Genomic DNA, 233,817 nt, shown 5'->3' on the forward strand with positions numbered 1-233,817 from the left:
GGGCTTACAGGACATTCTGGAATCACAAAAAACCCTCAGCCCACGTTCAGGCCCTTTCATTACTTCCCAAGTGGGAGCTGACAGCTGCACTGGCACTTCCTCCATGAGGCACTGGAAAAATCTGGCCCCGCTGTGGTTTCAATGCAGGTGCAAAGGTAACTGAGAAGAGGAGCCTTTTCTGACTCCTCTCCTAGCTAAAGCACACTGAGACCTGAAAATATTTCTAATCTTTTATTGTATTTCTTTCCTTTTTCTCATGTTATACACAGGAACTGGGCAGATTGTCCATCTCTGCCTGAGGGCTGCAGCAAACCAAGAACCCAGGCAGGAGCAGCAGCTGCTCTGGCAGCTCCCAGGCTGGAGCCTGAGCCAACAGGTAACAGCTCTGAGGAGGGGAAAGATGGGATGGGAAGAGAAGGAGAGGAGCCAGAGAGACAAGGAGCTGCCAATCTGAGATGAAAATCCCTTTGTATATTTAATATATTTTAATATATATTTTATTTATCTTTATGTATATTTTAATATATATTATATATTAAAATATATTTATTTTAAAATATATATAATTTGTATATTATATATTAATTACATATAATTTATACATTATATATAATTTTAATATATAATAATATACAGATATATCATTAATATATTGATATTATAATACTATTAATATATATTATATATAATGTATATTATATATTATATTATATATTATATATTATATATTATATATAACATATTATATATGTTATATATATTAATATATCTTATTATAATATATTCTATAATAATATATATTATATTAATAATACATTATATATATAATGTAAATTTTTGGGGCATGCAGATGCAGTGCCTTCTTCCAAGGTGCTCAAATGGCCTCTTAAAAAAAAAAACCAAAACAAAGAAAAATCTCATATCAGTCAGACTTGGGAGAGAGCACAACCCAGCTGAGTAAATCATTTGGGACAGAAGAGCTTCTGTAGCACTGCAGACCCATAGCAACAAGTTTTGCTTTGATTTCCTGACCTGCTTCTATCATAGCCCCAACTTTAGGTGACACTGAAGCAGTGTCCTGCAATTCCCAATTCTCCATCCCAAAGGGCAGGACTGGAACATGCAGTTACCAGAGAGCAGAAATAAAAACACTGATAATGTCAGCAAATACAGGTGACAAGAAACTTTTTGAAGGCTTCCCATAGAATAAATCACATTTATCCAATTAAAAATAAACCCAGAACTTTCCCTTTAAAACAAAACTGGGTGTTCTCCTGTAAATCCAGGACAATGGTTTCTCAAGGACCAAGGATTAATGACCTTATTAATGAATAAGGGTGCAAGGACGAGAGCAGATCCTAAAGAACCAAGCCCCTGGAAGCTTCCCCAGACAAACTGGGACTAAAGCTGATTGTGCAGCTCCAGGCTCCCAGAATCACATTGTCCTTTAGGTGACAAGTGGCACCAGCTGGAGGCTGCAACCCCAAACCCAACTGGGGGGATAAAAGGAAGGGGAAAAACCCTGATTTTCCTAAGGGAAAAAGCACAGCCCGTGTGGGCCTGAGTGAGTGTGAAGAAAGCACAAGGTCCTACCTGAGAAAGGAAGGAAGGAAGGGGCTCACCAACAGTGCTCTGAGCTGGAGCTGCCTCGGTGCTCCTCAGGACAGCCCCGAGTTAAATGTGGAACTGGCAGCGATCCAAGCAAGCGTCCAATGCCAGCCCAGCCCGGGCTGCCTCTAAAAACAAACCCAGGGAACACAGCCCTGACCTTTGCAGGGCACGGGGAATTCAACCCCCACACCGGGAACACAGAGGGAGCTCCAACGCTGAAAGCAGCAAAAACTGCTCAGGAGGAATGCAGCAACGGGGCAGAGCTCCTCATTCCAACAGCGAGCAGGAGGAGAGAACAACCCAGCCGGAATTCCCAAAGAAAGCTGGGATTCCCGAAGAAAGCTGGGATTCCCAAAGCCAGCCAGGCATTACCTAAAGCATCAGCCCCTGCTGGGTCTCTGCAGTCCTTCTGCCTGAGTTCTTCAGCCCATATGGCAGCAAAAAGGAAAAAAATACATTTGCAGCACCCGGAAACCAGCCTGGACTTGAGGAATTACCTGGAATCCCACCCGGTCTAATGGAAGGTGCTGGCAGAGGTGGAATGAGAAGGGATTTAAGGTTCTTTCAGCCCGAGCCAGCCCAGGATTCTAGGAAATCGTTTTCTCTTATCTTCCTGCCCCGTTCACTCAGGTACAAAGTGTAATTCCAAAGTGTAATTCCGCCCACACGGAATTCCTCCGTTGGTGCTCGGGACAGAAACAAAGGCGGCCTGCTCAGAAAACTCAAACATTTGTTGTTCCAAAGAAAGCGTTCTGCAGACTTTTACCAACAGAAGAGCCACCTAAACCTCTATGAGGTGAGGCCATGACGGCCGGCTGTCCCTGGTTTATCTGTAATTGTGTTTTTAATTTATCTGTAATTGGGTTTTTAATTTATCTGTAATTGGGTTTTTAATGGCGGTACCAGCGGTGAACTCTGTCCCGGAGAGCGCCGGGCGCCCCAGCGCCGCCTTGCCCCGAGCTCTCCCGCACTCCCTCGAGCCCCGCAGCCCCCCGGGCCCTCCCGGCTGTCCCTCCTGTCCCCTCCTGTCCCCTCTGTCCCCACCTGGCCGCCGCCGTCACCATGGCCACCGCCGGAAGTGGGCCCGGGCCGTTTCCGCCCGGACTCCTCTCTCCGTGACGCCAACCGGAAGTGGCTGTGGAAGAGCAGCTGCCCTCACTTGTCCCCCCGCCTGTGCCGCCCGGCCGGGAGCGGCGGTGCCAACCAGGGGTTCCGCCCTCTCGGGGTTCCCCACAGGTAGGCATTGCCCTCAGTCCCAGAATCCCAAAATCCCGAAGGGCTCAGGCTGGAATGGACTGTGGGGCGTGGGTTCAGCCTCCCTGCTCAGGGCCGTCCCAGAGCACGGCACAGGATTGCTCGGGAATATGTCGGTGAGGGAGGGAGGCTCCACAGCGTCTCCCCTCAGAGCTCGGGCACTGGGACATCGGCACAGGACACCCCAAAATCCCACCCTGAGGGTGACACTGGCACAGGACACCCCCAAAATCCCACCCTGAGGGTGACACTGGCAGAGGACACCCCCAAAATCCCACCCTGAGGGTGACACTGGCACAGGACACCCCAAAATCCCCCTCTGAGGGTGACATCGGCACAGGACATCCCCAAAATCCCCCCCTGAGCCTGAGGGTGACATTGGCACAGTACACCCCAAAATCCCCCCCTGAACGGTGACATTGGCACAGGACACCCCCAAAATCCCACGCTGAGGGTGACACTGGCCAATGTGACTGTGAGGAACAGCAGTAAATTCCTGTAGGAGAAGAGAGGCATTTCTGCAGAGCCTTTTTCAAATCCGTGATAGGGAAAACCCCAAATTTCTCTGATTTTCCAAGAGCTCTGTGCAGAAATGGGGTGTGAATGTGCCCCTGTAAATCCCCTGGCACTGATAAGAGCACGAACCCGGCCCCAGTGATCCCAAAAGCCCAAATGTGTCAGGACTCTTGCCCTGAGGAAGGAAAGGCACAGGGAGTTGCTCTTAGTGAAGGTTTTTGTGATTCCATTTACAGAGGAATCAGAAATACTGAAATGTTTTCAAGGGTATTTAATCCCAGATGTCTTTCCCTGTGCACAGCAGAGAGATAAAGGACAGCTTTTTGCAGCAGTTCTTTGAAAGGTGGTTTTGTCATCCATTTTTATGGTAACTTTTTTCTGCTCCTCTCTTCTAATAGGGAAAACACTGAAATTAATTCAAAGCTTCAATGCTGGTTCATCATTAGTAAGGGATCAATATTTCAGGGAAAAGATGAGAAAATAATTCAAAATCTTCCTAAAAATTACTGTCTGAAAGGGAGGATGATAATGCACTTTTTTGACTTCAGGGACAATATGTAATGATTTGGGAGAATCAATAATTTTGTTTACACAAATTAAATAGAAAAATAAAACCCAGAGGAAGGTAGTTTATGTCATGGCAGCCTTGCTAGGAGCTGTAGTTGGTTCAGAGCTGGAAAAAGCAGGAAAAAGCCATTTCAGTCCTTCTTGCCCACCCAGGTGGGGCAGCAAGAGCTGGAGCTTTGTGCACAGGACAGCAGTGACCTGAGAGCTGTGCCCAGGCTGCTCTGCTCATTTCCCTGGCATCTCCCAGGTGGTTATTTAACAGGATTCTGTTCAAATGCTCTCTCCCAGGCTGGCAGGTGCTGGCAGAGTTGATTTAAACCAAGTCCCACAGCAAAGGCTCAGACTGGAGCTGCAGCTGCAAAGTCAGTGGAGTAAAGCTTGACTTTGTTGCTTTGACTGGGATTCCATTTCCATAGGTTAATCTAATGTAATTAGCAAGAAATTCACCTCTGATTCAAAGCTGCTTCTTGATACATCATGCACTGGGATTAGAAGATTTACTGATGTCAACCTGTCTTTGTTCTCAGAACCATCAGTGAAAACTCTCCCCCACATCCAGGACTGGTTTGCAGACTGGGCAAGCCCCAACTGGTAAATGTTGGCATCATGTAAAACTCTGTCTGTTGGTTTTATTTGCGCTCAAATCTCCTTCCTTTCTCATTTTGTCAGGCCACAACTGCAGAGGGCTGGAATCCTTTTAGCATGCTAACACTTCCTTGACAAACATCCTGCTGTTCTACTGCTGCCCTCTTGCAGTGCAGGAGCTCTTTCTTGAGGGGGAGAAAAGAAAAAAATCTCCAAACTCAAGGATTTGAGTTTGCACTTGTGTTTGGTGACATCTGCAATCACTGAGTGCAGATCTGCAGCCTTTTAACCCTAATCTCTAGGGCAGCAATTTTGTGCCCTAGTTCCTGTGGGCTCTTATTTGCCAGTTTTTCTTTTTCCAGGAGTATAAGATGCAGCTTCTTTCTGTAAGAAAAGCTTTTGTTGCTTACCCTAAGAGCAAAAATCTGGGCAGAAATCCCCACAGGGTAACAAAACCCTTCCCCAGGGAAAACATCCTTGAACTGATTTGAACTGAGAGCTCCCAGTTTCACAGTGCTTGTGGCTGGGAGATGTAAATGTTCCAAGGGCTGTGGCAGGATTAAAGATTTTCTTGTCTCAGCCTCTCATGGAAGGGTGCAGACTCTCATCCTCCCATAACTGGAGTAAATGAAAACATTCTAGGGTGGTAGGGGGGGGGAAAAACAGACCTAGGATGAAAAACAGACAAATAAAGGCTTCTCAGGGCTTTTCCAGTTCTTTGCCCCTGCAGCTCTTTGCAGATTTGTCTGTGTCCCTTCCAGACAGTGACCCAAGAAAATGTTCTTAACTTTTGCCTCAGTTATAGTTCTGGTTTGGAACTGGGCTCTGACTCAAGGACACCAAACTCCTTTCAGAGAACTTTCTGGGTACTTGGTCACTATTTCTCTCAGCTCTCATCTCTGGGAGAATTTTGCTGCAGGTTCAGTTCATTGCAGTTCAGGTTTTTTCCACCACCTATTATTTTTCTTTCCCAGCTATTTTCTATAAGGTTTGTTTGTAATTACTGTCTCCCCCAGAGCCTGCACTGCAGCATTTCCAAGCTCAGTGTGAGAACAGTGTAGACTTAGTGAAACTGCATTTCTAATGTGTGATCGTGCTGCAAATCCCCAATCCTTGCAGACAACCCAAGAGCTGGGGAAGAGGGAGAGGCAGCAATATCCTCTCCTCCTGCAGATCCCCACACTCCACAGCCACTTCAGTGGAGCTGAATGCTTCCAGGGGAGAGACAGTGATGTTTTGTCACACACAGAAATGGCAAAGCTGAGGCACCATTTCCATAAACAGATGCTAATTGTGGTTGTTTTAATTGATGAGAGGACAGCTGTACAGAATTATTTCCTACCTGCAGCTTCACTGCTCTCAGGATACCCAACCCTGTCCTTCCCTGCTGCCTTTACTCCTTGGTTTGGAGGGGGAAAAGCAGCACCAGGCTGAGGGCTGGGCCCCCAAGAGCTGTAAAGGTGCAGGCACATCTGCAGAGGAGAGGAGAGCCCACCCCTGTGCGGGTTTGGGAGGGTCAGGAAGGAGTTAAATGACAGCACAGGGAGAGGCTGTGCTATTGTTCAGGCATCCCTGGGCCCAGGGTGGCTGATCTCTATTCCCGGATCTGCCTCTGGCTTCCTGCACGACCTTGGACCGCTCCCTTACCTTTTCTTTTCCTTAGCTCCCCAACTACAACATGGAAATCCTTCTCTTCCTGTGGTGCCTCGTTCCCTGCGGGATTCGGGGGGCTGAGGGAGATCAGGGGAGCACAGGAACGCGTTTCCACTCAGAAAGATTTAAGGAGAAGGCAGCGATTTTTGGGGCACGTGCCTGTTCGTTCAGGTCCAGCACGGACTGTGCATATTTGGGTGATTTTGGGGGCTTTTAGCAGCAAACTTGTGGTGAAAGGCAAATGTTGGTGCAGCTGCCCAGAGCGCTGCCAGCTGCAAGGAGCCTGTTCTTCACTAGATGGTGCTTTGATCAAAGATTTGGATAACCGCAGTTCTTTCTGCACAGAATTTCCTAATTTTTCCTTCCCCACTCTCCATTCCTGCCCCTTTTTCTGTGCTTTAACACCACGGGGGACACTTAATGATGCCGGATATCGAACATGGCTAATCTGTGGTACTGCAGGCTCCGAGCACCCACCAGCCCGCCGGGCTCCCGGGCTTTGGGGTTTGAAGTGCGGATCAGCGCTGCTGGGCTGTGGCAGAGAATTGAATTCTTTCCGTGTTTTCTATTCCCATAAGGAAAAGGCTTCAAAGAGCAGGTCCCCTCCCCCTCTCTGCTGGTGAAGGGCATTTAGGGAAGCTGGGAAAGAAATCCAGCCCTGACAGACGCATTTATTTAACAAACCACTGCCTTTCCCTACCTTAGCAGAAAACTGGGTGTTTTTTAAAAAGGGGATCGCTGCTTTTATATCCATTTTTGTATTCAGGAGATGGTTACCTAGCCAAGGTCATTGCTGCTGCATGCCTGGATCGAGCAGCGAGCAGCTCCTCTTCGTGAATGAGCACTGCTTTCAGTGGGGCTGCCCCAAGGAAAAAAATAGGAATTAGGCTTGGATCTGGGCAGCACAAGGTCCCAGGCTGCTGAGAGAGCCACAGGAACAGCGTCCCCTTTTCCAACGGCAGCAGAGGGGATGAATGAAGCTGTAATCAAACATTTCCTGTGCAGACATGCACGGGGCTGGGCTGGGTTGTGACAGCCTGTTCCAATCCGGCTCACACGGGGACAGCCAGCGCCTGGGCCCCCGCCACGTCTCCCTGGGCTGTCGCCTCCCTGGGGACGGTGCCTGCAGCCCGGTGTCGCCAGTGCCTCGGTGCCAGGCGGCTGTGCCAGTGCCCGCGGGCATCCCCATCGCGCACAGCTCCCTCCCCGCTTTGGCGAACATCGATGAATGGGCTGGGGCTGGGGATGGAGATGGGGATGAGGTTTGGTGGCCGCTCTGACCCCACAGCCCCAGACCTCGCTCCTGCCCCCGGCACCGCGCCGGCCGCTGCTGCCAACGCCAAGGTCGCGGGTTCGATCCCCGCATGGGCCGTTCACGTCCGAGTCGGGCTCGGTGATCCCTGTGGGTCCCTCCCAGCTCGGAATTTCCTGGGATTCTGTGCCTGCAGGATTCTCTGTGTGCCCGCAGCACCCCGCTCCTCACATGCAGGATGTTGTGCTCATGGCAGCGATGTCCCCACAGCAGGGACACTGCCGGGCTGCCGTGGGACACAAAACTCCTCTGGGGACCGGGGCTGACAGGGCCTTCTCTGTCATTCCCCTGTGAGCGTCCCACTGCACATGCATTTGTTCATCGTTATTAAGATATTGATGCTGACTAAACCCTGACCCTGCATCACACAGAAATTCTCCCAGAACTGTGGGGTTCAGGGAAAGTGAGAACATTTCCTCACATCTGCTCCATCTGGAGAGCAAACTCCTCTCCCAGTCCCTCCTGCCTGACAGGGAAGGGGTTTGGTGACCCAGGAATTGCATCACTGGCGCGTGTTGATATTTTTTTTTCTTTTCTGCCCGAAATGTGCTTGTTTTATTGTTTTCCTCCGATGGAATTTGCCAGCGTGTCCCAAATTACGTGGTTCTGAGCACGATAAAAGCAAGATACCTGCATGGGGGAGAGAATGAGTGGTTTGCACTGTGCAAGCTGGCTCTTCCTTCCCTCCTCCCTTCTCCCCACATCCCCATGTGCTGTGGAGCCAGCTGCTCCCGGAATAGTTTGGGAATGAAATGTCACCATTTGAAACTGGTGAGTCACACTTTTGGGAGGAGGGGAGGAGAGAATCCGAAATCTTGCCGTGTGGCAGAGCGTCTCCTGGTGAGTACAGAGAGATTTTTAAAACCACAGACTCCCTGATGATGGAGTTGAGGGGCTTTGAGCAGAGGCTGCTGGGTGTGTCCACGCTGCTTTTTTTTTGGGTTTTTTGTTGTTGGTTTTTTTTTTTTTTTTTTTTTGCAGGAGGATCTCAAAATCTTCTACAAACTTGAATTTTCTTCCCCAACATGCCCACAGCAGCTGGATGCTGGTGCCTCCTCCAGCAGCCCTGGGTTGTATCCGTCTGACAACACACCTCCAGTGACTCTCTTAATTAAGTCTCCCGCACTGCTGCGAGGTGTGTAATTACAGCGAGACCTGACTTAAGCATCCACTCGAGGGACTAACAAAAAGAATTCTTTACCAGAGCAGGGAGGAACAGAACTTTACTGAATAAATTTTTTAAAATATATTCTAGGGGAAGTTTATTAAACGAGGGAGGGTAATTATTTTGGGTTTTCTTTCTCCCAAAATAATGATGATGCCTTTAATATACTGAGCATTAACATAATCAGCTTTTCTTTTCCTACCAAAAGCATATTTGAGAAATTCTGTCCTTTAACAGAGATTACTATTAAAAAGTGTCAATTAGTGCAAATGGTGGCCAAGATCTTGCAAAATAAACTACTGTTTATCAGAAGCTCAGCAGTTTTCCCTCTCTGCCCAAGCCCAGTGACAGATTATTTTAGTGAAAGGGCAGCACTCAGGACTGCAGTTTTAGGGTATTATAACCACCCATTTCCAGCACTCCAAGATTATTTTGGTGGAAGGGCAGCACTCAGGATTGCAGTTTTAGGGTGCTATAACCAGCTGGCAGCTTGGCCTCGCAGGTACCAAGATCTGTAAGTCTGGAGGAAGCTGTAGCACTAATGGTGCCTGCCAAGGAGTGTAGCAGTTCCAGGAGGGTGGATTTTGGCTCTTGCTGTCCCAGCTCGCTGTCAGAGGTCCCAGTCCTGCCCCAAGGTGGCAGCTGGGCTGTGGACTAATACCCACACACAGCCCAGGGTATTAATCCAAGCCAGCAATCATTTCAGGTTCTGCTGCTATCCTGAGCACTGCGGTGACACGCAGAGATGTGCCACCCATCCTGCAGCCCCAGTGATCTCCAGCTGAAGGACAGGGAGAGGCTGGAAATAGGAATATCAGAAAGAGCCCCCAGAGGGGCTGGCAACCCTCAGGTCCCACCTTCAGTAGCATTCTGAGTTCATGCTGTGAGTAAAACTCCCAAATTGCTTACCAAGCTTGCAGCGAACTTGGTGGGGTTTTGCAGGCAGAAGACCCTGGAGGGTTTGATGCCATCTCTGCTTTATTTGGAAGACTGAGCTCAGAGCAAGATTTTATGAAGTGTGCATTTCTATCTCAAATTCTAGATAGCTTTAACTAGAAACCCACATCCTCCATTGTCACTGGATTTGACAGAAAACCCTGGCTGCAGAAATTTGCTGCAGAGCCTCAGATTTTCTTTAATACAAAATAAAAGCTCAGAGACAGCACTGAAAAGTCAAATCTGGGTGCTATTCCACGTGCATTTTCTCAGCAGAAAAGCCTGTTTATTTTCTTAAGTGTATCACTGTTGTCCTTTTTTCTTAACTCAGACTGTCACAGTGATTTTGCACTGCAGGCTCCACAGAGTCCAACCAGCAAAGCTGCAGGAGCTGAAAGTTGCAGCAGCAATGCAGGAGTGAGCCAAGGAGCCAGGTCAGAAAAGAAAACCCCTCTGGGTACCTGCTGCACCCTCAGGTGGGAACTTGGAGCTATTCCAAACCAGTAACTCCTAAGAGATGGGAATGTCAGTGGATCATCAATTCTGAGGCACAATAACAGCATTTTAGTGCTTGGTGTTGTCTTAAATGTGTTTGTTCTAGCAGAGGTGTCTGCCTGCTGGGTTTAGCTCCCCACATTCCTGATGGGGATTCCCTTTAGCCTGCAGCTTCCTGCAGATAACTCCCATGATAATGCTGGGAATCATCAGTGTAAATACTCCCTATGGAAAAGCAGCTTGTTTCTCAGAATGAGGTTATTGTCCTTTCAAATGGAGTAACAAAAGACAAATTTACTGAGTATACAACTCACTGAAGTACTGCATCTTTCAGAGATATGTGATGATTTCTTTAAAACTTGGTGGATTTTTGCCCAAATCAAAGGATTTTGTCTCATCAGCTACAGTGGGATTTCCCAGAGGGCCTGAGACAACACATCCTCAGCCTCCTGGACCTTGGCTGAACTGATACATAATGTGTGGAAACTTCCCAACAGGAACAAGCAACCCTGAAAGGCCAAGATTACCACTGATCTGGTTTTGGGGGGGAAAAAAAAGAAAAAGACAAACTGAAATGACGTTGGACATTCATTAGCAGAGCATTGTCAGAACACAATAGAAGAACAGACAAAAGCCAGTCCAGATTCTGTGGTATTTCCTAAAGGGCTCCCTCTGGCACATGGCTATTCCCTGCCAATCCTTCTGTATTGTTTTTGATAATGAATAGAAGCTGAACAGATGATTGTTGTATTGTCCACTAAGTGATTCATTTACATTAAATAGTGCTCCAAAAGTAGGCTTTGGGTGGACTTTTTTAGTCACTTCAGTTATTTATTTATACAGTTTAATTACTGTCTTTTAACTCTCCACTGTAATAATTATTTCCTGATTGCTTCAGCTAAATTACTCCTCTGAAGTCAGTGGTCCAACAAGCCCTGACATGAGAAGCAGCATCCACTCATTTTCAAAGGAGCTAATTTGGAATGGCCACCTCCAGGGAAGTGCTCCTGCTTTGGGAAGGTGCTGAGATCCTTGAGCACCTGCAGGTCCCTGGAGTCCCTGGTGCCTGGCACTGAATGAAGCAGGAACTTTGCTGCATAAACCATCTCAGTTCCATGAATTTCCGTGTTAACCTCTCAACTCCTGCTATATCTTCACCAAGGTTCTTGATTAACCCAGGGCTTCCATTGCAATTTCACAGTTGCCTTACAGAGGTCAAAAGTTTTGGTTTGGTTTGCAAATGTGACAGATGTCATGTGCTTGAGGCCATATTGTTGGAGAAGAATCTTCAGTGTGAGAAGATATTTAGCCCCAAATCCACATCCAGGGCTGCATGACCACTGATTTGGATGCACTAATGGGTGGGGGAGAATGACATGTACTGAAGGGCTCTGTGATGGCCGAAGAATTTGGGGAAATCAACACTCCAGGCCTTTTGATCTACAGTTCTCTGAGAAGCTACATGACTTTGTTGAGTGGCTGCAGTTACATCTCAAATTCCCAGATTTTGCAATTATTCTCTCCTCCCTATTCCATGCACAAGGCAGGGAAGCAGGGACACAGAGAGAGGAAGGGAACAGTCCCAACAGTTGAGCTGTCCATGTCATGTAGGCCCAGTTTAAACCTCCCAGGGCAGAGCAAGGCAGCCTTTGCAGGCTGGCATTTCCTCAGTCCCCTCTCCTTCCATTTGGGAAAAACAAACTTGCCAGCCCTGTGCCAAGATCCCAAAGAGAGAACAGAAGTTTGTTTTGAAGAGTTTAGATGCCTGTACCTGCCAAAATGAGGCAAGACTGACTTTTTGCAACCAGTTTCCTACCAGCTCCTCAGCCAAATGAACACAGAGGACAAGAACATTCCAGTTCCACTGCAGCCTTCCAGCTCCTTGCCATTCCCTACTGCTGTGGCTACAGAAACTGGGCAGAAGCTGCTGTGTGACTACCTAGGCTTTAGGTTTGTTTGTGCCACATTTTTGTTACCCAGCTTCAGAAAGTGCCTTTACCTGGCCTGTGATTAAAGCAAACTACCCACCCTCAGGATGTGCCTGAGCTTCAGCCTTCATCTGGCTTATGTGGCATCATCATCAATGATGAGACTGAGCAGACACAGAAATAAAATCCTCCTTCCCCCTGCATAAACCCACAGAGCAGCGCCAGGGTTTCCCCTGCTGGCTCCCCTTTGCCCTGCAGCGTTGCTCTCCCCGTGCTCCTGCTCTCCCCAGGGCTCTGTGCTCAGAGGCAGCCATGGAATCCAACCCTGCATTAGCAGCTCCATAATAGCTGTGCTCAGTGGAACCCAGCTCTCCTCATTAATCCAGAAAATGAGAGTTGTTTTCGTACATTTGAGAAGCTAATTATTTAAGTGCTGGGAATTAAGGCTCATCAGATGCTGGTGGCTGAGTTTGGCTTTGCATCCCCGGGGATGGAAGGAGACCAAGGGAAGCTGGTTTTGCTCAGGTGAGCAGTACAGCAGCTCACCAGCTGGGAACAGATCCCTGTCTACCTGATGCCTAAAAATCCCTCTCTTTGTACATCTCTGTTCTTCCAGACATCATCCAATGACTCAGAGAAGTTGTGGATGCCCCACCTCTGTGTTGTTCAAGTGTTCAAGGCCAGGCTGGATGGGTCTTGAAGCCACCTGGTCTAGTGAACAGTGTCCCTGACCACAGCAGGGGCAGGAACTGGATTATCTTCAGTATCTCTTCCAAGCAAAACCATTCTATGATCCTGTGATTCTTCCCATTCAAATACATTTTTTAATCACCACTGATCAAATAATTCTATATATAAGATTTTATTTTTTCCTACCAGGAAAAGATGTGCCCCACTTGAGGTTGACTTAACCTTTATATTTTGCAATAAATCAATATTGCCTTGTCTCAGGTGGGTTTTTAGAAAAGGAAATGAGCTCACACCATTTTTTCTCCTATAATCAGTTGTCCTTCAGCCTTACTTTTGACCACCATACTCAGAGAGAGGTTTAGATAGAAATGCTGCTCCCTGACCTAACAGGGAACCTTCCAGTGCCTTGGGAAACAGGAGATGAACTGGGTGAAAACCCCCCTCATCTGTGAGAAACCACAGATGAGGACAGATCTGCTGTTCTAAACAAAGTTTGTACAACAGAATGACTTGCAACAGTACATGGGTGCTTTTGACATTGTTCCCAGAAAGTGACAGAAAATCTATTGATGCTATTGCCAATAACTATAGGCTAAGGAACAGAACTTGGTTCCTGGATGTCACTGGATGGATCCCCTCTTCATTACAAGCAGCTTGCCAAGGACAAATGTTGCATTTTTTATGGAGATAGCCAATGTCCTGTGTTGTCTTCAGAGACTAAGGGAGTGAACTGCTCTGTGTGTTCACTCGAAGCCAGATGTTAAAAGTATTGTCTGGATGTAATTGCCTTGACAAATAGCAGGAGTGACATTTTAGCTCCATTCAAGTCAGTGGCAAAATTCCTGTTGAGTTCAGCTGGGGCCAAGATTTCACCCTCTGACAGCGCTGACGGGAAATCTAACGAGTGATCTGCAGAAAAATAAGCAGAGGCATTGTGTTTTTCTAGGACTATTTTCAATCCACAGCCCATGAATCCTTGGAGTCTTGTGCACTGCTTTGAAGAGGTCTGCAAAAGATCTCAAAGATAAGGAATTTAGTGTCAGTATCTTTAAATTTGCTATACAGGGGGCCATGATTCCAAGGGAGAATGTCAAGAGTTAATTACCAAGTCCAAAGTGAGGTTTATCCACTGAAATCCACCAATCTGTGCAGCCCTTGGACTGACAATCATCCTTCTGGCAGGATCTGCTCAGCTGAACCAATCCTTTATCATGGAATGTTGTGGATTCAAGAAACCACTCTGTGTCCTATGCCAAGACTGAGGCACGTGGAAATCTCTGCTCTGGCACCTACCAGGTGCCACTGCCAATGGATTGGGATGAAAACAAGAATTTTTAGAGAAGCTGGCACAGCTGGGACTTTACAACCCATCTGGGTTTGCAGCAAGGTCAGTACTCCATCCCTGAGATAAATGACAGGTACCAGTGTTTCCCTACAAACCTTCAGGAGTCTGAGGTAACTCAGCTGAACTTCACAGGGATTCAGAAGCAATCAGCTTCAGGAGAATCACACAATGGATTCTGCCTCTGGTATCTCCAGAGCTTTTAGCCCTGCAGCCACACATTCAGCCTCATCTGCTTTAAAGCCTGTGGATTAAGCAATGGCAGTACTACTTGCATGGAAGTTTACAATGCTTGGATGACAAAAGATTTGAGCTCAGGTGGAAAAAATCCTGAAGATTAAAAATAGGATAATTTCTAAGAAGTAAAAGTGTTCTTTTTAGGCTTTAAAATATTTTTATGTGTGTGTTTAGGTAAGCATAGTAGTTCTGTAAGTTCTTCCCTTTTAAAATGTGGAAGAACTTGTATTCTTGAGAGTGAAAAAATGCAGGAGAGGTACTGAGGAATCCTCACGTATTCTGCACTGGTTATCAGCATGGAGAGCCCTTGTGCTTGCAGGAGAAAGGCTCCTGAACATCCCCCTTCAAATCTCCACTGTGGAACAAGGGGCTTCAGCCTCTTGCAGGTCCAAACTTAGGCCAGCTCCACTTGTAATCCAGGGTTATGGGAGGAATCCTACCCAAATCCTTGATGCTGCTCACACACCTGGCCAAAGGGAAAGGTTCCTGTCTACCTGAGAATGAAACTGGACATTTTAACACATATCATGGCACAGCATGTCCAACAGCTGATTCATGGCTATCCAGAGGAGCCCAGAAGTGCCACCTTGGGATGACATGGATAGAAGAAGCAGTTACTTTGCTTTTCCATGTGAAGAATTCTGCTTCTCCCCAGCTGAGCTATCATGGAACGCAGATGACTCTCTGGAGGAAGACTTTGCTGCACATTTGCAGTGTGTTTTAGCTACTATCAACATTTATATTCCACTGGCATTTGAGGGTAAGCACTAATTAGCATAATCATCAATGCTTTAAAATTAAAAATTCTTCCATGAGACACAGGAGAGAATGAAACTGTTTCCTCCCCCCAGAGGCAAATCCTTTCCCAAGCTATCTGCTGCACCAAAAGGTTTTTTTCTAGAAGCATTCCCAAGCTATGCCCAAGAGTAAATTAAACTACAGCAAACTTGTAAACTTGTGTGTGTGTGTGCAACAAGCAGGCCCTGATTTAACAATTACTACCTGACAAAATGTTGTCACTGTTTTCCACTCCTATTTTGTTTTGGCTGCTGCTCCGTGCTGTTGTGTCGCCTTCAGTATGTGGGCTGCAACAAGCAAGAAGTGTTTGTAGAGTTGGAAGTTTTTATACTTCATAGGAAACATTCTGGTGTCTGCACAGGACAGAAAGGAAAGGGTTTAATGACATGTGTAGAGTTTTGCCTCAAGTCCCCCAAATCAGGAGCTGGCCTCAAAAAAATCTCAAAAGCCACTGTTTTCTACACTGTCCCAAAGTGGATTTTTACTCTGGCTCCACTTTACCACAAGAAGCCCAAGTTGAATTTCTAGCATAAATAAACCCCTTTTATGGAGAATAAGGTGCCAAGGGAACCCTGGGGGAGCTTTAAGTTTGAAAGGTAACATCTACACTTTGGAACTATCCCCTAAGAATTGATAAATTTCTGCATTGCTGCCTTTGGGAAGTGACAGTGGGTGTCACCAGGTGTGCTCCAGGATGGGTGTGCTCCATGTGGGTCCTTTGTGGCTCAGAGGATGCTCCTCACACCCTCAGCAGGGTCACAAGCCTCCAGGACAGGAGTGGGTAACTGTGCTAATTGTTCTGGAAGTGGCCAGACAGAGAAAGATCAGTATTTTCTCAAAGATTCTCTCCTTGAAAAAGAACCACTAAAAAATGTGTTTCTTAAAGCAATTGTGTTTAAACTCACAATTCTTGTTATTTCTGCATAAGACAGCACACCCTAAAGGGAGTAAACACAGGGACTCTGCAAGACAGAGTGGCACAGAAATCTCCGTGAAAATTTCAGAGTCTGCAGGACACTGAACATATGTATTGTCTCTTTGGTATCCTGTTTTTTCAGCGAGATGGACTTAAATTTCATTGGCAGAAACTCTCTCTTTTATCTTTATCTCCTGTTTTGATGTGGTAGCCATGGAGAAAAGCCCCAGATTAGTAACAGTAGGTTGGTGCAGAATAAGAATAACTTTCTTCTTGTATTTAGACTGCAGCAATATCTGAGGCTTTGTTTAATAGGAAATATTCAGAGAATAATTATTAGATGCTGTTAGGACACTAATCACCCATCCTGTTCCCTTCTATACACCTTGAACTGGCAATCCCTAACTTCCCTCTTTTCTGAGGGTGGTTTTCTCAGGGAAGGGGCTGGCTCTGACTCCTGCTTTTGAAAACTGGTTAACTCTCCTGGAAGTTGGGTTAACACGGGAAGGACGTGCAGCACCAATTCCTGTTACCATTCCAAGGAGCTGTAGGCTGCACTGTGATGACTTAATAGGTCTAATGATTACACAGGGTCAAAGAGAGGGTACAGCCTCCCTCCACATTCCACTCATAATCTTCTGAAACATTCAGTGCAATTTGTGTACACAGCGGGATAATCGGGCCCTCTCCTGGCTCATGGCACCTTTATTTTTCCACCTGTGGGGCAATTCCAGGTTTATCACTGGAGAATAATCCCCAGACTGCGTGGAAGGGGGATTTCTGGGAGAGGCTAATAAGCAGGGTGAGCCAGGAGGAGCAGCAATTCCAGGTGTCCCACGCAGAGGGACAGTGTGTCCTGCTGCTGCCTCAGCCTGGGGGCACAATCCCAGCTCTTTGCTCAGCCCTGCTTGGCCACCAAACCTTCTAGCTACAGACAGATCATAAACCAACCCTCCTACTATTTACCTTGCTTTCTTTTTAAACCAGCAGCACCTCTGCAGGAAACGGAAAGTCCTCAGGTGATTGTCACAAATTTTTGTATTTGTTTCTCGCAAGCTGCAGCAGCAGGTCAGGAAACTGGACGCTATATGGGAATCTGCAAGGTGAAGATTTCAAGGTTACAGCTCCTGAGGAATGGGATTAGCATGCACTGAAAAATGGGATTGGTGAAATAATGTGGTGGCACTTCGCCATTTATTTCCTTGTTGCACAGTGTTTGCAGTGATTGTCTAAGAAGCCTCTGCAAAGCCTCCGCTCTCTCTCTTGAGAAACCACGGCATAATTCCCATCCTTTCCCCCCTGCCTCACACTCCATTATGTAACCCTATAGTGTGTGTGGCATACAAGCTGAAAACTATGTACAGATCCCAACATTTTTCACTGTCCTCCCATTTCCTTGTATAGGAAAAAGCTGAAATAACACCAGTTCTGGTTATACACCGCTTTTGTTTCTTCCCTGTGGAACACCAGCATACAGGCTGGCGGTATGGAGGGACCATATTTGGTCCTGGGAACCGGTCGGAGCGGGGCGCGGAGCCTCTCCCGGGAGCCCGGGGATCGCTCTCCCCTCAGAAGACCCCGCTCCCCTCAGGAAGCCACTGAGGGAACGGCGAGAGCGGCACCAGCGGATGTGACAGCAGCGCAGGCTGCTCTGGGAGGGACCGCCCCCCTCGCGGACGCAGCCAATCCGCTCTCCGCCTGCAGCGTGACTGACGTCCAGCCCAACCAATCACACCGCCGCTCCCACCACATAGACCCCACCCTTTGTTTCCGTTGGTCAGATAAGCTGTTAATCGTCCGGGATGTCCCGCCTTTTTCCGGCGGGGGAAATGCTAGGTAGGAAGGGTGGAGGGGGGAGAGAAGAAAGGGAAAGCAACCAATGAGACGCTAGAAATGGGTAGATTGACAGGTACGCGGACCAATCGGCGCGCTCCTTCCCCCCGCCGCTCCCTCCCTCGCGGGCGGCGGGGCAGAGGGGGCGCTCCTCCCGCACCTTCCCCGTTGGTCTATCCCACTCCGGGCCGGGCGGGCTGGGTTGAGTGAGCGGCTCGGACCATTGCTCGCGGCGGGCGGGGGGGGCGCGGGCGAGGCGGAGGAGGAAGGAGCCGGCGAAGGAGGCGGGGGGGCGGTTTAAAGGGACAAGAGCCGTGCGGGCGCCGGCGGGGGAAGCCGGAGCGGCGGCGGGCGGGGACTCGCCCCCTTCCCCACACACGCCCGCTCGCACCGCGGCCGGGGTCGCCGCCGCCAGCGCCCCCATCCCCTCCCTTCCCCTCCGCCCGCCGCTTCCACAGCGGCCTCTATGAGGTAGAAGGGAGCGGCGGCCACTCCGGGGGCGGCAGCGGCCGCTACAGCCGCCGCCTCCTCCTTCTCCTCGCCTCAGAGCGCCCCATCTTTGTGTGTGCGGGAGAAGGGCGGGAGGGAGTGCGCGCTGCCCGCCCGCCGCGCTTTGTTCGGAGCCGGGGGGCCGTGGCGGAGCCCCGGCTCTATGTGCCAGCGGCTCCCCGGCGGCGGCGGCGTGAGGGGCCGGAGCCCCTGAGGGCGGGGGGGCCCCGGCCCGTGTCGGTGCTGCGGGGCGGGGGAAGGGGCCGGCTCGCTGCCCGCCGGCCCGGCCCGTGTGCGGGCGGATTGATGTGGGGGGGTCTGACATGAGTCCGCCGGCGGCCGGGTGCTGCCATGTGACCGGCTTCAAGGTGGAGAACTGGAAGCAGAACCTGCGGGCGATTTACCAGTGCTTCGTGTGGAGCGGCTCGGCCGAGACCAGGAAGCGCAAGGTACCGGGGGCGGCTCGCATCCACCCCCCTTCCCTTCCCTTCCCTCCCTCCTTCCCTCCCTCCCCGACCCACCCGCCGCCGCCTCGGGGAGGGGACGGGTCCGGTCCCCCTCCAGCCCTCCCTCCTTCCCTCCCCGCGGGGCAGGTGGGCCCGAGCTCCCGCACGCGGTCCTGGGGGGAGGGAGGAGGAAGCGCTCGGTGCCTCCGGGATGGCGAGGGGGAGCACCGGGATGGAGGAGGGAAGCAGCCCCGGCGGGGCCTCCCTCCCTGCCACCTGCCCCGGCGGCTTTTCCGCAGCGGGGCTGTTCCGCAGCGCCGCCGCTTCCTCCTCCTCCTTCTCCTCCTCCTCCTCCTCCCGGAGGTTTCCCGGAATACCGGGGGGAGGGGAGGCCCGGGGCACCGGGCACGTCCGGCCTGTGGCGGAGCTTTGTGGAGCCCCGCGGGGCCGCGCCCGAGCCCGGGGGGCTGCGCGGAGCACAATGGCTGGGAGCGGGTCCCGGCGCCGGGGGCTGCGGCTCGCTCGGTTGTGTGTGTGTGTGTGGTTTTCCTTAAAAGAAAAAAAAAAAGAAGCTGCTCGTGCTGATAATCCACTTGGAAAAGGGGATTCCTGCTCTGGTGGGGCGTGGGGAAAGGAACTGGCTCAGCCTGGAGTGCAGGGAAGGGCAGGAGGGGTTGGCGCCTGGGAAAAATCCCTGTAAACCAGGCAAAAAGCAGCAAGAGTGCTTTTCCCCACCTATCTCCTATAATAACATCCTTACACACATGTATGCTTCTGGAGGGCTGCTCTATGTACTGTGCAACTAATTACTGTTTTTCTCTAGAATCAACTAGTTTTTACTTCAAAGTGACTTGGCAGATTTCTGTCAGTCGTCGCATTGGTGACTGAGGAGGGGAAGGCAGCAGCTACACGGAGCAAAACTTGGGGTTTGGGACAGCACGGATTGTGTTTTTGTTGGAACAACCCATTGAAAACTTTGTGATCCCAGTGCTTTGCATTAAGCTGCTCAGCTTATTATTCATAATAGAACTAGAGCATGAAGGATGGACTTAAAGGGTGAGGTGCCAAACGATTTTTCTGTGCTCAGTTCATGTTCTCAGGATAATCCAGTTTCCCAGGTTTTTTACCTAAAGAGGAAAAAACGGAATCTGAGAAGAAATATGTTTTAAATGGGTTTAATTACTGGATAGCCCTGCGAAGTATGGCCAGACTTGTTTTAAATACCTTACCATTCCCTACGGGTCAATATTATGGAGTATGTTAGTCAAAATCTGGGTTTATTTAGCCTATAGCATGTTAAAATACAAATTGGGATATAGGTGATGGTGCTTTCAGCTTAAATGGAGAAAAAATTGTGTCTGTGCTATGGAAGAAAAAAATGGCAAGTGAGGTATGAAGATGTCTCAGACAAATATAAAGCAAGAGCTATGTGGAAGAATGAAAATAAAATTTCATTAGCAGAATTACCTTTTTCTAAATATGGAGCATCCTGTGTAACCTGCATACCTCTTGTGTGCTGCAACAGCTTTTTCCTTCTGAAATCTAATGCAGGGATGTGTTCATCATTGCTTAAGAAAACAGCTGAAAATACAAAATATTCCATTGTAATCAATCTGTTCTCACTTCCTCTTTGCACAGCCAGGCTCATAAAGCAGAACAGGATTGTTTCAAAATTATCTGTCAGCCCAGGAAAAACACCAGTTTTCCTAGTACATGCTAAAAATGCTTTCCCCCCCCCACTTTTTTTTAAGCAGGTTGCCAGTATGGAAACAATTAGGTTTCTGAATCCAGCCCACCTGAAATATGTGGGTGTGCATGATCAATATGGGGGAATATTTGGGTAGCTAAATTGGGATTCAATTCCCTGTCTATGTTTGTAAGGATTGAAGGAAGTCTATAAGTGACAATTATGGTACTTTATTCACCCTTTATGTATATGAACATGAGACCTTCTTCTGTGGAATTTTAATTCACTGAAATTCCCTGTACATATGTGTGCCTGACAGTTTTACATGCAAAATTAGGAAAAGGGTGTTTTCTGTTTGGTGGTGTATTTATAGTCTAATAACTAGAAATAAAATTACCTAGATAGTCTATATAACTCAGAACCAATCCTTTGTCCTTTAATAGTTAACATACAGATATATTATGTATACGTGTATATATATTTTAGGAGCAAGCTGTGACTGCTTAAGAGCACCTATTCATTGGTGAAGATTCTTCTTAATCCTAATCATCAAAACTATGAGGCTAAATTAAAGGTTTATTAGCAAGAGATATTCTTTTTATTGCATAATCATCGACAGTCACGTTATATGTTTATCACAGGAAACATTCCATATATATAATTGATCTTTATGGAAGGCACTGGGCAGTTTAACTGCTGCTCACATGAAGGTAGGTGTAAAAATGCCTTGGCTGTTGGCGAGAGCCAGCTGTAAATGGTTCTGGTTCTAGAATGGTAACTACCATCCCTCCTAAGCCTGCCTTGAAAATCCAGGGAGCAGTGGGAACTGCAGGGGGCAGAAAGGGTCCGTTCTTGTGCTGTACCTCCGCTGCGTTCTGCCTTGGCAGACCATTTTAGTGCTGTGCCGTTCGCTTTAGCACGCACCTTTGCTGTGAATAAGCTTTTACGAGCTCCAGCTCACGGTTCAGTTTGCTTTACAGCCAGTGCTTCCAGCAGAATGGCTCTAAAGCCTGCTTTATAGTGGGAAAGCTGTCTCCTGAACGTGTATTTCAATCCTCAGTCAGAACCAGGAGGTAATTATGTACGTGTCTTTGTAGGCACTGGGATTCTGGTGAAGATTTTCAGTGTGTTTGCTCCCGAAGCGTTGGCTGTGCCCGGATTTGAGCTGTCATCACGGTGCATTGTTGTACCCACACCGAGGAGCGAGGCTGGGACTTGCCTCATCTCACTGCAGCTTGGCCAAACTCAAGTGCAGCACTTGTACAAGCTATTCTAGGCACGGGGATTGCCGTGGTGTAATTGTGTTGCTGGTGGTGAAGCCTAAGCAAAGACAAAGCTGTCACACTGGAGAGTGGAACAAGAGAAGCAGGAGAAATCCAAAGACTGACTCTTGAAATTATAGTTATTGTGATTAAATGTTGGAGCTAGGTTTTAGACCTCAAGTTGTGTGTGAAGTGACATAAAATTAGGGTGGACTTTTTCATTGTTGGGGCTTTGACTTGTAACTCTTGAGTTTTAATTTGCTGTAGTTAGAATCTGTTTAATAACCTGATGGCACAGCTCGTGTTTCTGTAGGTCATGGACTTTACCTTGAGTATTTTGATCTGAAAATTACCTCACACTTAATTAAATAACACTCTAGAAGAGGTCCTTAAGTTTGTCACCACTACTCCCCATTCAGGAATTATGGAGAAGACAGAGGATGCTGAAAAGGCTTGTGCCAGACCTTCATGTCAGCTTTTTCCATTTTTTTTCTGTAGGGTCACACTTGAAACACTTGGCTTATTCCTTTAGAATTACAGATGAGAAAAATCTGTTTTGCAGTGCTGAATGTAGCTTTTGTCCCCATCAGTGAGCAATTACACATGTAGATGTATCTTTGTGTCCAGGAGTTGGTAAGTAATGGTTTCATTGCTGGAAGGGCAACTGAATTTATGATTAAATTCCCTCTTCCTGGACTCTGCGCCTTGGAGGAAAACTGTCTCATTCTGAATGGTTCTTACTATCACTGCCCTGAAAAGGCTCTTGATGATAAAAGTAAACTGGTCATTGTGACCACAGTCGTGAAATGCACAAGGTTCTGTGTGGAATTTCAGAATGTTTGTTCAGTGCTTCAGCCAATAGATCAAAGAATAATTGCCTGTCAGGGGCTGTGCACTCTCACTGACAGCAGCTGCATTCTGGCATATTTCTGCCTGTTTGAGAGCTTCTCTTGTTTTTCCCATTATTCTCTCTTTACATGGGTCCTGCAGACCAATGTAGGACCTTATCTGATCCTTTCAGATATGAAGAAACATTTGCTTTTAGAGGTGATGACTTTTCATCAGGTATCATTCTCCCTGTGAACTTGTGACTTCAGTGTGTGGCTCTTTGTAATATTTTGACAGATAATCAATTCTTAGACTTAAACCTGAAATGACTTTGGTTAATTTCCTAACTTTCAAAGTTAAAAAGGTTAAAATAACATGGCATATAACTGCTGTGTCATGTTTTCAGTAGCAAGTATTGTGGTTCACAGTCTAAATCAGTGTGTCATGTTCTTGCTAAAGTGACTTTGCAGTCTTCAGGGTAAGCTGCTGGTGGAACTTCTCATCTTGTGCCTGTTGAGGCAGGTTTGCTTCCCAAGGGCCTTGCCCATGTACCTGTCCAGGAACAGGGAGGTGCTGCTTAGCTGATGTGCTCTGTACTGTAACAGAGAGGCCAGGAGCCTCACCAGGCTGTGCCATCTTCACAGGCTTGGTGTTTGGTTTGCTTAAATTAACGAGGAAATCTTAGCTTGTTTGTCTTTAACGTTTTTAGCGTGTGCACCAAACTTCTGGATTGCAAATCCTGTGGAGCACTTGAAAGAGGAGTCCAGGATTCCAGAAGCATGTCTCTTTTTCAGCTGTGTTCTCTGCTGTGGCTGCCTGAGTGAACTGTGTGACTCAGGAAGGATGTTCTTCTTTGCCATGTGCTGTGGGAGCTGCCTTCTCCCTGAAAGCCCATGAGAGGTGTCAGACTCTACAGCATGCTTCATTGTTCAGGAGGTCTCCACTTTCATACCTGAGCAGTCTTCCTTAGTTCTTAACCACTAAGGATTGAAAAGGTCCTTAGAGCTGCTGAAGGTAAGCTCTCTTTCCTCTCAGTGTGAAGACATGACCTTTGGTGTGAGACATACCCAGAAATGAGATTTTAGCTCTGTACTCAGCAGAGCCTGGTGTACATGGGATGTGCCAGATAGAGAATGCTCCACTGAGCCTGTGTCTGTGGTGCTGAAGAACATAATACAAGACCTTCCTTTTCCTAGTGGTGCTAAGCCCTATTTTGTATCCTGTATTGTGATTTTTTTTTTTTTTTTTTAAATCACTTGTTGGTTTCTGGTCCAAAGGTTAGGAATTAGTCATGCACCATGAGCCTGAAGATGGTGAATAGCAATTTTTAAATTGTGGGATCTGAACCATCAGGACTTTTTGGTTTTTGACAGGGATGGGAGAGACAATAAATGCAGTTTTCTTCCTACTTTGTTCCCTTTTGTAGAGCAAGAAGATGGATCTGCACAGGCTGATGAAGGAAAAAATAGGGATATGTTGGACAAGAAGGTTTATTTCTTTTTTTTTTCCTGTAGTCTTATCAGCAGTCAAAGTTTTGCTCATAGCCAAGCTGTTTGTCAGAGTAGTTGTAGCATCTCTTTAATTTTGTCTGCAGTCAACGATTTTATTTGCTTAATGCTGAAAGCTTTTAAAATGAAATGACAGGGAATAGTGTGAAGGTGAGCAGGGTGGAATGGCTTTGTTTGATTTGCTGGACTATGTGTTGAGCTTTATTTTAAGCCATCAAAGCTTTAAACCTCAAACAAAGGTTAGGTGATAGCCTCATTTTTGTTTCAAGCCTTAATCTGTGGCGTTAAGGTGAAACCAGAGCTGCAAATTGCTTGCAAACCTTGTACTCTCCTCCTTTCGTTTGAGGATTTTCTGTTTCAGTAACGGTGTAACAAATTTAGAGGCAAATGTTACTGACTGGTCGTGGAAGTTTTCTGCTTGTGAATTGCTGACTCTCCTTCTCCTGAATTACTGCTCCTTGAGTTGAGCAAAAAAAAAAAAGTGTTTTCCTTTGGGATGGACTCTGGGGATCCTTTTTCGTTACCAATACTCTTGCAAGTGTTAGTTTGATTCCCAGTGGTGGCTGATTTGTTTTAAGCCAGAGAAACATTAACTCGGTTTAAAACCTTGTGTTTCCCACATTATACCCAGCACCCACAGTTTTTCCTGTTCATGTGCAGATCTATGGATTCTTAGGAAGAAACTGGTTTCTTTCTTTTTCCTGGTAGATATAGGTTGTTGGGTTTTTTTTATTAGCTACACCTTTCTGTTTCACTTGACTGACAACTACTTTAAAACCGTGGGTTTGGGCTTTTTATTACCTATATTCCCATGGTTCTCCAAGTGTTTGTAATGTGTCTGTAGCCTGCAGCAGCATCCAAGGTGAGGAGATACACATGTCCTCTTATTATATATACATCAGGAGAAAGGCAGTCTGAAGGTGACCCATACACATCTCACTGGCCTGTTCAAAACATTATTAAAAAAGAAATTATTTTTTTCCTCACCCTGCAAAGAGCCACTGTTAGAACCTTTCTAGACTTGGACAGAAAGAGCTGCCTAGAGCCACTGTCTCAGTCTCTTGTTAACCTGTGGACAATGGAGAAGTGAGTGAAATGTTATAATGACATTACAGTTTATTCTGTTATCCTGCACTGTGCTGTCAGCAAGCAGGGCTGGAGTGTAGGGAGAGCCATATGTTACCCAAGAGGCCTGAACTGGGAGCCTTTCCTTAGCAGAAACAGTTCTAGAAGCTGATAGATCTGTTCTGACTGGATGAAAGCTCTGTCTTGGTAGTTGTATTCTCTTACATATTGATCTGGCACTCCTTTATGTACACTCGGCTTAATTCAAGCTCAGAACTTTGCTGCATTAGCTGGTAATAGAATCAATGTAAAGAGTTACTCCTTGCAGAATAGACCTGCGTTCTGATTGGGAGTGGGACCCCATAATGCAACTGCACAGCAGCTCAGGAACAATCCGTGGTCTACTTTAGTGCTGCAGCAGCTGCCATGGTGCTGATCTCTCTCATTGAAGAGAAAGAATCATTTTATCTGTCTCAAGACCTATTTGAGGATCTGTAAAGTGAACTGTTACCAGACACCAGTTGACTCAAAGTAACCTGAGATTCACTTTATCAGTTGATAACTGATTAGCAGCAAGCAGTCCTGTCACATTCTTTTGTGTGTGGAATACAGCAAATACTCTACTTTAGATTTTGCATTTCTCTACTTAAGTAGAATGTTCCTTAAGGTTTGGTTTTATTTTTCTTAAAACCTCTCAGTGATAAGTAACGCTAATGTAAAACCCGTTTTTTTGAGGTTTTTTTTTGCCTGTCTCTGCTACTTTTAAAGTTTCTAAAGAGAACTTTTCCCCCTCCTCTTATTCTTCCTTTCCTGTGTTTAATGGAGCTTGAAATTAACGTGGCTCTTCTTGTCTACCTCTTGCATAGTGTCACTGGTGATGTCAGCATATCCCTGGTGGGAAATATGTCTGTGAAGATCTACAGTGCACTAAATTTGTCTTTGAATAAAAAAATTGGGTTTAGACAAGGTGAAACTTGAAAAAACAGAAAAAGTGAATATTGGTAAGAAGAGTTCTTTTCAACATACTTCAAATGTAATGTCTTTTTAATGAAACTATTGAGGGCTAGTGCAAGTTTTCATACCCTGACACAAATTCTGACATTAAACATGACAAATATATTAAATATCCTCATATTTCAGGTAGTGGTGAGAGGCAGCTCACTAACTGACACTGCTGGGTAGTAAGTCTGAAGTCAGAACTGGGATTTGACTGAGCTTAAATGGTCTTGTCCTTGTACCATGCTGGTTTTGCCATGGTTGGTTTGAACACACAGCTGAGCTCTTCTGCACATACATGTAAGATGTTAAAATGTAACTATTCATACACTCAGTGAGTTGTGTTTATGTAGAATTAAGATGTAGATATCATTAATCTACATTTCATTCAAGAGATCATTGGAATAGCTCCTCTTTGTCATTAGTGCCTTCCTCTGGAGTTCTGTGTTGCAGCTCTTCCCTAGTATATTAAACCAAGTTTTCATCCATGTATTAATCCATAGTTTACAATGTATTATATTTAAAAATCACCTAGTTATTAGTCCCTTTATTTTTCTTAAACACATAAAAGAGGCTGCAGCATTTGAATGTAGTTCAGTGGTGGGGATGATGGAGGATCAAACACCCATGTGGCACTGAGTTCCATTTGCCTTGCTTGTCACTCAGAAGTTCATGCATCCAAGTAGCCTCTTTTAAATAGGGTTTGGCTTTGGATTCATCTCACTGAATTGACTGCCAGGGCTTTTATATGTATGTTTTGCTTCTGTTTTTAAAGGGCTTTTGTTTTTGAATCAAGTACAGACTTGAATTACTTCAGTGTTTATCAGCACAAGGAAAGAAAGCAGCAGTTTATAAGCTTTATTTTTGCCTACCTCCCCCTTGCCAACTTCTGTTTTAAAAGTATCTTTCCCTCCTTGTGTCTTTGTACAGCCTGACGTTATTTCACAAAGTTTGTCTAATTACAGTTTGTACTTCTGTCCTCTGCAATCAGCCTTGTTGTTGTATTGCAAGTCAGATTTTAAGGGACCTTGTCTACAATATGCTTGGTAAATAAAGGTGAGATTTATTGCACAGCAGATGTATGGCAGCTCAGTGAGTGCAGACAGCTGAGATAACTGACTGATTTCAGAACCTCGTTTGAGCCTTTGTGACCCTCTGCCCTCCAGGGACAGATGCAAAATTTGTCTTAAGGTTTTATGTTTTTCTTTGCTGTGCTTCATTATTTTCATATTACTGCCCAGTTCTGTCCCTGACTGGATCTCTGTCCTGGTGGCCAGGGTGAAGCTCTCACTCACACTGGCCTCTGTGCCTTGCTGAATTCTGCCATGCTCTCTCAGCAAGCATCCCCTCCCGAGAGATTATCATGGGAAATGTTTATCTGCACGATGAACACTCAGTTCTTTGGTCACTCATGACTACATTTTGTGGTTTTGGTTGCGGGATGATCTTGATGTGGAGAACAGGATGAGAAATGCCATGAAAATAGTTTCAAAGTTCCTGCAGTTCTGTGCATAAAGAGGAACAAGACTTTCCTCTGTAATGATGAGGCTGTTCCCCAAGGAAATCTATCTTATACTGTGTTCAGCATAATTTTATCTTACTGCTCTTCGTGATGTATTTCCTTGTCACATAGTAGTTCTGCTACTCAGAACTTTTCTTGCTATGCAAGTTTCTGAGTTATCCCAATAAATTAAATTTGTTTTCTGCACTTCTTTGTAATAATTATGTCCTTATTGAGAGATTTTGGGGAGTAGGAGATGCTTTCTTTGTCTACCTTAGGCCGTGTACTGCAAAAATCTGACTGTAGAAAAACAGAACTCTGATTTTGCAGTAACCTGAAGAATTACTTTATTACAGCAATTCTTTATAAAGCAAGCAGTTTAATTCTGTAAGCACATTGTACCTGTATGTTGAAACTGGCAGGCAAGTTGTTTTATGCAGTGGTGAAAAGGATGTTAAGGAGAAGGTGAGTTAGCAAATCTGACCAGTTTTAAAATCTTGAATTGAAATTTGGAAACTAGTTACAGATATGTGTTCCAGTGAGACACAAGTACATGATGGAATTGGTAAATGGTTTGGGTGAGAAGAATACCAATGAGGTAAAGGGTATTTGATTTACCAGAGAAAAGCAAGAGATGTGAAATTTGAACCTTTCTGTGCATTATCATGGAGACTGGTAAGTGAAGAACGTGAAAACCAGCTCTTCTGCTCTGGGTGAACAAATGTCCTTAATAGTGTAAGGAATTACCAGCTCTGGGCTGCACATTGCTGCTGTTGTACCATTGCTGTGTCATGTTTGTGCCATGAACCAGAAAGAGCAGATAAAGATGAAATTTTTTTTTTTTTCCTCCTCTTACTGATATTTCACCGACCTGAGTAGTGACACTGGGAGGCTGCATGTGAACAGTAACTGCTGCTGTGCTCTGGACTGTGCCAGTGACAGACCCTGTGTGAGTGTTGTGCTAATGGTGGCTTCTTCTGTAAAGGATTTCTAGTGCTGACTTAATCCAGAAGGTTCTGTGAAGGAACCTCTGTTAGTGCTGCAGTGCTGTGCTTGTACCTGCTGTTCTCAGGTGTGTGCTGAGCCTGATACATGAAACTTGTCTTATGTCTGCAATTGTTGGAACTTAGTCCTGTATGCAAATAAGTCACCTCAGTTTCCTTGTGAAAAATAAATGAATTGAGGAGTGTAGAATGCCTGTAATGTGTGATCAGCTATTACAGTAAATCTACTTTTCATATTATGTTTAATTTAATGAAATGAATAGTGTTTTTCCAAGTAATCAAGTTATGAGCCACGTGTGTCCCTCTTTAAACAGGCCCGTCTCTAAGTTAAGATTTCCGTCTTTTATAATCAACCTCTCGTGAGCTGATGTAACTTTTCTGTTGGTTTAAAGCATGTGGTCATGGGCCGTGTGCCTAGATCATGCTCCTGCTGCATGTAGTTGAGGATGATGGGATAATGGGACTGTAAATTATCTCTTTATGGTGCTGGTTTTCCTCTGGCCTCCTCCCTTGTGCAGTGTGGAGCAGCCCCAAGGCTGTTCCGAGCGGTGCCAGCTGGCTGGAGCCCTGGGGGCCGCTGTGCCAGATGGAGACAGCAGCGCTCCAGTGAAAGCCAAACGTGCTTCCCTTCCCTCCCCGGGGTCGTGGAGAGGTGCAGCCTCTGCAGCCCCGCCAGGATCCCTGGGCAAGAGCTGCCCTGGGCCTCGGTTACTCCTCTGGGCCTCGGTTACTCCTCTGGGCCTCGGTTACTCCTCTACTGCAGCCATAGAAAGGACTGGGCTAGGGCATCTGTCAGGCTTTTTTTTTTTGGAGTAGATTCATAATTCAGTATTCAGCCATTAAACATTTTCAATGTGTTAGCATCTCCTTTTTCCTGGTTTATGCTTCTGTACTGTATCTGTGAAATGTTCAATTCCATAGCGTGTACAGATGCTCGGTATTGAGACAGATTTTTTCAATTTGATTAAGTGTGGTGGTTCCTGATGTGTTGTCCTGCTTTTTTCCTCACTACCGAAAAATGCTGTTATTCATAAGATACTGAGACTAGAAAAAGCTTGTTAGTGCTGATTTTTTTTCACTAAAATGAAACAAAAACCCCAAATCCTTCATTCCACTGTCTGAAATGACAACTTCAGACATGCTCAAAAACAAAGGCATCCCTTCATTTGCCTAGTTGACTTTATAGTTTTTATTGAAAAAAAAAAAAAAAGATTTCTTAGAATACCACTGAAGTCAGTTGTTGGTGTTACTGCATTGTATTCAGCCCTGTGGCTTTTTTGTATTCCAGAACAATCTTAGTGTAGATTAATCTCATCTGCACAAGATGTACCCCACAAAACCCATGTGTTTGAATAGTCCCATCTTGTGGAGATGAGGACAATAAATGGGTGAAACTCTTTGAAGAATCCAATTCCCTGGTGGCTGCTCAAACAGGTATTTGTTTCACCAACCTACCCAGTGTTTCTCACTCTCTTGACCCAGAAGGCTTTGTTCTTATTGACCCATTAATGCAGCTCACACTTCTAATCCAGGAACCCAAAATAGCTGCCAAGCCTGGATTTTACTGTGGTGGCATTTGCTGCACAGGTAGTTGGTACAACCCCTCATGCAGAACTGCAGCTGAAACCCCCCCTGAGCTGAGGCACATGAGACTGTTTTGGGCAAATATTTCAAGTGTCTGATTTAAATAAGACAATAAACCCAACTTGATAGTTTGTACAAAGGATTTACTGGAAGAACAATATATTGTGAGTCAAGTCTCCCTGACAATCTCCAGAACTGGATGTGAGTGGGAATAGGGAAGGATGGATGTGCCTTGTAGCTCCCTTGCCCTGATGATTGTGCTAGAGGAGTGAACTACAAGTAGGATGGACCCCAGGAAGTGGTAGTTACCATATTCCAGCCTAAATAGAATTTATCTCTGCTCTTGAAGAAGGAATGCTGGTGGTTTTGTGATCTGTTAGGACATGAGTGAGGTTTGGGGGTGATCATTCAGTCTTGTATCAGCAAGGGAAGTGATTTAAGGCTGAGTCTATCTTGAAGGACACACGAATTTGAAGTAATGAAGCAGTGGGAAGAAATGTATGGTGAGAAATAATTTAGAGGCTTTAGATGCATTTCTCTGATTTCTTTACAAAGTAGTTTTTTCAAAGTGACCTTCATTTGCAGGAACTGTTTTTACTCAGTGTGTGCTCCTCTTTGCTACACAATATTTTTGCTACCTTTTTACTTGGAGAAGCTTCAAATCACAGGGAATTGGAGGTAATTTCCTAGCAAGGTAGTAAATGACTTGTAATAGCTTCCTTACAAAATTCTCAACACATACTGTTCTCTTAATACTCTTTTTTGCAGGTGTGTTATATCTACTTACAGGTATCTGAAATAAAGCTTTTCAAGGAAATTGTGACATTTTCCTTTTGTCATGCAGAAAGCTCTGTTCTGTGTAAACCCTTGCTGAGTGTGATGCCTGCAAGACTGTTCCTGTCACTTTAAATACTTTTATATCCATAAAACTAATGAATTAGTTTTCTTTCAAGATATGAAATCCTTTTGTCCTGCTCTTCCTCAGTGCTAAATCCCTTAACCTCACAATTCATATGTTTCAATTCACACTGCTTAACTGCTCAAAGTATTTCCTTCAAGTTAAGGTCTTGAAAGTAGAGCACATAATATGTGAAATCAACTCTTACCAGCATTAATGTACTTTTCTTCTGCTTCACGAAGCAAAGAGATTGCTTTAGAATTGAAATTGATGATTGGTGGAATTCCCAAACTGTTTATTGAAAAAAAATTTAGCAAACCAGATCAAAGAGCAGAAGTCATGCTTTAGTTCTGTCAGTTCTACAGAGCAGAAGATTTAAGTGTGGTGAGTGTTCAAGCAGGGAGGAGATTGCACTGTGTGTTCTTCAGCTTTGTCCCTCACTTCTGCAGTTTTTGCTTTAAGAATTTGTGGTGAGGAGCTTTGGTTCCAGGTTTCTTTGTGGTGAGTTAGCTGGAAAAGTGGAATGGATGACCAGGAGTCTGCTTCTTAGCAGAGATGGCTTTGATGTAATTTCCTCTCTGACCTTCTAGTGGGGCCAAAGCTGATTTTGAACCTGCCCTTAACTCACGAGTAATGGTGAGTTCTGCTGCAGAGCACACAAGGTCTGACAGACTTTGAAATGTCCTGAGTTGGACTCAGTGATCACACCAAGCTCTCAGTGTCACTTATTTCACATCAGCTTGGTTTGACTGGATATGTCAATGATTTTGTGCTAAGCAGGAGCAATCTGGTGCATTGTTTCCTGCTTTTTGTTCTGTATCTGTGCTTTGGAGCAATCCTCTACAACAGACAGCACCTTGTTTTTAATGGCTACTTTACTCATTTTTTCTTCCATACCATGAGTTTTCCTTCGTGTTCCTACTTCTCTGGCTGTACGCTGCCTTTTCCCCTAGAAATTATCTGTTTGTTTACAGTTTAGACAAATGTCTGCATTTCTGTGCTCCTAATTTCTTACCATGAGCCCACCCTTTCGAGCCTGAGCACGGAGCACTTCTCCTGCCACAGAGTCTGAGCAGACTGTTCCTCATGCCAAGGTTGTAAGTGTTAATCTCGCTGCAGACTGGGGTGATAATTCATTGCTGTCACAGCAACACATGCTGAAAGTTGCTTCTTGCCAGATTTGTTGGCTATATGCTACACTAGAGAAAATTATTTCAAGAGTCTTATTGCATAGCCAGATGCTGCAGAACTCATGCAATCAACCTCCCCTCCCCCCTTTTTATGGCTGCTCTGACTTCAGGGAGGAAAAACTATTATATACTGAAACACATTCCTGTGTAACACTAGTAAGGATGTGGATGAACTTCTGATTGTGGCTAATTTTTCTGGTTTTTCATGTAGGGAAATTCTGGTTTGTGTTCAGGATAAAAAGGAAGGAAAGCTTTTAAGGTGGGATGAGGGGAATTTAAAAAAGGAAATTAACAGTCTCTGCCATAGTTGGGTGCTGTGGAAATTTTGTGTTTTCTCTAAGAGGTAGTGACTAGGTTGGTTCAGTTCTGAAGAACTGGAGCCTCTACCATCTGTGTCCTTAGAATCTTTCAAAAGCAGGAGAACTTTTGTGAAGTCTGGATATCATCCCATCTCAGCACTGGCCTAAAGATGGTGTTTTGTTTAGTTATATCTGAGATGTAGAGCCCTGAAGAGGAAAATAAGTGGATTTTTGGTACAGGATCTGAGTCCCCTGTAACAACTTAACATTTGCTCTTATATATGTGCTGTAGAAAAATGCAAGTTATGTAGGTTTTTTTTTTCCCAAGGTATCCATTACATTTTAGGCATGGTGGTGTCTGATTACCAGGGAGGTGAGATTTACTGACTGTTCAGTCAGACAGAAATACACTTTTCCCAATGTATTTCCAGCATAAATCTCATCATATCCAGTGGCTGGACATTGTGTCACCAATAATTTTATCCTCTCTTTGTGTTTTAAGAGAAGGTGCCATAGAAGTTAACATTATTATGAATGTGTTCCCAGAGGACAAAATCCAGGTAAAAATGCAGTGTTGGAGAGTTTATTATTACCCACACATTGTGTCATGCAGAGCTCCCCTGCTTTTCATTTCTTGTGCCTCAGCTCTTTGCACTTCCAGATCACAGGAAACACTGCCCTGAAAATCATAACTAGGAAGGGCTTGTTTTAGACCTGAGCAAATCCTGACCTTTGTGCTTGGCAGGGAGAGCTTTTCAGCAATTTCAGGTACTCTAAGAGGGCCTGAGGCCTCAGTGCTCTCAAATGCTTTTTTAATCGTGCTGTAAACACAAGGCCATGTATTTGTCCCCAGAACACCACCCATGTTTATAACTGTGGAGACAAAGCAAGAGATCAGGACTATAAATCTGTACTGGCTCTCATGGAATATTTTTGCTCTAATCTATGTGAGATTACTGGTGATTTGCAATTGTAATACTCTCCTGAAGAATCCCTTGGTTTTGCTTCAAGCTCTTAACTGGTTTTTCAAGTGCAATATGCCAAGGAAGTTCTGGCTTTTGTTCAGATAAAAGACTTTATAATTCACTTTCTCCCTCATTCCTGTGTTTCCCTTTATCCTGCTGTTGTGGTTTGTGTTTGTATCAGCCTCTCATTTTCCCATGAGCAGGGGCTTTAGGAGCCCATACAGTTCCTGTTGCTGGGGTGGCCTGTGCAGCTTGGGAGCTGAAGGGAGAAAGGTTGAGTTCCCTGTTCTGTTCCTGGCCTCCACTGCCACATCCAAATGATGGATTGAGGCTCAATCTGTGCATTATAGATGTTGAATTTATTCCTGGTACTGTTTCCGTGAGTGCAGGAACAGGAATTTGTTTAGAACAAATTGACAGATGAGTTCTCTGTTCATACCAACATTCAGATTGCACTCTGGTTATTTTTAATAGCAAATACAATGTCTTTTTTTTTTTTTTTTTCTTTTTAGCAATGCCAAGCACACACAAATGTCTGCTGCTGTGTTAACTTTGGTGAGGGATTTGGAGCTTTGATGAGCTGCTGTATATAGTTAATGTTTTCCCTAAGTGTTGGGAAGTCTGTCTGAGTTTTGGAAGCTGGGACAGGCTAAATCCATGGAAGAATGTGTAAAAATGTGTCTCATCTGCCAAAGAAGATTTGTTAGTATGTTCAGGGCAATAAATTATTTAAAGTTTCTGAAAACTGTTAAGGTTTGTGTGATAGGGGAAGAAGGAAAGCAAATGATGAATACACAACTTCTCTCTTTCCTAGTGAGACTGCTGTTTGAGATCTTCAGGTCCAGCTGTTCCCTCCCAAATGCAGTTGCTCAGCTGGGAGACAAGAAGTGTTAAGTTGATCTGTTTGCTTGAACTGATTTATTTCAGACCTCAGTCATTTACAGCTTTGGGGCAGAGCTTGTGGAGTCCTACCTTGTGATGATGATTCCCTGTTGGAATGCAATGTGGTAATTGCTGAGATTGCATCAGATGGATTCCCTGCTGAAGGGAAGCTGTGGATTCCAGCAGCCCATCCACCTTCCTTTGGGGAGAGAACTGAAATTGAGAAGGGAAGGCAGAACCCACAAAGCCCTTGCTGCTGTCTGAGCTTTGGTGATTGGGCTTCTCTGGAATTCAGTCTCCTGCTTGATTGAAATAATTACCTTCTGACACAGCCAAGCTTTGTTTCTGTAGGGGTAGTAAGTAAATGGAAAATAATGGGAGATGGAAGCCTGTACAACATCTCATACAAACTGAGGGAATGTGGAAGAATTGGAGGCAAAGCCTCTTTGTTTTGGGTGGGGGATGATGAGGGAAGAGTATTTTTAATATGTTTGTTGTTTAGGAAACCCCTGAATAGTGAGCAGTGAGGACATGGCAGGGAATTCACTACTTGAGTGTGGTAGAACAGCCCAGAGCTCTGTTCAGGTGCGATGATCCCTCCAGACCTTAAGGGAGAAATGGGATTTGAGGCTGATTCTGCCAGGGTGGTGTTCTGCACCATCCCAGCAATGCGTTCTGCACACAATTGTTGACATGAGGCCTTGGCACAGAAACTGTTGGCCAAGTTTGATTTCCCTGAAGGACGTTGGAAAGGCAGCAGAAATTACAGAGTAGATTCAGCTCACAGGGAAGTTATGGCTCTTCCCTGTGGATGCACCCTCTTGATTTTTGTCCTTTTTTTAATGCATATGTTGAAATTCAAATTTAAAACCACATAACAAAGGAAACTTTTTCTATCAGTCTGAAACCCAAAACCCTTTCACTTGGTGCTGTAGTAGCATGGAAGATTCCTTGGTTGTACCAATACTCCTTATTCTTGGAGAGTCCTGAAGTAACACATTGGCTGATGGGAAGCCAGTTGGAAATGAGAACTCTTTTCTTCAATTGGAAAACCAAATGAGTATATCCTTAAGTTCCTCAAAAGCCCTGCTCATGCTATCTAATATCTGTTAATCATTTCTTAGGAGAAATTATGGAAATGTTACTCAATGCCCTAATTCTCTACAGTGTTTCTAATTACTCCATTGATTATTTTGAAGCGTAGATTTGTGTAAAGGAACACTGGGGTATATTTGAGCAAATACAGAGCAATAAAACTGTAATTGTAATTCATGTACATTCAACAAACAAAGCATTAATTTTATTAGTTTTTCCAGCAGTCTGTGTGTTTGAAGTGTGTGGCTGGTTCGTTCTCAAGTCTGTGGCTCATTAAACTTCCTGTACTGTATTGTCTCATCTGTCAGGCAATCTCACATTGATTTGCTGTTTTATATGTACATATTGTACAAGTAATTAATTTTAAAAAGTAAAAAAAATGTATGCAAAGACTGGTTTAGTAGTTGTTTGTAGTAAAGTTTTACCATTCTCCATAGTATTGTCTTAATCATAAAAGAAAAAAAATACATTCCTCAGGTTGTTCCAGTCAGTCTGCATTCAGTGAGTGAGTTCTGGTCCACTGAGCAGTCACTGCTCTGTTATATCAGAGTTAATAACACTGTGACTTCATCTATTGTTTCACTAAAAATGCCAATAATTATTGTAAGTGGTTATGAAATTTCTTTCTTTCAATCCCAGTGTCTCACAACAGGCTCCTATTAAACTTCATCCTGTATCATGAGAGACCAGAATAAGATGAGAAAATGTGTTTTGGTGTTTAGAATCCTGTAAGAGCACTTTCTTATTTCATTTTTGTGATGTTGTCGTTGGGTGGAGCTCAGTGCTTGGGGTTTTTTATTCCTGTATAAATGCATTTCCAGATGTTAACTTCTGAAAGTCTCAGTTTGAATTTTGAGGTTTTAATCCTTCATTTCAATGCACAGAACCATTGTAGTGGATTTTTTTTTGAAGTTTAATTAGGGGTTTTTGGTGTGTGTATGTATGTTTAAAACCCACACACATACAGTCACTGGTAATTTGCTTAACCTTGGGCAGGAAAAGTGGAGAATGGTAACAGGAGATGCCTCAAGGTGTGTGGTATCCAGTGTAGTACAGAATCTGTTCTTTCTCTGCCTTTTTAAGCCTCAGGTTCACTAATTTAACCATCAATTAAAGAGGCTTCAGGGTCTGCTGTGTTTTGTCAGAGCAGCAGAGCCAGACCATATGGATGATGTTTTCTCCCTTTATCCTTTTTTGTAATTTCTTTGGATGTGTTTGGCTGTTGGTGTTTGTTGTCTTACTCTGATTAAAAGATGAATTTAGTTTGTGATAGGAGTTAAAGAGCAATTTGTTTCACAAATGTGTGTTCCAATTTTCATTAGTGTCGTTTTTCTAGTTGGGAGTCTTCAGATAGAGGATTCTTTTTTCCAAAGAAGTTATTTAAATCACATGATTATGATATTTATGCAACTGAAGTTTTCCGTGTTCTGCTTTGCACAAAAGTTCACGTGTGCCAAGTACCCTCACACTCCCCTGATAAAATAAGCTCTAAATTACATCTGAGTAATTCTTTTCTGAAGCTGTCTGCAGCTTTTGCCCTTTTGCTAAATGAAACACTACTTATCTTAATTATTAGTGTTAATGGACGTGGTGTGGGCTCAGTATTTGCTATTGCCAGGTAGAATCTCAGTTCTGTCTTTTTGTGCCTGACAAATGTGACAGAGCTGTAGCTCTGAGTGTGGTGTGTGAATGAATCAGGGCCACGTGCACCAGGAGGTGCTGGCAATCACCTGGAATGCAAAAGCAACTTCTCTTCTTTCAAGCATCTTCTGCAGGCACTGGTACTCCTGAAATGCCACGTGCTCCTCATTTGTCAGGTGAATGTGTTCCACTGATGGCTTATGGTTTCTTCCTCTGTTTTTCTCTTCTTAAAGGTCTCTGAGCTCTTACAGAATCTGCTCCTGTCCAAGGATGCAATGTGAACTACTGAATATCCATGGCATTAATAAAGAGATAAAGCCTCTACAAAAAAACCATGTATTTTCCCATTATACAGACAATTCTTGTGTTAAGGTATAACTTTTAATTGAAATTGCAATGTGTCCCTGGTACTTGGTATTTGCTGAATGTTAAGAGTATATAAATTGTGTTCTGAAACCATCTTTGTAGGAAATTAAGATTCAAATTCTGTTTTCTTCCTTCTAAGTAAAATGGTTACACTTTTTAATACATTGTGTGTGTGTATGTACATAAATTGTATTTTCATTTGAGAAGGAAGAACAGTTCTTTCCAAAATGCAGAATTTCCCAAGAGCCAATGAAAGAAAAGGGAGCTGAATGGGCTGAAGCAGTTTTGATCTTGGAAGTTGTCACATTGAGTGGAGTTCTATTTTCCCTCTTTCTTCACAGTATTCCTGACATGTCCACCATGTGGATTTTTTCTCCTTGTTGCATTTTAGTGTTGTCAGTTGACTTGTGTCTAGCAGAACTGCAGTGATGAATTTGCTGTGCAAACACTTGTTCAAAGGGTCATGTGGAATATTAATAGATCTGGTATTTTCTCCATGAGTTTTACCTGGGAATGGTGAACTGGAAAGTCCTAATGCAGATTTTGGGTTAATCATGTGTAGGTCTCACTTTCCCCCCATCAGTTACCACTGCCATCACTTGATTATCAGAAATGGGATGTCAGGAAATCCTGCTCTGATTAAGTCTTTTGGCATGTTAATTTCAATTACTTCATTACTGAGGAAGAAGTGCCAGGGAATGGGTTTGCAGGACTGATGAAAACCACTTGAACGTGCCTGTAAAGTTTCTGAAAAATCTCCCCTCTCTTAGAGAATCTTTTAATTTCATCCTTAATTTCTGTGTGATTAATGAAAGAATAACTGGATTAATTCATTAACTTTGACAGGCAAATTGTCTTTTACATCAGAGTACTGTTCTAGCTCTTTGGCAGTGGACTAAATTAAATCTCTAGTAGGAACCTTAACGTCTTCACAAAAAAAAAAGGTGGAAAATGTCATGTATTATGTAGCATGTTACTTTGTCTTGCTTACAGACAGGGCACAGACATAAGGGCTTGCAGAGCACCTGGAAGGCGAGAGGTTGTGTTTGAATACTCCTGACCTGGCTCCTGTAGGGGCAGGAAGGTGTACTTAAACTGAAGGTGAACCCATTCCTGTTTTTATTTAAAATCAGCTCTTTGTCACTAAGCTTTATAAGCATTTCTGGTTTGCATGTAGGTTCAAGATATTCTTTGACATCTTTAAACATTTTGCTTTGCTGTCTTGTAACTTGAGTTGTTGTATTCTGGTTTAAAGAGCATTTTGTGGGGATGTGAGGCAACGGCACATGATGAGTTCTGAAGAACTGTCAGAAAGATGCACTGTGAGTGAAGAGGTGGCATCGTGTCTGAAGTGTCCTGTCTTGCTGGTTCCTGTTCTGCAGAACTCTGAGCAGTTTCAGGAGCTGGAATAGTTTTAGCATTTTTTTACAGTTCAGATTTTCAATTATTTAGGTTTAAAGCTGTGCCCCTTTTGAAGTGTCACTAACAACTGCTTGGAACTGGCCACCTGAGATAGTTCTTGGAACTGCCCAGTTGCTCTGTAAGATGATCTTTTATGGGATACAGCATTAAGGAGTTGTTCTGCTTTCTGGTTTGTTTGGGTGGGGGGGTTGTGGTTTTTTGGTTTTTTAGGTTTTTTTTTTACTTTTCACACACTGTTGAAGACACAGGATTTGATGTATTTGGTAGTATAAAGGCAGATGGATTTTTTATCTCCCCAGGACTGGGTAGCACTTCAACTGAAATATCATCTTCCTTTTTCATCTTTTATATTTTAATAGGAGCTTCAGAATTTCATGTAAACAAATCAATTCAGAAAGAAACTGGTGTTTACACAGACAGGTTATATAATGCCCACATTATGTTTTCATGCTTTACATCAAGGAACGAAGGCTTGGTTTAGTTCCTGCACTTCTAAGTTTTATTTTGGCCCTTTCTGCTGCAGCCCTTCCTACCCCTTCCTTTGGGAAGCTGAGGGTAGGTGAGACAAGCTTCTCTCTATAATATGGCAAGTCAAAAAGTGGAGGTGTCTTGGCTTTGGTTTTTTCCATCCTTTAAAGAGACAGGAAAATAGGGAGAAAGATCTGTAGTTGATATTATGAAATAGACTTTGACTGTAATTAACAGCCTGGGAGTTTTTCTGCTTGCTTTTCTTATCCTGGCCTTGCAAAAGCTGTTGCTGTCCTGCTGGGATTTCTTTTTGGAATGCAGAGGTGTGCTCTAGCTAAAACATGTGCTTTGCCTAATAAGCTTTCCTGGCCACTGAGCCCAGCTGGCTGCTGCAGTCTGCATTTGTTTTGTCTTAACTAATTTTTATAGCCATGCTTTAAATGAAACTAACACTTTTTACATTAAATGACAAACCAAGCACAATGTCCAGAAATGAAACCCAACACTATAATCTACTCATTTTTGCTTTCAATGGGTAGCATTATATAACCAAGCAGCCTACTAAAAAGGAAGATGTGGAAATAATACTGGTGGGATGTGAATGGGGCTAAGCTGAAGGGATGAGCCCTTGTCGGAGGGAATGTCTATGTTGAGTTAAGGGTTTAGCACTTCCTCTGATAAGTACAGAAGATGAGTGAAGAGAGTGGGGCCTGGCTGGTCAGCACAAAATGTTCTTGTCAGATCTTGGTATCTTTTGCTGGAGGTGATGATGAATGTCATCAACATGTAGCACTTTGCTGGAGTCTCCTGATGGGTTAACTTCCAGGGTTGCTGCAGTCTTGCAGCTACCTTGAGTTGATAAAAAGTGTTCAAACACTCTGAAATTCAGCCAAATCTTTCCAATTTGATCCAAATTATGAATGAACAGAAGAAATGTTAGAAGGTAAAACATGAAATAGAAAATCTGTTTCAAAATACTCATGAATCATTGTTTACAAGTCTACAGCAGTGACACTGGAATTGTTGTGCAAGTTTGTTCTCCATGAATTTGTGGAAAATAATGTTTTTGTTCTGACTTTGTGCTGAATATGAACATTTTTCATATAGTACTCGTCAAATATACAATGCTCTGGCCAATTCCTGCTTGGTTGTTAGTTTCAGTGGAGCTTTTTTTAATATGATGGAGCAACTGCTTGGAAATTAAATTTAAAACAAAAACCAAACCCATAACAACAATAATAAAACCACTACCAACAAAATACCTCTGTAACCCTGTTTGTATATTTATTCTCACAGATATAAGGGCAGATTTTTTTTCTTCTAGTGAATTCACATAGCTCAGAGCTGCTATGAGCAGGAACTTCTCCCATTGCTCTGAGGGTGAGTGTCATCTGACCTGCACACAAATGTTCTTCTGGTCCTTGTAGGCAGCTCTGTGAGTGGGGTCAGGCCGAAGGTTTGAATCTCTTTGCTGGTTCTTTTTGCTGCTTTTTGAAGAATTGAATTGCAGTGAAGCTCTAGACCTCTTTTTTATTTTTTCCTTTACACAAATGTCAGTGGACAGATTTAGGGCCTGGATGTCAACTCCATTCACTTACAGGTTTGCCTCATGTTTATTAAACTGTGACTGATCAGAATCATGGTAAATTTTTTGGAGTCAAAATTACTGAGGATGACACCTCAGAAAGACATAGGTAATTGCATTTGCATTATTTAAAAAGGGTAGACTTTTTCATGTGACTTAAAAAAAAAAAAACCACTTTTTTTTTACTTAGTAGCACTCCTTTTAGTAATTTACAGAAGAGACTATGCAAAATATCAGGATGAATTTCTGTGTGCTCCAATTAAAAAATCTCAATTCAGAAGTTTGTCAGTTTAGGCTGCCTGAACTAAGCAATGACCCTAATATATAACTAATCTATGAATGGCCTCCAGGCAGCTGTGAGAAGGAAATATATGGATTTTTACTTAATACTTGTGATTGGTACATTAAGAAAACAAACAAACAAAGTGTTGTTGAGTGTTTGGATATTGCTAGGAAAAAAAATCAGAGATCTCTGTAGATGTAGTCAATAAACTGCAGTGAGGAAAGAATGCAGAACTTGCTTCTATGATGTTGTCATCCTACATCCTACAGCTCTTCCTATAGCTGAAACCTTGTTAAAACACATAATAACCAAGTGGTGTCTTTAATAATCCTGATAGCAGTGGGGCACATTGGATGACATTTTTGTTGTGATTCCAAAGTTCTCTGTGTGGGAAGTGCCCCTTCCCTGAGCCCTCCTTACCCACAGCAGGTAGAATTCCCTGTGCCTGATCCTGAGGCACTCACAGTTTATCAGCTCCTTCCTCCCAGCTCATTCCTATGGGAGGAGGGTAAAATGCACACATTTTGCAAAACAAAAATGTTCTAAATACATCACCAAGTGTTAGAACACAGTTGGCTGTGCACTCTGTGGGAAAAGACAGAAGCTCTTTGCTCAGAATCTATCGCCCACCTTCCTAAATACTTTGTGATTAATGTTTATTATATTATTGTGGGACTGCAGCAATTTGCAAACTCTTTAAATGGATGAAGGAGTAAATCACTGTCATGAGAATGCTTCTTTCCCAGCTGTTTTTCTGAAGATGCTTTCATTCATCTTACCAGTTTTAATGTGAGAAATCTAAGCTCCTTTTTTCTTCCAGAACATATTTTATGCTCACATTGCTTTAATAATGTTTTTTCTATGCTGACCTGCCTGTCTGTAGAGTTCAAAATATCCATCTAAATCTTGCCTTCTAAAGGGTGAATTGCAATTCTGACTACCTCTGTTTTATCTCCATAACTTTAGGCTTTCAAATTTGCATAACAGTTTTGTAGTGAATGAAAGACCTCTTATTTAGCTCTAGTAGCATGAATTATTAATTTGTTTTGTATAGAGGTGTGAGGAAACAGTAAACTTCAGCTCACTGGATATCAAACATGTTCTGTGCAAGCACATTGAGGATTTGCTTTCATTCTCTGGCAGTTCCTCAGCAGTGATGTCCAGGTTGGCTTGGAGTATTCCTGGACATAAATACTCAGGTGCTGACTTCTTAAAATCATAAGTGGAACGAGACAAGCAGAATTTCTAATTTCATATATGTGTCATATATAAGAACTCAAACAAGTTTTGACAGATCAGCAGTAGATGTGCCCTATTCAGTGTGGCCTTGGGGTTTTTAAAATCATAGAATGACTTAGGTTGGAAGGGACCTTAAAGATCAACCAGTCACTAACAGGTGCCCTCTGTCATTCTACTGCTGCTCATTTTCTACTGTTTGTCTTTTTTTGCCATATTTGTCCCACTAGTAAGTCACACCATGGAGAATCTGTGTTGTAGCATCATCCCATCCATCTTTCCTACCAGCAGAATTGCTCTGACTTTGATCTGAGCTAATTAAGTGTCTGTATTTTTATGGCTATCACAGAGTAGTTAAAGAAAAGATAGCTGGAATATGTGTGCTTTTCCAAATGAGCCTGTAGGAGTTGTTAGGGCTTTGATCCTAAAGTTTCATTTTTCTTTCCTTTCTGAAAGGATGCTATCTAGAATATTTCCATCCAAATACTGTGGCAAACTTCCCAAGAGCATTCCTGTTTTCATAGGAAGAATCCCATTTCTTAGTTTTACACAGGGCAAACAGGAATCTCTGCAGCCTGGGCAGGGTTGAATGAGACTCTGCATAGCATCAGGAAGGTTTGGCTGTTTAGCTTATTCCTTGAGCCCACAGAAGAGATCAATATGTTACCTAATAGGACATTTAAAAACATTTCCAGGATTTGCTGACGTGGGGGAATGCTGAGGGAGAGGAATAGATTCTGCACTGATCTGAGCACACACTGCTGCGGTCTTGGCAGGGCCCTTGTTCTCGTGTGGAATTTGCTGCTGCAGTGGTGCATTGCAGGAAATAGATAAAAATCAACACACAGAATGTTTCCATGCTATGGATGTACCCAGGGAAGGAGCAGAGCATTTGAACCTTAAGCAGCTTATGTGTTTTCACAAGGCAAATAGACTTCCCACTGTTAAAAGAATCTTACTATAGAAGGACACGTGTTTTAATTTGAATAAGGTCCATTATTTAAATGGTTTAAAAACACAATAGGCTCTTAACTGCATCTTTTATAAAGTACTTGAGAAATCATTTAGGTTTGTAAATGCTGGTGGAGGGGATGAGCACCTACCAAAGGAGAAGCAAAGAAGCAATTTCAGCATAGTCATTTGAATTCCAGAGAATTGCTTTGTTCTTGTTGAAATACAACTTTTTACTACTGTGGCTGTGTACAGGAAAAGCAGAATTACATTTTTAGAGCATCCTCCTATTTTTTCCTCTAGCTCATGCTGTCTTTTAAATTGCACAACTCTTTTCCTCCCAAGTTTCATTTCAGCCTTGTACCTGTTGCAGAATTTTGTGTAAAACGAAAAATGGAAAAAGTTTAAAAAACTGCAGGGTTTCAATATCCATCTCCTGAAATGACACACATCATCCAGAATAAGGAGAGCTAGAGAAAAATCTGTATGTAGAATTAATGATACCTACTCAGTTCTGTGTTTTGCCCCCAGACATCATTATTAATTTCATCTGGGTTATGTAGTCGTAGATTGACTTGCAGGGTTCTTTTGATGAGAGCCCTTGAGCCAAAGTCATGTTTTTGTAACTTGGGTAGACTTTGGCTACAGCATGGTTCTCATTTAACAACATCTTCATTTCAGAGTGAATTCAGAATTAAATGTTGTGTTTCTTTTGAGTATTGTCCATGTATGTAATCCCTATCAGATAAAGGGGAAAAAGTTTCCTCAAGTTGCTTTCTAGCATGTTCAGTTTCCTTTTTCTCTTCCACAGTTCATTCAGTTACAGACAGAAGTAGGACTCACTGGAATCAGCAGCAAGCTGCTCACATGGTCATAATGGTATATTTTTATTTACACTCCATCTGAGAACTGTGATGTTATTTAACAGCTTAGGCCATTTCATCTTTAATTATAAATTGTGATATTGTTGTCTTCAAACTTCAAGCAGATGGTCAGAGCCAAGTGTCCTGTTCAGTCTGGGAGAGCTGTGCAGACATCTCCTCTCTGCCTTTTTTTTTTTTTGGTTCTGCTGCTGTCTAAACAAACATTTAAAATAACCCAGTTTATGAAGTTACCTGTGGTATTCTGAGCACTTACCAAACTCAAAAATTCTGTAACTAGTGCACAGTTTTGCTTGTACAAATATAACCTTTATGGGTACCCCTGACCTTAGTGGGTCTGAAAATAAAATTTACAATATTGATGGCACGTACTTTTAAAGACAAAATTGACATTTCCAATCTTTCTAATTAAGACTTGGTTGCAGGAAGTGAGTGAACAATACTTAAGTTGATTTTTAAATTATTTAGAGCTGATGTGTTAGAGCAGTGCACTGACTCAGAGTAACTGAATCATCCTATCAGCATGTGGAGGAGTGATTTATATGCCATATCATGCAGAACTGTAGAATCAATTCCTTCTTTTTGTCTCTTCAACTCTAAGAACACGGCTTTGAAGTTTAAATTATTTAAATATCTGAACTGTCCCTGCCCCTGCACTGGTGTTTGATGGATTTGTGACAGACTGGTGTCAGGAGCACAGCACAGGGAGTCTGGGAGTAAATACAGACTGAGGAGTGACAGAATTGTTGTGAGGCAGATTTGACCCATTTTTGTTACTCTTGAGGTGCAGAGTACTCAGGAGCAATAAATGCTCTTGGCTGTGCTTTACCACTGGCTCTGTCCCCCACAGGGCAGAAGAAACTCCACTGTTGGAACAGCCATAGGGCCTCCATCTTCAGCAGTGGTTGGTTTCAGGGCCTTTTGTGATTATCTGTCCTTTTTTCCTTTCGGAAAATAGGCCAAGGGAAGCACACTGTTCATCACTCAGTGTGAGCTGCTGGGGCTGCTTTAGATCTGGGAGAGAATTGGTTGCAAGATGAATGAATAAGAATAAAAATAAAACCCTGTGTCCAGGCTGTGATCTAAACATAGCAAGGGGAATAGAATAGGCAAAAATTCCCAGAGAGGATTGACTGTTCCTAAAATGTGAATATTAAGGCCTGGAACACTGAATATGCAAGAAAATGTTTAACTTTTGCTTCAGTGTCTTGATCTGTGGCCCAGTGAAGGCATTTGCACTTAATATTAAAAAATTTTCAGTCTAAGGTCTCTGACTTTGCTGGTGTGGGTTTGTTTTTTCTTCTTTCCCCATGTCTGCTATTAAGGGAATGAACACTGCAAACCTTAACTCAGTCTCTTCACTTTTGTTCATGTGTCTGTAAGGGATTAAGGATTCAAGAAAGCAAAGTTTTATTGCAGGAACTGTCACAGATTCCTAAGGCTCTACACAAGTGTTGCTTTCACCTTCTTTCAAGTGCTCTGAAGCACAACCTTGTAAGGAAGAGTTTGGCAGAGCTGAGGTAACGCTTCTGGAGCACAAACACTGCTCCTGGGGAACAAAGCAGGTTTTGGTAGCAAACTTGGGCATGAAGGCAGAATTTCCCACATATAACTGTATTCTCTGGGTAGGCATATGCAGACCTGCCCAACAAACACCTTAATCTGTGCAGACTGAGAATAAAGTTGTCTCTGAAGAAGGTTTGGGCTGGAAAATGAAGCATACCCACCAGAAACTTCCAGTAATGATTATAACATGTTAGAAAATATAATATTTTCTCTTTTTCTGATGTGTCTAAACATATCTGTTTTACACAAAAGACTTACTTTAAAAGATGGGGAAATAAAGTAGATTTGGAAGCTTTTACTTTCCTAATGCTACAAATTTGTACCTGATCAAACATTGCAGGGATCCATAACTCGTGTTTGCTTTAAGACTGCCTTAAGAATCTGCTTCTTTGAGTTACTTGTGAACACCTACAGGGTAGCAACACCTTCCTTATGATCTGTTAACCTCCCAAGCCTCCCACTGTCTTGTTAGTGTTACCTCCACCATCTTTTCCCCTGTACCTTTGTGGTGGAGATGTTTTGCAGACTGTGAAAGGTAGGAGGTCTTTGGCTTACAAGCTTGTAGCTAAAAACCTCTCTGTTCTCCAAGTGCTTTGATATATTTAGTGTGAGCATAAGAGGCAAGACTCCTAAGTACCACAGTGGAAAACTTCTAAAAAGATGTTTTCCTCTTATCATATACAGTTAAATAAAAATTGTACTTCTAAAGCTATTTCTGAAATAGCTGCAAATGTGGAAGGAGAGTTTGTAATCACTGGGTGCCTCTTGATTTCCCTGCACTGTTGGCTTTGTAGGGATGATTTATATCAATTTCCATTGGCTGGTTTGAGGAGCCAGTATTACATGAGGTTGAAACAGGTTTGTGGGTTTTTAGAACAATTGGTGCTCCTGCCCTCCTGTGTGACCTCCTTGCTTTAGGTGGAGCCTGAGCTGGCCCAGGACAGCAGAGCAGGAGCTGTTGGACCAGGAGCAAGGACAGAACATCAGTGGATGTGTTCATTCTCTCCACTGCTATTCTGATGGTTTGATGGTAAACTAGTAATAAGCTGTTCTGACAATTTGGCAAGATTTGGAGTGTCAGCACTCGAGGTTTTGTCCTAGTGTTGCCTGCTGCTTTCTTTTTTAACTCATTTTGTATCGTGACTGTTCACAGCATTGAGAGCAGTTGTAGAACTCTTGCCTTGCCTTAGGGGTGATCTCAGCCAGTTCCCCTGGCTGTGTCAGGCTCTGATGTTTGCCCCCTCTTCTGCTGGGCTGATCCTCCTCTCTAGAGGGTCCAAAACCATTGCTGGGGCTGGGCCTGTGGGTTACCCCAGCCCTGGTACCAATACAGGAATTGAGGGAATTCCTCAATTGAGATGCTGTCAGAACTGTCAGTAACTCTCTGTATGTGCCCACACCATTTATATTGTGCAGGACCATTCTTTTCTATCATTTAAAAAGTGATTATACTCTTCCAGAAGGAAAACATTCACAGCCTCCTCTGGTTTCTATGTGTGGTTTGTTGGAATATCAGAGCAAAAACAAAGGGAACGGACAGAGGTTTAGTGTGGATTGAAGGAAGACTGGTTGGGGACATGAAGATGAGGGATTGTGTATGATGAGGTGAAAGATGGAGAGATGAGGGTGAGGATAATACAGGAAGGAAGCAGGAAGAGAGCAGAATAAAGTGGGAGAGAGTGTGAAGGAAGGGAAAAGCTCTTGGATAAGGAAGGGATGTTCCTGTATCTTGAGGGAGGAGAAGTGACAGGTTGATTCTGTAGCTGAAATCCTGGTTGAGTTCCCAAAGTATCCAGCCATAAGCAAGACGTAACTTGCCTTTTTAAAAAGTTGAATGCTGTTTTAAAACAAGCTGGTGACTGTATGGATCCAACTGCTTCTCATTACTCATTTGCAGTATTCTGTTTCATCTTAAGACTGTAGCCTCAAGAGATGTGAGCAGGGTGGGAGTATTATGAAACAAAGTGATTTGATTATTTGGGGTGGGGTAGGAGAGTGGCAGCTTTGTTTTAACTTAGCAAATTGTTTAAAAGCACAGACAGATGACAAGGAGACAGCTAATCTGGTTAAGAATAGCCACTATGGTTTTTGATATTGATTTCTTTCCTCACTCTCTCTTTTAACCTTGTTTTCTTACAACTTTTGAAAAGCCACCTTGAGCTATACTGAACAAACAGAGGATATGGATAAAACAGCTTCCTTCTAAGAGGTCATTGAACTGCTCTTTCAACTTTCACTAAATTCCTTATACATTCTTCAATTTATTTTAATTTCCATTGCAATAAAAACTCTTTGCGGTACGAATTTTCTGCCTTTTAGCCTAAAATGACCAGCTTTTACATGCTTGTTATGTCATGTGTTTACAATACATTTAATGCTAAAAGATTTATTTTTAGCTGGCTCAGTAAAATAGCTGCTTGCTGGAGTTGTTGTCATAGCAGCAATCTTAACAGATAGGCTGATCCCATTTAGCTTCTGCAGCCAACGAGGGCCGTTAGGCAACAGTTTGACAGTTCTGCAGCATTTTTCTAAAGATGGAAATTGTGCTGGTGGTGGTGAATTTTTTTTGGCCCAACTTTAAAATATTTCTTTCTGTAGGTGTGTGGAGTTCGATTCAACATTTTCCCCTAACAACTTATGATAACTTTGAAGACACAACATGTGAGATTCAGAATTTAAGTCTTAATTTGTAAGAGCTTGAAAATAAATTACATGGTGCAACATATTGCAAGCTGCTTTGATGATTTTTTTTTTTTAAAAAGCCAAAAGTATTCTGAGAGAAAAATGCCAGACTAGAGAACAAGATTGTGCATCATTTATTCAGCAGTAATTTTAAGTTGTGGCAGACTGGGCAAATATTACTGAAGAATTTTGTGGGTTGTTTTTGATAAAATGCACTGCCTGGGTTAGATGATATCTTGGGATTTTAGTAATCCCAATTCTTATTTTTTTTAGTATGAAGAGAAGTGGGTCCTTCTATATTGTCAAGCAAAGAAATAGTATTTTCAGATTAGGGTGTAAAATCAGACATAGCTCTAAGTGTTCTCTGTAGCTCTAAGCTGTTACAGAAGTTCAGTTGCCCTCAGACATAGGTCTGAATGCAGTTCTGAGATGAAAAGTGAATTTACTGCAAGGAATTTCTCCTGACTGTAACTTTCAGTCACATGGTATTGAACCTCAATTGCTTTCAGTGTGGTTGAGCAGAAGACTTACTCTCAAAACTCTCTTAAGTCTCTTATTAAACAGAGTAATTAAAAAACATTATTGAAGTACTTTAGTTTAATGCCAAGAGATGAGTTCGGATGCTGTTGGCTTAGAGTGCTTCAAATGTGATTAGGAGTCAAAAAGTCAATTTAACCTTCCAGTGACTTTTTCTAGTCCTTAAGACTCACTTGTTAAAATATATTGCTATCATAGACTGTCATATCAGGGGTGTGTGCTTATTAATTTCCAATGAATCAGGGCAACTTTCCTCCTGCCCATTCTGGGTGATTTTGGGGAAACTTTCATTGTTTTCAGCTCCTGGTCCAAAGCCATTCTCAGAATGGCAGAGGCAATTTCTGTAACTCTGGCTGGTATGGATTTGACACTATGCCACTGTTCTTTGGACTAATGTAGAAAAATCTAATGAGGGAATCTGGCAGAATCTTTCAGCAGAGCAAAGAAATATCAAATACCCACACACATTTTAATGTTCAAGTTATATTACAGCACTTGAGAGCATCGAGGAGGTTGGTGCTGTGAAAAAGCAGAGTTCCTGCCATGGTCCCACCACCCCAACTGCTGCCTCTTCACCCCTCAACCCCTCTGCTGGGCAGCTCCTTTCCCTGGGCTCTGGTGTTCATCTGAATAAACCTCTTGGACAAATGGAGGAGTTTCCTGTGTTCTGTCCATCTGCTGGTTTTGCACATGAGGACAGAACAATTTCCCTGTTATGCTGGTTTTGCACATGAGGACAGAACAATTTCCCTGTTATGCTGGTTTTGCACATGAGGACAGAACAGTTCCCCTCCTGTTGTGCAGCATCCCAGAGTGAAAGGGAAGGGCAGCCATGAGAGCTGTGCCTGGGCTGGGGGATGCTGCTGGCACTCACAACCTGTGTCTGTTTTGCTGTTTCAGGCAAAGTCGTGCATTTGTCATATGTGTGGTGCCCACCTGAACAGACTCCACTCTTGCCTCTACTGTGTCTTCTTTGGCTGTTTTACAAAGAAACATATTCACGAGCACGCGAAGACAAAGCGACACAATTTAGGTGAGTTCTCCTCCCAGTGGTGCTCATCATCCTCTCTGTTATCCCTCTCCATTCCAGGCCAGCAAAGTGATATTTTCTTGTAGTTACCTCATTAGGCAGAGAGATAGTTTTATATTTGGGGTTTGGGTTAGTTTAGTGGTATTATTCTAAACTTGGTGCTTAAACTTCCATTGCATCACTGTTAAGTTTATCTTTGCAGTTAAAAATTTCCTTAGTAGCTTGGTATTTATGAATTAATGTCATATTTAAAAATGTGAGGAGGCAGAGTTTGGGGGTTTTTTTCCTAAGTGTTAAAAATGGTGGGTTTTAAGCCTGGAACTAGAACATTTATTTCAGTAAACTTTTTTTTTTCAGGAGGTCATGTTCACTTCTTTTATTGCTGAGGAAAACACATTTCTATCACAAAGAAGGCTAATCAAGTAGCAATCAGAATTATTTAAACTGCTGAAGTTTGGAGGCGGGGGGAGTTTCTTCATTTTCTGTGTTGGCTTCTTGTTTCTGTTGGGGTCAGCAACCTAAGTAGTAACAAACCAGTTTAATTCATATGGATTACCTTTCCCTCAACAGTCTCATAAAATGCTGGTTTCAAGGCCAACAAGTTCTGTTCTGTCAGCCTTGGTGCTATTTCATGTTCAAAGCCAAAAGCCTTTGTTTTTGTTTCAAATTACCTATTGCTTATAGTTCAGAACATTATTGAGTTATAATGCAAAATCCTGATCTATATTAAAATTCTGTTTTAAATGGATGGATATAATTTTTCTCCAAATTAAAATATATTCTTGGTGGGGTTATGTAAGAAACAGGAAAAAAAGGCATTATTTTCATGGCATAAATTTCCTGTTGACCAGTGTGGCCACCATTCCTAATTTAATTTATCCTAAAGTGCTTATGGAACAAACTGTCATTATTTTCCATGAAGACAGAGAAGCTCCAGAAGGCCAACAGAGCTGTGTACTCCTGTGCTTAAGAAATGGGTGTGTAAGTTTACTATTTATGGAAAAGATTATTTAAACCAGCAGATCGTTATAGTTTCTTCCTCCATATGTGTCAAGAAAGAAAAAGATGAGGCTCAGTAGTGGTAGAGTTTAAGTTTGTAAATGTCTTGAAAAACAGAATACTGGAAAATAGTACTGAAAATTCCATCATGGTGTGGCTGAGAGCTCTGGGACTGCTCAGCTCACAGGGGAGGCTCAGGGAAGCCTCATGAATGGGTACAAATACCTGAAAGAGGGGTTAAAAAAGTGTCCTGGGCTCTTTCCAGTAGTATCCAGGAGGCAAAGAGGACAAAGTGAAATACAGGAAGCTGTGTCTGATTATCCCAACTGGAACAAGCTGCCCTGAGAGGTGTGGAGGGTCTGTCCCCAGATATATTCAGAATTTCTCCGGACATGGACCTGGGCAGCTTGGATGTGCTGGGTGGCCCTGCTGGAGCAGGGGCTGCACAAGGTGACCTCAGAGGTCCCTACCAACCTCAGCCATTCTTTGAAAACTGAAAATACCAACCCAACCCTGTGTGACATCTTTTAATTGCTTTTTGCAGAGTGGGATCTCAAAGAGCTTTTAAAGTCAATTCATTAGCTGAAATTTTTTTTTGGAATCTCTACCAATGTGGAAGTGTAAATTATTTGAGGTAAACGTGAAGAATTTCTGGTAAAAGGGGTGTGTGGGTGTGTATATATATATATATATATATATATATATATATATATAACACAACCTTTTATGCTAATACAAGTTTATGGCCACATTTAAGGTTTAAAAAATACTGTGCTAAATTGAGACTGCCAGCAGTATTTACCTGTTTATCTGTGGACACTTTGTAAACACTAATATTTTTACCACTAAACTCACCATATTTATGGAGAACCTTTTAAAAAAGCTTTATAATTGCACACATTCTCAGCTGCTGTTTATGTATTTGGGAAGCTTAAATTCTAGTTATTTTTTTTGCAAGACAGAATTTGCTGTTGTCTGCTGTAGTGAATTAGCTTGTGTTTCCTTAAAGGAAAACCAAAACTGGATGGTGGAGGAGGGAGATTCTTAAAAATGCTCTTGCTTAGGGATTGTTGTGATTGTTGTCCTGGTATTTGACAATTAAGGCTGTGTCAGAAAAGGTATGTCCCAAAAGGAATAGCCTTTAGATAAAAAAGGGCAAGAGTTAATTAAGCCAAAGCACAAAATACTTTACTGAATAATCCCAAAAAGGATTCCTCTGCAGCTAAATATAAATTACTTGGTGCACAAATACACATTATGTGAAGATTGTGCAAGTGACTGCTTGATTTCTAGTTTTGGAGATTCCTTTCTCTCCATTTTTTAATGTATATTTTGGTGTTTAATTTCCAGCTGCATGTAAAATCAGCTTTGAAAATATTTTTGTAGTTTTACTAGTGCTTTTGGTTGCTTTTCCTGCTGCAGTTTTAGTTGGGAAAATAACATCTGATAGGCAAAAACAAGTTAAGTGCTTTGAAATTTCAAAACGAAGAGGAATTATTTTAAAGCACTTGGTGACTTTTTGCTGAGCCAACATCAGTCTCCATGGAGACAGGCAGGAGCTGCACACTTAATCACAGTTGTAAGAAATACCATGGATTTCAGCTGTAACAGCTGTCTGAGCATGGCAGGGATGTGTTTGCAGCTCTCTGCTGTCTTCCAGGAGGCTCCAGCGTCAGATTCCAGAGTGGTTTTAAATACATCCCTTCCTATCTCTGCCTGCCTGAGCCATCTGAATTGGGCACTGACTTTACAGTGATTCCTGTGCTCTTCAATCTGCCTCCTGTTCAATGTATATTAATAATGCTGGGCTTCATTTAATGTGTTCTGTGAGTTGTGGATGTGAGTGATGGGTAGGTGAGGTAAGATCCAGCTAAGGAGCTGCTTTTTTTCATCCCTGCATTGCTCAGTCCCTCTGTCAGCCTCCAGGACAGTCTGATACTCCCACTGGGCTCTGTGTGTCTTTTGTCAGGAGTTGTGAAATGCTGAGAGCAAAGTCCTTACTGAGCTCCTCTGGGATTTTTCCTGTTTTTGATCCTGTCAGATGTTTCCTTTTCCCCACCTGAACAATTTTTATCTTCTCTTATTGAAACTCTTGTATGATTCTTAATATCATCATCATACTTCACTTTTCCAGTTCTAATGTGTCCATTTCTGGTGCCAGCCCTTGGATTAAGACAGTTTACTGTTGTTAATGACTTGCATTCTTAGTTAATACTTCCATGACTTCTATTTTGTGCTTCTTAATCTGCTGTTCACCACAGAGCTGATATTGTTACTTGAGATTTAAATTCAGGGACTCCTAAACTTAATTTCTGATTGGTGTTACTTGTCTATTTCTTTAGTGGGTGGAGTTTCACTCTTGGTGCTATTGCCTATTTGCTAAGTAACCTGAAATCCTTCTGCATTTATTTTGATTATCCTAAATGAATGTGTGCCATCAACATACTCTGTCATCTTCCTAAATAATCCTTCCAAATCAGGTTCAGCACCTGGGGAATCTGCTGGTGGATTCTATCCTTGTAAAAATTGATGGTCTCTTCCTTATCTTCTCTACAGCTGCTCAGTGAAGGAAAATACACAATAACTTAGTCCCAGAGTAGCAGAAGCAGGAAGATGTCTGTGAACAGTAGCTCTAAAAGAGAAGAGAGGTTGGTACTGTGAAGTTCATCTCAAAACTGCAGCAGTGATTCATTAATCAGTTTCCTGACTGGGACTGAAAATTCCTGGGCAGACACCAAATGAAGTTTCAGTATTCTTTCTGAGTGAATATTTTCTGTTGTTTTTTTAATACACACACACTCATAGCTGCAGAAAAACCCACTGCTATAGGGCTTACAATCCAGGTATTTCTGAATGGGGTCAAGGAACTGGAATTAATATTCCACTCATAACAACTTAACATAAAATGCTTTGACACACTGTGGTTCCTGTAAATTAACAGTTAAAAGCACATTTTCAATCTAGATTCCATAGGGACTCCAGGACATTTTTTCTTCATCTTATCTTTCCTGGCTTGGATTCATGTGGAGTTGTAGGATGATATTCTAAACCATCACAGAGTGTACAGCACAGGGGCTGCCCATTTGGCTCCTGGTGTTAAGTGGTTTGCAGGATAATATTGGGTGCTTGCCATGTTTGGATTGCAGGCAAAATGAATTTAAACATTAAAATTCTAGATCCATATGGGGCCAATAGGCATCTTGAAGACTTCAGAGCCACAAAAACACTTCTCACCTGTTGACTCCTGTTTTAAAAAAAGAAGAAAAAGCAGTACTAATGGAATAGTTCTACCTTGAGTATTAGGAGTAGATACTGAATGTGAGAGGGAAGGATAATGCTTGACTATGACTATAGTTTTTAATGTGGATTAAAAGATTTTGGCAACAGCAGGAAGCTTGGGGTTTGTTTTTGTTTGTTTTTTTTTTTCCCTGACAGTAAATATCTGGAGTTCTCAATGGCTGGATGATAATTTAGCAGGAGTAGTCCCTTTTCCACTTCTTTTCCTCCCTTCTTACCAGCTCAGGAATTCTGAGCTGTGTTGCAGGTTCCAGGTGCCAGGAAATCAGGAGGAAGGCAATCAGATGCCTGCTTTGTGCTGATAGATCAGAGACGAGATCCAGTGGAGAACTGGCTGAAGTTTAACAAATCACTTCTTGGGAACCTGAGCCAGTTACCTGGAATGGGTTTAATGATTAACACTCAAGGTGAGAAATCAGGGAGCATGAATTAGCTTTGGATATTGGCTTAAAATGGTCTGAAAGAATTGCAAATTTGGCTTCTTTTGTTACAGAAGTTGAAGGAAATGCAAGTTTCTTGCATAGAACACAGACAGTGTTGATTTGAAGTTGATAATATGCCAAGACTGAGTCACAGAAATTCACAATGGAATTAATTTCAGTACAGGTAAAAACTGACCTGAATTCTGAGTTGCTGCTGGATTTTTTTTTTTTCTACTTGAGTGCACCCAGTGATCCAAGGGAGATGATACCACAACATGATTCACAAATATCTTCTGTCTGATGAATGGTATCAAATATTATGGTAAAGTATCCCATTCCCAGCTGAGCAAAGTCAGTTCTTTTCACCTGGATCGTTCAAAATCTGAACATCCAAGGTTTTTTACCTGGATGAGCTATGGACACTCTGGATGTGGCACACTTCCCTGCTTTTGTTGTATTCCCATCCTCTCTGGTCTCTAACATTTTCACAAGGACATCAGTTGATGTAGCTGGAAAAATAAAGCCCTTGGGCTTAACTAAAACACTTTACTTGGCTCCCAGATGCAGTTTGAAAACTTTTTGCTGCCAGATTTAAACTTTCACCCCAGAGCTGTTGTTTTTTAAAACTTAGTGTTCCTTGCACCATAGATAAAGTTGTTGTCGTTCCTGCATGATCATCTGTGCTGCCTCCTTCTTTCTCCAGGCTGATAGTTTTATTTTTAAATGAAAAATAAAATATATTTGCATTCCTCTCTTGGGTTGCAGCTGCTTATAATTTTGTATGTAAAGGAATCTGAGGAGATCAGACTTTAAAGGAAGGGAAGCTTGTTGTCAGGACAGGAGGTATAAAAGCAGAGGTCTTGTCATTCTTAAATTGCTCTGCCTGTGATCACCAAGTAGGTATTTTGAATTCCTAAACCAGGAATTGATCAAATTTAATAAAATGACATTGTGATTCTTTTAAATTGCTTTTGGTTCTTCCTTGTGAAAAAAGGTAGATTTCTGCTTGCTGTATATTTTATTTTCCAAGGGTAATAAATTCTGTATGTATGTGTATTAAGCTAAAACTGAAGTTCACTGATTTCATCCCCCTGTACCTTCCTGAGAGAAGGGTTGGAGTAGTTTTAGGAAAAGCAGATCCTGGAAGTTGGGAGTAGCAGCCATTCCACAGGAGCTCCCTAAAAGAGATGTTCATTGTGAGGAATGTGGGGCATCCTGGCAGGCTTGGCAGTGGGTTAATCCCAAACCCCTGGGCATTATTCCTAGGTTGGTAGTTTTCAAACTTTTTATGAATTTGAGGCCTTTTTGTTAGTTTTGTGATCTAAAATATCAACACAAATACCAGTGCTGAAGTTTGCTACGTGTGCATTCTCATGCTTTACTGTCATGTTTTGTAAAGAATTTTCTGGCCAGGTGTTTCAGTTTGGGATAGAGCTTCATGGCACTTCAGTTTAAAACAAAAAGGATTTAGCCTAACAATGAGGTGAAATTAGTTTCAGTCCCCCCAGTCCTTTGAGGGAGAAAGTTTTGTGTGGACTTTGTCCTTTGGGTGTGGTAACTTCAGTCCGTGCTAAGGAATTGCTTGCTTGGGTAGAGTTTCTGCCTGTAAAACAGCCCCTTCAGTGGTTCCTCTGTTCTTCTTCACCTCAGGACAACCAGCATAAGAAAGTTTAAGTGTATTTCAAGGAAAAAAATTCAAATTACATTAACCTGAAGCAGTTAATTCCCAAACTTTCCTAGTGGGCTCTTTTCCTGAGCAGCTCTGTTCCGGCTCCATGAGAAACTCCTGCCCCTCCTCTGTGCTGTGGCCAGGCCTGTGTGGCTGCCTTGGCACTGGTGCTTGAGGTGATTTGTCCAAAACCCCCTGCAGTCATTAAAAAGGCATTGGAAGTGTTGGCAAATGTACAACTGCATTGTTCCCATAAGTGTGTTGGAGAGAGGATATTTCCTCAAGAGTCCTTAATCAGGTGCTGGACAATTACAGCTTTAACTCCACCAGTGTTTCTGTGAAACTTTCTGATCCTTTACACCAGAAATTCCTTCTGCTCTCTTGTTGGTTTAGATCTTGACATCTCTATTTCATTGCTCAGGCATGTAAATCCAGCAAGAAAGGAAAAGTAAGGAATCCTCTGAGCACAGCTATGCTTACACGTTCTGATGGTAAATTGTAACTATTAGTGCTCACAGAGTCCTTTTTTATTCAATATTCTGCCAGCCCTGTTCTGTTATTATGGGCCTGTTGGTGGGATCTTTTAAAAGTATGTGGAGAACAATATTTGGGTTTGTGTTTTAAGACCGATATTTTGGATTTTCTACAGCTTTTTTTGTAGAAAACTGTGCAGAAGGAGTAATGCAGTAAGTAATGGAGTAAATATTGTAGAACTCTAATACTCTGTAAGTTGTGATATACCACCCCTGCAGTTGCTGATCCTCCACCATAGCTCAGAGTCTTGTCTCCTTTTGGAGTATTCTGCTAAAGGAATTTATTCAGTCCTCTGGGCATCAGGGTGAAATATTCTCGTGTTGAGGCACTACACAAGGTAAAGAAAATCCTGAGTTTGTGACTCTACATGAGGTAACACAGTCCTTATCCTCTTCCACAAACTGAGTGTGATCCAAACAGAAGAATGAAACACATCAGCAAGATGAAAACTGTTTCAAGTAATTTGGTTTATTGAAATAATAGGGGAAGTAACAAACAGTTGACATAATCATTGAAAAGGTGATTTTAAAAGAGAGGAAGGAGGAAAAGAAAGCAGCTTGCAACAGACTAAAGGAGAGGGACAGCAGGTTGTGAGGGGGTAGAGGGCTGTGAAGGATGGAGGAGATGGGGTTAGAAAGGAACTTTACCAAAAACCCTCCCCACAAGCACTGCCCCACTGCCAGGGCAGCACAGAGACTTCACCTGTGTTTGCCTGCTGGGATCCATGGCAGAATTCCTGCTGCATGGCATGTGCTTTGGCTTATTGAGCACTTCAGAGGAATTCCATGCTGTTTCTTGCAGGCTGCCTAATGTGGTAATGGCTTCCTGTGTTTAAAACAAGTTCCCATTGCAGTAAGACTATTCTAATAATGCTATTATCTGGAAATAAAAGAAATTAAAAAACAAAATAAATGAAAGCTCTACACTTGAGGGAGAAGGGTGATGTATTTCTTAGCTGTTTGCTAATGCAGATTGTGTTTTAGTAAGATTTGTTAGTGCTCACAGATTTTTAGCTTTCCTGTGATTGTGGCTTTTTTCATATCTGTGTACTGAAATTCAGCAGTTTACTATGATTACTTTGCACTTTTCCATGGTATATGTTGGAGTAAAATGACATTTCTCAGTTAGGTATTTATTTTGTTTCTTGGCTTTCTTTTGTTTAAGGTTGTGCAAGAAAAATATTTTTAACATTGGTCAGTGTTCATTTGTTTATTCTGAAAGGGTGTGTGAAATGAAAAATTGAGACAGAAGTAACCTGTGGCATAAACTACCCTGGAAAAGCTTTCCCCTGGAGAAATAGCTTTGAATTTGCTGTACTGTCTTCTGTTGAAGCCTTCATCTGTATTTTAACTAGGTGCTTCCTAATTATTTTAATGGCCTTGAAGAGAAATGGCTGAAATCTTAGGAATAGACAGTTCAAACTGATACATCAGCTCTCACAGGGCTGGTTCTGTGTGTGTTGTAGTCAGTCACTGTCCTGGTGCCTCTTGGTAACTCAGGTGTTTGAAAGGTAAATTGTGGGCTACAAACAGCCTGAAGGCAGCTGATGCTTTGTTGTCCTGCACAGTTTTCTTGCTGTGCCAGAAGCAACTGAATAACTCACACTGAAACTGGAAAAATGTCTGGGTTTTTCTCTTTTTTTTTTTTTTTTTTCCCCTTCCAGATTCTAAGGTACAGATTTTTCTTCTTTTGTGGACTGCTTGGAAGGAGGAGTGCCTGACTTGGAAGCCTGCTTTAAAATGCCTTCTGGTTTATGAACTCACATCTTTTTTTCCTCCTCCCCAACTTCCCTTCTGTTTTGCAGCCATAGACCTTTTGTATGGGGGTATTTACTGCTTTATGTGTCAAGATTACATATACGACAAAGACATGGAACAAATTGCCAAAGAAGAACAACGAAAAGCTTGGAAATTACAAGGTTTGGTTTTCCTGCCTGAATTTCTTGTTTCTGTTTTTAATCATACCTGTCCCTCCCATTTGTTCAGTGGCAAAAAAAAAACACTAAGGGGAAGAAAGAGCTCTTTAGAGAGAGTAGTGCAGGCAATGGGAGAGAGATGTTCTTCCTTTCCAGGAGTCAGACTGTGGGTTTAACACGTGCACCACACCTAATTGTAGCAAAAATATTTTATCTTTAATTGCAAAAAAAATACAGAAATATCTAATATTAATCCTGCAAAAAACTTGCATATCAAAAGTTAGATCTGTATTAGGTAGAGAATGTAACAGACTGCTCCTTTAGGCTTATTTACGTGGTACAGGCAATAAATGTGTTCCCCTCACATGAAATGCTACCCTTGTGTGTGGTTTTTTTTAACTTTTTTTTTAAATAGATCATTCCAGCTTACTTACACACCTGTGCTTTCAGGGTACACGCACAGTATCTATGTAGAAATATTTACACACAAATATATGTACACACATTTGTTTTATTCAGTTTGCTTTCCCTAATTTTTTCTTTTTTAGCCTTCACCCCAACAGTGGTTTCTCACTACCAGTGTACAATGACAGGTAAGAGGCGTGGGCTGGCGACGCACCTCACTAACAAGCGTCCCTTTGCTGATTATCCTGCCATTCTAGACATGAATCACAGTTAAGAATGCCACTTTTATCGTGCAAATCGTTTTCCTCTTGTTTGGATATGTTCCAGTGATTGAATAATTGCAGCAGACTTGATTTCATATGCTCTTTCCTTGATAGAATTCCTCCAAAACAAATCTTTACTCTTTTTTTGTTTTGGTTTTTTTGTTTGGAAAGGAAATATCATTTATTCTAAACTGAGTAGTTTGTAAGCATCAGTTTTAAAAGCTTGTCATCTTCCATTTCCAGTGGCCTCTGGGGGGTATGTTTTCTTAAAGTGGGAAAGTCTGTATTTGAAGACAGATGACTTCTGTCTAGTAATGTCTCTTCTGGAATCCATGGCATCCTGTTTCAATGTGACAGCCTTAGTCAGGGCTGATATGACTACAAACCATTCTTAACCTCATTTCCAATTTTAAAAATAGCAGCTAACATCGTATTAACGAGAGCTTTTCTGCTGGCTCAAAAGATAGCTGCCTTCACTTGGTTCCTACTACAGATCCCAGGCTGCTTCCTGCTTGTTCCCTCTTTGAGGGAAGGGAGTCAGGGGAAAGGAGGATTTTGAGTCCTAGAACAAGGAAATACACCTTAAAATCTTTTAGCACAAAGCACTGGTTTTCAAAGCAAGACAAAATGGGAGTCGGTTTAAAAACCTTTCATCCAAACTAACACCTATTCTGGAAACTCCTTCAGTCTGAGTTTGGGGCACCAAATGAATCAGCTGCAACAACAACAGATCTTCATTACTCCACAGAAGAGGAAACCTCCCCCAGTTCCTTACTTTTAGAGATGCAGATTTAAAGAGTAATTTCTTTGTTATATTGTCCTTATCAATTGATACACTTGTGCCTTGTGGACTGAGATGCAGCCACTTTGTCCTGCCATGGACATCAGCCTGCTGTAGTTTATATTCCAGGGAATTAAAGCTACAGGATTGTTCCTCTGGTCATCTTGGACCACAGAGTTGTATAGAGAAGGTCAAAGAATCACCCAGAGGAACTGCCAGGCAGGAATCCTCTGTACTGATTAACTGGCTATTGAATGGCACATTAAATATATATACACAAATGCATATTTGTGTGAATATGGACATTCCATCTTCTGTCCCTGGAGAACTCATCTGCAGTGACCAGTGAAGACAAAAAAATCAATGAATAGACAACAACACTTCAAATTACTGGAGTCTGCAATGTAGACTTTTTTTCTTTAAAGTCATGGTATAGGTTCTTCTTTATGTCTTTTTATTATGAAACCATGTGTTTCCTCAAAGATTTATCTAAGGACTGAGAGAAAATAATGGAGAACTATGTCTGGTTTTTTCCTTCTCTCTCTGTTGTTCCAATCTCTGTGCTCCCTCCCTCTTGTCATCTCCAAGATCCCTTCTTGCTCCAAACTGCATGTCAAGAGGAGCACAAACCCCAAATTCAGTGTCTTGGGTTTGTATTGCTATCACAGAGTTAATTTACCTCAAATCTTGCTGCCAACTTTAAGCACTTCAGAAGTGAATCCAGTCTGCAGAAACTGATTGGCTTAAAAACCTAAGGCTAAATGCAGAAATGTTCAAATTTCTCTCCACAGTGCTTGAAGGGTGTTAGTTTATACTTAAATAGATGTTCACATAACAACATGATGCCTGGAGAAAAAAAACTTTAAGAAAACCCCCAAATATCATGAGATTCATTTCATACTCCTGTAGTATTAAACTCCCAGTGTGCTGAGTTCCCCAGTCCAGCTGGAGTTCAGGGTTATCTGATGTAACTCTGAATGTTGCAACTTGGCCAGAATTTTTTCCTTTGGTATTGAATATTAATAACAGGGGAGGTGAGAATACACAGAGCCCTTTGTTCTAATTAATGTCTGAATTTTTGGGAGAGGAAAAATTGGAATTTGCTGAAGTTTAGCAAAGTAAACAATGACTGAAAAATTGTGACTTTTATAAACCTGAGCCTTCATTGCCTTTTCCTTCACTCATCCCTGTTCCCCTGATGAATTCTCTGAGAAATGCCAATTTGAGTATTTCACCCAATAAAATAATTTCTTAGATGGAGATTTCATGTGCTGACTTGAATCTCTGACTATTTTATAGCAGCATTTTTAGAGTTACTTATTTTCACTTCTCTAACACTACTTTCCTTTAATTGTAAATGGTGACCTGTGCATGGTTTGCAAATCTTTGTTTACAGTAGTTTATATTGGAGTTTTTGGCATGCTTGTGAGTGTTATTAAACCTTTTTATTAAACCTCTTTCCTTCTTTGTCTTTTGGTTATTTTTTGTTGTAGTTTTTCATTTTTAAACATCAAACCATTCCTAATAAATGGCTCTGCCTTTTCCAAATTTTCAAGAGTAATATAACCTCAGCATTCCTGCTAAGTTATATAGCTGGAATGGAACATGTTTTAATTTCTGTGTCTGACTTAACTTGTGCTCCTTCTAATGAAAGGCTTCTGCAAGAATGTTTTCTGTCTGGTTTGCTCTGTTTGTGGCATTAATTGCACATGGTGTTTTGTTTCCTTTCATTTCTTTTAAATTGAACAAATATTTCATTCACCCAAAATCCTTAAAAGTAATCCAGTCTGTCATGTTTAGCCTTACCTAGAGTTGCTCTTGTGACATGCTTTAGTCCCATCCTCTACAGTATTTAAACTATATAATTATATATAGATATATATAAATATATATTAATAGTGCTGCTGATATATGTGGAGCTATTGCATGCCTAAAGTGCACATGTATTTCCAAGTATGAATTTTGTTGTATTTGACTTAAACCAGGATTTAAACATATCCAAGGGGTTATTTTTTAATTGTTATCAGGGTTCATCACACTGACTGGCTGTGTTTGGCCATGTTTTACCTGTAGTGAACCCAAACACAGCAATTTACAGCTGCACAATGCAATTGCTGCTGCTAACAAGGTGTTACCAATGCATTTATATAAATTCCTAAGGAAGCATTACAAATATGACCAAGGTTGCTGGAGACATCCAGTGCAGTGCCAAAGCTGTTGGAAGCCAATGTTCCATCCCTGTGAAGTGTCCATCTGTGCATCTCCAAAGGGTCTCTGCAGACGTGCAGTGTGTCCAAAGCATTGCAGCTGTGTTATCTCATCAGTCTCAGTCATTCCCTGCCTTTTCTGTTTCCCTGGGTGTGTAGCTTGATGCTGAACCTTGGATAAAGGAAAGGGATTCTGGTATTGTTCCTTAAGTTCCTTGCATAATCTGTTGTTGAATGAAATAAAGTGAGAGATGGGTGTATTTGTGTAAATAAGAATTCTCTAGGCCTTGAGAATCTAAAAATGAGACCTTCTGTTACTAGAACCTGGAGGGTCAGTAGTAACTATGAATTGAACATTTTTGGGAGGGTAGTTTCTGACAAGCATAGCTATTTCTGAAAATGAAGATCAAAGAGCTATTAAAATTTAATGTATATTATGCAGAATGTGTAAGCCTCCAGCTATATTTTTCTACTATCCTTTTCATATGTATGATTTATAATTTATTTTCTGTAGCAAAGCGCTGCTTCTGCTCCATGCATTCTGTGAAAAATAACTCTTAATTGACTTTAATTCTCAGTTTTAGAATAGACTGCTTGCCATCTTATAATTCTTTATTTTTAATGCCAAGATGCCTTTGTGACTCACAGTAATTGACCTTGCACAGCAATTTCTGTGCTACATAGAAAGCTGCAGCAGTATTGAGCTGGTCAGCACGTGAGTCTTCACTGTTGTGTTTTCTTGTGTCAGGTTTACACTGAACACAGCTCTGTGCTGGTTTCAAATCTGGTTTCCATACTACTGACCTGGCTCATTTCTACTGCACTTTCCTTTTGAGCAAAAGAAATCTTCTGGAAATGCAGTGTTGGTCTTGAAAAAGAAAAATGACACATTTTAGCTCATGAGAAAGGGTTTAATATTTGGAGAGTTTTGACTGGTTGGTGGAGGGAGGGTGTTGTTTAAACCTACTACTAATTTCATTTTTAGATAACATTAGATTTGTCAACAAAGTGAATGTCAGAAATTAAAACTTGTCTAATCCTTCATTAATAGTATAAGGAGAGGTCATTCTGTGTAATGGCATATACATATAGTAACTGTTCAGTATATTGAATTATTAAATTCTGCTGTTCTCTAAAGATTATCTGTCCATTAAGTTGGATCAGTTTAGATTTATTAAATAACTTTGCAAGTTCATCAATGCTGGTTGTGTCATTTAACCTCCTCTGAGCACAAACAATGTATTTTGGAGTAATAGCAAGTTTATTCTTGTGCTGCAATTTCTTTTTTTTTAACTGAAAGGAGGATGATAATCCAATAATGGAAAGTTTATTGGCCTATATGTTCTTTATAAGTAAAGAAGTACCTTTGTTTTCTTATGTTAGTTCTTCTTTGTTCAAAAATTTGGTGATAACTTTTCAAACCATGTTTTTTGAGAAGGGGTAAAAAGCAGGCAGTGTCCTTAACTTGTGCATAAATTGAATCTAACCTAATGGACAGCACATCGAAAGTTTTGACTTGAACAGAATTTTCAATCCTTTTACTAAAGAACTTCCTGAAACTTTGTTTTATCTGCTTAGGCATTGGAGAGAAGTATTCAACATGGGAGCCGACCAAGAGAGAGTTAGAATTGCTACGACACAACCCCAAGCGAAGAAAAATAACCACAAACTGCACCATAGGTGAGTTCCAGAAATCCCTTCTGGAGCCAAATTGTCACTGATTTATATGTTCAAAATTCTGTGCTGTTTTTCCATTGGTGGTTGTAGTGGATTTCTGTAAGTTTTAGAATAACAAAGTCAGTTTATTTTACACTACCTTTTTCTTGCTGTGGAAGGATATCTGCTCTGTCACTGCAGGTACTGCTGATGATTGAGCTGTGTAACAGCTACAAAGCACAATCCTTTTTTGACAACATGCTTGTAATGAGAAATCACTGATATATCTCAACTCAGCCTTCATCAGAGATCCTGTGCAGGGATGCGAAGGGAAATCCTGTAGTTGGTGCATCCTTAACCAAAGTTGGTAAATCTCTTTTAGCAGAAGCATCACATTCCTACTTCATGTTTTACACAATAAATGGGATCTCTTCAATTTCTTATGAACTCTGAAAAGTGATTTTATTTCTCCAGTGGTGTCAAATAGCAGGTTTGAAATGCATCTCAAAGGTTTAATGCTTAAGAGTTCAGTGGTCTGGAGCAAAGAATTCTCTGAAATGTGTGCATCTGCATCTGGCTGGACAGTATTTGGGTAAAGGTGATAAAAATGAACAGTTCTTCCAATGTTTTCCCTGCTGTTTTTAGGTTGGGTAGCAGGGGGTTAAAATTAGCTCCCTGACCAGCTCTAATTAAGATTATTGGGCATTTTCCTTTGTTGTTAAATGCACAATAACATTTTAATGGTGAGGTTTGGAAAAAAAATGGTTAATGGTACGTGATTGTTAATTGTACAAGGTTGGAGGTGTAGCCATAGACATTGCAAGTAGGAAACTGAATTTTTTTCCATTGTTTTAAAGCTCTGTACTGTTTCATGGAACATGTCACGCTTTCAGCACGTTTGCATTTGTCAAAACACGCTGAACATACTTTCTAAAGCTTTCTAATGTCATGTTTCTAATGCAGTAAGTCATTGAATCCAGAGTATGTGTATATTTATTTGGAAAAAATGGACTGAGAAGCACAGAGTAAGTTGAACATGTATATAAAATGGTAATTCTAAAGAACCTATGTTTGTGCAGTCGTGGGACAGGGAAGACAGTTGGAAAAACATCTGGACTTTGGAAACATTAAACAGCCTAGGAAAAATTAACTAAGCAAAGATTGCTTGCATCATGTTCACATTGGGATTTGTGTTCTGAGAAACTCCAGTATATTTTGTAAAGAACATTACAAATTAGTAAAGATAATAGAGCTGGGGAGGGGGGAAGAGGTTTGATAAAATTTTGAAGGTTACCATGACCTTTGTGAAGAACTGAAGCACATTTCAGTGTTTCTCTTTGCAATCAGAAGGAATGCTCTGCTTGCTCTTGGAGGATTTGGGATCTTTCAGGCTGTTTAAAAAGGCCCTGTCTGGTGGTGTGAAATCTCATCTGTGCTGCCTGGGCGGGGGAGCTCCGGGAGCACGGGGACAAGGCTCTGACTGATCTCCTCACTTCTGCAGGCCTGCTTTTAAGAGTTCTCCTCCTGAGCCCTGGAGCTGCCTCTGTGTGCTGAGATTTAGAAAGTAAAGAAAAAAATCAAAGCACCCAGGAGCCATAATGCAGTTTTGGGCTGCAGTTAAAAGCAGAAGACTTGCTTTCTTTCACAAAAATGCATTGGGGGTTTAGCTCAAGGAAGAAAAGACCTGCTATTGTCCTTGAGCCTTTTCTCTCCACCTAACCTGCTGCTAAATATAAATCTGCTTCAGAGTCTTTCTGCCTTCCCTTCCCTCACTTTGACTTGTCTGTTTGCAGTTTCAGATCAGTGAAGAGCCTATTTGCAGACTGAAATGCTGCAGTAGCTGGACAGTCTCATTTCTCTCTTTTTCTAATACTCAATTCTTTTGAAATCAGGTTTTTATCAATCCCATAGCAGATATTAGTGAATCCAGTTTGTCTTCTGAGGTAGGTAAATGGCTCAGAGAATAGGCATGATGTCCAGTTTTATTGGTTCTGGAAATGAAAATGGTGCTGATAACCATCTCTGATAGGCGCTGCACATCTGTTGAGCACTTCTGTTTACACAAGAGTCTGTTAAAACATAACCAGCTGCCTTTTAGGCATAAAATCTTCTTTTCAAAGCTGTTTTAAGAGGAAGGCCAGGGGGAGGTTTATGGCTTTCTGTCCTACCCCAGAGATCCGCAGATATCATTTGGGTGTGGAACATTCTGCTGCTCTGCCATGACCTGGAATGGTTGTTGTGCCAACATTTGTTTCAGCATTTGTGTAAGACAATTTATCAGTGTTACAACTAAAATACATGGGACAACAGACTGAAACCTGGGCAGGTGTGGCCTTGAAAGGATGTACATAACTTGTATTTGAAGGATCTGCATATGATTTTGTGCTCTCTCAATAAAATACATTAAACTTGATGTTTTTCCTATCTAAACCACACTTAGGTGATGCAATATGATTGTTGTAGTTGCTTGTCACATCTGTATTACGTGCATGACACTCATTTAGGTGGATGTTTACTCCATGGCTGAACATTCTGGGTCCATGAAGGGAATTTTTTTATCCCAGATTTGTAGCAATCTCATGGTGCTTCTCAAAACAGCTGGATGTGTCTGCTGCTTTTTGAGCTTTTGTACAGCTGCAGGATCTTTTGTCTTTGATCAGCACCATGAATTAAAACTGGAGAATACTCAGACATGAGATGAATATCTTATAATGGAGACTTGAACTGGTAGTTCACTAGAGGAAATAATGTGCAAAACTCACAGCTTTTGATTTTTCTACTTGAGTGACAATTTGAAACCCATTGAAGAAGGAACTTCTTATTCACTTCTTAAAAAAAATGAGGAAAAAACAGAAATCCATAATTTTTCCTTGATGCTCTTTAAAATGCTGTGTTTCCATCTTATAGATACTTTTTCCATCTATTAAGAAGATAGTGCAGGTAACTTGACTTGAATCTCTATTTTGCCACTGAGCAAATTGCTCTTGAAATGAGAACTCACACTGGGCATCTCTGCACGCTGTGGAAACTGTGCTGATTCCTGTCTTTTGGGATGTGCAGGGTTGTTCCCAATATTGCACATAAGGACCTTCAAAGTGACTTGGAACACACTGCTAACCAAGTGGAAACACTGACTTGTCTTACAGGCAAAAAGCCATGATGAGAAATCCTTGCAGTGTGGATTTTGTGTGGGACATTGCATGTTCTGGTGTCCTGACTTGACATTTTGATGGAGCTTCTGTATTTCAGGAGATTCAGGAAGAATGTCAACTCAGACCATAAACATGCTCCGTGGAAGCTCTGTCAGCTCAAGACATTCTCAGACCTTGTTCTGCCTCCAACACTTGAATGTTGATTTTTTTTCATTGTGTTGCCACAGCTTTTTCCACAGATCAGACTGAAGGGTTGGCATATTGTGGGGAACATAGAAATTTCCCAAATTATTTTATTTTGCTATCATCAGCACACCTGGGTAGTGTCCTGGACTATTCAATATTCATAGAAATGCTCATCTTGATTTTGGCTTGAAACTGACGTTTCAAACATCCCATAAACACAAAAACTTTTACATGGAAAAATTAGGTAAGACTTAACAGCTATTAAATTAGATTCTATGTTGTAAAAGAAAAAAAATCTAATTTATTCAGTCTCCTCTTGTCTGTAAAGTGGCCTCCCTCTGCAGGGGAGGGAAGGGACAAAGCTCCACATTCACAAGCAAATTATTTGTTAGGGGGTTGAACCAGAAGTGATACAATATCTTTTGGGAACTATTTTCCAAGCTCATCTTGCTCTGCTGTCATTAATACCCCCAGCAGATCCATTCTCCTGAGTATATGAAATATTAGCTTGGGATCAGCTGCTCTCTGATTAGCATATGAAGTGACTTTGTGGCTGAAGATGGGTGTATTAACAATGGGCAGAATTAGACTCCCAATGCACATGGGTAATTAGCAGCAGCCACCCGGGATTCCCATTTGCAGGGCTGCAAAAAGGCAGAGGGGAGACAAACCTTTCCAGGAGACTGAGCAAATCCTCCTCACCAGGAGTGATGGCATGGAGAGGTGGCAAAACCAAAACTGCCTGGGATTAGAGGTGGCTTTGGCAGCTGCAGTGCTGAGCAGCCTGAAGGGCCAAAGAGCAGCATAAATGGAATAAATATTGCAGAACTCCCGTGTGAAGGTGGCAAGGGAAGAGAAACAGTGACCTGGAAAATATTTCTGTTCTCTAGACAAGCCAGCAGAAGCATTTTTGCTTCTCTAACTTGGAAGTGTTGAAGGCTGCATTAGTACTTGGGTGTTTTTTGTGAATGCAGCAGCACTCAGGTGTGCTTTTTCTCCTTGGATGGCACTTAAGGTAGCTCAAGTGGAAAAGTGGAATGAAAAATATGGTTTGGTACAGCACCACATTTTTAGCTATGGCTTTAAATTTAAATTACTGATTTGTAAACAGTAATGCTTTGATATTTGAAGTTATGACTGCACAAAGTGCATCCTGAATAGAAATCTCTGATTCTTAAATTCCTTTAGATTGCTGTGTGATGAAGGAAAGAAAACCACCTTTAAGACTACTCAGGTGAATGTTTCCTCTTTGGCTTTATTTATATTAACTTCATTATTAAAATGGTTTTCTTGATGAAAAATTGTTTCTTAAAAGGTTGGATTGGTAAAATAAAAAAAAGATACCTTCATATCAATAGGGAGAGCCTTCTGTTCCTGTTTTACTTTGTCACAAGCTTAGCATGTCTGACCATTGTGTAATACATTTCTTAGGTCTAAAATTGATAAAGCTGATCTTAAAAATAAATTTAAAAAGCCCTCTTCTCTTAAAGCTCCCAGGGAATTCTAAGAAAAATTAGAAGGATGTGATTATTTTAAGAATTCTAAAATACAAGTAGTGATTTGCTCTCTGAAGTTTGTAGAACTGTACTGTCTGAAAATCTTGTTAAACTTCCTAAATTTAGCTCTTTATCAATATAAAATAGAAGCTTTCCTCCTCAAAAGGCTTTGTGAGGAGAAATTCCAGATTGGATGCTGCAGTTGCCTTTTTGTGTATTGACTGTCTGGGAACTTGTCACCTGGTTTTCCAAAGCTGGTGCCAGAAAGCAATTTGCATCACTGCAGTAATGTCACTGTGTGTGGTTTATCTGCACAGCAGTTGATTATCTGTGATTTAATTGTTCCTGAATAAGATTAGGAACATCAGAGTTATCAGTGAAGTCCCTGCAGCATTTTCCTGCTTAGAGTGAGCAAACTTTTGTTGCAGACACTTTTGTTAGACAAAGATCAGTCAGCATCTGAAGAGCTGACTGATGAACACTTCCTCAGAATGCCTTGTTGCCACCTGGCCAGCTCCAGTGAGGAATGAGGGGGGTTCTGATCTTGTTACTTCAATATTTGTTTGAATTTTAGACCCTCTTTCAGGAAAATCAGGAGCTGATGTCACTCAGTGTATGAGCTGTTCTCTTGGTGTTTTCATTTCACATCAGCTAAAACCCCTGCAGACTGTACAAATTGTATGTGAAATCAGAAAATTGCAGTTAGGGTTGAATTTTTCTGTTATCCTGTGTTGGAAAATTGCCATTCCTACTTGCATAGAAAATACTTTAATTTTGTAACTCTAGGTGGCTCTTGGGGATTGGAGGCAAAGGAAGATATCCTGTGTGTGCTTGCACAATGGGAAATTCCTTAGAAGACAAGGCTGTTGATCCAGGGCTTGGATCATGTTCCAGACTTCTAACTGAAACCTGATTTTCCCGCTCTGGACTTTTTAGAAGTAGATCTATGGTTGTTGCTTATCCAGACACATTATTTTTAGTTTACAGACAGTGTTTTTATTTGATTTTTCTAAACTGTGCTCTGCACTTCTTCAGCTGAAACTTCATCACTTAAATCAAGTTGAATAAAAGCACCCAAAAAACCCCTTCTTTTTCTTCCCCCTCATAGATGCTGATTTCAAGTGTAAAATGTTTGCTGAGTTGTCTTACCTCTTTCTTTACTGGTAGTTAATTTTTTTCCTTTGTTTTCTTCACTAAGTCATTATGTAAACTTCAGTATGCAGTCAAAACAGCAGCCTTTCAATAAAAAATGCAGTTGGTGTCAGTGACTTTGTCATCTGTTTGAATGAGTTTTTATCAGAATCTGAATTTTCTTACCAAGGAAAACCCAACAGCAGCACTTAGCCAGAATTTCATTATGGCCCTCTGAACAGATAGCTTATTTAGATAAGGTATTTTTTATTACAGATATGGAATTGAGAATTAGCCCATGGAGCTGCAGTGGTTATAGAACAAGTGCCTGTTGTCTTGTCATGGGCAGAGCTGTGTCCTTAGCATGAGAATCTTTATTTTCTTATGTTTAAAAAATCATAGAATCACAGAATGGGTTGAGTTGGAAGGGACCTTAAAGCTCATCCAGTTCCATCTCCTGCCATGAGCAGGGGCACCTTCCACTATCCCAGGTTGCTCCAAACCCTGTCCAACCTGGCCTTGGACACTTCAAGGGATGGGACATCCATAGATCTCTTAAGCCACCAATTAGAAATAAACCTTGATTTACCACTGTGTTTTCACCTGGTTAACTCGGTGTCAGCACAGCAAGCGTGGCGTTTTCAACAAGGCCAGTCATCCCCATCTCAGTTTTGTTCTTTTGTGGATTGCTTTTGGATTATATTTACTCTGACCTCCCATTCTGCTCTTTCCTGTCTGCTTCCAGAGTTGGCTTTATGTGACCAGAAGGTAGATACAGTATATGCTGCAAGCAGGAATATGCATAAACAGCATGTGGCATGGTTTGTGTGTTGTGGATTGTTGGATGAGCTCTGTGCCAGTTCATCAACAATAATTTGTGCATATTAATATATTTGGATGCATTTAATTTCATTGGCACTTAGCCTGCTCCTTAAGTTATTAATTTGTGAAATCTGTTTGGAGGAAGGGTAAAAACTTGTAGGCAGCATATGGTGTGATATTGGGGGGAAAGGACGGCTGCGGGTGTGAATTTTATTTTGTCAGTTTGGTGGGAGTACCTCTTGTTCTTTATGGGTGCCATCTGCACAAGGCTCTCTCTGCAAGCCTTGTGCACAAGAGCTCGCTGAGCTTTTAACTTTGGTTGCTTTGGGGGAGGGCAAAGAGAATATTTTATTCTGTGCCACCTTTTGAAGTGTTTTGTTTTGTGTAAAGGCTTTTCTTTTGCCAGAGGAAAACACCTTGAAGGGTCTACAGCTTAACTGGCTGTTAAAGGCCGGTGTCATAAAGCTCTGGATCCATCATTCAGGCATTTTCACAAACATATTTCCTGTTCTTTGCCTGCTGCTGTTACTTTTTTGATGCTGGATGTCTTCTGTCTATTCTTCCTGACCTTCCAGCAATTATGAGAATAATCATTATTTCCATCCTCTGGTTCTTAGGACTTCAGTGTCTTGAACTTTATAAGGTCTGTGAGACCGGGCAGCTCCTGGTTGCTTTGAGAGCTTCTTCATAGCTGTATTCAACTTTAAATTTGTTCAGCTTTGTGTATCTGAATATACAACAAGCACCACAGTTGAGAGGTCTCTGGCTTCAGCAGTAAATGAAGGCATTTTGTTCAATGCATATGCTTAAATGTGACATTTCATGTTGTTCTTTCTGCTTTTCAGGACTTGGTGCCTTTTTGTTTCTGAAGCTCTTGTTGTGACATGCTTCCACATCTCCAGTGGAATGAATGGCAGGGGGTTGGAATTTTGAGATCTCTAAACTCTCTTCCAGCCCAAACCATTGCAGGATTCTATGATTCTGTCTTTCTCCTCCAGCCAACTGATCTTCATATTTTACAGAGATCATATAATGCTTTGATATTTAATAATTGATTTGATTATGTGGTTATTTCCAGTGACATGTTTCCTTCTCCTGTGTGTACATTCCCCAGTGTTTTCTCAATGCTCAGAGATCTTGACAGAGATTGGATCAAATTGAAGCACAACAGGCAAAATTTCTTCAGTGGGTCTTGATATGCCAGGACAGGAATTCAGAGAAGTTTGGTTCAAGTTCTGCTGCAGAATTTAATGGCTTTTTCAGCTTTCTTCATTTCAGCTGAGGGAATCAAACAGAGATTGTTGCTGTGGATGATTACATGCTGTGTAGGTTTCTGGGTATGAGAACATGCTGCATTGGTTTCTTCCTGACACCTGAGAGAGAAAAACAATTTCACAATGCAGATGGTCAATAAAAATGCTGAAATACAAAATTACAGATATAAAAACTGGCATTTTCCATGACCTTGAAAGGAAAAAAAAACAACCTTTTTTTGTAGGGTGCTCCTGGGTCCTCATCTTGTGAAATGATTTACCAAAAGGTTTCAAACAACTCTCACACAATGCAGAGATCCTTTCCTTTAACTCCCCTTTTCCTTTCCCCCACATTTTTTTTAAACTTAAGCTTGCTGTGGGAGACATTAAATCCATATAGATATAAAAAAACAGTGATAACCCAGTATCTTGGACAAGTTGTCTCCTCCCTCATTTTTGGAGCTTTTGTAAAGCAGTTGCTGTTTGCAGCATTACATTCATTCTCATTCAGAAGCTCTAGCACTTGGGGAGCTTATCTGTAGGTCTTGTTGTGTGTGTATCTTCCATGTTAATGTTGCTGCAGTTCTTTGTTTGTTTACAAAGATGAGACCCTGGAGCACTTCAGAATACAAGAGGCATCGGAGAATATTGCAGAATCTCATCACTGAGGAGATTTAAGAACAATTCAGAGAAACATTTGTCAGGAATAATACAGGTATTGGTAATTCTGCATTGAGGTATAGGAACAGATCAGGTGTCATCTCAAGAACTTCTGCAGCTGTTTCCTGTGATTTTAGTGCAAGATTCAATGCACTTTTCAGTAGCTTGGTCAAACCCCCTCACTTTATTTTGTTTTGGAAACATGTTTCTTAATTCAAATTCAGAGGGAAGAGATACTTGCAGTCCCTTGTCTTGCTTGAAACAGCTTCTCTATTTACACAGGCCATATGAAAAATTAACCTTAAGGGGTTTGTTTGTTTGTATTGCCAGATATTTTAGGATTGCTGACTCATTTTACCAAGCTGAGGGTGTGCACACGGGAGCCAATTGCCACCAAATCAGAAGGAGGAGAACTTACAGGACATCAAGTGCTCCTGTCCTGTCTGTGTGCTTGGTCTTAATCTGGGCATGCAGCCACTGCAAAGTAGTGACAGGCTGTAACCTCACAGCCCACACCATCCAAGGAGATCACTTGCCTTGTTTGAAGTGCTCTTAGCCTGGAGAAACAGGAATAAAACCAATCTTAGCTGAGTAGTAGCCCTCAGAGAATCAGGAACACGGTGCTTGCACGCTGCTGAACACACAGAGCAACCCCAGGAAATGAAACCTCAGGGATGTGCCCTAAGGCAGGGAATGGGAGCTCGTCTGGGCAGTGGAAAGGCTCCTGTTCTGGCATCATCAGTTTGGGAACTGGCTCAAAGATATACATGTTGGAAATAGAGTATAGAGAGTACTTTGTGTGTCTGGCATACTGTGCACACTCAGGAGTCATTTCTGGCTCTGAGGTTTCATCTGAGCAGTAATAATATAAAATTATACACTTGGTGTTGGCTCATGCTCTTGGTAACTTGTTTGATGTGTTTGCTCCAGCCATGTCACTTGCCCTTAGGTTCTTCCAACAATATGTGTCCGAGTAGGATGTGTGGAAAGGCCAAGCTGTTGCTCTGGGGAAGGATCTATAGTAAAGACATCTTTGGTAGTCATTGCTTAGAGATGTCATTTTGCTCCTAAATCTGGCAAAGGACAACCTTCCTGAATCTCTACTCCTTTTGTTGCTGGTTGTTTCTGTGTCATTGCTAGAAATTCTTTGTTTAAATAAGTTACAAACTTATCTCCTATGCTGAACCCTGGGTCCAGTGTTGTGTCAGTGTTATGGAGTTGATTTTAATTGAAGGTGCAGCACAATACAGGGACTCCATTGAGCTCCTCCAGAATTGATTTTAAACTTTCTTGTTAGGTGCAAACTTGAATTTTCCTTGACACACAGCAGCATGTGTGACACAAAGGTAATGAATCCCAGACCCCCTGGATCTCTCTGCATTATCCTGTGACGACTCTTCTTGTACATTACTAAATGGAGAGAGTGATGCATTGAGCCACAAATGCAGAAGCCCATGCACAGAATACCTATGCTGTCTAAAAATAACATTGAGGAGAGTTAGCAGCCCTCATTCCAGCAGCAGTTGTTACCTGTTCTCCAGCCTTGCCTGAGTGGCAGCAGGGCAGGTAATTTTGGTTTCCAGAGCCATGAGGCTGAGTAGGGATCCAGGAATGAGGATCTCATTCCTGCTCACTGCTCAGTCTTTTAGTCACCTGCCTGCATTGGGAGTTTGTTACAGGAGAGGGGGTGAGGGGTGGCTGGTTTTGGGAGGCTCTGACCGTTCCTGCATCCCTCTCTTGTTCTGGCACTGTCTGTGTGTCCTGCCCTGCTGTGAGCTGGATGAAGCTGCTCAGACACTCATTGCTGTGTACAGGGGGTGAGTTCAGTCCATCCTTTCTGTGACCACCTCTGCAGGTGGCATCAGGTGGGCTGGGCTGTGGAAATGCCCTCACCTTCCTGCCAGGGCTGGGCTGTGCTTTGTACCAGCTGTGGTACCAGTCTGAGTGGCTGAGCAGTCTCAGGGTGACAAACAGGGAAGGATATCAAACTCCTCTCCTGAGTTAGGTGCACTGGGCTGCCAGAGCTGCCTTTGGAACCACTCCAACAACTCAGAGTCCCAAACTCCCTCATTGCAGTGTTTTCTAGCTGAGACAATTATTTTTAATATCTAATTAAATTTTACTTCTTGTGAGCTCAGTCTTTTTTTATTATAGCTTTGGTAGGTCACAAGAGTTAATTACAGTCCTCATTGTAGTGGCCTGTAACATACTTGAAAATTGTCAGCCTGGCTGTTCCTCCACCAACACTATCTGGTTTTAATTAATTAACTCAGCCAGTGGATTTTTCAGTTGTTTCTCCAGTCTCAAATATTAATTCCATACAAATTTTTGCTTGTGGTCTTGACTTTGCATAATTTCTTTTTAAAATGGGTGCTCAATTCCAGACATCATGCAGCTGAGGTTTACCTGTCACCAGAGCAGAATGAATTCCAGGCCTTCTCCTATTCCTGTTAAGTTCCAAAATGCTATTTGTAGACGAACTACAGCTCAAGATTAAGTTGTTTAGGCTGAGTTACTGTAGCCATTGCTCCTTATTTTGTGTTTGTCTGCTTAATTTTTCCTCGTTTCCTACTTCACAATTGTTTTTATTGAATTTAATTGATTTCAGATAGTTTCTCTCCTTTAACAAGCTGCTCTTGAGTTATTGTTTTGTCTTCCAATTACATTTGCACTGTCCTGATGTGGTTTGTCCCTTTTCTAAGTGTGTATTATGTGATGTCACTGAAGCTATTGAATAGGAATAGTGAATGCAATCAATTCCCTGTCAACTAAGAGGGGTGGGGGCAAACTGAATGCTGGAAAAACATATTTGGTGCCTCAGTAAGTGCTGCTGTTTCCATGTGGTGTGGATGAACTAGGCCCTCTTCATGGATGTGCTAGAAAATGCATTAATCTCTGCTGCTGAACTGCTGCAAATCTCACTGTGCATTTCTCCTGGCAATGTAATATAGGTGGGTTGTTGCCATTTGGTAACTTTTCATGGGTTTATGGATATTTTAATGGAGGAAAAAGAATAAAAACATTCACTTTTGAATGGCAATTCTAACACAACATAAAGAATAAATCTGGAAAGTCTCCTAGGAATGCTGAGGTCACTCCAGAACTGCCCAGTTGCACACAAATATGCCAGAAATTATCCAAAAAAAGGCTTGAAGTTGCCCTGTGAGCCTAAATGAAGTACTTGAACATGCTTTTAAGCTTTGGATTTAAATCAAAACACATAAGGTAAGATTTTTCTTACAGACTGGGAAATATGAACGGCTGTGTTGTTTTGTTTATTTTGAACCACTTGAAATCTGGAAGGTGGGAAATTAACTCTCTCTTAGAAAAACAAAACCACCCTTGGTGAGGAACGAGTACCTTAGGAAAAGTGAGTTCATGCCAAGCACCTGGCTGAGGTGCCAGCCTGCATTCAGTGCTGGGACACATTCCCCTTTTGGCTCTGGGTTGTCAGCTGCTCAGGTAGAGCGTGAATTGTGTCTGGATCACTCCTTCAAAAGTCTGCCTGAGCCGGCTGTGCCTCGGGGTGGAGCTGTGTTAACAGTGAAACAGGTCAGTAATGAGGATGAGTTCCTCCAGCTCTGTACAGCACTGACACACCAAGACTGAGAACTTTGGGGTTTGATGATTCAGCCTTATAAACAGCCCTTGTCTTCTGGTGCTGCTGATACATCCAAGGAGGAATAATGACTATATTGTTTTCTCTCTACAGTTAATGGTTTTGCAATACATGTGCCACTCATGGCATATTCTTCTTCCCTCCAGTGTAGCAGCTCCTGTAGTTGGACTCCAGGGTTCCCAACCGGATACAAACTCATGGACAGTTTCCTTTTGTACACATAAGCAAATTTTTTGCTATTGAGCAATCTTTTACTTCAAAAGCAATAGAAAAAATGCAGTGATCCAGAAACTTTTAGCTGGAAATGGGAAAGTTAAAGATGGGGTTTCATTTAAAATTCAAATACTTATTTTTTCTATGATGACTTTTTTTTTTTTTTTTCATTCTAGAAGGCCTTTTCTGATTTATTTGCCTTTCTGCTGTGTAGGGGTGGCTAAACTTGTTTGTTTTGATGCAGTGCACAATGAAGTGTATCTAAAATAGTCCTATAATTTATTTCTCTCTGTTTACAGGAGTTATTTTTCATAGTCTTATGCTCACTGCTTCTGGACTCAGTGTCTTCTGGATTATTAGAGCTTATAGATTAAGGGGCTGGTTTTTATTTCAGTCCTGTCAGTGACAAATGAAAATACTTACTTATAGTTGAAACAGGAAAAAGAAACCCAAATTTTCATAACAATATTATCTAAATACAATGTCCTCTGTCATCCTCTCAGCCTCCCAAAACTGCAGCATTCAACATGACTTATGAATCTTGATATGCACACACACACATATATGCTATTAAAGAAATATTTTTAGATAATGGAGTGATACAGTGAAATATTCATGTATAGAATATAACATATGTAGAAAAAATTGAAAAAATACATTGCAGATCTCGTTTTCTAAATTAAAATGTATTGCTCTAGAACTGTATTCTGACTTGTGATTTAACAGGCTTAGCTTAAAAGTTGGGTAGAGCAGAAGAGTGAGTGCAGCCCTCCAGGTTGTGCCTGTTGGTGATGGAATAGCTCAGGGGGTGAGAGGTGGGTGGGTGGTGCTGGTGGAACAGCTCAGGGAAGGTGGTTTGTTTCCAGAGGGATTTACAGTGATTTAAACTGAGCACTGACTGACCTGGCAGCCCTGAATAGCTGGAGAAAAGGAGTCAAGTCAGAAAAATAAAAAAGAGTGAGCCATGAGCATGTTTTCACCTGGTTCAGCAGTAACCCAACAAGGGAGGATTATTGCCCTGAGTGTTCATCTCCATTTCTTTGATCTGTCATGTAATCCCTTGCTTGGTGTTGCTGTCAAAATCACTCTATTGAGAAAAAGATCTACCGATGAACCAATATTTTCTGCTTCCTCTTCTCCCTACCAAGATGCTTTCTTTCTTTCTGGGTAGATTGCATGTTCTGTGTTTGCTGGAAGTAGTTGAATTGTTCAGTTAGTTTTTAAGATCATGTGGTTGAAATTTCTTCATTTAATTTGGCTGTGGCAAAACTTTCTGTAGCTTTTTCTTAAACAGTTGCCAGAACAATTTAATACCCAAATGTGTTATTGGTAAGTTTGTAAAAAATGTTCTGTAAGAACATCTGAAGAAAAAGTTCTGATTTATTTGCCTCAGTGTTCCTGCTTCTGTAGTTGCTGTGGGTTTCAGTCCCTGAGAAAGGATGCTTAGCTGAAGTGTTGGGGAATAAATTAACCAAAACTGCATGGTTGGGGTTTTTTTGGTCACTCACGTGATCATTGGTGTCACAGAATGTGATGAGTTTTCCTGTGTAGACTTGTAATTTCACATATCTGTGTACTGCTGCTTTCTGAAATGAGTATTTTTGTATTAACATTTCAGAAGGGATTAGCTTTGGAAAATAATTGCTGTCACTAACCCCATTAGCAAAACTGCTGCTCCAGGCATGCAGGTGGAACAGCAGCTCTGGGTCTGACTGGGCCAGTGTTTTTGGCAGCTCCATTCAGGTCATGTGTGATATGTTCTGCACCTGAAACCTGAGAACTGAGAGAGGATTTTGTTGTAGTTTTAGGTGCTGGGAAGTAGGGTAGACCTCTTCTGAAATACTTTCAGAAAGATGCTCTTAAATGTTGTTGCTAGTTCTTGTTGGATGAACTTAGGATGAATACCCAAAATTATTCTAGAACTCTTCACTGCTGTGCTGCGCTGTTTGTTTCCAAGTGTGATGTTGAACTGTCTTTAAATATTTCAGTGAGCTCTTGCTCAGCTTGCAGTGACTTGTGACACTGTCTGATGGAGCTGCAGGGAAGCATCAACACCAGATGGGGAGCTGGGCTAGGGGACAAGGATTGCTCTAAGGTGTTGCCAACCTGGGCTTCCTGTAGAGAGGATCTCAGGCTGGCTGTGCTTCACTGCAGCTGAATCATCTCCTGGTTGTCTCACCAAGCTGCATTGTCCAGTGACTGCTGCTCTTCCTTCCAGAACCTTCATTCCACTAAATCCCAGGTTTCTGCATGGGAACATCTGTTCAGACTGGTTTGTTTGCTCTTTCCAGTCCCAGCCTGAAGCCTGGGTTTAGAGGCAAACAGAACCTCCTCCATGAGGGCAGGATTGGGTTTTCTGTATTTTCTATTCATGTGTGGTCCTCTCATTTCCCTGCTTCCCCACCTCTAATAGCTGTAGAGTTGCATTTCATGGAGAAGTGGAATTTCCTTATCTTGTCTTGGATTTTTCATCTCCCCTGAGTGGGTGTACTGGCAGGACCAGTGCTCTGGATCTCCCTGCATCCCAACAACCATTGCTGGCCAGTGTTGCAGATCTACTGCTTTGAGCATTGGAAAAACAGAACCCATTCCTGGAAGAAGATGGAAGAATTGAAGCTGACAAAGGTAAGCCAGCCAGAATCCAGTCTTGAGACCAAATGTACAAAACTTCCCAGATGGGTTTCCCTGTGCTCAAGGCATTGCAAAAGTAGATTTCTTGCCTTTGCTTATGCTCTGCCTGCCCAGCTTTTGGCAGAATGAGAGTACTGTTTGTATTCCATGATGATGATTAAAGAATATTTCCTTCTTTTATGATTATACCATACATGACAATTTTACCATACATGACAATTTTGTCTTCTCAGCAACATTAATTTATTCCAATATTTACAATTGTATCAGCATGGTTCAGAGCTAAAACTTCTTTCCTGTGAAGTACATTTACCACAACAACACACATGCATGTGTAGAAAATATTAAGTATCTCACAGGTTGTCCTTGCTCATTTCAGAACAATTAATAAGAAACAAAAATAAAGACAATGCTATGAAGCACAGCAGAAGTTTGCAAAGTACCAGAGCTTTATTATTAGTCGAGGTTGGAGCCTGCTGACAATCCTTAGACTGTGACACTGTGTTCTGATTAGAGCCTGGTGGAAACCACTGTTGGTGCTGTAGCACAAATGGACTTCTGCATGTGAGGTTTTGGCACATTATTTTTCTGTTAATTTATGACCCACATGTTGCAATGCTTGACTGTTCCAGCAAAACCTTGCCAGGGCTTTATTAAAGGGGAGGGAATAGGTGTGGCAGGCACAAAGCTTTTACATTCTCAGTGTGTTATTGACCAGAGTGCTGTAGAGGCTTTAATTTTTAGCTGTTCTTCTTTCCAACAAAACTCATTATTCCCCATAAAAGTTAAGCACAAGAGGATGTGTTGTTCTGAGTTCTGTCAGCTCCTTAGTTTACCTACATCAAATCCTGATGTTTTCCAGTGTGCTGCAATTACTTATGCAGTACCTGAGCTGTAGTTCCTCATACCTGTTTCATTTCAAACACCAGTTTAAGAGACTGAGCAGCAGCTGCAGTCATTGCTCACATAAGGATAAGACTGATGTGTGCTGCTTTCCTTTTTCCCTTTTCAACTGAGTAAGTTCTCATGTTTTGCTAGAAATCACCATTTTCTGATTTTTATTGGGGTTTGGAGTATTCACATTTCAGCCTTGTCTGTTTTGCAGGTTCATTCAAGTGAAGTCCCAGCACATGAATTGCTCCATTTAGATCCATGAAAAACTGACAGCAAAGACCAAGCAAGAAGAGCAAGCCAAGAGCATTCTGAGTTTGATGCCTGAAACTGTCTCTTGGTGGCAACTTTAAGGAAGATTTGATTCTTGTGGTCACAGGGAAAGACGGTCCAGCCACAGGCATGTAATAAATGATGCTTAATAAATGATTCCAAAAAGCTGCCTTTATGTGTTTGCTTTTGTGACTGCTCTATTAGACACCAAAAAGTGCTAGGGGGAATCTCTAGATTTACTGCTGATTTTCCTCTAGTTTTCTGTGCTGAACAGGCTGGCTTTGAAATCTGGTGCTAACCAGAGGGAGAAATAGGGAGAGAATAGAATCTTCTCCTTCTCAAAATGCATGTCAGGGAGCCTTCCAACCTCCTGTGAGCACAGCCTGTGATTTAAATAAATCCAGTCAATTTTAAATGGCAGAAAACGAGGGGAGAGGTAAGCAAGAGGTACCAAAATGTTTCTCCACTTGCACAGCACGAGCCCCCTCCTGTTGTGACATTGTTTGCAGAGACACAGACTGGGAATTGAAATAGGATTGTGGACCAAGCTGAAGCATCACACAGTATTTCAAGCTGCTCCAACAAATTAACTATTTAACACTCTGCTAATGTTGTGCACACACTTATTGCCTCCCAGCATGAAAATCAAGCAAATAATTGCAACAAGCTTCTGCCCAGTAGAAGTCACTATAATATAATGAGAAACTTTGTCCTGTGAGTACACAGAAGGAACAGGAAGCTGTTGGAAGCAGGTCGATGTTGCTTTAGGTACAGGAAAAAGGATTCAGGAGTGCTCTGTGTCCCTGCCTTCAGCTCTGGGTGCAGTTCAAGCTGCTGTGGTGCCTGTTCTCAGTGGTAACATAGCAACTGGACCACACCCCCTCCTGCTGCAGGATGCTAAAGAGCCCTTGGAGCACTATCTGCTGTACTGCTCGGGAACTGCACCACTTCTAATTACCACAGCACTGCCAACTGAGAGGTTTTTTCATCCCATGGAATGACAAGGAAATTCCTCGTTCTGTGACTAGTAATCCTGTTGTGTTTTCTTTCAATGTTTCTGTAGTAATCCTATTTTTATTGCAGAAGAGGACTGTGTTGATTTTAAATCAATAGCAGAGTTGTATCTATCGGTGCATTTTATCTCATTTCAAAGTAAGTTGTTGATTAAAAATAAGCATTCTTGGCCACCTGATGCTCTTCTTGTTTAGTGCTCCTGTATGGTGGTATTATGTTAATATTTTGGAAGAATACTCAAGGATTTGAGCATGTTTTTCTTCTCACTTAGACCTTGCAAAATGACTGAAAAGCTTTCCCCACTCCTAACCTCTCTTCTGTTGTGCAACAAAAGAGCTTTCCTTTAAGCATCTTGGTTTCCAAGCACAAGGAATCGTCTCTGGGCATTACTGAACGTTTGACTTAAGGTGTGATGAATCCTCTTATGCCAAGTTGAGTTTTTTGATGTATGCTGTAGATTAATGTTTAATTTACCTAAAATAAGTATGGAATTAGTGTTTTTCAGAGTTTCTTTTTTTTTTTAAAGTTGTTCTGTTCAGAGCTTGGGTTTAAAATCTCTGAAGTCTGCATTGGATGGCACAGCCTGACTTGGTTTGTCAGGGTTGTTTCCTTTGCTGTCTGTCTTAGAAAGATGATGATTATAACAGTACAAAAACCTTGTTCTGACTTCATGACCTGCATGGGGCAAAGCTTTTTAAACAATCTGAAAACTTACTCACTGATTTCTTTAAATGTATTGGTTTCTTACTGTACTGACTTAGCAGTTGTTGTCATTGCACTTTGGTATCAGTCTTGGGGAGGGACATATTTTGGTGACATGTGGCACAACAGCCATTGCAAAATAATGGTATTGGTGTTGCTGAACTTCTAGGTTTCCTTATTTCCTAGAATTTAAAAAATCCTAGTGTAGTTCAGAAAGCTTCTGCAGCTTCTTGTGACTTGAGTACAAAATTACCAAGAGCCTCCCTAAACCAGTATAAAACTGTATTTGGAGCTGTGCATGTAATACAGTAAATCCATGGCAATATTGTGAAAACTATATAAAAATGCAAATCTACCTTTTTTTAACTTGATAATGCTTATGCATCCCCTCCCCCTTTCTGTCTTTATAGGTCTACGAGGGCTAATCAATCTTGGGAACACATGTTTTATGAACTGTATTGTCCAGGCACTTACCCACACTCCACTGCTGCGAGATTTCTTCCTCTCCGACAGGCACAAATGTGAAATGCAAAGCCCCAGCTCATGTCTGGTCTGTGAAATGTCTACTCTCTTTCAGGAGGTGAGTGCTGTTTGCCACAAAGCATCACCTTGCCACAGATGCTGTTTCTTACCCCAAAAGGAATTGTGTTCTATTTGCAAATATAAAGTGAATGCAAGTTGTGTTTCCCCTCAAAATGTAGTAAAACAAAGCAGTAAAGATTGAGACCTGGCTGTCAGAAATACCCAGCTGCTGAAAGGGAAACTAATGGCTTTTAAGTCCTATTGTAAAGTCACCCTTGTTTAGGCAAAGCTGGTATGGGAAATAATTACAGTGCTGCCTCTTCTTCTGAGACTGATCTGGGAATCCTTAGTCTTAAAGATGAATGTGTGCTTTAATTAAAGGTGCAAGTTGTAACTGGAAAATATGTCACGAGCTCTTCAGGTGATAATGGGAGTGAGAATAAAGCAGTAGTATACATCCTTGTGGTTTAAGGTACTGGATTATGTAGGTCTGTATGAATATTTTAAAGATCTCAATTTAGTGCTTGTTCACCAGCAGAAACATCTTTTCTGTCATCTCTTATGTGCAAACCCAGTAAGGGCCAGGAAGGAGGATAAAGAGAAGTGAATGTGTTGCTACAGTTTGTCTTCCCTGTACAAGCTGCACTTCTCTCCCTTTCCCACTCAGGAACTTGGCTTTGCAGTGTGGCTTTTCTGTAGGTCTGCTTCATTTTGTGTGAGATGAGCACAGGCTTTTCCTTAATAAATAGTCCAAGAGTTTTATTATCTGTCTTAATTCCACATCAGTATTGTAAGGACTGTGGGTGGACATGGGCTCCTAGTTCTAAGATGTCTTTCAAAACAAACCCAGTTCCGTGCCTTTCCCTCAGTGGTAGATCTGCTTTCTTGGTAAGTAAAATAAAACCAACCAAAAAACCAGAAAGAGCTGTAGTGTACATGCTGTCATGGAGCATTTAAAATTGCTGGAGATGTCTGTACACAGAGCAGGTTTTCTGTGGATGTGCTGTCATGGAAGTTCATTCTGACAGGGACCAACCTAAAGTAGCTTTACCTTTATCTTTTCAATTTGATTTTACTCTGGTACCTTTTTCACCAGAGATGATTCTTTTTGGTCACTGCAGGTGAGTTAAACATACATAGAAAGAGGTAAAGCCCCCTTAGTTGTTCCAGTACAAAAGTTGTTTTCTGCTTATACTCAAGACTTCTGAGGATTTGCAACATTTCATTCTGCTAATCAATCATTAGCTGTATGTTACATTTCTTATTTTTTGTTCTATTTTTCAATTGTTCTGTCAGGAAAGGAGGTAAAAACAAAAGGCAGGCAGACCAATAGGTAGCAGCTGTAGGATTATTGAAACCAGATGTGCAGTTAAGTGGGGAAATACCACAATGCCTAGATAAAAAAATCAGTCATGGTATAGAAATACCATATTCTGTAGACTGTTAATAGAGAAACCTATTTCCTTATTTAAAAATAAGGAACTAGTATATTCTTGATATCCTTTCATCAAATAGTGATATAAAGTCTCACACTGCTGAACATCACCACACTCTATTTACACATGCATTTTTTAAAAAATCCCTTGGGAAAGGGGAAATGAGTGTTACATTACAGATTGAGAGGCTGCAGGAAAGATCAGGACTCTCTAGGTAATGATTTTTGTTTCCATTTTTGTGTGTGGAGCCCTGTTGATGGCTCAGGATGCCTTTTGCTCCACTGTGAGCATGGAACAAAGAACAGGCTGTTACCCAAAATGGGCTTAAGCACAGCATTTGTGTTATTGTGTTAGTTTCAGTTGTAATCAAGTTTAATTTCATACACAACTTTGGGAAGCTCAGCCTTCATTTTCAAGTCCAAATTCATGCCTACACTTGCATTAGCTCTATTAATTAAATGTTCTGCAACATGAGGGTGTATGGATGAGGGAACAGCCATATCTGTGACACCAGACTGTGCAGACAGCAATAGTCCCTGTCCTTATTTCACATTAAATACTGCAGCCATGTGCTGTGGGAGGACACAGAAAGTGACTCAACCTCCTAGAAGTAAAACTGGAGCTTAATCCTCCTAAGGAAAGCTGTTGGGTCTGTAACCAACTTGGTATATTTTAACTCACAAGCAGTAAATACCTTGTTGTGCTTCTGGCTCTGTCAGCACCCATTGTACAGTTCTGTTCCCAGAGAGTTTTAATTTCTTTGCTTTCAGAATTAAAACAAAAATCTTGCAATTTTTGGAGCTGACTGGTTATGTTTCATGTCCCAGCTCTATGCAGTGGTTGTAATGAAGATTCTGTCACTTCCTTTGCAGAGCTGAGGTCTAAGCAGAGGAAGGCAAACCAGGAGATCTTAGTGCTATGGCTGAGAATTCCTTTGTAATTGAATTACCAGGGAAACTTTGATTCAGGTTCTGTCTTGTTTCTGCATAGCTTTCCCACCAGGATTAGCTGGTGTGGTTATCCCAAAGCATCTTACCCAGGGACAAACAATCAGGGCAAGGGTTAATTTCATCTCCCCTCCACCCTTCTTTTCTGAAGGTGTGATCTTAGGCAAATGGAATGCCAGGGGATCTGGAGAGTGCCTGAGTGGGAGCTCTCAGGGAGGAAAAGAGAGACTGTTTTGAACATTAAATAAAACTTACTATATATAAATAAGCAAGTTTTGCTCTTTTGCCTCTTAAACAGAAGTTACCCATCCCACTTTATTTCTTTTTTGCTTAAGATCATGTAGTTATATAGATTGGGTGATTTCTCTGTGATAAATAGGAAGCCACAAAGTTCTTCCACCTTGAAGTAGGTTGGTGGTGAGTAATGACTGTCAGATGGTTCTCAGGACTGAGGTGTTTTTTTCCTGGTAGCTTTTCTGGCAGACACACCAAGCATTGAGCTCTGTTTGTTTTAAAAATATCTGACTGCATCAATTAACATTCTTCTTCGTGCTACATGAAACCCATTTCTCAATAGAATCATGACATGACTTACACTGTATAAGAAAAGGAATGAAGAGGATTTGGGAGTGACAGATAGTGGTGAATCTGGGCAGGGGGAAGATGGAACACACACAATCCATTCATTGAACCTTTTGGCTGAAAGGGTTGGGGCACTCCTTTTTACCTGCTGGTGTTTGTGTTGTAGTTTTTTTTCACCAATGAAAATGAATTTCAGGATAGCCCACACCCTGAGGTTTATCTAAATCCTTTCCAGAATGACCACTCAGGAAGGTGGGATTAGATCTGCTCTGTGACTGGAATAGATGGAATGGGAGGGGAGCAGAATGCATCCACTCGGAGGTGGAAGGAACAAACCCTTCCTTTTCCCCATCATTACTCATCCCTGTGAGCCTAGCACAGCACACAGCACAAGCAGGGGAAGAGTTGAGAAGTGAGCACCAAGAGGGAAAAGGAGGAGATGATTTATGGCTTTGATATCTGAAGATGCTACTGTGGAAGTGACTTCTGTATAAAATAAGTTACAACAAAGGTACTAGAGGGGAGAAAATGCAGTTAGGCCCTTTACATAGACAGAAGCTTGAATTTTGTCATGGAAAATAGAGTTTGTGCTGGTTTAGTAAAATTTGGTACTTTTCCCTGAAAGAAGTGAAGAACATACAGAGTTCATGCAAGAAAAATGTATTTTGTGATTCTTTGAACCATTGTTCTTTGGGAAGCCTCCAGAAGGTGTTCTCTTGCATGAGTTCCATGTGTTCCCTAGCCCTTTCATCCATTGTAAATTGCCAGAAAATGTAAAGTCTTTACTGAGAACCAGTTTCCAAGAGGAGTTTTTGAATTCTCAACTTGGACTTGAACCTGGTACAGAATTTCTGCCTATAAACTCATAATTACAAAGCTCAGAGACTGCTCAGCAGATACATGTGCAGGATAAATCAAATTTATAAATCTGCTCATTCACATAATTGAGAAACTTCTGTGCATGTTTTTGGCTGGAGGAGGAAAAAGAAGTACAGATGTGTACAGTGGGGTCTTGTTTTGTTTTAAAACCTCACTGTGTTCTGTATATGTTTTTGTAACAATAATGCAAATTACAAAGCCTATAGTCTTCTAATTCCTCCACAGATTCTTTCTAGAATGCAACAGCAAGTGTTTCAAGTGGAAAAACAAAATTAGTTTTACTTGGTCTGTGTAAGAATGGAGGCTTTGAATCCTGGTTGGTTTGTTCCTTTCTCCCCTCCTCCCTTTTTTTTCCTGGAATAGCAATTAAGCAGTGTATTACCCAGCACATTGAAATTGCTCAGACCAGTTCTCTCCAATATAAACAACTGATACTGCTGAATTGAAAACAAATTTAAACAAAAAAAAAAAAAGTTTAAATTATGTTTGGAACAGTTAACAGTTGTTTAACAGCTGTGTTTTAAAGGTGACTTGCAGATACATCATTGTTTATATTTGCACACTTCAGTGAAAAGGTTGGAATAAAACTTTACATGGACTCTTTTCCTTTTTGTGGACTGGAACTGCTCTGATAGGCTGCTTTTCCCAGCAGCAAGGAAATGACAGAGATGGGATGGATGTTTTATACATTCCAGTTAAAATATTGTTATTGAATGTGCTCAGATTCTTTGTTATATTTAATACTTATTTGAGCAGTGAAGCTTTTCCCCCACCCCACATTCTTACCAGGCAGGTTTCTAGTTTATTGTGATAATAGTTAATAATTTGATAAAGCTTCATGTCAGATCTTTCTCATCCTACTGAGGCAGCAGAGAATGTAGAATCTGCTGGCAGGTCTTGTGTCTGCAGTGGAGTAATTACATGGAGTGCTGGTGGTTAAAATGACCAGAGAGCTCTGGGACTAATTGTAAGGAGTGACAGAACAGGGAAGTTTTATTGCTGCAGTTCCCTGAATTATGTTGAGCAGCAGCTGCATCAGCAGATTTCAATTACCACACTCCTGCTCCAGTCCCTCAGTGTCATCCTTGTTGGCATCAGAGTAACTATTGATCTTTGTATTTATAGGAGCATTTTGTGGTGTTTGGCTGCAGAGGTGCAGCTTCTTGGTGGGGAAAAGTGGAGCTTGTGAGGAAGAAATTTCTGTGGGAGGAAACACACTAAAATAATGTAGGAAACCCTACCAATATGAGGATTAGATGAAGATTGTGCTGCCTTTTGCCAACCTGTCCCTTAAAATACAGTGTTTTCTCTCAGCAGGTTTGTAGCACAGTGCCTGTGCTTGGACTTACATAAAATGCTCAGAGACTGTGCAGGGAGAAACTCAGGGCTGGGGAAAGAAGCTTACTTTTCCTATAAGGATGAGAATTATATACTGTTGGGGGTTTAAATCTTGTTTTTTGTTCTATGTATTTGCCCCTTACTGTCTTCTGTTTGGGAAGAGTAACTGAAAAGAAACCGCCATGGATTTGATAGGATCTCGGGAAAACATAATTGTGGTGTTGCAGGCAGCATTTACTGGCAGGTACCTTTGCTGAAGGTGAGGGAAGGCAAAATGGCTCACAAATGTTCACTTCTTAAAAATAAAATGTTACTCTGTCAAGTGAATAAACTCTTCTGGGCCTTTTCTGACTCCTGCAGGGACAACCGGAGCATCCCTGCTTTTCTTTTGGAGCTGGTATTACTGTGCAGGGATAAGGAAGGGCTGAACCTCAACCCAGGCAAACATACACCCTTAGCATGGGTGGCTTTTTGCCATGTTTTTTTGGGGTGGGTTGGTTGGGGTTTTTTTTTTGTTGATTTGGGTTTTTTCAAGTGGGACCTGGCTAGTTTTTAATTTAAAAAAAGTTTCTGTGGGCAGTGTCCTCCTGCCCTGTGCTGATTTCCCTCCCCAGCTGTGTCACCCCCAGCAGCAGCAGCAGTGTTTCACATCAGGCTGTGCTGACTGAATAATTCATCTATGCACTCTCTAATGTGCTTCTGGCACAGTCACCTGGGGCAGTTTCAGTCACTCTGGAGCCAGCTCATCAGATTTGGACTGGAGCAGATGAAGGAGCAGATGCAGGAGCTGGTCCAGCACCAGACTCCCAGGCAGGGGACACCCTGCTGGAGCAGGGATGGCAGCTGGCTTTGGGGATCACTGCCTGAATGGGGACCTTCAGCTCTGCAAACAGCTGGCTCAATAAAGTTGTTTTTAAAGCCTTTCACAGTGAAAGGCCAATACTGGCATGAGGCTGCTGCCCTGCTTAGAAATTTTTCCATAAAATTGGAGTGTGCACAGCATTTGGATGCAGAGTTGCCACGGGTCAGGGATTGGCTGACAGTCAGCATCTAATATTCTCATCTTCAGTGTTTGTTCTGATATGGGGGGAGACACTTCATTCACATAATTTGTGAATGAAATTGCTGCTCCTTTTCAAATGCAGGATTGTTTTTTCCTTTCTTTCCTCCCAGGCTATTTTAATAAAAGCCAATGGTATCAGTAAGCAAATTGTGAGTGATGTTTGTGTCTGCCTACCCCACTCCCTGCACCCCCACATTTTTCAGGCTAATCCATCACAAATTGATGGAATTTCAGGGGAGAAAACTGAGCTGCTCAGTTTTGAGATCACTTCTCCAGCAGTCTGTGACAAAAGCTGTTTCTACCCTTTATTATTAAGGCCATCAGAATTAAACGGTTTAAATTGATTTGACTAATTGCTCTCATTTGACTTTTTAATAATGCAATGCACTGAGGCTGTGCAAGCTGTTAACAGTGATGTCCTTCTCTTTGCTTTGAGCAGTTTTACTCTGGGCACCGATCTCCTCACATTCCATATAGGTTATTGCACCTGGTATGGACTCACGCACGGCATTTAGCAGGGTACGAGCAACAAGATGCACACGAGTTCCTCATTGCTGCATTAGATGTGCTACACAGACACTGCAAAGGTAAGGCTTGTCCTGAGGCTCCAATCAACCAGGATTATTGCATCCAAAGGAGGTAGAACCATCTGATCTTAAACCAAGTCTAGTGCCAGTGCAGCACTCTTAGCAAATTCCTTTAAAAATGTTCGGTAGACTTAAAATATTTAGAAATAGATAAACCATTCCCACTGTCAAAAAGTACCAAAAGTTATAAGCAGACAAGTCTGTACATTGGTTTGAATCACCATCATGATGTTCTCTTATTGGTTGTGAGTCACTGTCTTTTCTTTTAAATTGCCATTTCATTCTATTTATACTTTCAGTAGTTAGAACTCTTACTCAGTGTGTCATGGGACTGATGAAAATAACATAGGGGAGAGGTTATGTCTTAATACTTAATACTATTATTCTGCTTAAATATGATTCTGTTGTATTTCTGATACCAAATTGCTGACAGAAATGTGAATAAGGAAGAGCAATGGGTGGCTGTGGTATCTTGTTTTATTAGTCTGTATAGAACAATATGTAATTGTACAAAACAATAAAACTATTCAGTGTCATGCTTTTTGATATGAAGTATCTAAGTCTTGATTTTGTAGTATCATATGAAATGATGTATTATCTGTTTCTTAGCTGAACTGAAAATTTCCCAATCTGCCCAATGTTTGCTCTAACTTGATTCACTTCCTGCAGCAGTGAAATTTTTACTGTTCCTCCAAGGGAAAGTAGAAGAGTTGATACTAACAGAACAAACAAAAAGTCCTTGGTTATCAAAAAGAAGATTTAAACACTCAGCTTTCCTCAAGGAAAAGCACTTAAGGTTTAGTTTTTTGGCTTATCAGAGGACTGTCCAAGGGAAGGCTGCTGCTGCATCTCTGAACCATTGTGAATCTTGCTTTATCTCTGAGGTAGCCCTGCATGGCAAGCAGATGGGCTTGTTCACATCCACAATTGGTGCCTCCAAAAGAATCTTCTCCAAAAAAAGTATTGCTAAGGACAGGAGTACACAGAGCAGCTCCTTTGTAGTTATTAATGTCTGTCATTTGACAACCACTAACTGGATTTCAATAATCCAGATTAAACTGGTGTGGAAGTCCAGTAAGGAACAAAATCTAACCAAATATTAGCAAATCTAACCAAATAAATTCAGCTGCAAACAGAAGCACTTCTTTGTTCATGTTAAATTTCTGAACCATTGATCTAACAAATCTTGAAGTTTTTTTCATCATCTCTGATATAAGATAATGCTCATGTTTCTTCTACACATCCTCATTAATTAATGAAGTAGTATTTGTGTCTCAGAATTGTAAAAAGAAAAACTTGCAATAGTAAAGGTCCCTGAGCTCTTATCAAACTGACAAAGAATCTGAAAAGACTTTAGAAAAAAAAATGTGGTTTGACTTTAAGAATCTTCCTTGATATCTCTTCTGACAGGTTTTCAAATTTCTGTTTTTGAAGAAATAGAGAGGCTTTTATGAAATCATAGTAAATAATCTATACCACATCAAGGTATTTTAAAATAAGTGGTTGAGCAGTTGTGTGGGAACCAAACAAGTTAATCTAAAACAGAATTTCAAGTATAGTCATGCAAAACCACATTTGGAATGAACTAGTTTTCAGTGTAATGAGAAAGTTTTCCCACTTGTGTATCCACACAGACACACTTGCATGTGAAGTGTGCAGATGTAAAAATATTATTACTAATAGTGAGAACATGTCCTACAGCTACAATAAACAAATAATATCTCCTCTGCCAATATTAAATATTTATTTTAATGAATGAAAAAAGCTTTTAAAGCTTCCAGTCAATAGTAATGAAGTTTTACAATTAACACACAGTGAAATAAAGTCATGGGGGAATTCTGCTCTAGTTTTTGGACATTGTTCATGATCACCAAGGCTTCAGGTACCAAAGTAAATTAAAGTATTCCTTAGGTATAAATACCCAGTGATGTTTGTTTGGCTGCCATTAGTCATTTATCCCTTTTCCATTCTGTGTACTCAGCTGTCTCGGAAATGTCTTAATGCAAGTGAAGACAAAGCTGTTAATATTTGTTGTTGATTTGTCACTGCCTAAATTAAGAAAAAGACATTATTTTGATGCCCATTTAAAGATAAACTTTGTAATCCTACAAGTGCCCTGAGATGATTATGTGGGCAGGCCAGCCCAGGTAATTTTGGTTTTATTTGGTTAGTGTTTTAAATGCTGGTTGAATCTATACTTTGTTTTAGTGTCATCTGTGGAGTTTTGGAAGGCCAGGATACCTGTCTGATGTCCATGTAAATCCTGTCTGAGGGGTGATAGATGTGCTGCCACTGTTGGGTTGAGCTGTGGCATCTGGGCAGGGCACATTCTAAACTCTCAATGGGCTCCTCTGAGCTGCTGGAGTCAAAGAAAATATTTCTGAATAAAAGGGGACAAGTGTGTCTTGGCTGTGCATCCCTTCTTCGTTTCAACAGCTGGAGGCAGGTGATCTAACAGGAAAGTAGTATTTTAGTGGAAGAAATAGTGTAAATAATCTGTATTTCTGCCCAGGCTGTAAAGCATTAAGTCAGCTTTTAGTCAACATGACAGATGCATCTTTATCCCCAGTGTCTGGGATAAATTTGGGCTTCTGATTCTGCAAACTTCCACACCAGTGAGCTTCCAATCATGCAGACACTTTTTAGTTTCCCACCTTTGTCTCAGACATCTTCAAGGCAGAATTACAGTTCTCTTAAAAGGATCAAGACTGCAAGTCAAAAATTGCTGTTCTGTCCAGTGGCATCACTGCTGTGGGGGTTTCTGTACTTGTTGCAGGAGCAACAGAACTCAAGAGATGGGCACTGATACACAAAGGCTCAAAAAGCAAGATAAAAAATAGAAGTAATCTGTGTTTTTATCCCAGACTTTATTCAGTAGTTTTAAAAAAGGGAGAGTAGTACCTCAAAGCTGATTATTCTTCATTTATTTGGATTTCTTGAAGCATTTTGCATTCACCTTTAATAAGGAGTGCTGCAAAACAAATCTGAAGGCAGAAAAAGAATGGTGTACTGAGATTTGGGAGGAAAACACTGCCCTGCTCTGTGAATTCTGTATGATATTCTTAGGAATTGATAGAGCATATGCTTGTGAAACGTGTCATCTGCTCTGATCCATATAGATTTGTGTGTACACTGCTTTGTCAGAAATAACAAGCACTTGTTCAGAACACCAGGGACCAAAGCAAAGCAGAAATATTAACATTAATGTCTTGTTTTGATAAATACCTTTTTTAAAATCTGACAATTCCTGACTTCCCATTTCTCATTTAACATACAGAATGAAAGATGGAGGCAAAACTTGTATTTTTATATCAAAACCAAAAGCAGTCTTAAAAAGTTGTGTATTTTTAAGCTGTTTTTACTGTTTCTGTGTATTATTTACTTTTACTGGCATATTAAATGTCTATTTTGAAATAGATAAACATGCTTAGTTATTTCACAGACACAGAAGTAACCTGTGTGGGGTTTTTTGAGAGTTGCATTTAATTTGAGTGCAAACTCCTAAACTCAATTTTCAGCCATTCTCATAATCACATTAATATGTACATTGATGTATTTTTAAGTTTGCTTTTAGTCCTGTGCTGACCATTCTTAAAAGCTGCTGATTTCCCTGGACTGGATTTAAACCCCAAAAAAATATGTGAAATTAAAACCTCATTTGGGAGACAGAAATGTTGAAGGGAACCTTAACTTGAGCACAACAATCTAGCAGCTTCTAGTTCTCAGCTGCATAATATACCTCCCCTCAGCATCTGTTCCATATTGACAAGTGTGTGTAGGTGGTAATCTTACTCTTTTTTCCCTCCTCTCCAACCAAATGTCATGGGAAATAACGTTGAGTGGGTAATACCCTTCTGTTTTGCTGGGAACAAGCTTGCAGGATATTCATTTGAGACCCTCTCATCACTGATCCTAATTGACTTGTGTAATTGAAAAGGGAGAGCTCAGTTCTCTCTGTGGGAGGAAATGCCTGTCTGCTGAAGGTGTCCAGCTGGGATGGTACCTGTGATCCAGGGAAAAGCTCTCAGCACTGCTTTCCTCCTCCTGCCCCCTCAAAACAAAGCAGAGACAATGTTTGAAATGGGGAGATTACAAGGATGTGGTAGCTCTTTAAAAAGGAAAAGTGGAGCTTTGACTAAAACCCAGTTAATTCTATTTTGAATTTTTTTTTTCTTTAATGCTTGTGAATATAAGTGAAGCTTTTTCTGTAGGTGAAGGATGCCTTGCCCAGTCTCTATCCTGTATGCCTTCTTCATTAGCTTAGCATAATTGAGCCCTTTAAAAGCTCTTAAGTTCAGTGAGATTTAGCTGAAATTCCCATCAAGAAACACCTCAGACCGGGTGTGATAACCCCCAACTTGAACCTCATACACTTGAAATCTAATTTTAGAGCATTTTCTTCAAGACTCTTTTTAAGGAAACAATGTGCTTTTCTTGGCAATTCAAACAAAAGTTTCTAAAGCCTAAATCTGGCAGCTGAGGGAGAACTTTCCTGAGGCATTTAGAATCTAATTAACTCAAGTGGCCTATTGCAGCTTAGTAGGTATCACCTATGACTGCTTTTCCACACTTAGTATCCAGTGGAACCTTTGCCAGATCATTATATAATACTTTTCAGCATAATTCTAAAGCTTCATTGAAAAAAAAAAATTCTATCTGTTCCTACTACAAGAAAACTCCAGCTAGAGCACTTTAAATACATGAAAACAGTCTATTGCCCTGCTTTTAAAAACTTTTCATTTCTTCAGGTGTTTTTTTTTTGGACATTCTTGAGTAGAAAATAATTGGTTTTGAGAAGTAGCAGAGATTTGAGGAGTATTTCAGTATTTCAATTGTAGCATTTCAGTTTCAGAAATCAAATACTTCCCAGTAAGTTAAATACTCTGGGAAACCTCTCCAAACTTAATTCTGTTGTAGCAGTTGCTGTTGAAGGAGATGGAAAAACATCTTGAGATGTATTTAAAAAATAATTAGCTGGTGCTATGTAGTAGTTGGTGTGTGCATTTCTGATTGCAAAGCAAGCCCAGTTGCATCTGTCCTGCCCAAGCAAAATAAGCAGTGGACAGTCTGGAAACCCAAGGAAAAGGTTGTCATTCCTACTTCAGCTTGGGGAATGGAGGGAGAGGGCTTGGAAGGTGAGAACTGTGTGCAGAAGTGTTGAATACTCTGGTTATTTAATACTCTGGTTATTGTGAGAAAGTTGAATTGGCTTATCTCAGCACTCAAGTCCTAAAAATGACACTTTCCTCCTGGGACCTGCAGTGACAGTGTGTGATGCCTCAGAGATGGGAATATGTTCACTGCCATGTGTTCTGCTTCTGGAGAAGCTGGAGCAGGACACAGCATTACCTCCTCCCTTCAGAAAAGGACATTTTTCATTTTCGTACTGATGAAAACTTGCATGGAAGGTGCACATTGATGGAGGCATTGGGCTGGGGATGAAGGGCTCTTAACAAACCTTCTCCCCTCATTCTACTCACAGAATTTGACTGGGATAGAAGTAAAAATGTAGCATTTGCTGGTGTGAAATTTAAATATCAATTTTCATGAACCACCTTGGTAACTCCCTTGTCTTAGGAGCTGATCTTTTTGCCAGGCAGTGGAAAGCAAACCTCTGTAAAGGGAGATACCCAGAGCAAGGGTTTGGCTAAGAACTGCTATGGCTTAAAGCTTCACCTCTACATTTAGTCAACTTTTGGTTATCTTCTATATTTTTCAAGGAATTCCAATCTTGTTTTCTTCAATGCACGACTTCTTCAGGGTTCTGTGTTATCCTTGTGAACTTGCAGTATAAGTTTGAGTTAGAAACAGTTACTGGAGACGCAGTCCAAGACAAACCACTGTTCCCTCAGAGGAGTTTTGACTTCTGAGCCTGTGTTTGCATTCCTGCAGGTGATGATAATGGGAAGAAGGCCAACAACCCCAACCACTGTAACTGCATCATAGACCAAATCTTCACAGGTGGACTGCAGTCGGATGTTACCTGTCAAGTCTGCCAGTAAGTCACTTCTCCTGATCCTGATTCAAACTTGCACCCCTCCTGCAGTGCACTGAGCCTTTCCTCTGTTGAACACCAATAAATACTGGCAGAACTCCAGAAAGACAAGAACTGTGGTAGTGCAGCACCCTGAGGCACCAGCACAGATTTCCCAGAGCAGCTGTGGCTGCCCCATCCCTGGCAGAGTTCAGTGCCAGGCTGCAGCTCTGAGCAGCCTGGTCTAGTGCAAGGCGTCCCTGCCCATGGCAAGGGATGAAATGAGATGATGTTTAAGGTCTCTTCAACCAAACCATTCTGGGATTCTCTAATTCTATAATTCTGACAGCTAAATGCAATCAGATACCAGTTAACTGCCAGGTATTAAGACATACCTAAAAAGCTGTCCGGTAAGTACTGCAAGCTTATGCACACAAACCTTTTACTAGTCTGGAAAAGGTGGGTTTTTTTCCAAGTTCATAAAGAAAATACTTCCAAGATCTCTTGGAATTTCAAAATACATCATTGCAAATGCATTTGAAGAAAATTCTGATATAGAATCACATTTCCACATTTTCTTTCAGTCAGGAGCCTCATGTTTTATCAGGAGAGGTTTCAAAGAGGGTGACGCCTAATATAATCTCAGGTACCAGAAAAAAAAAAAGCCTTTACAAGAGTATGGAAAAATGTATTTATTGTCCTACTCTGTACTGGAACAAATTGACTTCTCTTTGGAGATGTTTGGTGTTGCCATAGTGCAGAAGTCAGAGTTCTTGTTTTTTGTTCTGCCTCACATTCTTGCTGTCCTGCACATGGGCTGGGCTTGTTTGAATCTGCTTTTATTCTCAGTTTCCTGGAGGGATTTGCAAAAGATTTACTGTAAGGAAAACATAGGAAATTTTGTTCTTTGCCTGGTAGAGCCACAGAATCCTTATGTGATAATGCAAAGCTTGATTTGTTATGACACAATATTAACATTGATGGAACTTTGACAAAAGAAGTTTCCTTTTGAAATTGACAACTTCTGCACAAATGAAGCAGAGGGAAAAGGCAGAATATTGAAGGCTTAATGAAATTGCAGATTGAAAGACACTGGTTTTAGGGGAAGAGAAAACTCAAAAATAAACATAACAAGAAGCCTAAACCCCTGAAGTTCTCTTTGAAATGTGGATGCTGGAAGAAAAGATTTGAATCAATAGCAGTTAAAATTTTGAGCAGCTTTTTCCACAGTCTGGCTGTTAACTTGTCTTCAGCTGTCTTTAGAGAACTCTGATGATGGAGAACACGAGCTGCTGCTTGGTACAGTTACTCTTTGGCCTCTAAAATCCCTAAGGCTGTAGGAGATGCTGAGAGGAGCTGCAAATCTGAATTCAGTGCACTGCTGGACAGCAAGAGTATTTTTAAAGCGTCTTTTTTGAGGTAGCCTCAAGCACCATCTTCCATGTCTTGAGCAGACAAGACCAACCAGCTTGTAAACTAGTTGGATGGCATGTAGCTGTTGCCACAGATGTTAACTGGTTTATACTGGTCAGTGGTGCCTCTGTCTCAGAGCATCAATGCTTTGAGTCTCAGGGCTCCAGTGAGCGGCAGAATGTCTTAAATACTTTTATTTTGCATTTAATACATCACCTACATTTCCCCAAACATACAGCTTTTAAATATGCAGGGAAACGATCCATTGTGGGCAAACACTCAGGAGCAGCTCTATTTTCTGTCATCTCTGAGTGCCCTCTAGGGGTGATGGAGATCCCCAAGTCCTTAAAATTAAGCACCTGGAGTGCACCCCAAAGTGAGAGAGAAACTGTTCTTTTGGCTTCCTTTAAAGTTGTGTATGTGGTATTTTCTGGGGCCCCCAACGTGGGGAGGAACAAAAGTGATGAATCTGACTCCATGTTCTTAGAAGGCTAATGTAGTATTTTATGATCTATATTATATTATATTAAAGAATGCTACACTATGCTATACTAAAGAATAGAGAAAGGATACAGATAGAAGGCTAAAAGATAATAATGAAAAACTTGTAACTCTCTCCAGAGCCCTGATACAGCTGGACAGTGATTGATCATTAAATCAAGATAATTCACATGTTGAATAAACAGTCTCCAACCACATTCCAAAGCAGCAAAACGCAGGATAAGTGATTCAGATAATTATTGTTTCCATTTTTCTCTGAGGCTTCTCAGCTTCCCAGGAGCAAAATCCTGGCAAAGAGATTTTTCAGAAAATGTGATGGTGACATGTGTGGAACCATTTGTGTCCCCCCCCAGTGGCGTTTCCACGACGATAGACCCGTTCTGGGACATCAGTTTGGATCTGCCAGGCTCCTCCACCCCCTTCTGGCCGCTGAGTCCGGGCAGCGATGGCAGCGTGGTCAACGGGGAAAGCCACGTGTCGGGCACCACCACCCTCACAGACTGCTTGAGAAGGTATTGATTGATTAAAATATGGATATTGATCTGGTACTGATATCCAGCTGTGACAGACAAAACCTCTCCAACAGTTTAAAGTTAGAAAGTGTTTGTTTATTGTGAGATAACTCCTGAATACACACCACAATTTAGAGGTGATTACAGAGGCTTTTTATCCATACAATAACTGAATACCCAAAATACAAATGCATATTCATAACTTTGGTACATCCCATTCCCAATATGGATATTCATCTAGACCGATATCCAAAAATTCTCTAACAGTTTAAAGTTAGAAAGTGTGTGTTTATTGTGGGATAGCTCCCAAATACACACCCCAATTTACAGCTGATTACAGAGTCCTTTTATCTATGCAAGTATTGAATACCCAAAATACAAATCCATATTCATAACTTTGGTACATCCCATTCTCCATTTCATATGGTAATTAGGTCAAAAGCTATTAAGCATGTGCAGTTTGCTCCTTGAAATGGGTCCATGGTCCCTTTCATGGGGAGGGAGTCCCAAAATGAGGAAGTAAATGAAGTCTTCCTCGTTCTGACCTTTCTACCTTTTCAATGCAAATATGACAAATGAATCCTTGGTAGAACTCCCATTCCCCGTCTTCAATTGGTTTCAGAACAGAGGAGGCCACAATTGTCTTATGTTCCTAAAAACTAAAATGGTTGGTTTGCTTTTTGAAAATCTAAACTTGAGGGAAAGGACTGAGAAAGAAAAGTCCATGGTCCTGGCCTTTATGTGCTGAGTTTCTGGAAATGAGGGATTTTGCTTTCGTTTGTAGTGAGAACATTGAGGTAGTCCATTTTCTGTGAGCACTTCCCTGTTCCCTAATGGTTTCTTCCCATGGCTCCTTTGAGCAGTTCTGTCTGAAAATTTTGAAAGAGATTTTTGTCAACAAAGGTTTTTTAGAAGGGTATCTGTATTTTCAAAAGAACTTTGTGTTTACAGGCCTTTCCAACTCAGAGCTTTGATCCCAGCCCTGGAGGGCTACAAGGTAGGATAGTGTGTTGCAGAAGAGTGTCTTCCATATCAATGTTTTTGGGTTTGAAAACAAAAGATCTTTCATTGCTTTCTGTATGAAAATGAGCTGCTCTGCTGTAGGAGATGAACTGACACTGAGCTCCTTTCTCAGCCACTGATTCACTTCAGTGCAAGTCAGAGCAATGATCCATGTCACATTTGGATATCTGAGCCATGGCACTTTACATTATTCTGGTTTGATTGCAGGTTTTTCCAAAATTACATAAAACCCACTGACTCTTGTCTCTTGTGATGCCAGTGACCCACAAGTGAAAGCGTTTCCAGCACATGTCAAAAACCATCTGATTGTTTTGTGTATTCCTTTGCTTTTCATTATTTTTTTAGGTTTACAAGGCCAGAACATCTAGGAAGCAGTGCCAAAATCAAATGTAGTGGTTGCCATAGCTACCAAGAATCTACCAAACAACTCACTATGAAGAAGTTACCCATTGTGGCCTGTTTTCATCTCAAAGTAAGTTCACAGGGGGCCAACAGAGCAGAGGATGTGATTTCCTCTCTGAGAGGATGAGCTGAATTCCTGGACATGTCTTCTGGCTTTCACTGACTAAACTTTTATTATATAAATTAATACAAAGAACATCTTGCCTTGCCAGCTAGGTTTTCTATTAAGATAGTGTTACATTATCTCTGATGTAGCCTTGCAGTGTGTCTGGGGGAGCTTAACCAGCTTGAATCTAGAGACAGAATGGAAGGCTGGTCCAAAAGCTGAACCAGCACAGAAACCAATCTCCAGTTACACCCCCTCATCCTACATGGTAAAAGTTTTACACTTTCACTGCAAGATTGCCACTGTATTGAAGGGAAAGCATGGAAAAGTTCTGAGGCAAATCAAGGTGAATGTGCTCCACTCCTTTCCTATACTTAGTTCAGTACTTGTCTTATTCTAAATGACTGAAGATTTTTTGGGAAATAAATTACTTTTCCTAAGTAATTGTGTTGTCCTGTCTATGCAAAATGCAAATTTCATTTTGTGTGTTAACGCAAGAGAGAAACACAAAAGATAAGAATTACAGAAATCTCAGCTTTTCACATCTGGATCTGTTGCTAGGGAATTGTTACAGTATCACAATTGAAAAATAATTAACTTGAAGTGTAAATAGAGAAAAAATTCTGAGAAATGGAAAGGGAAGCTGCCTTTATATAGAAACTCATTCATCTCTTTCTGGTATTTGTTCCTGATCCAATTTAATGTTCAGTGAAGGAGATGAGGAGAGGGTAGTGGGTATTGCAGGCCCCTTTTGGCTGAGGCACAAGGCTTTTTTTTTTTTTTTTTTTTAGCATATTCCATTTTTTGCCTTAATCTGAATGAGTATTCCTATGTAGGCTTGACTCCTGTCACCTGAGATGATAGGATGGATGGATTCAGTGTGTGAATCTGAAGGCAAACTCTGTTATCACAAGTTCTGTGAGCCAGGGTAGGCAGCAGCCATGGGTTTGAATAGCCCTGGTGCAAATGAACACTGCTTTGGGTAAAGGCTCTGTGTGCTCTCCTTGTTTAATATGTTTTTTCTTTGATGTCAGGTGGGAATAGGCTTGTATGCATAGATATCAAGGTAAATAATCTAATTAATACTGTGTTAACATTGAGCCCACAAATGATGGGTTTTTTCCGCGTTAGAAATGTGTTGTTATTTACATGGACATTCCCACAGAGCTGGTAAGAAAACTCTGGGGCTGTCCCTGCCTAGTGACTGCTAATGTCCTTTCATGTTATTGTTTCTAAGCTTAGGACATTTATAAAAGAGATAAAATTTACCCTTTCTCTAAAGAAGAAACCTCTTGCCTTTGCCTGCAGCGGTTTGAACACTCAGCCAAACTGAGGCGGAAGATCACTACGTATGTCTCGTTTCCCCTGGAGCTGGACATGACACCTTTCATGGCTTCCAGGTGGGTTCCCAGCCCAGAACCCCCCACAGAGCTGAGCAGAACTGGTTCCCACCTCACACACGTGCAGCACAAACCAAGGAACATTCCTGAGGGTACAGAACAGAGTCTGTGGTGCCACTTGTGCCATGAGCTTCTCTGTGGAAGCTGTAGCCTGTCTAAAGCCATTTTTAGATAAACTGTTCAGTTTCATGTGCCTGAAAAGGATTTATATTTAAACATTGTGGTGGGGTTCTTTAATTAATGTGTGTTATGTTTCTGTTGCCTGTTCAATTTATAGACCCAGCTCCATCCTGCCTTCAGATCCCTGCTTTGGTCCCATCCCCTCCGTGCCCACCCACCTGCCATCCTGTGCAGTTGGCCAGAACAGAGCCAGCCTAATCCCTCACCAGTATTCCTGAAGTTACAAAAATCCTTCCTTTTTATTCCTGCACATAAGCAAATCTGGGGGTTTTTGTTTAGTACCTTCAGCTTCTGTTTAGAGAATGCTGCAAGAAGCAAAAACATAGTCCAGATTAAAATAGGAACAGCAAGACTTCTCCCACATCCCAAGTTTGTGGAAGATGTGGCATTTATATAAATGCACCTTTATGAAAGGAATTTTATCAGCTTAATTAAAAAGTATTTGTCAGACATTCATGCAAATATGCAAGAGGATATTCAGATTTAATTTATATCTGAAGCAGTGCAGAAAGCCCCAAACCATGGTATCTCTTAACAGAGAGACTCTGTTTGATGCTGAAATTTTACTTATAATTCCAAGCTTTGCCTGCACTCCTTATTACCCAGGAAAGAAAGTAGATGCTTCTACCAAGAGAGAAAGAAGAGCCCTGAAGCTCTGTTAAATACTGTTATATTAAGAATATATGGTTTATTCCAATATATTCCTGAGACTTCCTTGTTCCTCTGTGGTGAATTCTCCCTGGATTGAACAGGCTCTGCTGATGAAAGGTATCCAGCATAATGGAATAGAGATGGGATAATCAGCAGGCATAACTCAGTACTCTGAATTTCACCAGCTAGGAAATCAACAGCATAATCCTATTGCTGCTGTCAAAACACAAAATGAATTCAGAAGTCAGAGCCAAGATGATTGACCCATTACAAGATAAAGGATTGATGTAATTAGATAATTTCCCGGGTTTCAAATACAAATCTTTTCTTAACCTGTTTCGAAGCTTTTTGGATAAAACATTTGACGTAAACAGATGTGTGTCTGCAGCACTGGAGCCTTGACCAGGAGGAGAAATGGTGTTTGTGATGTAGCACTGCTGTGAGAGCAAATAAAGCATCTTTAGCATCCTAATCAGCCCTTTGCTGCTCAGCTGGAATAAGAACCTGGATTCAGAAAACAGGCTGTGTGTCATGTCAGAGCAATTTCCTGGGTTTGGGGAGCCACTGCTTTAAGTGACTGGATTTTTGTGTGTGTGTGTGTTGCAGTAAAGAGAGCAGAATGAACGGGCAGTACCAGCAGCCGACGGATAGTCTAAACAATGATAATAAGTAAGTGGTACATTCCATGCCTCCTGTTGTGAAAGGTATTGCCTTCTAGAAGGAGATAGTGTTGCTTTATACCCTGCAGTGCCAGTGCATTTCCATATCTGACAGCACAGTAAGTCTGGAACGTTGCAAAGCAAAGCTTCACTCACTGCAGCTCCTGCCCTTCTGTTCCAGAGCTGAGGGTGAGACCCTCAAATAGTTTGTGGGCAAAATGAAATGCTGTGGTCACAATGTTTGTTACAAGGGATGGGTGTTACCTTGAAATATTCCTCTTCCTATTGCAATGGCAAAGGGAGTTCCAGAGGACCAAAGAAAGTAATTAGAACACTGACACTCAAAGTCAGGAGTAGGTGATCCCAGTAATCCTGGGGTCTACTGGGCAGATATTGATTCCAGTCAGAATAAATGATGGACTGGTGTGGGCCTTGCTTAAGAAAGTAAAGGGGGTGTAATTGAAACCAGTGTCCATTACTTTATGGGAATAGAAATGGTCACACAAACCTTACCTCTTCAGTTAAATAAGATTACAATTTTCATTGCTGCTGTTGTGTATTTAAATTCAAGACACTTGATTTGCCACTAAAAGTTTCAGTAAGAAACTGAAATCACACAAAGATGTAAAATCAAACTAACCAGGTCTTAGTGCAGGTGTCACCATGCAGGTGTTGTGTGGGCCTACAGCTGGAGTCATTAGATGTAGGGCTAGAAAAGGTCTGAAGGTAACACAGCTGATCACTTTTGTGGTTTGCACATGCCTTAACTTGGAGAAATTGTTGAAAATTAAGCAGATTTAGGTAATGAGAGCAGAGACTTCTCCTCAGGGATCTGGGTGCCTGGGAAGGGCTGGGGCAATGTCAGAAGGCTCCAGCTGGGACTGAAGTGTGCTGTCCATCCCAGATGGATTCAAGGGCTTCCCTAGAGAGGGTGGCTCTAAATCAGTGGCTCTGTAGGCAGTCAGTGAATAGGTGCCTTGTTGTGGCACCACTGTGTCAAAGAGTTCTGTGAATTTTCAACTTGAGTAGGACAATATCAAGTGAGATTAGAGAGATTATTTTACCATTATTCAGCTGTGCTTGTGTCACACACAAAGTGTGAGGGCAGCATTTTATGAAAGAGTTAAAGAGAGTGGAAAATGCTTGAAAAAGAGCCACTAGTGTATTTAAGACTGGAAACAAAATCTTACCTTAGAACAAAAGAGCCAAAGACTTCAGTCTTGCACTTTTAAAAAAAGAGAAGGGAAAAAAAAATAAGAGCAACTTGCTTATCAGTATCTTTTTTGGAACAGAGGTGGGCCTGCAAGTTTTCAGGCAAATGCACAGCAGCATCTGAGAGCTGGAAGTTGAGGCTGAATATATTCAGTATTTCAAAATAAGTACAGGCTTTGCAGATTAAGGGCAGTTAATCAGTTCAGCAGTTTATCATTAGAAATATCTAAGATTACCTCCTTCCCATACCTCAGATGCATTTTTTTCTGGTTCACTAGAGTAAATCAGGGAAGTAGAAGGTCAGACTGGGTAATCAGTGTTCCTCTTCAGGAATGCACCATTATTGATCTATTTTAGAAGCAAATTTGGTAGCCAGTATTGGTAAAGCTGACAGTGATTACCAAACTGGAGAGTTGCATAAATAGCAAGACAGGAAAAGAAAAATGTTTCTTTTTTTCCCTGGGCAAGGCCACCCTCTTCCCAACTAGTGTTAGAGCTGCTGTTTTATGGTGGATCAGATCCTTTACCATTGCTATGTGTGCTTATGAACAAAGGTTTCTGCCTGTCTGAAATGTCTGTTCTTTCCCCCTTTTGATGCACATGTTGATGGTTTGTTTTCTGTCCCAGGTATTCCTTGTTTGCAGTAGTTAATCACCAGGGAACCTTGGAGAGTGGGCACTATACCAGCTTCATCAGGCAGCACAAGGACCAGTGGTTCAAGTGTGATGATGCCATTATCACCAAGGCAAGCATTAAGGATGTACTAGACAGTGAAGGGTAAGTGGTGCCCTGGGAAGGGGAAAAGAAGGCAAACTTTCACCTTTGTTGGGTTTTCCTTACTTAAAAAAACCCTTTTAAATCATAGAGAAGGCTAATTTCTCTCTTGAATATCCCCTGTAATGCTCAGTGCTTCGGCATGGAGGCTGCACAGTTACATTTATCCATGATTGCTTTATTACCCTGGATTTGCTGAAGGAAAGGAAGGGGAAGGACAAGGGACATCAGGTGACTGCAATGTCTGGAACTGCTGCTCATGTCCAAACTCCTGCTCATGGAAGGGATTCTGAAAACCAAAGTGATGTGATCAGCCAGTGCAGGAGCAGTGCTTACCTCTGACACAATCCAGTCTGTGCCTGCAGAACCTTTGGATTATGATGAGTGTAAAAGATTGGAAGAAAAGCCATTGAGGAAGTGCTGTGACCCAGAATAGCAAGGCTCTATGAGAGGCAGGTAGAGAACATGAGCTGTTCCTTAGCTCATGGCTTTAAATTAATCTCAGATTGACATTATGGCTTCTGATATTTATATTATACAAGCTTTGGGAGGACAGAGCAGTATCTTTCAAGGAAGCACCGTGATGTTCCTTATTTGAGGGAAGCACTGGGGACTGGTGTATGTTCCAAGAAAAAAGCAACTTAAAATCTGAAGTCTTCATTTTGCATTTTCCACTGTGGACTTGGTACTGCAGAGATAAGTCTTTACCATTCTTGTTTTAATTATTCATGACATTTTCAAGGATTGCTGCAGGCACAATGTTCAGGTTGTAATTTTTTTAATAGATTTTCCCCGTTTTTCTTTTTTTTAAACTTCAATCGGGAAGTAAAAACAGAAATCTATAATACCTGAATTTTAGTGTTAAATGACTTGACAGGGAACTTCTGCTTTGAGGTGAGCAGAGAAATGAGTTTGTTGTAATTCAGTAACACATGCGTGGTGCTCAGGTGGGGTTATGCCCATGGAAGAACCTGCCACAGGCAAGGAGGAGAGGATGTACAACACAGCTATTGCCCATAAAGGCTGGTTGGAGCTTTGATGCATTTCCCTGGTTCAGATAAAGGCTGACACGGTAGCTCTGCATCTTGTGAGGGAATCCATAGGGCTTGGATGGAATTATAACAATTAGAATGTCTCAGAAGTGCCCTGAGGCTGTGTCAGGGTGGGTAAAGGTTGTGTGGAGATCAGTCCCCTTGTTCTGTGTGGCTGCTGAGGGGCTGGGCTCCCTGCTGTACCAGTACACACACAGCAATTAGGGGTCAGGAAGAACTTCATCCTTTAAAACACCAGATTTGAGTGCAGATTGACACATCAGATACATGACTGGGACATGAGTGTTCACCCACATGGCTGCTGCTTCACTTTGCTTCTGTTCCAGTAAATGGGAGCAGTTTGCAGTAATCCTGGTCTGATCTCTGGTAGTGTGACTCTGAGGCATCAGCTGTACCTTAAAGCACCTTTATTTTGTGCCACATCAGTGTTAAATGGTTGCTGCCTGTCTGAGCACCAACAGAATCCAATCTGCCAGAGTTTTCAGGTCCTGAGTAGATTTTACAAGATTTGACTCTTTCATAGAATCATAGAATGGCCTGGCTAAGAAAAGGCCTCAAATCTCATCTCACTCCAACCCCCTGCCATGGACAGGGACACCTTCCACTATCCCAGGTTGCTCCAAGCCCTGTCCCTGGCCTTGAACACTTCCAGGGATGGGGCACTCATGGGATTCCTCTTTGGTGTTCAGCTGTTCAGTTCCCTGAGTTGCTGGTAAAATTATGTCAGCTGGCTTCCCCCCTTCTCATCTCTGGAATCGCCTCAAATTGAAAAGAAAACCAAAATTAACAGCCCTCATGTCTTATGGTTGCATCAATGGAAACTCATCTGCTTTGGCACAGAACTGCCACTGTCCCTCTGCTCTCTTGCAGATATTTGCTGTTCTATCACAAACAGTTCCTGGAGTATGAATAGCCTTATCCAGCAGCTTGTCAGATGTAAACAAGGAAGAAACAACTCAAGCCTTCTGAATCGACACACAAACCTACCTGAAATGAAAAGACCCATTACAAACCAACTCGCACTGAGCTGTAACAGGACCTACTTGACACTGACTCACAGCCTGGAGAGTGAGAAATGAACAATGTCCAACGTGTGTGCAGTCCCACGAGGACAGAAAGGGGGAAAAGAGGCTGCAGTCAGTCACTTAACAGAGGAAATATAAAATGAAAGGAATGCTCTGGGTGGGGGAAATGGGAGCAGAGGAGTCCGGGCACTGGTACATCTCCTGTGTTCCTCCAAAAATGTGTGTGGGAAGGCAAAGGATTCTACCCTCATCTCCATAAAGCATCTTCTCCATTTGGTGCTTCAGCTCCAACGACCAATCATATAACAGTTAAAATTAAAAATCCAAACCCATTTTTTTATGCATATGGGTCTGAAAGCAGTAGAGTGGAGGAGGAGGGGATGAGACAACTAAAGGACTTTGCAAGTATCTTTTTATTTGTGAATTTTAGTTATTAAATAAATACAGTATGAAACTATTAGGCTCTTTTTTTTCCAACAACCATAAAAGAAATCCTGGATTGTGGGACTGAAGCTGCAGTACTCAGACAGGTTTTCAAGCATGCCTGCTTGCACAGGTAATGTTCAATGCCATCGGACTGCTCATCCAAAAGCATCAGCACAGATTCTGTTGTTTGAGCCCTTTTTTGTTTTGTTTTCTATAAATAGCTATTTTCTTAATTTTTTCCTTTTATTCCCTTTTTTCACGAGAATGAAATTCATAAATGCAACCATCAGTAAAAATGAATGAATTGGTGTGTTTATACTGTAAGAGTGGTCTTGGTTCTTTTTGGTTTTGTTTTGTTGGTTTTTTTTTTAAATCTTGTGAATAAGTTTGAATTTCTCAAAAGCGCTTATTTTGTTGTTGCTGGTTTTGGTTTGGTTTTTTATCCCCCCTGCTGCTTTCCAAAGGTGGATTTATATATATCTGACACTTGAGAGAACCTCAGTGGTGAAAAATGTACCATCTGTTGGGAGTGGTCGCTGCCGGGGCAGCTTTGAGCGATGGATCTGCTGCTATTGAGCCCTTCTGCAGTGCTCTAAGTAAACAACACATTTTCCTGGTATGTGCTAGGCTGGTATTGGTTCCTTGTATCCTCCCACATGGATTAACTCTTCACATGCTCTTCTCCTCTAGCAGTGGCACAGTCTGTGTGTTGGTGTTCTCAGCTCGGCTCTGGGGCCTTTCCTCCCCTTCTGTCTTGTGGGGAGGTACCAGCAGGAGCTGCTCATGCTGGATCTCACTCTCAGGAGCTTGGGCTGGGGGTGGAATTGCAGCCTGGGAGAGGAAACCTTCAGAACAGAGCTAAGAGCAAAACCAGCTTTGTTCTCCCGTGTGGAGAGGGTGAAGTGTCAGCTGGGCACTGCGTGAATTGGTGTCACACCAAAAGTCACAGAATGGTTTGGGTTGGATTTTCAGGATCATCTTGTTCCAGCCCCTTCCACATTCCCAGGTTGCTCCAAGCCCAATCCAGCCTGGCCTTGGACACTTGCAGGGATCCAGGGGCAGCCACAGCCGCTCTGATCTTTAATCTCTGAATAAATCCCCAGCCAGGCATTCCCCAGCTTTGCCAGTGTGGGAAGGCAGGGAGGGATCGAAGCCTTTCGTTCTGTGCTCCAAGAATGAGGTACAAGTGTCACACACAGTCTGATAAACAGCAAAATAAGGGAACTGAGTGTGGGTTTTAAATTACCATCTTACAGGAGCAGCTGAACAGGTGGAATTCTTCTGATTTGCACACGGACTGGAACAGTACGAGGAGGTTTTGTACATCTGTGACAGGGCACGGAGGAGGGAAGGACAAATGGAACATCCCGAGCCAGACCCAGGAGCTCGGGTGTGGTGCGGGGGTGCCCGGCACTGCCGAGACCATCGCGTTCTGCCTGTGTCACAATTTAATTCCCATTTGTGCTCGGTGCCGCCCGCTCTGAGCCGAGCGTTCCTGAGCAGGAGCCGCAGGAGAGGGGCCCCTCCTTCCCCGGGCGAGCACGGCCCCGTGCGGCTGCTCTCCGTGCTGGTTAATAATGCAGCAGCTTGCGGAGGAAGGCAGCCCTGCCATCCCCAGCGCTGCTGCGCTGCATCCCGGCCGGAGCGGGGCTGCCACCCCGCGGCAAGCGCCGAGGAGGATGAGGATGATGATGAGGATGACTCCAGCGCTGCCTTCGCTTTGTCGCTCTGAGCCTTTGGCTGCCCTTTTAATGAATTCTGTTTTGCACAGCACACGCTCAGCCGGCGGAGCTGCTGCAGCCGGCTTTGTTAAAGCCTTCAGGAACAAATTGTTTGGGGCCGAGGCAGCCGAGGCAGCCGTATAAATCACCCTTAATTTTTCCTCCCCGCCCATCTGGTGGAGAGGCTCCTGCTCTGTGCGGCTGCACCAGCGCAGATGGTTCTCGGGGGGAGCTTTCAAGGCTCTCTGGTTTCAAAAGCAGAATTCTGAGGGTATTAAAAGATCTTTTATTCTTTTCTTACCCCCCTCTCCCCCCTAGCAGCCCACCCCCCGTGTCCCTGCCCCAGTCACACCAGGTTCTGTTTCCAGCAGCAGTAAATCCACGCCGGTTCCGAGAGGAGGGGACAGCATTTTCCCTTTTCCTATAAAAATGGAAGAGCAGCTGCTGGCGTACGAGCAGCCCTACCCCTCCTGCTGCTTTCTCTCACACACAGCCCTCTCTCCCCCTCCATCCCTTCAGCCCTGCAGCTCCTGCACTGAATCATTCCCGGGAGGTTCCTCCGTGGAACTCCCTCAGCATCGCCTGCAGGAAAACGCTGGAGCAGCCCAAGGGAGGGTGAGGCAAAGGCTCCCTGAAGTGCTGACAGCCAGCACTGACAGCTCCTCATCCAGGGGAGCACTTTGGGCTTGATTTGTTTATTTTGAGGTACATTTTCTATCGGCACAGCTGGGTCTGTTGGGAGGAGGCATTTGCAGAAATGACTGGAAACAAAGAGTGGTGCAGCCGTGCGGGCTCGCGGTGGGGTGTGTTCTGTTACCTGCCAGCAGTGAACACGGCTCTACAGGGGACACAAAAATAGCCAGAAAGTGCTTTTAGCTACATTTTCATGTCCCTCAGCCTCTGGAGTAGAGATAAAGCTTTGCCTGATGCTGGTGCCTGATGGAAAAAGCAGAAATGTGAGAATTGGTTAAGCCCTGGGCAGGGGATCCTGTTCAGAATCAGTGCCCTTAATTCCCAATGTGTTGGTCTTATCCCATCTGGAATTGCTGTGTCCTGTTCATGGTGTCCCTCTAACACTGGGACTGATGTCTCCAGGTATGATCCTTCAGAGCTGCTGTAAAATGCCCAAGTCCCCTGATTCCTCTTGGTTCTCCAGCTAAGGGTGTTTGTTATTTTCCTGCTAATTTGTTCAAGTTGCTCTCTGTTACCTTTTCTGTGCTGATAATTGTAGTTCCATTCCCACAAGGAGGGGATGGTGAGGGATGCTCCCCTCTTGTGTCTGGGCAGGACTTGGCCTCTGCTGAGAGTTTTCCCCAATGTTTGAGACACCACACAGTGACAGGAGGAGCAGCCCTGTCCCAGCCCTGGGTGTGAGCTGAGTGACCTCCTGAGCCAGCTGGGGCTCCTGGTGCCACACAGGGTGAGCTCCTGCTCTCTCCTTACAGGCATGGCCCTAAAATCCTCCTCATTTGAATAATTGATACCTCTTGATCTTTAGAGATGCCCTAATTGCAGCACTGGTGGCACGTGTTCACTAATTCTGTCCTGTTTTTAAATAAGGTTTTGAATCTCTGAGTAAGTGCCATGGCCAGGGGTTCCTGGAGGTGGCACCTGAAGGTCTGTAGGGCACCAGAGCTGGCCTGGATCCAGGTGTCCCCAGGAGCTCCCTGCTGGAAGGGGCAGCCTGGGGAGGCCCTGGCTGATGCTGCTGAGGGTTTTCCTTCTCCTGAATTCCCTGTCCCTGCTGGGAAGTGCTTGGGCAGAGGGGGGACAGAGCTGGGGGCATTGGTGCCAGGGGAGGATGTGCTGGTGCTGCCCCAAGGTAAGTGCAAAACCTGCTTTCCAAGGTGTGCATGTATTGAATTACATTTATTCTTTCAAGTTTAAAGCTCTAGTTTAAGACAGTGGAAGGGATGAGCTCCTATCAGGAGTGATTCTTTGCAAAAAAAAAAAAAAATCTTACAGTCTCCTTTAGTGGAAATGAGAACTTCAAATTACACGTTGAAACCCCTATTTTTCTCTGATAGCTTTCAAAGCCAGGTTAGATAAAAATATTCTCTCAAAGCAGCTTTATCTCCAGCTGATTCCTCACTTTTACCAGCTCTTCAGAATAACCCAGGTCAGATATACATAAATCCAGTTTTGTAGAAAGTTCTCAGCCTTGGATGAATGTTCATATTTAAACCCAGTTCCATTGAGGGTTTTGGTGCCTGTCCCAGCTCCTCATGTGCAGCATCATGTCCTGGTCCTGAGGCAAAGCCTCACCATCATCCATGGCTGGGAACTGGCACTGGAGCTTCCCACACTGGCTCCTTATCAATTTCACCAGTAAATCCTTAGACCCAATTCCACATTTGAGATGTTTACAGCTGTGCTGAACATTGTTCTGATTGATGAAGGAATCTCCAGGCAGGGAGAGGAGAGCAGGGATCCTTTGCACGGATGCTGGTGTGGAACCAGGAGGAAAAGCCCCCATGAGATGTCTCCAAGGGCTGGGATGCACCCAGGTCAAGCTGGAGGATGAAGTCAGATGCTGCCACATGGGAAGTGACTTCTCTCACTGGGAGTGCACAAGAAAAATGGGGATTTGTTTTCCTGAGTGGAAGCAAACAGCTCTGTGCAGCCTCCAGCCCTGTGTCCTGCAGCCTGGGCTGGGCAGAGGCTGTGCCAGGCAACAGAGGGTGAAGCAGCTTTGGTTTGGGGGCACAGAGAGCATCCTCCCACTGTGATCCCGTGCTGGAACCCCTCTGTGCTCACACCATGGGTGTTTTCTCCTGGGCAGGAGAGCAGATGATTTTGAAGTGGCCGTCCTCAGGGCTGGGCAGGGCCCCGGCGCTGCCCGTGCTGCAGATCCCGGAGAAGGAGGGAGCAGCCCTGTCCCCAGGGTGGCCGGAGCTGCCGGGGCACGGTTTGGTCTCTTGGACAGCAGAGCCATGTCCAGGGAAGCAGAAGCCACAGGTTTCCACTGGCTCTGGGATTCTGATGCTGGTGAATCCCTCAGCAACGCTGGCGGCTTCCACCAGCCCATCTGCAAATCAATGCATCAGCTGAGGGGCCCAGGAGCAGCTCTCACCTGGGAATGCTCTGGGGTGCTGCCCTAGAGCCGGTGAAAAGCTGCTCCTGGACCTGGAGAGGACACCCAGCTCCCAGCATGGACTCACTGCACCACCAGGAACACCCAGAGAATCTCTCCAAACCTGGTAGCTTATCTTAAAAATCACCCTTTGATCCCTGTGTCCTTCAGCAGAGCAGACAGGAATGGCCTGAGGGACAGTCCCTGGAGTGACTCCAGGTGTCACATTGGCTCATGGGGTCTTCCTCAGTGATTTCTGACATTGATGGCTTTGAGGTGGGTGTATGTAAACATAGGTGTGTGTGATGTGTGTGCAGAAAGAGGTAAGTTGGCATTTTTTTCTTTGGAAAGGCAGGAGAGAAGAAAAGGAGGAAGAATAAAACCACCTTTTCCATGGTGAATTGTTCCACATTATCCTTTCTCCTTTTCTCCCTAACACAAGGACTTGTGAAGCCCCTCTGGCTGCAGAACTAAAACTTGTGGGGGTTTTGTGGGACAGGTGCTCGTTTTGGAAGAGGGTTGGCTTTTGTGTTCAGGTGTTCATTTTGGAAGGGGATTGGCTTTTGTCTCCTCACCCTCTGGATGGAGACTGGAGATTTGCTGCCCGTGGAGCAGCTCCAAGAGGGAATCTGTGCCTGGGGAGGGAGTGACTGAAGGGTCAGGGTGGAAAATCGGGCCCAGGGCTTCAGTCCTGCTCCTCTCCCAGGCTCATCCTCATTGTCTTTGCTTTTTCTCCCTCCCTTTAGGAAATAGCTCTGCCCAAGCCTGCCCCCCAGTCTCCCCCCTGTCCCGGTGTCACCCACCTTTGGCAGGGTCCTCCCGGCAGTGGCAGGGGGCGGCGCTGGGCTGGCAGTGTCCGGGCTCTCCCCTCCTGCGCAGGTGGCTCCAGCCCAGGAGCAGGGAGCAGCCCAGGCTGGCGAGGCACAGCCCGAGCAGCAGCCACAGCGCCAGCCACGGCTCCTGCTCCGCGCACGGCTCCGGCTCCAGCACGGCCGCGGGCGTGGCTGGGGCAGGACAGACAGACGGGACACCTCAGACACCTCTGCGGAGCCCTTCTGGCAGGGAGAGAGCTGCCAGCGCTGTGCCCTGCGCTGGGAAAGGGTTTGGGAGCAGCTCCGTGTCCCCTCTGCCCGCTGGTGCTTCTCCATGGTGAGGTGGAGGAGATCCCTTCCCATGCCCCTTTCACACCCTCCCGCATCATCAGGGATTGCCTCAATCCCAGTGTAGGAATTGTTTATCTTGGGGCTCCATGGTGAGGTGGAGGAGATCCCTTCCCATGCCCCATTCACACCCTCCCGCATCTTCAGGTGGGTGTGGGACCCCAACCCCAGTGTCGGACTTTGGGATCTTGGGGTTCTACCTGTCCCCTCTTTCTGCCCCTCCCTGGGGCAGCTCAGCCGGGTGGGAGCCAGGACTGCCAACTCCCCCCTGCCCTGGGGGCTGCTCAGGCTGTGAACACCAGGGAAAGGCCAGGGTGGGATGGAGGAAATGGGAAATGGGCCCTGGCTGCTTTCCCCAGCCCCAGTTCCAGGACAAGGGGGGCTTCTGGTGCCCCTTGCCCAACTCACGCTCGCAGGACGGGGCGCATTCCCGGGGGTGCTGCCCGCACACCAGGCTGCACCTGATGCAGCTCTTCACCAGATCATCGTAGTAAAACCCAGGTCTGTTGTTGCAGTCCATGGACTCTGGGGGAGAGGAGAGGAGAGGAGGGAGATGACCTCGCTGTCCTCAGCACATCCCTCCATCCCACCCCAATGCATGGCAGGACGAGCCCAGCTCCTGCTCTGGCAGCTCAGGGGGGACCTGCCTGCACCCCACAGCCCCTGCAGGGGGACACACCCGGGATTTGGGGTGGAGAGCTGGGGAAAGGCCCCTGCTGGCAGCTGAGGGGAGGGGATGGTCTCAGCCAGCCTGGGCTCACCTGGGGGCTCCTGGCTGCTGCTGCTGCTGCCCTGGGGCTTGCACAGCGCCTTGGGACACACCAAAACCTGCCTCAGGATGCCAGGAACGGCATCTCCTGTCCTCAGGGAGGAGATGTTCACGTGTGGCTGCTGAATGAGCCCTGGAGGGGTGAAGCCACCTCAGCCTGTGACTCCAGGAAGGGCGCTGGCACAGGGCTGGGCAGCAGAGTTCATTTGTCCCTTGTCCTCCTCCCCAGCTGTTTTCAGGCCCTGTCCCAGGCTGGGGTTTGTCATTATCCACATCCCTGCCTTTGGAGGGTGGAATAGGGAATGCCCCAGTAGGGAACAGGAGTGCAGGTGCAGCCTGGTGACCCCAGAAGGGAGCAGAGCTGCAGCCCCTGGTCCTGCCAGCCCCAGCCCATCCCTGGGGAGCTGCCACATCCCCCTGTGCATTTGGCCTGAGCTGGCTCTGAGCCTGCCCTGGGGCTCAAACCAGGCTCTGCTCCTCCCTCCCAGCCTGGCCCATCCCTGGCTCTCCCATGCAGGGCAGCCCAGACTCACCACACACAGCATCACACTTCCTGGCCAGGGACTGCCTGCAGGCCAGGCTGCAGGGGATGCACTGCGAAACGAGGGTGTCCCAGTACTCCTGGTCAGTGCAGTTCCTCATGGCATCCTGCCCCGCTCGTGGCCCATCCATGGCTGCAGGAGAGACACAGGTGGGTGTGGGGGGTCTCCATGGGGAGCTCTGCTGCCACCTCGTCCCCTTCTGGGGCTGGGACCCTGCAGGGGGATCCTGGCTGTGCCTCAGCCTCTCTGGGCCCAGGAGCACACAGCCCAACCTGCTGTTCAGGCTCTGTGTGCGTCCTGTGCCAGTGCCAGGGGACACACAGAGCCCAGCCTGGCCTGGAGGTGGCCCTGAGCTGTGCCCTGGGGGTCTGGGGGTCCCTGCACCTGCCAGAGGAGCACTGGGGACTATTCCTGTCCTTACAGGCTTCTCTGAAAGTACCAGAACCACCACCTTGTGTGTCATTGCTGCCCTTTCTCTTGGGTGTTCTGGTGTCATAGTGAAACCAGGCTGATGAATAAGAAATGTCAGAGCAGAAGAAGGAGGGAAATCTCCCCAGGAGACTTTAGGCACCAGTTTAAGCAGTGCCAGCTGGAGGTGGACGTGCTCTTGTCCCTGTCACGGGCTGCTTGTCCCCTCCTCTGCTGCCCTTGTGCACTGGATGTGATGCCAGAGGCACAGGAGCAGCTCTCAGCAGCACGAAAACCACCCAGACCTCACATTTAGAGGAACTGGCTGGCTGATAACAGCTGCTGGGCTGCGCCACACGCAGGGGCTGCAGCTGCAGGAAGCTCAAACGCAGCAGAGGGGGCAGTGCTGGCCATGAGCCCTTTGCTCATGAGAGGGCTCCCGAGAGCCCCATCCCTCCCTGAGCCCGCCTGGAGCTGCAGCTCTTTCCTGCAGGGTGGGAGATGCTGGTGCTGATGGCCCCAAAGGCTCAAAGCTTCCCCAGGCTGCATTGTCAGCTCTGTGTGCCCACAGGCTGAGCTGCTGCTTTGGCAGAGCCAAACCTTTGATTTTTATAGCGAAAATCCCCGGTGCTCTGGCAGGATCTCTCTCCAGGACTGAGATTGGGCACTCTGCACGTCTGTGCTGCCCCTGCCCATCCAGAACCTTCCCTGCAGAGGGGCTGGGTCCTACCTGGGGCAGCATGAGAGAAACTCCCCTCCCCATTCCCAGGGGAAAATCCTCTCTGCACTGGGATGCTGACCTGACACCCCCAGTTGTTCAATTAACATTGCTATAAAATTAAATAATGACATTTAATTTTATATAAAATATAAAAGAGACATCCCCAGGGCAGAGTGGGGCTCAGGCCATTGCTCTCCTTGGGTGCTCAGGGACCAAACCTGGGCTTTGCACCCAGAGCAGCCCCAGGGCTGGCAGGGAACCCTTGGGGATGGCAGGGGGCTGAGCCAGCCTTGGCCTGGGTGGGTTTCCCATGGGATAAGGGATGGGAACAGATCTGGGGCTGTGTTAAAGCTGAGGGGCTGCAGGCTGGCAACCTCCCTCCCTCCCAGGTGCTGCAAGGACACCTCCAAGGAGATGTTTGGTCTCTTCTAGGACAGACCTTCCCCTTCCTGGGGAGTCCCAAGGCACACGTGGTGCTCCCAGCACGGAATTCTCAGCCATGGATTTTCCAGCAGAGCCAGGTGAGTCTTTGCCTCTCAACCACCAGGACCCTCTGAATTCCCCCACACACCCCTCATGCTAAGCTTTAAGGAGCCACAGGACCAGGGGGGATGGCTTTTAGCTGAAGGAGGGTAGACTTAGATAAATTATCAGGAAAAATTCTTCCCTGTGAGGGTGGGCAGGCCCTGGCACAGGTGCCCAGAGCAGCTGGGGCTGCCCCATGCCTGGAAGTGCCCAAGGCCAGGTTGGACTGGGACAAGGCCAGGGACAAGGCCAGATTGGAGCCACATGGGACAGTAAAAGGTGTCCCTGCCATGGCAGGGGGGTGGAATTGGATGAGAATTCAGCTCCCCACCAGCTCAAACCATTCTGAGATTCCCCCTCCAGCCCCACAGCAGGGTGGGAGCTCTGAGCAGAGCCCTGGGATCATGCCCAGCCCCAGCCCTGGGCCCAAAACCCCCATCCCACCCCAGAGCCCCCCATGGGTCACTCACATGTGGCTCTCAGCAGTGGCTACTCCCCCTGGGCTCCAGCCATGGCCCTGGAGCTGCAGCACTGAGCCCTGCCTGGCCCAGGGTTATTATTAGAGAGATTTGGTTAATGCCTGGCTCTGCACTTCCTGGGGCTTCCCCTCGTCCCTTCCATGCAAATTGGCTGCACACTCAGAGCCCTGCACTGGCTCTGGGTCCCTGGGCTGCTGGGGACAGCGTGGGGACACTGTGGGCTGGTGTGTCACCAGGACAGGGACAGGTGTGCTGGGCCAGGTGGGCACATGGCAGAGGGCCCTGTGGAGTGGGAGCCGTCAGCAGAATCCCAGAATCACAAAGGCTGGAAAAACCCTCTGAGACTGAGCCCAGCCATGTCCCCAGCACTGCCACGGTCACTGAAGAGCCACGTCCCCAAGTGCCACCCTGAAACACCTTTTAGATCCCTCCAGTGGTGGTTCCACCACTGCAGCCTGTGCCACGGGGATGTTTCCTTCAGGGAAAGGTGTTTCACCCTGCCAAGAAAGGAGTTTTACCCTGCCAGGACCAAGCACTTCCATCCCCTCCATGTCCCCAGCATGGTCAGCACAAGCCACTCTCCTGTCTCCTGCTCACAACTCACAGAACATGTGAGTTGTCTTAAACACTGATTTTTTTATTTTTGTGAGGTGCCTTAAACACAGATTTTTAAAATTTTTGTGAGGTGCCTTAAACACTGATTTTTTTTATCTTTGTGAGTTGCCTTAAATTCTGATTTTTTTTTGGTGAAGTGCCTTAAACACTGGTTTTGGGTTTTTTTTAGTGAGGTGCCTTAAACACTGTTTTTTTTATTTTTGGTGAGGTGCCTTAAACACTGATTTTCTCAGGTGCCTCCATGTCTGGGAGGCAGGAGGGCTGTGCTATGCCCTGCATGGGCAGCTGAGTCCTGGCTGGGCTGGGGGCACAGAGCATTAATAACCCATTAATAGCACATTAATAACTCATTAATAGCACACTAATAACTAATTAATAGCACATTAATAACTCATTAATAGCACATTAATAGCACATCTGGTTTTCACAGAGGCAAAGAGCCCCCTCTGCCCTGCTGGCAGCTCCAGGGGTTTGTCCTGCTCCTGCAGGGATGCTGGGCATGGCTTGGCAGCACACGAGGTGCTGGCAGCGTGGCACGGCCGTGACTCAGCTCAGCCCAGAGGGACCTTTCTGCAGAAGCAGCTCAAGGAGGAAGGAAGCAGCAATACCTGTTACTAAAAGCACTCGTGGAGCAGCACCAAGGGTTCTTCTGTTTGGTTCAAAGCTCCTGGTTTGTGCTCGCCACGTGCAGCTGGAGAGGCCGGGGGATGTTTGGCTGCCGTGCCCATTGCGGGGACACTGGAGGCTGGTCCTGCTCAGGGGGAGCAGAGCCCAGAGGAGCTCAGCACCTCATGGATGTGGCCCATGAGATCCCAGATGCTGAGGGAGGGTGGGAAGCAGCTCTGGCACCATCCTGAGCACCTCAGGGCTTGGAGCAAGGAGCAGCAGAGGAGGCACCACAGGGACAGTGCCACACTGCCACATGTTGTACCTGGCACAGAGGACGAGGTCACTGCTGTGCTGAGCCTCCCCTGGGAGGGACATCCCGATTTTGGCCCTGCCTGAGCTGGGTGAGTGTGGCAGAGCAGGAGATGGCCCTGCCGAGGCGGCCCCAGCCTGAGCTGCTCTCGGGGTTTTGCAGGGGAAACTCACCGCTGTAAATAGCAGCAGAGACTCGCAGTTTCCACCCTGGTGAGCCCTCGGGAGGGAAGTGAGAAGCACTTGGGGGTGGTTTGTCCCTCCTGGCTGAGCAGGGAGCAGGCAGTGTGCTCTCAGCTGTACAGTTCTGGGGCTGGCTGGGCTGGAGCCCCATTTCCTTGGCTGTGTGCCCCATTCCTCACCCCCAGTGCCCCAGACACCCTCACCCCTCCTGCAGCCTCTGAGGGCTCTGAGCACCTCCATGAGGTGCCCCATGAGCTCCTGCCCCACAGCCAAGGCAGTGGCTGCCACCCTGGGGCTGTTCCTGTGCTTTGGGCAGCCACCACCAGCCCCCTGCTCTGGATCTCTGGATTAAACCCTTCCTTTGCTGGGTTCAGTGGTTCCCCAGGGCATCAACCAGGATTCTTACAAACCAGCAGCTCCCTGTGCATCCTCCCAGTGCCGTGCATCCCTCTGCATCCCTCTGCATCCCCCTGCATCCCCCACAAGGTTTTGCATCCCTCAGTGCCCATCTGCACCTGGCTCTGGAGGTGCCCCACTCTCTTTGGGGTGACAGAGCCCAGTTTTTTCCTGACAACAAAATCTGTTTTTCTGCTGGGCTCTTGCCCTGGTGGCAGTGCTGCAAGGAGAGCTGCAGGCAGCACAGGCAGACAGGGTGGGCAACGTTTGGCTCTGGAGTTTTAGGGGTGCTTTGCCTTCCCCTTCTTGAGCTTTGCTGGGATGATTTCCTCCCTCAGCCCGGCTGCTTTTGGCAGTGCTGAGCCTTGGGCAGGGGGTTTGCTCGCACACCTGCTGCCTTCAGGAGCTGAGAAAAGGGGCCGAGGGGGGAAGGAGGGGAAGAGGAGCTGAGAGGGGAGCAGGGGAAGGGGAAGAGGAGCCTTTTTCGGCCGAAACTGCCGACTGTGGGTCGGGCTGAGCGCAGCCGGCTCCGAGGGCTCATTCTGAGCTCAGAACGCTCCGAGGGCTCATTTCTGTCACCCCAATTCCCCGCGGGGCGCCGGGGCCAGGCTCTGCCCGTCCCGGGGCATCCCCCTGTGCTGTCACCGTCACCTCACGGCACACCCAGCGTCACTGCAGGGCTGTCACCGCTGTCACCGGGCTGTGCGGGGCCCTGGGGACACCGGGGGGCTCTGCAGAGCCGTGGCCGTGCTGTGGCACTGCCACTCTTGAGGGCATCCCCGTGTCCCCAGGGTGCGGCTCCTTGTCCCCCCCCACTGCTGTCCGGAGCTCCTGGGCACGGCTGTCCCCAGGGTCTGTTCTGTGTGTCTGTCTGTCCCCGGGGTCTGGTCTGTGGCTCTGTCCCCAGGATCTCTTCTGGGGGTCTGTCCCCAGGATCTGTTCTGTCCCCAAGATCTGTTCTTTGTGTCTGTCCCCAGGCTCCGTTCTGTGTGTCTGTCCCCAGGATCTGTGTGTCTGTCCCCTGCTCTGTGCTGTGTGTCTGTCCCAAGATCTGTTCTGTGTGTCTGTCGCTCTGTTCTGTCCGTCTGTCCCCAGGATCTGGTTTGTGGCTCTCTCCGCAGGCTCTGTTTTGTCCCCTGCTCTGTGCTGTGTGTCTGTCTCTCTGTTCTGTGTGTCTGTCCCCGGGCTCTGTGTGTCTGTCGCTCTGTTCTGTCTGTCTGTCCCCAGGAGATGGCACCCTCGGCCAGCCCAGCCCGGCTCCCGCTGGCTCCGGCTGTCCCCGCACCCGGAATCCTCCAGCCCGGCCAGGGGGAATCACAATTTATGGAATGGTTGGGTTTGACAGGATCTTAAAGCCCATCCAGTTCCACCCCGACGGGCACAGGAACACCTTTCACCACGCCAGGCTGCTCCAGGCCCATCCAGCCCAGGTGGGACAGGTCCCTGTGGGATGCAGCCCCAGCTGGCTCCTGCCCCTCCCTGGCACCTCAATTCCAGCACCCCCAAATTCGGGGGGTTCAGGGCCCCCCTCTCAGCCCACACTGCTCCGTTCTCCCTCTGCTCCTCATCCTGGCACCACCCCTGGGGCATCACCCAAGGATGCTCAGTGCCCACCGGGGCCTGGGCACCCTGTGCCAGCTCTGACCCTCACAGGGGCTGTGCCAGGGCTGTGGGAGAGCCCTGGGTGACCCAGGCTCCAGAGCCGCATCAGCAGGGTGGGGCTGCAACAGCCTCCTCGCCAAAACCCAGCACTGATCAGGAAAAGGGAAGCCTTTTACCAAATTTTACCAAAACCCAGGCTGTGCTCCCCAAACCCAGCTGGAGACAAGGATGGCCAGATGGGGAAAGACCTGGATTGGCTGAGGTCTGGCACAGAAATGAGGAAAAAGCCCTAAAAACACGTAGGGAAGGAGCAGGGTTCAGTGGCAGGGCTGTGTGCTGAGGTGTAAAGCGTGGGTGGTGGAGAAGGGAGATGAGTCAAAGAACAATCTTTGGCCAGAACAGCTGATCTGATTACGTGGGGTTTTGACCTGGTGGGAACAACTCCTTGTCCTCACTGCTGAATTCTCTCTGGAGAGGTGTTTTCCTGGCAGAACCCTCATGGGAAGGGGTTTGCAGCCTGCCCAGGAGCTCTGCTGTTAATTTTTAACTCTAAAACCCTGGGGAAATTCCAGAGGACTGGAGGGTGGCCAGTGGGAGTCAATTTAATATTTAAAAGGGATAAAAGGGCTGATCCTGGGAATTACAGGCCAGGTGAGGCTGATCGCCGTCCCCGCACAAATTATGGGCTGGGTAATTGAGGATGGTGTCAGCCAAAAATTAGAAGCTAAAAATATAATTAAGGTCGTTAGCTTGGTTTCATGGATGGCAGCTCCTATCAAGTGAGTCGGCTTTGGTTTTTGGCATGACTCTGGGCTGGCTGATAAAGCTAATTGTGCTGCTGCTTTATAATGGGTTTCTCCAAAGTATTTAATTTAGGGCCATGTGACATTTTCATTTGTAGGACTTGCATTCTATGGAGCCAGCAGAGCAGACATCCCACGGCTGCGCTGGCGGCTCGGGGCGGTGGCCAAGGGGGCTGAGGTTTGCACAGGGTGCTGTTTTCAGCAGGGATGCTGAGGTGAAATGGGGTTGGCAGGGCAAGCAGCCCCACAGGGGGATCCGCTCTGCCCTGCCCAGCAGCCAAAATGTGGGGAAAACCAGGAGCAAAAGATTTGGATTTTCCTGCTAAAGAACAGCGAGGTCTGGTGGCAGCAGCAGGCACTGATAACCCAGCTGTGGGTGTAATTAATCAGTTTTAGGAGTAAGGTATGAACTCACAGACATTTAGCATCTCTGGACAAGAGGAAAGTTCTGCTTGGTGGGACAGGATTTATTGCGGCTCCTGGGACAAGCCCAAGCCTCTGCATGCATGTGCAGCTTGCTCTGGACCATCCTCATGGGCCTTTCCAGCCCCATGGAAGCTGCATCCTCCCCTCTGGACTGCACCAGCTGCAGCTGAGAGCTGTGGGTTTCCTCCAGTGGATCATTTTAGGTCGTCATTTGGGTCCTTTTGGTTTTCACAGTGGGAAAAATGCGATTGAATGGGGCTTGGAGTAACCTGGTCTAGTGGAAGGTGTCCCTGCCTTGGGACAGGGGGTGGAACAAGTTGGTCTTTAAACCACTCTGATTCTGTAATAGCTGGGCACAGAGCAGCCCAGGGCCTTTCTATCCATCCAGGAATGTGTTTTTCACCCCATATGGATTTCCCCCCTGTGGGTCTCATCCCTATAAGACCCACGGTGGCTCCAGGGGCATCCAAGCCTCCTTTGGTCAGTGTTTCCTTTGGCAGATGTTCCCCAGGCAGGGCTGTGGAAGGCTCTGGATCCCTCCAGATGCAGATGGGATGGGATGCTCCCACTCCAGGTGGAGCAGGGCAGGACGGGGGAGCCCTCTCAGCCCAATCCCGGACCCAGTGTGGATCCCAGGGCTCGCCAGCTCCAAGCCCTGACTCCTGCCCTCTCCCCCGGGCATCCATCCATCCATCCATCCGTCTGTCTGTCTGTCTGTCTGTCTGGCTCCGCGGTAATGACGGCGGGCTGGCGGCACGGAGCCATTCAGGGACTTGCCCGAGGTCCCGTGGGGAGCGATGGCCACACGGGAGGAGCACCCGGCTGTGCTGCCCCTGCCCGGCCCTGCGGAAGAATGTGAAATGTGCGGCACCAGGGCCGGGAAACCACGGCAGAGCCACCGGCCCGTGTCCCCGGAGCGGTGACATCCCGGCGGGCATGGCAGTGATGGAGCTGCAGCATCTCTCAGGGTGACAGGAGCAGGGGCTGCTCTCCTCTCTCCGGGGGGATTCGGAGCTCCCGAGCCCTTTCCTGGAGGGTTTTCCCGGTGCCTCCCGGGCCGGGCAGGTGAGTAACACCTCCTGCTCTGCAGCTTGTTTACCTGGCGCTGGGGCTTCTTTTTGGAAGGCTGACTCACCGCAGCACCTTCCCCCTCTGCCACTGCGGCTCCCTGACAAAAACTTTCCATTTTCCCATTGTTTTAATTGCCCTCATTTGAGAAAACTCCTCCGGAAAAAAAAACCCAAAAAACCGGCTGTGGGTTGGAGAGACAGGGCAGCCCCAGCCGGGCATTGCCACAGCGATGGGATGGGATGGGATGATGGGGTGGGCACACCTTGGGGATGCAGTGGCAGCGCCTGGGGCACGCAGGGGATGTGGCACCGAGGTCGCAGCAGCCCCGAGCGTGGCACACGGGCGGCTCGGCACGGCTGAATGCGGCCCGACAGGTTTGAGCAGGAGCCCGTCCCGTTCCGCTGGATTTTTGCAGAGGCTGGAGCCAGCCCCGGCGTCCCGCGGGGAGCTGCGGGCTCCGAGCACGGCGCCAGGTCACGGCCCCAGCCCACGGGGCAGGCACGGCCCGCAGGGACGGCTCTGTGCCCTCTGGCAGCTCCCTGATCCCTGGAAATGGGGAAGGAGCAGCCCCTTCCCTCTGGAGGCTTCCTGCAGTCTGGGGGTCCATGCTCTGGGGAGGTGGAGAAGGGCTGGGGAGCAAGAGGACACCACATGGAGGTGTCCATGGAGCTGCAGAGGGGCTTTTGGATGGAAAAGGAAATGCTGGGTATCTGTAGGAGCTGTGGGATGGAGGTCCTCAGCAAGCAATGTTGGAATAATCCAGCACTGGGGATGGAAGCAGGGAGGGAGCAGAGCTGGTTGAGAAGATCATCCACTCCTCTCCACGGAACAGAATTTCCACAGTGGTGTGCCAGGTGAACCCTGGACCCACACCCAGGGCAGCAGGGTCTGTAGAGTCCAGAGGGGAAAATCCTCCCTCCCTGGGCTACGGTCATGCTGCTTTTGTAACATTGGGATCAAGGAAAAGATGGGGAAATCCTCCAAAAACGGTGACATGTGGGGGTCTGGTGGGCACCCCCAGCCTGGGATCACCATGTGGGCTCAGATGCACTGGGGTCACTGGTGCTCTGCTGTCCCATCCCAACCCGTGGCACACGGTGTGCTGCGAGTGGCCCTGGCAGGAGGGACAGGGATGATTAAAGCTGCCTTTGATGAAGCAAAAATTAATAAACAAGCAGGCAATTGTGCTGGGCTCTATTTACTGGGGATGACAGCGCGGAGCCGGCGCGGCGAGGCCGCCCAGGCCAGGCCCACATCAAACACCAGGACAGCGCCAGGCGTGAGGGGACCACGCCATCACCTCCTCTCCAACGGGTTTTTCCTGGCCCCAAAAATCCAGGAAGATCCACGTGCCTGTTCCTCATAGCAGGGCCCCATCCCATACCCGTGGGGAGCCCTGGGATGAGCAGGAGATGCTCTGTGCCATGCTGAGGTTGGACTGGGGTAGGGTGTGCCAGTCTTGGGTGCATTTTGGAGGTGACACTTGGCATCTTTGCCCTGTCCCCCTGCCCCAGGTCAGCGTTCCCAGCTCTCTCCTGATCCAGAGATGCTGCACAGGCTCTGAGGTCCCTTCCCTGGTGCTTCTGTGCAGAACCCAGGGGCAGAGCTGGGAGGCCAAGCCTGTGGCCTCACACCGGGCCCTTATCAGCCGGTCAGGAATATTTACCTGCCGGTTTCCACCGGATAAAAATTCACTGGACAAACAGGAGCTCCCAGCTGGCCCCAGGGCGGTGGCACAGCAGGGACGTGGCTCAGCTGGGACGTGCACCCCTGTCCCTGCTTCATCCCCGCTCTGTCCCCAGTGCTGCAGGTCACCGAGTGCCACAGGAGTGTGAGGGACATTGTCTCCACCTAACCTGAGTGCCCGAGGGTTGGTGACCCCTGTGTGCCCTCGTGTGCCAGGGCTGGGGACAGGGACAGGACCATGGATTGTCACCCGGTGTCACCATGTGTCCCACGGCTGGGGGTGGGCTGTGTGGGGAGGTCACTGTGCTCTAATGGGGGGACAGGACAATGCTCCTACAGGGAGCTGAGCTGAGCTGGTCCGGGACAAACTGAGCTGAGCAAAAAGCCCAGCCGAGCTGAGCTGAGCCGTGCTGAAACAGGCTGAAGAGAGCTGCGCTGGGACAAGCAGAGCCAAACAAAGCGGTGCCAGGCTAACCCGAGCCGAGCTTATCTGTGCCAGGCTGAGCCAAGTCATGTTGAACTGACTCGGGCTGAAGGAAATTGGGCCGTACTGAGCAGAGCCGAGCTGAGCTAAGACACGCCCCCAAACTGTGCTAGGCTGAGCTGAGCCAGTCTGTGCAAGGCTGAGCCAAACCGAGCTGGGCCGATCCGATTCGAACCAAGACGGGCTGACCCGAGCCGGGCCGAACGCAGCCGAACGCAGCCGAGCCGGGCCGAACGGGCCGGGCCAAGCTGGACCGAGCGGAGCCGAACGCAGCCGATAGGAGCCGAGCGGAGCCGATGGGGGCCGATCCTGACCCAGCTGTCAGCGCACCGCCCCTCCCTCTTTCCTCTTTTCCCATTGGCCAGTACGGCCATCCGTTAGGGGCGGAGGCGCGTTCCTATTGGCGGGCGGACACGTCTGTCCGCGCCGCGGCCCCGCCCCCTTTTCCGCCTGGCTCCGCGGCGCTGGAAACTTTGCGGGCGGCGCAGTCGGGAGCGGCTCCCGCAGCGCCCGCACGCCCGGCCCCGGCCCTGCTCCCGCTCCGCACCGACCCCCGCGCCGCCCCTCAGCGTCCCGCCCGGCCCGGCCCGGCCCCGCACGGCGCGGGCAGCGCCGCCCCTCCGCGCTCCGCCGCCGCCGCCCGGCCATGCGCGCCCGCTGAGCCGCAGCAGAGGCGGCCGCCTTGCGCTGCGCTCCCTCTTTTGATTTTTCCTGCCGTGTTCCTCGGGGTTCTGTGTCGGTTTTTGCATTCGCGTGACGCCCCCCGCGGGCGCGGGGCGGCGGCGATGGGCGCGGCGGCGGGCGGGCGCTCCGCGGGGCGCTGAGCGGGCGCGCAGCGGGCGCGGGCCGCGCCATGGCCGCCAAGGACAATCCCTGCAGGAAGTTCCAGGCCAACATCTTCAACAAGAGCAAGTGCCAGAACTGCTTCAAGCCCCGCGAGTCTCACCTGCTCAACGACGAGGATCTCAACCAGGTGGGATCTTACCCCAAAACCCAATGTTTTTCCCCCAAAATCTACCGCGACGTCCCACCCCTAAGGGCGCTCTGGGTCTCCGTGCGGTGTCCGCTGGCACCGTGGGTATCCTGGGGTCCCACAGGTACCGTGGGAGCCCCCTGGGTAGGTAGGTTAGGGTCCCATGGGTGTCCCGATGGATATTATAGGGTCCCATGGATGTTCTGGGGTCGCAAGGATAGAACGGGGTACCAGGTGTGCCTCCTGTCCCGACGGCTGGCACAGAATCCCATGGGATCCCCAGGGGATCTGCCTGGACACTGATATTGTAGCGTCCTGTGGGTGCCTGTGGCTCTAGGTACCGTGGAATCAGGTCAGGGATGCTGTGGGGTCCCATGGATAGCACAGGGACCTACAGGTATCCCTATATTCCAAGGGATGTTGGGGAACTCCAAAGGTGCTCCCTGGTCCTATAGGGTATCTAGGAACCCTATGGGTGTTTGCTGATCATACAGATAGCCCAGGGACCCATAGGTATCCATGAGTTCTGTGGGGTGTTCAGGAGCACTCTGGTCCCATAAAGTGTCCAGGAGTCCCATGGGGTGCCTGCTGACCCCATGGGTGGTGCGTGGTCCTGTGGGGTGTCTGCTGACCCTACGGGGACAGCACAGGGACCCATATGTGTTTGTGGATCCCGTGGGGTGTCCAGGAGCCCCGTGATTGCTCTCCGGTGCCATAGGGTATCCAGTGATTCCAGCGGGTGCCTGCTGGTCCCACGCATAGCCTGTGGGTCACTTGGGGTGCCTGCTGACCCCACAGACAGCACAGGGAGTCGCAGGTATTTGAGAAGCCCATGGACCGTCCAGGAGCTCTTTGGGTGCTCTCTGGTCTCACAGGGTGTCCAGAGATCCCATGGGATGCCTGCTGACCCCACAGATTCCCAGGTGTCCCACGGAGCACCCACAGTGCCCACTGGTCCATGAGGCCGTGGCTCACCCCAGTGCCACCTCCCCAAGGGACTTCACCCCCTGAGTAGTACATTTGGGGTCCCGCACCAGCACTTGGGGTGATCCTGTCCCCTCCTGGGGTGCACGGCAGCAGGTGGGGGGTGTCCTGTGAGCTCCATCAGGCGATCCAGAAAGTCCTGGGAAAAACTCGGTTGGAAACAAACGTCCCCTCCTGGACGTGCCGGACATGATCCCCCTGCCCTACACCCCCCTGCTCTCCTGGGGACATGGCAAGGGGACCCCAACCCCTTTCCAGAGAGGGTTCAGCGCTGGGGGGCTGCCAGGGCTGGGCCTTCCTCCTCTTCCTCCTCTTCCTCCAGGCCTCACGCAGGCCCAAGGCCGGTACTCCCATGGCAGGGGGTGTTGGGGGCATGGGGTGCGTTTTTGGGGTGCAGGGGCCCGTCCGTGGTGTTGGGGTGAGGGGAACAGGGCCGCCCTCCCTCCTCCCACACCTTTCTGGGCCAGGGCTGCCATCCCCGCTCCCGATCCTATTATGGCAATGAGATCAGACATATTGCTGCGCTCGCTGGGGGGGCGGCGGAGGGGAGGGGGGGGCATCGTGAAATCTGAGGGCTAATATGGAAAAAATGTAACTGGAAAAAAATGCCGTGGTGTGTGCGGGAAAGGGGCGGGCGGCGCGGAGCGTCGCGGCCGTGCCCAGACAAAGGAGCCGTCCCGGAGGGGGCTCGGGAAGAGCCCCCCGCTCCCGGCCGGCCCCTTCCCGCTGCCCGGGGATTGCGCTGCCGCCTGGTGCAAAGCTTATATACTTTTATCGGGGGGCTCGGAGCATCGCACGCAGCCCGCCGTGGTGCCTGCCTGCCCTGCCACGGCGGCCACCCACCTCTCTGGGGACGCGTTTCGGGCAGCCCCTCGCTGGCTTTGTTCCCGTCGGGGTGGTGGGTGGCCCTGGGGGGCTGCCCCGCGTCCGCTTCCCATGGGGTCGGGGTCAGCGCCGTGGCCGGATCCAGGCCGTGCGCGGGGGGCTCCGGTTGGGAAAACGGCGCAGTCCTGCTCGGCTTTCTCCCTTGCAGCTGGGGTGAAGTAATCCCGCTTCCCAGATAAGATGGTGGCTGCGGTGGTGTGCGATGCACGCACGCACCTCCCGCCCTGCCCTCAGCCCCCCGTGCCCAGCAGCCCCCCGAACGCGGCCACCCCGGCTCTTCCCTGCCTCCCTTCCCAGTTTATGCCCCGTTTCGCTGCCTGGCTGGATGTGGGGGTGTGCTCCCTCCGAAGCACACCCAGGAATAACGGTTCATTTAACAGCTCTGAATGTTTGTGCTTTTTTCACTCAAACATTTTGGGTTGGGGGGTCCCACTCTGCAGCCCACTCTGCTGGGCTCAGTGCCCAGCATGTCCTGCTCGCCCCGTGGACAAGGGACAGTGTTGGTGATTACCTAGAGTCAGGCTAGAAAAGTCTTTTGGAGTCATCTGACCTTTGTACTTGGCTTGGAGGAAAGGTGAAGGTACTTCACACTTACGCACTCGTGTCCCTTTTGGATTTTTATTAGATAAAAATACCTGCGTGCGTGTCAGGAGCTGCCCCCGCTGCTTCCCGGGATGCTGCAGGGTGCTGGAGCCGCTCGGGGCAGAGACCCAGAGTGTGTTTGCAAAGAGTCACAAATATTTAGTGGTAGTAGTGGATTTCCGTCGTACTCGGGAACCGGCTTAGGAATGGGGCTGGGAGGGGGGAAATCCAGCCCCAAACATCAGGATTAATGAGGTGGAGCTCTCTAATAATAATCAGACTTAGCACTTCCAACTTCAAAGGGCTGTGCGGACGCTAAGTCCCTAATCCCGGGAGCGCTGCGTTCACGAGTTGTTTTTGTGCGTGGCTGTGCTGCCGGACGGGGCTCGGTGTGATTTGGGGCAGCTCCTTGTGGTCCAACCACCTGTTGGGGACGTGACTGTCCCCTCCCAGGGCTGCAGGTGGGAGGTGATGTGCCCTTGCCCCCCACAGTCTGTGTTTGACCTTCTGGGGTGCCCACACAGCATGGGAAAAACTGGGTCAGTCGGCGCAGCTGTTCTCCCTTTGGGAAAATCTGTTGCTGTGGGGAATGGGCTGTCAGATCCCTTGATCCTGTGTGGGGCAGGATCTGGCTGCTGGCAGACGTGGTGCTGTTGGTGGCTGTGTTGTGGCTGTGCCACCCACCTGTTGCCAGCTTGTCTTACACTGCTCCTTTCCCATCCAGGCAGAAATTCCCTTTTTGTGGGAATTTCCACTTTCCTGGCAAGACATGCCCGTGCTGGCACTGCACGGTCCCTCTGTAACCACCTGCAAACCTCATATGGAGCTCAACTTTCCAGAACCTGCCCTGGGAGAATGGATGGTTCCCAGGGTCCCCCTCCTGTCTCCAAGAGAAAGCCAGCCTGTCCAGTGGGACCCTTTCCCCAAGCAGCCTTTTCTCATGGGGATGTCCCCATGGGGTCCCTGCTCTCCACACTGGCTGTTTCAGGCCAATCCATGTCTGCACACACATGCCCTTGGTCTGTGAGATGAAGCTCCCAACAACATGGGACAGGCTGGGAATTAACCTAAAAATTTTGCCTGGCCTGAATTGGAAGAAGAGCAGAGTGTAAAACAGTTGCTTTTAATTTTCTCCATGCATTTGCTCTCTCGGGGAGTGGGGACTGGCACAGATAGAGGAATTTGAGGACGTCTTTCCAGCTACCAGTGTCTTTTTTTTCCCCCTCTTTTTTTTCTTTTTATTAGACATCATGGCATAGATGCCCAGAGGACCACCCAGTTAGAAAATAAAGCTCTCAGACTTTTCCCACTGCCTCTTCCTGTGACACCCCTGCCCAGTGACAGGGGGTGGTTATTTCCATCCCTCCTCCATTGGACATTATCACTTTCCTACTGTTCTGGATGCTGAGCAGCTGGTGGCCAGCAGCCTTGAGGCTGGAGCGTGTCAGCGTTGGGTCACAGGCTTGGCTTTGCTCTGGGACATTGCATCCATAGGGCTGGGATGCCCTGTGCTGCTGCAGGGGTCTTGTCCTGGCTCCTTGCATTGTCCAGAGGGTGACAGGGTGAGGGATCATGTCCCGGCCACACTTTTCCCTCCAGCTCTGCTCCTTTTTGGGAGGAAAAGCCCCCATTTTCCTGGAAAGCAGCCCCCGCGCTTGCATTCCCTGCTCCCCGCTGCTTGTATCATGCTGCAAAAATCCGCCTCTACTTGACTGGTTATTAGCACTGAACGGGGGGAGATTTCTTTGCAAATGTCAAATTTGCCTCTCTGGGTGGCTGTGGAGGTCAGGGACTTGGAGGGCACAGCCAAGGGGGCTTGGGGGGCAGGCTCATTCTGGCTCTGCCCTATGGGCAGCACCCATCCTTGGGCGTGCAGGCAGGGAGGGCAGCGGGCACTCGGAAGCTGTGTTGGATGCTGGTGTTGATTTGGGGAGCACTTGAACCTCTGTCTGGCCCAAGGGGAGGGACGTGGCGGCGCCTTTGGGTGCTGCAGAACCGTCCCCTTTGCTCACACTCGCTTGCTGCTGGGTTTTTGCATGGCGCCGCACCTTATCTGCGCCGGCAGCCGACAGAGTGATAAATCCCCTCTCCAGCACTGTGGAGAGATGTTGCGGCTTCTCCAGGCGCTGAGGCAGGCCAGTGGTGGGAAGTGGTTAGATATTCCTGCTGGCTGCCAGGCACACCGGCTTGGGGCTGCTCGAGAAGGAGCTGGAATTGCAAAGTCCATTCTGTCCCGCTTTGTTTTGTTGCTGTTTGACCAATTCCCCGTGCGTGCCCCAGCCAGGCTCAGCCAGCTCTTGCTCCGACTGCCCCAGGCGATGGCAGCGCTGGGACCAAAGCACAGCCCTGGGACCAGGGGTGTTTGCAGAAAGGGGCTGGCTGTTTGCACGAAGGGTGAATCCAACCTTTCCTCTTCTTGTTCCTCTGGTTGGTCAGTCACTCCCACTGCCCACACAGCAAACTGTTGGGGCAGCTGTGTCCTTTGGGATTTGCCAACGCTTGTGTCGGTGGTAGCGTTGTGCCAGGAGGGCTGTGCCACGCACAGTGCCCACCAGCTGGTCCGTGGCAGTGGCACTTGGTTCTCCTTGTACCCCAAGTTCAGTCTGTCCAGTCTGGTTTGGCCTTGTGCTGCATGTGGAGATGTGTTGATGGTGAAATCCTGGCCTGGGATTTGCAGCTCTGGCAGTGGCAAATGTGTTTTGGCAAAAGAACAGGATATGGATGGAGAGGGGACTCTCCCCATCATCCAGGGTGGCCTCCAGAAGCTGCCCAGGTCTTGTCCTGGAAAAAGCACTGGCTGGGCTGGACCCAGGGGCAGTGAGCAGCCACTTGGATGAGGAGCTGGGGGATGGGAGGGTGTTTTTGCTTCAGGAATGGTTGTGGATGCTCAGAGGCAGCGCTGCAGCCTCCGCGCTGGGGTTTGGCGTCACCAGGTGACAGACAGCAGAGGGGAAATGTTGTAGAGGCAGGAAAACAGGGATGTAAGCAGCTTAGCTACTGAGGCTGGGCTTCATCCTGGCCCTGGGGATTGCTGCTGGAGCATGGATTTGCACAGCAGTGTTTGCAGAGCCTCCTGACAGCCGTGGTCACGGGTCTCTGGTGGGTCTCCATCTGCCATCCCCCTGGGAGCACACAGAATATCAAGTGATGCCTGTCTCAGTTCCTAGAAGCCATGCTGTGGGCAGGAACGCCTGCTTGGCTGTTGCATCCCATTCCCTCCCTGAACACCGTGTCACCTTCCCCGTTCCTGCCGAGTGACGGCTGCTCCGACTCATCCATCAGCGATGTTCTCCTCCCTCCAAGGTGTGCAAAACTGAGAGCACAGCGGAGCTGCAACAGCCCAGATTTCCTATTTCGAGGTTGCAACCACAGTATTTGTGGTGACTTTCTCCTTGAACTGTGCCAGAAACGGGTCCCTGCCTCTGGAGAGCTCTGAGTGGATCAGGAGACAGCACACAGGCAATGATGACCTTACTGTCCCCCCTCTCTGAGAGCTGTCACCCTCTGGTGCTCCCCTGGGTGTGGGAAGCAGCAGGCACTGCTGTCAGAGAGGCTCCTTTGGTGAATATTGGGGCTGACCCATAAAGGTGATGGAGCATGTTCCACCTTGGATCCACCCCCAGCCTGGGTGGGTTGGGTACATCATTTTTTGTGGGGCTGCTGGAGACCCTGGCATCACTCCCCTGGTGCCCAGGGCTCCCTGCTCCCAGTGCTGGAGGCAGAGCCTAAAGCTCCGATGCAACAATCCATTTTTCTTCCCCTTCCCGCTCAGTTGCCAAGCCTGAACAAAACAAGCCCTGCCTCCATCCGAGACAGGCTGATTACGTCTGCCGGCAGCCTAAACAGATTATCCCTCCCGCCACGCGCTCCAGGCCAGGAGTCTCTCCCGGCAATGGATTCAGGCTTCCCTCAGAACGTGTGGGGTGGGTGGGCAGAGGCTGTGGGGGCATCCAGCCCACCCAGGTGTGCAGCACCCCAGCAGGGATGGGGCTGCTCTGCCGTGGGGCTGGGTCTGGACCCTAGGAGGGGATGTGGGTGTTAGTGCAGCTCTCCTGTGCAATGAACTCCTGCAGCACTGTGGGGCTGACACGGTGTGGCTCTGCTGGGTTCTGCGTGCCTGGCTGGTTTGTGTGGGGAGGGAAGAGCTGAAGGCACCATCAAAAACACAGGAGGTGTGAAAGCCTGTCAAACAGGCAGCTGGTTGGTGTCACAGCCCACCTCCAGCCCTGTGGCTTGGCACTCCATGGGCTGCCACGCTCCTGTGGCCCAGCCTGCCCTCTGGAAGCGGGTGCCCTGTGGCCCTGGGGGTGTGCAGGGGTTCCTGTATCAGCCTGGGCTCTGGGAAGTGATGAGTGGCTCTGCACGTCCTTCAAGCCCAGTTCCCCATCTGCTGGAATTGTTTTCCCAGTGCTGGTGGAGCTGGTTGGGGTGGTTTGTCCATGCCTGGGCAGCATCAGCACAGCAGCCTGACAGCTTTGTGTAAACCCAGCTGGGGCCGCTTCCTTCTCCGCTTCCTCCCACCCGCCGTGCTGCCGGCGCTGGGCTGGAGGCAGCGTCCTCCCCCTGGCTGCACTGTGGGCTGAGGGGATGGAAGCAGTGGCTGGAACTGTGACCTGAGAGGCAGGTGAGGTGCTGGTGTGCCCCACAGCCCAGCTCTGGTGTCGGATCAAAGGTGGGATCCGATACCTGGGCACTCCCAGAGGTGTGACAGGAAGCAGAGCGGTGACGTGGGGATGTTTCTGCCTGAGTCAGCCTCCAGCAGTCCCAGGGATGGACTGGGCACCGTGGGGCTGCAAACCGGCCGCACGTCTCACCTCATGGTGGGGTGAGCGTCACCCCACCCCAGCCCCATCAGCAGCCGCTCTCCACTCTGCTCTCCCACAGCATTTTGTGGCTCACCCTCCAGCCAGGTACCTTCTGGATAAAAGCAAAGCCACCTACCCAGTGCCTGAGCACCCTGTATGGCTGCTACCTGTGGAGAAACTACGTGGAGCTGCCCTTTGGATATCACTGGAGCTGCTAGGAGGCAGGCAGGGCCCTGCATGGTCAGAGGCATCTGGGAACCCTGGGGTTGTTTCTAACACCATCCCTAAGTGTGAAGTTGGACAAATCTCCTTGGAAGAAGGAAATTTTGCTCGGAGGTCTTGCTCAGTGCTGGTTGTTGCATTTTCTACCTCTTGAGGAGCTTTCCAGAGGAAGCCAAGCCAGTGGAAAGGACGTGTGATTCCAGCTCGATCCTGGTGCTCCAGCACCCTCCAGGACCTGCCTCCCACATCGGGTTTATTTTAAACCTTGCTTCAGCTGGGCCATTCCAATGCAGGTGTGATGAGCTTATTTCAGACACTTCGTGTGCTAATTCATATCCCTTTCATTTAGGCTTGTATCTCTCTGGGCATTTGCTTGGTTTTAGCAGGAGTTTGTTTTGGTTTGGCTTTAAAAAGCACTGCTGCGTGTTCATTTGTTGATGGGTGGAACCAGGCTGCCCACGCTGCCTGGCTCTAATTCATACCTTTCAGCTATTTTGGTTTCAATATCTGCAATTGGATGCTTCTGCCAAAATAAGTGTAGCCCACTGGTGGTTTTTTTATGATGCTGGTACAGAAATGACCGTGCTCTGTGTTAAGGGTGTGTATTTCAGGTGCTCGGTGTTTATTTACAGACAGTTTGAGCTAAAATTGGAATGGCTGAAGGCAAATTGATGTCTGCTGGGTGGTGTGAGCCAGGCTGAGGTAGGGCAGGACTTCATGCCTGTAGTACTGGGTTAAGACTGCTTGCTGCTGGCCCTGGTGATGATTCCCCTGTTGGTTTCACAGTTATTTTGTCCCTGGTGTGTCACTGGGACCTGCCTGCTGCTTGTCACACAGGCTGGATGCTGTGGGGTGCTGGGCGTGGCTGTGGTGGCTGCAGTGCTGGGGCTTGTGTCAGGGAGAGTTGTTGCTCATGGGGCTTTGCTGAGTTGAGCACTTGGTCTTGGCTGGGAGCTGTGCCGGGGCATAGAGGGGAAAACTGGGGATGGAGGAGAGCTGAGCCCTGCCTGCAGCTCAGCTTTCAGAGCATCACCAGGGTGCTGCCCTGGCGTTGTGGTGCCAAGCATTGGGGACGTCACGTGCTATTGTCACTGTCATCCTCTTGTTCCTGCATGGCGGAGGCCACTCCTAAGATCTTCCCAAGCCCCAGCTGCTCAGCACTCACCCCAAGTTCTCTCACGGGAATTTGGGGACCCCATTTCTTAGATCTTCCCAAGTGCCAGCTGCTCAGCACTCACCCCAAGTTCTCTCACAGGAATTCAGGGACCCCATTTCTTGTCACAGTGACCCACTGAAGGATCTCTGATGGTTCATCAGTAATGATTTGCAATTCTGCTTCTGCCCTGTAAACCACAAGAGACATTTGGGGTGTCTGGCTCTTCCCAGGCCACACGGGTGGCCGTGGCCACATCCCGGCACGAAGGGAACATCGGGATCCCCGCTCCCTGCGGAGCCCTCCCATGGCGTGGGCACGGATGCGTCACGGGCGGCTCCGGGTGGGGGCGCGGGGCGGGCGGGGTGTGCCGGGGGAGTGGCACAGCCTGGCTCACCTGCGGGGCGCTGCCAGCGTGGGCGGCACCGAGTCGGGCACGGAGCTGGGCACGGAGCGGGGCTGAGCAGCTGCAGGTGGCATGGGGGCCACGGGCGAGCAGGGCACCGGCATCCAGGTGAGCTGGGCAGGGCTGACGGGGGGCTCCGGGCCCTTTGCCAAACCCAGGGAGGGTGGTGGTGCACACAGGTGCCTTTCTGTGCCCCCACTGGGGTCGTGGGAACAGGTGTAGGGGTCTCCTGGGCCCCCATGACTCCCCCAAATTGGATCCCAATCCCAGCGCTTTGTTTTCATTGGTTTAAATCTCATTTAAAGGGGAAAGGAAGGAAGGTCTTCTCAAATCATGTTTTCCCAGCTGCTGGGAGAGCAACACCTCGAGCTGGTATGTCATATTGTGGAGGGGATAAGAGATTTTGTTATTTCTTTTCACTTTATGAACAGTAAAAGGTCTCCTCCGGCGTGCTTCCAGTTTGCTTACTCAGTGCTTCATGCATTTGACAGTTTCTGGTGCATAGGCAGTTTCTTCTATTGTTTGCAGGGATTTTTCCAGAGGGGAAACTTTTTTTTAACATTACAAAACCACAGAAACTGGCAGGAGGAATCTAGGGGAGGTACTGAATTGGAAACAGTTTTAAACTTTAAGGAACGGAAAAGAGTGAAAGCAACAAGATTAACTGAATCAGTAAGAGAAGAGCTGGGAGTGTGTGTCCTTGTGACTTTTTGGCTGGGCCAGGATGGACGTGCCTGGATGTTCCGTGGTGGAAAGCAGTGTTCCCAGGCCCAGGGTCTCCTGGAGCTGGCTCTGCTCTGGGTTTCCTCCCTCCTGGTCTCTCTTGGTATCTGTGGAGCCGCCTTGCTGGTGTGGCAATGTCTTGCCGCTCTTGCAGCAGGATTTGGCCTCAACCCTTGCCAGGTGTTGGCTCATCGTTTACAGCTTGACAAGGCAGCGGGAGCGGTGCCCGCGGGAGTTTGCGTGGGAGGACATGCCCGGTGCCCATCCCCATCCAACCGCCTGCCATGGCGTGGGCCAGCTTCACCCTGGCCACTTCTGCATCCAAACCATCAGTGGAAAGAGCCTGGATATTTTTTTTTCCACTGACACACGGCAGTGCTGCAAGGTTCTTTCCGAGTATTCTTTCCCTTTCTCTTCCCGGCTGGCTGAGTGAGCTGTTTTCCCTCCTCCTGGCTCTGACCTTCCTGTGTGCTCGCTGGGGGGAGCGGGCTGGCAGGGGCTGCCCTGCAGGGAAGCAGGAGTTGGATGTGCACAGCACGGGAAGTGGCTGGGAGCTGGAGAACTGCCAGCACCGGGTAGTTTTTCCTCTCTTAATTAACGAACGGAAAACACGGAGCTCTCCTTTGGAGTGTGTTTTTGCTTTGGAGTAGAGGCACGCTGCCGATGGCGACGGGAAGAGCCGCGCTGGGGATGGGCTCTGCCGGAGCTTGGTGCTCCGGGCACGGTGCCATGCAGGAGCAGCTGTGTTTGGAGTTTGTGCCTGGGGTTTTGCCTCCTCCCGAGTCCTCGTCTCAGTCCCGTTGGCACACAGTGTGTGTCACACCACGGGTTGCCATCAGACACCACGTTCCCCGCACTGGGAAGGCTGAGCTGAGCTTGCCTGCGTGCAGGAGGCTGAGCTCACACAGCTGCCTTCGTGCTGGGGCTGCTGCAGCTTTCCATGGTCCCTGACCATTGATTCCCTGTGGTGCTGATCCGTGTTGAGCCGTTTTCTGCTGTGAGTGAATGTTCCTCTGCTGTTTCTTTGCAGGCCAAACCCATTTATGGTGGCTGGCTGCTGCTGGCCCCGGAAGGAACGGATTTTGATAACCCCGTGCATCGCTCCCGGGTAAGTGAAGCTGAGACATCCCCTCCCCATGACGCTGGTGGGGGTGGCAGGAGGAGCAGCCAGGGCTGTCCCTGCCCATGGGGGTGGCTGTGACCCTGGGAGTGTGCTGAAGGCACCTCCATGCTCCCATTCTCTTATGCAAACCAGGAAGCTGGGAGATGTTTCTGGCAGCAAGGCTGGAATGCTTTCTCTGGGATGCAAGGTCTCCCGTGCTGGGCAGCAGCCTGGGGCACTGCAGGTGCGGGTCAGGCTCAGTCTGTGCAGTTTTATTGCTTGTTGCTTTTGCTTTTTGACGTTTTGATGCTGCTCTGGTTTGCCTGACACGTGCCATGCTGCCAGGAAGGCGCTCAGGCCAGTGGGGTGTGGGCTGTGTGACTCTGAGCTGTGCTGTGGCCATCAGAAAAGCTCCATGTTTTCCTTTGGGGCTTGGAAACAACTATTTTATTTTCTGCAGCTCGTCATGAGCATTCCCAGAGCTCTAGAGGGAGGCTGCATCCATCCTCTAGTGTGGATATGCCAATGTCAGGCAGGTCCTGCAGCGAGGAAGGGACTGAGTGGAGGTTCCCATTTGCTTTAACCCTGCAGAGCTCTGAAGCCAAGTGCTGGCAGCAGTGACCTGCAGACAGAGCAGGACACACTCAGCTCCTTCCCAAAGGGGTTTTCTCATGCCTGGCAGAAACATCAACATCCTCTGGGTTTGGAGCATCCCTCACTTTCCTGTCCTGGTGGGGTGTGAGGCTCAGAAGGATGTGGCCAGGCTGAGCTCCTTTCACTGTTGGCTTGTGACAAGGACTTCCAGTCTGTCCCCAAGCTTGTCTTGCAGGGAGCTTGCTGCTGAGGCTGCCAGGATGGGGCTGTCTTGTGCGTGGGAGGGATGGCAATGGTCCGTGAACCCTCTGTCATGCAGCCAAAATGTTCTGGGAGCTGTTTGTAATAAAAAAATCGCTCTCGAATGAACAAGAATTGGGTTCTGAGTTCAGCCTGGGGTATATGGGTCATTATTTGGAGTCACAGCTTGTCATAGGCTTGCTGGCCTGACATAAAGGGGACATGGAACCCAGGTCTCCCCAAAACCTAGGCTAACTGCTAAGCTGGGGCTTGTGGAGGTCCACAAGGTCCTCCCTGGTTCTGCTTGTCCCTGAGCACCCTGGACTTTGCCCGAAGGGCTGAGAAAAGTGAGATAAGAATTGCTGCACTGGGGCTATGAATCCAGGACTTTTTTATTTCAGCCTGCTCAACCAGTTTTTGCTCTTGGCTGAAAACAACCTGGCACACATGAAAAAAAAAAAAGGCAGTTTTCCAGCCAGATCAGTTCTCCAATCTGATTTGCTGTGCAGCTGCAGAGGCAGCAGTGCCAGCGTGGTGCCAGGATTGCCTGGGCAGAGCCATGCCAGGAGTGCAGCCACCATCCAAACTGAGCTCATGTGCTGCTGGGGGACATCTGACATGACACCCTGTCAGCCCCCAGCACTGGATGCTGGAATAGATGGTTCAGGATGAAGCTGAGGGCTCAGAGCATTTAGTTTGGGGATCCTTCTGGTGTCCCCAGTACTCGTGGCATGAACCTGAGTCATGAGAGGTTTAGTTTGGATATTAGGAAAAGGTTCTTCCCCCAGAAGGTGGTCAGGCTCTGAACAGGCTCCCCAGGGAATGGTCAAAGTCCTGGGGCTGCCAGAGCTCAAGGCAGTGAGCATTGGGCAATGTGGGCTGATGTACACAGGCATTTGGCAGAGCCCTGCCAGCTGATGTGCAGCTCCAGTGCTCCCAGCAAGGCCCAGGGGCTGGTGGGCACTGCCATGACTCACCTCATGTCTTCTCTTGCAGAAATGGCAGCGTCGGTTCTTCATCCTCTACGAGCACGGGCTGCTGCGCTATGCCCTCGACGAGATGGTGAGTGCTGCCTGGCTCTGTCCAGCTCTGGGGGATCAGCTGGGTTATCTGCTGCCCTTGGAGTGCTCTGCCAAGCTGGAGGAGAGTTGTGCTGGCTGGGTTTGACTCTGTGCCAGGCTGGGTTTGTGTGGGAGCTCAGTGGACACTCTGCAGAGGACGGGTGGGTGTTTCGGAGGCGTGCGAGTCCCTCCTGGCATGGGATTCAGCAGTTGCTGACAGATCCCACACTGACAGGAAGTGCTGGAGGGGGTCCCCAAGGTTGTTCCCCCTCCTTTTTGCCCAGTTTCCCGGTGCCAGCTGGGTTTTGGATGTGGTGAATCACCTTGGCAGTGTCCGAGGAGGAGGCCCTGCCTAGCGATGCCCGTGGAAAGTAGGTCAGTTGGAAGGCCCTGGAGCTGCAGCTTGTCACCAGCACTGTTCCCAGCAGTAAAAGGGGATCAAAGGAAGGCAAAAACTCATTCACTGGGAGCTGCACAGTGGGGCTGAAGAGCCCAGTAGGTCAGTCCCAGGAGCACCCAGGACTGCTGATCCATCCTGCTGGAAGCCCACGGGAGGGTGCCCAAGGCTGAGCAGGCTGGCACAATGGGCACCTGTGTGCTGGGATCTGCCTGGGCAGGAGGCTCAGGAAGCCAGCTGGAGAGAGCACACCTGTGGCACAGGGACACATGGGGACCTGTGTCTGTGGCAGGGAGGCTCCCTGAGAGGTCAGTGTGCCTTGGTCCTTCTCCAGTGCCTCCTGTGAGGGCACCGTGGAATGAGGAGGCTCGGCGAGTGTGGCTCAGATTTCATGCTGTGTTTGTTTGTATTTTTACTTGGGGTTGGTCCAAGTGCCCTAAATAATTTAAATGTCTTTGGTAGGAGCAGTGGAGGCTTTAATACATTTTCAGTGTCAGCAACCTGGCTCTGCACTGGGCTGCTGTTTCCTGTCCTACATTGACAGGAGGGTGCTTTGTGTCTGGGTGGAGTAGGGAGATGCCCAGTCTGAGGGTAGAGGTGCAGAAATGCTGGGAGATACAATCTGGAATATTTTTTTGCTGTTTTGCATCCTGAGGAGGTTGAGCTACCCCAGGTTCTGCCACATCTGGGCAGGAGCAGACAGGCAGTGCCCCAGCCCTGTGCCACAGAGCACCCAGAGGAGAGCAGGAGCATCCTGCAGTTCTCCAGGTACCTGTTGGGCTTTTTCCCCTCGAGAAGGGAGAAAGTGGAAAAATACAAACAAAAAAGGGAAGGTACACATGTGCAGCATGGGATGGTGTCCTGGGCAGTGTGACAGCCCTGTGCGGGCTCCTGGACTCACTGCCCCATGGCCACTTGTGATGTGTGATGGATCCCAGGAGGGTCTGAGGCAGCAGGAGACCTCCCAGGCAGCAGCAGGCTGGGATTGAATGGCTCTGCTTGAACCTTTCAGACATTAATTTTGTGGATTTGGCAATTTCTGCTCTTATTAAAAGTGGAATTGGAGGGAGGAGTGAGCTTGGGAGGGAGTCCTGGGCTGTTGATGCTGGTGGAGACATTCCTGTGCCTGGCCAGGGAGGTTCTGCTCCTGGCTCCCAGCAGGCTGGAGAGCAGTGGGGTGTGGAGGGGCAGCTCAAAGCACAAGCCCAGGTTGAGGAGACCTCAGGGAGTCCCCAGAGATGTGGATGCTGTGATACTCAGTCTGGGGAATGGGGCAGCACTGGGCACAGGGAGTCTTTTGCCAAGGGATGGGTAAAGTTTGGTGTTGGATTGGAGCGTTTTGAGCATGGAAGGTGGGACAAACAGGCACCAGCTGTCCTGCTTGTCCTGTTCTCTCCTGAGACCTGCCCAGGGATATCCCAGAGCTGATCCTGAGTCTGTGCTCCTGCTTGGCCACCTTCTTTCTGTGTGTCAGTCATTCTGCCTGTCCTTGCTCTGCCATGGTTCCAGTCTGAAAAGAAAATGAATTCTGCATGATGGGGATGATGCTGTGATGGGGAGAATTTGCACAGGCTCTGGACCTTCACTCCCTCAGAGCAGGCTGAGCTGCCAGACCCTCTCCCTGGGGTCTCCCTCTTTCAGGCTGGGTGCAGTTGGTGGCGCCCAGGTCCAGCCTGGCCACTGGGAATGCCCAGGAGATCCCATCCCCTTCCCTCTGCAGGGACCATGCCAGCAGCTGCTCCCAGCCTTGCTGAGCCCTGCCTAAGCTGAGCCTGCTCAGATGTGCAGAAATTCCTGCCTCTCAGCTGAGGGTGGATGTGGAGGTTGTGGGATCACTTGGGGATGCCTTCCCATCCTGAACATCCACGATTGCACCTGATGCTGGCTTGCTCCTGCTGTTTGATAAACTTTCATGCTGGCACTGATGATGATGGGCTGATGCTTCTCTGCAGCAGCTCTAGGATGACAAAGCCACTCTTACTGAGGGAAAGCAGGATAGGGCAGGCTTGGGGTTGAGCTGCTGTGTTGTGAGTGTCCAAGGACAAGTTTCAGTTCTCCTGGTAGAGCAGCCTGTGGTCTCCAGTGCAACCACTGCTGTGGGAGAGCAGCACCAACCCACTGCGGTGCTGGGAGGGTTTGGTTGGGATTTGGGAGCTGCCACAAGAACAGTGCAGGGCTCAGGGGCCAGAGGCAGCGAGTGGCAAGTGCAGAGCTTTGGCTGCCTTTGTTTTGATTGCTGTGATCTATTATTAGCGGCCGAGGTCTCCATAAATAGAGGCAGCCTGCGTGGGAATGGAAAGGCAGGAGGGCTTTGTGGGGATGGAGAGCTCTGCCATGTCCCTCCCTGGGGCTGCAGGTAGCCTGTGGCCTCAGCCTCTGCTGGGGATGGATCCAGGCCCATGGCTGGGGCAGGTCGGAGGAGTGGGTCTGGATCTCCAGGCCAGCTTCTTAATGAGTCACTGCATGTCCAGGCCAGGCCTTGTCTCTGTGCCTCAGTTTACCCCTGTGCTGCTTCTCTTGAGCTGGGATTTATGCTAGGTTGGCATTTTGCATCCTCCCTGGGGATATTCTTGCGTCACATCAGGCTTCCTTTTGGTAGCTGACACTTAATTTAGAGGCTTTTTGCTTGTGCATATGCTGGTTTGAAAACAGGACAAAATTCAGGCTTGTCTGGGAGCATCTCAAACTTGCTGGTGCTGTGGATGAGAGGCAAGGTGAGGGCATCTTCTGGATGGGCTCTTTTAGTTTCCCTGCAGGGATTCAGGAGGAGCATCCCTGTGCATGAAATACCCATTTTGCAACAAGCTGACCTCAGTCTGTGTCTGGCACTTCCCAGCTTGCTGAAATGTGTGAGCCCTATCTTTACCCTTCCTGTTACTTGCTGGAGTCATATTGCTTTGTGAAATTGGGAAGGGATCTAGGGGGATGCTTGAATCAGTAGTCAGCCACCTCAATACCAGAATTGCTGGGGTTGGATGGTTGTGTCCTCCATGGTGGTGCTGCAGACCCTTCCCGAGCTCGCAGCAGGGTGGTCCTGCTCCTAAATCAGGAACTCGGATGGATCACAACGTCATTAACATCAGTACAATGGAGCAGCCATCCCTGCTCCAGCCTGTGGTGGCAGGGAGGGAGGTCAGGAGGGAGCTGGTGGGACTGGGGAGGGATGGAGAGCGAGGCCAGCCTGGCATCTGGCAATGGTTAGGGAGCAGTGGGACCCCTGGGCTGGCTGTATAAATAGGAGAAGAGAGGCCAGCTCAGAGGTGGGAGGTCTGGCACTCCACAGCAGGGCTCTGGGGTCACATCTGGAGACCTGTTTGGCCCCAGGCCCCATTCCTGGCCACAGAAACCTAAGGAACTGATAAATGGGTAAAAAAGGAGAATGGTGCAAGCATTGGTGGCCGCTGGAGGGGGATCAGAGGAAGGGATGCATGCTTGTTGATGCTGTGATCCACGGACCTGTGTGATTATTGTTTCCTAATTCACCCCTCTCCAAACACCTCTTTATTTGGAGGAAAGGGGCATTTTAAAATGTCACTGTCAGCAGAGCTGTGCTGTGTTGATTCTCATTGTAGTTACCTCCTTTGTCATCTGTATTGTTTTAAGAAGCCGAGAGCCCGTGTGTGTGTTTCCCCCCTCCTTTTTAGATCAAAGCAGTTTACTTCAGTTTTGGCACAGAATTGAAATTCATTGGCAGGGATTAAAAACAAACCTTAAACATCCTGGCCTCTCTGTCCTTACTTTTTCCACATTTTTTGCCATTTAAGTGTTTCCAAGCTCTCCCTGCCCCCTCCTCAGTGGGAGCACCAGGCTTTACAAACCCCATTCCCCTCATCCCCAGTGGTTTCCCACCATGGACACAGTTTTGCCAGTGCCTCTGTTTGCCAGATCAAGACTTTCAGTTTCTGTTTAGCATAAAAAGCTTTTGGCTTGAATCAAAGCATGTTTGAAATTTAAAGTAAGCAGAGACAGAAAGGCTGGGTGGGAGTGACTGTGTGAGGCTCAGACAGTGACAGGGACCCCCCCATCCCAGTTTTTTTTCTGGATGTAGTCAAGTCAGGGTGGATGATGATTTGTGAGGTTTTGTGTGGGATATTTGGTGTGTATCTCATAGATGATGCAGTGGCAATAAGGAAATGATGGGAGAATTGGGAAGCAGAGATCCTTTCTCCTTCAGGAAAGCTGGGCAGGAAAGGGACACCAGGGAGAGGGGACACAGTACATGCTTGTGATTGTTCTAGAGGAGTGCTAGGGACTCTGAACAGAGCTCACAGATCTTTGAGGAATTTATTGTGTTTAATTTTCAATACTGATTTGGGGGAATAAAGTCCGTGAACCTACAGGGAGCCCTGGGAACTCATTCCCTGGGACATTGCTGAGGTCAGGACCAAGCAGCCTTGAAGGGGGTGAGAGGAGGATACACAAATCTTCATTTGTGCTTTTATATTGCCTGTCTTGATGCTGATGCAAGTGTCATTACTGAGGTTGGGTGTGGGGTGACTTTGGGGTGTTCATGTCTTCCCATTTCTCTCTGCTCCTAGTGTCTGGCCCCAGATGCTGTGGGAGGTGGGTTCTGCTGTCAGGACACCCTGGGCTCCTCCAGGAATGATTCCCTACATTTGCTGAACCCTCTTCTGGTTTATGTCTTTTAGTTTGAGAAGGTAAAACTGCCGAGCTGCAGAAAGAGAATTTGGGAGGGGGCTGAGGGAGTAGGAAGTTCTCCAGGGATGGCTCCATGACGAGTCCTGGCAACTGACAATGGCCAGGGACACCATCAGGGCCCCAAAAGTGCCTGGGTTTATTGTGAGCTTTGGAGACCACTGTTGTCCACATCCAAGCCTCACAAGAAGGACATTTCATGGCTGCAGGACCCTCTCAGGAGAGGCCCCGGTGTGGAACAATCCGTGGTGGGAGGTTTGGGAGTTAACAGGCAGAAAGAGGATGAAAGTGGAGTTGAAAGCTGGATGCAGCCAGCGACCTCCTAACACAAGCTGCTTTGATGACCTGGCCCAGGTGCTTCCTTCCTGGAAACAACACAGCCCCTATTGTCTTCTGCAGGGCGAGCCACAAAGCTGGAATTGCTCTTAGGCTGAGCAGCAGGGACAGGTTCAAGTGGCTCCATCCTTCTGCTTTTTCCCCATTCCTCATCCCTTGGGATCTAGCAAAGACTTTTCTGTAGAAGACGTGTGCCAGAGCAGCGAGGGAAGTGAGCTGGAGTTTAGATTGCATTTACCTTGTTCCTGGGGGAGCAGAGTGAAACAGGCACTTGCAGCAGCTGCAGTTCCTTTGTGACTCCTGGACCTGTGGCTTCCAGCCTGGCTGCAGGCTCTTGGTGAAGGAAAAATTGTATCTGCTGGAAAAGGTTAATGTGGAAATCAAGCTCTGATGGCATTTAGGAGGGAAGATGTCAGGGCTGGCAGTGAAATGGCACAGCTGAGGCTGAGCAGTTACCCTGGCATGGGCCCCGAGGTCCCCCCAGGCAGCAGAACAAGGGGCAGAGGTGGGTGCCTGATCCCAGCTCTTTCCAAGCCAGGGCAGTGCTGGGCTCCCAAGCATCCCCCAGTCCCTGGGTGGCCATGCCAGTGCACACGTGAATGACCAAACCAACAAAAACTCCATTTTTTCACTCTGCTGTTGCTTGGTGTGGGGAGGGAATGTGAAACGAGGTGCCTGCAGAACACCCCTGAGCCCACCAGCTGCAGCCATGTGGTGGGGATGGGGTTGGGTTTAATTCTTTCCACCCTATCAGGTTGGTGAGGACCACCAGTGGGCTGTGGGCTGCAGGCTGGGTGAAGCTGGGTGACAGCATCCCTTTCCCTGCTCCTGAAAGCAGCAGCATCCCAGCAGCTGGCACATCCCTCTTCCCACTGAGGACCATGAGCTATCCTGGCACAGACTGGTGGGATTCAGTGCTGCAAACCCCTCAGTGACAGCTCAGAGAGGAGGACGAGGACATGAATGGAACGAGGCAACAAAGCTGCTCCAAAAATCAAAGCGCGTTTTTTTTTCCCCGGCAGAGATCCTGCATTCATTGATTGTTGACATGACATATGTGGGTTGGAGAAAGGCAGCGGCAGCTTCTGGCAGGGGAGGAAGGGGCTGGGGGGGCCGGAGGGGCTCTGCAAGCCGAGATGCTGATTACCAGGGGCAGCAAATAGCTTGCAGCTGCCTCCGCTCAACACGCTCTTTGTGGCGCTTGCAGCCACTCTTTGGACGCAGCTATTTTTAATTTCCCCAAGCGCGCACAAAGCGAAGGGGGTGGGCGATGCCGCTGGCGTCCCCCCTTCCTGCCCCCGCTCCCACCCCCTTCCCAGCCAGCCCTGCGCTTCCCGGCTTCCTCCCACCCTCCGGGGAATGTGGGGAGCTGCACTCCCTCTTTTTTGGGTTGGTTTTTTTTTTTTTTTTTTTTTTTTTTTTTTGATTTATTTTTAATTTTTTTTGGGTCCGCGTTGGGAGCCGGCCTTGGTTTCCCCCTCTCACCCCCCCCACTCCAGCCTGTGCCAGTGAGTGCGGGGAGCTGGGAAAATGCAGAAATAAATAAATACACAATTAGGCAGGCGTCCAGCCGTGGAGGGGGGCGTGCTGCAAAAAGAGACTCCGGCCAAATTTTGGAATGCCTGAGAAAGCGGCTGGAGCTGTGGGCGAGTGCGGGGCTGTGGGCTTCCCACCGGAGTAGGGGTGGCTGTGACCCCCGAGGAGGAGGATGAGGAGGATGAGGAGGGTGGCAGCTCCCAGCCTTGCTCTTGGGGGACTTCCCCCCACTGGCATCTCCCTGAGTCCAGGACAAGGCGTGTTTGTGCTGGAGCATGGTGAGAATGGGGGTCTCAGCATGCTCTTGCCTCAGCTCAGGAGTGATTTTTCCACCAAAACCCAAGTTGTGCCCTCTGTTCAATCAGCAACACGGCTCGGGGTTAATAAATTACTTATTTGCAATCTTTGTTTCTCTGTTAGGTAAGCATTGGTGAATATGATATTTCTGCTTTATCCCAGGCATGAATTATTCATCAGGTTTGGAGGCTGTGAAAGGGATGTCAGGTTAAAACTTGCGTGGAGACAAGCTGAGGTCTTCAGTGAGGTTTTGTAAACAGCTTTTCTCAGGGTTGCCAAGTGCAGGGGTTTTGCAGGAGTCTTCCCCTTTTTGTCTGTGCTGTTTTAAGGCATTTTTGGTGAAAAATGAGAATTTCCAGGCAGATTTGATTATTGGTCTTGCTCATTTACTTAGTTAGCATGGGCTGCAAGATACAAAAGTAGAAAAAAAAAATCAAAATACTGTTTTTCCTTTATGGAGAACCAGGTAACAGTGTGTGAATGTGCTCTTGGTGATATGTATTTTGTAAGATCTTTTTATTTTGCCCTGTTTCTTCAAAGCTACAGAGGAGGCTCTTCCCTGCAGTCACTGAAGTCTGACTGCAAGCAGGCAACGAGATAAAACAGCCAGACAGCTTTGCTGAAAGTTGAAATTACCATAGGTAAATCACGTGTGCAGCAACTTCACTTACCCTTCACCTCCTTCCTGCAGGATCCCATCCAGGAGCTGGTTTGTGGGAGTGTGTTAACAGCCTTGTGCTCTGCTCCTGCAGGCAGCACAGCTCCTCTTGTGCTGCTGCTGCAGGGGAGAGGTGCTGCATGTGGGGCTTGGGGTGCTCCAGGAGCTGGGGGAAGCAGGAAAAAACCACCTTCCATGGAGGCTTTTTCCCCGCAGTGTTTTCCTGGCATGCACTCCACGGCTGTGCCACATCTCTGCTGCCATGGCAGATGCAGGGAGGAAATTCTTCCCTGTGAGGGTGGGGAGAGCCTGGCACAGGTTGCCCAGAGAAGCTGGGGCTGCTCCGTCCCTGGAAGTGTCCATGGCTGGGTTGGATGGGGCTTGGAGCAGCCTGGTCTAGTGGAAGGTGTCCCTGCCCATGGCAGTGAGCAGGAACTGGGTGAACTTTAAGGTCCCTTCCAACCCAAACCATTCTGTGATTCTGTGGCATGATCATGGGGGTCTTGGCTCTTGCACCCCCCAGGACATGGGTGCTGTGGCTCTCCATGATTTTATGGCCAAGCAGAGCCCTGGGGAGCTGCAGTGAGGCCGTGGGCTGCTGTCCCACTGTGCCCCATGGCTGTCCCCATTCTCCTCCCAGTTCCCTTTGAGTGGGTGGCTGGTCCTTGGGCAGAGGAGGCAGAGGGAACAGGCACACAGTGTGGCTTTAGAAGTGTCCCAGCAGCATCCTGAGCTCATGCAGGATTTCCACCTGTTGTGATGGTGTGACTGGAGAGGAAGGTGGGGTTTTGGAGCACACCCAGCTTTGGCCCTTTGCTCCACATTTCATCAGCCCTGCTGCGATCGCATTGATAAAGGCTCAGGGATCACCGGGGCGCTGGGGAGCTACTGGGATATAATTAGGGTTTTGGTTCACTTTCCTGGCTGCTTTCCCGTTAGGGGAGGGACAGCAGGGATTATGGATGGAACAGATGTGTGGAGGGGAGGGGATGTTTGGCTTGCATGGGTGGTTAATGCCATGTACAGGCCAGTGCTGGGGGGAGTGAAGTCTGTCATCCCAGGCATGGAGCATGGAGAAACCTTTTGTGCTCATCCCCCTCATGTGCAGGAGCCCCAGGTTGCTCCTCTCTGCTGGGATTGCGCAGCTGCTCCCAAAGGAGGGGTTGGGAGCAGCACAGGGCTGTGAATTCCCTCCTCTCCCTGTGCTCCTCTACAGGAGCCAGATGTGAGCAGCAGGTTTAGGGAGAAAATGCTGCTACCCTGAGACAGTTCCAGCAGCTTTATATGTTAGTCACAAATTTTTCCTGGGCATTTAAAGCACTTCTTACCCCAGGTGCCACTTGCCTGTGAACCTGGTGTGGCCTGCCAGGCCAGGACAGCTCTTTGCTATCAGTGTCAGTGCCTCCACCACATCGTGCCTGTGGCAGCAAAGCCCAGCTCAAGCTGCTGCTGGGTGGTCTCCTTCCCCCACAACAGTCATGTGTGTGCCTGTTGGGAACTTTTCTCCTTGAACTGCCCAGAAGGCTCACATTTTGTACCATTTGGTGGAATGGCCAATGGTCAAAGTTTGGGAAACTCTCTCCAACCATCACCTCAGCTTTTGGAAAGATCTGCAGGGTCCAAGCTGGTCTGGAAGTTGCTGGAAGCAGCACAGAGTGAATGTGGGGTTTTCTGTAGGGTGTGGGGTGCAGGATGTGGCTGCTGCTTGGTTGGCCAAGCCAAGCCAACCTCTCAGGCTTGGCCAACCCTCACACCTCCAGCTGCAGACCCCCAGGGCCCTGGGAGCCCGGCCTCCTGGTATTCCCAGCCCGGCAGGAAGCTCTGCAAAGCTCATAAGAGCAGTGCTGGGGAATAATGAGATTTCCAGACTAATTTGGCCGGATTCAGGAACTTCCACTGAAGCATCTGCGCCCGTGGGAGTTGCCCGAGCCTCTGGTGGATCTGGTGCTGCTGATCCCCAGGGCTGTCATCTCCTCTTCTGCAGTTGTTGAGTGCCAGTACAAGACCTGTATTGAGAGTCCTGGGGAATGAAGGTGGGATACCCCACCATGGTGGCTGCAGGGCCTGAAATTATCCAGAGCTCCAACAATAGCTGTTGGAGGTGGCTCTTCATGGCTGTGACCCTGCTGATGGCTTGGTCTGTCCCTGTGTTCTTGCACTGATTCCTCTGCTTGGTTGCATTTGCAGAAGAGGTTGTTGGATGGCTGGGGAGGAGGAGATCTGTCCCTCCTTTCCCTCTAGGCTGGAAGGGAGATGGGTTTACGTAGTGGGAGGTACAGGGATTTGATTGATCTAATTTTCTGCTTTCCTTGGATGGCCTTGGTCATTTACCTTGGTCATGTTCCCTCACCCCCATGAAGCGGAAATCCAGTTCCAGCTGGAACTGGAGCTGGCCAACATGGGTAGAGGTCATCCTGCCTCAATCCAAGCTTTCCTCCTCCTGAGCTGTGTCCAAAACTGGCATCACTGTGTGTTTGGCCATCTTGGTGTGTGGGTGACCTTAGGGAGCTGTGTTTGCTGGTGTTTGGTGAAGCCCTTGCTGCTGAGGAGGCTCTGTGAGCACAGAGGTGGTGCTGAGCTCCTGCACATGTGTGCCTGGCACGCTGTGCTGGGACCACCTGGGACTCGTCTCCTACACCGAGGGGGTGGAGGATAAAGTTGACAAGGCCAATTTGGAGCAGTGCAATTTAAGATTCAAGTATCAAGATGCAAATGAAGCCCGTTTTTCCTTCCCACCTCCAAACAACTGCAGTTCCCTCTCCAGGAAAGTCCTGTCATGATCTCTGCACCAAGCTCTGGTCTGTCCGTGGTCTTGCCAGGTTTTTGCCATTAGGCTGATTACCATGACAACTTGCTGCAAGGCTGCAGATATTTGTTTCCCCCTTGGCTGGTGTGCCTGTGCATCTGGGAGCAGGGAAGATGCCACGCTGGCAGCTGGGAGCAGATGGGGTCGGATCTGTTATCATGTATTCCTCCCACCCCCCTCCTCAGAGGGGAGGAGGACATTTTGCATTTTAAATGCATCTAAATCCCATAGAGCAAGAGGAAAGAGTGACTTTTGGGTTTGCAGGGCTGCAAGGTGGTGCCTTTGGCACTGCAGGACTGGGAAATGCCTGTGCATTTCTGGGCTTCTGCTTTGGTCCCCAGAGAGTTGGGACAGGGCTTGAGTGGATGCTCTGAGCTCTTTGTACAACGTTTGGCTTTTAGTTTGGTCCACAAACAGCCAGGATGGCAGCTCAGAGCAGCCTTTGGATACCCCACCCTGGTGGGACCTTGCTGACCATCCCATCATGGTGCCAGTGTCTTCTGTATCTCTCTCCCTCTTCCTCTCCAGCAGCATTGGAAGCGGAATGTGCATATCCCTGGTTGCAAGCTTCCCTGAAAGGCTCCTGGGTTTGTCCATGCTGCTGAGGACCTAGAAGGTCAGACAGCAGTGCTGAGAGAGGTTGAACCCACTTGGTGACCACCAGTGGGTTTGCTGACCCTCCCTGCCCAGCTCGGGTGGTTGTGCCAGGACTGGACACGGCTGTTCCCACCATGCACAGACCCCTGAGAGGCTGTTCAGCAGGAAAGAGGTTAACAGGAAAGAGGCAGGCTAGGCTCTGGCTGCCAACTCCGACCCTGCTTTGGAGTGGGGAGCAGCTGGGAGCTGCAAGAGCAGTGCGAAAATAGCCTTATAAGGCCAAGAGGAGCCGGCTCCAGCCTCCGCACAGCCCGGGCCGGGCTCGCTGCGCTCCAGCACCCGCTCGCAGGATGGGTGCCCGTGGGGATGGGGCTGCACATGGGATGTGTGGCCCCAGACCTGCTGCCTGGGCACCCCTGGGGTGGGTGCTGGCCATGCCTGGCTGAGGTGGCCCTGGGTGGGAGAGGAGCCCAGGGGTGCACGCAGTCAGTTTGCAGCAGCTCCCGGCCCCGCTCAGTGTTTAGACTCGCTGTCTGTGCACATAAACACCGACTCTGCTGAAAAGCGGCCCCTGGCTGAACTCTCCTGCCCAGCCCCTGCACTTCACCCCCTTCTCAAAGTGCTCCCCGAGGAAGAAAATTCCATCCCACTGGTAAAAGGGGAGCTGATGTTGTTTTATGTCCTGGTGGAGGCTCAGGAGGGCTCTTCAGGGGCTGGCATGCAGGGACAGGTGTGTGTGGCACTTGCTAACCCATCGCAGCTCCTTGGGGTGGGTGACCTGGGGCTATGGGGAATTCCTTCAGCAAAACAAATCCCAGGAGCTGGCTGTCAGTATCTGTGATGAGCAACCCAGGGTCAGCAGTGGGGAAGTCTGTGGTGGGGCTGGGGGAAGTGGCATTTGTGGCATGTATCCATCTGGGGGATGTCCTGCAGTGCTGGCTGCACACCAGGGCAAGTGTCCCATCCCCTTCTTGTGCTGGCACAGGTTTGTTGCCAGTACAGAGGCACATTGGCAGGTCACATCTGCAGAGCACTGCTTGTGCCTCTATCTGTGACAGGGAAGTTTGCAGGTGAGAAAGGTGTGCTCAGGTGGCCAAGAAAAGGATACCTGCCTCTTGCTTGGATGGCACAGGGAAAGCACAGCTGCCACAGGGATGTGGGAGCACATCTTTCTGCTGCCCTTCAGTGGGTGACTCCTTCAGTCCATCCTTTTGCAGAGCCCACAGAGGTTGTTTTCAACCTCTTTGTCTAATTTAATAAATCCAGGATGCTCAGCCTGCCAGCTGATCTATAAGTGTAATAAATCTGCCCACCGCAGCGCTCCGGCCCCGTTGTGGCCCTGTCGAGAGCCTCGTGCCTGGTGGCAGGAAGCCCAAAGGGCTCATTAGAGCCCTGCTGCTGTGCCAGCCATGCTAGCCTGGCACCTGGGCAGCTTAGGGCAGGCTGAGCCAGCCCTGTGTGCATGCACAGAGCATCCAAGCTGGGATTTGGGAGCTGTATCTCCAGCTGGGATTTGAGAGCTGCATCCCCAGCTGGGATTTAGGAGGTCATGCCTCGCCTTGCATGGCTGAAAAGGGGTGACTCTACATATGAAAAGGGATCTCTGCAACTCCCTGAAAGGTGATAGCCAAGTGTGGGTCAGTCTCTTCTCACAGCTGACAAGTTGCTCCAGAGGAGTTTTATTGGATATTAGGAAAAATTTCTGTAATGAAAGAGTGGTCAAGCGCAGGAACAGGCTGCCCAGGGAAGTGGTAGAGTCACCATCCCTGTAAGTGTTCAAAGAACCCATAGATGTGGTGCTTAGGAGGATGTGGTTTAGTGGAGGACCTGGGAGTGCCGTGGGTTGATGGTTGGAGGTGTTTCTACAATGCTGTAACTTTTCAAGGAGTTGGTGCAGTCCTGATGGCCTCCAGGTGGGAATGGTGGATGTGGCTCTGGGTTAGGCTCCCAGTGCCATGCTGGTGCTGGGAGCTGCGTGTCCAAGCTCTGTCTGTGCCCTTGCCCAGCCCTAGTTGTCTCCGTGTTGCCCTGATGTGCCTGTGACAGTGTGACAGCAAAGTCCTGCTCCCTTCTGTTTGCATCTTGCCTGGAGCACTGTGATCAGCTGAGCCCAGGCACTGGGATGGGGGAGGCTTTTAGCAGACACAGGAGCTGCCTTTGCAGAGCACTGGGGAGTGCTGTGAGTGAGCAGCACTCGGCAGCCGCCTTCATGAATATTTTAGCTGGGAGAATTAACATTTGTCAAGGCACATTTATGGAGGCAGCGTGGATGTCTCTTCCCCAGGCTCGCTGCTGCTCCAGGGCAGTGCTGGGAGCCAGGGCAGAGCTGCCAGATCCTGAGCCCAGAGTGGGGCAGCAAAGCTGTGATCTCCCCTGGGACAGCCAGGCCCTGGTGCCAAGGCAACCAGCCCGCCATGCCAGATAGACAAATGGTTGTGGGGGTTTTTTTTCTCTCTCTTCCCCTCCTGGTTCTTGGCAGAAAGTAAAATGTCCCTTTTGTTTGGTTTCCTCCTCCCCCTGCCCCATCGCCTTTCTTTAAAGGTTGTGTTCCAGATTTCATCAACCCACGTTGTGTAATAGCCCTGGACAGCAGGCTGGGCATTGGCCATGTCCCATGGAGGCCGTGGCAGAGCCCCTGCTCAGGAGCCTGACCCTGGGCTTACCTGCTCCAAAACATCCTGTGTACAGCTCCTGAGCAGAGCTCCCTTGTAGTTTGTATCCAGCTGCTGTGTGTTAGAAATGACAGGGAAAGTCTTTGGAAAAAAATCAGAATTTTTAAAATCAAAATAATCCTGTTTTTCTAGCTCAAATAATCCTGGTTTTCTACCTCAGCCCTGCAGTGCCTTATGGAAATGAGGGACTTTGCAGATAAACCCTTTTGATTTACAGCATCTGCTCCTGTACGTGGTAGTTCATCACCTGTGAAGCATCCAGCACTGTGCAGGAGGATGCAGTAATGCCCTGCTTGGGATTTCTTCCTTCAAGCTTCTAAGAGGTCCCCATTCTTTCTTTCCTTCCTTTCCACTGCCCAAGGAGGGGGCTGCTGCACTTGCTGAGCTCTGCATCCCAGGAGCATCCATCCAAAGATCCCTGCATCTCATCCACAGGCTGCTGCTGCTGTTGATGTGGAGAGCCTGGCATGACTCACGGCCTGGGCACCCAGGGAGGGAGAGGAGGAGGAGGAAGAGGAGGAGGAGAGCTCTCTATAGGCTTTGTGTGTTATGGAGAGGGACACTGTGAGCACGTGTGTGTGTCAATAGGGATCTGTCACTCCAGAGGGAAACAGCAGCACAATTGTTTCTTGTCTCTGGTTCCTCTGCTGGCACTGGCAGCCTGGAGAGCTGGAGCTGCTCGTGTGATGCGAGTGCTCCTTTTCCTGTGCTGGTGAGGGACAGGCACTGCTCCAGTGACTGGGCTGGAGGCACCTGCTGGCACTGGTGGCCTCAAGGAGAGCTGGAGGTGGTGGCATTGATGATGTCCTCTGCTTCCACAGAGGTACACCCTGCTGTGCTTCCACTCCTACCCCTAGTTAAATGACACTCCCAGCCACCAGATCCAGCTCTGGGGTAGCTGGGGGCTCCATCCCAGCAGCAATGGGAGAGGGCAGAGGCAGGGCCAGCACCTGGGGACAGGGCTGTCCCTCAGCTGGGGACTGGCAGCATTCAGGAGCTGAGCCTGAGCCTCCACTCCTGCCTCACCCAGACCTGAAGCCACCCTGGGGTCTGGTGCTGGGTTCAGCCTTGTATCAAAGCATCTGCTCTTCCAAGGGCTGTTTGAAATCCCTGCCCTGTTGTTTTGGTGTCTCTGCCATGCAACACTTCTCTGCTTCTGCATTTATTTAATTATTCCCTTCCAACTGCTGGAGCCACACAGTCCTCACCTGGCCAGGGACCAGCTTTGCTCATCCTTCTTCCAACCTTGAGAAGCCCTCCAGCCCAGAAACAGCTGCTCAGAGGTGAAGAAGGGGTCCAAGCCATCCCCTTTTCCTTGGTGCAGTTTGTGTGTGCGCACACACATTTCCACCAGGCACCATTTGCATTTTGCTTCACTTCAAAGTGCCTGTGCTGCCTCCAAGGAAGGAAACAAATGGTGTCAAGGAATTTACATCCCAAGTGAGTGAGGCTGCTGGTCTGTCAGGTTTCATCTGCTGCTGAGGGGTGTGGGGTGCAGGGGAGCTGCAGTGGGATGGAGGGTTCATCCCCAGGGCTGCAGATGGAAAATGGTCACTCCCAGCTTTGTTCCCAGCTCTTTTCCTGCTGTCCTGGCTCTGAGGTGCAGTGCTGGATGGAGACTCATGTGTCAGGCTGTGCGAGATGCCAGCATTCACCTTTCACAGGGAGGGCTGAGTGGCCAAACCACTTTGCAGGGCCAGCCCCCAAACCGGCTCCTCGCTCCGGTCAGGGCTGGGCGTGGGCAGCAGGAGCAGCCACCCTGCACTGCCATGGCCTTGCAGGGTGTTGCTTCTTCCTCTCCTCCTGTGCCAGCTCCCTGCCACATCCCTCTGGGGCCTTACAGGGAGACTGAGTAACCCAAGATCCCCCTGTGGGGCTCCCTCCCTCCTCCTCACCCCCTTGTCTTTGTTGAATTCCCTGGTGTAAAACTGCTCTGGGAGGGGAAGGAGGTTGGACCTGGACCTTACAGTCCTGGAGGCCTTGGCTCTGCCAGAGGCCAGCAAGACAAAAACTTTTCTAAGACTCCACTTGGAACAGGAGAAAGTTTTTCCGTTGGGTTTTTATAGCTCCCGGAAAGCGGGGTTTTATTTTTGTTGTCTAAGACAAAATAATCCTCTTAGGAGCTGACTACCCGTGGCAATGCAGGACAGGAGGCTGGGCATGCGCCCTGCTGGGGTCTGGGCTGGGCTTTGCTCTCCCTCCCTCCATCCTGGGGGGTCTCTGGATGCTGATTCCCACAAGGAAAAGAGGAGGGTTTGGTGTCCCTGATGTACAACTGGTCCAGTTCATGTACCCAGTGCTGAGCACCTGTGATGGCTCCTTGCCACCCCTGGGCTGTCATAGGATGCTCCCACCCAGGGACACAGCTGCAGGGAACAACCTTTTTCCTGGGGAAAGGGGTTATTTCCCACCACCCACAGATGGCTGAACTGGGAGCTCTGGGAGACTGATCTGAATTTTCTGGGTTTGTAGGCTGGGGCCATTGAGCTCTCTCCTGTCACCCTTTCTTTGCATGGCACAGGCTGCTTTTGGAGGGGTTTTGCTGGCAGGGGAGCTGGTTTCCATGGTAAAAACCTTAACAGCATCTGCCAGAAATCTGTCTCCTTGTTGGCCCGGCCATCTGGAGGGCACAGGGAGGCTTTGGCAGGGTGAGGAGGTGTCCACAGGCTGCTTTAGGTCCTGCTTTGGTGCTGTTGGCAGCTCGGAGGGATCTCTCCCTCAGTGATTTATGTCCCAGGTGCAGGTTTGCCCTGGGGTGCTGGAAGGACCCCAGTGTCACCGAGCCTGGTGGGGACAGGCAGCCTGGGGACATGGAATGGCTCGGGGGGCAGGGCTGCAGGCACTGGGGACGGGTGGATACGCTGTAATCGGATGAGCCAGCGCTGCTCCAGATGGACCTGTCAGCTCTTGTCAGTGCTGACACCCCTCTGCATGTCCCTCAGTGTCCTCTTGGGCCACAGGGGCCACCACCTGTCCCACTTCACCAGGTCTGCTTGGAGCTGTGGGGCTGAGATGTGACACTGTGCAGAAAACCCACCAAGCAAGGTCCCTTCCATGCTGCAGTCCCTCCCTGGAAAACTCTGTGGTTTTTTAAAATTTTAATGAAAAAATCTGGTGCTTGTGTCTGTGTGTTTATCCCTGAGCCATCCTGTGCTGAGGACAGTGGGACCTTGCTGCTTTGCCATCCCTGTCCCCAGGTGCCACCCTACCAGCCCAGATGGATTGCAGCTGCAGACCAAAGGTGCCACTTGGTGCTTTTCCTCAGTGTCCAGGTGCCACAACAGGGCAGCCATCCTTCCCTGCATGTTTGGCATAGGAGAAGCACTTCAGTGGCAGCAGTGGACCGGGCTGGTGTGGCAGGAGTTGTACTGGTTGGTCTGTGTCCCCAGGTGTGTGGCACAGAGCTTTGCCGTGCACTGGGCACAGCACGCAGATGGATCTGGTTACTTGTGGGCAAATCACCTTGGTGTGTAAGATCCTGGTGTGCTCCAGGAGAGCTTTTAGGGCTCAGCTCTGCACTCCTCTGCTCTTCTCTCCTTAAAGCTGCTCCTTTCTCCTTTCCCTTGCAGCCAACCACCCTCCCCCAGGGCACCATCAACATGAACCAGTGCACGGACGTGGTGGATGGGGAGGGCAGGACAGGGCAGAAGTTCTCCCTGTGCATCCTGACCCCGGAGAAGGAGCATTTCATCCGAGCTGAGAACAAGGAGATCATCAGTGGGTGAGTGATGGTCAGAGCTGGGGCTGAGCCACTCCCAGGCTCTTCCATTGGCCACGAGGAAGAGTAAGGTGGAATGTGCATACCCAGGCTGATCCTGGGTACTGGGGTAACCCCACATTTTAGGCATCCAGCCCACTGGTACAGGTCTCATAATTCTGAGGCTGGCATGTCTGACCCCAAATGCCATACACCCTTTGGTTCTCATCCATCCCTGGGCAGATGTGGAATCCTGGGGTGGATGCTCCCCACCTCCCTGGTCCCAGGGAATCATCTCACCTCCAAGAGTGGTTTAAATGTCACAGGAATGCAGTGGCTCAGTGACACTGAAGATTAGAGTGCTAAAACGAGCAAATCAGGATAAATTTCCCAACTCCAGGTGTTGGGTGGTGACCTAGAAACATCCTCTTCCATCACTCACATGCCAGCTGGGGTTGAAGCTGGGGCTGGTGAAGGTGCAGAGCCCTGGAGAGCCGAGCTGCCAGCACACAGTGACAGAGTGGGGTTGTGCTGCTGCTCACCTGAGAGCCTTTCCCAAATGGAGTGCCCGGAGCTCAGTGCCTCCCTCCCAAAATCTGACATTTGAAACTCCAGCAGGAAGGTGAAGGGATGAACACTTGCTCTTTCCCACTGTTCCCAAGGCACAGCATCTCCTGCCTCCCCCAGCCCTGGCAGCAGCAGAGTCAGCACTTTCTGCTGAGATTTCTATTTCCGAGCCTTATCTTCGGTCGAGACTCCCCTCATCCTGTAAATACTTGTTGAAATACACATTTTTCTACCAAGAATTTGTGATTTTGACCAGATGAGTGTTTTCATGCATTGAAATTTCCCTGCCTACTGAGACAAGAGAGCACAGGTGAGCCTTGGGTTGACAAACCTGTCCCCCCAGCCCCATTCACAGCGACGTGCTGCAGTGGCTGTGGAGCTGGGATGCAGAGCCATGTGGGAATCACAGCCCAGGGGAGTGAGCTCCTCTCCTCCCTGGCAGGAGCACTGACTGCCCCAAACCATGGCCAGCCCCATGGCCTGCTCTCTCCACCCTCTCCCCACGCTCTGGTTCCCAGCTCAGCCTTTGTTGCTGGTCCTGCCTGCCGTGGGAGGGAGAGGCATTGCGGAGTGAGGTGGGGCTGATTTATTGCTCATCAGCCCAGCAATGGGTTTTGAAGCAGTGCTTTTGCTCCTGACTGCAGGCATTAATCATCCCCCAGCAGTCCCACTCTGGGGCTGAGCCAGGCTGGTTTTGTTTGCAGTTGCAGCACGACAGGAAGATTTCCCTGGCTGGGGGAGAATTGGTTTCACGTTCATTCTGTGCTTGTGGCGTTCATTGCTTCACCAAACCCCACTTGATGTTGTCATCTCCGAACACTTCACAGCAGCAGCGTGCAAAGCAGGGGGAGAAGGAAAGGGGAGCAGGGACATTTGGGGTGGGAATGTTTCCCAGTGGTGCAGGGATCCCTGTGGAGCTCTCAGAGATGCGGGGGCAAGTTGTCAGGCCACGGTGGGAGGACACAGAACTTCTCAATGCCGAGTTCATGCTGCTCTTCCTTGGACAAAAGCACTTTGTCTGCAGTGTGCGGGTGTTGGCATGGCTCAAGGGGACGGTCCTGCTGGAGACTCTGTCCCTCTGCACTGTCTTTCAGGATCCTTGAATCCCTGCCTCATGTCAGCCTTGGCCGTCCTCACTTTTGTAGAGCCAAAGCACCCTGGGGTCATCCCTCTTCTCCTGCCTTATTTATCCCCCAGGAGCTGGTTGGGATGGTTTCTGGGTATTGTTCAGCAAGCTGACCCTGACCAGGTCAGCATCACTCCTGTCCCTGTGGCACAGACCTCACCCTCTGCTTCTCTGCCTGCAGGTGGCTGGAGATGCTGATTGTCTATCCCAGGACAAACAAGCAGAATCAGAAGAAGAAGAGGAAGGTAGAGCCCCCAACTCCCCAGGTAACCCAGGGACACACACACGCACTGTCACCCACTCCCTTGCCTCACTGTCAGGGACCATGACCTTGCTCTGATCCTGGGGTAGATCCCCCCCCAAGCCATCAGGATCACCAGCCCTCTGATGCTGCCTGTGTGAGAGCTGGGGCAAGCTAGGACAGCAGATTGGTGTGAATTAATTCCTGGTCATCACTTCCAGGCTCACACACTCCTGCTTTCCTGGCTGCTTTGGGGCCACGTTCTGCCCCCTGTGTGCTGCTTTGTGGTGCCACCCCTGCACACAATCCTGGGAGTGGCCACAAAGCCACATGGTCCCCAAGGGGGACCAGGGAGAGGTGCTGTTCATGGGCCTTTTCCTCAGAAACAGGATGAAATTCCATCGGGCTCCAGTTACTCCCTTAGAGATGACCCCAGAGATAATGGGAATGAAAGGAAAATACGAAAGGCCAGGGCCGGGCTGGGAGCTCCGGGGGCCGGAGCTGGGCTCTCCAGGGACCCGCCAGTGGCTTCGTGCTCACTTTGACCATAAATGGTAAAAAGTGGGGCCGGCTCTGACTCACTCGTTCCTGCCTGGCTCCCACGTGGCTGGAATGGGGGACAGTCCCACAGATGGGGAACGTGACCCCAAGGCCACCCTCGTCCCTCGCCGGGGCTGAGAACAGCCGTGTCCCTGAGGCCGCCTGACCTCTGCCTGTGTGTCCCACCACCACAGGGGACTGGCTGGGAGGGCTCCTCCAGCCTTGCTGGGGACCAAAACCAGCATCAGGGCTCCCCTGAGCCTTGGTCAGGGCTCCCCTGAGCCTTGGTTTTCATGTCCTCTTTGATGAGGTTCCAAGGATGGCCCTGGTGCAAACTGGGCCATGGATGGGTTTTGTACAGTGTTTGTTTGAATAAGTTTTCATCACTCCACTGGGTAAAGATGTTCTGGGCAATGGGAAAAATGTTAGTAGGGGGATGATTTTTTTTGCACACCAGGTTGTAAGTCTGAGCCACCCCTTGCCAGGGTCCGGGGTCCTCACAGCCTGAACAACCCCTCAAGTGCTGGCCCTGGTGATGCTCCAGGGAAAATGCCTCCTCCCTTCATGTTATGAGCTGTCAATCCTCAATTCCTAAGAAGTGGACTGATGCATTTGGGGCACCCCAGGGAGTGGATGCAGCAGGGCAGGGATGCTCACCCTGGCCAGTGTGCACCACTAAACCCAGGCTGGGTTCAGCAGGGGGACGGGGTGGAGACGACGAGAGGCGCTGAGCCAGAAAAACATCATTCTGGGTTACATTTCATCACCATGGCAACTTCTTGGAAACCATACAGGATCTGAGCTCCTGAGCACCAAATAAGGGAAGCGGCTGTGGGAAGGATGGCGGCTCCCCGTGGGCAGATGGGCTCCCCAGGTGCTTGGGGATGGGGACCAGGGACCCTGGTGACACACTGCCCTCTTGTCTTGGGACAAACCACCCTGTTTTGCTTGCTACCCTCCTTGCACTCTCTCCATCCCATGGCTTCCATCCCCATGGTGCTGGAAAAAGGCTCAAATTCACTTTGCAAAACCAACCTCCATGTGGGAGCTGCTGCTGATGGACGCTGTGCTGTGTCAGGAGCAAGCTGCAAAGGCAGAGGCAGCATCTTTCCTCTGTCTCCCACATCCTGCTGATGCAGGTGGCTGGTCCAGGGAAGGAAAGAGGATGCTGAGGAGAAAATGAGCACTGAATTCTCCTCTGTGAAATGGCCTCTCCTGAAGTTGGCCGCTGTTCAGCTTGCTCTCCATGTGCTGGTTGAGAAAGCTTGCATTCTTCCTAAAGATGGCCACACACTAATCAGGCAGTAGATCATGTCTTAAACCTGCTTAGGGAGGGGTGGGCACCTTTGTGATATAAAAAAAGAATTTTATATTCTTGCTTTTTCTCACTCTCCCTAGCTTTTGCTTGTCTGTGGTACAGCAGACCTTGGTTACAGCTGGATGCTCTTGGAGCATCAAGGTCATTTTCAACTCTCCCCCATCATTTTGCATCATCCCTCTGCAAAATCACCAGGGTGGGAGCAATGCACAGAATACCACTCCTGCTGCAGATTTTTTGGACAGGCAGTGTTAGGTGTTTTCACTTTGCTTTGCAAGCAGGTTGCAGTTTTAGGGGGAAAAGGGCAGGATTCTCTTGCAGCTTTTGCTGTGCTCACTGGGAGAGCCTGGAATGCCTGTGCCTGCCTGCTGCCCATGGGAACCTGAGGCAGGGTTTGGGGCTGAAATGTGGGATTTGAGGCTCTGCCCTGGGTTTGCACAGGGGTGTGGCAGGCTCAGGTAAGCAGAGCGTGCCCAGACACACCTCATGCAACCAGAGGCTGGTTTTGCTGATTTTGGTGCATTCTGCCTCTTGGTGTTGTTCATACTCCTGAGCAGGAGAGAGTTAATGTCTCTGCTCCCTCACAGACTTTCTTTTTGGCCCACATCTCTTCCTAATTAAATACATATCTACAAATAATTACGTGGGGGTGTGTGTAAGAGATATATAAAGATATATATCCTGAGCTGGTGATTAGCTTTGGGCTTGGATCAATGAAGGAGAGTGTAAGGGACCTTGGAGATTGGCCTGATTCTCTGCCTGAGCAGGATGCCCCTGAACTCTGGATCATTTACCTCCAGCACTGCATTCCTTTGGTGTGAAATTTCCCAAGGGGACTTTTTTTCAAATTGAGGTCATTTGCTGCTTGTCATGGCTGTGTGTGGAGCCAGGACACACTCCCTGGGAGATCCCTGGTGGCTCTGGCAAAGCCCTGCAAATGCCAATGGAGGTGCAGGGCTAAAACCCACCTGATGTGGGAGGAAGGGATGGAGAGGATGCTCTTTGCAGCCCTTGTTCCCAGCTTTCAGTTGTCTGTTTGTGCACTCCTGTGTTCCCCCCTGCTCCATGGAAAGAGAACAAGCAGCTGGAAAACTTCCCACAATCCAAAGGGGAGTTAATTGTCATTGATTTATGGGTGGCTTTAAGAAAAATAATCTGTGAATGCAGAAGTTTAATATGACAACAGCAAAACATCTGCTAATGAAAAAAGTCAAGGAAGGAGTTGGGGAAGCTGCTGCCTCTTCTGGGTCACATTCTGAACCTGGGCTGGCCGGGCTGTGGCCACCAAAGGGGCATGATCCATCATCTGATGGGCTCCAGAGCTCCTTGTTAGCAGAGAAGCCCTGAACATGATGGGGAACGTTTTGAAAGGGCGTAAAACAGTGACACATGCCACTGTCCCATCCCTGTCCTGCTGTGACATGTCATGGGCAGCCCCCAAGCTATGTGGAGCTCACACCTTGGGGCCAAGCTCTTGGGGATCCTGAGTGTGGAGCTGGGGCAAACTCTCTAACTTCCTGTGTCAACTGTTTTTTTTAGGAGCCTGGTCCTGCTAAGATGGCTGTGACCAGCAGCAACATTCCCAGCGCTGAGAAGGTCCCTGCCACCAAATCCACGCTCTGGCAGGAAGAAATGAGGGGCAAAGACCAAGCAGATGGGGGCAGTGGCATTGGCCCAGCCCAGAGCCCCATGCAAGGCCAGGCTGGGGCTGCCAGCTCCATGAAGGACCCTGTGCTGGACAGCAAGGAAGGTGAGAGATGGGCATGGGTGAGGTGTCCATTGCCTTGCACCCATGGAGCTGTGCTTAAACCAGACTGGGAAGGACAGAGATGGAAATGGATGCAGAGCTGTGACTACAGCTACCCATTTCTTGGTTTGAAAGTTCAGATCTTCCACCTGTACAAACCTAACCCAAGGGTCGGGTCAGCATCCCAGTTCCCTACAGACTATGCCACCATCTCCGAGGGCTGCTCGGGGTGGAAAAGCTAAGGGTGCAGGAGGTAGCACTACATGGTGCTGGTGCCCAGACCAACTTTGCTCTCACACCTGCCCCTGTCCTGGGTGGAATCAGGGTGTTTCTTTCTTAAAAGCAGAACTTGGACTCGAAACCAAGCATGGCGACTTCTCTGTCCCTTAGAGGAGAGCTCCATGAACGGGGACCGGATAGACTGCGGGCGGAAGACGCGTGTCGAGAGCGGGTACTTCTCCTTGGAGAAGACCAAACAAGACTCGAAGCTGGAAGAGCAGCAACTGCCACCCCCACCAAGCCCACCCAGCCCCAGCACCCCAAACAACAGGTACAGTTATCCCAAATCGCCCTCACAGGAGCATGCCCAGCCCTTTCCTTCCCCAGGTATCCGATCAGGCGACCGAATGATTCACAGCTTCTCTCTGAACTCCTTGGACTCGAAGAGCAGTTGCCCCATGCACAAGGACTCCAACAGCAGAGATGTGGGAAGGGGAGCTGAGAAATCGGGGCGGCCCCTTTCTTTTAAAGCCAGCCGGCAGTACACCACCCTGGCCGACGTCCCCAAGGCCATTAGGATCAGTAATCGTGAGGCCTTCCAGGTGGAGAGGAAGCGGCTAGAGCGGAGAACCCGCGCTCGTAGCCCTGGCAGAGAAGAAGTGGCCCGGCTCTTTGGGAATGAGAGAAGGTAAGGGATGAGTGGCTCATCTCCTTGCATGCTTCCAGCAGCGCTGGGGTTGCGTTCCCAGCGCAGCCTGGATGGAGCAGGTGGAATTTGCTGGGTGGAGCTTCTTTGTTTTTCAGTGCTCCTGGGTTTAAGGGTGCTCATCCACGCTGAGCAGGCGGTGGGATGTCTTTAATAGTGGTAGTGGGCAGGTGTCACCCTCCCTGGCTGCTCTGGGGATATAGAATGACTTGGGTTGGAAGGGACCTTAAAGTTCATCCAGTTCCATCGTCTGCCATAGGCAGGGACACCTTCTACTATCCCAGGTTGCTCCAAGCCCCATCCAACCTGGACTTGAACACTTCCAGAGATGGGGCAGCCAGAGCTTCACTGTGCCTCCCCACCCTCACAGGGAAGAATTTCCTGCTGGTATTTAATGTAAAGCTGCCCTGGTGTTGGGTGGTGTTGGATGCCCACCCTGGTGGCACACGCTGGCAGCCAGCACCATTAATTAGGTTAGCTCTCCTCGTGGCGTTAGTGCCAGGTGTCTTACGCAACTGCCTAATGAGCTGAGAGAGGTTTCAAAATGTCACAGCATTAATCTGGGAGGGGAGGGAGAGGTGGGTGCAGTGCCAAGGCAGGGCTCAGCAAAACAGCTTAGTGTGGAGGAGGATGGGGAGGGCGAATGCAGCGCACGCCGGGTGCCCTCTGGGCGAGGCCAAGGATGGGCTCCACTCGCCCTGGCAGAGACACATTTGTGCAGTGAGGGTAGTGGAGCAAACTGGGAGACAGGCCCTGGGCGAGAGGGCTGCCTGCCAGTCTGATTTTCCTGCCCTGCTTCTCCTCCGGGCATGTTCTCTCTCGCACAGTTGCAGTAGGAGCTTCTCCTCTGCTCCTTCCCAGCCCCTAAAGGATTGTTTTCCAGACTGGCTGGGAGAGCTGGGAGCAGCTCTGGGATGAGCAGCACAGCCTTGTGCAGGTGCCATCATATGGCAGGAGGATCCCAAACCTGGCCCAGAGTGTGTGCAGGGAGTGCTGGACTGGGAATAAATGAGGAAAGCTTGGTTTGGCTTTGTCTGCCTTGGGAATTGGCTTTTCCCCAGGATGGAGGAGGAGGATACCACCTTGGCCATCCTGGCCAGGGACAGGGCTGAGAAGAGGCCAGTGGCTTTGGTTTTCTGGTGCTGCCTGTGACACTGTGTCCCTGCTGCCTTTGCTTGCATAGGATGCCCTGGCAGTGCCTGTCCCCAGTTTGACTGTGCCAACAGTCCCTTGCTCTGGGTATCCTGCAGCACTGGGATCATCCTGCATGGAACTGGGGAGCAGAACTGTAACAGATAACAGGGCCTGGGAGAGGACACTGCTGCCAGAGTCTGTCCTATTTTAATGTCAGCCCCACTCACTGCCTGCTGGTGGGTGCCTTTTCCCAGGGAAACTCTGTTTTTCCCAGCCTGGCTGTTAACAGTATTTTTGCTTTATCAGTATTGGCAGCAATTCCCGTGCATCAGCCCAGGGCTTTTATCAGAGCAGGAGGGGTGCAGGGAGAGGAGCAGGAGCTGCACCAGGCACTGGGGTCTTGCTGCCCACGGGGCTGAACCTGGTCCAGCTTTTGGGAGGGGGCTGATGGCAGAGAGAAAGGGGAGGGGTCCCCACCTGCCAGAGGGTTTGGCCGTGGATCACAGCCCACGGTGCTGGAGGAATGTGCCATGAGCAGGGGTGGCTCAGTGGGTGTTCAGGGATGGGCACGTTTGTTTTCTCCTCTGGTAACCTGGGAATTGGCCGTGCAGGTGGTGTGGGTGGAGAGGCCCTGTGTCCTGGAGCTGGGACAGCCATGTTGGAGCTCAGTGGACTCAACAGGGCACACAGACACTGTCCAGTGTTGCACCAGAGAATTAACATTCCCCAGCACCCTGCTCAGCTTGGCTTGGCTGCATTTTAACTCGAGTTTACTTAGTCCCCATGTCCCTCTCATTTTTCTCCTCTGAGCTCAGACTGTGCTGTTTGAGGCTGGGCAGATACAATAGCTCATTTCCATCTGTGGGGTTGGCTTTTCCCCCTGGTTTAACCCCATTTGTAATAATCCTTCTCAGTAACCCACTAACATGTCTGGGAACACTTGTCCCATGCCAACCCCACAGGCACCAGCCAGGCATCGTGCAGATCTGCCCTTCAGTGCAGCCAAATAAACTCAGATTCTGTTGGTATTTTCAGCTCTTCCTCCCATTTTTTTGGTGTGTAAATCAGTGCAAATGTCAGAGCTGTGGATAGAAAATAATTATTTCAGGTACCCAGTGTTGCATCCTGAGTGCCCCACCTGCAGGCTTTGCTCCAGATAAAGCCATTTGTTGAGGCTTCTCATCCTGCTTCCTTATCACAAGAAATATTACATGTTAAAGGCCAGGAATTTTCTGTCCTGACCATTTATGCCTGACTCTGCCTCCATGCAGACATCTGAGCTTGCAGCCACTCAGAATCAGCAATCAGGGAACAGGGGATAATCTCCACGATTTTGGCAGAGCAGCAGAGTGCGAGTTCCCTCTGCTGGCACGTGGCAGGACAGGGCTGCAGCACCCACCAGGATGTCACACTGGCCTGGGGGACAGGGATTGAGGCCAGAGAGGTGGAGCCATCTCCAGTCTCCCCTCTCAGACCCATCCCTAGGGCAGAAGGGCAGGGGCAGCTCTTTGGAAACCCCATGGATGAATCTGGAGGTGCTGCACACAAAAATCACAGCTGAAAAGAGCTCCAGGGATGTCCTTAGACAGCAGTCCCCATATCCCAGAGGGACTCTGCAGCTGTAGGGATACATCCCTGCACATCTCAGGATTTCTGTTTGACAAATTTGGGGTTTTGTGCACAATTCCAGGGGTGCAGCCTGTAAAACCACAGCTTTCCCAGTTGACCTGATGTTCTCTCACTCTGGCAGAAGTTCACTGTGGTGTCAGCCACATCTGCTGTAGGAGTGTGGTCAGGGGCTGAGGTGTATTTCCAGCATCAATTAATAGCAGAATTGCCTGAAATTGCTTAAATGACTTTTCTCGCTCAAATTCCTTCTCTGGAGTTTCTTGAGGTGTAAAGCTCTGCTCTGAATTCTGCTTCTCCCTATACAGAGGAGCTCCTGCTCTCCCAAATAGAGGTTTTTATCTTGTAAAACTATCCTCATCATTCTGGTGGACCTCTTGGGAAATGCCTCTTCCTTTTCCTGACACTCTCTATTTCTCTTGATGCTAAATAATGAATGAATCCAATAAAAATAAAGGCCTTTCTTCCAATCAAAGAAAATCACTTTAATGACAGCTCCTCCTGGTCTTTTGAGCTTTCCTTCCCACTGCACACCCCCTCCACTAACAGCTGAGATCTGCAGCCTGGGTTTAGTGGCCTGGAAAAGATTAACAGCCTGCATGGCCAAGGCATTCCTTGGGACGAGCTTTTGTAGTTGAAAAGCACTAAATGGCACTGCAGCTTTTAAAAAGCTTCTTCATACCTGTCCCAGCCTTGTTTTGTCCACCCAGAGCTGCTGTGCAGAGGGAGCAGCTCAATCCAAGAAGTGGGGAAGGGAGAGAACCCTTCCTTCCCCATCCCTCCAGGATCTCTGGCAGTAACCTCTCTGAAATGTTGATCTAATGGGAAAAAAAATAAAAATCTTTCCTGTAATCTGGATGATATTAACTCTTGGGGCTGTGATTTGGTTGCAGTGATTTATTTTTCTCCTCCTTTTTTTCAATGATGAATGACTGGAATGATTTTGATTTTGTTTTGTATGTAGATGCAGATATATATAATTTCCTCTTCTGTTCATTCATTTTCCAGCCTTGTTTTCTTCCAGGTCTTGTTGCTCTCCACCTTCTCCTGCTGTGTTGCTGTGTGACGTGTCCACCTTTACTTCGCCTGCTTCGCTACCATCTCATCTCAATCTCAAGCCGTAGAACAACCTGGTGGTGCAGCCCCTTTCATGAGAAATCAACCTGCTTTTGATTTTGTTTTTATGGTTTTTTGTTTTTTTCTTTTTTTTTGGTTGGGATTTTGTTCTTTTTTTTTTTCCTCTTGATTTGTTTTTCTTCAGACCTTCACCTACTAGGGCACAGACAATGTTAATTCATGGACCTTTTCCTCCCTCCTGAACTGAGACTCAGAGAAGGCTGGGCCAGTATAAAAAGGGTTAAAAGAATGTGACTCCAGAACAGTTCCCTGTGTGTCAGTGAACACAGAACATGGATTTATGCTCCACAGCCTGGCCTGTGTCAGGCTTCTCATGAGCAGAGCATCCCAGGGAAATCGGGAGCTCTGCTGGAGCCTGGGACTGCAAACTGGGAGGCATCAGGGGCTGAACAGATGTCCCCTGAAACCATCAAAGATCTTTAAATTTACAAAGCAACATCTTCCCCACCAATTTTTTCCCTTCCTCTTTGGTTGTGTCCTGGCAGCCTGGCTCTGAGCAGCAGTGGGGGGCCCCAACCCCCCATGGGATGGGATGTGCTCAGACTGGTTGTCTCATTTATAGAATTTGGTGCAAATATTGGTTGAAAACTGAACATCTCATGGTATTTGAACCCTTAACCTGCTGTTCCTCTTTGTGGAAAGTGTTAAAAATATTTTTATTTTGGATGACCTGTTATCCCTCGTGTAGTTGCCCTTGTGATTTTCATGTACATCAGAGGCTCACACAGAGCAAGCAGCCCCAAGTTTAGATGTGGCACATGTGGGTCCAAATTTTGTGTGAAGAAACCACCTGGACAGAGCTTTTTGGGGAGGTTTAAAATGGAACTTTAAGCCTCACAGCTTGGAGCACAGCTGCCATGTGCTGGTGGTGGGTTATTGCTTTATATTCTCAGTTTGTGATTGAAGACCTGAGGCTGATGCTTTCCTGAACCCCTGGAAATGTAAACTTAGACATGAGCAGGTTCTTAGGAAATTCCTCTCCTTTGGGTCAGCAAGCAGCTTCTCATTCTGAAACAGCACTTCTAATTCCACCTGTTTGCTTGTCCTTAAGAGAATTCCCATTTGGGTTTGATCCAGGGTTGGCTCCTGCTCCATCCACATATCTTCGTAGTTCTCCATCCTCAGAGACACAAGTGCTATGGGCCACCAAGGCAGTGTCTGAGAGCCCAGGTCATGCCCCCTGCTGTCCATCCAGACTGGATTTTCAGCCCAGTTAAGAGGAGGGAAAGGCCCCAGGTTCTGCAGGGAATGCCCTTCCATGGTACAGGGTGCTCCTCATCTCCTCAGGCCCTTTCAGCTGGTGCATCCTGTGAGCCAGAACCATGGACACCCCTTGCTCCATGCAATCCTGTGGTTGTTCCCCATGTGGGGTTCAGTTTTCAGAGGGTTCCTGTTGCAGTGAACACACTAGGGGACCCAGAGCCACCCATTACCTGTGCTTGGTGTGACATGTCAGGGGTCTGAGGTGCAATTGAGAACCCCAGTGCTAGATAGTAGAGGCAAAGCTTAAGCCAAAGCTGCTCCATAATCCCTACTTCCCAAGGGGTTGTAAAAGTCACAGGTAAAAATTGTGTGAGGGGTTTCTAGTCGCTGAAGGAGCTGCTAGGTGCAGAGCTGAATAATGTGAGGTTTTCCCCCACTTAGTGGGTAAAATGATGTCAGTTCAGGGTTTTTACCCTGGATTTGGCCATGTCAGAGCTCACAGAGAAACAGGGACCACAATCCAGGTGTGCATGAACTCTGGGTCGAGCAATTCTGCCACCTTTAACTTGTGGGGTTGTACAGCTCCACCCAGTTGCTGCTCTTGTGTTTAAAGCATCTCTGGTTTCCCTTTTGTCCCTGTTTTGCAGGAGATCCCAGGTGATTGAGAAATTCGAGGCACTGGATATTGAGAATGCAGAGCACATGGAGACGAGCGCGCCGGGAGGCACCGCCCTGTCCAGCGAGACACGGCAGGGCAGGAGTGAGAAGAGGGTTTTCCCCAGGAAACGGGTAAGATCCTCAGCCAGGCAATCCTGAAACATGAAACCTGGAGTCCTGCAGCCAGGATAGAGGGTTTAGCTGCAGGGTTTGTCCCTGGATGTGGATTTGGAGTCCTGCAGAACTGCTGTGTGTGCTCAGTGTGGGTGAATTTTCCTGCTCTGCTCCCTTGGCCCAGGGAGATTGGAGTGGAAAATCAAGGCTGTCTCTTCTTTCTTCATAATACAAAGGGAAACTTCAGATCTGGCATGGCAGGATACATCAGGATAGGGTGAAGTAACAAAAGAAACATGTTTGAGAGTCCCAGATTTGCTTGGGTATAATGGGAACAAATTAATGCCTGAAAGGACAAAAAATGAATTCCTAAGGAAATGACACTTGTTCTGAGCCTGAGATGCCCCTTAAATAAAGCAGATTTTTATGCCATGAGCCAAGAGAGCAGGACTCTGTCCTAGTTCCTGCACTGATCTGGGCTAATGCTGTTCACACAGGACTTCACTTGTGAGGGAGCAGCCGTGGGCTCCATCCTGGACGTGTCTGCGTCACCTCTGTCCCCACACCGCAGGGCAAAGTCACTGGACAGAAGGTCCACGGAGTCCTCAATGACGGTGAGCCACCAGGGGGGTGTCCCCTGCCTTGGGGAAGGACATGAGAGGCCCTTCCCAGCAGGTCCCACGAAAACTGGACTGTTGCTGCTTTCCTCACATGGGATATGGGATACACTCAGACTTGGAGCAGGTTCAGGGTCCTGAATCAGGTGTGACCAATGCAGAAAGTCTCAGGGGCCTAGCTGGAAAAGGGCCACACTTTTTGCCTGTTGCAGAAATTAAAACTCAGAGTCTTGTGAGGAGCAGCTTTCTTTAAAGTACAGCAGCAGCTTGGGAAGCAGACCCTGCTCTGGATATTTTCCCCTTGAATACCCCATTTCCTCCATGCTTTGTGTGATGTGTCAGGCACTCATGCTGTAGGTAACCCTGGAATGGCGGGGGTCACCTCACCTGGCCAGAGCCCCTCTTTGCCCCATGGTGTCCCCCAGCAGAGGCTGCAGCAGGGCATTTCAGCTCAGCAGAGACTCAGTCCAGTTTCTGGACTTGGACCAGCTGCTGTGTCATGACTGTGGTATTTTCATAGGACCACAGAATCCCAGAATGGTTTGGGATGGAAGGGACCTTAAAGATCATCTTGTTCCAACTCCCCTGCCAGAGGCAGGGACACAGACCAGGCTGAGCAAACACATGTCCCAGTTTTCTAATGCCATTTCCTTGATGTTTATGCAGTTGGAAGTGGGTGTGAGTGGGATGAAGGCTGCAAGGAAGGGCTGAACCTTCCCTCCTGAGCTTTCCTCCCTTTGCATATTTCAAATGCTCACCAGACCTGGAGGCAAAGAGTACAGAATAAACACAAAGTACTCTCCTCTCCCTCACCACCCTTCTGTAGGGACAAAATAAATATACTTGTTAATCTCTCAAATAGATTACAGAGCCACTGTAAATACAAGTTGCATTTTTTGTGGATGGACAGCTTCTGTTCAAGGACTTATCAGAAAAATGCAGTAGCTTGGTGTTTCTGGAGCTTTTCCTGTATACTTGTACAGGCACAAGAGTGATTTTTAAATTCCTGGTGGGAATAAAAAGTCAAGAAGTGCATATGAAGTGGCAATGCATATTATCTAGTGAAGGGAAGAAAGTCGTGCAGGTTTAGATTAGATATTAGGATGGAATTCTTCCCTGTGAGGGTGGTGAGGCACTGGCACAGGTTGCCCAGAGAAGCTGTGGCTGCCCCATCTCTGGAGGTGTTCAAGGCCAGGTTGGATGGGGTTTGGAGCAATCTGGGATAGTGGAAGGTGTCCCTGTCCATGGCAGGGGGTTGGAACAGGATGATTTTACCGTTCCTTCCAACCCAAATCATTCTATAATTCAGTACTTTACTTTCCCCTGTGTTTTTGTGGAGCAGGACTGGGTTCCCACCACCACAGGATCACTCAAATACGGGATGTGCTGCCCCATGGGTTTGATTGAATAAGCTCCCAGACCCAATTTCCACTGCTGCCCTTGCTGTAGCCCATTTCAGATGCTGCAGCTGGATTTCACACACTGCTGTGTTTTCCTCCTCCACTCTGCAGCACGTGGAGCAGCTGGAGGAGCTCAGCCTCGGGGGAGTGAAAGCATTTCCACCACATCCTTCCCTGCACACAGGCAGGGCTGGGAGGAGGGGCTGGCAGCAGTTATCCCACGCTGTCCTGCTTGCTTTCTGCAGGAATTCAACATCCCCATGCACCCACATGGGAGGGAAAAGCAGGTGTCATTTGGGTGGTGCAGAGCTCAGATTCCCTGTATTTCCAGCCTTGGGAACTCAGCCTGTTTTGAACCCTGCAGCCTTGCATCAATAGCACGTCGTTTTTCTTTCATAATATATAATAGGGGGTGAAACTGCCTGAAGTCTTGCTAATTCCTTGTTTATCCTTTCTCTGCAATGCTGGTGTAGCAGTAGGAAATTGCAGGAGAAGTGGTAGGAAGGGAACAGCCTGAATAAACTGAGCAGAGGTCTCCATTCCTCCTGAGAGCAAACATTTAGCCACCATGCAGTGTAATGATTCAGCTTGGGGTAGATGACCTTTAAAAGGCCCTTCCAAGCCAAACTATTCCATGATTCTATGAATTTAACTGGTTTTGGTCTCTTTCATTGCTCTGCTGGGTTTTATCAACTCGCTGCTGTTGCCTTCTGGGCACAGACACTTCTTCCCTCTCCTGATCCCTCTCTCCTTTCTTCCAGCCTGACCTGCTGAACTTCAAGAAGGGCTGGTTGACAAAGCAGTATGAGGATGGGCAGGTGAGTCAGGAGAAAGCTCTGCCCTTCATGTCAGTGTTTGGTGCTGTGGTCAGTCCTGTTTCTGGCAGCTCACTCTAACATCCTGTGTTGGTACCACATGGAGCAGCTCTCAGTGCTGATGGAGCCTCAGTGTCCTGGGTAGATCAATATTGGGCTTATCTCAAAGTGGGAATTGCTGTTGCTCTGTCCTGGGGAGGTTTCAGAGGTGGATATCACATTGTGGGTTTCTAGGGAGCCAGGGCAGCTTGGATGGCAGCACTGGTTTCATGTTCCTGTTCCCTATTTATTACTCTCGTCTCCCTTGTGACCCAGCGACCTCTTTGGTGTCAGAAATGAGGCTCAGGTAAAGTCTCCTGAGTGCCAGGAAAATGGCAATAAATAAATAAATAAATAAATAAATGGCTCTGAGGGAAGCAGCTGGTGCCACTTCCCTGCTGCCCGTTCCCAAATGGATGCAGGATGTTCTGCCCTATTGGAGCCTTAGGGGTGGGCACTGATGCTGAGGCAGCGTGGATGGCCCTGGCTGTTTGCAAACCACCCCTTCCCTGCACTTCCTTCCCTCCTACTCAGCTCTCAGGGAAAATAAAGGCAGTTTGCCTGTGGGTGTGGCTGGCCCAGGCTCTGCTGTGGGTACCCCTGGTCCAAGGACACATCCATAGACAGCCAAAGGGGAATTGGCAGCTGGAGCAAGTGCTTTATTGACTGAGAGCTGCCTTGGGTGAGCCTGTGCTGGAAGCATTCAGGAGGCAGATTTGTGTAGAAGGAAGTCTAGGAATAGACTTCCAACTCAATTTCTAGGTACTGTAGATAAAATATGAATGTCTTACTACTTTTTTTGTGCTAAGAAGGCTTTAAGTGCAGTCCCTAAAAGACTCATCTTGCAGTGGAGCTAATGGGGAGGCTGCCACTGTCCTGTGGCTCTCGTGGTGTCACTGTTATGTGCAGCGTCTGGTACTGTGCAGGGTGGCAGCAAACCATCACTGTCCCTTGCCCTGCTGCCTGTTTGGGTCTCCCCTGTCCCATGGAGTGGCCTTGATGAAGCCATGTGTGGAGCTGGGAGGGACAGGCATCGAGCTGCCTCCTGCAGGGCAGCTCTGATGGTCGACCTGTGACAAGCAGCCATGAATATGGGAAAGGAGCAGGATTGTAACTGCTCCATCTTTGTTGTTTTCTAGTGGAAGAAGCACTGGTTTGTGCTGACTGACCAGAGCCTGAGATACTACCGGGATTCAGTGGCAGAGGAGGTGAGTGTCTTCTGTCAGTGTTCAGCCCATTACAGGGCAGCTCCTGGTGCTCCCAAATGGATCCTGGGCACGTCACTGCCTCCCTCAGTGCCCCCATTCCCAGTTGTCAAAGTCCTGGAGCCCCTTCAGGGCTTTGTGCTTCTCAGGGGCCTGCTGTGCCTTCCTGCAAGCCCACCATGCTTTGGGGCTGCAAAGCTTTGTTGCTTATTTTACCTCTTCCCTCTGCAGGCAGCTGACCTGGATGGAGAAATCGATTTATCCACGTGCTATGATGTCACTGAGTACCCAGTTCAGCGGAACTACGGCTTCCAGATCCATGTAAGGAAAATGTGGGGAGCGGGAAGAATCCAGCTGCAGGACAGCTGGTGGGAATACTTGTCCATGACAAGGGGAACATCTCCCCGAACACCCAGGAGAGGCCACTCAGCATCCCCCCACAGTGCTCCAGAGAGCTGTGGCCTTGGGTTTGAGAGCCAGTTTTTGGACTGTGAGAAAAGGAAGGGGGAAAGTGAAGATTTTGTCACAGCCTTAGGGTCTCACCTGTGGCAGAATCATCCCGATTGCTGGGAAATGCCAGTTCCCACTGGGAGTGTGCTGGGGGGCAGAGGGGCTGGGTTTGACCTCTGTGCAAGCAGTGCCCTAGCACTGAGGGCTTGGGGAAGGCTGCAGGGTGGTCTTGGGGAGTCGGGAAGCTGCTGGTGGATGCAATCACCTGCTCTGAGCTGTTCTTTCTCTCTCTGTAGACAAAGGAAGGGGAGTTCACCCTCTCTGCCATGACGTCGGGCATCCGCCGCAACTGGATCCAGACCATCATGAAACACGTTCGCCCCACCACTGCTCCTGATGTGACAAGGTAAGGGGGGGCTGTAGCAGCCCCTGCAACTCTGTGGTTTGCTGTGCAGGAGTAACTCATCCCTCTCATCCCTTTTCTTTCCTCTCTCTGAGCCTGTCTGTTCCTGGAAGCTGCAGCTTTTTCTCACTTCTCTCTGAGCTTAATTTGGATACGCGTTGTGGGGACGCTGATGTGCCGAGTTATTCTTACACGTGCAGATTTCAAAGAGGGTTGAAAATGTGGTTTTAATTTGTGCATAGGAATATGAAACACTGTTCCTATATCAAGGCTCCTCTGGATTCCCACCAGGTATTTTGAAACCACTTGGATTCAGTTGTGCTGGGTTCACCCTTTCCTCTGGCTACTGTTCAGCACGAGCTGCCCAGCCCCTCTATGGGTCACAGCAGCAGGAGCTCAGGGTTCAGTTTAGAAACCGTTTGGCTCTGATCTATTTTAAACTCCAGCCAGGAAATCATCTTCCCTCCTCTTCTGATCTTGCTGAAAGCTGCTGCAGCTCGTCCCCCTTGAGCTGTAGTAATGCTGGTGTCTCCTCCTGCGTCAGTGCCAGAGGAAGGGGACCTCCTGCGTCACAGAGTACCTTCTGTGGGCGCTTCTGGCTGTGTGTACTGGGTGTTTGGCCTCCTCACAGCTGTCTGTGCTGGCCACACTCACACAGGCCACTTCTTACAGGCTGTGTGGACACAGCTACACCACTAACTCCATCTCCTGTCCTTACTGTAGCTGCAGCCAGCAGGTTTTTGCCAGGTTTGTTCCTGTGTTGATGGAATGGCTCTTCTCACCCAGTGCTGTTGACCTGGAGATGCTCCAGCTTCTCCTTCCCCATCCTGCTTAGCCCTCAGCCATTGTTCTCCCAGCCGTGCCCGAGCTCTGATGGATATCACAGGGGTCTCATGGAAGCTGCCTCTCTCCTCACTCCTGTGTATGTTTGATTTCCATGCAATCCCAGGAAAAACTTCTCTTTGAAACTATCCGTGCTGAAGCCCAGGTTGGAAAACTGTGTTCTCTCCTGTATTAACGTTCTGTGGTTTGTATATCTCGTGATTCACTGCATGCTCCTCCTTTTCTGCACCTCGGATGGGAAGTCCTGCAGTTTCCATTTATTTTTCTTTCTTTTCTTCCCCCCTTCCTTTTTTTTTTTTCTCCTTTAAATAAAAACCAGAGAGAAGGGAAGAAGCAACCTGGTCTTGACCCTTGATTTCCCCACACTGGTACCTTCCGATGTGACTAGATACGAAGATGAAGACCAAGGAAATTTGAGGGGACCTCTCTGCCTTTAAAGAGCCAGATGTATTTATGGTTGCTCACAGGTTACTGCAGCACGATAGTCCTGTGCTCACTGTCTGCACCTGCTCCAAGCCCACACAGAGTGGTTTCACTTGGCTTTCCCTCTGAGAGGGTCCAGGCGCAGGTCCCTGTTGGGCAGTAACTTGTTACACTGCACAAACAGACTGTGATCCAATCCTGAGCTGGGAAAAGGGAATGATGTGTGTGTGCTTCTGTGGTTTCCCACCCAGCTGGTGCCGTGGGTTAGTCACGTTGCTGGAGTCCTGCTCTGTGTGTGCAGCAGGGCTGTGTTCACTGGTGCCTGCCTGGCAGCCCTTTGCAGCAGTGTGGGGTACCCCAGCCCATCCCACCTGGCTTTGGGATGCCATTGCATTCTGCACCAGGGAAGCAGAGGGTGAAGGGGGCTGCTGGAAGGACAAACTGCCCAAGGCTCAGCATGGAGGGGGGTGCTGGGTGTTGGCACAGTGGTGGGGTGTTGCGCTCAGTGTGTCAGGAGGGCAGCAGAGCTCACCCACCCCCAGGGATGGTCCCACACACTCCTGCAGCCCTCAGTTGTGTCTCATTAGCCTGCTGCCATGGCTCCACCCTGCCAAACACTCCTTGTCTTGGTTTCTTGAGTCCTAATGATGGTTTACAGTGCTGCATGTGTCAGCACCCGGCGTGGGCAGCAGATGCTGCACTGCTCCCTGCCCTCAGCAGTGCCCTGCAATCTGCAGAGGCACTAATTACAGTCTGCTAATGATGATGGGGCAAATAGAAGATACCCCCATGAACAAAAGTGGCTGCTTCAGAACTGGATCTATGTTGAGCTCACAGCCCTTGTGGGGCTGGGTTCCCCAGTGCTCCCCAGTTCCCTGCAACCTCTGTGCTCTTCTTGCCACAGTGTGCTCAGCTTGCAGCTTGCACCACTCCCACCCCTATTAAAAAAAGCCTTTTTATTTTAACCTATGAATACCATTGGGAGGCAAAGATTACCCCCTTCCTGTGTGATATGAATTAATTTCTCTGTGGTGGAGGAGATGTGAAATGGTTGAGCAGAATTAATAGCTGTGGGGCACTTGCAGGAGATGAAATGAGAAACTTTGGGTCAACCTTCAGAGTGTCTTCACTTGGTTCCCAGCAGCCATCCCTCTGCTCCCTGACCCACATCCCGTGCCCTTTGGAAAGCAGCAGAGGAGAAATGAGCTTGTGAGAGATGTCACCTCTAGAAATGCCAAGGTTCTTCCACGTGGGATTTAGAGCAGCAAAATATCTGTGTCCCAACACCATATGGAAGGCCCCAGGACCCCCATTTCTTTACTAACACTGTTCTCCATTTTAAGACTCATTCTCATCCCTGCTTTACTTTAAAATGCAGCTGTAATCACTAACTGACTCCAGATTGAGAGCCTGGCTTTGGAGTCGTGCAGTGTCATGGGTGAGGAGCAGTGACATTTCATCATCGTGCCTTCTGGGTTTATTTTATTAGCTGCAAGTGACAGCACAGAAAAAGGAATTATCTCTGAGCTGGTTTTAGCCTGTAACTGCCAGAGTCTCTCCAAACCCAGCTCTACTGAGCCTGTGGTTTGCTGCTGGATGACAGTGCATCGGAAGATACTAGCCCACACAGAGCCATGTCTTCTGCTCCATGCTTTGTTCTGGGCATATGCACATCCATGAGGTTCTTGGCTGGAGCTGGGTTGTGTTTCTGAGGTGAGAGAAGCTGTGATGCTGCTGCTGCTGCTGCTCTGCTGCTGCTGCTGCTGCTGTTCCTGGTCATAGCAGTCCCCGTGCATGTGGTCCCATGGGTCAGAGCCTGTAGTGAAGGGCCCAGTGAGCTGCTTTCCAGCTCTTGCACAAAGCTTGTTGAGTCCCTGCTGGAGGCTGAGGATGCTGTGGTTGTATTGGAAGCAGGGAGAGCCAGGAGTCAGCCTGAGCAGCAGGACTGTGCCTTGGGAGGCAGCTTTTGGAGGTTTGGGGAGCAGAGAGAGTTCAGCAAGTGCCCACTACTCCCTTGAGACAGGCATCCTCCACAGACTTAGCATACTGCTGTTTTCTGGTTTAATTTTGATCTGCATGTTACAGGGCTGGCATGTCCATATTTAATAAGCTAATACTGCATTATGGATTATCTGTAGGTTAGAAATGGTATTGCCTTCCCCTATTAACTTCCCCTGCTTGATGAGTATGTCTCCCTCCTCAACCCACCACCCTCTAACTCAGCACTAAAAATCATTCCTTGCTTGAGAAATTGGCATTTTCAGTGATTTCTGTGATGTGTTGGGTAACGTGCTCTCCTTGCTGCACTCACCCCTGCCCAGTGCCAGGGGGCTGCCCATGCTGCCTGTGGGGCTGGGTGCCCTGCGGAGGTCTGTGCCTTCAGTGCAGATAGTGGCACAGAGAAGTTAAGGACCCATTAATACTTTTCCAAGCTGAAGGGGAACCTTAGCCTTGTTTCCCAAGACTCTCAGAACTGCTCTGTGCTTCTCCACCCCACAGCTCCGAAGCCAGCCTGGCTTTGGTGGGATTGGTGGCATCTTTCCCACAAGCACGTGACTATGGGTTGTGCATGGGGCCCCACAGCCTGGGGGCTGGAGGAGCTGTTGGAACCTCTGACAGCACAGTTTGGGGTTGCTGCCTCAGCCATGGGTTGCTGCTTGCTCATGGTCACTCCAGTGTGGCTGCCGAGGAGGATCAAGGTTGGGATCAGCCACTGTCCGGGTGCCAGGGTGTCCCAGGAGCAGCTGGGGCTGCTTGCACCAAGGCTTTGCACACCAGCACATCCCGGGCAAGGGCAGCAGCAGCTCCTGTGCCCGAGGGGAGATGGAGGGGCAGGGGCACCCACGTGGCATTGGCTTGGGCTTCCAGCAGCCCTTTCCCACCCGGCTCTTGGAGGCATGCATGGCAGCGCCTGGCTGTCCCCAGCACCCAGTGACACTTTCCTTCACCCTCTCTCTGTCCTCACAGCTCGCTGCCGGAAGAGAAAAGCAAAACAGGCTCTTCCTTCGAGAGCGGCCCAAAGCCGAGCGAGAAGCCGGATGCGGAACAAGCCGAGCTGGACACGGAGCAGAAGCGGAGCCGCGCCCGGGAGCGCCGACGAGAAGGACGCTCCAAGACCTTTGACTGGGCTGAATTCCGCCCCATCCAGCAGGCCCTGGTGCAGGAGCGTGCCAACGCTGCAGACTCCTCCAGCAGCGGCTCGGCCGCCTTCCCCAGGGACGCCGGAGCTGCCGACGCCGACCCCGGGGAGCTGGAGCGGGAGCGGGCCCGGCGGCGCGAGGAGCGGCGCAAGCGCTTCGAGATGATCGATGCCGTGGACGGGGCAGGGTCAGAAGAGGCGCTGAGGATGGAGGTGGACAGGATCCTGCCTGTCCCTGGAGACATCAAACCGCAGAACGTCCACGTGGAGATCGAGCAGCGCTGGCACCAGGTGGAGACCACCCCGCTGCGGGAGGAGAAGCAGATCCCCATCACGCCCCTGCACCTCGCCCACGCCGAGGACCGGGAAGAGGGGCTGACCAAGCAGCACCTGACCACGCTGCTGGAGAAGGAGGTAAAGGGTGTGTAGGGTGCAGGCTGCCTTCCAGAATGGCCTTCAGGCCACTGGGGTGACTGTAGGGAGTGTGATATGGGCTTAAAAATAGCTGTAAATATTCCTCCCTCATAACAGCAACTAGTAGGGGTGCTGTAGGTTCTTTAGGGAGCTAGCAGGGAGCAGATCCTGAATCCATTCCACCCCTGCCAGCAGCTTTCAAGTTTCCCACAGTTGCAGAAAGGGCTGTTCTTATGGCCTGGTAATTCCTTACCCCTCCCAGCCAACACAGCCTGATTTGTGGTGGTTGCAGCCAGCCTGTCTCTGACAAAATGGGTACAAATTCCAGCTCCTAATCCTCTGTGCCTCTGCAGCTATAGAGACCAGTGTCTGCGTTTATGAACTGCCATGAGCTGAGCACACAACACAAAAGTTCCCTTTTTGTGGAGCCTACATCAAATAGTCTTAAGATTTTTGGAAAAGAATGGAGGAGACTCAGCTCTCTTGGAAGAGTTCTGTGCCTGGGATAACAAAGGCTGTTGTTAGCTGGGATTAAGGTGTATTAGTGGGAATGAAAGGGGTAACCTTTTCTTATGGAGTAACCAGGAGTATCACCGAGCTGCACTGGGCTGGGATTTGCCAGGGTCGTGCCTGGCACAAGCTGGTGCCCTTCGTCCTTTGCTGCAGTGAGTTTTACGAATTACACTGTTGCATAAATAAGTTCTTTCAGAGGGGAGGGATTTTCCTGGCAAAATGAAATCCAGGTCCCAGAGCAGAGCAGAGCAGCGGTGCCATCAAAAGCTCCGTTAATTCTGCTCTGTGTCCCCGCCGAGCCACTTGTTCCTTATGGCTGATCCCCTGCCCACTCCCTGGACGCTGTCTCTGTTCATGTCCCTCCAGCTGGAGCAGAAGCAGAAGGAGGCCCTGGAGCTCCTGGAGCAGAACCGGCACCTGCAGGATCAGCTGAAAGTGGCTCTGGGCCGGGAGCAGAGCGCCCGGGAGGGCTACGTGTTGCAGGTAGGAGAGCAGGAGGAGATGGAGATCCAGATCCATCTTCCCTGTGCCCCAGGGATCCCTGGTGGGCTTCCATCTGCGGTGTTCGTGGGGACATCCTGGGTGACCACCACTGAGCTCCCAGAGATTTGACCTTCTTGCAAAGGTGGCTAATTCTAGCAGAGTTATCTGCTTATGGAAACCTCTGATCTGGGATGGAGTAGAAGGTAGCATTACCTGTTAGCATTCCCAAGAGAAAACAAACCAGAGCCAGACAGATGGGACTTCAACGAAGTCCACCTCTGATCCATCCCATACTGTGTTTGCCTTTGCAACAGCTGTTTCCCCCTTTCTGTGCCCCAGATTCTCCCCTCAGGCAGTGGGGTGCCCACAAGGCTTTCCAAGCATATTGTAGCCCACCAGTTGTTCCTGGCTGGGGATTTTGTGTGCCCGTTCCACGGGCAAACACAGGACACTCAGATGTATTTCCCGGGCACATTCCCTGCAGCCAGAGTGGGATTTGCACTGGGATGACCTGTTATCTTGGATCACTTTGGTGGTTTCTGCTGTCACAAGATTCCTCAGCAAAGCCTTGAAATGAGTTTTGGAGGATCTGACAAAGAAACAGGATGGTCTTTGGGAAAACCTTTCCTCCCCTCGTCCAAACAAAGCAGGTTTTTTCCAGCCTTTCCTCTGGGAGCACCCATGCCCAGGGGAAGTTGTGGCACCTGCAGGGCAGCTTCTGGCTGCTCTTAGGGGTCTATAGTCTGTTCTGTGCAGGGACAGCATTTTGACTTGCTCAAATCTACTTGACCAAACTGGCTGTGGATCAAAGTGGCCGCGCGCTGCCGCACGCTGCGCTCCCGCGGCAGCAAAACCCAGTGTCGATGCCAAACCTTGCATCCTTATTTCTCACAGGAAAATTTTCCCTGAAGAAGTTGCACAGGCAGTGGAGCCAGCCCAGGGAGGGGGACATCTTGCCTTCCTTGCCCATGATCTCCCAGGAGGAGTAATTAATTCATTTCTGGAGTCTCCGAGCTGACAGTGCCTGCTTGGAGGAGTTCCATTTTCACTTGGCAGAGCTGGAGGAGTAACTAAGTCCCACTTCCCTGGGGCAGAGGCGTCTGACCTCCCTTTGCCTGGAGCCTGGAAGAATCAGGGACTGGGGATAAAAGCTGGATGCTGAATCCACCATCAGATTGAAGTTGGCCGCAGTGCCTCGATACGAGGAGGGGTGGTGAGGGGGACAGCCTGCAGAGAGGCTGAGCTGCAGAGAGAAGTGACCCAAACTTGGACCTGGAAGTTGGAGAGGGTTTTTGGAAAAGTTGGAGGTTTTTGCCTGCTCCAGTCTAATTCTTCTGGGGATTTCCCTTGTGTTTCTTGGGAAACAGAGGGATTAAAGTCCTATTGTAGAAGGGAGTAACCCCACCAAACCCTGCTGGGGTGGAGAGAGTGGAGCCACTGAGGAAATTCTGCAGCCAAACATCACAGCATTTTTTTGGACAACCCCTCTGAATTTCATGCCCTCCCACCCCATCATGCCTGATTTTGGGGAAGTTCCTGCATTGTCTGTTAGGAGGGCTGATAGAGAAGCCTGACTGCTGCCAAGCCCATCCCTCCTGAGCTGCCTGGGAGGCACCAACCCCTCCTTGGCAGCCCGACCAGCCCCACAGGGACCCCCAGGCACTGCCTGTGCTGTGAGGCAGTGCTGAGCCACCCCTCCAATGCATGTGCCATGCACCGAAGCCTCTCTGGCCTCGTGTAACCCCTCTCTTGCTCTCAGCTTCCTCGGGATGGGGCACCCTAACTTTGATCCCTACTGGGAGAAGCACCAGGAGCTCCTGCTCCTGGAAAATGGGCTGGAGACATCCCCTGCTCCGGCCACTGTGGGTGGGAGGGGGCACGTACTAACCTGTCCCAGACGGATATTCTTGCATGTTTTTGGTGTAAAGCATGAAATTTAACTTAACATAACTGAGTGTCACATCTGTGGGCTTTCCTTAATCAGCAGCCAGAGTACAGCAAGGCAGGCCAAATTCCTAATCTTAACGCTGTGCTTCTCTCACCTCTTCCTGTCTGTGTATTTTCTTTTTTAAGATACATAATTTCTGTCGCCTTTTGCATGACGCTTTCTGTGAGTTTTCTCTTTGCATGCTCCATTGCTTTGGTTTGAATCTCACAAAGGTTGGTTTCTTTCATTTTTACATTCTCATCACACCTTTTCCTTCCCTCCATTTGTTGGGCTTTTCATTTTGTCCTTTGTTGGTTTATTTTATTTTGCAGGTAGAGAAATTAGATCCTCCCTTGCCCTAAGCTTTAGCTTAACAGCATCTCTCTAAAACCATGAGCAGCCACTCAGTCTTGTTTGGCAGACACAGAAATGACATCTCCACCATGATGGCTGGCCCGTCGCCCCGTGTATGGGTGGGATGTGATGTCATTTGCTGTCACCTCACTTTCTGTTGTTGCTTTTGGTCGGTGGACTGTATTACCTGAACTGTGCACTTTTTGTTTCACAAACAAACAAGCAAACTTGCTAAAAAAAAGAAGTTCCTTTCTCCTCCACCTTGTTTCATCTCCTCATCCTCATCATCCTTGGCATTTTTCTTTTGTCTGTGTCTCCGTTTTGCTGCTGGTGTTTCTTTTTCATTGTTTTTTATTCTGTTTGAGTTTGGGTTTATTGTTTTTTTTCCATTTAGCCTGTTACTGTACAGCTGTTTTGATGTTGTGGTCAGTGTTTTCTGTTACTGGAAAGCAGTTGTCGCTCATTAAAAAAAAAAAAAAAGTTGGTCAAACAAACCAAATTGTGCCAAGAACAAATCATCCCAATTGGAGCAGTGGGTAGCAGCCAAGTCGCTGTGAGGAACTTTTCCACGGCCTGCCTGGCCAGAGGTGTGACACTCAGAAGGGAGAGCCAAGAGTGTTACTAATCTAGTATTTAATCAATTTTTTTAAGACCGAGGTGGCCGCCTCGCCATCAGGTGCCTGGCAGAGGCTTCACAAAGTCAACCAAGACCTCCAAAGCGAGCTGGAAGCCCAATGCCAGCGTCAAGAGGTGATCAATCAGCAGATTCAGTCGCTGAAGCGCAGCTACGCCGAGGCCAAGGACGTGATCCGGCACCACGAGGCCGAGATTCAGAGCCTGCAGGCGAGGCTCAGTAACGCGGCAGCCGAGCTCGCCATCAAGGAGCAGACCCTGGCCAAGCTCAAGAGCGACCTGAGGAGCGAGAAGGAGAAAGCCAAGGAGCAGCTGGAGGAGTGGCAGCACGGCGAGGCCGCGCTCAGCTCCCAGCTGAAGGCCAGCGAGCAGAAGCTGAAGAGCGCGGAGGCGCTGCTGCTGGAGAAGACGCAGGAGCTGCGGGACCTGGAGATGCAGCAGGCTCTGCAGAGGGACCACCAGAAGGAAGTGCAGCGGCTCCAGGACAGGATCGCAGACCTCAGCGGGCAGCTGAACGCCAGCGAGCAGGCGCGGGTCCTCATGGAGGAGAAGCTGCAGAAGAACTACGAGGCGTTGCTGGAGAGCTGCGAGAGGGAGAGGCAGGTTTTGATACGGAGCCTGAAGGAGGTGGAGGACAAGGCCAACGAGTACGAGAATCAGCTGCAGAACAGCGAGCAGCAAATGGAGATTCTGCAGAAGGAGAAGCTGAGCGCCAAGTTTGAAGGCAGCGAGCTCGTCCACCAGCTGGAGGAGCAGCTGGCCATGAAGGAGGCCAGCATCCAAAAACTTGCCGAGCACATCAAGGAGCTCGAAAGGGAGAGAGATCAGATCAAGTGCCGGTTCCACGAGCTCATGAATCAGGTGGCTGAGTCGGATAACGAAGTTGCAAAGCTACAAGCAAAGTTGAAAATGGAAGAGACCAACTACCATAATCTGGAGCAGTCGTTCGAGGAGGTGTCGGATCAGTTCCGGGGGGTGCAGGAGGTGCTGAAAGAGAAAGAAGAAGAGCTGAGACACGTTAAGGAAATGCACTTGAGAATTGTGGAGAAGAAAGATCAAGATCTCAGTGAGGCTTTGGTTAAAGTGGTTGCTTTAGATAGCAGTTTAGAGGAGACTAAAGTAAAGCTAAAGGCCAAGGAGGAGGCTTTAAAGAAATTAGCTAGTGTGGGCACAGGTCCATGTGCTGAGGAGGCAGAAGACCTTGGCCCCAGTCTTGAGGTGGATGAAAGTCATCCATCCCAACTGGGGCAAACTCAGGATGTCCTCCCAGCTCTGACTTATGCACTGAAGGAGGAGGAGGATGAGGTTCTTGAGACCAGTCAAAGGCAAGTGGAGGAATTTGGCTCCCCATCTAAAGTTGTAGAGCTCCAGGACCAAGAGTTGGTTCAGAAAGCTTTAGCAAAGCCTGATGTAGGAATCATGGGGGCCAAGAGGCAAAGGATCCGTTTTTCAAGCATCCAGTGTCAAAAGTACATCCATCCAGATGGATCAGAGAAAAACTGGACAAGCAGTACCTCTTCAGACACAAGCCAGGACAGATCTCTGTCTGAAGAAAGCATGTCCTCAGAGCCAGCTCTGGGTTACCCCTCATCAGGGACCAGTGATTCTGAGACTTACCTCTCCATCATCCATTCCCTGGAAACCAAACTGTACATTACAGAGGAGAAGCTCAAAGATGTGACGATGAAGCTTGAAAGCCAGCACGGCCACAACCAGGAGACGCTCATCGCCCTGCACCATCAGTGGGCCAGCACGGAGTCCCAGCTGCGGGAACAGCTTCAGACCAGCTTGTCCCAAGTCAATGCTTTGATCTCACAGCTGGAGAGTGAGAGGCAGGAAAAGTTCAAGCTCATAGAAAGTCACGTCAGCGAGCTGGGAGGTTTCCAGATGAAAAACGATCAAGCGCTGACTTGCTTAGAGAAGTGCAGGGAGCAGCTAAGATCCTTGCCCGAATCAGACAAGGATAAAGAGGGTGATTTGTTCCTTGTTACTCTGTCTAGCATGGAAACAACTTTATCAAATGCAATCCAGGCCTTGAGTGGAGCGCCAGTCCCATCAGAGTATCAGCAGAGTGAAAGCCTCACCACGGACAGCCCCGCTCCAGAAGGAGGAGATTTGGGAGAAGAGGAGCACATCTCCAAGGAGCAGCAAGCAGATGTGTTTGACACTGGCCAGCTGAGGTGGCTTTCTGAGAGGGTGGCGTTTGAGGCCTCTCTCATCAACCAAATAGCAGAGTCTTTGAAAAATGCGAGCTCTGAGATAGCCCAGCTTCTGAGAGAGATCCAGGGAACGGCCGAGGTGGCTTTGTTGGAGCCAGCAAGTGTTTCTCAAACAGCCAATGATTTGGCCAGTGTCCTGTCTAAAAAGCTGCTGCTGGAAGGGGAGTTTTGGAGCCAGGTGGAGGAGCTGAGAGCACAGTTGAGCACTAGAGAAGGAGAACCTGAGGGTAAAACAGAAACAAGTTTGGGCATTTCCCCATGTTTTCTCAGTGCAGTAGCAGATGCTACATTGATCAAGGCAGAACTTGGGTTTGTTGCAGAGAAAATGAGAGAATCTTTTCATCAGAGGCTAAAAGCAATTGAAGAAGAGCTCCATAATACCAAAACAGCTCTCCAGCAGCACAAATGCATGTTGGAGGAGATCATCAAAGCATACAGGACTCCTGAGTTTGACGGAGTTATGCACCAGATTTCTGAAGCACTTGAAATTCAAAAAGATGCTTCGGAAAGAACCCAAATCTCTTGGGATGGGAACCGTGTCCAAATGGTGCCATGCCAGGAATTAGCCAAGGTGGAGGAGACTGGCAGTGCCCCAGACCGTAGTAGTGAAGCTCTTGTTTCCATTCAGGAAGATCTTGCCCAGCAGCTAAAGGACAAATCCAATGTTCTGAAGGAGATATCTGTTGCCTTACTCTCTCTGCCTCCCGAGGAGGCCATGAGAGACTGTCAGAAGCTCCTGAAGATGTCCCAGAGTCTTTCCTACCATTCGTGCATGGGAGACCTGGAGCGGTACTCGTCTCTGTTAGTCCACGATGCCATTGTACAGGCTCAGGTTTGTTACGCCGCTTGCAAAGTCCGGCTGGAGCACGAGAGGGAGATGAAATCCTACAAGGAGTCCCTGCAGAGCATGGATGCCCTGTGCCAGGAGCGCGTGAAGACGGTGTCTCTCCTGCGCGACGAGTACGAGGAGCTGCTGAGGAAGCAGCAGGGCGAGTACAGCGAGGTGATCGCCGTGCTGGAGAGGGAGAACGCTGACCTCAAGGCAAAGGTGTCCCAGCTGGACAGCCAGCGCAGGCTCCTGGAGGAGGAAGGGCACGAGCACAGCAAGAGCTTGAGCGAGCTGCAGGGGCGCTACGAGGAGGAGATCCGAAACGTCATCGAGCAGCTCAACAGGACCGAGGATGCCCTGAAGGCCGAGAGGGTGGAGGGGCTCAACCAGCTGGACGCCGTTGTCCGCGACAAGCAGAACATGGAGCAGTATCACCTGGAGCAGATGCAAACACTGGAGGAGAAGTTCCAGGCCAAGATCAAGGAGCTGCAGGTCATCCACGGCGAGGAGCTGCAGGCGCTGCAGGAGCACTACAGCCAGAACCTGCAGCGCCTGCAAGAGACCCTGGATGAGTACCAGAGGCAGCACCCGGAGGCGTCCCCCGCGGTGGCCCCGGGCTCTGGGGACACCTGGGTGGCCAGAGAGGGGGGTGGCGCCGGGCAGGACCCCGGCAGCGACCCCGACTCCATGCACGGCCTGAGGGAGCGCATCCAGGAGCTGGAGGCCCAGATGAACGTCATGAGGGATGAGCTGGAGAACAAACATCTGGAGGGGAACGCTTCCACGTTGAGGGAAAAATACCAGAAAGACTTTGAAAACCTAAAGGTCTTGATATGTTTAACGCTTTCTGCCTTCTGCTGCTGAGCGTGTGGGAGGGCACGTGCAGTCCCAGGGTTTTCAGCCATCCCCTGAAACAGCCAGCGTGCTGAAACAAGCCCCAGGGTATTAGCCAGGCCTCTGTAAAGCATGGTGTTTCCTTCTTCTCCATGCTGGGGTATTCTAAATGCATTGCTCAGGGCTTGGGAAGGTGGATTTCCAGAGGTGGTCTTTGTGTGGAGAGGGAGAGAGAGAGTTTCAAAGTAGCTCGATAACATCACACTCTCCTTCAACACGAAGACCTCAGTGTTTCTCCTACATTTTGCTTGTGACTTCCCTTTAAAAGCCTTCCTCAGCTCTGTCTTTCCCAGTCTGATCAAATCTCCAGTCTGTCTCTGCTGCCTTCAAAAATGCAGGATGAAATGGAAACTTGATGCTCTCAAAACGTATGTTCCTAGGGAAAGTAGCTGCAAACAGATGCCAAATTCTGTAGCAAAGCAGAGCTCCTCTGCAGGAGGCTGCGAGGACCATGCTGGTGTTGGACACAATAATTCTGTACACAACAAAGAGTGCACAGTTACAGAACACCCAGGTGAGGTGCAGAGAAACCCGCTGGCAATGAAATGCCCCCGTTCAAATTGCCCCACCGGTCAGACTGGCTGTAAAACTGGTTTGGGATCATCCAGCATCTAAAAAAACAAAAGGTTTGGTGGTTTGCTTTTCTTAGGAGATCATTCCCAGTTCAGAAGTGAGTTTAGGGCTGTAGAGGACTCTGGCAGCACCAGGAGAGGCTGCCAGGTTGAACAGGAAGCCAAAAGGGCAGTGATGCAGAGGCTGAGCCAGTGGGGCTCTCACAGACCAGCTGCTCTTAAGAATCAGCAAAAACGTGGGAGAGCTTGCTTCCAGCCACAAGATCCAGCACACATTTGAGCTGGGGGTGAAGTGTGGCCCAGCTCCAGCCAAAAGCTGGTTTTAGCCTGGGGAGAGCAGTAGTTTTGCTGAATCCCATTGGAATTAAGCAGTGGTGGTCAGAAAGCCACCAAGCAGTTGGAAACCTGCCCAAACTGGAGGCTTCAATGTGCTTAATTCTTCTCTTAAGAACCTGGAGAATGTAACATCAGTAGCACAAGCATAACTCCTCAAACTGGAGAAGAGAAGGCTCCAGGAACACTTTGGAGCCCTTTCCAGTGCTTAGAGGGGCTCCAAGAGAGCTGGAAGGAACTTGTGACAAAGGCATAAAGTGGCGAGACAAGGAGGAATGGGTTTTAGATGAAGGAAAAGTAGATTTAGATTTAATATTAAGAAGAAATTATTCCCTGTGAGGGTGGTGAGGCCCTGACACAGGTGGCCCCAAAAAGCTGTGGCTGTCCCATCCCTGGAAGTGTCCAAGACCAGGTTCAAGGCTTGGGGCAACCTGGGGTAGTGAAAGGTGTCCCTGCTTGTGGCAGGGGGTAGAACAGGATGGACTTTAAGGTCCCTTCCAACCCAAACCATTCTGTGATTCTATGAGGTACTGATTTGTACATGTGGATTTATGGCAATGCATTTACAATACATTAAATAGTGAATCTACAGCCAGACCTATGGCAGAGTATGCACCTTTTTCTTCCAAAATAAGAGGTGTTTCAGGAGTTGGACTTGATGATCCTTGTGGATCCCTTCCAACTCAGCATATTCTATGATTCTGGGTGTAAAGAAGAATCCTGCAGGGCTGCTCTGTGCCACAGCCAAGTCCAGGCAGGTTCTGGCACTGAGTTAGGAGTCTAAAAAAACAAATAAACAAACAAACAAGGCTGGGAAAGTGAAGAATGCCTCGGGATTAAAAACTAAATGGGAGGGAAAAAACCCACCAAAGCTAAAAATTGGGAATGAGGATTAGGTGTAGGTAACAGAGCATTAGCCAAAAAGGTGATGCTGAGGGGTGTATGTGAGGGTCAGTGGTGTTGGACTGTCATGAGCACTTTTGCCACTACGTGAGTGAATTTGTCCCCCTAAAATTTCCCATGGCGTCCCAGAGGTGACAGTTCTCATTTTCCATGGAAAACACTGGTGTTAGTCAAGAGGAGCTCAGCTGAAATCAGGGAATAAAGCCAGCCTGTGTCATTAAGGGGTAAAGCCCTGTACAGTGCTTGGCATCAGGTGTGTCCCAAGCTGCCTGATGGGGCTCAGCACCTTGTCCCCAGTGTGTGCCCCTTCTTCCCTCGTGGCTTGGGCCTGCCTGTGGCTTTGCTGGTCCTGTCCGTGTCCTGCAGCCGTGTGTCCGTCCAGGATCCCAATGTGCTTAGGCTGGCAGCTGAGCTGGGAACAGAAGGATCAGGCAGGAGTTCAGGACCTCACCCCTTGTGAATCCCAACTCCCCAAATTGCTCCTCCTGTGTCCTGGCTCGAGTTCTTTCCTAGTAATTCAATTAGCAAGTAATTGTCCCTGCAGCATTTGTAGCAATACTTGGTTGGGAATTAAGATCCTGTTGCTGTCACGTCATCTTCCTTACACCCAGAGACTGAAAAAAAACCAGGCATTGAAAAGAGCAGAAGGGACACAGAAGGGTTTTTTTTGATCTTTTTCTGACACACATTTGCATTCCCCAACTGGGTGTGCCCCTGTGTATCCTTTTCCCTGGAGCTGTCAGGGGTCAAGCCACTGCAGGACAAGCCCTGACCTTTGCAAGGTCCATCGTGCTCCTTGGCTGGGGGAGCAGAAGATCCCTGCTGGACCTGGGGAGCTGAGCTGTGGCTCCTGGTGGGCTCCCCACCACCATGGCACCGGCCCTGTGCTCCTGGGCCAACCCTTTCCCCTCCTCCCTTTGCAGGCAACATGTGAGAGAGGCTTTGCAGCCATGGAGGAGACGCACCAGAAGAAGATCGAGGACCTGCAGCGGCAGCACCAGCGGGAGCTGGAGAAGCTGCGGGAGGAGAAGGATCGCCTGCTGGCAGAGGAAACGGCTGCCACCATCTCAGGTGCCAGGGGAACCCATGGTGGGGCAGCTCTGTGGTGGTGGGGACATGGGGATGGTGTTGGCTGCGTTGAGGAGCAGAGCAGGGGTGGGATGAGGGCTGGATGAGCTGCACAGGGAGATGGGAACAGGCTTGTGGGAAAGATGTTTTAGGTGGAGGTTCATCTCCTGGTCATCCAGGTTTGGTACCCATCTCCTGGTCCTTATCCAGGCTTGGTACCCCTGTCTTTGGTTGTTACACATTCTGATCTGTTTTGCATTCCAACTCCGAAAGGCATTAGTCATTCCTGTGGTTAAATTATCGCCAATTCCACACTGAATTAATTCTTCAATGCCTCAGGGAATGTTGAAACACTGGAGTTCAGGGGCTCTGCATTAGGAGTCCCACAGTCCAGGAAACAATGTGTGAAGGGGACAATCATTTGGACTCTGTTAAAAAGCATGATTTGCAGAATCCCCTTTGCAGCTGGGGCAGAGACTGAAGGGGCCGTGAAGCAGTGGGAGATTTGCAGGGATGTTTTATTCCTTTAAGAAATTACCAAAAACTCAAAAACCCATCTGTGGGTGGAGGGTGCTGGGTGCTAACCCTGTGTGCCCCTCGCAGCCATCGAAGCCATGAAGAACGCACACCGGGAGGAGCTGGAGCGGGAGCTGGAGAAGTCCCAGCGCTCCCAGATCAGCAGCGTCAACGCCGACATCGAGGCCCTCCGGAGGCAGTACCTGTAAGACCATCCCTGTCCTCTGCCACCATCTGCCAGGGAGATCATGTGTGGGGGACCCTGCTCTGCCATTTGATTCTGGCCATGAGTTTGGGGTTGTTTCTGCATCCATCAGAGCCTCCTGGTTGCCCATAACCTTTCAGGCTCCAGGTCAATGTCCCCACATTACCCAAAATAGTTCCTTTATGGTCCCCAGAAGTAGCAGATGAGCAGCCAGTGCTGCTTTTCACACAGCTGCAGCAGCAGGGTCGTTCAGAAGGTGAGGAGGAAGCTCTAAGCTTTCCATGGCAAGGCTGTCCTCCCGTGGGAGTTGAGCAGGGCTGCCTGTCAGCTTTATCAACCTTGATACATCTGTATAAGTTGGGGAGGTGTGCAAATACACCTGGTCCTGAGTGCCCACAGCAAACTTAGGATACTGAGATGGTTTGGGTTGGATGGGACTCAAAGCTCATCTCATTCCAGCCCCTTGCCATGGACAGGGACACTTTCCACTATTCCAGGTTGCCCCAAGCGCCATCCAACCTGGCCTTGGATACTTTCAGAGGTGGGGCAGCCACAGCTGCTCTGGACAACCTCTGCTGGGGCCTCCCCACCCTCACAGGGAAGAACTTGGCTTTGGTAGATTTTGGTAGATCTCAGCTCAGTTTTTGGAAACCTGAGAAAGTTCTGCCACCTGAGAATGACCTCCTGTCCCCTTTGGTGCCCAAGCATGGCTCTGCCAGGAGAGAGAAGAGTTTACTTGCTCTGGACTTGAGTTTTTTCCCCAAAGAGAATATGCAGTCCTCATCCTTGGTGCTTAGCTCGCTGTTGGGTTGTCCTGGGATGCTGAAGGAAGAATGGGGATGTGTGTGTGTGGAGAGGGCACTACCTCCCTGTGTGTTGTGCAGGGAGGAGCTGCAGTCGGTGCAGCGGGAGCTGGAGGTGCTGTCGGAGCAGTATTCCCAGAAGTGTTTGGAGAACGCGCACCTGGCGCAGGCGCTGGAGGCTGAGAGGCAGGCCCTCCGCCAGTGCCAGCGGGAGAACCAGGAGCTCAACGCCCACAACCAGGTGAGGATCCCCGCCCCGCTGACCCTGGGCTCCGTGCTGAGCTGTGGCCCTGCTCCCCCTTCCCACAACGGCTCCTCTCCTCTCCCCAGGAGCTGAATAACCGCCTGGCTGCGGAGATCACGCGACTGCGGACCCTGCTGACCGGGGAGGGCGGGGGAGAGGCTGCTGGGTCGCCTCTCACGCAGGGCAAGGACGCCTACGAGCTGGAGGTGAGCTCTGCAGAGAGGCACGTGGGTGGGCACATGTGCTGTGTACCCCAGGAGCGTGTCACACCCTTGGAGCCTGTCACAGCTGGGAGGTGTCACAGCCGGGAGGTGTCGCAGCCGTCTGTCCCCCTCTTGGCTCTCATGGCTGGTCAGCACTCTTATCATGAGCTGCATCAGGCCAGGAGATTCTGGGGTCCTGATCTCCTCACCACGTTGAGCCAGACACTCGCTCTTGCTTCTGTAGCCCCTGCTTGTCACTGGGATGCAATCCATGCAGAGCAGTGGGGACAGAAACTGGAGTGTGCAGGGCATCAGCATCAGCACTGCAAGCTTGGGCGAGTTCCCAAGAGAAGCAGGAGGAGTTTTCTTGTGAGAAGCAGAAGATGGATGGACTAGAGGCTTTGTGGTGCTGGCATGGGGCTGAGCCTCCAGCCCTTGGGTACAGCAGGTGTCACACTGTGTCTGCTCAGGTGCAAAGATTCTGGATTTTGTTCCCACAGGTCCTGCTGCGGGTGAAAGAATCCGAAATCCAGTACCTGAAGCAGGAGATCAGCTCCCTCAAAGACGAGCTGCAGACAGCACTGAGGGTAATGCCAGGGGTGGTTCTGCAAATCCTCTTACTGTGCTCTGCTCCTGAATGCCTGTGCTTAGATTTCAGCCCATTTACACCTAGATTTGAAACCATATTTAATTTTTCCCCTGAATGTAATTCAATACCCATTTTGGTGTCATCAGTAAAGCATTTCATGTATCAACTTAAGGCTTACCCCACAAAGGAGACAGTGTGGGAAAACATCCCTTTCAGCCTGATTTCCCCATTTACTGTCACACCAGATCAGATTTAACTGGCACAAACAATCAGTGTTAGAGATCTGCCCAGCCTCGCAGCGGTGGAACTGGTTTGCTCTGGACAAACCAAAGCCATTTCTGGGAATTCTGCTTGAATTCTGTGTCTTGGCTAAAATGAAGAGCCACTAAGAGCCCCGTAGCTGAGGGGCTGCAGGGACTGCGCTGGCCCTTGGCTCTCAGCTCTCTGCCTGTCTCCATTCCCTGTTGGAAGCAGCTCCAGGGGCGTGAGCTGCCCTGGCCAAGCCTCTGTCCCGCTGCCGGCTCTTCTTCCGTCGGCATTTGCCAAGCTCCTCTTGAGTGCATCCACAAACCCCTGGGCTCCAGCTGTCTGTCTGGCTCCATGGGGTTGTTCTTGTTCCCTTGCCAGGATAAGAAATACGCCAGCGACAAGTACAAAGACATCTACACGGAGCTGAGCATCGTGAAGGCCAAGGCAGACTGTGATATCAGCAGGTTGAAAGAGCAGCTGAAAGCAGCCACAGAAGCTCAGGGAGAGAAATCCCCTGTGAACACCACTGTATCGGGATATGGTCAGTCCTCCTCCAGCAGCTCTATGCAGTCCTGGGTGTCCTGAGCTAACAGGGAATCCTGGAGTACAAACCCTTGTGCAGGAACGGGTCTGAGTGTAGGACTTGGCCTTCCAAACCAAAGCTGATGGGCTTTGAAAGCCTTGTGGTGTTTTGCATCAGGAAAACCTCGTGATGCAGGGATGCCCAAAAGCCCCCTCTGCCCTTGGGCTCATTGGGGCACTGTCCTGGGCTGGGAGGGCACAGCCTCAGCCCTGTCCTTGCAGGAAGGCAGTGGGCACCAGGCTAATCCCACTTCTTTTGCTTCTTCCCAGATATTATGAAATCAAAAAGCAACCCTGATTTCTTGAAGAAAGACAGATCCAGTGTTAGCCGGCAACTAAGGAATATCAGGTCAAAGGTGAGCTCAGATGTCCTGCCCAGTGGGATGGGAGTGAGGAATGCCCAGCATTTCTCTTTGATGGGGATCCCAAATGGGAAGAAATGGGCAGGGGAACAAAATTAAGAATTTCCCAGCTACTAGTGCTAGCCTGGATGGTTTTTTACTGCAAAAGGACTGACTGGGCAGCCAGGCAGAGCCCACTCTAGACCTTGCTCAGATGGAGGCATGAAGCTGCTCCCTGGTTGGGATAAAGGCTGACATTCTCATTATTCCTTGGTCTTTCACAGGAGGACTATTCCAGTATCTGCTCCTTCTTTTCAGCTGAAATATAGGTGGAAATATACCCATCATTCTAGTTTAGTGTTCATCACTGCAAGATTTTTTTGTCTTTATGTGTATCAGCAATGTCTGGGTCCTGGGCATATTTAACACACACTTTGCTTGTGTGTTAACATGGTGCAGATGGCCCTGTGCTCCTGTGGTCCTTCTGTGCTTGCTGTTGGTCCCAAAGCCCAGTGATGCTGTGCCAAGCTCTCCTTGGCAGCCAGTTCCATCATGTGGGACTGGGGATAAGGAAGGGCAAATAATGCTGATCAGGAGTCAGCATTAAACATAGGGCACTTGGGAGGATGCTCAGCATGAGCAAACCTGCTTTGCCTCTCACCTGGTGTCTCTTGCTGATGTTTGAAGTGGTTGGGCCCTTGCAGGGCAGGCAGAATGCTTTGAGCTTGGTGCCCACATGGGGAAACACTCGGAGCTCTGTGAGCAGCAGCTCCTCAGCTCAGGGCACCCGGTGAACAGAGAGGGACTTCGCACATTTTGGGGCAGCCCACAGTTGGGCCACTCTGATGCTGAGTTTCCCTTCACCACTTCAACTCAGATCACTTTCTGTGTGGTCCCCCTGTGTGTTGCTTGGTGGGGAAGGAGAGGAGAAGGAGCAGGGGCTGTGCCAGGGCATCGCTGCGGGACGGGGGGCTGGGGCTGCGCCAGCGCAAATTCACGTGGGATTTATCAGCTTCTTCTTTTGTTTTTTTTTTTTGTTCTTTTTTTTGTTTTATTTTGCTTTTTCCTTCAACAGTCCGTTATTGAGCAGGTCTCATGGGATAACTGAAATGAACCCGAGTCCAGGTTCCCTGCCACGTAGGTAAACACAGCGGCACCGCCCACGGCCCAACCTCTGCATGCACTGCTCACACCTCCCTGCCAAACTAGAGCCCTCCTCTCTTAATGACTGACTGACTGACAGGTTTATTCACTGCTAATTCTTCTCCTGGGTGAGGGGGAAGGGGAGGGGAGAAGTCAGTGTGCCCAGGATCTGTGTGGAACAAAGTCTCTCTGCCTCTTCCCTGGGGAATGTGGCTTTTTGTCTTCCTGCTCTTCCCACCCTCACCAACACAGCTCATCATCACAGAGGATTTGGACATGGTGGGGCACGTTTTCTGTTTACTGTGTTGGGAGTGTGGGACACTGAGTGTGCATGCCTGGATGACTCTGCATGCCTCAGACTAAACTCCAGCACTGTCCAGGTCTCATAGGAAAACACCTGTTTTGCTGTTAGCCAGGTGCAGGAATAGTCTGGGATGCCTTTGAGTGTACTGCCCATAACAGCCTGGAGCATGGAAAATGGTCTCAGCCACCTCAGCTGCAGAGGGAATATCCTGGAGTGCTCTGATTTCCTTTACCCACAGTTGCTGCTTTTTCAGGTTGATCCATGCCTGAGCAAGAGCCCAGTAACCTTCTCCTCCTGCTCTCCATCCCTGAGCCTCCAAGGCTTCCAAGCTCATCCACAAAAAGGAGGGAGCTGATAAGAAATGAGGCTGATTCTAATGAGCCAGATATCTCCATTAACTGGAGTAATAGTGAATTTCCTGGCCCATGGCAAGGACTGAGGTGGGAGCACCTGCAGAGGCTGGTTAGGAGGGGAGAGCTCCCAGCACGGTGGGTGGAGAGCCCCAGGAAGTCTGTGGAAGATTCTTTTATCACAGATATCATCCTACATTAGTGTCACTTCATCAGGCTCTCCTCATCAGCAACTGAAACGGTTATGGGACTGCCTGGGGGCTGAATTTGCTGGAATTTGTGCCATCAGGCAGAACAGGCTGATGACTCCTGGTGTCTCTTTCCATCCACTGAGAAATCAGATGTGAGAACTGGAATGCATGAGCTGCTCCCATTTAAAGAGGCCCAAAGTAAACTTCCTTTAGGAAGTGTGTGCTCAGAGCCTCTCATCCCAGGAGACTCTGCTGCCCCTTGGAAAGAGAGCACTCAGCATTTGGAAATTCAGTCCAATTTAGTGCTTTCATTTCCATGCTGCCTGGCAAAGCCCTTCTGTGTTCGTGGGCCTGTGGGAGGAAAAACATTTCCAGAAATACAGTAACCATGGGAATCTGCACAGCCCTGGGGCAAGTTTATAATGGAGTCCTGCCTTGATAAATACATGGGAAGGAAAATGCAGCCCAAAAGTCCAACCTGCTGCTGTGGCAGAACAGTCCCACAGCCAGGGAAGGGAGGTGGCTGCCTGATAGTAGGATCGTGGAATCACAGAATGGTTTGGGTTGGAAAGGATGAGAAGTCATCCAGTTCCAACTCCCTGCCATGGGCAGGGACACCTTCCACTATCCCAGAGTGCTGCAAGCCCCATCCAACCTGGCCTGGAACATTTCCAGGGATCCAGGGGCAGCCACAGCTTCTCTGGGCACCCTGTGCCAGGGCATCACCACCCTCACAGGGAAGAATTTATTCTCTGTATCCCATCCATCCCTGCCCTCCGGTAATGGAAAGCCGTCCCCTCTTGTCCTGTCACTCCAGGCTCTCCTCAGTCCCTCTCCAGCTCTCCTGGAGCCCCTTTGGGCTCTGGAAGGGCCCCAAGGTCACCTTGAGCCTTCTCTTCTCCAGGCCAGACAATCCCAGTTCCCTCAGACTTTCCTATAGGAGCTGATTTCCATCCCTGCAGTCTGTGCCTTTGAAGGTGCCAGGGCTTGGTCTGTGCAGTGAATCGTGTCCAGCTGCAGCATGAATTCCTTGCAAGTTCCCAGGACCAGATTGGCAGGCAGAGCTGTGGGGCTGGGACAGGCAGTGGGGCACAGAGGGGCAGAGCCCTGGCTATGGGGCTGTTTTAGGGATGGGAGGTGGCTGTGCCTCCTCATCTACAGGGACAGCTCACCACCTAATGCTTTGCTCTCCTCAGTCTCTCGTGCCACAGGTTTGGGGCTGCAGGAAGGAGGGTGCTGCCATTGGGCTGGTGCATCCCCTCAGGCTGGTTTCAATTTAAAGCTGTCCTACAGGAGTCCGGCAATTTGTTTCTGGGTTTCTGCCCCTCTCAGTGCAGTGCTGTGAGTCCCCATGTGTAGCTGATGGATTTTACAATCCCAAATGCCAGGGGGCTGCTGGCCAGCTGAGAGTTGTGCCTTGAAATCTGAATTGGATCAGCCATGAGCCACATTTAGGAGTCCTCTGCCTAACTGTGGGCTGTCTCAGGGTGGGGTGAGAGAAGGGATGGGATGGTCATTGGCAGCACACAGCAGTTTCCAGGGTTTCCTGAGCAAATCCTGCACGGAGTGTGGCCAGGACTGTCCCCATGGATGCTGTATGGTGGGGCAGGCAGGGAAGGACCAGCCTGCAGGTCCTGCTCAGCATCCTGGGCCTTCAGCACAGCAGATCCCAGCTGGCCTGCCTGGGGCTCCCTTGCTGGAATTGCCCCATCCAGCAGTGCTCTGTGAGCTCCAGAGATATCCTGGTTTAGGGCAAATTTGGGAGGATGCTCAGCAGATTCGAGAGGCCTCTCCCCCAGCCTGTTTGGGAAAATATTTCTGCATGATTCTTCCCCCCTTCACTCTCAGAACCAGTCTGTAAGGTGCTAAACTTATTTCTGGGCTAACCAGACGAGTGGGGATACCAGCACCATAAAGTCACCCCAGCACAGGGATCATTCCCAAGTCAGCTAATCCTGCTTGCAGCATGATGTGCCTCTCATTGCTTCTGGTTCGTCGCCTGGTTCATCTGCAATCTCACCCTGTCTCCAGGCAGTAGCTGCCCTCCATAACTGTGTGTTCTCCTCAGCATGTCCCACTAATCCTCGCCCAGGATCCCACTCCTGCTGCCACAGCTGTGCCCGAGCGCCGCCCCTGCCCCAACTCCGCTCTCTGTCTTTGTGTCTCGCAGAGTCTGAAGGAAGGCCTGACTGTGCAAGAACGCCTGAAGCTTTTTGAATCCAGGGACTTGAAGAAAGACTAGTTCTCCCCGCTCCGCTTGACCACGCGCACCTCCCAGCTTGAGGCAGCACAGCACCAGCACCGTTTGTCTCTGCTCCTTACGATGTCCTCGCTGTCGTTGTCCTGACGCCCCGACGGGACCTGGCGGTGCCCTCCCCTCGCCTCCCCAGCTCCTTTCCCTGCTTGTGAGATGCTCCAGAGACTCTGAGAGGGAGAGGAAGGGATTGGAGTGGGGTTTTCCCCCCCTCTCTTCGGCGCTTTGTAGGAGAATCCTTTCTTTACTGTAAACCATTACACTAAGTGTCAGTATTAAGGCTCAGCAGCCTGTTAATAAGCTATAGCTCTGTCGGGAAGAGCGAGCAGGGCCTGGGTGCTGTCAGCCAGACCGAGCTCTTACTGCTGTCTAGAGACCCCGTGCCCAGAGCACACAGGAGCCTGATCTAACCATTGATCTCCACTGCATTACTTGCACCTACAAGGGGGGAAAGCCGGGGGAAGCTGCCGGGGAGCTGAGCCCGCGCCGGCGCCCGCAGCCTGGAGGTACCACACTGACATCTGGCTGGAGAAGGATGCAAGAAGTGATTCTCCTGCCCCGTGACTGTGCCGTGTCCTGAATGTAGGTGCCACCGAAGCCTGGCCAGCTTGGGTGGCTGCCCAGGTGGTTGTGGATGGGGAGCTGCAGCTACTGAAGAGCACCCTCGAGCCGGCGCCGTCGGCGCGTCCTCGCTCCCGTCTGCTGGTGGCCGGAGTTGGTGTTCAGGGGCCGAGCTGTAAGATCACTTTCTTGCCTCTGTTAGATCAAGCCCAGCACTCTCTTTAATTTTTTTTTTTTTTTTTTTTTGCTGTTACTCCCTTCCTCTCATCGAATCCCGTGTATCCCAGGGTCTGTGCGCATGTGAAACTCCCTTTTCTTAGTCAAAGGAAAGTAGAGTAGAAAGTAGAGCCAATATTGACTGAAAATGCACAGTGCTCAATGCATATAATGCTCCTTTTTTACCAGCTTCTTGAATTCAACTCTTCTTGTCAGCAGGGCAGCTCCTATTTTAATTCTTTAATCTTTTCCTGAAATAAAGATCTCAAAACCAGTATGTGCTTCAGACCTTCTCAGTCCTAATAGCTTCTGTACTTAAAACATACAATTTAGCACCATGAGGCAGATAAATGCATACAAACCAAGGGATGAGGAGCTGGTAGCACTAGATGGTCACAGCCAGCTGAGCAGAGGTTGCCTAGAAGAAGCCTGTGCTGCTTTGCAGGTGTGGAGCTTCATTCCTGGATAAATCTGAAGATGCCACCTGGAAGTCACCAGGGCTGAAGGAATCTCCGGCACGTTGGCTTCCCAGCCTGGTTGGGTGCTGAGTGACCTCTTCAGGCTGGGATGTGGAAGATATCCTGGCCTTCACCCGGAGCAGAGCTGCCTCTTGTCCTTCAGGCACGCAGCCAAGGTTGAGCCAGCAGCTCCTGGTGATTCCCTGCTGGTTTTGGGTCTGGTGCTTGGTACAGGTGCAGCTCTCAGAGCCCCACGGGGCTGGTGAAGGACTCCCAGTCCTGCCAGGCTGGACCACAGCAGCTGCCAGAGTCACCTTCATCCTCCCGGGAGCAGAATCTCTCTTTTTCCAGCAGGACCCTCAGCAGGACACGGTGTCACTGGACCACGGTGGGAGTCAGGCTCTTGTCCAGCTTGTGTGGCCTTGCCATGGCCAAGTGTCCAGCTTGGCACTGGTCGTGCCCAGAGGAGCCCCTTTGTCCCCAGGCAGGATGGCAGCACCTTGCAGGGGGCAGAGCAGGGATGCTCTGTGTGCCTGGGTGTGCATGGAGGTGGAGCAGGGCAGCAAAGGTGCTCGTCCTGTTGGACACACAGCCTTTCCCTGGTCAGCTGTGCCCTCAGGTGTGTGCAGGGGCAGCCACTGCATCCGAGCTCAGCACAGCACTTCCATGATCTGGAGAGCCTGGGGACCTTCCTGGGGACCCACCTGGATCAGCCCTGGCTGCTCTGCTGTCTGTGGTGAGCTCTGATCTCCTGTGGGAGGCAGCAAGGATTTGGGATGGCACGTGGGCCTTGTCATTGTCATTGCTCTCCATTGCAGGGTGTCACCGGCTCTAGAACCCCCCTCCTCCTCCTCTTCTCTTTAGACTCATGGTGGGACTTTGTCCTTTTCAGCCAACCAAGCAGAACATCCTGGTCTCCTTCTTGCCATGTGGACCTTGCCCTTTCTTAGATTCCCCAGCAAATCCTGCTCATGTGCTCCAGCTTGTAGGAGCAGACGTTTTCCATGGGCTCCTCTGGAAAAATAAACGGAGAATCTTGGTCAGCTGTACAGCCAGGGCTGAGCATCCTCAGGAGCAGCTGCACCCTCTGGGGCAGTGCTTGGGGAGGATGTCTGGGGGGTGTTTAGGGTGGGAGCTGTGGATTGTGGGGGCCACTGAGAGGAAGAGGAGGAGGAAGGTCCCTTATGCAGCCAAATGTTCTGAACCCATGCTGAGGGTCCTGGGCTCGCTCTGGTCAGTCTGAGCATCTCTCCAAGGCCAGGGGCAGCACTTCTGCCTTTGCTGTAAAGAAAAAGTACCTGCAGCACCAATAAACAGCCCCAAGCTGAAATATTCCTGCTGTAGAGCCCAGTGCTTGAAAATGAAGGGAGAAATCCTTTTACTCATAGCAATGATCCTCAGTTATCCTCCTGCCTCTTCCTGCTCCAGGCTTCATCCATTTTTTGGGATTATTCAGTGGCTATTTAAATTAGAAAGTGTGTGGGCAAGCTGCTGCATTCTGCATCACTCCTCACTGTTGATAGCACCAAAAAGGGAGGTTTAGGAAAACTCAAGTGCAGCAAAGGCACAGGTCTTGGAGCCTTTTTGGCTCCAAGTAATCCTATTTTTCCTGAGTAAAATTTTCCTCCCATTTGCACCATCTCCCCTGAGCCAGACAGAATCCTCCTTTAAATGTCACCTGTTCTTTGCCCATGTGTTAAAAAAAGAAGCGAATTGTGTTCATTTGTTTCAAAAATAGAATTGCTTAGAATTGGTGCTGGCTTGCAAACCAGAAAATTCCCTTTTTATGGTACCAGAGAACTCGGCTGCAATGAAAGTGCTCACATTTTGTACCTACTCTATTTGATGGCACTTCCACAAGACCTTTGCATGTTTGTCCTGGTTTGGATACTCAGTTTGTTGTGGCTTGCCTTTGCTCTGTATTTTTTCCATTTTTTTTAGGTAAAAAAAAAAGCTTTCTTATTCTTCTCTTTTTTAAAAACAAAAGTAATTTTATACCAGTATAGTATTCCAAGCAGTGCAGTGTAAATATTTATTCCTCAGCAGTTTGCAGAGGGCTCTCTTTTGTCACTGAGTTGTGGGTTTGATTTTTAAGTCTTGTTTTAGCACAGAGGCCCCTGAGTGGGTTGGGAGAGGAGGAATGAGTGTAACGAGTCCAACCCACCCCACCTGCCCTGATAAACTGCTTTTTTGGGGGTTTGAGGACTGTTTAAAAACCTTTTCAAACCTTTTCTGCTGATCTATGCCTTTAGCTTTGCAGGTACCTGTCTGAAGATTGTGTACAGTCTGTTTGACCACTGTAACCTTCTTTGCCATAAATTTGGGGTATTTTTTTCCAGTCAGAGGCCTCAATAACCTTGTGTTTGATAGCAGCATCAGTGCTGTGCATGTGCAAACTGTGCCCTGTTGTTACAGAGAGCACCAACAGCTCCCTGCCAGCCACAGCTCCCCTGCACACACACAAATCACACAGCAGCCTGGCCACGAGCTGTAACTCACTGAGTAACTTCCAACCAGTGGAACTACAACAAGAAAAGCCAGGGCACTGCTGCAGACCCAGGGAAACAACCTCAGTGTGAGGCTGCTGAGGAGACCAAACAGAGGGTGTGGGATTTACCAGAGAAACTTGACAAGTTGAACTAACCCAGCTGGCTCTGAGCTCGTGAATAATGGGTGCAATTAGCGTTATTTTCTTCGTGCTTTCTTCACCCTGTGTGCAGGACAAGGGTGCTCACTGTTTGTTCTCACCTAGAGAAAGCAAAGCATGTAAAACACTGGAGACTGGGGTAAGTAGGAACCAGGAATCCTCTGGCTTGGCCCTTGTACCCCTTCCTGCAGTTCTGGATGACTTTGGAGTTTAGAGAATCACTTGGAAGGATGGAGGTTTGGGGAGAGGAAGCTCTGTGAGGCTCAGGGTGGTGTCTGATGTGGCAGTTCAGGTGTTCATGGCCAGGTTTCCTCCTGTGGCCTCGGAACAGCTCAGCCTTGGCTCTGTCAGGGCAGAGCTTCACCCAGCAGTGGGGACTGGTTCTGGGTCTGTGTCTGGAACAGCCCAGGCACTGTGAGCACTGGGGGTGGAGGATTCACCTCCCAGAGCAGTTTCTGTGCTGATGTGACAGAGCAGCCATCCCTCAGCTCCAGCTGTGCCCGTGCTGCAGCCTCGGGGCTCTCACACATCATTTTATCCCCTGCAGAGGGCAGGGTGTGGAAGGCTCCTGTTTCTCCCTGTGTGTGAGTTCCTGTCTCCTTCTCCCTTCCACTCCCAGTTTATTCTCCAGTGCTTTTTTAAGAGCCACCGTTCCTGATCAATTGCTGGCTGTAATAGAAACGTCACTTTTTCTCACTGTATTTATTCCTTACAAACCTTGTGTGACACGCTAGGCTCCCCTGGATGTAGCTGATCATTTTTACTTTGTAAATATAATTACCTAACTTTACATTAACTGTATGGTAATAAACTATTTTTGCACCACCCTTTGCACACCGTGTGTGACAGGTTTATTTCTAAAAAGAAGGAAGAACAGGGCAGAGGTCAGAGCAGGAAAAGGGAGATGGTTTTTATAGTCACCCTTCACATAGGAAATGCAATAGGAAGCATTTTAACAGCAATAATATATTTTAAGTAGTTTAAATCTAGTGCTGCTGAATGGGATTTATTGGAGAATGACCTTCCCAAGGTGCATCCATACAGGTAACATCATTTTCGTTCCTCCATGCAAACTTTCTCAGAACAAATCTATAATCTGGGGATGTCCATGGATCATAAATATCTTAGTAAGGATCTACAGGAATTGAAATGAAAAAGTCAGATGAGGCTGTTGATGTTTTCTGTGAAAATGGTTTATTTAACAGTGCCAATCACAGCACTACTGGTAACAAAAATAGTAACAGAATATAAAAACCTCTTTTCATTTTGAGAGATATTAAGGCACTTTCCATTCAGTATAAAACAATTCTTACATCGACACTGTTTTGAGTTTGAAATTCTGAGGTTTTTACATCATCTTTGTTCCACCCTGAGCTGTGGGGACAGAGGTGTCACCTCCCTCCCCTCGCTGTCCCCAGGCTGGTGCTGCCAGGGGAGGGCACAGACCATGACAGGTGTCCCAACACCTGAAAGAACCAGGTGGGATTTCCAGAGCCCACCTGAAGTGGTGACCCAGCTCCAGCCGTGTCTGCTCTCCAGAGAAACCCTGATCCCAAAGAACCATTTCTCCCATTTCCTTCCAGAGCTCCTGACCCTTCCTTGCTGGAAGAGAAGCTGTCATTACCATCTGTGCTCATCTTTTACACCAGAGCTCTGATAACTTTAACCAAAAGAAACATGTACACATTCAAAACTTAAAAATTGTTGCTATTTCCCAGGAATTTCCTTTTACCAACTTTCAACAATTAATGCCAACAAGAAATGTAACCGAGGCACTTAATCTATAGAAACTCTTAACTCTGCTGTAGCCCTCTTATCTCTCCCTACCTTTTCAGTGTAGAGGAGCCCTTGGGCTACAATTCCATTTGGAATTTGCTACAATTCCATTCCATATCCCAAGCTGAAAACGTTCCTTTTACCACTGAAACACAAGCTCAGCACTGCAGGAACACACCTGGTCTGCACCAGGGCACAGCAACGAGCCTGCCCCAAGTTTTAATGCCCATGGATGCAGTTCTGTCACTGTCACCCTCACAACCAAACAGTTGTGTCATTCTCTCTAGCACAGGAATGACCCACAGCAAGGGATCTGTGGCATTTTAGGGCAGAGAACACTTCTCTGGAGACATTTACCAAAGTTACACCCAGACGGACAAAACAATGATGTCTATGCATAATAATAATAATAAACTCTGTGGGTGTTACCATGCTCCACTAGCCCTGTGAGGCAGCTCTATCATTTACTGCCTTTCAGAAAAAAACCTGTAATTGGCAGGATTGTACTCTTCCCAAATCCTTTCAAACTCCTCCTGGAAAGCCTTCACGTACTCGGCGTCCTCCACCACCAGCACGTTCTCGCGGTTGCTCTGGATGGCCTGGGTGGTCCAGTTGAGGGAGCCTGTGATGAGCATCCTGCGGTCCACGATGGCGAACTTGTGGTGCATGTAGCCGCTGTGCTGGTCGTGGCGCACCTGGATCCCTGCAGGGACACACACAGAGACACAGACACAGACACACAGGGGGTGTCAGACGCAGCTCGGGGCTCACCGGGCCCGCAGTGGGGCAGGCCCGGCCCCGGTCCCTCAGCGCTCACCCGCGTGGCGCAGGCGGCCGATCTGGGAGCCGTGCAGCCCCATGTACTGCGCGTCCGTCACCAGGCGGATGCGGACCCCGCGGCGGTGCAGGAGCTGCACGGCCCGGGCGAGCTGCGGGCAGGAGAAGGAGAAGAGGCAGAGGTCGAGCGAGCGGCGGGCGGAGAGGAGGCGGCGCACCAGGCGGCTCAGGGCGGTGTCGCCGCTGGGCAGCGGGCACGGGCAGGGCCGGGCGGGCGCCCCGGGCTCGGCAGCCTCGGCCAGCAGCGCCTCGATGCAGCAGGGCGGCGAGGGGAAGAACAGCACTTCCCGCACGGGCCGGGCCCGCCGCCAGGCCGCCACCGCCAGCGCCACCGCGGTCACGGCCGCCGCCGCCAGCGCCCCCGCCGCCCTCATGGCCCGGCCCGGCCCGGCCCGGCCCGCGCAGCCGCGGCGGAGGCGGGAGCGGCCCGCGGGGAGGAGCGGCCGCCACACGGGGCTGGGCCGGGCTCCCACATCCCGGCACCGAGCCTGCCCCGAAGGGCTCCGGACCCTGCCCCGAACACCGACCCCTCCCCAGGTACCGGAACCCTGTCAGCGAACCCGTCACCGCACACCGAGCCCGTGCAGCGGATTCCCATCCTTTAATCACAGAATGGTTTAGTGGGAAGGGATCTCGGAGATCATCCAGTTCCAGCCCCATGCCATGGGCAGGGACACTTTCTGCTATTCCTTCTCAATATCTCATCCAACCCTGCCCTCTGAGATGTGAAGCCATTCCCTGTGTTCTGCCCCTCCAGGCCCTCATCCAAAGTCCCTCTCCAGCTCTTCTGGAGCCCCTTTAGGCTCTGGAGAGGCTCTGAGGCCTCCCTGGGTCTTCTCCAGGTGAACACCCGCAGCAGTCCCTGCCTGGCTCCAGAGCAGAGGGGCTTTAACTCTTGGAGCATCTCTGTGGCCTCCTCTGGGCTCGCTCCAGCAGCTCCAGACCCTTGTGATGCTGTGGGCCCAGAGCTGGAGGCAGCTCTGCAGGTGGAGTCTCATGAGGGTGGAGTAGAGGGGACCATCAGCTGCTCGACCCTGCCGGGCAGAGGGGACAGAGGTGGCAGAACTGGTACCAGAAGGGTTTGTCTGTAACTGCAGCCAGCAGTGAGCCAGCACTGGCTCCATCACACGGCAGCTGCAGCACTCACCGCTCCCACCTCGCTCCCAGCTACACGCTGCTCAGCCAGGCAGAAATCGCACTGGAATAAAGAATTATCCTGCCTCCATCAGTTTGTCTCTGAGGCATATCGTTTGGAGGGAAGGAGGGTGCTGAAAGATGTCTGCAGAGATGATTTGTTAATTAAGTTGTGCACATTCCAGCTCTCGCTGACGGCAAAGGGAGCAGCCGTGGCCTCACCTGTGAGCTGCAGGAACCTGCCCAGGCAATCCTTTGGTAATCCCACCTACAGATGTGTTCTGGCAGGCAAGCACAGCTGGGTGGAGCTTCAATGACTTGGCAGCTCTCCCCCTTCTTTCCTGTGGGCATTTTTATAAGCTTTAGTGGTTTCCTTGCCCTGGCTCAAAGCTGAGTCTGCTTGTCCATGACAGCCCATCAGGTCAGGATGGAGAGGGATCAACGTCCTGCACGACTCACCAGGAGCAAGGGAGCAGCCTCGGGCTCAACCTTGTGACCAACCCTTTTGCTGTTCTGGGAGGAAGCACTAGGTGAGGTTTGATGCTGGATTTCTTGGGAGAGATGTTGTTTTAAAAGACAAATCCAGTTCAGCAATCAAGAAGGTCTCAATGTCAAATGATGTCTCACCTGTTCTGTTACACAGCTCTGGACTGGACCAGAATAGTTTTAAAATAAAATTACTAGGTTAGTCTACAAGAAACTAATACAAAAATAAGAGTAAAAAACCAGTATTAAATTCTCTACATTAGATCTAGGCTAAGGATGCAGGAATTTTGTGGATCAGCTGCTGCTTTCCCTCACCACAACACACACACACTGAAAATAAACACAAAACCAGGCTTTGTTCATTTTACAAAAATAGCTCTTATGAGATTTAATGCCTGTCTCCATTTTACAGATGTTCCAGACAAAAATCAACCTCCCTATTTTATATATAAGAACAGAACTTGTGACAAGCTGGAACATCCTCTCTGAGCTTGAGTGTAGAAGGTCACCTGGGTAAAACCTGCCTTTAGCTTGTTCAAAACATCTGTGGTAACGTCAAGTGTTCCCAATAATGATCCAGAAAAACAAAAAGAAAAGACATAAACCCCAGACTTCACAACAGAAACAGAGATTCCTTACAGAACAGCTAAGGAATATCTGGTTAGGTAATTAAAAAATGCACCAATGTTTTCAGGAACTATTAAGCAAAAATGGCTACTATAGAGTTATATAAGGGAGCACCTACAGGTTGAATCTCTTCTGCTTTATTAGGAAGCTAAAAAAGACAGAAGAGAACCTTATCCTGGCGAGGTTATCTTCATTACCTGGAAGTTCTGCAACCACAGGCAAAACAAGGCGAGTATTTTCCCCTCTGAGAGGCAAGCAGGCTGCATTTTGAGGCTTCTTATTTTACAATTCGCCCTCCCAGACAAGATTTCCAAAGCAAATGCTAAAACCGTCTCAAGTTAAGATTATAAATAAATAAAGAGGAGTGACAGGACTCCCATGGGATATCCTGACTTATGCTACAGCAGAAAATAGTCTCTTAAATCTGAGCACAAAGTGGTTTGAAATAATTTACATGTGATCCATACCCTGTGACGTGCCTCTTATTTTTGGTTCTTGTTCTCTCAGGCATTGAGGAGATTTATGTGGGATTTCAGTGAGATTAACCATATGCACTCCCAGGAGTTCTGGATGCTGTCACAGGCCTGCCAAGCAGCCTAAAGGTGAGGCCTGCTGCCACACCACGATGCTTAATGAGGACAGGATGGGATTTTAATTAATTTAGCTGATTCTTTGAGCGTTGCTGTGTTTTAGTCTTGAGTGTGCACGTCTAGATTGAGAGCTGAGTTCCTGGGGAGACAGCAGCACTGTGGATTAGCACTTATTAGTCCAGTCTCACAGCAAGTAGAAAAGACTCAAGTCACTCTTCAAGTTGGTTTGAGGACCAGGAGAATAGTGATGAAGCCTCACTATCCACCTAAAGCAGAAGCTGCAGGCTCAGCAGAGGTAACCAGGGGTCCCTGCCCTTCTCTGAAGGCAGCAGGGGGTTGGGCACCCTTCAATTCCGGCACTCGGAGGACGTCGGGCTGCGAACTGTCGACATCAGGTGCGACTTGTAGGTCTTGCTCAGGCCGGTCATCCAGAACTTGAGGAGTTTGACATTGTCCTCCTCTGCAGCTCCCAGGATGCTCAGAAGCTTTTGGGTGTCCTCCTTGGGTCTGCTGTCCACTTTAGTGAACTTAAAGAGGACTTTCACTTTACTGCAGGAACAAGAGATTGCTGTCATTATCAAATGGACTCACACACCACCAAACAGGGAACAAGGAGGAGCTGGAGCTTCTCTTGGCACCTACTGCAACTAAATGTTAATAAAAGCTTCAACCAGTGTTTCATTGAAACTATTCTCATGCTTTGATGAAGAAGGGTGATGATTAGTCAGGGAGATGACTCATTTTCAGTAATAACGGGCATATTTCTAGTTTGGCTTTTTCATTCTAGCAGAAAGTAGAACAATTAATTGTGACAACTGGGAGACACATCCAGTGCCCATCTGCCTTCAGGTAAATTCACAAAGTCATGATGTGCCATGAATTATTCACATGACTGACTGGTCTTCCTTCACAGCTACCTGCACCTCTGAAATGCAGAGCCTGAAGGCAGAACCCAGGCATGTGTTTGGGTGTTTGGGTGTCAGCTGTGCTGGGCTATGGCCACACTGACAGGCACAGAGGGATCTGCAGCTTTAATCCTCCTAACCTGGGTGAGGCAGGCAGGTGGTGTCATGCAGGTAACCTACAGATGTGTGAACTGAAGCATAAAGGTTAAGAACTGCTGAAAGCCAAAAAGACAGTTAGGACTAGAGTAGGAAATTCTTAACTCCTGACTTAATTTGTTCCTGTAAATCCAAATGAGCTTCATCAGAAATCACCTGACTGAAGTGTGTCCTGCACTCTGCTGTTGCTGTGCCAAAGCTCTGAGAGCAAGGGAGCTGTACTTACTTCATCCACTCCTCCTTCAGGCACACAAGGCACTGATCCACAACGTCCACTGAGAGGTTCTGGTTGGTCAGGGCAGCTTCGATCTTGTTCAAGATTGTTGGGCCAACTGCAGGAGCAGAAAAAGGGGGAAGGGTGAGAAAGAGGACACACAAGGTAAAGGTTACTGCTTACACCTTTACTGCTAATAATTGTTAACTATATCCCCCAGTGGCCTGCTGGGATTTCATTGCCATGGAAGAGCAGCTAAAGGTCATCCCATTAGAAAATCATCTGATCAAAGAAGCAACATGGAGTTTAGTGAAGGACCCTAGACATCCAAACAGGTTCAGGGATCTTTGTTTTCTCTTCAGATCCACATTTAAACTCCTGCTTAGCTTTTGTGGTGCCTTTATCAAAAGATCATTAAAAACACAAGGTTATGAAAAGACCTTCATGCTTCTTTGTATTATATACAAATAAAAATATAACCCCCCAACTTATACTTGCTTTAATGTTCCACTTGTTAAGGGCAGTTCCAGGACACTTAGTGAAAAAATGAACCAGCAACCAACCCAAGGCACTCCTGGAGCACTTTTTGGAAGTCCCTAGGAGACTTTTTTCCCAGCAGTCTATGGCCTAGTAAGTTTGATGCCATGGTGGAGAAAAGACCTTGCAGTGACTATTTTTGTGCAGAAGTTTCTGGACATGCGACTGACTGGGTGGAAAATAAACTGGTGTATTTATACATGTGGGATCAACAACAGGAAGAGCACTGTGCAGAGAGCAAGTCTCTGCTTTGCATCTCTGTCTTCAGGGACCAAGAGGAAGGATGAGCCATCTGCTGTGTCTTTTGAGACACTCAGTGAGGTAAATTCTTCTAAATTAAGACTTCCCAGAAAAGACAAGACTGATGGACCTGACTCAAATCACCTCTAGGTGCAAGTATTCAACTGCTGGAAGGAAGTAAGTAAAATTAAATAGAAAAGTCTGGGTATTTCTCTATCAGTGATATATGACTACCAAGTGGAACATGGAAAATCAATGATGTCATGGTCCTTACAAGTTAGTCTTACTCAAAATAAACACACAAGTATCTCAGGATTGAAAGTGTTCACTGTGGATTACAGAATTTCCCTACAATTTTTCTTATACCTATGTTACAGAATCCATTTCTCATTTATGAAAATTAATAGGCAAAATTCTGATTTGCTAGAGCAAATCTTTTATAACTGAACAATCTGTGGTGAACCTCACCTCAAGCAGCTAAACCCCAGCTGAATATTGACCTGGCTTCTACCCAAACCTCCTTCAGGGCCAGTATATGAAAACCAGTTAAAGGTCAAGATGCTCTTTTAATCTCAGCGACAAAGGCTCTTTCTGCTTCCATCACCCACCTCGATCTGCTGCCACGGGGCTGCCACTGGTGACAAGGAACTCGTACTTGTTGAGGGACTGCTCATCCTCAAACAGGGTTGGGTAGAGGCTGGAGCGGGAGGCAGCACGGACTTCCACAATGACTGCAAACTCTGCAGCAACAAGAGCCCAAAAGAGCATGAGCTGTGCTAGCCCAGACTCTAAAACACAGCTACAGACCCTGCTTTGCCTAGAGAAGGGGTCACATCTTTCAGCCACTGAGCAGGCAAAGATATAGGGAAAACAAAATGAAGTGATTCAGGCTTTATTTCATGCAGCCAATACTTATTTAAAAAATCAATAAATCTAGTGTCCTTTAACATGACTAGGGAGGGGAGAGGGTTCAGCAGGGAGTTCTTACCAGATGCCAGGATGTGGGGAGGGATCTGGACGTGTGGGCCCAGGCCCAGGAAGTTGCAGCGATAGGCCTCCTCGTACTGCTCGCTGTAGGGGATGATCCGCACGCACCCGATGGGCAGCATCGTCTGCAGGGGGAACCAGCCAAGAGAAACTCTGGAATTCAACAACCAACTGCAATTCCCTCCCTGACCTCCAGGGCTAAACCTGGAGCTTAGCTTCCAGGCTAAAACATGGAACATTGCTTAGGCAGATGCTTCTGATTTGGGGATCAAAGTAACCCACTCAGCTTGAGAGCCCCTGCAGTCACTGAGGACAAGCAAGATATCCAGAGGTTGAGGGGATTTTGTTTTGTGCATGTTTTTTGGGTTTTTTGATTGCTGTTTTTTCAAAACCACATAATTTAGAACACAAGACTACACATTGGGGCAGATCATTATAAAGTCTGGAGTAGTAGAGAAATACATGTACAAATATAAATATGCAGCCAAGAAGCAAAGGAAAAGGTTTCTACCCGTAGGACATCAAAGGCAGACTGGACAAGATCCACATCCTGAGCTTTCCAGATGACCTGGTTCCCCATCAGAACATGCCAAGCCAGCATTCGGAATGCTGATGCCCCAAGAACCTGGAAAAAAAACCCAAACCATTTTGCATTGGTTATAAAAATGACTGAAATGTCTAGTTTGCCCTGTTAAAAATATGAGTGACAGGTAGGAAAATGGGTAGACCTGAACAGCAGGAATGGACATGGAAATTTAGCACATGAACCTTGGGCACATAAACCTTCCCCCTCAGCCAGGTCATATGAAGCACGGCAGAAAAGCAAGATCCATACAGAATAATTTATTCTATTTGTAAATAGTTTTTCCATTTGAAACACTTTTTTAAAAAGCAAATATTGCTTGGCTTTCCAGATGCTGCAGAACCTCTGTATTAAATTACTGCCACTGCTCTTGGGAAGAAGAGAAGTGCAGAGTTTGAGGGAAATCATCTGACCCCACCCCACATGACTGCTGATCACCAGAGGCCCACGTGAGGAAGGGAGCGTGCCCAGAGATCCAGTTCACATCGTGTTCCTGGCTGGGCAGGCACTGTGCTGAGCACAGCACAGGGAATGTGCAGATTGCAGGAAATAAATGTATCTCTTAAAAAAAAAACATTATCAGGAGAAAAGAGCTTGTGAACTCTGCAGCCTCCGTTACCTGTCTCATGTGCCTGAGAGAGCGGAACACTGACAACCTCCTGTGAGCCACGTTCCAGCTGTTGCAATCTGGCACCAGAGAGGTTTCAGGGGAGCTTTTGGACAGCTCCTGCCCTTCCACAACATCTGGCTGGGAAGAAGGCTTCTCTTCTTCCTCAGAACCGTCCCAGCCTTCTGACTCTTCTTTCAGATCTAAAAAAACCCCAAAAAAACAGAGGGGGAGATTGGTCATAAAAATCGCTGCTCTCTAGGAATGGAAAGTGGAAAGTGCTCACATGCTGCAGCCATGTGATTTTGGGTGGATGTGGGAAGAGAGAGCTCAGAACACAGTAACTGAAAGTACTGGCAGCAGCACAGACACACTTAAGTGTTAATTCAGATAAAAAATAACTACTCAAAGGTCAAGAAGGAATCTTCATTTTCTACAGAACAGAAAGTCACATTTTTTGATCGGCTATGTTCTCTATTCTTGTTTTAAAGGTTAGGGACAAAGCTTTGTAGATTCTAGTATAGATGGTTAATAAAATAGTTCAACACAGGTTAAAAAAAACCTAACAAACAATGCTCCTTTACTTTTAGAAAGTTTGTAGAAAAAGAAGCAAGAAATCCATATGTTGTGACTGCAAATTCCTCTGGCTGTAAAGATTCACTGGGAGGGCCAGTCCAGCCACAGAGAACAAAAGTCTTGATGATGCAACTCTGCTCTTCAAGTGACAAACAGCACATGCAGAGAGCCTTTGAGGTGCCTGGATTTCACATTCCTGTCAGAGCCATCTCCAGATGGGAGAGACTACCAGCAAGGTGAAGTTGATGAGCAATGGCTGTGCTGAAGATGCTGATCAAAGGACTCGGTGTTTCATCATCTAAAGCATTCTCAGAGGGTTTTTGCAGCTCTGGAAACCTCTGTCTCACCTGCAAGTTTTTCCATCTGAACCAGGGTGTCTTCTGTGGGTGCTCCCTCCAGAAGCTTCTCTGTAAGCCGGCTACCACAAGCCTTCAGCAGCCTGGAGACATTGACAGGAAGAGAAGCAGTCATGCAGCTTGCCAGTAAGAAACTTGATGTCATGATGTCAAACAAAATATCCAAGCACTAACCACTTTGTGCTACCTTCCAGCACATCCCAGTGCTTTCCTCAGTGTGGGACTATCAGCCCATCTTACAACCCCTGCCACACAAAGTCACCCAGATCCCAGCATTCTGCAATTTCTTTGTGCAGCATGCTTATCCCCCATCCAAATCACATGCCAGTGTTGCAACCCTCCCTGTGGCATCTTTCCAGGGAAGTTTAATGAGCCAGTCAGACACTGGAGCAACTGGACTCTCTCAGAGCCCAATGGCTGCATCTCCAACGCTGCTGATCCAGCACAGGTGAACCACCGTGGTCTGTCACCTGTGAATTCCAGCTGCAACACACTGGGGGTAGGGGAATCTTTTATTCCTTTATTCCACACTGCAAAACCTTGCCATCTGCAAAACCTTTCCATCTGCATAGCCATGGCTTCTATTAGTATTACCTCACAGCAAAAAGAAATTTTTTTGTCCTAAAGACATCGGTGTTGGCTCCTTCAAATTCAGACGCTACTTAGAAAAGTCTGAGTATTACCTCAAAAAACCACCCAAACACTCAAATCCCATTCCCACTGTTTCAGACAGCATCCTCCTGAGGAGGGACTGCCCAGGCTGAGCCCAGCAGTGCATTACCAGGCGAAGGAGGTGTGCAGGCAGGCCCAGAGGTTCTCGTCGTTGGTCAGCGAGGTCAGGGAGCGCGCGGCGTTGCCGTTGCGCTGGTGCAGGAAGGGGGTGAAGGCCGTGTTCATGCGCTGGGCACGCTGGGGACACCCAAACTGCTCTGCTTCAAACACCTGCACACACAGCAAGGGCACTGTCACTGAATGGAAGTGGTTCAGTGTTTGCAAAACTCAGGCAAAAAACCCCCAAAAATACCAAGTGAAAAGGGTGTGTCACACACACTCATCCAGTCATGGGAAAACAGAGAAAAAAGGGACATCTTATTCTTAGATGGATTGAAACTATCATCAAGTAACACTTGTGCTCCAAAATCATTGTCCTTCCCAGACTGACTTAATTACATTTGTAACAAAGCTGTTGTCTATGAGGCCTGTGAAAAGCACTGAGTGTTTCAAATTCCTGTCCCTTCTCTCCCACATCCCCAGACACTGAATCCTGGGATGGTTTGGGTTGGGAAGATCAACTTGTTCCAACCTCCCTGCCACAGGCACCTGGCACCTTCCATGAGACCAGGATGCTCCAAGCCCTGTCCAACCTGGCCATGAACACTTCCAGGGATGGGGATAAACATCTCTGGAGCGTTGTGTCAATCTTCATGACCTCCCTAAGCCTTGTGTCAATCTTCATGACCACCCTGTCAAGAGCTGGATCAGCTGTTTGACTCAGCTGTCAATCAGGGATCATGATGCTGCACTGACACTGAGTAAAAGGGACTGACCCACCTTCAGTGCTTTGCCCTGGAGCTCATCAATGATGCCTCTGATCTTTCCCAACAAGAAAGGCCAGGAGTTGATGAGGTAAATCCGGTCCATCATGATGGTGATGATGCTGTACCAGCGCTGGAAACCTCGGGCCAGGCTGTCTTTGATAAAAAAGGTATGGCTGAACACAAAACCATGTTGCTCATCTCCAAAAAAAATAGGGCCTTCACGTCCTGGGCAGACCTGAAGGGAAGGGACAACACACCAAAGTTATTAAACACATCACAGAGTAACCAACTAAACAGCTCCCTGCACTTTAATGCCCACTTGGTGAATAAATGAAGCCTTTTTACAATACTATCCCAAAACTGTGCTCAAACAGCCTTCCAGAGATATTCTACAAACACTCCAAATCCTTCAGTTTAACTGTATTTTAAGAATTCAGCCCCATTCAACTACAATACTGAGAATGCAGAAGGAATTTTGGTGATCCTGACACACAAATGTTCATTAATCTGTGAGGTGTTTCCTTCATGTCTATTAGAGGATGAATATTAATGGTCTATAAAGGGCACTCAACACCACATTCAGAAGTTTTTACGAAAACCAGGTTATCTTACAATGACAAATAATAAACACAAGGAACCAAACCAAGGAGGGCATGTTTTTAGCCTCACAAGGTGAGAGAAAGGAACCCTTGAGGTCATCAAAAATCAAGCTAAAAAACACCACCAATCCTGCAGTGAACAGACTTCTGTGCCTGCCTTTCCCCCTGTTCCCTGCATGTTCCAGTCTGCACAGAGCAGGCAGGAGCAGCAGTGGAATGTCTTGGGTTTGAAGTGCAGGAGGAGGCACAGAGAGCATTCCCTGAGCCCCAAGGCAGGTACCTCACAGCTGAGGCTGCGCACGCAGGCCTGGCGCACGATGCTGAACAGCTGGGGGTGGTTTGGGTGCTGGTGGCTGACGTACTTGATGGAGGTCTCCTTGTCGTGGCTGACGTACCCCGGGTGTCCTCCTGCAAGGGAGCGGCAGCCCTGAAGGCAGAAAAGCAAATCCAGCCGTAAATGAGCGTGCAGGGAGCTCAGGTTTCCAAAGAGCTCTCACTGCTCCCCCCAAAACACCATAAAATGTTATTTACACACACAGATGGGAACACAAAGACTCAGAAGACCAGGAAGGTGAGTCAGGGTCAGGATTTGAGCTCAGCTTCTCACACAAAACTCTGATATACTTTCTCTGTTCTTACGCTCATTTTCCACTATTTAATTCCACTGTGAACTTGGTGCTGGTAAAGTTCAGCTACAGCAGCTGTGAAACCAAACAAAACTGGCCACAACTGAAGGGAAAGTAAATAATAAATGTGTCAGAGGAAGTACTGATGGAAGACAAGTATGAGAATCAGAGAATGGTTTGGGTTGAAAGGGCCCTTAAAGACCCCCTCATTCCACCCCCTGCCATGGGCAGGGACAACTTCCACTATCCCAGGTTGCTCCAAACCCCATCCAGCCTGGCCTTGGACACTTCCAGGGATGGGGCAGCCACAGCTTCTCTGTGCCAGGGCCTCACCACCCTGACAGGGAACAATTTCTTTAGTCTATCTAACCTAAATTTCCCCTCTTTCAGTTTCAACACACTACTCCTTGTCCTATCACTGCAGTTCCTGATGAAGAGTCCCCCTCTGGATTTCCTGCAGGCCCTTCAGACACTGGAAGGTTGCTGCAAGGTCTCCACACAAACTTCTGTTCCCCAGGCTGAACAGCCCTGAATGACTGAGAATATACATTTTTCTTATTGTTTTAATTATTTTTGCTTTTTTTTTTGTTTCCTAACCAATACTGCTCTTAAAACTAATATTAATAAACAATCTGACCTATTCTAACAAAGTAAATGCTCCTTGAGAATAAAGAAAGCATTTCAAAGCCACAAAAGAATCATAGATCACAGAGCTTAAAGAAATCTCAAGCTCCTGCCAAGGTGCATGTGTTCAACAGCTCCTTCATCCTCTTGTCATGGTCATTAGGATTAGAGTTAGGGCTAGTTTGCAGTTTATAAGGACTTGGAGACCTTCTGGCACTGGCACATACAAAACCAGCGCTGTTCACATTTTTATTTGTCTCTAAACAATTCACTTTACATCAGAGAACCCCAGAGCCCTTCAGCCAAGCCAAGGACACCGCTGCCCACACACAGATTTCCCCACTTGCCTCACACATGTCAGATTTCTTTGGGCCAGGGCTGCTGGAGTCGGCGCTGGCGCCTTCGGCCGGGCTGTGCGAGCGGATCCTGCTGCTCATCTGAATCCCCCCTTCCTCCTCCTCGGCCTGCTCGTTCTGCCCGGAGATGTCCCCGCTGCCGGCGCCCTGCGGGAGCGGCGAGTGCAGCACCTCGGTGCAGAACAGCGTGCGGGGGCCGTGCAGCTCACAGAAATGGCACAGGGCCACGATGGCATTCATGGTGAGGGCTCAGCGCGGCCGCCAGGCCAGGCCTCCTGCGGCAGGGACAGAGACACGGTCAGCACAGGGATATCCCAGGATATCTCAGGCCTCACTGCTGCCAGGGCTGCTCTGCATCCCACCAGGAGCAGCTGGCCTTGAGCTCAGCCTGAGCCTGAGACCATCAAGTCCAACCTGTGACCAAACCCCACCTTGTCACCCAGACCAGAGCACTGAGTGCCATGTCCAGTCTCTCCTTAAACACCTCCAGAGATGGTGACTCCAACACCTCCCTGGGCATTCCACTGATCCAGGACCAACCTCCTGTTTGCTGATGGGATGGCCTCGAGCAACCCAGCCTGCCATGCTCAGATGCTGGATGCTGATCCAGGACACCTCAGGCCCCACAGGGGGAATGGGGCTGGACCAATCCCTCATGCCCAGATACCTCCAGCATCACAGGGACAGGTTCAGGGAATCTCAGAATGGTTTGGGTTGGAAGCAACCTTGAAAATCATCCAACACAACCTCCTGCCAGTGACAGGGACACCTTCCACTGTCCCAAGTGGCTCCAAGCCCCATCCAACCTGGGGCTGGACACTCCCAGGGATCCAGGGGCAGCCACAGCTGCTCTGTGCCAAGGCCTCACCACCCTCACAGACCAAATGTCTTCCCAATATCCTGTCTAACCCTGCTGTCAGTTTGAAGCTGTTCCCCTGCTCTCCTGTCACTCTAGACCCCTGTAAATATCCTTTCCCATCTTTCCTGTAAGTTCTATTTAGGTGCTGGAAGGCCACAAACAGGTCACCCCGAAGACTTCTCCTTTCTAGGCTGAACAATCCCAATTGTTCCAGTCTTTCCACAAAGGACAGGTTCTCTTCCCCCCGATCATCCCGGTGGCCTCCTCTGGATCAAGGCTGAGCTCGCACAGAGCAGCCCCCGGTGCCCGGAGCCTCAGGCCGGAACGGGCCGGCCCTGCTGAGCGCCCGCGGACCCGAACGCCTCAGGCCCTGGCGGACCCGGGCCGGCCTGTCCCGCCGGGTCCAGTGTCCGGTTCCCCGTGCCCCGTCACCCCGGCCCGGCCCCGGTCCCCGTGCCCGGAGCCCCCGCTCACCGCGGCTCCCCCGGCCCGTCCCGTGTCCGCGGGCGCCTGACACCGACTGACCCACCGGCCGTACCATCCCCATCGCCAGCTGGGGGGGAGGACACGGACAGACAGCTCCCCGCCCGCGCCCCCGCCGCCGCCGCGGAGAAGCGAGAAGATGGAGAACAAGGTAGAAGAAAGAGAGAGATGAGAAACCCGTTCGTACCGCGGGACTGAGCTGGCCGTCCCGCCGCTCTCCCGGGGAGCCGCCACCCCCCGGCTGCCGCAGTGGCTCGGCCCAGGGCCGCCCTGTCCACAGGGGCCGGGCGGAGCCATTACCTCAAGAGAGGGGGTGAATGAGGAGGCCTGGAAGACGCATCCTCCTCTTCGGCGCTGCACCTGCCCAGCTGTCACAGCGCAGATCGGAGCAGAGATCTCCGATCATCGGGGACACGAGAAGGGACAAGCGGCAGCCAGCGACCCGCGGGTGCCACACCGGGAGCGGGCGCGCTCCCCCCGCGGAATGGTAGGGACTGTGCGGTGGGTCACGTGACCCGCTGGCTCTGGGAGGGGACCCGGGGTGGCCGCGGGCGGAGCCCCCGAAGGAGCCGGGACCGGGACGGGAATCGGGATCGGGACAGAGACCGAGACGGGTTTGGAGTGAGTCGCGTTAACGAGCTTCGCCATCAGCTGCCGCAGAGCCCCTTCCCGGGACTTTCCCTGGCCTCAGGGCGGTGCCGTGTTCTCCTCAGGCTCGACGCGATTTCTCCATCGGAGACTCAGCACCCACCGTCCATGTTAATTCCTTAAAGTGCTTAGAATGTGAGATTATGGCAGATGAAGGTTTCAAATATTGTCGTTTCCCGATTTATAAAGCGGCTCTGTGGAAGTGTTTGCACAGGTACAGCCCGAGAAGGGCAGGGGAGCAAACGCCCAAGTTAAACCTGTTCAGGCTCTTCATTTCCATTAAACTACTCCTGTTTCTCTTCAGGGTATCAAGTTTAAGTATTAAAGGATTATTTATCTCTAAGAATCTATGACGGAAAGCTAAACCAAATTCCACATGAACTATTAGGCATCAAAATAATAAAGTACCAGATTCCTCTCTACCCCTTGGAGTTGCCCCTTAAAGAGCTTTAAATACCTGAATCTGAACAAAAGTAGAAAGTTTTCAAGTAGATAACAGCTTAGATTATTCAAAGGAGTAAAACTTGTACTTTAATCCCAAGAAAGAGCAGCTATTGCTGATGCTGCTACAAGACACCTCTGGATCCAAGCACAGTCACACATGGACAATAATTATCTCTCTGATTAAAACAATAGCCAGATGGTCAGCAAGATGGATTATTACAGAAACACAGAGCTCAGACACGAATACCAGAATGGTTTGGGTTGGAAGGACCTTCTGGACCATCCCATTCCCAGCCCCTGCTGTGGGCAGGGACAGCTTCACTAGTCCAGGTTGCTCAAGAGTAAAAGTGTTCTATCCAAAATCCCAAAGCCCAGCTCAGACAAGGACCTGCAGCAGCTCTTCTCAAGAAAGACACTAAAGAAAGATTATTTCTACTTGGAGTTGCTCAGCAGAGCTCTGAGAAGCCACCAGGAGGGCTGGAACACCTCGGGAGCAGAGGGCACACAGAGCAGGCAAGCAGCATCCTCCCCAGTCAGCCAAAATCACCTCCGGAAAAACAACCAGAACAAGAGATCCCCCCCAAAAACTAAAGAAACCCCAAATATAAAATACCTACAATCTCATTTAAGACAAACTAAGGAGCACTGGTTTGTTATCTTTATTTTCCAATAGTACATTTGAACAGGTTCTCAGGACTAAGCTCTCCACAGGGAGAACATTTCCTAGGTTATACAGACGGCCTGTGACAACACAAACACGGGGCTGGGGCTGTGCTCTGGGACACTCAGGGGAGCTGAGGAGGAGGAGGAGGCAGCTGGGGTTGTTACACCATGGAGTGATGGTCACACACTGGGGCTCCTCAGTGGCACAAAACCAGGAGTGGGGCTGGACACAAACAGCTTCAACCATTCCTTCTTAGAAACATTTCAAAATCTCACCATGACTGGCCTAGAGACCCCTCCTGTGGCTAGGAATTGCAGCTGCACATCTAACGCTGCCTTCAGAAGTGCATTTTGTGTCTTTGCTAATTCAAATGCATCAAAATCAGAGTCAGATATCAAAGCATGCACTCAGTATTCCCTGGACACGTCCTGTGGGAAGGATGGGAAGGAACAGCCACAGGACCTCTGAGAGCCCAAGCTGGGAGCAGCACAGCACGCAGTGTTCCTAGATTTCAGCAAAAGTCCTTCCCTGCAGTAAATCCAAATTAAAACCAGAAAGCCCAAGTGTTCTCAAAGCCTCTCAGCTGACCACAGCCCAGGCAATTAGTTCCAAGTCTTGGAAGGAGCTGCTTCATTAAAAATCTGACTTAATTTCAGTGCTATCTCAAGACGTGCAGATGCCAGGCCATGTGTGTTTATCAAAGCAGGACTTAAAAGCCCTTCCCTGGAGCACTTCTGGTGAATGCTTTACCTACTGATTCTACAGGTGGGACCTGACTTTGAATTTCTAACAGAACTCAGACAATTAACAGCACAACTATCCACGCCAGAAAAGGAACCTCAGCAGCTCTCTAAAAGCATCTGCCCTCTTAAAAATCAGATATGTAATGGAATATATCACTTTAAACTATTACACAGCTATTTTTGCCATCCTTTTGATGTGAGCATGGATTTGTTTTATCTACTTTGGGCAAGATAAAAGAAGAGAAAAATCTAGAGCTATTCACCAGCTGCCTAGATTAGTTTGCTTCTAATTCCACAGCTGGAAAACCATCCTGCAGATCTCCATGCTCACTAATAGGAACTAGTAAAAATGGACATTCCTGGTTTTTTTGTGACTCCATGACAGCATCCTTAATACATTCTCCCCTGGCAAGGAGAGTTGAAGCAGGCACATTTCTGGATGGGTGGGGTTTGGGGTCAGTGTTTGCAGTCCCTTCTGTGAGTGCCACATGTGGCTGTGACAAACACCCTGTTCTGGGCTCGAGCCACAGCATCACTAATTACTCATTAACACTTCCATGGGACCAGAGGGGAAAATGGTGAATGTTCAGCATTAAAATCACTGCAGGATTAATTAGGATAAAAACCTTCAAAATCATAGATCTCTTCTAGTTAACTCACAAGACTTGTGAGTTATGATAAACCCCAAGATTTTGCCTAAAGATCAGATATAAAAGTTGTCCCAATGGAATTCTCTCAGGCAGGAAGTGATGAGCTGCTCACACTGTGGACCTCCACTGTGTTCAATACTAAACTGCTATTTTATACTTTTAAAAAATCCTTCACCACCAACCACAACCTGGGACACCTCTTCACCAGAAGGCAGCACCCTGCTGCCACAGAGGCTCTGCTAGACTTATGACACCGGTTTTAAGTGAAAACCCCAACACTTGTGTATCAGCACCGGAAGCACAAATGGAATATTTTCAACCACAGGTGACCTGAATACATAAAAACTTCACACATCAAGAGCCAGGAGTGCTCAGCTCCCACCTGGAAAAAAGCTGGCAGGGTAGCAGGAGCAAGCAGCTCCTGGTCAGGTGGTTCAGTAGGAAGCAGTGGCTGCTGAGCTTCTCGTTTTCTGACTTGGTGACAGGTTTATTTCTGCCTCACAGGAAGGTGTTTGAACAGTGAGAATCTTCAGATACACAAGAATGACAGAAAATTAAACAACCCGTTGATTTAAGGGGTGAAGCACTTTAAAGAATCCAATAACAAAGTTTAAAATAGTAAATTAAAAACCAGGTACCATTCCAACACATTATATCTGAATAAAATCCTGCATTTTGAGAGCTGTATAGAATTCTATGTATGTTCCATGCAGAAATACTGGTTTCCACCAAAGAAACTATCAGCCTGTTGAATACCTTCATGCCAGTTGCACAGGAACAAACATTTAAATTTCTTTCAGTGTAAACAACTTCCTATCTAGAATCCTCCAGAACACCAACGTTTTCCAAATATCCTTTTGTTTAGGTCTAGTAAGTTTCATCTAAGAGCAAATAATATTAGCAGATATTTTGCAACAGAAACTTAAAATCATAAACAGCTGTCATGTATGTTTTCCATATATGATTCCTACTGTGCAGCAAACTTCCTTACAAGGACATGTTGATATCCTCATCCTTTTGGGAAGAACAGTTCTTATTTCCTCATTTAACAGACAGCACCAGCTACATTGGGCATATGCAAATTCCCTACATTATGATTTGCTTGAACTCCACCCCTCTGCCCACACCACACATATGATAAATCTGCACTTTGAGCCAACTTTAAATACAGAATAATGAACCAATAATTATCTTGTAAGTGAACCAACACTAGTTTGTATTCTTCCCTGAATAACACTTTCTTTTGCAGAAGAGAAGGACTGCTACAGAAACACGGCAACATTCAAACCCTTTAAAACAAAAGGTAGATTATTTAATGCATTAACAATGTTAATCTGAAGATAAATAAATCCACAACAGACTTTCAAGTTTCTTTTGAGATTTCCTTTTTCTTTGCAGAGAATATTTCTGATATTATACAGTACTGAGAGGGTGTTCTTTTATTTTCTTAATGTCCAGGTGAAAAGCAAAGCTCAGTTCTCTCTGCTCTCTTTGTGGAACTCCTCAATGCCCTGCTCCAGGCGTGATTCTTTCATAAGCTTTTACTTGAAAGCGGAGTGGTGAGCAACATTAATTTCAAGAATAACTGGATGGTTTGGTCCCTGAGTCATCTTCTTGAGAGCCCATACTCTGAAAGGGAGAGAGTTAGTTCTGTTCAGAAACAGGTCTGCAGGCTTGACAATGACAATTCTTTGAAGTGAGCAGGCAGGCAAATAAAGTGCCTATGCAATAACATGCACTTAATTTTCTGGTTGAAATCACTGCAGGATTAATTAGGGAAAAGCACCTTCAAAATTAATAAATTATCTTTATGATGTGTCATGATGTTTATGCACATATTATTAATAATGTGTAAAGACAACACTGTAAATACTGACATTCAGTACAACACACTCACTGCACTGAATGAATCCCTTACATACTCTTACAAGACATTAAATCCATTACCTTCTGCACAAACTGAGGGTTCACAGTGATCTCTTGATCCATGGCTTTCAGTCGTTCATCAAGCTCTATACATTTCAGCATCTTAAAAATATTTATGAAATTCATTACTTTGTCCAGCTTGTACCTGATCTTCAACACATTTCACAGCTGTGCCATGTAGAACTAATAACTTCTGCCATCCACTGAAGTTCCACATCAAAATGTTCTCATCCCTCACCTCCCAAACAAAAATGTCAGACTATTTTTTATTCCCTTCATTTGATCCAAGTCCCCCTAACAGCCCTTTTTAAGGCCATTGATGGACAGTCCCCTGAGGCTCAACCCCTTAAACTACAGGTAGGTTATTGAGAGCCAATGAAGTGATTCTTCAAGTTTAAAACTCTAAAAACAATCTTTCTAATCCATTCAAGGATCTTCCCATCACCAAAAGCAAGCAGTCAGTCTCCTAAAACAGGTCAAGCTGTGCAGGAAAAAACAGGGAACACATTGACAGAGAGTATTAATCTAAAACCCACAAAAATACTGTAAAATAGTCAAATAGTGATTTACAGTCCTCACTCTCTATATGTAAGTTACTACACTGGCTTCTGCCAGCAGCTCTCTGATTACAGACTGAGGTTCTCTGGTAAGAATCCCAAAAGCAGTAAAAGATTTACCTCCTGATCAATGTTATGAAGCATAGCTGGATTGTTATATTTTTCAGGATTATCATGGAAACAGACCATACCATCTTTCTGATTAATACTTGCAAAGATTTCACCATCTTCTATCTGAAATGATAGAGGGTTTAATAGAAGTTATCACCAAGAACAGAATTTCAGGTAACTACAACACAGAGACTCTTTGTGGAATTGTCTTTAAATTGGTTGTTTTTATTTCCCACACTTCCCAAAACCACAATTCATGCCTTATCTTACAGAGAGAACAGCTTTTTAGATTTTTTGAGAACAGTCTCCACACCACAGCAGACTGCAAGCATTTCCTCCACCCTGCTCAGGATGTGTACTGCCAACCCAAACACAGATTTTGGGATAGCTTACCCAAAATTAGGTCTTACCATGTGGAGGACGTATTTTTCTGCTTCTTGGGGCCCCGACAGCTGCACTCGACTTGCCATGTCTTGTAATGACAATGTTAAAAACGTCTGAAATGTAGAAAGTTTGAAAGTGTTAAAACTGGATGTTAAGGATTTTATTGTTGATGCTTCATGGCCTATGTGAGCTGGCTATGGGAAGGAACAAGTGGAACCCACAATTATTGAAGGGCTCATGAGAGTGAGTCAGTTCTTTCTCCAGACATTCATTTGTTATACTGAGCACGTATGGAGTCATTACTGATTCCTAAAATTTCATTCTACACCAGACACTCCTGACCATGTCCAACCTCTTTCTCTCACCTTTTTACACAAAAAAGGTGACTCTCCACCCCTTGAATTCCCTTCAAGAGATGCCTATATAAAGGTCCTTATGAGATTTTTTACTGCAGCAAATAGCATTTGAGCTTGCAAAAAAACTGCTTTCCCCAATCACTTTTCAGGATTAATCTGATCTCTCAGCTGAAGGAGCAAATCAGTTCAGTACTTCTGATTTTCATTTTATTTCAGGCATTTCCAAAATCTGTCCTATTCACTCACTCCTTTCTAATGAAGTGGCCTGTAAAGTTCAGTTTCCCTATTTTTTGAATAGGGATGAAGGTCACTGGGTTGCAGTGCTCACTTTTTTGATTATCTACAAAAACCTCACAGGCAAAGCTCCCTGACAGACAGATTGAATCACCTTTTAAATAATGCATAAGCAGCCAACTGATTTGTTTTCCTATACAGGGCATTCTAGTCTCCTTTGTTTCAGACACAAATCTAAGTAATTTCTCTGCCACATTACTCTGTTCTCATTTAGCTCTAAATTGAATATATTTCAGAAATACACTCTCAGAAGAAAACTGCTCACAAGTTTCTCTTACCTTGGTTAGCCTCTGAATATTCTTTTTGTAGAGAGATGACAAGCACTGCTTAACCAGCCCCATATTGTTATCTCTTGTGAAAGTTTCACTGTGTTTGTTCACCAGATTTCGAAGCTCCGAGGGTTTATTGGTTGAATAAACTTGTGCTAATTCATGGTAAGCATTGCTAAGAGGCTGCAATTAGAAAAATGAGAACCCTTCTTGAAGAACACAGTGTTCACTCAGCCTCACAAAACCTATTCAGTGCTCCAACATTAGAAGCCATGCAGGCATTGAAGTAAATTGAAGTAGCTGGGGCATTTCTCATAAAAAAGCCAGGATGCCCATACATGGCTTTATGGCAATGACAGACCCTATACACTAAAATCTGTTTTACTGCAGTGTAACATTTAATAAGCATCATTCCAGGACCTCTGTGTGACAGTTTTACTTACAGCAGTGTGAAAAAACTCTCTCAATTGACCAGCTGGGTTTGAGGTAAGTATTGCCAGTTCTGCCCTCTAAGACATCCATCCCTGACCACACTGGGTCACAGCATCGACAGCAGAGACTCAGAGGGTGACACCAGTTCACCTAAACTACCTTAAAATGCTTTCAGTTTTTTATTAGTCTCTGAAGCTAGAAGAATTTTGGAACTCTCTAGAATCTTGGTCACAAATCAATAAAATGTTTAGAAGTGTGTTACTTAGGATCAGAACTCTCTCAGCAGCAGTTTTGTCTCCCACTCTACACCCCCTAATCTGAATGCTAACAGACTCCAAACTCACAGTTTTTTCAGAAGCTTTTATTCTTTAAAAAGTTGGTTTGGGAGTAAACTGTTTAGCATTTTGTGCTTCAATCAGATGAAGTTACAGGTCAAATCTTTTTATAGTGACACTGCATCTTGAAAGCCAATTGAAATCTGAGTATTTTTAAATTCTAACATAGAAAGCTATAAAGGAATGTTCAGTATCAGTGAAAGGAATATTGATTAGTACTATTCAACACTGAAGTTTTCCCAGATTTTAAAAACATGTATCACTGACATACAATCATAGAATGGTTTGGGTTGGAAGGAACCTTCAAGTTCATCTCACTCCAAACCTCTGCTATGGACAGGGACACCTTCCACTGTTACACATTTACAAATTCAGATTTGTTGATCTATTATTTAGATGAATTTGCAATACTTACCTTAATGAATCTACCAACTATCTGAGAAGTGTATTTTGGTAACTGCTGAACTTTACCAAGTAGTATCAAAGAAACTAGGATATACTTTTTATATGATTCCAACATAATATGACTGACTGCCATGGCTGGAGTAGTTATTGCCTAAGCAAGAGAGAAAGAAATGGAACAGAAATTTAGTCTGCTTACTGGTAGATCCTGGTAGTTACTGCATGAACAAAAAACTCAATTTGAAGCTGCATGTAAAAGATACAGTGACATATGAAATTCTCCTTTGAGCACTGAAGCTTAACTAACTTCTGTCAAAATTAATTATCCAGACATATGCAAAAGAAAGGAAATTTTATACAAGCTATTCAAAACATATCACATTCCAGTGGTGCCTGTCTTAAAATAGACCTGCTCAGACAGAATCAAAACTTCCTTCCTTGGAATATATCTAAAGATATATTTGTACCAGAAATCACCTGTAGCTACTTCTGAACCTGGATTTACACAGGCCCTCCAAGAGGTTTTATAATGCTGTTACATTATCAGAAGTCTGCAGAATAGGGAAAAGGGATTTTAGTTCACTATGATACTGGAACTACTCAAGAACTGACCCTCATTAAATACTGCACCAATTAGTTTTGCACATTTCACAGCATTTCTCTCATAGCCAAGATTTTCCCAATTTTACTATCTTTGTTTCCTTCCCAGATAAAGCAAAGCCAGCAAATATTATAACAGCATTGAAGAAGTATAACTCCTCTCATAAGAGTGGCAAAGGCCTTACCAAAACCACTGGACTATTTTTTAAGGACACACAACTGTGTGTCAGCCCATGACCTGTTTCTGTGCTGCACTTTCAAGCAGGCAGTTGAAAAATATATCTAGTGAGGTAAATTTAACATCACTCTTTGAGCTGCACAGCTTTATGGTGCAATAAGGCTGTGAGAGACTTTCTTAAAGGAAAACACCTCCAAGGACAGTCTGCTTGTGCCAGTTCCAAGGTGCTGTGTTTTCTCAGCACTGTTACCCATCTACTTTTGCCTTTCCAGACATCACATTTCAGATTTATGGTTTCAAGTTACCTGTTCATAAAAGTAGAGTGCTCTTTCAAAGTTCTTTAGCCCAGTGTATATCATCCCACCATAGTAGTAGTAACATAAAAAGTGCTTCGCATCATATGCCCCATTCTCTTTACAAATATCCATCATGTCCACATCTAGATACGGGAGGGCAGGTTTAAAGCATTTTGCTAACAAACAGAGCTACAAGAAAATAAATCAAGTTTTCATCAATTAGCCATTTCCATTCAAGTTTCCATGAGAAGGAATTTAAAATAAATTAATTAGTACTACTGCATAAATATCACTCTTCCATGAGTTAAAAAACTGAGCATGTCAGTAGTGGAGTAACACAAGTTGAAAATCTTTAACACAGATTATGAACTGTTATGAAATTATCTGACCCCCTAAAGAAATTATAACTCAGACAAAGCTGTTTGAAGCTCCAGAACTGCCAGACTACTGTGCTGGCAGCACTAAATACTACTCTGAATATTCCTGTCCAGCCCCAAATCCCAGGAGCCAAGAATGAGACAGAAATACAAATCCAGGCCAAAGACACCAGACAAACATAAACATGTATTTTGTCAGACTTGAGCAGACAGTAGCTGGATATTACACTGATACCACCCAAGATAAGTTCAGTGTGACTTTCAGCCCACAGAGAAGGGATGCCAAAGGACTTTCTGAAGTCATCAGCAAAATCAAAGATCTGAGGACATGCACTGAACATTTAAAATTATTAATTAATCTGTATATCAGACTTGGATTTTGTTTCAGTATATCATATTATTCAATACTGGAAAAAACCAAACCAAACAAAAATCCATTCTTACACTGCAATATGTGAACATGCATTTCCTTGAAGTTTTATAGGCATTTTATAAGCTTTTATTCTCACAAAAAGCCATTCTGATGCCCTTACCTGGCAGAGATCTGCGTGTATTGAGGTCAGCTGGTTTGTGTTCATCTGCATCTTGTCTATGGCTTGTCTGAGAATGCTAATTCCTCGCAGGGGCTGTCAGAAATTACATCTCTTTCAGATAATTTCTCATAGATGGCAGCACATTGGATCTTATGTTGACACTTACAAATGAAAAATAACACTAATTGACAGGTTCCATTAAGTAATAGTTAACTTGAGGTTCCCTTTTTGTAGGATATTGCTGTCTCTTGGAAGATAAAATTAATCTTGGCAATACAATTTCTCCTGATCAAGTCCTCAATTCTGCTCCACAAAGCCAATTTCACCAGTAATCTGTATCAATATAAAACCTTCCTTGACTCCATCCAAACTCCCCACAAATACTAAATACTTCACTCAGAAGTAGAGATCAGATCTGGTCTGTCTCAGCACAGACTTCACCAAAGTGGCCTGGAAAAGTCAGGATTTTAGCAACAAAACCACTGGTCAAGTATTTCTTAATCAAGTTTCCTGCATATTTTAAGGTATTTCATTAAGAACATTATGTAACCCCAGTGAGAATAACACTGAAGCTAAAATCCCTGACTCACCAGTGCCAATAACCCTTGCAGCTCTCTACCCATGCATTGTCTGAAGAACATTCTTGGTACTACAGATCTCCTATTTTGTGTGGGAGAACATGGTTTTAGGTGACTTTTCTCCTCCAAAAATTATCTTCCTTAGGTTTCCCTCAGAGAAATCTTAGAATTTTGAGTTTGGTTCATTACTTTTCAGTAAACTTAATAACTAAAGAGCTGCACAGAAACACTTGATGTGAAGTTAATGGCAAATCTTTACAGAGTAAGAGGCTGGTAACACCCCCTTGAAGCCTTGGGTAAGGAGTAACTTATTTGTACTAGATGATACTTGCTCACCTGTTTTCTCTCCACAAGGGCATTTGTTAACTGGTGGCACAGGCCAGCAACTAAACACAGTAAAAAACAAACAAGAAAAAAACACCTCAGTGAAAAATCAGTATTACCAAACTATCCAAAAACATATCAAGTCTGAAATTAGGTTTAACTTACAAGTGTCTGTTGCATATCTAATGTGTTCTCCATTGCAAGTGCTGATAAAAAGCTGCACCTGTGAGAATAACGTTTCGAAGTCAGGGATGCTGGGCATAGAAAACTTCACAAACCTGAAACAAAGAAACAAAAGGTTTATTGCTTGGAGGTTCATAAAAAGATTCACTTTCATTGCTAAGTCTCTGCATGTAGGTGCTTGTAAACAAATCCAAAGTGCTTATGAGACATGGTATAGGACTTCCCCAGTAGCTGCACAACGTCTGAAAACACCTTTTCATGCACAACATAATTCTCAATGTAGTGCAAATGGCAAAGATCATTTTCAGTATTATCAGTATTTTGTTTTGAAAGAGTAGCAGAACAAGTGCTAGAATTCTGATCTTTCCCTTAAAAGAGAATTGTACAATAGCAGTGAAAGCTGCAGATAGTTCACTAAAGTCAGATACAGCCAGTTTGAACTTCAAGACTGAATATCTTTACCTTAGTTCAGCACCCCCAAGGCAACTCAATTTTATCTTAAACTCCAGACAGCAGCAAGAACTTCAGTGCTGTCTAAAGACAAACAACCAAGACCCATGATAAAAGCTTGGTTTTTACTGGAATAAAATGTCTCACTCCATGCTTACAGTTCAGTGAAAATATACCCTGAAATAAAATTTGAAAAGCTCATTCTATATTTTTTTTCTGAACACATATGGAAAAACACCAATCATGGAATCCCAGAATGGTTTGGGTCGGAAGGGACCTCAAAGCCCATCCAGTTCCAATCCAGGCCATGGGCAGGGACCCAATCCCAGGGTGCTCCAAGCCCTGTCCAAGCTGGCCTTGGGCACTCCCAGGGATGGGGCAGCCACAGCTTCTCCAGGAACTTGTGCAGTGCCAGGACAAAAAGCTTTGCTTGTCTGACAGTTCAGCTCATTGTCTGAGGTTTTGGTATTTAATCCAAAGCAAGCAACACTTACAAGACAGCAAGAACACCTAGGGAGTGTTCCTGTACATCCAGGGCACCGAGCACTGTATCCAGATGGGAAAGATTTTTTGCTAGCAGCTCTCCACTTTTATTGATCAGTTCACAAAGCTGGGTCATTTGCCCTGAAAAATAAAAAGCATTGTTGTCAAAGCCTAATTAGAGAACATTTACCCATTCCCACATCTCTTTATAATCTGCTTCCTCATGTAACAGCAGGAAATAATAATATCACCCCAAGTTTTAATTTTCTTTAATAAGCCAGACATTAATTTTCTACTCACCACATTTTTTTAATATAAAACAAATACCAGAGCTTGTTCCTTGCTGGTCCTCAAGCACTACCCAACTTTCAGGTCTGCTCATAAGCATTTTTTTGAAGTAGACATTAAAGTTACAATTAAGTACTTACAACAAAAGTATTTAAAAACCTCTCCTTAGATTTACTTTGTACAATTAAAACTACAATGTTATTCTATATGAAAAGTGACTACTTTAAATGAGGAAGGTATGGCAAGCCCCAAAACCTTTATAAAGCAAGCAGATCCATTCCCATGAACTGCTTTCAAACTCTTCCTCCCTGCCAATTAAGTGAATGAATCAAAGCTATGTCCTTCTGAAGCAGAGTATTGTTTCAAGCACAGCATTGTTTCAATGTTCAATCCTTGCAGATTAGAGAGAAAAAACAGAGGTTCTCTCACCCTTAACAAAAGTCTCCATAAAATGAGGAATAGTGCCTCCATTCAGAGACATTTACACTACCCTCAGCTCTCTAGCCTTTTCCTTTGAGAGAGTAAAAACAGGGAAATTCTAGCAATGAAATGTTGGTTTTGGAGTGCCAGAGGGATCAAAAATTCCAAATGGGGGACCAGATCCCAGAAATGCCTCCTAAACCATTCTCCTCCCTATGGAATTTTAAAAAGGCAAAAGCATGGGAAGGAATGGGGTTTGTAAATCTCTCTGTGCTTTGGTCACAGTGCTCAGGCACTGCAAACCCCCAATTCTGGTGTCCTCCCTGTTCCAGAAATCCACCCCTTCTAAAAAACAAAACAAAACAAAACAAACCCCAAACAGACTCTGAGCAAACTGGTCCAGTGGAGGGTGCCCCTGTCCATGGCAAGGGCTGGAAAGAAATGGCCTTTAAGATGATCTTTGAAGTTCCTTCCAAGTTCAATCCAACCATTCTGGGATTCTGTGATCTCTCCCTCTACCAACACATACACTGAACAATTTACAGTCCAAGCAGAAATTCCAGCACCAGGCCCAACTAAATGTCCCTTCCTGTCACCTCCCAGGTGGCCAAATGACAGCCAGAAAGCACACACACTGCTCCTGAGTGCTCTCATCCAGCTGCTGCCTCTGGATTTACTCTCACAGAATCCCAGAATGGTTTGGGCTGGAAGGAACTTCAAAGATCTTCTCATTCCATCCTCCTTCATGGACAGGGACACCTTTCACTCCCCCAGGTGGCTCCAAGCCCTGTCCAACCTGGCCCTGGACACTTCCAGGAGTAGTCAGAGCTTCTCTGGGAATCTGTGCCAGGGCCTCCCCACCCTCCCAGGGAAGGATTCTTTCCTAATATCCAATCCAACCCTATTCCCTTGTTACTATGAAGCCATTCCCCCTTTCCTGTCCCTCCAGGCCATTACAAACACTCTCTCCTCATCTTTCCTGCAGCTCCCTCCAGATCCTGGAAGGTCACAATTAGGCCATCCCAGAGCCTTCTCTTTTTTCCAGGCTGAACACTCCAGATTCTCACAGCCTCTCCTCAAAGCTCCAACGATCTTGGTGGCCTCATCTGGACTTGCTCCAACAAGTCCATGTCCTGACTGTGCTGGGGACTTTCCCACAGAGAGCATCTCCCTGGCTCATCCCTAATGGGAGAACTTCCACAAAGCCCAGCAGTCTCCCCCTGAGCCTTCTGCATCCCCAAAACTCTGTGACAGAAACTTCTCCAGCTCAACTACAGAACAAAGGTCCATCATCCATCTGGTTTGTACCCACGCCCTGCAGGTATAAATTGTCTCTAAAGTAGAAATACTTTGTATTTATTAAGTGAAACCAGAGTAAGAGAAAGGCGGAGCTCAACACAAGAACTGCAAGAGATAAAACCTGGGGCCAAGGTGGGAAATATCAGTTTTTGATCAGTTTCTGGGAGGAAACATCCCAGGCAGAGACCAGTCAGAACACATTTCACAGAGCATCAACACAGAGGGAAAGTTCAAGAACCAGGAAACACTGCGCCCACACACAGTAAAATCAGGAGTTTGGCAGGGAAACGGAGGAATTCCAACCGTGATTATTAAAACCCTTTGTGGACACGTGGGTACAGTCTCACATCTGTCACAGTTCCGTGCTGGGGCGGGACTCTCTGGCCACGCTCTGCTTTGCAAATGTCGAGCGCAGACACTTGGACAATTCGGAAATTTATTTTAAACCACACTCATCACAACGTGCCCGTTCCTTGGGGAGGTGACAGGCTGGGCCGCACAGTCCCATTTAAAGCCCTAGCGATGCTCGCTCCTCCCCCTGTTTTAAAGGCTCGGATTTTGGCAGGATCACCCGTGCATGCTCCGCTACCGAAACCACCCCTGGGAGACCCACGGAGAGCTCCGTGAGAGCCCCGCCGGCTCCTCGTGCCCTGTCACACCGCCGGGATCCCTTCGGGGCTGTCCCGATCTGACCCCGGCCCGGGCCCCGCCGCGCCGGGGGTGCAGCGCCCCGGCCCCGCGCCTGAGGGAGCGCCGTGCGAGCGGCCAGGCCCCGGCGCGCCGCCCCGCCACCCGCGCGGTTTGACGAGCTCCTTCGGTCTCCGCCGTCCTCCCTCGGCCCCGCGGGCCCGCCCCGTCCTCCCGGTGGCCCCGGCGGGCCCCGTCCCCCTCACCCTGGGCCGAGAGCTGCCGGACGCTGTTGACGAACTGCTCCAGGGCCGACGCCATCTTGGCGGCTCGCGCCGCGGCCGCGCGCGCCGGAGGGGCGGGGCGGGGGGAGCGGCGCGCGCCGGGAGCCGCCGCCCGCCGCCCGCCAATCAGCGGCCGCCGCGGGGGCCGCGCGACGCCCGCAGCCCGCGCGCCGCTTCCGCCGCCTCTCGCGAGAAGCGCGGTCGCTATGGCAACCGCCGGGCCCGCGTCAGTCGCGCGGGAGGGGCCGTGACTCAGCAGCGCCGGAGGGGGGGGCGGTGGTGACGTCACGGCGCGTCAGCACTCCGCGACACGAGGCCTCGCGCGACAGCGGCAACAGCCGCGACATCGGGGCCTCGCGACATGAGGGCCCTGGATAGGGGAGCCCCGTGACACCGGGCCGTCCGTGACACCGGGCCCGCCCCGGTACGGGTGGCCGCTCCCTCCCGCTGCCCGAATGGCTGCGCTGCCCCAGCAGAGGTTTAATCCCTTTTGTCCCCTCTGGCGCGGCCTCATTGCGTGGAATGGGATTGGAATCCCTCCGGTTAATACGTGTTCTGTATTCTCCATCCCCGTGGAGCTGCAGCAGGCAAGCAATGTGTCGGTGGTTCAGTATCCATGAAAATGATGGAAGCCTGAGTGGAGATCACAGAACTGTAAAGTATCCAGAACTGGAAGGGACCCACAGGGAACATCCAGTTGCACTCCTGACCCTGCACAGGACAAGCCCGAAATCCCACCCTGTGCCTGAGAGCGTTCTCCGAATGCTCCTTGAGCTCTGTCAGGCTCCGTGCCCTGACCACTGCCCTGGGGAGCCATAAATTTGCATGCATTCCCTCCCTGCTTAGTCAGGAACACCCAGCTGTGTTGAAATCCCATTCCTCGCAGGAAGAAAAACGCCTGCGGTGCAAGTGAAAGCAAAACACAGACCTGAACTTGACACATTCCCCTCCCAGGCTCAGCTGAGATCAACATTGTGTCCAGCCAGTTCTTCCTTCCTTCCTTCCTTCCTTCCTTCCTTCCCTCCGTGACCTTCCCCAGGTCACCCCATCCCAACAGCAAATTTACCCTCTCTATGGATCAAGGACAATACATTCCACCTGAAAACATTGTGGACTTGAAAAATTAAATATTTTGGAACCTTATTATTGCTGTCGAGCAGAAACTTTTATTTCCCAGCTCAGTGTTTGCCTCATCCTGTCAGTACTTGGAGAACTCCCTCTTCTCCATAAGTTTTAAACATATGTTTTTTGAACAGATCTTTGGTGTCTGCTCAGAACACCGAGCCCTTGTTGGTGCAGTGCGTGCTCCTTTGGGCTCCGGGGATTGGCTTTTAAGGTTTCCTGTCACACGCCTGTCACAGAACTGTCAGAAACGAGTCCGTTTTATGCAAAAAATCACCATTTCACGTGTGTCCCCAGATGTACCCACCACCTCTGCAGGCAGACACGGGCATGGGGAGGGAGTGGGTATCTCAGAGGCTGACAGCGAGGGAAACTGAGGCAGGCAGGGCACGGGCAGCGGTGCCGGGGCAGCCTTAAGGCGGGCGGGCGCGGAGCCGCCGCGCTGTCGCAGGGCGCTTGTGCCGCTTTAAGGCGGTGCCGGCGCTCCGGGCTCGGCAGGCACCGGGAAGAGGAACTGGGCTTTGCACTGCCGGGTCGGGGCGAGCTCCGCCGTCCCCGCTGCCCTCCCGCCGCCGCTCCGCGCTCGCTGCCGGGCGGCGATGGGGAGGACGCGCCGGGGGCCAGGACGGGTCCCTGCATCCCCCCCTCCGCTCCCCATTGCACCCCCCGGCCGCTCCTTCCTCCTGCTGCAAAGGGATGCGATCGGCAGGGCTGCCCGCTGCCTCGGGGCGTGCTTGAAATAGAGGCACCCGCTTTGCTTGGAGAGCACCCCCAGCCCTGCTCGGAGCCCCCTATCTCCTGCCCCGAGCCCCCCATCTGCTTCCTGGGGGCTCCGTCGCCTGCTCCAAGCTCCATCCCCTTCCTCAATCTCCCCAGTCTCTTTCTCAAGCTCCTTTGCCCTTTCTGGAGCCCCCTTCCTCTGCTCCAAGCTCCATCCCCTTCCTCAATCTCCCCAGTCTCTTTCTCAAGCTCCTTTGCCCTTTCTGGAGCCCCCTTCCTCTGCTCCAAGCTCCATCCCCTTCCTCAAACTCCCCAGTCCCTTCCTCAAGCCCCTTTGCCCTTTCTCGAGCCCCCTTCCCTTGCTCCAAGCTCCATCCCCTGTTCCAACCCCCCTTCCCCTTCCTCAAGTCCCCTTCCCCTGCTCCAAGCTCCAACCCCTTCCTCAAGCTCCCCAGTCCCTTTCTCAAGACCCT

The 233,817-nt window shown here is 47.6% G+C and overlaps 7 protein-coding genes across 18 annotated transcripts in view; 2 read left to right on the forward strand and 5 right to left on the reverse strand.

Moving 5' to 3' along the window:
• DHRS7B (dehydrogenase/reductase 7B) overlaps positions 1 to 2,707 on the reverse strand; it is a 10,955-nt gene extending 8,248 nt beyond the window's left edge. Inside the window, exon 1 of one of the 3 annotated variants that reach the window (XM_054271016.1) lies at positions 2,656 to 2,707. In XM_054271016.1, coding sequence (XP_054126991.1) covers positions 2,656 to 2,675 — 20 coding nt within the window. In that variant the 5' untranslated portion in view covers positions 2,676 to 2,707. Of the gene's footprint in view, positions 1 to 1,983; positions 2,027 to 2,655 lie in introns of those variants that run through there. The other 2 variants (XM_054271018.1, XM_054271017.1) reach the window with 2 other exon arrangements.
• Positions 2,708 to 18,586: 15,879 nt separating this feature from the next.
• Positions 18,587 to 107,445, forward strand: USP22 (ubiquitin specific peptidase 22). Of its 2 annotated transcripts, XM_054270611.1 has the most exons (14): positions 18,588 to 18,776; positions 50,056 to 50,188; positions 58,911 to 59,024; positions 59,570 to 59,614; positions 64,256 to 64,357; positions 82,787 to 82,956; positions 89,583 to 89,730; positions 95,623 to 95,728; positions 97,972 to 98,130; positions 99,499 to 99,625; positions 100,970 to 101,061; positions 102,499 to 102,561; positions 104,391 to 104,540; positions 106,460 to 107,445. In XM_054270611.1, the coding sequence occupies exons 1-14, from the start codon at positions 18,651 to 18,653 to the stop codon at positions 106,500 to 106,502; spliced, it is 1,578 nt and encodes a 525-aa protein (XP_054126586.1). In that variant the 5' UTR covers positions 18,588 to 18,650; the 3' UTR covers positions 106,503 to 107,445. The 2 variants fall into 2 exon arrangements, with proteins under 2 accessions (XP_054126587.1, XP_054126586.1); XM_054270612.1 differs by lacking the exon at positions 59,570 to 59,614 and having other exon boundaries at positions 18,587 to 18,776.
• A 4,069-nt stretch (positions 107,446 to 111,514) lies between these two features.
• TNFRSF13B (TNF receptor superfamily member 13B) lies at positions 111,515 to 114,435 on the reverse strand. Its single transcript, XM_054271239.1, has 4 exons — positions 114,297 to 114,435; positions 113,403 to 113,519; positions 112,638 to 112,838; positions 111,515 to 111,789 (listed from the first exon to the last, which is right to left on the reverse strand). Exons 1-4 carry the CDS (start codon positions 114,433 to 114,435, stop codon positions 111,515 to 111,517), a joined length of 732 nt encoding a protein of 243 aa, XP_054127214.1.
• A 10,996-nt stretch (positions 114,436 to 125,431) lies between these two features.
• Positions 125,432 to 197,840, forward strand: MPRIP (myosin phosphatase Rho interacting protein). 9 transcript variants are annotated; one of them, XM_054270697.1, is made up of 26 exons: positions 125,432 to 125,595; positions 136,386 to 136,463; positions 138,288 to 138,353; positions 155,877 to 156,028; positions 157,879 to 157,963; positions 161,336 to 161,546; positions 161,934 to 162,093; positions 162,214 to 162,450; positions 168,216 to 168,357; positions 168,837 to 168,953; positions 171,118 to 171,174; positions 172,350 to 172,418; positions 172,647 to 172,736; positions 173,162 to 173,271; positions 174,218 to 174,256; positions 177,502 to 178,087; positions 178,967 to 179,083; positions 182,016 to 185,870; positions 188,671 to 188,818; positions 189,419 to 189,536; positions 190,421 to 190,580; positions 190,670 to 190,789; positions 191,287 to 191,373; positions 192,003 to 192,165; positions 192,477 to 192,562; positions 196,706 to 197,840. In XM_054270697.1, the coding sequence occupies exons 1-26, from the start codon at positions 125,476 to 125,478 to the stop codon at positions 196,775 to 196,777; spliced, it is 7,245 nt and encodes a 2,414-aa protein (XP_054126672.1). In that variant the 5' UTR covers positions 125,432 to 125,475; the 3' UTR covers positions 196,778 to 197,840. The 9 variants fall into 9 exon arrangements, with proteins under 9 accessions (XP_054126672.1, XP_054126670.1, XP_054126671.1 ...); XM_054270695.1 differs by adding an exon at positions 193,623 to 193,688 and having other exon boundaries at positions 161,934 to 162,450; positions 196,706 to 196,794; XM_054270696.1 differs by adding an exon at positions 193,623 to 193,684 and having other exon boundaries at positions 161,934 to 162,450; positions 196,706 to 196,794.
• A 4,002-nt stretch (positions 197,841 to 201,842) lies between these two features.
• Positions 201,843 to 203,658, reverse strand: PLD6 (phospholipase D family member 6). Its single transcript, XM_054271182.1, has 2 exons — positions 203,265 to 203,658; positions 201,843 to 203,150 (listed from the first exon to the last, which is right to left on the reverse strand). The coding sequence occupies exons 1-2, from the start codon at positions 203,656 to 203,658 to the stop codon at positions 202,912 to 202,914; spliced, it is 633 nt and encodes a 210-aa protein (XP_054127157.1). The 3' UTR covers positions 201,843 to 202,911.
• A 1,585-nt stretch (positions 203,659 to 205,243) lies between these two features.
• Positions 205,244 to 216,417, reverse strand: FLCN (folliculin). Its single transcript, XM_054270702.1, has 12 exons — positions 216,359 to 216,417; positions 215,017 to 215,300; positions 213,700 to 213,846; positions 212,834 to 213,055; positions 212,064 to 212,224; positions 211,274 to 211,365; positions 210,363 to 210,553; positions 209,672 to 209,785; positions 209,162 to 209,285; positions 208,782 to 208,913; positions 207,409 to 207,514; positions 205,244 to 206,670 (listed from the first exon to the last, which is right to left on the reverse strand). Exons 2-12 carry the CDS (start codon positions 215,263 to 215,265, stop codon positions 206,469 to 206,471), a joined length of 1,740 nt encoding a protein of 579 aa, XP_054126677.1. The 5' UTR covers positions 215,266 to 215,300; positions 216,359 to 216,417; the 3' UTR covers positions 205,244 to 206,468.
• A 3,565-nt stretch (positions 216,418 to 219,982) lies between these two features.
• COPS3 (COP9 signalosome subunit 3) lies at positions 219,983 to 231,552 on the reverse strand. The gene is made up of 12 exons (XM_054270704.1): positions 231,485 to 231,552; positions 228,596 to 228,725; positions 227,634 to 227,746; positions 227,481 to 227,530; positions 226,567 to 226,659; positions 225,666 to 225,845; positions 224,596 to 224,736; positions 223,423 to 223,596; positions 222,521 to 222,607; positions 222,120 to 222,233; positions 221,464 to 221,544; positions 219,983 to 221,145 (listed from the first exon to the last, which is right to left on the reverse strand). The coding sequence occupies exons 1-12, from the start codon at positions 231,537 to 231,539 to the stop codon at positions 221,092 to 221,094; spliced, it is 1,272 nt and encodes a 423-aa protein (XP_054126679.1). The 5' UTR covers positions 231,540 to 231,552; the 3' UTR covers positions 219,983 to 221,091.
• Between the last annotated feature and the right edge of the window lie 2,265 nt (positions 231,553 to 233,817).

The sequence above is a fragment of the Melozone crissalis genome, unplaced genomic scaffold (genome assembly GCF_028551555.1).
Source record: "Melozone crissalis strain CALT ecotype California unplaced genomic scaffold, PUWL_Pcris_2 ptg000012l_1, whole genome shotgun sequence".
Lineage (NCBI taxonomy): Eukaryota > Metazoa > Chordata > Aves > Passeriformes > Passerellidae > Melozone > Melozone crissalis.

Coding starts and splice junctions, on each gene's coding strand:
- MPRIP (XM_054270692.1), top strand. CDS start 125,476: ATGGCCGCCAAGGACAATCCCTGCAGGAAGTTCCAGGCCAACATCTTC. Junction 168,954..171,117: donor CCACGGAGTCCTCAATGACG/GTGAGCCACCAG, acceptor CCTTTCTTCCAG/CCTGACCTGCTGAACTTCAA. Junction 178,088..178,966: donor CCACGCTGCTGGAGAAGGAG/GTAAAGGGTGTG, acceptor ATGTCCCTCCAG/CTGGAGCAGAAGCAGAAGGA.
- USP22 (XM_054270611.1), top strand. CDS start 18,651: ATGAGTCCGCCGGCGGCCGGGTGCTGCCATGTGACCGGCTTCAAGGTG. Junction 59,025..59,569: donor AAAAGCTTGGAAATTACAAG/GTTTGGTTTTCC, acceptor TTTCTTTTTTAG/CCTTCACCCCAACAGTGGTT. Junction 95,729..97,971: donor GTTACCTGTCAAGTCTGCCA/GTAAGTCACTTC, acceptor GTCCCCCCCCAG/TGGCGTTTCCACGACGATAG.
- FLCN (XM_054270702.1), bottom strand. CDS start 215,265: ATGAATGCCATCGTGGCCCTGTGCCATTTCTGTGAGCTGCACGGCCCC. Junction 213,056..213,699: donor TGCGCAGCCTCAGCTGTGAG/GTACCTGCCTTG, acceptor CCTTCCCTTCAG/GTCTGCCCAGGACGTGAAGG. Junction 209,286..209,671: donor CTGCCTTTGATGTCCTACGG/GTAGAAACCTTT, acceptor TTCCCCCTGCAG/ACGATGCTGCCCATCGGGTG.
- PLD6 (XM_054271182.1), bottom strand. CDS start 203,658: ATGAGGGCGGCGGGGGCGCTGGCGGCGGCGGCCGTGACCGCGGTGGCG. Junction 203,151..203,264: donor CGGCCGCCTGCGCCACGCGG/GTGAGCGCTGAG, acceptor GTGTCCCTGCAG/GGATCCAGGTGCGCCACGAC.
- COPS3 (XM_054270704.1), bottom strand. CDS start 231,539: ATGGCGTCGGCCCTGGAGCAGTTCGTCAACAGCGTCCGGCAGCTCTCG. Junction 225,846..226,566: donor TACACGCAGATCTCTGCCAG/GTAAGGGCATCA, acceptor ATTTTCTTGTAG/CTCTGTTTGTTAGCAAAATG. Junction 221,545..222,119: donor TTCATAACATTGATCAGGAG/GTAAATCTTTTA, acceptor AATATTTTTAAG/ATGCTGAAATGTATAGAGCT.
- TNFRSF13B (XM_054271239.1), bottom strand. CDS start 114,435: ATGGATGGGCCACGAGCGGGGCAGGATGCCATGAGGAACTGCACTGAC. Junction 113,520..114,296: donor GAAGTGTGATGCTGTGTGTG/GTGAGTCTGGGC, acceptor CCTCTCCCCCAG/AGTCCATGGACTGCAACAAC. Junction 111,790..112,637: donor CCGGGAGGACCCTGCCAAAG/GTGGGTGACACC, acceptor ATTGATTTGCAG/ATGGGCTGGTGGAAGCCGCC.